The sequence below is a fragment of the Crocodylus siamensis genome, chromosome 7 (assembly GCF_052110815.1).
Source record: "Crocodylus siamensis isolate JL-2025a chromosome 7, ASM5211081v1, whole genome shotgun sequence".
NCBI lineage: Eukaryota > Metazoa > Chordata > Crocodylia > Crocodylidae > Crocodylus > Crocodylus siamensis.
The window spans coordinates 50,018,504-50,306,861 of record NC_143401.1 but is presented as its reverse complement, the minus strand read 5'-3'; positions in this window follow the sequence as shown (position 1 = coordinate 50,306,861).

Genomic DNA, 288,358 nt, shown 5'->3' with positions numbered 1-288,358 from the left:
TGACTGTTACTGCTACTTAAAAATACCCTTAGGTTTTCTAGACAACCATTATATTAGTATCTTATGGCTCTTACTAATACACCTGGTATAAGACGGCATAAATTCAGGGAACAGTGACAATAATGTCTTCCTATCAAGCTTGGTACATTGTGTAATTAATTCTATTTTCAACTTTTACTTTCCTCTGATGTGTTGTGGTATAGGTTTTATGTTATAATATCTTGTCTATTTCTTAGATGGAGAAAATACTTTATTTTTCTCTTTGAGAAACGATAACATTTGATTAACACTGTCCTAAATGATTTCCCAACTTGAATATGTTCCATTTCTATTTTCGTAAGTTAGCAATGTTTTCGTTCATATAGAATATTTATTGTTTTGTCTGAATTTTTCCTTTTTATGATTCTACTTGATTAATATTTAACTGTTACATTTTTCTCAAGCTGCAATATTTTATTTTCTAATGCTTACCATATGTCGGCTGTTTCTTTTATATGATTTCCCACCACCTTGTTTCCTCAGTCTCTCATTGCTAAAATGTAAACACAGATGTCTATATACAGTGGGTGCTATTACTATTTCAGTGTGATAAGACAACACTCCAGGTTTTGTTCTCCTTGCAGTTATATTAAGTTTAACCCACATATTTATTGGCATGGTTCTCTCAGTTTTGCATTGGCATGCCTTTTATATACTTTAAACATACTTTAACTTTGTGTCTATTTCAGATAACCTTGTGATTTGAGAGTCCCATTTTCCTCAAGTATTCATTAAAAATAGTTATTTAAGTTCTGTTCTTGTACCAACAAAATTAATTGGTACCTTGCCACTGACTTCAATAGACACAGCATAAAGCCCCCCATGAACAAAGCTCCCTCACAAGACCACTTTGTTTTGTAAAAATAGCCCTTGACTGATCTTTCAATGTGATTTTCCAAGGTTTTGCCTGCATCCATTGTGGCAATTACTATCCCTGGATTTTCCTGAAAGTCACTTAGGTCTAGGTAAAAAACGGACTTGTCATAGAAACAACAATAAAAATAAAATACTATAGGAAATGGACATTTTGCTAAAGACACAGTAGAATAATTCTACTACACATTACTGTTGCCAGCAGAAATGGGCTAATGCATGAATGTGCAGTAGAAGTAGTCTACTGCTCGTTAACATCACAAAAAAAAGGGTGTGCCAGCACTACTACACAGTACCACTAATTACAGCACATTAAATTAGCACCTGTAATTACAGGTATTAAACTTAATGCACCATAATTACAGTACATTCATGAATGCATAGATGTGCCCTCTGTTTGTTTGCTTGTTTTGGGGGGTTGAGTCCCCTTAAAAATTAGGGTGCTTGTTTTCAGTACAAAAACTGGAGGCGGGGTGGGGGAAACATATGTGGAAGACAGGCTGAGAGCTATGGGGCTTTTTAGCCTGGAAAAGCGCAGGCTCAGGGGTAATCTGATGGCCACCTATAAGTTTAATCAGAGGTGACCACCAGTGTCTGGGGGAACATTTGTTCACCAGAGCAGCCCAAGGGATGCTGAAGTCGAAAGGTTATAAACTACTGCGAGACCATTTCAGGCTGTACATAAGGAAGAATTTCTTTACTGTCTGGGCCCCCAAGGTCTGGAATAGCCTGCCATCAGAGGTGGTTCAAGCACCTACATTGAAAACCTTCCAGAGAAATTTGGATGCTTATCTTGCTGGGATCCTATGACCCCAGCTGACTTCCTGCCCTTTGGGCAGGGGGTTGGACTCAATGATCTTCTGAGGTCCCTTCCAGCCCTAGTGTCTATGAAATCTATGAAATTAGTTATTAATGAGAAAATTATTTAAAAGGCAGAAGAAATAACCTGGATAAAACTGTATATATTTTTATCCTTAAATGACAAGCTGACAGTGAGAAATGGGGGACCAGAGAACCAGAAATATAAGCTCACAAAATAATTAGGAAATGCATTATCCTAAAAATTTTAGCAAAAGTCAAGGAGCAGAGAATGGGAATCAGCATTTTTAGGTTCTTTCCCCATTTACTTTCATAGATTTCATAGACATTAGGGCTAGAAGGGACCTCGGGAGATCGTCAAGTCCAGCCCCTGTCCCAAGGGCAGGAAGTCAGCTAGGGTCAAAGGATCCAAACACTTCTTAAAGGAGTCAAGAGTAGGTGCTTGTACCATCTCTGGAGGGAACCTATTCCAGGCCTTGGGGGCTTGGATAGTAAAGAAGTTTATCCTTATGTCCAGGCTAAAATGGTCTTGGAGGAGTTTGTGACCATTTGACCTTGTCATCCCTTGGGCCAGTCTGGTGAACAGACATCCCCCCAGATCCTGATGCACACCCCTGATGTACTTATAGGCTGCCACCTGGTCATCCCTGAGCCTGCGCTTTTCCAGGGTGAAGGGTCCCATGGCTCTCAGCCTCTCTTCATGGGGACTATTTTCCTGTCCCCTGATCATGCATGTGGCTATCCTCTGAAATCTCTCAAGCTTCTCCACATCCTTCCTGAATTGTGGAGCCCAGAATTGGATGCATAATTCTAGCTGTGGCCTCACCAAGGCTGAGTACAATGGGAGGATGACGTCCTGAGATTTACTTGAGAAGGATCTCTGGGTGCAAGCCAGAGTTTGGTTTGCTTTACCACATGCAACATCACATTGGTGGCTAATGTTCATCTTTTGGCCTTAGTGCTAGTGAGTGTAAGCCTACTGCTGGGAGGGTTCCCCAAGCTGGAGTACCTTACATTTGTTGGTATTGAATGTCATCATGTTTGTATCTGCCCAATTTTTCAGCTTGTCCAAGTCAGCCTGGATCATCAGGCTATCCTCAAGTGTGGATGCTCTACCCCAAAGTTTGGTGTCATCGGCAAACTTGGCCAGTCCACTCCTGACACCAGTATCCACATCATTGATAAAGATATTAAAGAGATCAGGCCCAAGGACGGAGCCATGGGAGACACCACTGGTCACAGAGCACCATGATGATTCATTTTTGTTGACTACCACTCTCTGACTCTGGTTTTGGAGCCAATTGCCCAGCTATCAGACTGTGATGTAGCTGAGGTAACAGTTGGCCAATTTTTCCAAGAAGAGATATGGGACACCAGATCAAAGGCTTTTTTAAAATCCAGATATATGACATCAATATCTTCTCCCTTGTCCAGGTGATGTGTCACCTGGTTACAGAAGATAAGTTTGGTCAGGTAAGACCTACCCACAACAAATTTGTGCTGGCTGTCCCTCAGGATGTTGCCATCAGCCAGCTTATGAAGAATGGACTCTGATGATTTTTTCTAGAAGCTTTCCAGGGACAGAGGTCAAGCTGATTGACCTGTAGTTCCCTGGATCTACTTTAGTCCCTTTCTTGAAGCTTGGTAACACATTGGCCTTCTTCTAATCTCCAGGTACTTCACCTGAGTACCAGGAGTTTTCAAAAATCTTTGCCAGTGGCTGGGCTATGACTCTTGCCAGCTCCTTAAGTACTTTGGGGTGCAATCTGTCAGGACCCGCTGACATGAAGGTGTCCAGCCTCTCAAGGTTCATAGATTTGATAGACATTAGGGCTGGAAAGGACCTTGAAGATCATCAGGTCCAGCTCCTTGCCCCAAGGGCAGGAAGTCAGCTAGGGTCAAAAGACCCCAGCAAGATAAGCATACAAGCATTTTTTGAATAAGTCCAGGGTAGGTGCCTACACCACATCTGGAGGGAGTCTATTCCAGGTCTTGGGGGCTTAGATAGTAAAGAATTTTTTTCTTATGTCCAGCCTAAAATGGTCTTGTAGGAGTTTATGACCATTGGTCCTTGTTTTTCTTGGCATGCTCTGGTGAACAGACATTCTCCCACATCCTGATGAACACCCCTTCTATACTTTTATGCAGCCACCAGGTCCCCCCTGATCCTGTGCTTTTCCAGAATGAAGAGTCCCATGGCTCTCAGCCTCTCTTCATAAGTCCTATTCTCTTGTCCTCTGATCATTTGCGTGGCAGTCCTCTGGACTCTTTCAAGCTTCTAGACATCCTTCCTGAATTGTGGAGCCCAGAAAGGGATGCAGTACTGTAGCTGTGACCTCAACAAAGCCGAGTACAGTGGGAGCATGACATCCTGAGATTTGCATGAGAAGCACCAGGGTTTTCTTTGTTTTACAAGCTGTGACATCACATTAGTAGGTCATGTTAATATAGTGGTCAGTCGTGACCCCCAAGTCTCTTTTGGCTGTGGTGCTAGCAAGCCTAGCACTACCAAGCCTATAAGTATGCTGTGGGGTTTTTTTTCCCCATGAGGTGGAGTACCTTGCATTTATCAGTATTGAATGTCATCAGGTTTGTGTCCGCCCACTTACTAAGCTTATCCAAGTCAAACTGGATTACTAGCTTGTCCTCAGGTGTGGACTCTATGCCCCAAAGTTTAGTGTCATCAAAGAACTTGGCCAGCACACTTCTGACACCAGTGTACACATTGTTGATAAAGATGTTGAAGAGAACCAGTCCAAGGACAGAGCCTTGGGGCAGTGGTTATGGAGAGCCATAATAACTCGCTGCTATTGATTACTACTCTCTGGGTCTGACTTCAAAGCCAATTTCCCAACCATCAAACTGTGGTGTAGCCAAGGTCACAGTTGGCAAATTTTGTCATGAAGAGGTCATGGGACACCAAATCAAAGGATATTTTAAAGTCCAGGTATATGACATCAATCTCTTCTCCCTTGTCCAGGTGTTATGTCACCTGGTCCTAGAAGGAGATGAGATTGGTCAGGCAAGACCTACCCGCAACAAACCCATGCTGGCTATCCCTCAGGATATTGCCCTGAGCCAGCTTATCCAGAATTGTCTCCTTGATAATTTTCTCCAGAATCTTACCAGGGATTGAGGTCAAGCTGATTGGCCTGTAATTCCTGGGATCTACTCTCCATCCTTTCTTAAAGCTGGGTGCCACACTGGCCTTCTTCCAAGCTTCAGGTAATTCACCTGAGTGCCACAAATTTTTGAATATTTTTGCCAGTTGTTAGGCTATGACACCTACCAGGTCCTTGAGTACCTTGGGTGTAATCTATCAAGACCAGATGACTTGAAGGTGTCCAGCCTCTCAAGGTGATCCTTTACTAGATCAGTACCAATGCTGGTTATAAATACACCCTCATCCTGGTCATCCAACATCTTGCTAGGTTGTCCCTTTGGGTTGATGAAAAACCAACATGGGAGTACCCATTAAACAGGTTAGCATTTTCCTGGATGTCGCTTGGCAAGTGTCCCATTTGGTTTAATATGGGGTCTAATGTTACCTTTGCTTTTCTTCTGACTCCCCATATATCTAAAAAAAACCCCACTTTTTAAAATTGTCCTTGATACGTGTAGCCAGGTGGAGTTTGGTTGCAGCCTTGGCTTTCCTGGTTTGCTCCCTACAGGTACAGACCAGTGCAGAGTAATCCTCCTTTCTAGTGATTTCTATTTTCCATTCTTTATAAGCCTTTCTTTTTTGGTGCAGGAGGTGCATGAGTTCCCTGCTGAGCCAAAGGATTTGCTGTGCCCTTTTGCTCCCTTTCCTCTGAGATAGGATGGACATCCCTTGTACTTCCAGGATTGCTGCCTTAAGGAGTGACCACTCCTTTTCGACTCCTCTCTCTGTTGAGCCATGGTCCCTTAGGGCCTCAACAACAAGCCTCCTGAGCTTATCAAAGTCAGCTTTCCTAAAGTCAAGGACTTCTGCATTGCTGACTGACTTGCCAGCTTTGCAATGGATGGTAAAATTTATCAGCTCATGGTCACTGTTTCCCAGCTTTCCTTCAATTTTTAGGTTACTGACTAGATCATCCCCTTTAGCCAGTACCAGGTCCAGCAGCACTTTATCTCTTGTTGGTTCACAGACATCTTGGGTCAGGTAGAGCTCATCCACACATGTGAGGAAGCTCTGTGACCGTTCGGATTTGACCAAGTACTCTTCCCATGAGATGAGTAGTTGAAGTGTCCTATGACAAGCATGCATCAAAAGTGTATGTCTTCAGCCATTTCCCTGGTGAATTCCTGGTTGAGCTCTTGTTCCTAGTTAGTCTTTCCCAGGCTGAATAAGGAGTACTTAGCAAACAATTTAATAAAAATGAAACCCATTTAACTTTTTAAGCAGATTTCTTTTCTCTCCTTTTTCCTGTTCTGTGAACGTCACCAAATGCTGATGTTTGCCTTTTGTTCATAGGCTTGTATTGTTCCCTGTAACAATGAAGTTATATATATTCTTATTTAATTTAAAAAAATGTAATTATTTTTTATCTTAGTGTCCTTTCTGGCGACAGATGTAATAAAAAACCTTGAGGGACTTTAAACAACTCTAACTCTGTGTTGGCTTCAGTTTTATCCCCAGATGATACACATCGTGTTTGGAAGGGGTGAGGGACAGTTGTTGCAAGAAAAATGACAGTTGTTGACAGTTGTCATTATAATAATGACAGTTGTCATTATTGTGGCCAACCAGGCACTGGAAGGCTCAATGTCCTCACCGGCCTGGCCAGCTGGGGATGATGTTTGACACATCACTGCCTCCTCTCACTCAATTCTGTCCCGAATCAGGGAGCCTCCTGTTAGGCCAGCCTGAGGAATAGTAATGTCATCACAGCCCCGCTTCTCCCACTTTATCAAGATGATTCCTTCATTTCCTGCTTAATAAATGCCACTACTACAAAATGTTTAGTAGACACTGGTGCAAGCCACTCTACTCTTTGAGTTGAAGAATTTTCCACAACTCCCCTCTCCTCTGCTGTTGTAAACACTGTAGGAATTTCAAATCAAATAGTTCCTCATCCTGTTTCCTAACCATTACATGTTTCTCTTGGTCCTGTTTCTGATCAAGATGCAAGGTATCATTATCCCGACTAAGATCCCTTGTAATATGCCTATTCTTTCTGTAAAAAACCCTGGTAAGAATACCTATTGCTTTGTACAAGACCTCCGTGTGGTAAATTCTGCAATTTTACCTACTTTTCCTGTTGTACCAAATCCAGCTATTATCTTGTCTTGTATTCCTCCTAATGCTTGTTTATTTTACTGTTGTTGACTTGTGTTCTGCATTTTTCTCTATTATTATACACCCTGATTACCAGTTTCTCTTTGCATTTACCTATCAAGGACTTCAGTATACCTGGACGCGATTGCCCCAGGACTATACTGAATCCCTGTCTCTTTTTTCTCAGATTCTGAAGAAAGATCTAGATGACCTAATATTTCAAGAAAATTCTGTGCTTGTGCAATATGTTGATGATTTGCTCTTAGGATCTACCTCCCTTGAAGCCTGTAAAACTGATTCTTTAACTCTCCTCACCTCTCTTGCCCTAAAAGGCCATAAAGCATCTAAATAAAAGCTACAACTTTGTCTTCCTTGTGTCCACTATTTAGGTCATGATATTTCCATTGGAGAATGACCACTTTCTTCTTCCAGATTAGAAGGTATTCTTAAAATCCCTAGATCAACTACTGTGTCCCAAATGCATACCTTCCTAGCCATGGCTGGCTACTATTGCCAATGGATACTTGGCTATGCCTGTATAGTCAAGCTGTTGCAAAATCTGACTGTTGTTAATACCCGCGAGCCTTTACCCTGGACTTGAGAGCTCAAAGCCACATTTGCCTCTATTAAACAAGCTCTGTCGCAAGCTCCTGCCTTAGGCCTTCCCAACTATACGAAAGCTTTTATTCTCTTTTGTCATGAAAAGAATGGATTTACACTTGCAGTACTCACTCAGACACATGGAGACAAGCACCGTCCCATTGCCTATTATAGCTCTGCTCTTGACCCAGGTGCAACTGGACTTCCTCCATGTCTTCGTGCTGTAGCTGCAGTAGCTGTCACTGTTGAACTTTCCTCTACCCTAGTGTTAGGTTCTCCCCTTATTTTTGCTGTCCCACATGCTGTAGCAGCCCTTTTACTAAAAACAAAAACCCAACACCTTTCTAATGCCTGATTAACTGAGTATGAAATCTTGCTTCTCTCTGCTGGATGCCTAACTAGGTGCCCTGTTTTAAACCCTGCTTCTCTGTTGCATACCGCTTCAGATGGTGAACTCCATGATTGCATTATTGTTGCTGCTCACCTAACAATGCCCTGCAACGATCTAAAGGACAACCCCTTGCAAAACCCAGATCTAGTATTGTATGTTGATGGATCCTGTCAAAGAAACTCAAAAGGTTCCCTTGTTGCAGGATATGAAGTATGTTCCCAATATGATGTTATAGAAAGCCACCACTTACCTAATGTGTATTCAGCTCAAGTTGCCAAGCTTATGGCCCTCACCAGAGCTTGCACCCTAGTCTCTGGTGCCTCTGTTAATATTTATACTGATTCTTGCTACGCTTTTGGTATTGAACATGATTATGGTCAACTTTGGAAACAAAGAGGCTTCCTCACTTCCGGAGGTGCCAAGATTAGTAATGGTCCATACATAAATGCCTCGTTGAATGCTTTACAATTACCTTCTGCTGTTTCTATTATTAAAAGTCAAGCTTACCAGAAACCTTATGATGATGTCACATGTGGGAATGCGCTGGCAGATTCTGCTGCCAAAGATGTGACTATTTCCATTTTTCAGGCCACGCCTGTGTTTTTGTCTATTCTGACTGACCAGTCTCCATTGGCAAATCTTCATAACATTGCCCTCCTCCAAGATGAGGCTCCAGAACCAACGGAATATACATGGAGACTGGCTGGGTGTTTTTTACACTCTGACCATTTGTGACAGCCTCCTGGTTTCCCCAATGGTCCTTCTTCATTTTGCTTGCATACACCATGGCATGGCACATGTGAGCAAAGCGGGGATGATAGAAGCCTTTAGGCTTGATTAGTTTGCTCCAACTTTTCTATCTTTGGCTCAACAGTGGTGCCACACCTGTCCCATTTGCCAAGCCCATAATATGGGAAAGCCTGTAAAAACAAAGGCAGCAGCACATCCCCCACCTTGGGGACCATTTGTAAATTTACAATTAGATTTTATTTAAATGCAGAAATGTTGTTTTTATGAATTTGTTCTTGTTATTGTATGTATGTTCTCTGGATGGGTAGAAGCCTACTCATGTGCAAAAGCTGATACCGTCACTGTAAGCAAAAAGTTGCTCAGAGACTTTATTCCAAAGTTTGTTATTCCTTTATTCTTAAACTCTGATAGAGCAACTCATTTTACTGAACAGATAATGAAAGAAGTCTGCAAAGTCCTGCAGATCTAACAGAACATTCATTGTCTATATGATTCACAGGTCTTGAGCTGAGTGGAATGTCAAAATGGCATTCTGAAAAATTAACTGGCCAAAATTTGTGCTAAGACAAACCTGAAATGGCCAAATGCACTTCCCATAGCCCTTATGAATATGAAATCTACTGCCAGCCGAAAGACTGGGCTGAGCCCACATGAAATTCTAATGGGAAAACCCATGAGGCTCCCTGCCTCACCACCTGTTGCCTCCCACTTTTGCGATATACATGCACTTGATGATACCATTCTGGACTTATTGTAAGGCACTAAAGAAGTGTGTTAAGGCTTTTCATTCACAGGTACAAGCAACTCTCCCCAAAGAACCAGATGAGCCATGCCATTCCATCCTGCCTGGTGACTGGATCCATATAAAAGTCCGTCAATGAAAGTCATCACTGGAACCTTGCTGAAAAGGCCCATTCTAGGTACTCCTGACCACCAACACTGCAGGAAAGTGTCAAGGACTCCAGACATGGATCCACGCTTCACCCAGTAAGAAAACATCAGCCCCATTAGACCCAGAGTTTCCCTCATACCAATTTTGTAATCAGCCTCCACAGACTGGTAGTGAGCCTAGCATCTGCCAGCAGGAGAGCTCAAGACCAGTAGTGAGCCAAGCACCTACTGGTGAAGAGGATTTGCCACTACAGAGCAAAGAGGATGTGCCCCAATGACACCACTGTGCCCTCCAAGAAAGGAAAAAGGCCTCTACCTATTTCCTGGTTCCTGAGGTGGAGTTGGTTAGTTGTGATTCGGGTAGTTCGCAGTATTTATTTTTGGACCATCTTATATGAACTTGACTCACCAGTTATAAGAAACTCTGTAAACCAAACTACACTTCCACACCGACAAAGATCATTTCATGAAAATGTGTTCTTGTCTTTAGTTAATCAAATTAGGATAGATTTAAATGTCTCTCATTGTTGGATATGAAGTCATGTCCCCATCTATTCTACCAAAGGAATACCAATGATAGCGGTACCCTTAAGTGTAACCAAGATGTTAGCCCCTTGCTATTCAGATTTTCATGGAAATGAAACCTGGCAGAATGTAAGTTGCAACTGGTCTGACTATGTAGGATGAGCATATGCCACCCCTGAAAAATTCTGTTGGATCTGTAATGGATCTCGTGTTGAAGTAGGAGTCAGGAAGTGCAAGGTAGAATTTAAGATAACTGGTGCTTGGTTTTCTAATGGTTCCTGGATATCTAACTACTCCTCTGCAGGTCAATTTTCAGGCTATTATTCACAATGGATGATGTCCCCATGCTGTAATACAGGTGGATTTACTGCATTAGCTGGTCACTATTTTGTATGTGGAGATAAGGCTTATAAAAATCTTCCTTTGGGTTGGAGAGGAAGGTGATATGTCTTTGCAGCATCTCCTGCCTTTACTATTAGATCTCTTACCTAAAGGAAAAATTCACAATGTTCATGAAATTATGGAAAATCCAAGGTTTTGGTTATAATGTTCTCCGGCTATGGTGCAGGCTTAGCTATGTCTGAGATAAAGAAGGTTGCAGCATCTCTGGAAAAGATTTCTAATGCTACTTCTGATGGTTTTGATAAAATAAATATGGAAATGAAGGAAATAAGGCAAATGACATTGCAAAACTGGCCTGCATTAGATTATATACTAGCCAGCAAAGAAGGAGTCTGTGCTTTAATAGGTAAAGAATGTTGTACTTATATTCCCAATAATTCAGAAGATATCCAGGATTTAAGTAAACTTATTCGAAAAGAAGTAGCCAAATTGCATGAGTCAGACAGTTGGAATTTGAGTTCTTGATTTAGCTCTTTTTCCAGTTCCTTAGGCTCTACCATCATTCATAGTTTGTTGATATTGTTTGTTGTTTTTCTTGGAGTTGCCTAGTGTTTATGATAATACAATGTTGCTTAAGTTGTGCTGCCAAGCAAATGCAGAATAGCCCATTAACCAGAAACAAAGTGTATAATTTGTATGTTGAAATAGCAGAAAGTAAAGAGAAAAAAAAAACCTAGAAGTTGAAAGGCAAATGGCTATAAATATCTAACCTGTTGGGCCAAAGAGGCCCAAAAGGGGTAATGTGGAAATAAATTTAACCAGGCTTCTAACTTGACTAAGAAAAGAGACCAGAGGTGTTGATACTGCTCATTTCAGAAAAATGTTCTGAGATAAGAAAATTCTGCATGCCTTGTTTTTGTCTTGATATATTACCATGTGTACGGATGTTAGTTTTCTTTTCTCTCTGAGAACCAGAAACTGATAACTGTTCCTATAAGCACAATGTTTCCCTTTTCTTTAAGTAAACTGCCTGTGTGTCAGACCAGTGATTTACTCCTATTTGTTTCTCCAAGGTTGTATTTTTTCTCTCTCTCTGTCTTAAGTATAAATATGTATGTAAACTTATAGAGTTAGAGAATTCCTTTGAAACAGACAAGTGGGTGATTCCCCTTGCTGTATGGAATTCTCCCTGTGATCACAGTATAGCCCTAAATAAAGAAAGGCTGGCTCTGTCAGTTCTGATTCAATTACAATGTGAACTTTGATTTCTTCCACATATGTATCGTTACACACACACACCAGCAGTTAGCAGTGGGAGTTTGGCAGCTCCCACTGCTCATCCGGGGGCAATGGGGGAGGGCGTGTGCCCCCTGAATGTGCACAAGGTGAACTGGGGTGGGTGAGGCCAGGGCTGCACTGGGCTGTGTTGGGAGCAGGGACTATGCCCCTCTGCCACTTGCGCAGCCGGGGTGGAGTGGGTGCAGGACAGCACTGCTGTGCTGCCTCTGGACAAGTGGCCCACAGCAGTGGGAGCCAGTGCCCCATTCCCAGATAAGCCACATCTCCATTCTACGCCCACCCTGCCCTGGCTGGGTGAGCAGCAGGAGGGCATGGGGAGGTAGTTTGTGCCCCCAAATCAGGGTGGGTGGCAGGGTGGACACTGGGGTGGGGCAGAATGAAGGCTATAGGGTGACCATAGCCTCCCCATAGGGCCTGCTGTCCACCCAGAGAGCATCCCCGCCCCCCTGTCCGCCCCTCCCCAATCTTGGGACATGCATTGCCCCCATGCCATCCTGCACAGCTGGGGCAGGGCTGGCACAGGATGGAACCGTAGCTCATCTGGGGTGGAGGCAGGTCCCACTGTTGTATGCTGCTTGTCTGGAGGCAGTACAGTGGCCCTGTCCTACACCCACTCCTCCCCAGCTGGGCAATTGCCAGAAGGGCATAACCCTTGCTCCCAGTGCAGCCCTGCCCTGCCCTGTCCCACACAGATCCAAAGGCACACCCCACCCATGCCCTCTCAGACAAGTGGAAGAAGCCACCAGATGAGCAACTTGCCCCAGTCCCAGCCCCTCCCTCACCACATGGGGCCTTGATATTCCCCCCACACCCCTTCCCCCTGCCCTGCCACCACACCAGACTTACCAGCTGGATGCAGCTGTATCAAGCATCATAAAGAAACCAATCCCTCATTTATAACATTTTTCCTATGGGAAAATTGGTTCAGAGTTACAATGTTTCAATTTAAGATGCAGTTTTCAGGAACCAATTGTGTCGTAAGTCTGAGTACTGCCTGTATTTCTCAATTCTCTCTCTCAAAGTGTTCACTTAATATTGTAAAGTGCTGTTTGACTGTTGTGTCAGGCTAAACTATTACATTTACAGTTTTGATATTACAGATACAGCATAACAGACTTAGGGATCTTTTTCCAAAAAAGGGTAAAATGCCCACTTATTCAAAATAAGATTGTACCCAAGAATATTGTGCACAAATTCTTATTCTTCCTCTCACAAACATTAAGAACTAAATTTTATTCTTACCTAAACCAGTTTCAAATAAAATTATCAATTTATACCCATGTAAAAGAAAACATAATTTGATCCTAAGTAAAAGAAGGATGTTTGCTGAGATTTTGTGATGTTTAGATACCTGAGGATATAGCCACTCTCCTTCACTGATTGTTCCCTAAAAAGTTCATTATGTATACATTTGACTTAGGAAGAAGTGTTCACATATAAAATAAGTGACTGCTCATGTAGATGGCAATCTTTGAATAAATTGCTTAATAATTTAGCTCACTTAACTTTTGTAATCATGTAGCTCATAATTTACTGCAGAATCTAATGCATTTAGCATTTCTTTTTGCCACTGGCATGCTTCAGACAAAGTGTCTTCACATGATATAATAGGGTGTTTGGTTTACTACATCAGTTTGGGGACACATTTACAACCAGAGGAAATCAGTCTTCTGATATGCAAAATATATCACTGTCAACATTCCTCCTAGGGATGTTCTTGTAAGGGTAGAGTTTTAAAATGCATTGACTAAAAATTATCCTTGTGCCAAGCATTAATCTTCCTCAAACATGAGAAGCTAGATTTTTTTTTCTTTTTTAAAGCTGTATAACAACATCAATAACTGTTTGTTGTTTCATCCAGATAATAGTTACCTTACATGGCATATGTAGCAGGCCTGGGGTGTCTCAGGCAGCCCATTGCCCTCTAGCATTCTGTTATGGTATGCTTTCCTCTCTCTGGCACCTGACATGCTCTTACACTCATTTATCACACCTTGATGTTATAAATTATTTGTTTGGAAGATACTTTTCAACTGACCAGTGTGGCAGTCCAGGAACTTCCCTTTTGTTGAAGGGCTCTCTCCTTCTCTGCACCTGGCCACAGTACTGAAGCCATATTATGGCCCCAGGCAGTTCTGTGGACTGTAGGGCAGCCTGCTACAACAGTCTCTGGGTCCTAGGGTGGCTTGCTACCAAATACTCTTTGTCCCCTTGGCAATAATTACAGTTTTACCAACCTTGCTGTGTCAAAAATAATAAGACAAACACTTAAAAATCAAGAGATTTGGCATGTAAACCAGGAGATACTATTTTTGAAGTGCATGTGTTGCAGGGCTTATTTATGAAGGCATGGGAGGCTATGGGTATGCGTGTGGGATTTGGAGCCTAGGGTAAGGGGCCCACATACTGTCGAAGAATGCAGGTACTGTGGGTAAGGAGTGAGGGGCAGCAGCAAAGCTGGGGAAACTGTGACTTGAAAGTGATGGGAAGGCACACAGACAGATACAGACACACAGACAGCACCAAGCTGGTAAGTGTAGAGGAAGAGGCAGATGGGGCATATCATGGCCCCCATGGTGAGGGAGGGAGTGGAACAGGGATGAATGGGGCCCCAGGGCCAGGGTAGGTCATATGACAGAGCCATGGGCAGTTTGTCCAGAGGCACATGGGGGGAGCACAGATTCCCACAGCTGCACACACCCTCAGGGGAGACATGGGGAGCATGTGCCTATTGTGGGGCACAGGCATGCTGCAGGATGGGACTTTGTGTCCTGCTGTCTTTGCCCTGGGAGCTGTGCACTGGCTGGTTTGTGCATCCTCTGCCTGCCCAGTGGGTGGCAGGAGGAACACTAGCATCATGTGGCTTCTGGGGCAAAGGCAGCAGGGCACAGAGCCCCATCTCACAGCCCACCTCTTCCCCATGGGGACACATGCCCCCTATACCTTCCCCAGGGGTGTGCAGGAGCCATGCTTACCCCTCAACCCCCCTTGCCTCTGGACAAGCTGCACACAGCTGTGTGACATGATCCATCCCAGCCCCAGTACCACAGTCACCCGAGCCCTTTCCCCACTTCTTCCCTCCCTGTGGAGTCTCCATCTGCCTTGCCTCACTCTTTCCCTCTCCCCTCACCCTTCCACAGACTTACCAGCTAGGCGCTGTCTACATGCACCAGAAAAAAAAAGTCCTATGTTTTGAGGATTCTATCACAAGATCATGAGTCAAAGTTAATTTGATTTAAGAATCACGAGTGTTGCAATGTTTTCAGGAGAGTTGGCATTGCTTTAAGCATGGCCTCCAGACTCCACTCATAGCCACATCCATGGCTAAGAGGTGTAAACAGTTAACAACATAAACATGTAAACACTTAATTATGTATCTGTTAAACAGTCCCTTGCAAAGTCCCCCTCACTTCAGTGTCTGCAGGGCTTTGTTCCCCTCAGAGTACACAAACTCTTGTCCTCTAGTTTCTGTGGAGCTCCTTCTCCCCATAGCAGAGAGTCCTATTCAAGCCCAAGTAAGATGAAGACAGGATGCTCCTACCCCTGCCATGGCTTATATGCCTCTGCCCTTCCCCTTTCCAGTCACCTGACCTGTGGTTTCCTTAATAGGAAATGGTAGTTTCCTATTAGCCTAACTAGCCTATTAGCAGGTCTGCTGCTATCCTCTGCTGCAATTCTGCCACCCTCCATCACTTGCCTCTAGCCTTCACCCCTCACTACAGGATAAGGGCATTGGTACGGTATGTTAGCAAATAACTACACTGAAATTATTGACAAAGTACATGGAACAAAATATATAAAAGCAATGCATGCAAATGCTTTTTTAAAATTAAATACAAAAATCATTTAAAAACTTTCAGCTAATTATGTTAAAACTGCATATAGACTAAAATTATTTTTTTCATACATTTTGGTAGAAAATTATGCATTAAATTACAACTGTCTACCTGAAATTGCTAAAATTATTCAACTAAGTGAGGAAACACAAAATTCAAAGTTAAGACTGGACATATAACTAGAGCTTTGTAAATAATTACTTCTTTTTATTTTATGCCCAAACCAAAAAAAAAAGGGGGAGGGGGCGTTCAAATAAAACCAAGTGCTGTATTTTCAGAGAATTACATGGGCCTTAGTCTCAATATATGTATTTTTAATTATTTACTTTCCATTTATGTTATTCATTGCATTTAGACAGTATTCAGAACCCTACTTAGAATCATGATGGGATAGTGCTGGGCTTTCTACAAGAACAATAAATTCCACAATCCAACCCCCAAGCAATAAATTAAAATAAATTAACCCATGATGGAAGAAATGAGTACATCAGCTAAAATGGTGGGTGGGTGAGAGAAGATGAGCATAACCACATTAAGAATATCCACTAACATGCTATGAAAAGGGTGCTTGTGAACAGGGTGGCAAGATAAGCAACTTTGGAACCATGCCGAGTTTAGGTCAGATAAATGTTACTGTAGATAAAGTGGCTTCATTGTTATGTACCACTGTTATATAGAAGAACTGTGACAGTCAGAATACCATAGCCTAAGCCAAGCCAGTGGTTTTAACCTGTGGTCTGTGGACCCATGGGTGTCCATAGTTTATGTTTGAGGGGGTCTGCAAAAGGTGACTATGTTCAATGAAAAGTATGTGAATACTCCAATAATGCTTACAGTTCAAAGGGTTCTGCACCTCCATTCAAAATTTCCAAAGGTGTCTGCACCTCCATTTGAAATTTTTAGGGGTCCACAAATGAGAAAACTTTTAAAACCACTGGCTTAATGTATAAAGCTGCATTTAATTTCCAAAATAGTTTCACGTGCCTTCATAAGACCCTAGAATTTTAGCTTTGCAAGCTATACATGAGGACTAGACTTATCTGGGAACAGTGACAGCAGCAGCAGCAGCAGTGAGGGGTGGAGTGTTCCCCTTCCACACCTGTTTCTAAGGGAATAGACATTGTGGAGTAACCCACCACCCCACCCCCATCTACTGCTTCCACTGTTGCTGTTCCCAGCTGAACCCATCCTGTATGCAGTCCAGCTACAGTGGCCAGGATTGGCTTTGAAACTTTCTGTGCCCCCAAAACAGTGGGCACAGCAACAGTGGGAAGCCAAGTGGTGGGGGAGGGGCAGGACAGAGGAGAGGAATATGTCTTTGAGCACAGAAATAAAGGGGAGAGGATTCTTATATACTTTGAGGACTTCAAAAAAGAACACAGGGGCTCCTGTTGCATGATTCAGTCTGAAATGGATGTACAACCACACTGCCACACCCCTTCTGGTGCTCCCCTTTCTGTGGACACTGAGCAAGAGGAAGAACGAATGTAGAAACTGACCATCACTACTTCCTTTCCCATCTATGCACTTCCTCTCTGCTCAACAATGTACTTCACTTTCAGGCAAGGAAGAGTAAAGCAGCAAATCATACAGAATATTATGGCAGTTTGGAGACAAAATTTTAGCTGTGTTTTTGACCACATGCAACTATTCTTCCATGAAGTTCTAAGAGCTGCCCTACAGCTGATGTAAAAATGGCTGGCTTGCTTTTCCCATCCAACATGTTTACTTCAGTTATACACACATGCACATATTTAAAAGTAAACCAGACTAGGTATACATTATCCTGCATCTGTGTCCACTCATTTGCCTTCCAACTAGGAAACTATTCCCTGAAAAATTTACAAGCTTCCTTGATTCTTCCTGATAATACTAACTAGCTGTCATGTTAAAAACAATGCAATGTTCACCAATACATTTCATGTTAATCATGATATAAAATCCAAGACAGAGATATTACCACATGCATTGCCAAACAACACAACCAACAATTCATCCTTTTTGTACCCCAAATCTAGATTTAGTTCAAAAGTACCAAAGCTAAATGAAAGTGATATAGAAGGGCATGTTGTTTTTTTAAAATTTATTTTAAACTTCAATGAGGGAAATGCCATATATTTATCTATACATAGTGCCTTATCTGCAAGTTGCCACTTAGTGAGTTATATTGATTAGGGCCATGTGAATCTTCGGGTGGCGATTTGATTTAGAGGAGATTTGGCCCAATACTGTGGCCGAATCTCCAAATCTGAATCAAATCATGGGACCAATTAAAAGGTGCAAATTGATGTAAAGCACTCCATATCTTCGGAAAAGATTTGGAGAGATTTGATGATTCAGGGAGCTGCAGCCAACTCTGAGCTGGTAAGTACTAGGGGCGGGGGATAGAGTTTTGGGGGAGGGGACTGTGGGGGGACCCCTGCCAGCCCCCATCCCATGCCTGCTCCTTGCCCAGCCCCACCAACCCCTGATTACTCCCCCCATCCCACCCAGAGATGCTCCACCCACCCCAGCTCCCAGAGTTTTTTTTAAAAGCCCCAGGGCTCACTGGGTGCTGCAGGGCAGGAGGGTGATCCCTGCTGTTCCCCACTGCTCCATGATACATAGGGGGCTTTTAATGAGCCCCCTGACACCCCTGTCATTCTCCCAGCCCCTCTACAGGTTCCCTGCCTGGGCCAGCTCTGGCCCTTTAAGAAAAAAAATGAGAAAAGTCCTGGGACTCACCACTTCTGCAGTGGCTTTGAGGCTTCAGGGGGCTTGTGTAGCGCCCCCACATGATGCAGGGCAGTGGGGATAGCTCCCCCCCACTGGCATGAGTGGTGACTCCAGGGTTTTTTTCATTATTTTCTTAGAGAGCCAGAGCCATGGAGGGCAGGGTAGCCACAAGGGGGGCAGAGAGGCTCATGGCAGAGACCCCCATGCAGTGTGGGACAGCAGGGATCACTCTCCCCCACCTAGCAATACTGGTGAGTCAGGGCTTTTTTTTAAACAAGTGCCAGGAGCTGTGGTTGGTGGGGCAGCCACTGCTGAGCTGGGGGGATGGGCCTGGCTGATTTGGAGATTCAGCAGCAGCCAAATCTATGAATCAGATTTGGCCAAATCAAATCAGGACAGTGATTCAAATCACCAAATCACTGTCCCCAAATCAGCTGAATCCAAAGCGAATACTAGCCACTTTGCACAGGCCTAGTATTTATGTTCTGTGTAAACTGAATCTGCTCAGCCACACAGTACAGTATCAGTGAATCAAAATCAAACAGCCAGTGTCTACTTTTTTCCAGTTTGTAATGATATTCCCTCACAACTAATCCCTTTATGTTCCATCTCCTGTCATCTTCTTCCTCACACATTTTACAATATATGCCACTCTAAAGAACTCCATGTCTTCCATATTCTCTTTATTTCTGATCTTTATTGGTGGAAAAAAATGTAAATGAGGAAATAGTTTTAAGGGAATTTTAGAGAAATAACTTTTCACTGTTTTGCCAAGAGCTACCCAACTTCAAATGTCTTTATTAACAGTCAATTTTTGGCAGACTTTTCACACATTGCAACTTTCTGAAATGTTCTCCTTTGGGGTGGAAATTTTCCACATAGGACACTGTCTTTTGAAAGTGTGGTCAAAATTCCTTCATTCCTTTTTCTAATCCATAGAATGGTTAAAGCACACTGTGTGGGGAAAAGAGTTATACAACTCTTTATAGCTTTAAAAAGAACACTATTTTGTGCTTTTTCATTTGTTAAAAAAAAAAAGGACATTTTAATACATCTTTTTAACACTTGTGGCTTAGGAGACAGATATTTGCAAGCTGCTTGCAACAGGTGTCACTGAAAATTAGAGTAATTTTAAAATAACTGGTACTCATTCCAAAATCCTAACACTTTTCCTTAGTATATCAAGAAAGAGCATAAATGTGACAATTCTGTAAAATTTCAGGGTGGGAGGTGAGGGGGAGAGAGGGGTTGTCACTTTGCAACACTGTTCCTAACCTCTCCCCTAATTTATTGATATTTGTTTTTGGGAATGTAATGTCACTTATCTTAAATTGTTCTTACTTTCTTCATTAGTGTTTATACCTTTGGTGTATTTATAGACAGCAATCATGCCCCTTTCTCCCCCACACACTTTTATTTTGCTAGGTTAAACAAGTGAAACTCTTCTAGACTCCTTGTATATGATAGGCTCAGATCATTCACAAAACAACCCTTCTCTACACCTGTTCCAGTTTGATTTCATCATTCTTGCATAACCAAATAGCAATCAGTATTCTAGAGAGGGCTAACCAGAGATTTTTCACAAGGTATTAATACAGCCCTAATTCTAGTAGAAATAACATGCTGGATAACCTAGATTTGTATTGCCTCTTTCAATGCTGCATCACATCAGCAGCTCATATCCTGTAAACACATAACACAAGATTTTGTTCTTTACTGCCTGGTATATTTACAGATGGTAATCAAAATTCCTCTCAGGTTGAATTTCTTAATTTTGATGAAACAAAAAAGAATGAGGTGATATTGTTAAGAAAAAAGTGTATCCTTTTTTTAGACCAGTTGCAATTCAAAAACTCAGTCCAACTCAGGTAAGTACCCAGTCACTATAGCATATATTTTGCTGTTTTGATTTTTTTTTCACGAAACATGATTTGCTAAAACAACTAATTCCTGAATATATTATTAGTAATAATAATGAAATGTGTGTATTATATTACATTGTGTTACATCTTATGTGATATTGCATAATATAATTATTAATGACCAAACCATTTTTTCCATCTATGGCTACTTATTTTTCAAAAGAATTTTAAGAATACAGGAAATACACCTGTACAGGAATAAAAGGGAAAAAAAACAAAAGATGATTTAATTTATTTACCCATTTTACATATTTTTACTTTACAACTACTTTAAAATATTGCAGTTATTGTATCAAATAATTGGAATTAAAATTATCTAAAATCATTCAGTGTTATTGAGCTGTTGTCACTTTACCTTTTTGCAATATTGACACCTCTTCTGATTTAGTCACGGATTTTGAAAGGCAGCTACTTTTTATGTAATCAGAGCGTCTGGACAGAAGTAATATTTTCCCAACCAGGAAACAACTGGGACCACCTGAAACCAGAGATACTTGTCCTGCCTTTGTACGAGGTAATGTGCATCATCACAGCTTCACAGGAGAGCTGAGACTCCTTACCACGTAAGAACTGCTGCCCAGAGGGTTTTTCCAATTATTGACTCTTCTGTGAAATCCTATGAAATATAAACTTTTATTTCTACCCAGGATAACTTTTAAAATCTTTTCTATGGTGCCTAATGAAGGGTGTTTGTGCCCCAAGACTTTCAATTAACATTTGGGGGGGGGGTTGCAAAAAATTGTGTTGGTCTAATGAAAGATATCACCTTTGTCCACAAGCTCCAATTACCTTTTCCTCTAGAGCAATATGGCTACAACCTGGATACCTGAGCTATTTTTTATACTACATTTCTCAACACAGAAAGGCAACAGGCAAACAAGAAAGATGAAACATAGCAATCATTTGGAAAGTGGCAGACAGATAAGGAAGGAACAGCTTCAATGACAACTATGAGAACTGCCCCACTGTTGTCAGTATTTTTAGACCTAATGTTTGAGAAAATTCTTTCATCTTACTGATTATACTGCAGCTGGAAGCCTTGAATACTTTGTATGAAGAAAAAAAATATTCCTGTCCTCTATTTTCAACTGTTTACTGGATATAAAGAGACCAGAAAAATTATCACACACATTTACATGACGGGGGGAGGGGGGATGTGTTTCACAGCATCTCAGTTTTAAAAAAATGAAAGACTCTGTGGGACAGGAAAGTATCAGCTTAAGTTTATGCTGTGTTGCTTTTTTAGTTCAATGTTAGACAACAATTGAAAGCTATTTTTTATGTATGATTTTGTCTAAAATGTTTGTTTTTATTATGCAAAATAAAAAAGAATCAAATTGGAAAAAGAAAAGCAGGAGGAGGGAGAGCAATTCAAACAGTAGCTAAAAGAGTTCTTTAAGAAATCCGTATCAATATTAAGACCCTCTCAAGACTAGGAAGAAGTTGCTGACTTACCTTCTTTTAAATTTCTTAGTTATATCAATACTATGAAGAAATATGTCAATTCCTGTCACCAATCATCCACAGCCTGATGGGATAAAAAGTGGCTTCTCTTCTCTACCTATATATTCTCCCTGGTGGTGGCCCTCTCACTGCACACGTGTGCAGCACAGGGCAGCAGGGCCTGGGCTGGGGCCATCTCCAGGCCCTGCTATGTGGGCAGGGCCCCAGTGACCCAGACAGGCAGCTATAACTGCCAGTAAATGCCGGGGGTACTCTTTTTTTGTTTTTTTTGTTTTTAGTAGTACGGAGGCTGGGTGGGACTTGGAGGATGGGGCCAGGCAGAGCAGGGATTGGGGGGGGGCTTGGGAGGCAAGTGGGGGAAGGGCTTGGGGGGTATGTGGGGCCAGTGGCAATCCCCATATTGTCCCCACCCCCCTGCTCCAGCCCCCCCCGCTCTCTTACTTACCAGCACAGGAGCATGGGCAGGCAGCGTGCTTCAGCGTCAGGGTGAGGGCCAACCACAGAGACACTCTGGCAGCCAGAGAGTCTCTGTGGAGGACCCAGCCTCCAGGTGCCTCACCTGCCCTGATTTTTTTTTTTTAATCTTTTTTTTTTTTTTGACTTCTGGATACCCAAGGGTCTAGTTTTGCCCCCATGATGGAAACTTGAAGCAGAGGGAACCCTTTCCCATTTCCACATGTGTCTCTTATAGCAAGTTGAAACATTTTGATGTTTTGCCCATAGGCTATAATGGGGAAGATGCCTTAAAAAGAGAAGGCTGAGAGAGGACTTGGTAGAAGCTTACTGCTACATAAGAAGTATACTTCTAGGGCTCAGTGAGCAACTGTTCACTGGAGCACCCTTGGGGAAAACTAGGAGTAATGGTTACAGCCTGATCACCCTAGTTGTGAAGTAGTTTTTGCTAACGTTGAGCCTGAAATGATGTTCCAGGAGTTTGTGACTATTACTCTTAGTTTTCCCCAAGAGTGCCCTGGTGAACACTTGTTCACTGAGCCCTAGATGTATACTTCTGATGTAGTGGTAAGCTGTTGCCAAGTCCCCTTTCAATCTTCTCTTTTTCAGCTTGAAGAGTTCCATGTCCCTCAGTGTTTCCTCATATGGCTTGCCGTGCAAGTCTCTGATCACACGAATGGCCCTTCTCTGGACTCTCTCAAGCTTTACCATGTCCTTGTTAAGTTGCAGAGCCCAGAGCTGGACACAATATTCCAGCTGCGATCTCACCAGGGCTGAGTAGAACCGAGTAGAGCAGGAGAATCACTGCTTTGCATGGTTTTGCTGGAGATGCATCAATTAATGCATGCCAGTGTATTGTTGGCCCTGCTGGCTACAGCATCACACTGCTGGCTCATGTTTATAATAAGGTCAATTATTACCCTCAGGTCTTGGTGACAAATGATGGGGGATTTTCAGTCCTGCTGCCTGATGAGAGACAGCAGTTGCACAAGCACCCATGACATGAGTTTTGCCTGTCAGCAGCTAGGGGTGCAGGACCCCAGAACCCCCCTGCATCTCCTTAACAGCTGGCAGCCTTTGTGGCCACAGCAGGGCCTAGCAGCCAGGCCTTCAATGGTTTCCCACCCCCTCTGCCTCAAGAAAGACACAGTTGCACAAGTACCCATGACACGAGTTTTGCCTGCCTGCGGCCAGAGGTGCAGGGCCCCAAAACCCAGAACCCCCGTACCAATCTCATTGAAGCTGGCAGGCTTTGTGGATTCAGAAGGGGCTAGCAGGCCTGCAGCTTTCACCCTGCTGCACCTTAACACACATAGTGCCACCCATGTCACAAGTTTTGCTTGTCCACAGCTTGAGATGCCGTTTCCCCAAAACCTCTGGAACTATCTCCTTGAAACTTGGCAGGCTTTGTGGTCTCAGCAGAGACTATCAAGCCTGCCATTTTAACCCTGCTGTGGCTTAATACATACATATGACATGAATTTTGCTTTCAGGATTTTGGGATGCATTTTCTCTGAACCCCCTGCACCCATCTTCTTGAAACTTGGCAGACTTTGTTGCCTCAAGAGGGGCTTTATCCAAATCTGACAAGAAATGACAAAGTTATAGCCTGTTTCATCCTCCCCCATTATATCCTATGGGTGAAACATCAAGACAGGTTCAAAACAGTAAAACATTTCGACAGAACAAAATGGAACAGCCGTTTTGACTCTAAACAAAAATTGAAATAAAACACTGTTCTGTTGAAATACTGGTCAAAATGGAACCCTTCCATTTTGCACAGCCCTACAAGAAACCTGTTTCTTTCATGAAGAGATTGAAAATGTTTCTGAAAATGTTATGGGCAATAAAATAACAAAACATACTGTATATAAATATAAAGCAAAGCACAGTCTTGAGTTATTTGCAGTTTGTTTTTTTGAGGGTTTATTTTTTTGTGTGGGGGGGTTGCATTCATTAAAATACCATCACTGAATTTAGATCAGGGATCAGTTTGATGCAGAGGCCCACCTCAGTAAAACACTTAACATGTTCTTACCTTTACATTGCTGTGCAGTTTCTGTGGACCACAGTGATGAATTGAGGCCTAAAAGCTTAGGTGAAAAACATACACATTTGAATTACATATTTCTGTGTGTATTGTTCAATAACATTTTTAAAGCCTTGCCAAATATATGTAGGTAATCAAGCAAAAATAACTTTAAGTATATATAAGGGAGGGGTGCACACACACGCATGCATAACAAGCATTATTATTCGAGGGAACTGCACATAATAATATAAGGGAACTGAAGGATCTAATATCTGAAAGGTCATTCCTTTATTAGCACAAGGATTCTCTAGCATGGGATTACACAATTAATCAAGAAAAAAGTTAACAAGAATGAACTGCTAATATAACAAAACGCCATTTTGGCTTTTATTTTGCAGACAAATGTATCTGTGGTGGTTCTGTGCTATTAAGTGTTCCTGGTAATACCACAGAATGCTACATTTGCTTACAGAAGTTGATTGAAAGAACAGCATCTCATCTGGTAGCATGGTCACACAACAAATACATGTCAATGAAGCCAGTTTAGAAACTACCAGCCAAAAAATTCAGTGCATGTTGGTGGGAGAGGGACAGTTCAGGTCCTACTTAGGAATATATTTAATATATTCATGACATGTTTTACAATCTATAAGAGTGCGCTAGGCCCACCTGAGAAACTCTTAGAAGTACAATTTATGTCAGCACCAAACAGAGAAAACTATTACAGACTGGGCATGTCTACATGATATGCTTTACTGTACAGTAGAGAAAATTACTGTATAGTAAGCATCACCATCTACATGTGCAGATACTTACTGCAGTAATTTGCTTTACTTGGCAGTTAATTTGCTACCGGCAAATGCAAATAGGAAATTAACTGTGGACTAATTACTGAGCGGTATGGTAGGTGTAGATGGCTGACCAGGAGCAAATTTAGGACAATGTTCTTCTGTACCAGCTTCAGGGAGCTCTCAGACGCTGCTCTGTGATCATAGAGTTGGGAGCTAGGAGATTGCTTCCCAGCCCTGTTTCATGATCACGATAGTAGAGCTGATTTGAGTCAAACTGGTTTATGAAACTTTTGTCCCAGACATGGGGAGAGTTCCTCACACAGCCTGGAGCTGACTGGTACCTGCCCCTGACTGAGACCATTCCCAGACAGCCCTGGAATTCATGGGGAGGTCTGCATGTGCAGCCTGGACCTGGCTGGTGGCTGTCTCATTTCAGATGGACTTCCCCGTGCAACTTGAGACTGGCCAGGAACTGTCCTGGTCAGGGGCAGCTCTCAACCCCACATTTTTTGCCATCCCCATGCCCTGATTGGGCAATTGAGGCATGGAGTTTGGAAAGAGATGTAGGGGAGGGGCAGGTTCCAGCCCCATCCTCATCGAATGGTGGGGCAGCCAGCAGCAAGTCCCGCCACTCAGCTGGGGGTTTGCTGATGGCCATCTCACCAGCAGATTGAGGCAGGGGGCTGGAACCCTCCCCCCATAGCTCTTTTCAAGCCTCATGCCCCTCCACATTGTCCCCATCCAGGCTCCACCACTGGCGCCTGCCCCAGCAGCAGGCTGCTCCCATGGGTAGGGGGCAATCTCCTAGCCCTTACCAAGAGAAAGTTGTCTCCTGGTCCTGTGCTTTCTGAAAGCTGAAGGGGACCAGTGCAGAGCTGGAGGGTATGGAAGCTAACTGCTGCCAGGAACAGCAAATCTGCTTCCAAATGGGTGCCATTACTTCTCAGCTCTGTGTTTCTGGGGAACCCTAGCACAGTACCCATCCTGTCTGACTCACAAAGTACTCTTCCCCTCCCACCCCTTGCCTGAACCATAACTGATCAGAAGAAGGACTTACAAAAGGAAATGAAAGACATGCCTAAACCCCTCTGGATAAGGGTGGCAGGTTAAGGCAACTGTCCTAGTCTCATTTGCATCAGAGATAGGAAAGGAGGGCACCTCCATTAGCATTCAGAATGGAGAACAGAGATTCCAAGGCAGGGACCACGTTGATCTCTGGGACCAGAGAGGCAAGGGATCACTGCATGATGGGGGAATCTCTGCTCCAAATGCTAATCAACTCATGTCTGCACACACCCAGCTCAGCATTTATCAGACCAATTCTGGTAATGACTCCATTATTTGTACCCAAAACACTGAATCTACCTATCTGCATTGCGAGCTTCCTCTGAGTAATGCCACCAATAGCCAAGAATGATCTGCCATCATTTACCTATAAGCAAACCTAGTGTTCCATTGTTAGTTCCCTACAAAAACCCCTACTCAAGCTCAAGCTTCTGTCGTGGTGCAGAAATCTTTCTATCTTACTCCAGGCACAGCTTTCTAAACCTGACTTCTGCTGATCAAACTTAAGCTAGATTTCCCCAAATACCTATCTGAAACTGAGTAATATTGTAACTGTTTTGTTTTACCTTGTATGCCTATTAGCACTAGTATCATCATACGTTTCATATACCTGGCAATAAAACATTTTTTTTTGCAGTCAAGCTGGCTGCTATACTCTCTCTGAACCTCATTTATTCTTCCTTCTCCTGTACTTCCCCATCTGCTCTGTAGCAATGCTTCTTTAACTTATGCCAAAGATCCTGGTAAAGCCCAAAGATCCTGTGGGGTCTGCTCATCAAGTGAGTTAATACTAGGACACTTATGACAAGAGACTGGGACGTGCTGTTTTGAGGCACATGAGGGTATCAGATGAAAGTGTTGATCAGACCCAGCCTGCTCAGACTTACCTTGTTAGCATGTGTTGTAGCTACATTAGGGGTGAGGACTTGAGGAATGGAGAGATACAGCTCCATGTAGAAACACATATGACACAACCAGCACATTGATAGAATTACAGTGACCCCAGAAATGTACCTTGAATAAATGAGTGTACCCCAAAGGGATGGACAAATCTGGTAACAGTGCACATGTAGATGCCTGCCCAGGGTAAATTAGAGTAAACCCATCAAGCATCTTTTGCATGTGCAGATGTGCCCATTGATAGCATTACCCTGGCATCAATTTCAATGTAACTAATTTTAATAAATGTCAGCACGAAGTCCATATTTTTGAATCCAAAGGACATTTCTTTAAAAAAAAAAACATTCAGCACTATGGAGGGTTGAAACTTAGGATTTCCTGTTGTCACTTTTGTGAGACAACTAATAGTGTGAGGCAACTATTTCTATCCTGGATTTGTCTAGCATCAGGTCATAATGATTTGATTCTTCTGCACCTTTTCTTGATAAAGACCTGTTTATTAATCAGAAAACTTTTCTTCTTGTAGGTACTTATTAACATAATAAAGACATCCCTTAATTCTTTCTTCAATAAATTAAAGATACTTGGATTGCTAAACCCTTTATCTTGTTAAGTTTTCTAAGTCCATAAGTCATACCATAGATAAACCCTTCTAATTTCTCAGCATCCCTTTTTAAAGTACATTTTCGTGTTTGATTTCATCTCCCTGAACATAAACATTTTATTTTTCTCTTATGCTAGGGACAGACAGTTAAAAAGCCTAAGGCTGAATTGACTCAGTCTTTGCAAGTTACACTAAAACTGCAAAGATTAAATTGAAACAGAAGAGAAAAGACATTTACCTTTGATTCAGGAAATGCAGCCACATACCTGCAATGGCTCAGGCCAGATGCCAAAGGGTGCTTCAGTATGGCTGTCTAGCTGTGTGCTCAGATCCTCTTTCTCCTTCCCTTGAGCTCACTGGGGTTTTCAGTCCAGAACTACAGCAGCAGGACTCTGCAGGATTGCTCATTACCTCCTCTTCCTTCTTTCAGGTGCCTCTAGGATTTGTATTCCACAGTCTCAGCCAGCAGTAAGTTTGAGTGGGGAAAGGTGGGTTGTTAACCCCCCCTTCCTGGCCCTAGACCCCAGCTGGGTTTTTTATGGGGAGGTAGTCTCCCCTGTAGATTAGGATTCATTACCAGCCAGGCTTACTCCCCTCCCCCCACCCTCTTGTCAGCCAGCCCTCACTGCTCCAGCTAGGAAGCAGGGGGGCAGGGCCAGCCCTGCTCTCTGGAGCAGACAGAACAGCTGAGCCCAGGGCTACAAAGCATGCTGGGAGACTATGATTTAATTTGAACCAGGAATGGGTCTGGGACAAAAGTTTCATAAACCAGTTTGACTCAAATCAGTTAAGTCTGATCCTACAATCAACCAGGTTTACCTTCAACTAGTTTCAGCCATTTTGAAACTGGTTTATGTGCAGGCTAACCCTCAGGATCTCAATATTGTGCTGTTAGACAGGAAGGCGTGGTGTACAATTGCACATGCACACACTCAAAAATCAATTGGATGCATACACACACACACACTACCAACTCAGGCACATACACATCCAAACCAGCCTAGGCACATGCATACCTATCACCAATTCAAGCACATGCACTATACACCACAAAAGTTACACATTCACCAGTTCAAACATATACAACCCACCTACTCATAGGTAAGTTCCTAACTTGGATGGCACAATATGTATGTGTGCGCTTGGGGTACCTGGGGAAGGTTAAGGTGAGAGAGCTAAAGTCTAAGGAATTAAAGTTGCCAGAACCAGGATTAGAACTGGTGGACTACAGGGAAGCTGGCTGAGGAACTGAGGCTTGTGGTTACTTAAGGTAGATTGGGGCTGGAAACTGAGGTAGACAGCTGAGATATTGGGGAGAGGGGGCAGATAAGTGGTGGCAAGGAGGAAACAGTCAGGAAACAGACAAAAACCCAACTCAGGGTTTCAAAATAACAGGTTTAATAAACACACTACACAGCCCCATGAAGTTATTGGTTCCCACACACACAAGCACTCACAATAGCAGCAGGAGAAAGAGACTCAGTGGAAGGGTTGGAGTCCAGGTAGGGAAGAGAAGCAGAGTCCAAATCCTTGGTTGAAGAGGGGGTGGGGGATGATAGCTACCTCTTCAGGCTGGAAAGGGGTCCTTGTCCAGTAGGTGTTGTCTAGAGGGGGGTCACCAGCAGGGCCTCTGGGTGGCTAGGTGGTGTGGCATGGTGCTAGTCCAGATGGAGAGGGCATCCCAAAGAGTCAGTCCTCACTACCCACTTTTATGGGGCAGACTACCTCTGATCTTCTATGGGGAGGGACTGTCCAGGCAATGTCAGTCTTGTCCCAGAGGGCTCCAGGTGTTCTTACCGAGCATGTGCAGCCTGGCACAATGGTGGGTTGCCTCATCTTTTGTTTCTTGAAAGCTGATGGATGGTTCCAAGGGCTGGGTTGTTGGTATAGGTATTGGTCTTGATGGTTCGGTCATTTAGAGGGAGCTATTTTTTAGACCTACTGCCAGTGTCTCTCAAGCACCCTCATTCATCCCCATTCATTCAGGAACCAAGTTACATAGGAGAGGTAGGTACGAGTCATGGGTTACACAACCAGGGACAGGATGGAGACTTGACAAACAAAACGGAAATTTGACATTACTTATGTAGGCCTAAATCATATAGCACCAGTGAAACAGTAATATAGAGCAGTAAAAATCAAGATAAACATAATAATTATACAATATAAAGAAGGAGAAAAAACAAAACAAATACAACTAGTAAAATAAAATGCTGAAGCTTTATCTTATGTCTTAGCTCACTTATACTTATTTATAGGGAATAAAGAGGAAAAGAAAAAGTCAGAAATGGTTGGGGAAGGGGATGAAATGCATTTTAGAAGAAAAAAAAGAAAAACTGGGGTTTTGCTACAACCTCTAGTTGAACCTTGCACTTCCAGGGTTAGGAACTGCTCCTTGATCAGAGTCAGGAAACTGCATGAATTATTTGACCTATCCAAGTGTTCCTCCCAATCTATGTCTGGGTACTTGAAGTCACCCATGACAACAAAGTCCCTTGCACATGCGGCCTCTGTCAGTTCTCATGTGAACTCCAGATCCAGCTCCTCCCCTTGGTTTAGTGGTCTGTATTAAATGCCTACAGTTGGGTTTCTCTTGCCTCCCCCACCCCCCACCATAGTTTAACCCAGAGGGTTTCAAGCTGCTTATCTTTGGAGCCAATGTCAGCCTCCAGAGAGGTGTAGTGCTCTCTCATGTAGACAGCTACCCCTCTGCCTTTTCTCCCTACTCTGTCCCTTCTGTGCAGGGTATAGCCCTGTACAGCTACACTGCAATCATGTGTGGAGTCCCACCATGATCCCTAACAGGTCACACTGCCCGCTAGAGGGCAGGAAGACTAGCTCCTCCTGCATGTTCCCCATGCTCCTGGCATTGGTGTACAGGCAGCTGAGGCCTCCAGCTGACACCCTCAATTTCCTGAGATGTTGTCGGAGATTGGTTACCATTTTCAGAAACAGTTGTTCTAGTGTCCTCCACAAGGGAGCTTTCCTGTGTGCTGGTCCCCAGGCATGCTCTATTTGGAGTTTCCCTGTCCTCCAGAAAAGTCAGTTTAAATCCCAGTCTAGTAGATCAGCCACTCTAGCTGAGAACAAGGACTTACCTCTCCATGTGAGGTGAATTCCATATCCTAGGAGTCCTCTTTCTCTGAAGTGTGTGCTGTGGTCAAAGAAACTGAATCCCTCATGGTAACACCACCGTCTGAGTCACCTGTTAACTTTTTCCATGCAATGTTCCCTCCTGGGTCCATGACCTGCAACAGGGAGCACAGAAAAGAAAACTATGTGAGGTGCTAGTCCCTTGAGCCCAGCTCCCAGGGCCCTGTAGTCACTCATGACCTGGTCAGGGTTACCCCTGGCCATGTTGTTCATGCCCACATGGATAAGGAGTTTGGAGTAATAGTCAGAGGGATGGATGAGCCTGGGGATCATCTTCACAATGTCTCAGATGTGGGCCCCAGGAAGACAGCATACCTCTCAGGCTAAGGGGTCTGTACAGCAGGTAGGTCCCTCCACACCCCTCAAGAGAGAGTTCCCCCCTACCACCACCTGGCATCTCCTCCTAGGGGTGGGAATACTTGCATCCTGAATACTTACCTCCTCCTCTGAAGTCTGTCAGAGTCTCCTCATGCATACTGATAGGAGCATACCTGTTATGCAGTGCCAGGTGAGGAGTGGCCCTAGCCCTATGTGCTCTGGACCTGAAGATGAATGTTTTCCAGGTAGTTCCAGATGGGTCTTTGTGGCCTGTTCTCTTTGTGGCCACCTCTTCCCCCTTTTCCTCCACATTCTTCCTCTCTCCTCCATTTCCCTGGAGTAGGGCCAGGCAGTAGTCCTTGATATAGTCTTTGTGGACCCTGATGAAGACTTGTTGGTGTACCTCCTCCTCAAGCTCTTGCACTTGGGCCCTCCGGGGACTCCACTAGGGAGCATATCCCACAAGTCGGGCTGCACCTGTACTCGGATGTCAGCAGCCACAGCTGCACCAGGCAGCGCCCACAGTCCAGGGCCAGGGCTTTGGGTGGAGGTCTCAGTGCAGAGAAGCTGAAGCTGATGGGTATGGTGAATCTCTGCCATGATTGTGAGGTCCTTCTTGTACTTACCCAGTCTTAGCAGAACCTGCTCTTAAGGCCTCTGGGCCTAGGCCGCTTGCTTGGAACAGCTGTCTGGGCACCTTCTGCAAGCCCATCCACATGAACTCACACACAAACTGCTGTGCCTTAGTTGGGCCATACCTGTTTGTGTGCTTTGTCCATGGAGCTCCCTGTGGGGCTCAGCTAAGTAGGGACCGGGGTGGGGCCCTCCCCTCCTGGGCTCCACTCAGCTGGCACATCCCACCTGGCAAGGCCGCACATGCACACTTCCCCTTACGAGGGCCTGTGCACTCACCCACCCAAATTTTAGATTACATTTTAATGTTTACCATCTTTTTTATTGTAGTATAATTAAAAGCCTTTATACATGATCTGACTTGTCATTCTTGTTTCCAAGAAAATAAATATATCTTGTTGTGAAAGGAGAAACAAGAAATCTCTCTCTCATGACCTGATATATTCTGATTACTTCAAAATGAGAAAAGAATTCTGCTTCCTTTTCCCTGTTTGGGAAGCACAAATACTGGGGAGTTATGTTATATAGGTAGATATCTTATTTTAAAAACTGTTTATTTTTTAATGTTATTTTGTTTTTGTTTTCTCATTGAAAGAAACCCTGAGCCCTTTTTGGGAGGGGCAGTATATATAAAACATAATAAAACTGTATAAAATTAGGATTTTATATGGGGGGGTTTGTTTCTTTCCTGGTATTACAAATTTAAATAACAATACCATATAAAGATATCACACTGCAGAGCTGTTTGAGAGGCCTTCAGCTTAGTTTTCTGTTAGTTTTGAAACATGTGAAACTGAAAATTCATCCTTTTTTTCTTGCACTTGTCCTTAATTTGAACAGTATTTATCTTATCTTGCCTTGTAGTATATCCTCCAATAATTGCTGAGCTATAGAACATGCACTATAACTCAAAATATTCAGAACATTCTAGGTATTCTAAGCATTATCCTAAAAACACCTTCAAAAGCAAAACAATGCAAAACAAGCAAAGTTTAGCTACTTTGTTAAGAGATCAAGGGGCAACAAATACATGTTTCTCTTTAATCCTAGTTAATTTACTGCTTTCTAGCAAGAAGTAGTCAGGTGTTTGGTAAAGTATCTTCTGAGAGAAAATATCTTTTTTGTTTGTTTTACCCAACAGATAAGAACCTTCTAAATTTGGTTTTAAGATAAAAATGTCAACCATAAAGGCAAAATATGAACGGTATCTTTGTTAAAGATCAGAGATACCACAAAATTTCCATTAGTACCTGAAGAGGTCCCCCAGACAGGTAGGGTAAAGAGAGAGACTAATCTTGTAACAATAAATGATACTTTTAGTATACTGAGACTTTCTGTGTTTTGAAGAAGGCTATAATTAGATAAGAGACACTAGCATCAAGAAATTGGACGCCAGATCTTTGTTGGATAGATTCAGAACCTTGTGCTTGCAGGACTGATTTTTTGGCAATATACTAGTTGATGAACTTAAACACTTTCAATAAATATTACTAAAAAAAAAGATTAAATAGCAGGTGTCCATATGTGAAATGAATACACAGTAAGACTACTGTGAAATAAAATAAGGTGCAGTAAACTGTGCCTGGGAATGTATCTACACATGCACCTTGTTGGGTGCAGATTTCTTCCCAGTGGCTGCAGCCTGGACCTTCTATGCTTTCCTGAACCAGAAGAGGGAGCTCCAGGCTTCCCCAAGTGCCAGTCTGGGGCTGGCAGGCAGCATGGGAGCCACTCCCAATGTGCACAGGATCAGGAGATCTGCACCAGCTGCAGGGGTAGCAGTCTCCCAGCCCCATGAACCTGGGGATTGGACCTGTCCTCAGGTACACAGGGCTGGGAGACAGCTGCCCCTGCAGCCCCACAACTATCCCAGTCCTGTGGACATTGGGACAGGTCCTGATACACAGGGGGCCTGGAGAGAGCTGTCTCTGCAGCCAGCACAGCTACCCCCACATGGGGACTTAGCTAGACAGCAGTGGTCCCCTGCTGCTTAGGCTGAACAATCAAAATTGCTCCCAGTCAGTACCTATATGTGAAGTAGTACATAGAAGTTACTGGGTGTGTCTACATGTGCATTTAATGCGGGACCAATTTACTTGCGAGTAAACTACCCATGAATAAATGCTGCCAGGCAGGTATCTTCACTTGCAGGAACATAGGAACAGATTCACAGATCTTAGCAGCAAACACCTTCCACTTCCTGGGGCCCTGAAATGGGCCTCTGCCACCATCAGGGGGAACTGAAGGCCCTGGCCACAGCTGCCTGTGGCCAGAGACCATCTTTAAAAGGCAGTCCCACTCCCTGCACCCTGGCCATCTGCATATCTGGCCAGGAGCAGCATGCAGAGCATGAGGGCAGCATGTGGCATCTCTCAAGCTGCAGCCTCTACTTCACTGCACCATGGCTGCTCCAGCCCCTGTCCCTGGCAGTCATGCCAGGTACCCTGGGTTTCTGCTGGCTGTTGCACTAGCCCTTCTGGTCTGCTGCACTGGCTGCTAGCAGGCCCATGGCTGTCTGGGCCCTAATGGCTCCCTGAAATGCAGTGACCATCTGCTTAGCCCCATCTCACAAGGCAACTGCCACTGGGCCCTGTCCTGCTGCCCATGCCCCTTCCCTGCACAGGAGGCATCACTGAGGAGACACCCCAGGACCAGCCCCACCCAGGCTGGTACCGTTCCCTGAGCATGTCCCTGCTCTGCACATCTCAGGTGCTGCATAAGGAGCTGTTTGCATAGATTGATGGGTGTTGGGCCACTACACCCTGCTGCTGCTGATCACTGTGGTGCCCCAGGCAAACCTATGCACTCAGCATGGGACCCTGAGCTTCAAGTATGCAGGAGGGCAAGCCCAAGCTTCTCCACAACCTCCACCACTACCTGAAGGCTACCTGTGACTGTGATACACATCCCTGTCCCCACCCCACCACAGCTGAGGAGGACATTTCCTCTGTGATCAATGCATTCCTCAGCATGCAAGAGGCCCATGCCTGCCTAGCTGCATAGGCCTGAGCTGCTCAATAAAGTTTTGCATGGTCTCCCAATTCCCTGCATGCTGTGGGGTGGGAGGGACCAGGAGTTAAAGGGAATATGGCCTGGCTGGACAGGGAATGGGGGCTGTGGTTGGGGCCTAGGGCAGGTGTTGGGGCAAGAAGGGCCCTCCCCCCCATCATGGGGCTTACCGTGGTGACTCCAGTCCATCCTGGCTAGTGGCAATGATATTGTGGCTGCCAATGGATTCATGAGGTGTTGAAGTATGGCAAGAAGATGCTCAGGCAGAGCTCCCCCTGGGGAGGAGCTGGCAGTGCTGGCAGCTGGCAGTTACATGGCCAGCTGTGCCTTGTGCCTGGGGCTGAGGCTATGAAGTTGCTGAAGCTGGTGCTGATTCAGGTTCCCCGAACTGCTAGTGGAACCTGGGGATGGAGAGCTTGGTGGAATGGGCTGCTGGTGCCTTGAGGGGCCCTCCCCTGGTGACAAGTCAGAAGCAGGGGTTCAGGCAGGGCACATGTGCCTCTGTACACAGTACAGCTGTGACTTGGGTCACAGGGTGCAAAGATGGCATCCAGTTGCCACACAAGGGGCATGGCGTTGCAGGCACTATCCAACCAAATATTGTGGTGGGTGATCATAACTCACTGTACCTGCAAGGCCTTCTCCCTCATGTGGCACTGCCATGCTGACCAGTTCTGCCCGTGTGCCCACATATGGCCTGACAGCCTCTCACACATATGGGCTTTGGAGTGCCTACCCCACGTGAACAGTGCTATGAGGACACCAGTCTCCTCCTATGACCAGTTGGGGCCCTGGGTGGTGGCATATAGCATTGGTGCTCCTACACTGGCAATCTGGACCTCCATGTGGCTGTCCCTGTGCTGCTGGGCCTGGGCAACTGCCTCCAGCACCAGCACAGGGGCATGGCACAGGACTAGGAGCTTCATGATGAGGTGATGCCCCACAGCACCTGCAGGATCCTGGTAGGCTGTTGGGGCTTGGCTGTGGACATCTGGTGTTGGTCCTGGTGGCCAGGAGCCAGCTATAGCTTCGCCCAGGTGCTGGCAGGAGTCTGCAGCAGCCTGCAGAGTTGGATGGCATGGGCCTGGCAGCTGTACAGCACTGAGGTGACAGGCAGGTACCAGGGTGCAAGCAAGCTGGCGCAGATAGCCTGCAGCCTGTGAAGGGGCAGCAGAGGCCAAGAGTCCCCCCAGGCTCCCTGCTGTTTTTCTCCAGGGCTCAGAATACTGGCAGGCTTTAAAAAGCCTGTGGCTTGGGGATGCCATAGAGGTGAACCAGCCCTAGGGCCGAACTCAGGCTGCCCCCCTAGTGGCAGGGCTGACTGGGACCAAATCTGCCCCTAGGTGGTGTCTACTCTTGTGTTACTGCACAGTAAGTGCGCGCGAGTAAATCTGCTACTTGCATATGGACATAGCAAATGCATTTATTTGTAAGGAAGTTTACTGCATAGTAAGCATGTGCAGACATACACGCTTACTGTGTAGTAAATTATGCTACTGCACAGTAAAGCATCTTGTGTAGACACACCCACTACATGGTTAATCTGTGTGGTAGCCAACCACACAGTAGACTAATTTACTGCTTAGTGAATGCTGTTCACATGTAGATGGCAATGCTTTACTGCACAGTAGATTGTAGTAAAGCATCTTGTGTGGATGCACCTAGTTTCAGGCTAAATTATATTGGTACAAGGAAGAACAGATGGTGCTGAAGTTGCCTCCCAATTTTTAAATTTTTATTGAGAACAATAATTGGACTTAGTCATAGTATTTAATTCTGACATAGCAGCCACATCTCCATGATTGGCAAACTACACCATTGTTACTGCACAGTCATTTAGTACTCATATACACTTATGTAAGTAATAAATGTAATTGGTGTTACTATGTGGTAGTGTCCCTGGTCTTTTTTTTTTTTTTTTTTTAGATGTTACTGCACAGTAACTCATTACCACTGTGCAGAAGCATTGTGTCATGGTTAATGCCCACCAACCCTATCACACAGTAGTAATGAGCTACTGTGCAGTATTGTCTTGTGTAGAAGCTCCCACTGAAATGAAATAATTGCTTTTTTGCCTGATTTAACTTCCTCATTTTATAAGGAGAGCACTGGAACATTAGAGACATTGTTTGCATTTTGTATAGTAAGGCCTAATGGACCATCATCTAGTTTGCCATGTAGCTTCCTTCATTAAAAGTTCTAACATTATAGAAATCATTTTTCCTGTATATAAGCACGTGAATCATGAAACTGAATTTCTTTAGATATCTGTGCATGTCTTCATTGTTGATGGTTACTCGTTGTTGGTTACTGCCATCTCCATTACATGGGGCTTCCCCTGGTGGTGTGCAAGTGCAGGAGTTGCGCATGCACCATGGGGAGCTCTGCATGACAGAGGCGAGCTGGCCTGGCTGTACTTCTTGCCCCCATGTGTAGCAGTAGCCAGAGCCAAGTGCTGCCAGCAGCAGTGCCTGTACTGGGCACAAGCACCCTGAGTGGTAAGAGATGGAGTGGGGTTAGGCAGGGGCAGGTGCTGCCCAGCTGGGGTGAGGTGAGGCACAGAACAGGGCCTCATGGCTCATCCTGGGGACATAGGAAGAAGGGGATGATCCTGCCACTATGTGCACGGAGCCATGGGGAACTTTGCTCCCCAGATCCTTGTGCAGGGTGAAGGCAGGCTGCCACTGCAGGTTGAGCAAAGGGCTCTTCCTGGCAGGGCGTGGAGCTTGGCCGAGGCTATGCTTGGGGTGGGTGGCAGTGATGGTGGGAGGGCAATGTGACAGGGGGCATGCTCGGGGCAGGGGCCCAGTCCCATACCTACCCACCCACCAGTCTGTATTGGGCAGTCTGCCCAGTCTCACCTGGCATGACTTTGTTTTTCCCATAAATGGGTGGAAAATGTGAGAGACTGCCCATTACATGCCCCGATGCCAGGGGGCACTACATGCAGCTCTGAACCTCCCCTACACCACAGTCCATGTCTCACAGATGGCAACAGGTCATTATGCTCAACTACAAATCTTACTTTCATCCCACACCCAGCCTCCTTGCAGCAGACGACTTACCAGGGTCAGGACTTGCCCTAACTCTGGGGGAGCCCCCTACTCAGTTTCCGGCCCAAACTATGGCCTCAGGCATCCAGAACTGTGCCTTGGCCTCTTCCCCCCACATGGGGTTCCTATTACAACACCTCCAGGGTCTCTAGACCACAACCCACCCTGGGGTCTTCTCGTCTTCATGATCGACTATTCACAGTGCTGGCCCTTGTGCTGCCCTTCAGGTTTACTCCCAATTTGGCCCTACTCAGTGTGCCCCTGGGACTTCCCTTCAGGCCTACTCCTTGTTCAGCCCTACTCAGCCCCACTTATGCACAGCCGTTCAGGTATACTTCTGTTCAGCCCTACTCTGTATGAGGCCACACACTATGGTCTTCACACTACCCTCTGTGGGGTCTCCAGGATCTCACATCCCTGCTGGCCTCAAGTGGCACTCTGCTTGCCATACCTGTCCCCACTACTCCAACTCCCCAGGGTCTTACACCCCCTTCATGGGCTCAGGTGTCTACAATCATGCCTCATCCCCCTACTGCCTCCAAAGTCCACCCAAAGATGGGGGCTAGGGTTAAGACACCCCTCCTCTCCTTTCACTAGGGAGGTAACTGGCCTGGCATTTCCTAGGGACTCCTGTGCAACCAGAAGCCCCACCAAGCCATCCTTCCCCAGCAGGGTGCAGTTTTAGGTCATGCCCAGGACCAAGAGTCTGTGGCTCCTACCTGCTAGATGTTCCATACAGCTCAACCAGGTGGTGTTTCTACCTTGGCCAGTGGCAGCAAACTGCTATACTTATATAGGCAGCCAATGTTCTAAAATGGCTGCCACAATCAAGCACCCACTGGCTCTCTGACTCAGCCCTTAAAGTGGCAGGCACTGCAAGTGCACTACTACAGGGGGCTGTGCCATTCTGGATGTAGCACACCCCTAGCACACCCCTAGGCCCCCTACCCTAGCACCACCACCACCCATCCCAAGCACAGCCCTGGCCCAACCCCTCCCCTGCCGGGAAGAGCCCAGCACCACACCCAGCCCCAGGTCACAGCAACAGCCCACCTTTACCCTGCACACCAATCCAGGGGCACATGCCTCCCATAGCTCCCTCAGGGGTATGTGTAGTGATGGGATCCACCCCCTCTGTGCCCCACCCTGGCTGAGCAGCACCTTCCCCCACCCCACCCCAGCCTCACTCCCTCCCTCACGATATGTGTCTCAACCTGCCTCCCCCGTGCCCTTTCCTTCCCCGATGCTCCTTCCCCCTCAACAGATTTACCAGCCAGATGCTGCTTTCCAAGCTTCCAGGCTACATATTGGCAATCAGATCGGTATTGGCTGATATAACTCATTAATAATCAGCCATCAGTATCAGCCCAAAAAATCTTTATCAGTGGACCCCTATTAATTACGGTCATATTTTTGAGTACACAGTAAAGGAAAAGAGAGTTTCAAGGAGGGATCTGAAAGATAAAAAAGCAGCGCTCAGGATATTTATAGGGATCTCTTCCCAAGTATGAAGGTCACATCACAAAGGTCTTTGAAAGTATGATTAATAAATATAAGCAATTGATAAAAATGAGTGGTTGATAGAGGCTGGCAATTTACATGTAGAATCTAATCTTCAGGCCTTTGATGTCACATGATACCTAGGACCTCTATTTACATTTTGCAAGTGGCTCCTTTGCAGATGTCAGATACACACACTTCTTAACAAGGTTGCTAAAAATCAGGTGTGTAACAGATGACAACTAAGACCTGATGAACAGGATTTTTCTTTTACCAGTAGATCCACACAGCTGCAGAACACTATATTGTTTCTGCTCAGTTGTGCTGCTACTTCCATGAACAGTTTTGATGAATACCATTAGAGTGGCCAAATGTCTGAAGAGTTTAACTTTGTATTGGTAATAGTTTTGGACTACAACAAAATCACAGGTACTTCTAAAAAGATATTATGATGATCACTTGTAACCACCTATAAATAATCATCCTGGAATTTAAGAAATGTGAACAGGTCTCCTGAACCCAAGCAAGGGATTGCTTAGGCAAAGGTAACCATCCTGGCACATGAATGAGTTCACCTTTCTAAGGTTCAAATTAAATGCCTATCCTTTTTTCTTCATGATCACAAATGAATTGCTATTGAACAAAGAAAAGAGGAATCTCTTTTATTACTCCTAGGTAAAGGATCTTTTTTTGGTAAAAATGTTATGAGTTTCAGGTGCTAAGAATTCACAGTTATCACTGCTTCTTCAGCAGGCAGTATTCATTTAGATGATTAAAAATGGATTTAATATCCTAATTTTTCTAGGCCTGAAATTTTTCCAGGTCTGAAAATGTTAATCTTGAAAATAACTAGAAAATGCAATTATAAGTATAACCCTGTTTATATACTGCATGTTTGGCTATGGTTATATCCTATAATGGCAACTGTGTGTAATCTTTATCTGCATACCTTTACTAATATTCATATTTGGAAGTGTGGGGGCTACTCATCCATTTTCATTGATTGTAGGCTTGGTTTTACTGTTTGGGGTTAAAGGGTTTAGTTGTGAAGGGCAGGTGGATCAGATTCAAGGTTGCCAACCCAAGAAAATTTTTTTTACCAATTACCTACAAACTTTTTCCTGATAATGAAAAATTTTATGGACATATGTCTACCATCATTTAAATGAACAAGACTCCTTTATTCTTTTTAAATAGGCTGTCCATAAGTTTACAGATAGGTAGAAAGCCTAATCAAATTCTGTGTCCAATGGACCTCCCTTCTTAATCTGTGAAGTTGGTAGGCACATGTGGTTCCTAATGCCAAGTTATACAAAACTCACTAAAAAGTCAGCATTCACTGTGAACTATGCAGAGACCTTCAGTTTTATTGCAGAGACAGTATGTGTGAAGAGCAGGGAGATTCTACACATTAGTCATGTTCAACCTGACCCTGTGAGTATAAGTCCCTATAGTGGGTTCTAGAAGAAATCTGACACTTGCTATGGGTAAAAGACATGAAAATCTTTGAGCCTGCTTTCACAGTAGGTCACAGTCTGAAAGATCTGGGGATTGGATAGGAAATCTGAAGAGGACCAACGTAACAGCAGCAGTGACCCCTGGTTGTGCATCAGTGACCCCTAGTGGTGGAAGCCAGAGCAGTGATCCCCAGCAGCAACCCCTAGCAATTAGGGGTATGCAGACCAGATCATATTCAATTTGGATTTGGCCCAATTCAGGGGACAGTGATTCGATTAGTTGATTTGGATCATTGTCCTGATTCAATTTGGCCAATCCTGAATCTGAAGATTCAATGCTGAATCAGTGAATCAGTGATTCGACCATAGACACAGCTTTAAGTGTTTTTTCTACATACCTCAAGGTACCAGGTGTGGCTTGTAAATGCTGTGATGATAGGGTGGATGGAGCATCCCACAAGAGTGTGGTGGGGTGGGGTGCATTTGCTCAGCAGCAGACCCAGAAGTGGACTGGAAGTACTTCTGAGCTACTTCTGGGTTGGCCACTGAGTATGAGTAGAACCTGCCCCCCCCCACACCCTGGTTCAGCGAATGGCTGTGGTGGGACTCCAGTTGCCAGTTGCCCCTCCCCCAGACCCAGGAGGCACCAGTCGCCGAGCTGGGAGGCAGGGGGAAGGTGCCCCACACGCTCTGTGGTGGACCTCCCACACTCTTATGGGACGTTCCATCAGCCCAACCATCTCAGCATCCATAAGTCGCCTGGCACCTTGAGATATATAGAAAAAATATTTAAAGTTGTGTCTATGTTGAATCATTGTATCTCTCTGAATTGATTCGGAGGGTTCCAATTCAATTCAGAGAGATTACAGGGTCTCCTCATTCAATTCGGATTTGGAGATTTGGCCACTGAATCAAGCCGAATATCCATCAAATTGAATCAGTGACTGAAGCTTCACACAGCTCTACTAGCAGCGCTTCCTAATGGTCAGAACAGCTGTCCCCAGCATCTCACCCTAGCAGTGTTCCCCAGCATCAGAGTGGCAACAGCTTCTCTGTGGGCCTCCCTTCCAGGCACTTGTTACTTTGCTTGGTGTAGATAGTAGAGCCCTCAGAAAAAAGGCCTGGGTCAATCTCCCTTTCCAACCACTGGGCTGAGTGACAGCTCCCCAAGTTGGTTTGCCAGGGACTGGGACTCCTAACAGTTTTGGATTTCAGTTAATGTTTAATAGTTAAGGCAGTCTTTAAGATTACATTTTCTCCCTTTTTTTCTCCTGTAATCATCCCTATTTTAGATTAATATTGCATGTGAGTGAGGAAGGTTGTTAACTGGGTATTCTGATGTAAAAAGTTATTTTCTCAGGTTTCTGGGTAGGGGCACAAGCCAGATTTAGAAATTTTCTATTAAAACCTAAACTCTGAACTTGGTACTTGTTTCTGCTTATGTAATTTATCTGACAGGCAATGAATAGCAGTGTCTTCTTTAGACCATGGGCATTTAAAGTACTTGAAACAAAGAATCAGTTATCAAAATGTGTAAGTGTAGTAGTTCATTGGAAAACTGATATAGACACTAGGTCAAACCCCCAGCTAGATTAGGGCACTTTGTGCACTTTCCCAGTGTACAATTCTTATACACATTCCTTATTCAGTCCTGTAAGATCTTCACACATGGAGGGTTGTCAATTGATAATGAGGCACCAGAGTGGCTGTTAAAGCATTTTTAAAGGCAGTGCATGGGGCAAGATTGAAATAGCATATATATACCTCAGCAAGTCCAACATTTTAAAATAACTTCTTGGAGCCATATGCAGCTATGTCAAATTGAACAGTCTTCAGGTTGCATTCATTTGTACCAAGGTCTAGGCCAACACAAAGAAACCAAGGATTTGGGATTGGACTGCAAACAGGTTTTGAGCTCATACTTGATTTTCCTCCCACCATCTCAGCTACAGCACCTAAACTATGTATATTTTTAAGCTCAGCATTATCCTACAAGAAGTAGTCAAACATTGCAAAGGTACCTCAATCAAGCCAAAGCCCCCAAATTACTTGTCCATTATCTCTGATAAGAGCAGGGCCTAGTCTGTGGGAGAGTTGAGCCTCCACTTCATTTGCTACCAAAAGATGAAAGTTCTATCCAGTGGAAAAAAAAGTGAATTTTCACTCCTGAACCTGTATTGTCAGCTTCAATAAGTACAGAAAAACACACCATACACTCATCTTGCTTGGCTTTACTTTTTTTCCTCCTGTTATATAGTGAAGAAGCACATCTAGAGACATACAGATTTTCATATTCTAAAAAAGAAACTTACTTCTCTCTACTATGTGGATTGCACAATAAATTTGATTTTTGCAAGGGTGTCATAACACCTGTAATCAGGAGTACTCCTTTGGGAAGCAGATGAGACTTTGCTGGGGGAAAACAAATCTAACATTTCTAAAGCTCCTCCAACTAATTATAATTCTTAAAACTAAGTTTATTTTCATAAGAGCATGCACAGCTGCTTCAGGCTGCCACTTTCTTAAGCCTGAATTGCAATCCAGACCTCAGTGGTACCTACCTGAGGCACACAGGGAAAGCAGAAAAGAGTTAAAGCAAATTGATTTTTAAAGTAGATGAATATATTTTAGGTGCCCCAGGCACCTGAATCTGACATTTTCCTTCTTCTGATTATTTTAAACAATGCAAGTAAAATGGTCCAGCGGAGTGGGGGAGAAAAACAAAACAAAACAATCATCTATGTGATTGCATTTAAGCTACTGTTTTTCCGTACTCCACATTCCATCTTTTGACATCAACCATTAACAGCCAAGATAGCTTATAGGAAATAGACTGATGGGAGAACAGGTTTTTGTCTCTCACTTCTTTAGTGTACAAATAATATCAGTGTGACATTCAGAAATCTTTGGGAGCCTAGGTGGTTTACATAGAACTGTTTCATTTAGGTCCAACTGTTTGGGGATAATACAGCATGAGCCACTTAAAGATGATCTGTCCACATTGTCCATGGGTGGCCAACCTATGGCATGGATGCCACAAGTGGCATGGGCAGCCTCTGTGCGTAGCACATGGCAAACTGGGGAGGGGATAGGCAGCACAGGGGCAGATAGGGCAGGTAACAGAAAGCATAAAAGCAGATCAGACAGGGAGCACAGAGCAGGAACCAGGAAGCAGAGAAGCTGAATGGTCTGAGAGCAGAAACCATAGCAGCAGATGGAGCAGAGAAAAGGGATTAGAATGGCACTTGTGAAGCTTGAGGGGCTAATTCATGTCACTACTGCCAAAACATCTGGCCCCTCACTAACATAGGCAGAAACCTGGAACACAAGTACACTGCTAATTCTGGGGCAAGGATAGTACAGGATAGAGAAATAGTTGGCTAATATATGCTCATAAAAAGGATCCTGGGTTTCTCTGCTAAAAAAGTTGCAATTTCTCTGATAACCCCCCCTTAAATCACAGATTATTGGTGTTTAATTTTAATCTCTGATTTTGGGATTAAATTGCAACTTTTTTTAGCAAAGAAACTTTTATAAACATACATACACACACACACACAAAAATCAATTGAACACAATGTTTTATTGATCTATTAACAATTTTAAAGCAATTTGGAAGCATACCAGTGCCTCAATCACTATTCTAATATTACAAAAGCCTTAAACTATCTGTCTGTCTGTCCACAACATTTTATTCACACACTGATTGGATGACTGAAACAACCAGAGTGTGAATACAGATTTTGGACAGGAAGTGGAGGTCCAGCAGAGTGCTGCCATGATGGCAGGCTCATAGGTGATGGAGGAGGAGGTGAGGACAGCACAACTGGTCTCACGCCCCCTGTCCTGGTGGCAGCAAGGGAGTGGATGGAATGGGGGGGTGCAAGGCCAGCAACACTGGCCTCAACCCCCCTGCCCTACTCCCTGCAGGTGTCAATGATGGAGTGGAGGGGGGGACAAGGCCACTGGAGCTGCCCTCACCCTCCCTTGCTCCTTGGAGGTGGTAGTGGCATTGGGGGTGGGGAAGCAGGATTGGGATGCTGTGCCTCACCCCCCCGAGGTCACTGGTGCTAGCCTTCACCTGTCCCTCCCCTCTTCTGCTCTTGCTGCCTGCAGGACTGATGAGGGACCACATGGTAGTGGTGGGGGAGGAGTTGGCCTGATGCAGGGTGGGGGGAGAGGAGCGGGCATGACACAGTGGGGGGGGGGAAGGGTGGGCCCAGGCCCAATGCAGGTGGGGTGGAGGAGCTGGCCTACTGTGGTGGGGGGGGTAGCAGCATGCCTGGGTCTCCTCCTCTGCTTGGTCCTAGGGAGGTCAGGGTTCCCCCTGCCCCCCAGGAGTGCATGCAGAGGTGGAGAGCTGTCCCCCAACCCTGTACTTTGAACAAGCTGTGTATGACCCCATCTCACTCCCTCCTGGTGCTCTATGGCTACACATTCCAGCCCTGGGCTCCAAGTCCCACATACTGCACAGCTCAGCAGCAGCCTCAGCCCTAGCCCTGCCCATTTCCCTTCCTCCCTCCCTATGGAGGCCTCAATCTCCCTCTCCCCCCACTAGACAGGAGCTGCTCTCCAGACTACCTAGTGACCATGTGCATATTTCATATATTCATTAGGGCTAGAAGGGACCTTGGGAGATCATAGAGTCCAGCCCCCTACCCAAAGGGCAGGAAGTCAGCTAGGGTCATAGGATTCCAGCAAGATAAGCATCTAGTTTTCTCTGGAAGGTGTTCAATGTAGGTGCTTGAAGCATCTCCAATGGCAGGCTATTCCAGACCTTGGGCACTCGGACAGAAAATAAATTCTTCCTTATGTCCAGCCTGAAAAGGTCTAGCAGTAATTTATACCCATTCAACCTCATCATCCCTTGGGGTGCTCTGGTGAACAAACGTTCCCCCAAGTACTGGTGGTCACCCCTGATAAACTTATAGGTGGCCATCAGATCACCCCTGAGCCTACGCTTTTCCAGGCTAAAGACTCCCATGGCTTTCAGCCTGTCATCGTAAGATCTGTTCTCCTGACCTCTGATCATGCGCATGGCTCTTCTCTGGACTCTCTCAAGCTTCCCCACATCCTTTTTGAATTGTGGAGCCCAAAACTGGATGCAGTACTCCAGCTGTGGCCTCACCAAAGCCATGTACAAGGGGAGAATGACATCCCAGGATCTGAGAAACATCTATGGATGCAAGCCAGCATTTTGCTTGCATTACGAGCCGCAGCATCACATTGAAGGCTCATGTTCATCTTGTGGTCAATGATGACCCCAAGTCTCTTTCTTCCATAGTGCTAGCCAGCATAGCACTGCTGAGCCTATAAGGATGCTGCAGGTTTTTCCTTCTAAGGTGGAGAACTGTGTATTTTTCAGCATTAAGCACCATCAAGTTCTCATCTGCCCATTTGCTGAACCTGTCCAGGTCAGACTGGATTGTCCTCCTGTCTTCTGGTATGGATATTTTGTCCCAAAGTTAGCTTTTATCGGCAAACTTGGCCAGTCCGCTTCTGACTCCAATGTCCACATCATTAATGAAGATGTTGAACAATATGGGTCCAAGGACAGAGTCTTGATGGACCCCACTGGTCACAGGGCACCATGATGATTAACTTCTGTCAATTACCACCTTCCGGGTCTGACCACAGAGCCAGTTCTCCAGCCAGCGGTTCATGGTGGACCCAAGGGCACAACTGGCCATTTTCGCCAAGAAATGATCATGGGATTCCAATCGAAGGCTTTTTTGAAGTCAAGATATATGACATCAATCTCATCTCCCTTGTCCAGGTGATAGGTCGCCTGTTCGTAGAAAGTAATGAGATTGCTCAAGCAAGACCCAACCGCAACAAACCTGTGCTGGCTATCCCTCAGGATGTTGTCATCTGCCAGTCCATTAAGGATGGCCTCTTTAATAAACATTTTAAGATCTTCCCTGAGCTTTGGGATCTTCTCCGCAATGTCTTGGATGCAGGCCCTCAGGAAGCAGCAGACTTCCCGGGCTAAGGGGTCCAGGTGGCAGATTACCCCCCAGTCCCCCCTCAGGATGGAGTCTCCCACAACAAACACTTTACGGTTTGTCTTGGGGAGAGCGGGGGTGGTAGCTGCAGTTGAGCTGGTGTTGTCTGTGGGAGCTTGCAACTCAGCAGCCTCTGCTGGAGCAGCAAGAGGTGTGTACCTGTTGCTAAGCTCCGGTGGGGCAGGGGCCTTGGTGCAGCAGGCCTTAGGGCCCTTGACCACCTTGTCCATGCCCCTGATTGGACAGAATGGGAGGTCCTGGAGTCCTCCCTTGTCTTGGAGTAAGACCGTGGCCTACCCTCCTGCTCCCAGAGGATAAGGGCCTGGCAGTAGGAGGCAATATCCTGCTCACAGTCCCTGATGGCATGCAGTCTCTGGATTGTGGCCTGGAGCTCCTCCAGCTGGCACCAGAGACCCTAAAAGAGAGCAGACCCCACAAAGGGAGGTAGCCATGCTTCTGGGCCCCAGAGCCTAAAAAAGGGACAGGCAGCCCCCACAGCTAAGAGCCAGGGGCATATACATGCACATGATGCCCCCTGCCTGATTGCCCTCCTCCCACTCCCCCAAGCCCCTTTCATTTGTATTTACCATTATTTTTTAAATGGCTCAGAACTATATTTAAGTCTTCTAAACTAAAATAAAGAATAATAATTCTCTGGTATACCTGGGTGTATTTGGAAATGGTTCTACTTAGTTTTTTTCTACTTTCAAATCCAAAATTTTCCAGTTGAAACATGAACCCTTTTTGTAAAACATCATCTGTTCAACATCAAGATTGTAAAATAAGACTATATAGTTACTAAAGACTCAATATGTTCCAGCAAGGGAGTTTTGCAATGAAAGAATATTAACGTATCAAAAATAAACCGTAAGACAGAAAGAAAAACCCTCAGAACAGATTTTCTACAACAAGTTAAGTGCTTGAAATGAATAATTAACATAATACTGGTGACCAGGTCATCCATAACATATTATTAACCCAGATTACATATGAATATTAAATGAAACTTTCTTGTTTTTATTTGATAAAGTAGTATTCAAGCAGCAACTTCACAAATGAGGAAGAAAGGTCTAAGTCAGGCATTCAAATCCCTGTCAGTTTTCAGAGAATGCTAAAATTTAAATATTGTGTAAATTAGTGATAACCTTTATTTCTGTATTTATTAAATGAATTTAACTCCAGAGTATAACCAGCCAAGCTAAATGCAGACAGTCAAAAATCCTGAGGCAGAATGGATTCAATCTTTTTAGGTTTCTCTAAGCTGTGTAGGTTGAACTGATACTGATGTTTATTTTTGAGTCAGGAAAGGGAGGTGGAGCCCTGCACCAGCCAAGGCCAACAGATGGGAGGCAGTAGAGCAAGCCTCCCAGATTGCCAGCCATTGCCAAAGCATCTCTGGCTGGCTGGCTGGCTGGCAAATGCTCCCAATGCCCTGCTGTCCCCCCACAGGGGAGAAACAGTCCCCTGTCTCTGACTGCCCCTTAGCTGGGCATCTGTGCACAGAGAGAGATCCCCAGGTCTCCAGAGGGTTTCCCCCATCCAGCCTGGGATCAGCATTCTCTTTAAGCTGCATGGTATGTGTGGCCACACAGGCATGCCTGGCAGCACAGCATGATTGTGCCTGTGTGGTCATGCATGTCACACAGCTTAGAGGGAATGCTGTGTGAGATCCCATGAGCTCTGGTCTTCCCATTTGTGGGAGGAAGCAAGGGTAATTCCCACCCGCTTCACTCCACAGCTGAGCCAGCCCAATGTAAGTCACTGATGCACAGGGGAGAAGGAAAGAAGTCCCCTCTCCTGGGTCCTGCCCCCCCCCCCCCCGAGTCCTGGTCCTCATAGCTGCAGAAGTGGGTGATTCCTGGTCCATGTGGTTGGGCTGGTAGGTTACTGACACTCAAGACAGAGGAAAGAATAAAGCCATCCTAGCCCTCTTTCAGCCCTTTGAGCCAGTCTTCCCACCTGGGGGTAGGGGGCAGACCCTGGTGGGGAGGGTGGTTCCCCCTGTCCCCACCTGCCCAGGCTGGCTCCATAGAAGGATTGGTCTCCACCACCCGACACAAGCCCCAGGGGCTGATCACTGCTTCTAGTGCTGAGTTCCAGAGGACCTTATTGAGCAGCCCTGTGGGGCTTGCACTGGGTGATGGTGTTGGGGACAGGAGGACTCCATAAAGAGCAATATTGGGTCTTGTCACCTGGCACAAACCTCTGGGCCACTCAGTGTGCTCTTCCAGAGCCCAACACTAGTGGTAGCTGGCAGGATGTGCTGGGTGACCCAGAGGGCTCACAGCAACAGCAAAGACAGGAGTGATCCATACAGGAAAGGATCAGGTTCCTCTGCCTGGTGCTACCTGGTGTGTCTTGCCAACTGCTGCTAGGCTTCAGCAGGTTGCACTGGGCAGCTCGAGACACTTGTGCTGGGCAGCAAGGCAGGAACACTTCATAGAAGGGTGGTGTGGAAGCCCCTCCACCCTGCAACCCCCCCACAGTGTCTCAGAACTGGGACTGTGTGGAAGGGAGATCCATTGCCCCTTCCCTGTGGGTCAGAGACAGAGACTTATAAGGGGCAGGACTGTGCAGCTGGCCCAGCCTGGAGGGGAGGACCTTAGTGGTGCGGCCCCTCCAACTGGGCACAACCTTGCTGGAAGAAGGGTAAGCTGGGGTCGGGGGCAGGGGGCTCCTTTCCCCTGCACTCCCCTGCCTTGTTCTTGATAGCTCAGGGTGAAGTCAACCCAGCTGGCCAGAGTACAGGAGCACTGGTTGCGGCTATCCCACCTCCTTGCAAAGGTTCCTGGGAGAGTGGGGCATTGTGACCTAACTTTATTTGGGAAGGAATCTGGGACAGAATAGTTGAGTTGTATACTACCTTGCATAGTTGAGTTGTATACTACCTTCATTCAGGTTTATCTTAAACCAGGTTTGGCCATTTTGAAACTCGTATATGTGTGCTGAACTTCTGTTCTGTTACCAGTTTAAACTGGTTTCTGATCACTTGAACCTGTTTATGAGGAACTTCTGCCCCTGGTCCTCTTGGCCAATGTATTTAGGAAAAATAAAAATAAAGGGGCGGAGGGGAGGGAGAAGTGGCAAGACAGAGTCTTTCTTTCCTTGTATCCCTGTGCCAGCAGAGTTCTTTTGGCAAGCATAGGCACTCTCAATGATATTGTGCTTTTAAGTTATAACTAACTGAAAGTGGCAGTAAACAAGTTGAAAATGCCAAAGAACAATTCCTGTTGAATCAAATAACTCCTGCAGCAGGATCCAACTGCAGTGCTATCCCTGCAAATATCACCTTATGAGAGCCCAAAACTAAAAATAAGTCTGATCCCCATTTCTTTTCTACAGTAAGTGAAAAGCAGTTTTTTCTGCCTTTCACAAATGTTTTTCATAAAACCTACATGGTAAGCAGCACTACATTTCATCTATAGGGATGGGAGTAGGGAAAATGCAGCAGAGTGTAAAACACAACCCTCAAATTTTGCAGCTTGTAAGGTGATAGTGAAAGTGATAGTGAAAGGACACTTCAGAGAGAATGACAGTACAACTGGAGAATATAACTGCTCAGATGGATTCAATCTGAGATGTGCACAATATACTCTATCATATTATAATCATCTCCTTAGACATTACAAATGTCCTCTGGAGGCTAATAAATGAATGAAGACCTGGGAGGTCACTGAATGTGGAAGTGGAATGAAGGGTTATCATTCAGTATGCCCTTAGGATATGAAGAATATATTAATTTAATTCACCCTAAAAAAAGGGAAAGATGCCATATCTATATTAGCATATGAGATTTCCACACATGTGATAATGCCAGACCTTGTAGAAAGTGCCCTTAAAAAAAAATATCTCTCTTAATTAATAATACATACCAAGGGTAGAAAATGTGATATCCTGCAGTTTGACTTTCCTAATACTACATTTTCCCCCCATTAACTACTTTAATAAATTACTCCAGCACTTACTCCTTAGCTCATTCATACATTCAAAACTAGATCATTCATTCTTTGGTGCAAGGACCTTATCCTCCTTTTCCATCTGCCATTGGCACTGTACTTAGAAATAAAATAAACACTTTATTACAATAGCCATTATTACTGGACATGAAAATGATACCAAATGTAAAGGTTTTACCATTCACCATTTATGTAAATGAATTTGACTCATCTGTGCTATCTCATTGGCCCTAGAGAGGCTGTTTATGTGAGCAAGAACCATTCACAAGTTAATTCTGTAGGCTCAACTTCAGAGTCACAAGTTTAAATCTTCTGATAACTATCCTGTTTTTAAAATAATTAATTAATTAATTAAGAGCCAAATTCTTAAACCCTAATGCAATTTTTGTTTCGTTCTTTGCTCGTGCAAATTTCTCTTTTTATTTTAATGGAGATTTGTTTGTTTAAGGCCCTCTGAAACTGTCATTGTATTAATAAGAAAATAACTTTTAATATTCATTAGTTCTTTCTCCATGTTTTCAGATGATTAAGAAACTCAGCAATCAGAACCTAGATGCTTCTTCTTAAGAGCAGCAGCACAGATTGACATTATAACAATAATTAAGCTGTTATCCCATTTTACATAGGGCAATAATATTTTAACTAAATTACTATTTTTGTTGGTTAATAGATTGTTGCAGCAAAGACCAGTACTTACTAGAGAATTTCACTGACTGACACAACAGTAGATTCAAGTCTGGGATCATATGGCACCATCAATTTTAAATCTGAGCTTCCTTTTTCTCCATAAGGGAAAATTCTTTTAAACTAGATAGGGAAAAAGGCTCTTTAGCCATCCAGGTCATATGCTATTTTTTAAACCAGAGCTATGCTTCAAGAATTGCAATTAAATTAAATTAGTTTTTTGTTTTTAATTCTGTTATAGAAAGTTAATTATATTCTTGTACTGGCTCATATAAATTACATAATTCATTTATAAGTATTCTATATACAAGGTAGGAAAAATATATGTACAATCTGTATTGACCTGCTAAGTGAATAAATCTGTTTCACATTGTTATTATATGGAAACTCTTTATATGTTATTAAGAAAATAAAATTACCTTGCAGTTCATATTTCCACAATCTGTGCAGTTAAAAAGGTCAGTCTTGTAATACTACATTTTCAGTTTGCTTTGGGAACGCATGGTGCACTGATTGACATGAAGGGGCATCATAGATTAATTAGCTATTGTGGTCATCTATGGAATCAGAAATTATTCAGCAGCAGCATTCATTCTATAAATAGAAGGGATATTATCTATTGGAAATGTATTATATCAGATGTTCCCTACACATTTGAATATGCCACTGCCCATAATTTATTAGTCAACAACAAAATTGCTTTTTAGTTATAAAGCTTCAGGTTGAAAATATATTGCATTATTGTGAAATTAGTGTTTTATGTCTGTAACCATAATCTTATTTTAGTACAATTTACTTGTTCATAACAAAGAATTGAGAGAAAGAGGGTAAGAGCCTGGCAGTTACTGTACCACACAGAGGATGGTACTGTTTTACAGCTTTTTCCAGAAAGCATTCATTTCCAGAACATAGTGAAATGCATCCTTTGTGCTGCTTCACTTTGCAGATAGAGAGATGTATCACCTAGCATCAAGGTCTGTTAGGGAGACATACCTGTTACCCAGGACATACTAAGAGTAGGAGTTGCCATAACCAAGGAAAAGTCTGTTCTAGCACCACATGAGCTGGGAAAAGCAATTTAATGGTATCCAATCAATGATTTGAGCTAGAATCCAGTCCCTTCTATTTAATTTTACTTCTCATTACTGAAGTTAAGTATATCAGTGTGTCGCTGGGAACCCAGTGATACACAGTATTAAAAAAAGAGTTTCCACATCATTCCTGTTTCATGCATAAGCGTGATTTGAATACAGAGTAAACAACAGAAAAATAAAAGGGCTTAATGAGGAATACCTCTAACATGACAAAGTCCTCAAAAAGCAGATTGACACAAAACCTCTGGCCTCTCAAGGGGACTGATTGGCAGTTACATGCCTAGATGTGAATCTTAAGAATTAGGATTTAAAAAGCAATATCTGGCTCCCTCTTGCACTTGATCCATATATATAGCTTTTAGGTGTCAAAGTGTTGCTGAAAAAGTCTAGGGTCAAGTTTGTACAGAAGGGACTGGACTACTTGTTTCTTCAAGATACAGGTTCTTTCACCCTCTTTACTGGCTCTTTATTTCCACCCTCCATTTAGCTGCATGCAAATTAATCTGAAGAACAGCATCCTATATTAAGTTCCCATGACCTCCTCCTGCAAGGCTATGTTGTGTATAAAAGAGGTGGTTTCAAAACCCCATTCCTGTCTTTAAGTATTTATGAACCACCCTTAGGCACTATTGACAGCCTGATACATAGGTCACTTGCACATCAGTTTTTCTAGGTGAATTATTATGCTATTAATTCTATAGCTTACACAGCTTTACAAAGTGCACTTTCACTGTATGTGGGAAGGATGAATAGTTTCAATAATCTGCCTTATACTAAAGAACAATGAGTATAGCATATCACTGACTTTAGGATAATGAAAGCAACACTGGGATTCTGATTATTTTGCTGCAATTAGTATGGTATTCTCATTTTTCTAGATGACTGATTTCCATGGCACTTATATACAGGAAGCAAACAGAAGAGTTGAATTACATGATACTGTATTGCATTTTATTATTTGTAATACAGTAATGTCCATTTGTCCCCACTACTACAAGATCCCATTGTACTAGGCTTCTTATATAGGCACAAGTTACAGCTACACAAGATACTTACTGAGCAGTAGCTCGCTAGTACTTTGCAGTGTAGCAAAACCCCCAGTTTTTTTTTAATTGTATTCATTTCCTTCCCCAAACATTTCTGACTTTCTCTCCCTCTCATTTTTGTATTGATTTTTATTGTTTCATATGGATATTGTATGGTTTAAGCCTGTGTTTGCAAGTGAACCAAAGTGATGTGAAGTTTCCATTTCATATGTCAAGCCTCCATGTTCTGTCTTCTTCCTGGCCATCCCATGTTGCAACAATATGATTCATTGTACCCCTCCCATGTAAACTGGTTTCTGGATGAATGAGAATGATTGGGAATGATTGAAATACAATGGTAGCAAGCCTCTACTGAATGGCCTGTAATGACTGGGCCATCACCTTACATTGATTCATCCAGGAGCCATGGACCTCACCCAGGAACAAGACCAGCATTTGAAAGACAAAAGACCCTGCAGAACCTGTAACTCTCACCATTACAGACAACCAAAACTGCACATCCCTGCATGGAGCACACATGCACAATATGCCAGGGGCTAACCCTTGCTGGGGCATGCCTCCTGTCACTAGGGTCACTCCTATAAAAAGGAGCAGTGAAGACAGACCCAGTGGGATGCCCTCTCCATCTGGACCAGTACCATGCCACACCACCTATCCATCCAGAGGCCCTGCCGGGAACCCTCCTCTGAACAACACCTACTGGACAAGGACCCCTTTCCAGCCTGGATAGGTAGATATTATCCGCATACCTCCTCTACAATTTGGACTGTCTCTCTCTCTCCTCCTGGACTTCAGTGGACTTCAGCTCCTCCACCAAGCCTCTCTAACCCCTGCTGCCATTGTGTGTGTGCATCCACGCAAGAGAACCAGTTTGACATTATGTCACCATCTTCCCTGTTCAAGAAAACCACTGTCATTTGCAACCCTGAGTTGGGTCATGTTTTACTAAATCCCAGTCTCTTCCTTATGTTAAATTCCAGCTTCATTCTCTCTCTCTCTCTCTCCCCCCATCTCTCTCTCTTTCAGCTTTAGTCCCCGCCCTCTCTGCTAGTTTCCCGATCTCCTCCCAATTCCATCTCCCCTTTTCTGCCACCTCTCAGCCTCCTGCTCCTACTGCCTTTTCCCTGTGACTTTCTGCTGTCTTTCTCTGTTTTTCTGCTGCCCTGCCACCTACTGCTTTTCCTGTGATTTTCTGCTGTCCCTCTCTGTTTTCAGGCTTCACCCACAACTTCTGTAACCCTCCCACCTCTCCTCCTGCAGCTTACCAGCTACTCTTAGCTTTCCTGCAGCTTTTTCCAGATTCTAGCACCTACTGCCGCTCCCTGCAACTTCTCTAGCTGCCCCAGAGCCATCCTCTGGCTCCCCACACCCAGAGGCCCTCTTCAACACTCACACTTTCCCTTAGTCCCATTTTTCCCTCTCCCCATTTACCTTTTCAGCTCTCCCATAGCTCCGGCTCCCGTTCCAGCCTCTGTGCTGGCATCAGTCCCCTGTTGTGCAGGCTTTCAGCATTGTCTTTCAATCAATTAAGATCAATTAACCTAAAGTTACCCTGAGCCTCAGTTCTCCAGCCCAGGCCCCTCTAGTCTACCAGTTCTAATCCCAGTCCTGGTGACTTTCGTTTCCAGCAACTTTTACTCCCTACACTTCTACTTTCTTACCTTAACCTTTCCCCAGCTATCCCAAGTACACCAAGCACATAGATGCATACATATGTATCAAAATACCCAACTTAGGAACTCACCTGTATGTGAAGGTGGGTGGTATGTGTGTAAATTAGTGAATACATATATATACATACACATATATAGATATCAGTGTGTGCGTGTGTGTGTGTGGTATATAAATTAGTAATCCATGTATGTGAATTGGATGTGCAGGTGTTGGTAACTGGTAACTAATTCTGTATAAATTTGGTGTGGGTAGCGTGTATGGGCTTAAACTGGTAATAGGTATGAATGTGCCTAGGCTGGTTTGGATGTGTATGTGCCTGAATAGGAAGTGTGAGTGTGTATGCCTAGTATGGGTGTATGCACCGAGTGAGTGTATGTGTGCTTAATTGATTTTTATGTGTGCATGTGCAATTGTACACCACACCCTCCGGTCTAACAGTGCAATATTGAGAACCTGAGTGTTGGCCTGACCCCACAGGGCAACAGCAGTAGCATGATGTGGCACAAGTGATGGAATTATACTACTGCACAGTAGTAATGAGTTACTACAGTCAGTATTACCATGAAGGTATGTGGGGACATTATTGCACAGTGTCAGCAAAACCTGAGTTAGCTGCCCAAACAGGAAGGGACAGCTTGGTCTTGCGTCGTGGGCACTAGCCGTGATAATATAAGCCAAGAGACACAGGAGCGCCAGTAGAAAATTTATTGCTTCTGCAGAAGGGTAGACTCCTGCCTTAAGGGCCAAGAGCTACCCAGAGGAATTTCTAACTTCCATATTTACATGGTTCCTTCTATATATGCTTAGTTGCACGCGCAATGAGATTAGTCATAACATAATTTTTTCTGTTAGTTATAATTATCTCTTGCGATGGGAATCATCACCAAAAAATGCAAGGTTCTCCACCTTGGGAGGAAAAACCTGCAGCACCCTTATAGGCTCGGCAGTGCTACGTTGGTTAGCACTACAGAAGAAAGAGACTTGGGGGTCATCACTGACCACAAGATGAACATGAGCCTGCAATGCGATGCTGCGGCTAGTAAAGCAAACAAAATGCTGGCTTGCATCCATAGATGCTTCTCGAGCAAATCCCGGGACGTCATTCTCCCCTTGTACTCGGCCTTGGTGAGGCTGCAGCTGGAGTACTGCGTCCAGTTTTGGGCTCCACAATTCAAGAAGGATGTGGAGAAGCTTGAGTGAGTCCAGAGGAGAGCCACGTGCATGATCAGAGGTCAGGAAAACAGATCTTACGATGACAGGCTGAGAGCCATGGGACTCTTTAGCCTGGAAAAGCGTAGGCTCAGGGGTGATCTGATGGGTACCTATAAATTTATCAAGGGTGACCACCAGGATCTGGGGGAACGTTTGTTCACCAGAGTGCCCCAAGGGATGATGAGGTCGAACGGTCACAAACTCCTGCAAGACCGTTTCAGGCTGGACATAAGAAAGAATTTCTTTACTGTCCGAGCCCCCAAGGTCTGGAACAGTCTGCCAGCAAGGTGGTTCAAGCACCTACATTGAACACCTTCAAGAGTAGATTGGATGCTTATCTTGCTGGGATCCTATGACCCCAGCTGACTTCCTGCCCTTTGGGCAAGGGGCTGGACTCGATGATCTCCCGAGGTCCCTTCCAGCCCTAATGTCTATGAAATCTATGAAATCACAAGGGCATTTTCCTCTTTCCAGTTGGGTCAAGCTGACCTCGGCATCGTCCTCTTTCCAGTTGGGTCAAGCTGACTCCGGAATAGTTTTCTTTCTATATTAGTACTTATGTTTCCTAAAATTATATTTAGCATTAGTTATTCATGCATAGGTCAAACTGCTTACTAAACAATTTGTTAGACATATATTAAAATACTTGAACTTATGAACTTATAAACTTCTGAACTACTTGTACTTATTCTTATGACCTACTCAATTAATCAAATTAACCTATCTTTATATCAACGGTAACTCTGGTTACTGCTCAGTCAGTAAGTACTTGGTTATGCATACACAGGTATGACATGGCTGATGTTAAGGAAAATACCCAGGGCTTGAGAGACAGAGAGAAATAGAATATAAAAATATTAAAGCCAAAACTGTAAAAATGGGTAGCCCTCCCTGGGGCTGGGGAGGAAACATTTGTCAACATGAAAAGCATAATATCACCAGACTGAATCCTCTTCCTCCATAATAATGTTTATGTGGTTACAGCTTTAGGACTAGCTTCCAATCTTCCACCTTGTAGATTGCCCCCTTGATGGCCCAGTGTAATGCTAATTGCAGCATAATCTTTTGTAAGGTGAAGTATCCAAATTCAAATGAGACAGATGCCTTTACCAAAAAATGAAAGCGAGTTAGAGGCCAGTGTCAGACCCACAGGCTAGGAGAAGTCCAAGTCCAGCATGCCCAAAAGGCACTCAGACAGCAAAGAACAGCTACAACTGAGGAAAAATCCAGGAAGGACAGGTTTCTGGTGCTGCCAGCTTTAAGTGTCAGACAAAGGTACCTCTAGCCAGGGTCCTATTCAGTAGGGATGTGTGAAATGTTGGCAGCTGTTTTGTTTTGGAGGCGTTTGCTGGTGATATAGTGACACCCTGCTACACCTCCTTGGATCCTGGTTTGGTGGAGCAACTGGTGTTCGTCAGAGTAAATATCCTGCTGCTGGGGTTCCCCAAGCTCCACATGCAGACAGAGAGTGCCACCCTCCTCACTCTGCTTTCACTTATTTCCTTTTATTTGTATTTTTAAAACCATTTAATGCCCTGCTCTCAGAGCTGGATGCAGCACTCACTGCATCACCAACCAGCAGGGGAAGAACGTCTCCCTGCTGAGATCCTGTGCCAGGATGAACATGGAGGTATGGACTAGGGCTATGGGTAAGAAGGAGGCCCCAGGTTCTGGACATGACCTAAAACTGCACCCAACCAGGGTCAGGAGGCAAGGTGGGACTGCTAGTGGTGTAGCAGCCCCAAGAAATGCCAGGACCGCAAACCTCCCTGGACAAAGACAGGTGGGAGGTGCCTTATAACCTCCAACCACCTGCACATGCACCTCCAACACATGCACAGTCTTGGCTAGGAAAAGCCCAGACCTGTAAGATCTTTGAGAGGCCTGAGGCTGGCTGGTTGCAGTGGAGTTGTAAGGCTCCAGGTGAGCTTAGCTGCCTGGGATGCCATCTGCGAGTCATGGGCCACAGTTTTAGAGGAAGTATGGAGCTGAGGAATGGAAGCATGTCACCCCTAGACATCAGGGGACCTAAATGGGCAGCCTCTCTGTTACCAGACTTCCCCATCACTTTACGGTGCACTCATTTATTAGGCGTATGTTTCTAGGGTCTCTGTAATTCTATCAATGTGATGCTTGGATTACTTGTGTTTCCATATAGATCTCTCTCTCTCCCTTCTGCAAGTCCTCACCCCCAATGGAGCTATCTTGCAGGACTCAGTTTCAATGGGCCTGGGTTCCTCCAGCCACCAAATCAGTCAAATGCACACACACACACACACACACACACACACACACACACAAGATTAATGTAACATGCCTGACCCAGCTGCGTTGATCAGCATGTACAGGCTGACACCATCATATGCCAGCAATCAGTTCATCAGGGCAATGATAAAATGCCGTTAGACACAAGTATGCAGGTCAACAGAATACCTCTGAATTAGGCTGGCTGTCTAGTTGACACCCTCATGGGGCAGGATTCAGTTCATTAGAGCACATCTAAGCCAAACTGGGTCATTCAGCCTATACAAGCTGATCCCCTTATGTCTCTCAAACTCAGCACATCCCAATCTTTTGCCCTAACTTTCCTAGTAGTGGTAGCCCCTTGATGAGCAGACCCCCACAGTATTTTGGGGCTTTATAGTGATCTTTGGCTATCACAGAGATTTATCCCTCTTGAAGCACACTATTTGCTGCTTACAGCTTTCTTATACCCTTAGTCCAGCCTCTTCAAAGCATTCTTTTAATTGTGTAAATCAAGAGAGTCCCAAGCTATAATTGACAGGGAAAATCCTGATATTTAGACAATTTCAAATTAAATTAATTAAACCCCTGTCATTGAAAATGGTATCTAGTTTGAAACATCAAGAAACTGATTAACAACCAGGAGAAACCTAAGTTTTTAAGGAGTAACCAAACACTTAGGAGCCGGCTTGAAATTATTAGGAATATAGATGATAAACTAGAAGTGAGAACACTTTATTTCTTCTCAGATGGCCCAACTATGCTTGCACTGTGAAGGCAGCATCAGTGTTTTGTATTTTACCTGTTGTGAATAAGCCTCAGCTTAGCATGACTTTCAGATCTTACTGTAGTCTTTTAATGATGCCTTGATTTGGTCTGGTTTCTAAAACATGAAATCCCAAGGGCACATGGAACATACTTAAGGGGATCACTTGGAGTGTTCATAAACTTTGTGGGGAGGTCATCCCAGGAAAAATATGACAGCATTGGAAGTTTCCAATGGTTTTGGAAATGGAAAGCTTATACAGAATGTCTAGCCAGGCAGGCTTGCTTTAGTGTTGCTACCTCTAAGTTAATGTCAAGGTAAGTGATGAGGGCACTGCCACAATGGACTTTGAATGTCCCCAGCTACAGTGCCTTTCCAGGAAGCATTTCAAAGGAGATCCCATCATTGTTCTTGTTGGGCATAGGGAGGATGAAGTGGTACTGCTATAAAGTGGCTTGGACCATTAGCAGAAAATTAGTTATGACTTCCTGAAACAAGTCTCAGTTTTTTGAGACAAGAGAATGGCACAGTCAGCAGTGGAGCTGGTGCCATTGGTGGACTGGAGGACTTCCCCTCCAGGGAGCGTGCTAATTTGTTTCATTCATCCTTTCTGCATGTATCTCCTACAACAAAATAAAAATCTAACCATTTTTGGTTCAGGACCTCAAAACAATCTGCTCACTTTCCCTGGTCCCTTCATTCTTTACATTGAGAGAGCCAAAAGTAAAAGTTGGCATTGTGAAATAATTTGAAAAGAGAACAGCAGAGGTAGAAAGGACAAATAGAGAAGGAAGAAAGGGATATATAACCTACAAAGTTGCCTTGAAAGTCAACAGGCTTGTTATTTGCTAACAAGCTGTGCTGTCAAGCAGCTCTCTTGATTCTCACTTTGGTTTCTTCTTCAGTGAGTTAACTTTTTGGTCTGTATACATAATGTTTTGTTTCTTTTTTGGCTAGCAGTTTATTTGCTGCACCATGGAGGTAATTAAGGTATTTGGTTGTTAACCTTCCAGGATCCTTTGGTCTCCTCAAGGAACCTAATAACCCTTTCAGGGGAGCATTATTCCCCTAATTTATCTGGAAAGAAAGCACCAGAGGACTGCTGGTTCTCCTGCAAAGATGTGGGGGGCATGTGCTCCATGACAGATCAAGGTCACCAGAGCATGAGTTCCCTTTCTTTGTCTTCATCCTCAGACTCTTGAGTCAGTGTCCTTTTAAGAACAAGAAAGGTTCTGGACCTCAGGAAGCATGGGATCTGCCTTTGGTGAATAATCACCTCCCTACCAAGACCACCAGCCTCATTTCCTGCAGGTGTTTCCCTTTTAGTGGGTTCTCCAAGGTTTCTGTCAACCCCAACTCTCTTAGCTTCACTTCTGGTCTGTACCTATCTGGCTGGTTTGAGGGAGTTTAGTATCAATTATCCCAACATCAAATACCTCAGAGATGTGGGACAAAGTCCTGGAACAATTTTGGGTTAACTGGGGCAGGTTTTCCCTGCTCTTGGGCTTTAGCTGCAGCAGTAGAATTTGTGGTTTCTCCTGAATAGGTTGGGTGGGCTGAATGATAGTCTGCCTTCTCATTGTTAGATATAGAATTGTTTGACTGTTTGTATTGTTGCTTTTTTGTTCTTACTCTGTATCAATAAATTCACCTATTATCAACTAGCAGGTGTTGTGGTGGGTCTAGGAGTCATGCCCATCATCTTGCTGATAAGGGAGTGTTCAGGCAGTTCAACTGCCATTTTTAGATTGAACTAAGAAATGGGTCACGGATATCAGTAAAGTATTTTTCTCTATCTGCCAAGCCTAGGGCTGATATCAGAGTCAAAGTACATCTGGCAAGGATGCAGGCTCCACTCTGAGGCTCTCTCTCTTAGATTTCATCAGTTTGGAGGTGAAATCTTGAACACTCCAAGCTTAGAGGGCAGTTGTTTTATAGAAGACCTGCTTCTGTGATTTTTCACTTAAAATTCCCTCGGCCCACCGATGGGCTGTAATCCAAGATGGGCTGGACAGATTCTCCTGGGGCCCCTACAATGGACCAATATTCTGTTTAACCCAATACTGAATCCCTTAGGTCTTACTGACTCCATACACACAGAGGAAAAGCCTCTGAACCTGCTGCCATACTGCTGGGGAAAGGTATAAGATGGGGTATGATAGCTGAAGCGGCCCAAGAGAACCTAGTATGCAGCTAGGCCTTACCCTGGTAGGATGGGATGATCAGTTCCCCTCCAAATGTGTGTCAAAACCTGCCAACTATGCCAAGATGTTATACCTCAACTCCATGCGATGCCTAATGACTAGGGAGACAATGGATCAATGCACACATTGCTCTTCAACAGCTGTCTCCATTTTGAGTAAAGCTTCGGATCAGCTCCAGCAAATTAGGGAATTGTCATGAACATTAGTTCTTTCCATATTTATACACCTTGGTTTATGCGCATTAACATTTACCCCAACTTGCCTCTCCTTTGTTCCATCCTTATTCCTTCCCATCTTAAGGTCCTCCTCCATTTATTGTTTTTCATTAGCATGGAATTACCTATGCATTTCACTTATTTACATGTCTTTTTGCTATGAGAACATGCTTAAGACCCTGACCCCTGCTTCTTTCAGTCACTTATAGTCTCTTGCTGATTTCCTCACCATCTCCAAGGTCTTACTTCTTTATCTCCCAAAGATAGCCAATGGTCTGCATCCTGTTTTTCGTATACAATGAGCTATATATCTTACAACAGTACTATATTGTTAGAAGAATGCTTTCCTAAGTGTCTTGCAATGTTACTTTTAATGTACCATTCTGCCTTGTGGTTAGCAGCCTGCTAGGCCATAGGTTATATCCCGTTATTCAGCTGCAAATCCAATACTTCAAGATCCAAATACTTTCATCCTACCAGAAAGGTTTTGGTTTAAACCAATATGAATTTGTATCATATATTTCTTTTTTAATCCACTGATAAACAAGTAATACCTTGCATCTCCCCAATATATAGTCTCATGGACCAAGTTCACGCAAGCAGAGGCATGCATCTATAGCAGAATAAATAGTAACAACACAAATTTGCCCCACTACTTTATACTGCAGTGCACACCCCTGCTCATGTGGTTTCCAGTGGGATGCAGTGTCCTGCTGCTTCATGTGCTGTAGGGTGTCTGGCAAGGGCACAGGGAAACTCAGCACAGGACTACCCATTAGGCAGCCCCTATGCTGAAGCACTCTGTTCCCTAGCCAGCTGGGGAATGGCACATGGAGATGTGCCCATCTCTGTACTTTGTGAATCCCCCTCATTGAGGTACCCTGCACCCCAGCCAGCCACTCCCTGGCTGGCTGGGGTGTAGGTACCTCATGTAGAAGATAAGGCATCCTTGGGTTGACTGAGTGCCTCAGTACTGGGGCTGTGCTGCAGAGTCACCCACACTGAGGCATGTGGAGCCCCTGTGATGAGGGACACTGAGCTCCAGACAGCCATGGAGTTGCTTTCTCCATGGTTGGCTAGGGCACAGTGTGCAGGGGCTCCAAAGTACATGGAGAAGGGGGAGCAGGCAGCCTATGGCTGCCTGCGCTTTCATCTTTGCATTTGTCCTTGCACATGGTACTTTGGTGTGCTTTGTGGCTTTTTTTTTTTAAGGGGTTTTATTTGCTACCAGGAAATCTGAGAAAAAAATTTTGCCCTTGCTCTGCTATTTAGCAGTGCCATGCATGGTTTAAACATGCAACATGTGAAGTTTCTGGTGCCACAAAAGGGTATGTGGCACTATAAACCATGTGTGCCTGCACATGTGGATCTGGCCCATGGTAGTTGTCGTTCAGATCCCCATTGTCTCCCATGGTCCAAGTTCCTTGAAGGACTATTCCTCCCCCTTCCCAACCTCCACTGCTCTCCCAAGCTTCCCCAAAATAGTGTGGAACTAACAGCTGAAATGTTCCTAGGAAGCATAATAAATACAGTTTTATATTGATAAGATGTAAAAGAAAGCCTTTCAGAAAGATTCAGGTTATGAAAATGAACTATTTCAGTTTCAGGAATGTCTTTTTGATCACAAGCATTGCAGTGAAACAGGAACATGTTTCCAAATAAAGTTCTCAAATTTCTAGTATGAAAAAAGGGGGAAAAAAGAAATTGAGACTTGATTTCCCTCCCCCCCTCAAACAATTGTACTTAGCTCTACTGTTAAAAATTACTCACTTACTTTAGTTATCTGTTTTATAGTCGGTGATTTACTTTACTTTTTTATATATAGGAGAAAATAGGTTCTGCTTTTCATTTCACTACCTCAGTATTGACATACATGTATTATTTACATATTACGTATTTGCATAATGCTTAGTGTTGTGAAGTACTAATTTCAGTTGGAGTCTCTAAATGCTACAATTATACAAATAATAATATCATTTCAAAATGTACATATTCTTAGATGAAAGGTGTTACATCAGTAAAATGTATTATTTAGAAATTTGTCATGGGTGAACTTTCAAGCTTATGTACATTTACAATCTAAAAAGTTACACAGCTAACACAATAGAATATGAATTTCTATATTAAAAAAATGCCCTAATACATGAAACAGTAAACTTCCAGAATGTAATTGGACTCCAATTGTTTTTTTTTCTTAAATAAGAATCTTTACCCATTTGTTATTGGAATACAAGATAAAATTAATTTCTGAACAGTTAAATAATCCTAAGATTATGTAATCAGACAGTACAGAAATGCTTTGGGGGAATATATGTTAACAGGAAAGCATTTTGCCATCTTAGAAAACTATGCAGATATATATTTTGCACCATGTTAATATAACCACATATGCCTTCCATACAACCTTGGTATACATGAATCAGAAGTGTTGTGAGGACTGTGATGTTCTGGCTCATTTGAACCACGGTAACACACTTTCATATTTTTCTAAAAAATATCCTTTCATGTGATTGATTAAATAAGTATCTATGCAAGGTATTACTTCCTGTACTCCATCTTGAATTTCACTGCAAAGCTCTTATAGAGAAATCCTATTCACCTTTCATCCCAAATACATTTCAAGCTCCATTTCCTGCAAAATGCTGATACTCACCATTACCTGAATTAATTGAGAATCATTATATGAGACTCTAACTAAAGGCCCCTGTGATCTCTAAACCTCCTCTAATGTCTTCATGAGAAACAGCACATGTGGAATGAGACTGGTGTACAGAATTGACTATCTATCAACAGCCAGACAAGGCCCAGAGAAGAGTTTTAATTTATTATTATTGAAAAATATGACTGGACATTTATGACCATCTTAAAAGTGTATTGAGATTATGAAAATATAAAAGCATAACTAAAAATTATTTGGTAAGATGACTTTACATGCTAGTAATCTACGTTTGATTATTCCTACCATAACTTTGAGTTACGGTAGTGAGCTTAAGAAGCAGAAACAAATTCTTTCAGATGAATCCAACAGAATGAATAAGGTTGCAATTTGTTCAAAAAAATCCAGGAACATTAAACAAGAATGGTACGTTAAAAGGCAGAATGGTATGTTAAAAGTAAAATTGCAAGACACTTAGGAAAGCATTCTCTTAATAATATAGTACTGTTGTAAGATATATAGCTCATTATGTATGAAAAACAGGATGCAGACCACTGGCTATCATTGGGAGATAAAGCAGAAGTAAGACCTTGGAGATAATGAGGAAATCAGCAAGAGACTGTAAGTGACTGAAAGAAGCAGGGGTCAGGGTCTTAGGCATGTTCTCATAGCAAAAAGACATGTAAATAAGTGAAATGCATAAGTAATTCCATGCTAATGAAAAACAATAAATGGAGGAGGACCTTAAGATGGGAAGGAATAAGGATGGAACAAAGGAGAGGCAAGGTAGGGTAAATGTTAATGCGCATAAACCAAGGTGTATAAATATGGAAAGAACTAATGTTCATGGCCACTTCGATTTGTTCGAGCTGAACAGAAGCTGTCTCCATTTTGAATAAAGCTGTTGAAGAGCAATGCATGCATTGATCCATTGTCTCCCTAGTCATTAGGCATCGCATGGAGTTGAGGTATAACATCTTGGCATAGTTGGCAGGTTTTGACATACATTTGGAGGGCAACTGCTACAATAATAACTACTACATTAGAAGTTAAAAGAATTTCCATTCAATTATTCAGAAATATCTTGCTATAATCTCTACCTCCAATGAAAAATATTGTATTTTCCACTTAAATTATATTTGTATTACTAGGAAATAGGTATTACATTACTTTTTTAGAGTTTTACCTATAATGCTTCAGATACGTGTAAGAAACATAAAGCTAAAGTCAACCGAAAAATTCCCTCTTATTCAAAAGCACAAACCAACAAGGAATCATACCATTTCACTTAGAATAAGCTACAAAAGATGAAGCGGTCCTACAGAGAGGGAGGCATAGCAACTAAAAACAAACAAACAAACAAACAATTTTGAAACATATCCAACATGAAAAGGTAAAAAAGGGGATAGAGTGAAAAATAATATTAACATTTGTATCATTAATTACTATATCAAAATAAATCCTTTTAGTGAGTTGTGGTATGAAGAGAGACATACCTTTACTCAAATAGCAAAACAAAACCAGCAATTCCCTAAGTCAAGGATGAAAGTGGCCCCATGCATCCAGAAAAGAACACTATGTATGAAAACCATGTTTCCAGAGCAGAGACAGAAACTGCAGGAGCACAGAGCAAATCTTACAAGTACTTGCATCTCGACAGAACACTGATGCTAATTTTGTGCTGTGTTCAAAATGACCCCACCAAACAGTTTTGTACATACGAGTTGTGACAGATCTTATGGCTGCAGGCACAGTTGTGATGGTCCCTAGTGGCCGTGCAACTCCTGTCCAGCTCACTCTAATACCACTCTCCCTAGATTGCTCCCACCATGTCTTGTTCTTAATATTAAAGGTTGATTAAGGGAGGCTGCCAACAAGCCTCAAAGTAAGCCTGACTTCTAATAATTTTCCACTGGTTCTCAATCCAGCCCTCAGGTCTGATAGGGGCCTAGTCAGACCAAGAGGGACCTATACAGCACCCCTAGACTTAAGGGCAAATTGTGTGGCTCCTTTTTCTCCCTTACACCATTTCCCAAGCTTTGCAAATTTTATCATACCATTGTTCACTTGCTGGGCTTTGTCTTTCTCAGCTGCTGCCCTTTTTTTCCTCAGCTAGGCTTCCTAGCCCAGACTTACTGCATCAGAACTGGCTTGAGGCACTAGCTCTAGTTTGTCTTTTCTGGTCCTTAGGGCCCTGGCCTGGGTGTGTTTGCATCCTTTTCAGGTACTCAGCCCCTGACCCCTGTCTCACTGCACCCCTCTCAGGCACTGGGCTCCTGGCCCCTATCTGGCTGTGTGGTTCTAATGCAGCTCTGTGCCCACTCTGGGTTCAACAATCACTCACGACTGTGCCACTCTTGGGCACTGGGCTCCTGGCTCCTGTGTGGCTGTGCCCTGCTCAGGCACTGGGCTCTTGGTCCCTGCATGGCTCTGCAGCCTTGCACACTTCCCCTCTCTAGGCTGAAAAGTAGGTCAAGCCTTGAGCCTGCCTCTGGAACCCCTGTAAACCACCCCTTACAGTCCCAACCCAAACCACTGATATAAACAGTAACATAAACCATAAGCCCCTAGACTATAACAGAAACAAACAACAGCAGAAGGAGTACTCTGCCCCTTTAAGAGGGCAAACTTTCCTCATCTTCTAGTGGGTTTACTTTCCAGTCCAGGCCTATACTGTAGCCTATACACTTAGCCCCCTTAGACTCTCAGATCCCCGGTCCTGCACACAGCACCTCCTCTGCGGTCTTTGACCCTCTGGTCCTAGTTTAGCCTTCCCCTGGGCACATGGAACCCTCTTGTAGGGCACATTAAACCTTCTAGGGGTTAACATAAAACAAAGGATTCTTGACTGTAAATTCAGTTTTTCTCTGTCAAGGGAACTTGCTTCTGTTCACAGGCCTCTAGTGTTGTTCAGCTAAATCTAGGTCCTATCAGGAGCCCCACTGCCAGGGAGCTCCTCACTTCAAGGCTCCCTGACCAAGGCAGGCTCTGAGCTTATATAGCTCTTCCTGTCAGGTGAGCCCCTAATTAGCTCCCCTGTGCCACCTACAAGCAATTTCTCAGGCTGGTTGCTCTCTTAAAGGAGCAGACAAATCCGAGTACCCTGCTACACGAGTAATGCCATCAGAGAGAGGACCAATGTTTGATGGAAACCTATTTTTTCAAACCCTTAAGTAAGTTAAGACAACTGTTTATTGCTACTGAATCATTTAGACCTTTTACTCAGTCTGGAAGCACTTAAGGGAAGCCACAGTCTCAACAGGTGTCCCTTAGTCCTGCCCCACCCCCCAAAAAAAATCAATTAAAGATCAGTCATATCAGAATTGATGACAGAGCCAGGTTGGGTTATATTGGATAAGTGACTACTGTCCAAAATCAGCAGAAAGCTATTTTATCTCCTGACAAAAGCACTCAGCTGCAAGAATATGGAGGAACTTTGGCTAAAACCTACTCAGAAGATTGCAAGTGTCTAACAGCACAGTAACTGAATAGCCACCACCTTCCAGGCATCTTAGAAGGTTTGTTACTGAACAGCAATAACAAGCATTACTTCAATAAGCACTGGACGGACTGCTGCAAATTTAAGAGCAATTAGCATCATATATTACAACTTGATATACTGATAGAGCCCATCAGTAATTACCCATGGTTTCTCTGTAGCAAATCCCCAGTTTTTCTTTTTTTAAATTTAAAAATACATTCCCTCCCCTTCCCCTAACTATTTCTGACTTTCTCTCTGCCTTCTCTATCCCTTATAAGTGATTACAAGTAGTACCAAGTAAGCTACATTCTTGTATGCTATTATTGTAATAAGCCCCCTTTTATATTGTAAGTAGTGTTCTGTTATGTTTGTTACTGATTTTTACTGTTTTATAGTGTATTTCAATCATTTGTACATTGATTTTTATTGTTTCATATTAACATTGTTTGATTTAGGCCTGCAATATGTGATGTCAAGTATCCATTTTGTTCATCAGGTTTCTGTCTTGTTCCCATCTTGTCCCCATGCCCTGTTGTGTAAGTACATTGCAATTATGATTCATGTCTAAATCTGTAACCTTTCCCATGTAAATTGGTTCCTGAATGAATTGGGATGACCGAGGGTGCTTAATAGACAATGGCAGTAGGTCTAAAAATAGCTCCCTCTGAATGTCTGGCAAAAGACCTGGATTCTGTCCCTACACATCTTGACTTCAATCCCTCCACCAAGCCTTTTTCTCTCCTGCTACCATTTTGTGGGAGTGTATGTGAGTGCGTGTGTGTGTGTAGCGACCAATAACTTCATGGGGCTGTGTAGTGTGTTGTTTGTTTAATAAACCTGTTATTTTGAAACTCCAAGTTGGGTTTTTGTCTTATTGACCTCCCAACCCTCCTCCTCAATCTCCCAGCCTTCTGCCTCTCCCTTTCCTGGCTGTTTCCTCCTTGCCACCAGGCTTTTCCCCTTGATTTCACCCCAGCACCAATGATCTCGAGTAACCTTGGGGCCACTTGATCTTAAATAACCCCAAGCCTTAGTTCCTCAGCCCAGCTTCTCTCTATTCTACCAGTTCTAATCCCAGTCCTGGCAGCGTTCACTACCTACACTTTCACTTTCTGACCTTAACCTTCCCCCCAAGCATACACATACACACTGCATCATGATCTGTGTATGTATACTGAGTGTGCGGGTATTATCAACTGATTGTTGTTTAATTTTCAGTGTGTATGGTGTGTGAGAGCTTGAATTGGTAATAGGTAAGTATGTGCCTAGGCTGGTAATTTTGGATGTGTGTTTGTGCCTGAGTTGGTAGTGAAGGCATATGTGTATGTATGCACCTAATTGATTTGTATGTTTGTATATGTGCAATTGTGTCACACCTTCCCATCTAACAGTACAATTTTGAGATCCTGAGAGTTGACCTGGCCCTATAGGACAACATCTCTCACTTGCAAGATGATGGGGCACAAGTGAAGTACCTCAGGTGAAATAGAAACACACAAAACGTATGGACCAAATATTAAATCAAATGCAACTGGTGGACGGTTGTCCAGAAAAAAAGAACTACAGTTCTCATAGTGAAAGGGACAGAGACCTTGTATTCTTACCAGTATAGTGAGAAATGAGAAAACATAAAATAAGATACCCATGGTGTGGGTAGAGTGCTGCCAAACTAGTCAACACAGAATATAGGATACAAATTTTGTATCAAAAGCAAATTAAATAACAAGAAGTTCAACCTTAGATTATCATAAACACATTCCAATATCTTACATTGCGCCCTATTCCACACCTTTTGAATTAATAGCAACATAACCCACATCAATGCTACGGATATATACTTAAAACTGAACACAGTTATGTGGGAAATCTAGTAGTAGAATTAGTTTAATTTCTAGATAACAATTATCACCTTCTTGACAGCTTCCTTGAGGATGTGCTGTACCTATTGATATCTCAGGATCACATTTATATTTTCTTCTTGGGCAAGGTCTAACTATTCCCCACAAAGCTATCCTGAGGAAGTGCCATAGAATCATAGAAAATTAGAGTTGGAAGGGACCTTAGGAAGTTAGAAGTCATCTAGTCAAGCCCCCTGCTCACTCCGAACTATAATATCCCAACCAAGGCTTTGTCTACCCGGGTCTTAAAAGCCTCCAAGGATGGAGATTCCACAACCTCTCTGGGTAACTTGTTCCAATACTTTACTACCCTCCTTGTGAGAGTTTTTCCTAATGTATAATTTAAACTTCCCTTCCTGTAACTTGAGACCTTTGGTCTTTGTTCTGTCATCTGCTATCACTGAGAATAATTTACCTCCTTCTCTTTGTAATCATCCCTTCTGGCTGTGTCAGATTTGGATGTTGCATCACTGGGTGTAGGTTGTTCAGTCACTTGGTGTTGAGCATTGCTATTTTCTGGTATAGCATTAGTATTTGGCAGTGTAGTAGACCTGTGGCACAGCAACAGGTGGTAATCCTACTTCTCTATGCTACTCTGTAGCCACCCATGTATCTCAGAGTGGTCCAGTGGGGCAGTGAAAAAAAAATTAGGCACTTCTTGTATAGGAGAAAGACCCCTTTGTATACTTACAATTGTGAGCCACCATTTACTGCATCCCCAGTAATCAATGCAACTGCTCTTTAACTTACTTGTCACTGCCTAACTTATCTGATGACTTCTAACATACTCCAGTCCAGTAAATCCAGTTTTAGTAAATCAGAACATAACCTTAAATTCTGGCCTAAGAATAACATTCCAGTATCTAATTTGCTGTGACATTAACCACCTGCAAATATGTTAACAAAAAGCATGCCATTTTATGCTGCACTAACCTGGTTTCTTCTCATGGACAGCATGCCATTTTTGAAAGATTGCCAACCCATTTGTGCTATGTTATAGAATTAATGTTTGATGTCATTTTTCTTTGGGATCTCTACAATTCTTCTGAACTGAACTGAGGGTCAATGACACTACAATTTCTTCTGGCAAGCACATTCTTGAAGACTTTGCCCTTTTTTCTGTCTGTGCAGCTGTAATGGTTTTCATACAGGAAACTTCTGTTTGGATTAGGCCATCACCAACACTAGATGCATAATTCCTAAAAGTCATCCTGTAAAACCAGTATAAATGGGTTGCCAGGGGATCAATGGTCAATCCCAGAGGTGTAAAAGTGATGGCTTGAGCATATTCGGTATCTTTTGGTATCCCATATGTTCTGTCACAAGCTGTTCTACTTTTTAGTCAATATCTGTCCACCACACAAAGCTTCCAGATATAGTCTTCAGTTTTACGACTCCTAGGTGACCTACATGTTGTTCTTTTAAGACTTACTGGGCACATTGACATGTGACATGATGTCACCATAGCAACACGCTACGGCAAAATCATTTGTGGCTATGTCACCGTAGAGACAAGCTACCTCATTATAGTGCCTCACTATGGCGATGTAGCAGCTAAAAATATCCATACACCTCCCAGACAGAGCGGTAATAGCTGTTACTGAGCCATTATTTAGTACTTTCAAAAGTAAATGATGGTGCAATAACAACAGCACTGTGGGGGGCATGTGTAGATGCACCCACTGGATGCATCTACACATGCTATTAAAGCAACTTGATAAACTCTGATGCAGTTTGTACTAGAGTCAGCTGCTCCAGGGTACAGTATCTGCATGTGTGCCTGGGACCACTGCAGTTTGAATTGGAACAAAGCAGGCCCAGGCTGGCAAGGGAGCTGGGGGATCAGCCCTGGACTCTGGGTGGCAGCAATAAGCAGCAGAAGGTTTGGCTGGGGCACAAAGGTGCTAAAATGTGGAGCTAGGTGGCAGACAGCCCCCACAATTTGATAACCTTCTGCCACAGCCTGCCTCTGTCACCATCTATATGTGCATTTCAGTTAATTTACTGTGCTTTAATACTGGTGCACATGTAGACAGTGATGCTTTACTGTAGAGCTAATTAGTCAACTCCACAGTAGAGCATAGGTGTAGATGCACCCACTAGGTCTAACAACACGAATCCACCACAAGGCATATTCTTGACATATAATAAGCTCACCTTTATACACATAAAGAGATACTAGATTAGGGTTATCCACATATTTCCAACCCTTCATTATGGCCTAATATATCCAAGCTATTGTGGGGATCCTTCCTGGTTTCTTGTCCGAACATACAAGTCACCGAGGCATATTCCATCAGTAATAAATGGATAACTTCAGTTATTCCTGTTTCTATTACAAGTCCATCAGTATTTGCATGTGTCTTTTTGTATTTAGTGTTGTAAGTGAACTTTCCAAAAAGTGATCCCACAACTGTACAGATGCTACACTTGTCCTAGAACACTTACTTTAGATGAAGAATTGATACTCCTTCCTATATAGCTATTGGTTAAGTTTCATCACTCACCAGTCCTCCTTGCCTATTTGCGCAGACTTCCATTCTGCTACTATAAATAATTGAGATGTGAATACTGTGAACCACTAACTGCTATTGGGCATGGTATATAATAACTGCCTCAATGCCATATAGATTGAAAATATGCTAATTTGAGCAGCAAAGATGAGTTAAAGTGTACAAGTACACTTTCTGATGTGACCAGACTTTTTTTTGCTTTTAGAAAAGCCTTTTGATGCTCATGTGACCAAACCTATTTCCAATTAATCTGCAGCATATTATTTAAGAGATAGAATATAATTATTAGGTTTGGTAAGAAGTGATTATAATAATTAATAAATTCTTCAGATGATCTAAGTTAGAACACTTTTGGTTGCGAGTTTTTCAAAAGTGCTTTAATCCTCTCTTGAGATGTATGTAGGCCAATGCACCAACACCACACCCATAAAATAAAACAGCATTACAAAAATATTTGAAAAAAAATGTGTAAATTGCTCAGAACCTGTGTGGTTCTAGACTTTATTACTCTCTTTAGATTTCCCCATAGTTCTTTATCATATCCATTAGTCACAATAATGTTATCCAAATAGCACCACTTTCTTGGAATACTTTGCAGTACTCAATCCATTGCTCACTGTCTCAAAGCAGGAGTGGGACAGTACAAAAAATAGCATGTTTTATTAGTATAACCCCTTTTACATATTTATGGTAAGATACAGCTTCAAATCTTTTTTTTTACTTGCATCTGTAGATAAGCTGTAGCAAAACCATGTCTTCAATTCAAGGCAAGAAGAATTCATCAATGTTCAGTACAGAATTAATAGTTACCTTAAACACACTTTTACTGTGCTACAATTTTAAACAATGCCACCTATTATTCAAGTACCCTCTTCATTCCAGGCTACTTTTGAAAGTATATTCTATCTTTCCAAAGAGTCTGATTGAATAGCTATCTTTGCATATATGCTGTAAAGAATATATGCTGGGTCTTGTGAAACTTTGTGCATTTTCCCAACATTTTTAAAGAAATAATAAGAAAACAGCTCTGTCCATTAATTGGAAAATTTAAATACTGGGCTAATGAAGAAAAAACAATCTGACTTTTTTCTAATACTTTGAAGCTTGCCCTCAGCTGTATCTGCATTACTTGCTCAAAGAATAAGGGCCAAAATCAAATAGAATTCTCCTGTTTTATTATTCACTGCTTCAACTTATCTTTCTTGTATATTATCATGTACAAGGTTTTGTTTTAATTTTGCATAAGCTGGTAGAATGGATAATATTACTGTATGTTTTAACAAAAATTATAACTGATATAAACAGCATTCCATTGTATTTAATTTTTATTGTTCATTTCACAGTATTATTTTGGCAAAATCTGTAAATAACCTACTATACAAATATAACTTTAGCTTTAATGTGTTTTAGAATTCCTGGCTGCCTATATATGTGCTCAGAAGTGTGTGTGTGTGTGTGTGTGTGGGGGGGGGGAGATTAATTAGAGCTGTTTCCAGGCAGCCACTCTAATTAAAATGAGTTTAAAAATGACTGCAGAATGCTTTATCTAAAGCTCATTGCACAAGGTTTAGTTGAAGTGCCCTGCATGGAGGATTAATACATATGATGCTGTGGTGACACAGCAGCATTCTAATTAGAACACAGAGCAGATTGAATAAATTAAGTCTGTTCCAATGCATTTTAATCAAAACACATCAGATGACATGTATAGGCAGCCTCTGTGGCTTTCCTGACCATGTCAAGCACCTAGTCTAGCTGTTTTTCAACTGTTTTAAGGCCTTTGAAAGAGACTACAGAGTCTTTATAGAGCATCAGTTCTGCAAGAGATTTTTTTAACCATTCACAGTTAAACAAAGTAGACCCACCTTTTTTCAGTGACATGTAAATGCAACAAAAATTGATTACTGTAATACTCCACCTGGACTCACTTAACTACCTTTAGCATTAAATTTTATATTTTGTTAGTAACATTAACAACTTCCTTAGTTTCATATTTTTAAACGTGTACTTGTATTCTGAACATGAGATAACAAATACCCTAAAGCCTGTATCCAATGCCACGTTGAGATATTTTTCTAGCAATCCAGGGAGTCAGCCAATTGCTTAATTTTTCACCCTTATTCACAATATACACACAGGCTAGCTACTCCCCTCTTGCAATCTATATCACTACTGTCCCTATCTACTGTATATATATTATTATTCCCTTTTCTATATCTTTCTTTGGTTTTTCCTTAGCACACAAAATGTCCTGGATACAACTATTTTTACTGCAACTTTGCAACAAACTTCTTTAAGCCAGTAATTAGCTGAGATGTGGAAATCTTTTTCACATCAGTAGCACCCATGTGGTTGCTGCATAGGCTGGCTTTTCCTGTGCGTATTTAATAACCATGCATTGCTAATTCCCTGTTAACTGTTGCATGCAATTATATTGCATCTTTGGTGCAGTTTCTATACCTATTTCAATTCTGACAGCCAATTTAAAAGTGAGATACTCTTAATAGTCAAACCTATAATTTATAATTTCATTAAGTAGTCCAAATACATATCTGTCTGTGAGGGCTTGAGTCCATCCTTAAAATCAGAATGTTCTGATAATTTCCTTAATCCTGTTGCAAAACAGGAAATACATTTGCTTTGAATTGGTGCTGGAGCCACCCACTTCACTGCGCCTGACCATCATCCAGGCTCTGAGTGCCTCCCTGGGAACACCTCATGCCTGGCTGACCCCCTTCCTGGAGCACACCCACAAGCCTGGGGTACCATTGCCATCACCCCGGGGTCTGGACTGTTTCTAGGCTCTGTACTCCCTTGGGTATGCAGGCCTTGTAGTCCTTGAGGACACTCGACCCACTGCAAGAACCTGGTGTGCTTCCCTTATTCTGAAGCACAAATAGTGGTCTCCCTTACTCAGCCGAACCAAGGGAAACCCCAAAGCATAATCTAGACCCTCTCCCAATAAGTCTCCCAAGCTAGCTACACAGGAGAACTTTATTGATTACAAGAATTAGATTTGGCGTAGGGTACAGGGTAGAGCAATATCAGAGAAATACCTTAGATCAAACAGGGTGGCTAGGTAGCCTTTGATAATGCAGCTGTATTACTGCAAACTATGTAGCTAGTTAGATCTCAAGTTGCTTTCTCACAAGTATCATCCAGAGGCTGATAGAGCTTTCCTCTGGAAGCAGGCAGTTTGTAGTGTGTCCATGTGTTTCAAGAGAGAGATAGCTGCTGAGGTTCAGCTATTATCAGTATCTTCATTATGGCTGCCCCCTTCCTCCTGGGCAGTCATGGCTTATATTGACATTCTGACATCATCTACCTGATCCAATAAAGGCCAGAAAATTTTGGCTGCTAGACAATCAATTTGAAATGCATCACTGGTTACTGGGCAGAGGGACAGTGGCTCTGCCTCCCCTCCCTGTCAGGAGGTCGTTCCTAAGACAATAGGGAGCTAAATTCCCCATCCTTTTACCTGCCTTCTGTCATGTAGCCCAGTTTGACTGACAGGTCTGGAGACAATGAAGGAGCAAGAAAGGGGGGGGAAAAACCTGCTTAAGAGGTTCGGGTGGTGGACAGAACATGAACTTTTCTGCTATTATCATAAGCCCGGGTGCCAAATGTTCTTAGATAGGATAATTATCTCTTTAAAAAATTGCTTGCTTGTTTCTTGGGAGTGATCAAACTGCTTAGTAAACAACATGATTCTCCTTCTTCAAACTCAGCAATGCAGCTACAGGTTTCTGTGGGGAAATCTCATAAATTTCAAAAGCTTACTTCATTCTTTCTATCTGCATAGGCCAGTCTCCCAGGGCACAAGCATCAATTGCCCCAGCATAGGCAGCCTTATGTCTCCATTCTGGCATGGAAATCAGCTTCCTCACTTAAAACATGTGCCCAATTTTGGATGGCTAATTTCTATATAATATTATTTCTACCAGGGAGAACAATCACTTTTCATGTCACACCATTCTAAATACAGGACCAACTTACATACATTCTTATTACTGACCTTCACTTTTATATAAACACTTGCTATGAGTCCCAACTAAGTTCTGTGCCCTATTCATTTGTCAAGAAATTTCTAAGAAAGAAACTGTAAACTTATTAAGGTAGAGACTAAGCAAAGAAGAACGATGGGGGCAGAGAAGTATTTTTATCCCAGTTGTATAGATGGAGAACTTAAGCAGAGAGATTCAGTGACTTTGAAGAAGTCTGTAGCAAAACTAAGAAGAGGATCCAGATCTTTCCAGCCTAAGTTAAGAGTTTTATCCAAAGGTTTTCCTGCTAGCACCTCTTTGGAAGGCTCCATTTAGTTTTACCTGTATTATTTGGTAACTTTCTGCTACCAAGGTATCTGGCCCCCTTTAATTCCATGTTAATATTACTGGAGAGAAGAAGAAAATCTTGAAGTACAGATTTTTCCTTAAGCCTCAGTCCATGAGATGAGATCCAAAATCACATCAGGGTTTTCTCACTTCCTCCACAATACACTTTTTACCCCCAAACTTTCTTGATCTCAACTGATTTAACCTTTGTAGCAGATTTGCCTTTTGAGCTCTGGATGAGTTTTAGGCTTGAGATTCTGCAGTTCCAATTGGTGGAGCCCAAAGAGCTCCAGAGCTGACTGTCCTTGTAACCCTGCCTGAGCTTTGATAGTACGTGGAGATTATATATATGTATGGATGGATGGATGGATGGTGGCAGGCCCCTCTCACAGCAATCTTGCCTTACCACCCTATACCTTCCACTAATGGACAAGGCGCACCCCTGGGTATACCTAGGCTATGCCTCAAACAGTGCCTTCTAGATCCTACAGCTCAAAACTTATACCTGCCCCTAGTCACTTTAGGATTTCTGTTTCTTGTGTAGTTTCCACAAGTTTCTGCACTGCTTGTCAGATCCTTTAAACTGTGTTCTAAACCTCGTAATTTGTTTCCAACTAGTGTTTTATTTAAACAATAGCCAAAGATTACGGTACTATTGTTAAAAGGCACTATATCTGCCTAAAGGCCAATTGTTGGGCCTTTTTGCTGGTGGACTTCAGAGTAAATGGGGAAGTGAAATCTGCTCACTGCCAGACCAGATCTAAGGTGTGGGCTTGTTAGCCACCAAGCCTCCTAAGCTACTGTCTGAACTGGCAGAATAAAGTACAGAACTATTGCATATCTGCAACTTTGCACTTTCATACAGACTTCATGTAACCTTTTTGCAGCAGCCAAGGAATGCATACAAATAAACCTGAAGGATACTTCTCAAAGCTGACCACTGTGCAGCACCTGAGAAGGCTTAAATAACACGTACAGCTTTTTTGCAGATGGTAATCACAGTGGATATATTCACCAGAAATAATTAAATAATAATTTCCCTGTTCTCTGTATCTTTATTTCACTGCGCATAAGAGCTATATAGTTACCACAGTCACCATTTTTCCCCTTTAATTACCTTGAAAAATATTAGCATGGAAAATGTATTTACCATCCATGCTCACCCCCAATATTCATTTTCCTCCTACTCTTACAATTTTCTCTCTGTTGTGAAAGCATTATCAGATGATCCAGCCAGTTATATTTCTTCTTGACCTTCAGTTTGCTTCCTCTGTTGGGACACAACTTAATTTAACTATATGAAAGAAATGTATAGAAATTTGTAGAAAAAGTTGTTAGTAAAACCAGTAAGTTAATTTTTGCCTAAATTAATATTCATAATTTTACCCCAAAGTTTTAAGTCTCTTCCACTAACTGTACAAATGAAAAAACTGTTTTCCAAAGCCTTGTTTAGAAGAAATGGATAGTATTGTTTTTAGTTTAAATTTCAGTGCCTTAGGAATCCAGTGCTATGTAAATCAAAAGCTACATTTGCAAATAAAGTATTATTCATGAAGAGGAGATCAGTCACTTGTATACTTTTTTTTATGCAACTGTCTATCAACTGAAGCTTTTAGTGTTTTGCTGAAGTATCAGTCAGCATACACAGCTAAGCCAGAATTAATTCTGTAGATATCCTAGTTCTTTAATGAGGATAAGCAATAGGGATTTTTGTTAGGTTTTATCTTATCCTTCTTATCTTGTATCTAATCGTATTACAGAATAGCCTTTTTGTGAACATTATAACGCATCTTTAGTGACTACAATTTTGTTTTCACCGTCATTTCAGCTAATACACACAAATGAATTAGTTTGGTCTTTTTCCCAGAAAAACTGCTGTTATACAAACTAAATAGCAACATCAGGTTCATTTGTAGCATGGTTCATATTGTCTACAACAATTTTGTTGCTTTGTGTGCAAGAAAAAAAAGCAGTTTTCTGTTTAAATAGAACATTGTGACTACAATTTAGATTTCATCATTATACCTTACCTTTGGCTGATACTTTTATTCAGCCTAAAGTCATGCTACATAGCAAAAAATCTAAACCTACCCAAGTCTCATAAATCAAGTTACTAGGCAAAATAACTTTACCCTCAGTCAGTCCCATTAACAATGGCATTGCACAGTGCTGATAGGAGAAAGCCTATTAACTGTGATGAGCAGTATACCTAGCCTTATCTCAGCAAAATTTTGCATTTTGTCAGACACATTTTAATAGAGGCATCCTTTACAAATCAGATATGTGAAAATGTTAATGTTTCAGCTATGAATAAACTAATGCTAATTATAAAAGACAATCAATAGATTGAATGATTGTTTATTTTGACTACTAAGCCTAGTTACATGATTTGGATTTTTCTAGAGTTCTCAGATGGAAATTACATCCATTACTTAGAATAAAAAACAGTTTGGGATGAAGCAAAAGAGAGAAACTATTACTCTTTCCCCTGTCACTCTCCTTCCCTAATAGTTATAAGTAGTTTAGGACTATTATCCCATTCAAACCTGAATTTGTTTGCCAGACTTATTTCTTCATTGTCTCCTTAGTTTGCCCTTCATCCTCCTCCAGTTTTACCTCTCAATTTCTCTTCCACCACAGTAAAGCTTAATGGAGAAGTAGTTAGACTGTTTCCAGGCATTGCTGAATACTTTAACCAGGCTGTGGGATGAAGCAACAGATTCACTTTACAGTGCAGCTGCTAGATTTTCTCAGGGCCACTTCGAAAGGAAATCACTGCTTCCCCATATAGCCTCTGCCATGGCAATCAGAAACACCAGGAAACATGGCTGCTTCTCAACTAATCTTTACTGTGATGAGAAAAATCTCCAATAACTAGAACTTTGGGAGATTTGCAAATTATTTTCCAGATTGTTTAACCCTAGCATATTCCAAGTTACCATTGCCTGAAAAGAAAAATGTGATGCCATATGAATGTATCCAAACTTTAGGTAGGCATCACAACTGCTTTTAATGTTAACATGCCATGACATTAAGGAAAATAGACCATTGTATCCTGTTTGTGTAGATTTCTATTGTTTACTTCTGAAAGAGACAGTCCTAGAGGTGGTGGCATTGACACTGTTGATGCCAAACCAGCAAACTAACAGGCAATGGTTTGGACTGCCTGTTCACATTTCAGTGACAAAGTATGTGCATTTCACATCCGCTTCTTGGAACCAGATGCCTCATTTTGAACAGAAAATTGTCAAATCACAGAAATGGTAAAAAAAAAATTTTTTCTTGGGAGGGAATCACACAATTTGATACCAGGGTTTGAGAGCCGTTATCCTTTAGTAGGGTTACAGGTTTAGAGCAACTACTTCTGCAACTTTCTGGTTCCTAATTAGTGTAGTGGGATGATGCTGAGAAAATATCACTATGCTTTGGTAAGGGCAGATGTCCAGACTTTTTTTTTCCTGTTCCCTGTTGAGATTAAGCTACTTGCTGGCATGGCACTAATGCTAAGTATTCATGGAGAACCTCTGAGGATTGATAGCAGAGACATAATTGAAGTACATGCTGTGAAACTATTACAAAAGAAATCATCAGCAGCAATTCTTCCATCCCTAATTGCCTTTCTGTATCTTTCACTGTAAGTTCTGCTTTACTGCATTTCAGCTGTAGATGTCTCTTCTAAACCACAGCAGGTCACTATGTGATTGTCATATTAACATCAAACCGATCTAACTGAAGCAGTAGGGCCCAAGTTGTTCACTTTTCTCTCTTGACTTATGTATATTTTTCAACATTCATGGCACCACTCTCAGTGCTCCAAAGACAGCAACCCAAACACAGGATGTTCCATATCTTGAAAAGTGTGGGTTGATTTGGACAACTGTTATGTTAAAGTATATGGTTTTGGCATGGACAAATACAATACTTAGACATCTAAATACACTTTAAATGCCAGAAGTCTAGAGGTATGGGCCACTTCAGACCAATTTAAATTTCTTGGAACATTTCAAAAGCAGACCAGAAAAATTTTGTACTATTTTGAGCCACTCTTCCTTGAACCAAATGTTATGTGCAGACAGCATTGTATGCCTTGTGTCTTGTCATTTCTTCAGGCATCCCACACTGTTGTTACTCACACCTGAAAGTTCATGGGGGGCAATGGGCTGCTCTAGGATGCAACTAGAACTCTACCACCCAAAGATCTATGGCAGGGGTTGGCAATGTTTATAGGCAGAGTGCCAAAACCACCCCAACTTCGACTTGTAAGATGTTGGCATGTCAGGGGCAGCTGGTGGGGGATCCTTGAGGGGCCTGATCCTTGTTGTGGCAGCACAGCATTGGCTGCCTCCTCACCCCCTGCCCAGAGATTCATGTGCACCTGCCACCAGCAGCAAGCCAGGCCAAGACTCCAGGGACCCTGGTAGAGCTGTTTGCAGCCCCTCTGTCACCTGCTGTGAGTAGCCTCAGCTCCATGACAGGTAGCAGGGAGCTGTCCAGGCCAGCTGTGGTAAGCAACCATGAGGCTTCAAGGAGCTGCACCAGAGTCCATGGAGCCCTGTCCTGGCTTATTGCTGGTGGTGGGTGCATGTACACCTCAGAGTGGATGGCAATGAAGAGGCCGCTACAAGGACTGTGCCCTCACAGGTCTCTTGCCATCATCCCTGAGGTGTACACACACTTACCACCAGCAATGAGCAAGTCTGGGGCTCTGTGGACCCTGGTGCAACTGCTTACAGCCTTCTGGCTTTCTGCCACAGCTGGCCTGCACTCTGGGAAGGTGCCTGCTGCCCACCATGGAGCCCAGGCTGCTCACAGTATGTGGTGGGAAGGCTACAAGCAACTTCACTAGTGTCTGCAAAGTCCCAGCCTGATTCGTTGTTAGAGGCAGGTGCATGCACACCTCAGAGAAGATGGCAGCGGTGCTGCAAGGGGCCAGATTCCTGTTGTCTCAGTGCAGCCCATCCTTTTCCCTACCACCTGCCCCAAGGTGCGTATGCCAAGCAAAACACTTTTATGTGCCACATCAGCATGTGTGCCAAGGGTTGCTGACCCCTGATCTATGGTCTACAGAAACCATGATTTTCACATTGATGGGGAAGCAGGAAGTTTCTTTGCTAGTTTATCTTCCCTGCTAGGGATCCTGGACAGGGATACCAAGCTTATTTGGGGTGGGAGGTAGTTAAGTTCAGGGGAGGATGGGGTTTTGTGGCCTTCTGCTTCCATTGGGTTGTGACTGTAACAGTAAGCACCTGTTAATTACTAGGTAGTGGTGGTGGGAAAACAAAGCCATTGCATAATGGCCACTTATTTGAACAGAATACTTGTCAATTCAAAGCTCATTAAATGTTAATTGTTCTCTACCCTCTGTGCTGCACTTCTGCAGCCAGCTCTGCCCCAAAGCTTCCATCCTATACACATAGGTTGGAAAAGCTGAGGAGATCTTGGGAGGGTGTGGGGGGGTATAGCATTCAGCTCCCTGGGAGATATGTGAAGGGGACCAAAGTTCCCCCAACACCTGGCAACCCCCACTCCCACTCCAACACCCTAATCTTGGCCTTCTTTCCCAAATAGGGGAATCCTGGGGAAAACCCTAAGATTTTGGGGGCAGTGACATGGTGAAAAACTTGGGAAACCGTGATAGTCTATACCTGACACCCCTCTGGGCTAGGGACAGAAATTACACATAAAGCAGTATAAATGATTGGAAACTTGTTCAAATCTGTAACACAACAGTTCTGTGCACATAAATTGCTTTTGAAATAGCCCAAATGATTTTAAAATAAACCTGGATGAATGTAGTATCAGACTTTACTGATTTGGGTTAAATTGTTTTTTTGAACTTCTGTACCATATCCCCTCCAGGTTCAAGTTACCTCACAATCCCCCAGCATCCCAGGATGCTTTGCACCTGCCCCTCAAACCACCCCCTTGCAGGGTGGGTGGTCTAGGTTTTTCCCAAGCTGTCTTCTCCAGCTGAGCAGGAAAGCATGATCTAGTGCTCACTCACCCCCGGCCCTGATGGTGACCCTCACTACTGCCACAACAGCCCCCCCACCCTACTTATGCCTCTTGCCGCCCACCCACAGCCTCTGCCCCCCAGCCCTGCTGGAGGGGCCCCCAGCTGCCAGGTCTATGGGGCCAAGGACCCAAGTCTTCAGCTCCCTGCCCCCAACAGCAGGCAGCTGCAGCAGCCACAGCAGAAGAAGCACAAGCTGGATTCTCCACTGCTGCTGCCTGCTCAGGTGGGGGCAGGGCCAGCCCCTGGCTCCCACTCAGCTCTGCTGGTGCCCTCAAACCATGACCTGCAACCCCCCCAGTTATGCCAAAGGGGCCTCCAGCCCTCTGCAAGAACCACTTATTTCACAGCCTCTAGGAGGTAGAGTGAGCCTGAGCTGAGCTGAGCTGTGGCTGACTGAGAGCCGAAGGCCTTGCCCTTCCTCCTCCAGGCAGGACTCGGGATTTCTGCCCTGTTTGCAAACAGCTCTTGCAGGCTGGAGCTCAACCAGTCTGCAGAGCTGTTTGAAAATGCAGGGAACCCACCAGTTTCTCTGCTAAAAGGAGAAATCCATGTTTTCTCTGATAAAAAGAGGAAATCCATGGTTTTCTCCATTTTTACATGCAAAGCTGAAAACCCGGATCCTTGATCATCACTGTCATTGGTGTCAGTCTGTGATTGTTTTTTACTGATTGCCTGTCATCATCACCAGAACAATGTAAAGTAAGACATTCTTCTAGGTCATCATCAGCTTTTCCTCCTGCTCTCTATCTCAATTGTGTTCCTTCCAGTATCCACCTGTATCATGTAGCTTGTTGACATGGGAAGATTCCCAGGAACCTGCAGAGAACCATCTTCATTCCATTCTTCTCTCATAAACAAGGTGACAAAGAGCAGTTCTGATCTTAGCAATAATACAAGAGACATTTCTAATTTGCATAGGTTTAAATAAAGTTGGAATGAAAAGTAGATTTTAAAGCTAATTCAAACTCTACTCACCTTGCCCACCTTATCTTTTCTGCATTGTCCTTTTTAATTCTTGAAGTCTTTTGGGATTGGAACTGTCCTCATTATTATGAGTAATTAATAAAAAAAAAATACAGGTCATACTAATAACATAATGAATTGAGAAACAAGTCACAGGATGTGTTAAAGGAGCCAGGGCTTGATTTACATAGCTTATGTATAATATAGTTACCTAATCTCAGATCCCTATTCTTTGTTTTGCTTTTTGTGACAAAATAAAAAAGCTGGTTCATAAGAACATATATTAGGGCACATCTGCATATGCATAATTACTAAGCTTTAATTTTACTACCTCTTATAACAAGTAACTAACTTAACCCACCATAATCAGTGCTACTGCTCAGTAGCACAGTTGCATGTCTTTTACATGACACTAATGTACATTAGTGTATTACACAACTTTTACTGTGATGCACTAAAGTGCAGTTGAATTAATTTACTGTGCTTCTAATATCTTGTGTAAACACATCTATGAGAGAGCAAGATCCTTTTTCCACCTCAGAAAACCTGAAGTCTGGAGGTTGAAAGGGATTACATTTTGATTACATATTTTGATCAGAATAAGAAAAGCCTCATACCTTTCTGTTTGTACAGGATTCAATACTAAGTTTTTTGAATGTGGAGTACTCTATGATTTAAATGGGGCTTCATTCACAGAAGCAGAATGGAATAAAAACCCAAAAGGTTCCATTTTACTCATTGTGCCTGTCTCTGCTTGAAGGCTTGCTCCCGAGCCACCTTTGCCCGAGCAGCTGACCTTGTTCACCAGGGAGCTTCACATAGACCCCAGAGGGTACCTCGATTACCTTTGGGGTGTCTCCCAAACTTTTCTGCCATAATTTTAAATGGTCTTTCAGTGAAGGGGGTCCCCTTTGAGGGTGTCTCCAGAATGGTCATGCGTCCCAGTGGATGTCTCCGGGGCTCCAACCTCCCTTACACCCCAGCCATACACCTACCTTCTAGACAAGCCTCAAGATCTTTAGCAGCTATTCCCTGGTGATATCTTCCTTGTCCCCATGTCCTTCCTCACCTATGGGCACCTCAGGTTCTGACTGGACCCGGAGGGTCTGGTGACTCACTGCCTTTGGAGATGTCCCTTCCAATGCCCAGTGGTATCTATGGGAGATGCCACTGTTCCTTTTCATGCTCTCTCATTATTTCTTTCACACCTTAGACTGAGGTCACTGCTACCCCAACCTGGGATGGAGGGCTATGCTAACCTGTGCGAGACAGAGAACTAAAATAGAACAGCCCAAAAAAGGGAAACACAATCAAATACCTTCACTAACATAAAGCCCCAGGCCCCAGAAGCAACCCGATGTGAAAAACAAAATTGATACCCCCACTACAAGAACAATGAGACAGGGAAGGACAAAACAGACAAGGGGAATCACGGGAAGTGTCCTGTACTCCCTCAGTCCCCTACTGCCCCTAAGCAAGTGCACCCTCAGGGCCAGGGTCCATGCCTCCACCCCAGCTGGGGTCTCCTTCTTCCCCTTCAGGACCTGCCTCTGCCCTGTGGCTGCAGCCCCTCTTGCCTCTTGTAAGCACTCCCACGCCAGCTCTCCTTGCTGGCTCTTTTGATCCCCACTGGGCTTCTCCAGCACACGGATTTCCTATAGCTCCTGCCGCCGCTGCCACCGTTGCTGCTACTGCCAGCTTCCCTGCTGGTGTCTTTGATCCTGCTGCCTCCGCTGCTGCCACTGCCACAGCTGCTACCGGTTTCCCTGCTGATGTCTTCAAACCCTGCCGGTCTTCACCAGCTCGGGGATCCTTTACAGCTCCTGCAGCTGCCACTGCTGCCGACTGCAGTGGTGGGACGCTTTCCATCTTGTGGTTCTCTGCCAGTCCTTCGGCCCAACAGCATCCCTCCTCCTGTGCTTTCCAGGCTGATTTTTATCTTCACTGGGTGCCACCTTCTCATTGAGTCACCTGGCCCCAGCTGTAGATGGGCATGGCTGATAAACTTCTTGGGCAGTTTTCCATGGCCCACCTATTTGCTCCACTGGACCCTTGCAGCAGGTTTTTTTTTTTCTTTTTCTTTGATCAGGGGTCTGCCTCTGACTGAGGCTTCCCCCTTGCCTGGCCCTGTGTCCCTGTGATACTCATCTTAACTGGAGTGAAAAGACACATTGACACTACATAAGGTTGAGTCTAATAGCACTTGTGCATTTGTGTACAGTAGCAACAAGTTGTACATTGTCAATTTCATTACAGAGCAAGCAAAAAAGCCTACTAGCAACAAACTGTGAAAAAGAAGATAGAACACAGATTTGTTGGGGAGATGTTTCTGAGACCATGTCCAATGTATTTATGTGTAGCCCAAGTGCCTGTGCCCACACCTGTAACATAACCCTACATTTTGAGGGAGGTTCCTTACCCTAGGCCTGGTCAGAGCATGGAGGTCAGTTGGGGTTACACCCCAAGAGGGGCCCTGCTGACAGCAGCTACTGTTATTGGGAACAAGGACTCTCCCTCAGTCCCTGTAGGGGCCTCCACTTGGAGAACTACTTCCAAGACCTGGCTAACCAGTCCCCTTCAAGGTGAAATATCCTCCAGGGCCCACATAACTTCTGTCAAGTGGAGGATTTCTTCTTCCCCCCATACCTCTTTCATAAGCTGGCTAAAAGCAGGTGGATTATTTTTATGTCCAGCCAAGTAAGGGTCCCTGATGGGGGTAAACTGTATTGATCCCCAATCTACACCTGTAGAAGCCTCATATGGTTGGCATCTATCATACTGAGGGCTCCTTGTGCCACTACTTGCTGCAGGACCGGTTCCAGTTGAAGGAGGCATGAGAAAGCAGTCTTGCCCTTGTGCTGAAAAGTGTAAAGCAACTCATATGCTCCTCCACGCTGGGAAGGTCATCCAAACACATCTTGCAGGGTCTGTAGGCACTGTGATGTGGTAATGCTAGGGTTCTGCAGCTTGAGAAGTCCCGATGACCCCAAATGCCGGTCATCTAAGGACATCCAGAAAACATCAATGCTTCTCTTCATCTGTCTCAGTCTCTTGTATGCAGCTTGGTCATTTGAGGAGCTTGCCACCTTCTTAATAACCTGCTGCAAAGCCTTAATTCACTCTGAGGTAACACTGGGGGAGGCTGTTGCCCCTCCTTGCCCACAGCATCCTTTCCCATCCACCTCTGTGGGGTGCTGAGGACTAATAGGATCTGACATGATTCCTTTTCTGGATCTCTATAGAGACACACACTGCACCTAACAATATTAAATTATTTGCTGTGGAAGAAATGTGACTTCACATTGTGTTTTGTTATAGAATTAACAGACCCAGTCTGAGTTTATTGGAGCTCATACAAGGGATCACAGGGAGGGTTCTAAATAGAACTCCTCCCTTCTAGAAGTTAACATACCTTTTTATACCTAAAACTGTGAAAACAGACACATGATTTAAACAAAGCAACCTTGAGTATCAAGGAAAAGGTAGAGTATTTGGTTGTTGCATATAACAGTTGCTTGCTCAGCAACACATTTTGTTTCAAGAACTGTTATCACCTTGTTGATTTTAGGAAAGAAAGAAACATTTGTTCCTAAAGAACTGTAAAAGACATAATAAAGCAGAAGGGTTTTTCTTGTCTTAGAATATTCTTAAACATACATCGTCAGCATCTTTTTCAATTTTTTTTTCTTCACTCTCTTTTTCTTAGTCAAGTTAGAGGCCTGGATAAATTAATTTCTACACTGCTAACAAATCCCGGGTGAGCCCCCAAAATGTAGCCCAGGTGTTCTTCGGTGTATATTCCCCTTCTCCAATTGAAGGGAACTGTTAGTTTGCAGGCATGTTGTGAGGGAACTGCAGACAACTCATTTTCTCTCCATCCCTGTAGAACCGGGCCAGGACAGTCAGGGGACTTAACTATATACAAATTTATTTACATTAACTTATCTCAAGGAAAAGAAACATAGACAGAAACATATGTACTATCTATCTATCCATCTACTTATAGGCTCGGGAGTGCTACGCTCACTAGCACCATGACCGAAAGAGACTTGGAGGTCTTGACTGACCAGAAGATGAACATGAGCCACCAATGCAATGCTGTGGAGAGTAAAGCTAACTAAACTCTGGCATGCATCCATCGATGCATCTCTAGCAAAATCAAGGATGTCATCCTCCCACTTTACTCGACCCTGGTGAGGCCACAGCTGGAGTACTGTGTACAGTTTTGGGCCTCCCCAGTTCAGGAGGGACATGGATAAGCTCAAAATAGTCCAGAGGAGAGACACCCATATAATCAAAGGCCAAGAGAGCAAACATTATGAGAAGAGGCTGAGGAATATGGGACTCTTCAGCCTGGAGATGAGAAGGCTAAGGGGATATTTAGTGGCAACCTATAAGTACATAAGGGGAGTGCATCAGGATCTGGGAGAACAGTTTTTCACCAAAGCTTCCCAAGGAATAACGAGGTACAACAGTCACAAACTCCTAGAAGGCCAATTTAGATTGAACATAATGTGTTGGCCAATGTGCTGCCTATCTTCAAGAAAGGGAGGAAAGTGGATCCAGCTAACTATAGGCCCATCAGCCTGACTTCTATCCTGGGGAAGATGTTAGAAAAGTTTATTAAAGAGGCCATCCTTATTGAATTACCCGAAGCCAACATCCTAAGGGATAGCCAGCACAGGCTTGTTGCGGGTAGGTCTTCCTTGACCAATTTCATTTCCTTCTACAACCAGGAGACCTATCACCTGGTCAAGGGAAAACAGATTGATATCATATATCTAGACTTCAAAAAAGCCTTTGATATGGTATCCCATGATCACCTCTTGGCAAAACTGCCAATTTTGGCCTTGGGTCCACCATGATCTACTGGCTGGGAAATTGGCTCCGTGGTCAGACCCAGAGGGTTGTAATCAATAGCAGTCACTCATCGTGGTGCCCTGTGACCAGTGGGGTCCCTCAAGGCTCTGTCCTGGGACCCATCCTGTTCAACATCTTCATTAATGATGTGGACATTGGAGTCAGGAGTGGACTGGCCAAGTTCACTGATGACACCAAACTTTGGGGCAAAGCATCCACAACAGAAGACAGGCGGGTGATCCAGTCTGACCTGGACAGGCTCAGAAAATGGTTTGATGAGAATCTGATGGTGTTTAACACTGAAAAATGCAAGGTTCTCCACCTTGGGAAGAAAAACCTGCAGCATCCTTACAGGGTTGGCAGTGCTACACTGGCTAGCACTATGGAAGAAAGAGACTTGGGGGTCATCATCGACCACAGGATGAACATGAGCCTGCAATGCAATGCTCCAGCTAGTAAAGTGACCAAAACACTGGCTTGCATCCATAGATGTTTCTCAAGCAAATCCCGGGATGTCATTCTCCCCTTGTATTTGGCCTTGGTGAGGCTGTAGCTGGAGTACTGTGTCCAGTTTTGGGCTCCACAATTCAAAAAGGATGTGGGGAAGCTTGAGACAGTTCAAAAAAGAGTCATGCACATGATTAGAAGTCAGGAAAAGAGAACTTATGATGACAAGCTGAGAGCCATGGGGCTCTTTAGCCTGGAAAAGTGCAGGCTCAGGGGTGATCTGGTGGAACTTTTGTTCACCAGAGCACCCCAAGGGATGACAAGGTTGAATGGTCATAAACTACTAGAAGACCATTTCAGGCTGGACATAAGGAAGAACTGCTTTACAGTCCGAGCCCCAAGGTCTGGAACAGCCTGCACTGGAGGTGGTTCAAGCATTTAAATTGAACAACTTCAAGAGCAAATTGGATGCTTATCTTGCTTGGATCCTATGACCCCAGCTGACTTCCTGCCCTTTGGGCAGGGGGCTGGATTCGATGATCTGTTGATGTCCCTTCCAGCCCTAATGTCTATGAAACCTATGAAATCTATAAGGAAAAAAATTCTTCCCAGTCTGAGTGTCTAGGGTCTAGAACAGACTCCCCATGGAAGTGGTGAAGCAGCTACTCTGGACACATTCAAAAGGTGTTCAGATATTTATCTTGCTGGGATCATTTGATTCCCACAGACTTCCAGCCTATGGCATGGGAGCTGGAATTGTTGATCTTGTGAGGTTCCTTCCAGCCTCTAATGTCTATGAAATTTATGAAATCCCTCTCTCTCTCTCATCTTCCCTCTCAATCCAGGCAGAAGCTGCTACTGTGCTGGGTGCGTTGCAGCATAAGCTCCTGGCAGCAGTGTCACACCTGGCACTGATGCTTATGTCTGCTTGCCATGGCACCAGCTCCTTCCTGGATCTGTGGCTGATTCTGTTAGCAGGTTCTGGGTCAGGGCAGTGGGTCAGCTGTTGATTCCACCTAAAAGTTTTGAGTCTGAGCTCCTGAATATTCCGGTGGCATCCACAGCTGCCAACACCATCTGCCTGCTGTGGTGGAAGCCCTGTATGGGTCCACAGCTGATGCTTGATATTGCTGGGCAGAAGCAATTCCACCCAGCCTCCTGGCAGCAGGTGATGACTGGAGCCACCTGCCATTCATAGGGCAGATATAGTGAGTTGGCAGCCATACCCACAGGCTGGATCAAATCAGTTGGTGGGTGTGGCAGCAAGAACCCCTCACAGGTGCCAGAAACACCAAGGGCAACCCCTGGCATTCCTGGAGAGGGAGAGAGAGCACCTGTACCCCAGGAAACTCACCGTATAGATGGGCAAGGGCAGAGCAGGAGCTGTATGAGCCAGCATTTCACTGGCTCTTCAAGCAGCTGCTTCCCGGTTGGGGCAGCAGCTGTCTGATTATGGCAGCTCATGCTGCCACTGTGGAAAATTAAAAAAAAAAACACTTGAAGCTGGCAGGAGGGGAGAGGAACCCAGCTGGGAGTACGCCAGCTGGGTGGAGGCTTCTGATGCTGGCTGTGGCATCATTGCCAGTACAGCCCTGGAGCAAAGGAGGGATAGCAATGCCTGGCACCAGGCTGTGGATGGGCAATCCCCAGTCCCTCAACATTAAAATATCCAAGGTGCAACCCTCCTTTTGTAGGATGTCAGATGCCTGTGGCTCAGCCCCTTTGGACCAGGGAATGAGTCCCCAAGTTTACCAACATCCTGGCAGCAGGCCAGATTATCGAAGTCAACAATGGACCCCACAGTCAAGGTGCCAACATGCATCATTGGGACCAAGACCAGAATACCCAAGCGGTTGGGAAGTGGACCGTCCTTGGGTCTAAATGGGAAGAGAACACTGCTGAACCCCTCCTTCTTTTCAGTTTCCAACAAGTCATGGCAGGTGGGTCCTTGGGGGTGGAGTGATATTTGCAGTGCCTATTTGAGGCATGACAGTGGTGCATTGGCCGGGATATCAAACGCAGCAACTGCTGTAGTGGATCGGTGATCCCAGCCCTGGTACAGTTAACCATTCAGCCACCGGCTGTAGCACATGACGAACTCCTGACACAAGCAATCCAGGTGATCAGCCAAGTGCTGGAAATACAGCAGCTAGAGGGCGCTCACCAGAAAGAATGGATACAGTGGAATGCAGCCCTTTTTAAGATACCATTGATGACACAGGAAGGCGACCCAGAAACTTACACTGAAGCATTTGAGAGGACAGCCTTACAGAATGGGTTGGACTGTACTCAGTGGGCCCATCAGTTGGGTGCCCTAGTGGTTGTGTATTGGGTGTTGTCAAGGGAAGAGGCCCATAATTATGACACAGTGAAGGCAGCAATCCTATACAAGCTCAAGATTTCAGCCAAAAGTCATAGACAGGCCTTCCGAGCACAGAAGGCAAAAGATGTCAAGAGTCCTCACAGCTTACTCCAGTACCCGTGAGACACTTTGAATAAGTGGCTCCCTGTGAACCAGTTTGATTGAGATGGGGTCATAGACCAGGTTCTCCTAAAACAATTCCTTTGGGACCTGGAGGAAGACACTCAGATATGGGTGAGACAACACCAACCATGAAACAGTGAAGAAGCCCTCCACTTCACTGAGGCTTTCTCCATCTTGGAGAATAAGCATAGTTGCAGATGAGGCTTCTGTGCCTCAACTTGGGGCATGACTCAAGAGGAGGAAAAGATGACAGGGCCCCAGAAAGGGACAGTGAGGGGTGTCATGTACTATAGTTATGGCCATACTAGTCACATTGTCCAGGAGTGTGTGCTGGGGTTGAGTGAGCTAAGTCATGGCTTAGAACCACTTCCCATGCCCAGAGATAAACTGAAGAAAGCTGAATGGGGTAAGTCCATGTATTGTCAGTTGGTACAACCCTACAGGAGGGAGGCTGTGAATGATTGGTAAAGATGTCCTGGATTGGTGACTGGGTGCTATGAGCTACCTTGGAAATGGGATGTTCACAGTCCTTACTTCACACAGAACTGGCTCGAAAAGCAGGTGTGAGGGAGACCAGACGTCTGATGATTACTTGCATCTTGTGGGGTGAAATGCACCTCTGGAGTTGCTACCTCCCATTAAAAGTAATGGAGTTTCCAGGCGAGTTAAGGGTCAGCCTGGCCCCAGTGCTGGCCTGCGAAATGATCCTAGGCTGACAGTGGGGAGCAATCTATACCATGTTAAAATGAGTAACAGCAACTGAAGAAGAAAAGAAGTGATTATGGAGAGGCAAGGGCTGGGCACGGGAAATATCCTCCCAGCAGAATGTACTCATTCAGGGTGGCATAGGTATGGAGCCGGTGGCCAGTACCACTCAATTTCATCAAGCATAGTGGGCAGAGAAAGCTGCAATGCTTGGGAACTGAGGACCCAGGGGAAGGGACGTCCAGGAGCTACTCCTATTATGAGGTAATGGGGGGTCTGCTGTATCAGATCCAAAGGGGTCAGGAGAATATGGCATAGAGACATCAGCAGATAGTCCCAGCCCCATTCCACCAGCAAATTTAGAGGCTGGCACATGACTCCCCAGTAGGGGGCCATCTAGGGCACAACAAGGCCAGAACGAGACTGGTCTTGATTTCTTTTGGCCCTGGCTACAAGAGGATGGGGATAGGTGGGGTACAGCATGTCCAGAGTGACAGAAAGCCCAGGAGTGGAGACCTCAGAATGCCCTGTCGTGACCCATGCCAGTGATTGAGACACCCTTCTCCCGCATAATGCTGAACATCATGGGAGCTCTGCCAAAGTCTCACGGGGGTACCAATATGTGCTAGTCTTGGTTGACTATGCAACATGTTTTCTGGAAGCAGTGATGCTTAGGTCAATTACAGCTACTCAAGTGGCAGAGGAGCTGTTAAACTGGATCACCTGTGTGGGAATCCCTCACAAAATACTCACCAACCAGGGGACTAATTTTACGTTGAGTGTAATGAAGACACTATGCAACAGCCTGGGCATCAACCATCTGAAGACATCCATTTATCACCCCCAGACCAACGGGTTACTGGAGAGATTAAATGGGACCATCAAGAGGATGCTCAGGAGATGCACACAAGAGGATCCAAGTAGGTGGGACACAGTATTAACCCCACTATAATTTGCCTTATGGGATGTCCCTCAAGAGTCTATGTAGTTCTCATCCTTCCAATTAGTATACGGCCACAACCTAAGGGGTCACTTACAGATTGTTTGAGAAGAATGGGAGAGGCAAGTGGGGCCATGGATTATGGTGGAAAGGTATAGCTAGGAATTGCAACAGCGTATAAATAAGGCACAGTGACTTGCTTGCCATAATCTCTGGGCAGCTCAAGAATGGCAAAAGACCCAGTATGATCAGAGAACAAAATCCAGGATGTTCCAACCGGCAGACTTGGTACTAGTATCACTTTCAGCTTTGACAAGCAAGCACTTACCTATGTGGCAAGGCCCTTTAAAGTGACCCGGCAAGTAGGTCTAGTAGTTTATCATAGAATCATAGAATCAATGAGTCAGAAGGGACCTAGACAGATCATCTAGTGAAACCCCCTGCCATGGGCCAGAAGGAGCACTGGGGGTGGCAGGGGTCATAAGACCCCAGCCAGGTGCCTATGCAGTCTCCTCTTGAAGATCTCCAGGGAAGGTGAGAGCACCACCTCTCTGGAAAGCCTATTCCAGGCTCTGGCCACCATTATCGGGAAGTAGTTCTTCCTAATATCTAACCTAAACCTATCCTCCCTTCAGCTTGTGGCCATTGTTCCTGGTGACTCCAAGGGGGGCCCTGGTGAACAGACTTTCCCTGAGTCCCTGCTGGTGGCCCCGATAAGGTTGTAGGTAGCCACAAGATCCCCCCTCAGTCTCGTCTTGCAGAGACTGAAGAGATTCAGGTCCCTCAGCCTCTCCTCATAGGGCTGGCCATGGAGGCCCTCAACCATACGAGTGGCCCTCCTCTGGACCCTCTCCAGGTTCTTCACGTCCTTCTTGAAATGCAGCACCCAGAAGTGGACACAGTACTCCAGCTGCGGCCTGACCAGCACTGCATAGAGGGGGAGCAAGACCTCTCTGGACCTGTTAGTGATGCCCCTGTTGATGTATGACAGGGTGCGGTTGGCTCTGCCTATTCTTCATCGCATTGGCGACTCATATTCATCCTGGAGTCAATCCTGACTCCAAGATCCCTCTCTGCCTCTGTGCTGCCGAGAGGGTCAGCCGCTAACCTATAACCACAATGCTGGTTCCCTCTCCCCAGGTGCAGCACTCTGCACTTGTCCTTGTTGAACCGCACCCTGTTCAGATCCGCCCACGTCTCTAACCTCTCCAGGTCTGTCTGGATGTGGTCCCTGCCTGCTGGTGTGTTCACTTTATGCCACAGCTTGGTGTCATCAGCGAACTTGAACAGGGTGCTCTCCAAAACCTCGTCCAGGTCACTAATGAAGATGTTGAACAGCACCAGCCCAAGGACCAAGCTCTGGGGGACTCCACTGCCCACACCCTCCCAGGTCAACATCGACCCGTCCACCACCACTCTTTGGGTGCACCCCTGGAGCCAGTTTGCCACCCATGTGACCATGCATTTGTCAATGCCGCAGTCCCTCAGCTTGCCCACCAGAATTGGGTGGGACACTGTGTTGAAGGCATTCTGGAAGTCCAAGAAGATGACATCGACTTCCTCTTTCCCATCTAAGCTCTTTGTTACCTGGTCATAGAAAGAGACCAGGTTAGTCAGGCAGGATCGGCCTGGCATGAACCCATGCTGGTTACCCCTCAACATCACTTCCCCTGCAGGGCTCTCACAAATGTGGCCCATGATAATTTTTTCAAAGACCTTCCCCAGGATAGAAGTGAGGCTGACTGGCCTGTAGTTGCCAGGCTCTTCCTTCCTCCCCTTCTTGAAAATAGGGACCACATTGGCCCTTTTCCAGTCCTCAGGGATTTGGCCAAAGCACCAGGAGTCCTCAAGCAGCCGTGCCAATGGCTCCACAATACCAGCCAATTCCATCAGCGCCCACGGATGAAGATCATCCAGGCCCACCGACTTGGACACATCTAAGCCCTCCAGGTAATCCTTAACTAGGTCTGAACTAACAGTTTGGGGACTCGCATCCTTCCTGGGCCTCTCTACACTGTCACCTGACAGCACTCCATTGTCAGCAGACAGGAACATGGAGGCAAAGAACTTGTTGAAGAATTCTGCCTTCTCTCGCACATCTGTCACCGACTGCCCTGCCCTGCCTCATAGGGGTCCAATATTACCCCGATACTACTTCTTGCTACCTATATACTTGAAGAAAGACTTTTTGTTATTCTTATTCCCAGAAGCTAATCTAAGCTCCAGTGCTGCTTTAGCCTTCCTCACCAAATCCCTACAAGCTCGGGTCAGGGAGGTGTACTCCTCCTTTGTCCCTGCCCCCTGCTTCCATCACCAGTACACTTTTTTCTTTGCCCTCAGGCCAGCCTGGATATCCACGCTCAGCCATGAAGGTTTCTTGGACCCTTTTCCTGCCTTCCTGCACAGAGGAATTGCATCCTGCTGTGCCCCAAGGATAGCCTCCTTGACGAAGGACCACTAGCTACCCCCTGTTCTCCAAGTGCCTCCCTGACTACTGCCCTGAGCACATTATGAGGTTCTCAAACCTGGACACCACCAGGAATGCCAGATCTACCATGTGAAACTTCTCAAAGATTGGAGGGCACGTCAGGGCTTGATGGCACAACACAAGGAGACGGGAGAGGAGTTAGGACTTCCTTGCCTGTAGTTCAGGGACGGAGCAACACAGGGGGTGCAAGTTCAGCTTGGGGAAGACTTAAACAATGAGTAACAGCAGAAGCTGATGGAGAAGGTAGACCCTTCCGGGATGTGTTCCAATAGACCTCGGGATGGGCCCAAGGAATAGAACACAAAATCAGGATGCCACCAGGGATCAATGGAGGCCTATACCTTATCAACTACAACAAGAAGTATGGCAAGAAATTGAGAAGATGCAGAGACAAGGGATTATCCAGCCTTCTCGAAGCCCCTGACACAGTTCAGTAATACCAGTATCCAAACCTGACAGATCACTCCACCTGTGCATAGACTACCAGAGGTTGAATGCACTGGTGACCTTTGAAGCTTTGCCCATGCCCCATATTACTCACCTCGTGGAGAAGATTGGGGAAGCAAAGTATATGTCTACCATTTACTTAAACAAAGGGTACTGGCAAATCCTTATGAGACCTGCTGATTGCAATCATTAATTACTATCAGAGATTTATACCTCACTTTGTGGAGCTTGCTGCACCCCTCACAGAGACACTCTGAGGAAGGGCATCAAGGTCTCTAAAATGGATGGGTGAAATTACAAAAATACTTGAAAATCTGAAGGAGACCATGTTTAGTGTTGTAGTAATGCATACCCCAGACTTTTCTGTCCCTTTTATCTTACAGACTGGTGCATCCAACAGTGCATTGGGGGTGGTCCTGCTACAACAATGGGAGGAAGATGAGTGCCCAGTCGCGTTTGCAAGCAGTAAGCTTAATCTAACAAGCCAGGTATGCCACAATAGAAAAGGACTGCATAGCCATAGGTTGGGCAGTGGAATATTTAAAATACTATTTGATGGGCTGGGAATTCCTGCTGGTAATGGATCAAGCCCCACTTCAGTGGCTAACCAAAACCTCTATGGAGAACACCTGCATAACCCACTGGGCACTGGCTCTGCAACCTTTTAAGTTCACAGTGGAACATCACCCTGGTAAAGATAATCTCATGGCAGATTTCCTCTCCAGATACATCAGTCTGGAGGAGCCAGCCAAGCAGGTGTGCCAAGCACACCAGAAGCAACATCAGCAACTTGGGATACACAGCAAGATACCAAGACACAACAAGGCAGCTTAAGAGGGAAGGTCTGTGGTGGTGGTAAGTCCCCACAGGTGCCAAGAGGTGCTGGGGGCAACCCCTGACATTCCTGGAGAGGGAGAGAAAGCACCCCATAGCCTGGGAAACTTACTGGCCAGATGGGCAGGGGCAGAGCAGGAGTCATGCGAGCCAGCATTTCCCTGGCTCTTTAAGCGGCTGTTTCCTGGGTGAGGTGGTGGCCAGCTGATTGTGGCAGCTGGTGCCACTGCCACAGGAAATTTAAAAACCCTCCTGAAAGCTGACGGGAGGGGAGAGGAAGCCAGATGGGAGCATGTTGGCTGAGCAGAGGCTCCAGGTGCTTGTTGTGGCAGCATTGCTGTTACTGCTCCACAGCAGACGGATAGTAGTTCTTGGCACCAGGCTGGGGACAGGCAATCCCCTGCCCCTCAACATTTAAATACCCCAGGGGTGTCCTTCCTGTTGGAGGACATCAGATGCCTGTGGCTCAGGCACTTTAGACCAGGGACTTAGGCCCCAGGTTTACCAACATCCCAGCAGCAGGCCGGATTATTGAAGTCAATGCTGGACCACACAGTCAAGGGGCCAAAGTACATCATCAGGACCAAAACTGGAATACCCGAGCAGTTGATGAATGGACAGGGTGTAGGGGAGGCAGAGCCCTGAGGAACACCATGGTGCGCCTGTGAGTACCCCATCCTTGGGTCTACATGGGAAAAGAACACCACTGAACCCCTCCCCCTCCTGTTGGGGGGCCTGACCTTGAGGGTGGAGTGGTACTTGCAGCGCCTACTTGAGATGTGACAGTGGACTAAATGTGGCCTGTGGGCCATATTTTACCAAACCCTGGTTTACAGGCTTGTAACTTCATGGATTTTCTACTCAGGTTCTGGTAATTCCATCTCCTATCCAGTGAAGAAATGTGACTCATGCTAGTTTTTATCCAGTTACCAGGTTCCAGATTTTACATAAATAGCTTGCAGGTCCTTTTATTGTTTTACTAATATAGATTTATACTGACACCTGGAAAAATCTACCATCCATTGGGAGCAAATGAAACCTTATTCCCCTTACCTGAAATAAGCAAGCACTTAAAGGTCATTTCCTCTCTGAATAGTCTTCAGAAACTCTTTCTTACACAGATATGCCAAACCCATGTCAAATACAGCTTAGTGAAATATATTTAACATTAGCAATATAATTGGGCCTAGGATTTGTAAAAAAATATCTGGTGATGGCTCAATAATATCCAAGTAAAACTAATCCTACTAACTCTGCATTACTTCACACAGGAGATAAAGAGTATAAATAAATCAATGAAGCAGTTGGGTACATCAAAGTGCATCATTTTTACCATCCTAAAGCTATCACCAACTGGGAACACAACACCATGTCTTTTAGCCCTGCATCCTTTTCTCAAAAGTTGAACATACTGCAGAAGGCATGGGCAGATCATGCCTTTATGCATAACATGCATAGTAAGCTCAGAGCCCAAATTCTGGAGCTTCATGAAAGCAGGGGCTGAGCTCTGCCACTTCTCATCACCTCTGCATTTTTTCACTCTTTTTCCATGGTGCTAAATTCAGTGAATAAGGGCAGGGAGGGAGGGGAAGTATGACTAGCAGCAGCACTCATACTCTTGGCTCCATCTCTTTCTCTATGTGGCTCATGTGCAGAAAGTTCTCTTCACTGTACATGTCCGACACTCTTGAAAAGGGGACTCCCCCAACCACTACCAGCACAATCCTGGACCTGCCCATGGAAAAAGTGTACACTCTTGAATATTTCTTCCCAAATGCCATTCCTATATCTGTTGATTTCAACTGGAAACATCTGGTTCAGTATAATCTAGGATCTAAGATAGAGCCTTTTTCATCCAGTGATCCATTCAGGTTTCTTTTCATACTCTGGTTTTTTGCTTCCCATCAAGAAATGTCATTAAGTCATCACTGAATTCCACATATTTTACTTCTGAGATTATGGGTATTTCATAGTTACCAGGTTCTGGAACATGTCATATTAGGTTAGTTCACAGCATTTTCATATGCAGAATATTTATCTCTGCAGAGTCCCAGTTCAAAATCTGATTTGACTCCAACACCAATGAACTACAATAGAATGTAGGTGATAATTCATTCCCTTCTCACTGATGGTTTGAGCTGGCTTTCCTGGTAAACCAATCCATGTAGGAGAGCACAAGAGAATGAAAATCTGAAACAGAAGGCAGGAGGAGACATCACCAAGTGAAAAAAAGCATCTGCCAAGTAGTAGATTTCTTGAGTACATGGAAGCAGGAGTAACTTGTCTGTCAGCATTACTGAGAAAGGAGGATGGGATGCTCCATTATTTCTAGTGCACAGGAGGAATGGCAATAATCACTTTAGTATGATTCTTTGTATTCTCTTCTTGAACTTTTCTCTCTGTCATTAACCATTTGTCTTTAGATTGGTACAGATTATTTACAAAAATACCTAAAGGCAATACTGTGAACTCAAAGGATCATTTTCAGGAGTTATTAAGTATTTAGTGGGGTTTCCAGAAGTGTCTAGGCTTGTAATTTCCCAAATCAATAAGAATTAGTTATCTTGGCAGTTTGGAAAAATCCCACTAGGTGTCTGGTTGCATAATTAGATATCAGCATACCTTCAAAAAGGTGATCCATTGTCTCTTAGCTCTTTCCCGTATTCAGAAAAAACAGGCATCGTGGTTGATTATGCTTGCTGCCCTTGATAATTACAACTTTATTCATGTTAGTAAAGTTTCTTTAATGTGTGTGACTGCAGGAAGTTAGAAGTAATTGACTTACCCTTGAAGTACCCCCTAGTTTTGTTATCAAAGCATGCTTATTTTTAATTCACACAGCTTTCAGTGCTTAAACATATTGACTTTTGCTCCATGTATGGGTTACATGTCAACAGCAGGCTCTTCAGATATTATTAGCTTGTGCTAATCACTGGATGATGATGTTGTGCACTGTGTTTGTTTTGATTTACTTGGTAAATGGTCTAGATAGTTAGTAATCCTCTCTTGTGCTTTCTGTTTAATGGGAAAAAAAATCTGTTTTCCTCCTGCTTGTAAATATTTTAATGAAGAATAAGTTACCAAATTCCAGTTACAGAAACAAGGTCTTACTTCTTAGAATAGAAAAATCTGCACATAAAAATGGTGAAAAATCTGTTCCCATTTAGTCCAAACCAGCAATATATTCCTAAGATGCAGTAGGTCTATATTATTAAGACTTTCCAACAGAAAACAAATGGATTTCAATGCTTTTTATTTATTTTATTTTAAAAAGTGAAGTTTCCTACAAAAAAACTGGTTGTTCATGGTACCAATGTAGATCTACCTTACACATTAGTTACTAAGAACATACCTCAGTGAATGGCAGGACTGTGTCAAAATGATGCCATTGACTCTCCCCAAGAATCAATATGGAAGAAAGAATGAAGTTAATATGAAAACAGCAATAGTAGCCCTAACAGTTTTTCAGAGTTTTTATTTTACTATGGCATTAGCAACTTGTGCAATAAATTCATTTAGCACTAAAGCAGCACAGATCCATTCCAAAAAATTAAATGGAATTTATTAAATCAAAACTACTGAACTTGAAAACTGAAATCCTGAGCTTTGGATCCAGGCAAGATATATTTGGCATATATCTACCCATCAGTTGCTGTGTGACTTATGCTCTCCTTCTTGGGCTACCAGATATTAATTATGCCTTACTGTTACTAAGAGACTTCTGACTGCTGCTTGAAATTAGGTCATCAAAGAGAAATAACGGTCCCAACTCAGGTGCAAGATGTGTGGGTGTAAGCCCGCTGCACCCTTGTGAGCCCAGGGACCCCCAGCAGAGTTTCAGGACCCCTGATGACCCCTGCCTGCCCACAGGTAGGTGCCTATCCAGTCTCCTCTTGAAGATTTCCAGGGAAGGTAAGTAGGGACCTGTGGTGGGTGGGACTTAGCCAGCTGGGAGCCAGCTGAGTCAGAGGCAGAGAGGGTCATGGCCTCCCAGTTCCTACTTCACTCAGCCCCCCAGGGAGCCATGTGACCAGAGCCTCGCAAACAGACCCCACAAATAGGGATGCTTCTGGGCCCAGTGCATGAGTTAGTATGGGAATTTGCACAGGAAAGTGCACAGGAGGGCCCGTGGCCCTGCCTGTGAGCCCACTAGGGTAGACAGTCCCAGCTGCACCTGGCCGACTAGTGGCATACCATGGGTGGGCACATGCTGCACCCCAAGGGTCACCTCAGGGTCCACAGCCTCCCCTTCTGGCACCTCAGAGGCCTCCACCCAGACAGAACCCACAGTTCTGGGCTCCATGCAGATAGAACCTCTGGCTCTCAGCTGCAAGGGATGCCTGAAACTTTATCAGGTGAGGTCTGCTCCCTACTGGGGTCTCTGGTGTGCCAGCTGGAGGAGCTCCAGGCCACAGTCCAGAGACTATGTGTCATCAAGGACTGAAAGCAGGAGATAGACTCCTACTGCCAGGCCTTTCTCCCCTGGAAGATGGAGGGTAGACCATGTTCTCCCTCCAGGACAAGGGAGAACTCAGGGACCTCCCATTCTGTCCAGCCCAGGGGTTGGACCAAGGTGGTCAAAGGCCCCAAGGCCTGTCACACCAAGGCCCCTGCCCTGCTGGAGCTATGCAACAGGTATGAATCTCTTGCAGCCCCAGCAGAGCCTGCTAAGTTACCAGCTCCTGCAGGTAACACAAGCTCTACTGTAGCTACAGCTCCCACTCACCCTAAGACAAAACGCAAAGTGTTTGTCATGGAAGACTCCATCCTGAGTGGGACTGAGGGGGCAATTTGCCACACTGACCCCTTAGCCCAGGAAGTCTGCTACTTCCCAGGAGCCTGGATATGAGACATTGCTGAGAAGATCCCTGAGCTCCTCCAGCCCACTGACCACTAGCTTCTGCTCCTCATCCATATGGGCATGAATGACATGGCTCAGAGCACTCCCAGCCTTGGGCTATGGGCTGAGGAGGAAGAGGAGGATCCAGGTAGTTAACCAAAGACTGTGGCACTGGTGTCATAGGGAAGGCTTTGGCTTCCATGACCACCATCCATTCTTTGGAGAGAGAGGCAGTGAGATGCTGGGAAGGGATGGCCTCCACCTCTCTCTGCTGAGGAGGAGGCTCTTCTCTGTCAGACTGGCTGACCTGCTCCACCGGGCTTTAAATTAAGCCTGATGGGGGATGTGGGGACTACTACCACTCCTAGCCCACTGAGCAGCCATTGCAAAGTCAGCAGGCCAAGGAACTTAAGGGAGCCCACCCTTGCCTCAGCCCTGGAATGAACTGTAGGCAAGGCAAACACCCCCATGGGGACACACATTCCTATACGCAAATGCCAGGAGCTTGGGGAATAAACAGGAGGGACTTGCCCCCCTGCTAAATGCAAATAACTATGATGTCATAGCAATAACAAAGACCTGGTGGGATTCCACCCATGACTGGATCACAGGTATACATGGGTATACCCTGTACAGGAGGGATAGAGTGGATAGAAGCAGCAGGGGTGTAGCTCTCTATGTCAAGGAAAGATATGCATTCCTGCAAGCTGACATTGGCACCCATGGTGGAAAACTGGATTAATATCCATGGGGAACATGGCACAGGGGATATTGTGGGAATCTACTACAGACCCCCTACCCAGGATCAAGACTTTGACCAAGAGGTTGCCAGGGAATTGGCTGAATCTGCACACTCCCAGTGTATGGTTGTTATATGGGAGACTTTAACTACCCAGACATTTTGTGGGAGGAGTGTTCAGCCAAATCTGAGTAGTCGCAAAGCTTTCTCTTGTGTATGGATGATCTCTATCTGATGCAGCCAATGAGAGGTAACGCGCTGCCTGACCTGGTACTGGCAACTGGAGACGACCTGATAAGTGACCTAATGATTAAAGGGAACCTGGGTGATAGTGACCATAAGCTGATCACCTTCACCATCTGCTGTAAAGCTGTCAAGTCAGTTAGCAATACAGAAGTCCTTGACTTCAGGAAAGCTGACTTTCACAAGCTAAGGAGGCTAGTCAGTGAGGCCCAAAGGGAAGGGGAGTTCAGGACAAGTGGCTGATCCTCAAGGGAGCAATCCTGGATGCTCAAGCAAAGTCTGTCCTGTCTCAGAAGGAAGGCAGCAAAAGAGAACAGCAGCCCCCTTGGCTCTCCAGAGAACTAGCAGACCTCCTGTGTCTCAAAAGAAAGACCTACAAAGGATGGAGGACTGGATCCACCATCACAGAAGAATACTCTGCCCTGGTCCAGATCTGCAGAGAGCAAACCAGGAAAGGCTGCAATGGAAACCTAGGCTGCAATGGAACTCTAGCTAGCTACAAATACCAAGGACAATAAAAAAGTCCTTTTTTAGGTATGTGGGGAGCCAGGGAAAAAGCAAGGGCAACATTGGACACCTACTAAACCAAATGGGATAACTGACAACCGATGCCCAGGAACAAGCAAACTTGCTAAATGGGTACTTCATGTGAGTTTCCCATGGGACAGGGAGGCCCGGTGAGGGAGATTATTTACCATACATCGAAGCTGATCTCATGAAGGAACACCTTGACAGGCTGGATACCTTCAAGTCATCTGGCCCTGTTGGTTTACACCAAAGGGTATTCAAGGAGTACCCTGGCACAGATCTTTGAGAGCTTCTGGTGAGGTGCCCGAAGTTTGGAAGAAGGCCAATGTGGTGTGAATTTTCATGAAAGGGAGGAAAGTAGACTTGGCAAACTACAGACCAATCAGCCTGACCTCTATCCTGGGGAAGATCTTGGAAAAGATTATGAAAGAGGCCATCCTTAACAGACTAGTTGATGGCAATATCGTGAGGGATACCCAGCACGGGTTTATTGAGAGTAGGTCTTGCTTGACCATTCTCATTTCCTTTTATGACCAAGTGACCCATCACTTGGACAAGGGAGAAGAGATTGATGTCATATATCTTGACGTCAAAAAAACCTTTGATCTGGTATCCCGTGGTCACCTATTGGCCGAACTGGCTAACTGAGCCCTTGACCTCACCATGATCCACTGGCTGGGGATTTGCTCCACAGTAGGATTCAGAAGGTGGTGATTGATGGAAGTCAATCGTTGTGATGCTCTGTGACTAGTGGGGTCCCTCAAGGCTCCATCCTAGGGCTTATAGTTTTTAACATCTTCATCAATGATGTAGACATTGGTGTTAGAAGCAGAATGGCTAATTTCACAGATGACACCAAACTCTGGGGTAAAGCATCCACACCTGAGGACAGGAGGGTGATCCAGGCAGATCTTGACAGGCTCATGAAATGGGCTTATGAGAACCTGATGGTGTTTAACACCAAAAAATGCAAGGTTCTCCACCTAGGAAGAAAAACCTGTGGCATGCTTATAGGCTCAGCAGTGCTACGCAGGTGAGCAAAATGCTGGTGTGCATCTATAGATGTTTCTCAAGCAAATCCCAGGACATCATTCTCCCATTGTACTTAGCCTTTAGAGGCCACAGCTGGAGTACTGCATGTAGTTCTGGGTCCCACAATTCAAAAAGGATGTGAAGAAGCTTGAGATGGTGCAGAGGAGAGCCACGTGCATGATCAGAGGGCAGGAAAACAGACCATATGATGAGAGGCTGAGAGCCATGGGACTCTTCAGCCTGGAAAAGCTCAGGCTCAGGGGTTATTTAGTGGCCACCTATAAGTTTATCAGGGGTGTACACCAGGATCTGGGGGAATGACTATTCACCAGATCACCCCAAGGGATGACTAGATTGAACGGTCATAAACTACTCTGCTACCAATTAAGGCTGGACTTCTTTACTTTCCGAGTCCCCCAAAGTTTGGAACAGACTGCCACCAGAGGTGGTTCAAGCACCCACTTTTAATGCTTTCAGGGCGTGCTTGGATGTTTATCTTGCTGGGATCCTATGATCCCTGCTGATTTCCTGCCCCTGGGGCAGGGGGCTGGAGTCGATGGTCCTCTAGGGTCCCTTCCAGCTTGAATGTCTATGAAATCTATAAAACGATTGGCCATCACTCTAATTGCGTTCCTTACTCTGTACATGCCCCCAACATGTCACTCATAGAGATAACAGAGAATCTCCCAAACTGAGGGACTCCACCCAGTCAAGATACCTTTGCAGTCCTTTTCTGCTGTGCTTTTTGAACAAAGTAGCTATTGCTTAAGACCTGGAATGTTTGTTCAAATCACAAAACAATATGTCAAATTTGTCAAAACAACCAAAATCTTATACAATGTTACTAAATATAAGTAAATGTCAATTTTTAACAAATTCATTTTCCAATATAAATATATTTGAACACTAAAGGAGACAAAATCTTTATGGAGACAAAAAGTACTTCTTATTATGGCAAAAAGAGTGGGATTTTTTGTTTTTTTAAAGAATTCTTTAAATTAATTTGCTGGATGATTCTTGTTGATATTGATAGTTGGGTATGATTAGTGTTACAATACAAGCAACTGATACTCAGATTTTGGCACTAAACAATAGTTTAGTTAATGAAATTAATCCCAGTGTGCAGACCTTGGACAAGGCCCTTGCCAAACAGTTCTGGCTGATTAGGAAAGGAGTTTTCTGGATGAGAGATCACGGAGACAATCATGTACAAAAAGCCATTTGACTGGGGGTGAGGAGTGGTAGAGGAAGAATACCAAAAAATACCAATGAATTTGCCATTGCATGGATCCAACCTAGAAATATTGTGACCCCCCAATACTCAAGCCCATTAACTGTTTCAGCTCATAACTGTGGGAGTGAATTTAATTTCTCTTGTCTGTCCTCCAACTGCATAGATACTCTTTAGAAATGTTTCAAACTTCAGTTTTAGATTCTTTTTATTTCTAAGAATCTTGATGCACTTGTTCACAATACTAAATAAAATGAATGTATTATTTTCCATAGCAAAGAGCTATTGCACTAAAAGAAATTAATTTCTGTTTTCCCACATTAAAATTGTTTTGCTGTCATGAAGCAAAAATGAGTTGAACTTCTGAGCACAGATGATGTTTCTGAGGAGGCAAGAATATCTTCCAAACTGTTTTACAGTCTTTAATCCAGTGAACTGGCTGTACTGGTCCATTATACCAACAGGTGCTGTTACTGGTCTGCCAGTTTCAACAGCTGCTGCAAATCCTATCTTATACAACATACTACACACTGTTCTAGAACAAATCCTAGTTTTGATTCCTTGCCTAACAGTTGGATTCAGGACTAATTTGCTGGTTCTCTCTGGCCTGTGGCCAACTACCACATAATTGTATACTGCTGTGTTTCACACTAGGGCTGCTTGCCCTCTGTTTTACTAATTTTCATCTACAAAACTTCTACATTTTAATTTATGGGGTCAAATTAGTCAGCATCTGAAAGTATTCATACAGCTGTTTGCATGGATGCATATTTCACCAAATCTAAACACAAATAATTACTTGGCACTAAACTTGTGCTGATTATAACTGGTTTTGTCTATACAAGACATTGATTGCATAGTAGCTCATTACTACGGCACAATAGCTCATAAGTACTGCACAGTAGTGTCACACAGCATGAAATGATCCTACTGCCCAGTAGTAACGAGCTACTGCCCAGTCAGCATCACCAAGAAGACTTGTGGGGACACTACTGTGCAGTAATGCTGGTTACTGCACAATCATTTAGTGCTTATGTATGCAAGTACTAAATGACTGTGCAATAACAAATGTGCAGGCAGCATCTCATGTAGATGTGGTCACTAACTACTCCATATTCCTGTTAGATACCAAGGACATAGCCATAGCCATACATCCCCCCCATGCATGCATGCTTCAAACCCACAAATACATTGGTGAGGGTGGTCTGAATCATCCTTCTATTGACTTCTGTCAAGCCCTTCCTTTGTGGAATGTTTGAATGTGGCCTCTAGTGTAATTTCCAGGTTTGATGCATGTGGCCAGGTAGGAATGGGCAGAGTACACTTGGGAATGGTCAATTTAAAATTCAGTGCTGCCCAATGTAGACATACACCAAGTGAAAATTCATAGACAATCCACAATTCAGAAATGAATTATGCAAATTACAAGTGATACATATTCATAACAGATATATGAGCTACTTCTGTTCACTCCTTTGAAGAGTTTCTTAAAAGCTCTCTAGCCAATCTGTCCAAAACAATGATGCAAAAACAAAATTAAAAGACCAATTCTGAAGCTGTTGTGCACATGGAATTCCCTTTGACCTCAATAGAAATTATGCAAGACAATGGGCACTTCTGCACAAGATGCTGACTGCACAGTTGTTACTGCACAGTCATTTAGTCCTTGCATAACCAAATACTAAATGGCTGGGCAGTAACCGGAGTTACTACACAGTAGCGTCCCTGCATGGTTGCCTGATTATGTTTATTGTGCAGTAGTAACAAGCTACTAAGTTTTTAACGTAGATGCATCCAATGAGAGGTTTTACAGATACTTGATCAGTTCCTTCAGGTTCCTAGTACTGGACACCAAATACTTCAAATATAAGCTCATAAGTTAAATATGGAAATACTGCATTCACTCAGTCCAGTGCAGGTAGAAAGTCCTTCCAACTATCAGTTCCAACTGGCATGATTTAAGAAAAAATATTTGTTTTAGTCCCAGAACTAAAAAACAACACATATTGTGTTCAAATTCCTCATTTCCTCAGTCCTCTTTATTCTCAGTATTTTGAATCTTTCAGTCTCACCCCCCACCCCAGCTGAGATGTAAGTACACATGGCTCAGTACCTAATAAGGTCAATATCATTAATACAATAGAATCATCATACACTTTAGTCTCTATTGGCAAATAAATATTAACAAGTTCAACTGACTCCTGAATAATATGGTCCTTTTTCTCCCCATATTACCTTCCCTTCACCCTTAATTTCTATAGAATCGGCTTTTCTATTCATTCAATAATGCTTAAATGATGCAGTTTTTAAACTCCAAATACAAATTTCCATAGAAATACATCACATCCATTCCCTTAATCCCTTAAATATCATTTTCATTGCCTGAAAACACTAACCATTCTCCTTATTAAGATCAGGGGAAAATTAATGATTTTTTAAATCAAAGTTTTAGACTTGAATTAAAATTTGTGACAGTTCTCATTTTATATGAGCTGTCCAGAGTTGTGGTGCAATGAAGGTGTGTGTGTGTTTGTGTCTGTCTAAGGGAGAGGAGGAAGAGAGGGACACAAAAACAGTTCTGGACTATCATTTCTATTATTCTTATTATTGAATAATAAGAATTCACCAAGGTGACACTGATCACAGGAGCATTCATCTGTGCCTTGTGAGGAAATCACAACTTTTTGTAGAATAACAAAAGAGAGAACACCAATTGAAAAAAAATGAAGTCAATTTCTGCTCTGTTAGATCCAAGCAAAGCAAGTATGCAAAACTTAGGCTGATTGCAACTTCTGCTGTTTAGTGGAGCTACAAAAATTTGGACTAAGGACAAAACACATGACTGCAGAGAGAGAGGCAGACAAAAGTTAGGGCAGAATATAGTATTTTGTTGTTTTAAATGAAATAAAAGCAACTTAAGGATATATAGAGTAAATATTTCTGTTTTGAATGCCTTATAGGCAGTCTTAAATCAATCTAATTGACTTTTCATTTCACTTAAATCATTTCAAAATATGAAGAGTTTCATAGCTTGTAGGGCTGGAAGGGACCTGAGCAGATCATTGAGTCCGATCCCCCGCCATGGCAGGAAGGAGTACTGGAGTGAAACAACCCCAGCAAGGTGTTCATCTAGCCTGCTCTTAAAGACCCCCAGGGTAGGAGCCAGCACCACTTCTCTTGGAAGTTGGTTTCAGATTCTAGCTGCCCTGAGAGTGAAGTAGCGCCTCCTGATATTAGGCTAAGTCTACCCTCTGCCAGCTTCTGACCATTATTTCTAGTCATTCCTGGTAGTGCTCGGGGGAACAGGGACTCCCCCAGTGCCTGATGGTCCCCTCTGACTAGTTTGTAACAAGCCACTAGATCCCCTCTCAGCCTTCTCTTGTGGAGGCTGAATAGGTTCAGGTCCCCTAGCCTTTCCTTGTAGGGCCTGCCCTGCTGCCCCCTGATCATGCGAGTGGTCCTCCTCTGGACCCTCTCCATGCTGTCCACATCCTTTTTGAAGTGTGGCACCCAGAACTGGATGCAGTACTCCAACTGCGGCCTGATCAGTGCCGCATAGAGGGGGAGGATCTCCCCCTTGGACCTGCTTGAGATGCATCTGTGGATGTATGACAAGGTGTGGTTGGCCTTCCTGACTGCATCCCCACACTGCCGGCCCATATTCATCTTGGCATATATGATGACTCCAAGATCCTTTTCTGCCTCTGTACTCATGAGAAGGGAGTTCCCCAGCCTGTAGGTATGCTGCTGGTTCTTCCTCCCCAGGTACATCACCTTGCACTTGTCAGTGTTGAATCCCATCCTATTCTCATCTGACCACCCTGTAATCTGTCTAGGTCTGATTGTAACCTATTCCTTCCTTCTACCATGCCCACATCCTCCCACATCTTAGTGTCATTAGCAGATTTGAACAGGGTGCTTTTTACCCCCTCATCCAAGTCACTGATGAAGATGTTGAACAGTGCTTGCCTGAGGACCGAACCCTGTGGAACCCCACCGCCTGCATCCCTCCAGGTCAAAAATGACCCATCCACTGCCACTGTCTGGGTGCGGCCCTCCAGCCAGTTGGCGACCCATTTGACAGTCCCCCAGTTTCTTAATGAGAACAGAGTGAGAGACAGCATCGAAGGCCTTCCAAAAGTCCAGGAAGACTATGTCCACTGCTACCTCTGCATCTAAGGATTTGGTGACCTGGTCATAGAAGGCCACCAGGTTGGTCTGACAGGACCTGCCTCTAATGAACCCGTGTTGGTTTCCCCTAAGCATAATCTCCCATGCTGGCCCCTCATGGACATATGCCAGAATAATTCTTTCAAAAAAAAAAAAAAAGCTTCCCCAGGATTGAGGTAATACTAGCTGGCTTATAGTTTCCAGAGTCCTCCTTCCTTCCCTTTTTGAAGATGGGAACCACATTGGCCCTCTTTCAGTCCTCTGGCACCATACCAGAGCACCACGAGTGCTCATAAAGCCATGCCAGGGGTCCCGCAATGACCGCAGCTAATTCCCTCAGTACTCTAGGGTGGAGATCATCTGGACCAGCTCATTTGAATACATCCAGTCCCTCCAGAAGTTCCCTAACTAGTTCCTCACTAACCCTTGGCTTAGGTGCACCTCCCCTGGGATCTAAGGGGGGTGTCTGATTAGGCCCCTGCTCAGGAAAATGAAGGCAAAGAAATCATAAAATATGTTAGCTTTGTCGTTTGGTGTGATGACCAAATTTCCTAGCATGTCCTGCAGTTACCTGGAACCTTCTTTTTGCCTCCTATGTATTTAAAAAAGGACTTCTTGTTGTCCTTGATTTGGGAAGCTAGTCCCAGTTCCATCTCTGCCTTGGCCTTCCTGAATTCCACCCTGCATCCCCGAGCAACTGCAGTGTAATCCTCCCTGGTGATGGCCCCTCCCTTCCATTGGGTGTGTGCCTCCCTTTTAGCTAGGAGACATTCCCAGATGCTTTTGTGCCCTCCTCCCTTTGATCCATGTTGGGATTACCTCCCTTTGGGCTTGGAGGATTGTCTCCTTAAGGAGTGACTACTCTTCTTGGACACCTAGCTCCCCTCCCCTCCGGGACCTCAGTGCTTCCCCAACTATTCTCCTTAGCTCATTGAAGTCTGCCCTCCTGAAATCTAGGGCTGCTGCCTTGCTGCAGGCGTTTTCCATCTTGCCCTGGATAATGAATTCCAGCAGGCGATGATCAGTGTCGCCCAGGTGGTCGAGCACCTGAAGCCCCCTCATCAGGCTGTCTCCGGTGGCCAGCACCAGGTCCAACAAGGTGTCTCCCCTGGTGGGGCTGTGCACCTCCTGGGTTAGATGGAGGTCCTGCATTCTGGCTAGGAACCTATGTAAACGGTTAGACCTGGCTGACTGCTCTCCCCAGCAGATGTCTGGAAGGTTCAGATGCCCCATGATGACCATGTCCTTTAACCTAACTACCTCCGTAAGTTGACTTAAGAATTCCTGATCTAGCTCTTCCCCTTGGTTGGGTGGTCTGTAGTAGACCCCCTCCATTAAATCTTTTTCCTCTTGACTGCCTTGTATTCTAACCCAGAGCACTTCAGAGTGCCCCTCTTCTGATTCTTTGCTAGTTGACAAGGATGTGTATTCCTCCTTAATGTAGAGCTCCATGCCCCCACCTTTCCTCCCTGTCTTATCCCTCCTGTAAAGCCTATAGCCCTTGATATTCACTGCCCAGTCATGCGTTGAGTCCCACCATGTTTCAGTGAGCTCCACTATGTCTGGGTTGGTGTCAGCTAGCAGGGGGGTACGTTCCTCTTGCTTGTTTCCCATACTATGAGTGTTTGTGTAGAGGCTTTTGAGGCCTCCTGAGGATGTGTGCACTGGCCCCCTAATCTCAGCATTGCCCTGGCCCCTGTTTCTTACCTGTGTATATGTTCTGCTTGTCGGTCTAGGCTGGGCTGTATTTGTGGGTGTTGCTTAGTTTAGCAGTCCAAGGCTTCCTCCACCCTCATCTTCCCCTTCCCCCAGTGAGCCTAGTTTAAAGCATGCCAGAGGAGATCTGCCAACCTAGAAGAAAATACACACTTACCTTTAGGGAAAAGGTGGAGCCCATCCAATCTGAGCATGTCTCTTGTCGTGATGTGCGGGTCATTGTCGAGGAAGCCAAAGCCCACCTCAAGACACCATTCCTGAAGCTGCCAGTTGGTCTCTGCAATGCACGTTGCATGCTGACTTCCACGTCCACTCACTGGTAGGACAGAAGAGAAAACCACATATGTGCCTATCTCCTTCAGCACATCCCCCAGAGCATGGTAGTCTGCCATCAGGTGATCACGGCATCTCCTGTCTGCATCGTTAGTACCCACATGGATTAGGACCATGGGGTAGTAATCAGTGGGCTGGATCACGGCCTGGATCATCCCCTTCACGTCCTGAATTTTTGCTTCAGGTAGGCAGTAGACCTTATGTGTCAAGCAGTCATGGTGATAGATAGGGCCCTCTGTACCTCTCAGGATGGAGTCATATTGTACCATCAACTATGCCCTTACTACCTCATTAAAAGAACTAAATTTCAAGAGTGAATTGCCAACAGATAAAAAGATTCTTGACAATAAGAAAATGTGAGGTGCCTAAGAATCCAGTAGAGAGTTTTAAAAATTACTCATGTATTTCGAGGCAAATGTGTCAGAGGCCCAAATTGTACTTGAACCTCTTCATTAAAAGCAAATTGTACTGGAATTTCTTCATTAAAAACCATCCAGAAATCATAATTTTATGACTTAGTGTTTTCTCCTGAGATACTTTTATGACTCAGTAAAATGGAAATGAGTTTGTAAATTTTCTTATGCTTCTTGGAATAATTGTATGGACCACTGATGATAACCATATGCCTGATCCTGTTGTTATAACACAAGAAGAGTTTCCTACCTTACCACTGATCCTGAGTCCAATTGCACCAGGCCAAAAGGTGATTAAGCAGGTCCAAGTGAAAATTCACTCTCTAACAAAGGACACTGAGAGCTTTACTAAAGTTTATCTTACATAACCAGTTAAATTTCAAAATGTTTCATGTTATTATTCCTTTTCCATTGTACATCCTGAACAATGCATAACTGGCCTTTGGAATGTATGGTAGAGTGGCTGCCATAAAATTAAGCAGTCCAAGGGCTCTGAACTCTGATCCCTCAACCATGTCTGGTTAACCTTGTATAGTGACAGCATCATGGTCATTTCTTTAACTCTGGGTCCACTTTTTCTATCAAAATTAACACAACAGTAGTTGCCAGAGGACACTGAAGTAAGACATCCCTAAAAGGAATGAGTAGACTGGTACCTTTCTCACATCACCATTGCAGGAGGATTTTGAGGCCCAGAGCTGGGAAATTCATATATAAAATGCATATATTTTGTATGTAATGTTTTAGAACCTGGAATTTACTTTGTTCAGTCATTCAATTCCTCAAGTATAATGAGAGGAGGTATTCACTCTTTATCCTACATGTAGGTGTTATTATATAGAGAAAAATCAGTACTTAATAAACATTGTGATTTTTTTTTTATCTGACTTTGAAGAACTCAGGATTTTTTTTCTTTTCCTGGAGGATAAGCTAAAAGATAGTCATGATTCAGGAAAGATAAGTAACGAAAATAAACCTAGAAAAAGGGATCAAGGAGTGTAAATGTTGTGGAAATCATAGAAAATTTCCTCAGGATTTCTAAAACTTTTCCATAAAATTGTCAGTTTGCTAACCTCACTTATTCTACTTGCACAATCTCTCTCATTTGAAACTTTACCCTTTCTCATTACTTGATTTTAAGATTAAAAATCAATGTGTCTGGATTTCTTATTATTTCTGAAGTTTTTATGGAGATGTAGGGTAGCTGCATTTTAATATAAAGCTTCCTGTTGTGAACAGAAAGATTTTTCTGAAGTGTGAAAAGTGGTTTCTATGCATATATTAAGTTCTTAAAGCAGTGTTAGGGTTATGATTTTTTTAAAAAAGTAACAACAACAAAAACTCAACCCAAACAAATACATCTGTCAGGGTGACTATATTTGGATTTTGGGGAGCGCTGGGTTTGCAGCTGAATAAAGGCATGACCTGTGGCCTAACAAAAGCTGCTGACAGAATGATATATTAAAAGTATATTGCAAGACTCTTAGGCAAGCAGATTTTGCTTATGAATGCTTATGCTAAGCCAGCCATTTGCTTAAGCTAAGTAACTATCTTAACTGTGTGAACCATTTTCTAAAAACGCAGCGAGTCTGTGCGAGTCTGAGTGCTGTGAATGAGGTGAGGTCTTAGGAATGTAGAAGTTGGTACAAGTGAGGTCTTAGACATGCGCTCTTAGCAAAGAGGCATGTAAATGAATTAAATTCACAGAAAATTCCATGCTAATAAAGTAAACAGTAAACAGATGCAGAGCTTGAGATAGGAGAAGATATGGGTGGAATAAAGGAGGAGCGAGGGTGGAATAAATGTTAATGAACGTGAACCAAAGTGTATAAATGTGGAAAGAACAATTGTTCATTGCAGGTCCCTGGTTTCTTTTTGGTGGGGGCAACCTGGGCCAAAGCTGCATCCATTCTGAATAAAGCTATTGTGAGCAATGTGTGCTGGTGTTTGCTCCCTGCTTGCTGTGGCTAATGAGTAACAGGATCCATGAGCAATTGGATCATTGTCTCTCTAGTTTCTTGGTGCTGCATTGAGTCAGAGTCTAACAACATCCATTTATTTAAATAGAAATGGGCCACCATTGTCATATTCTAAAATAATGCTTAATTTGGGACTATCGTTCTATAATTATATTGGATAGTAGTACCGTAGAATTTAATTTATATGAAGCAAAATACATTTATAGTTTATTTCTATACATTTAAAGCTTTGCAGTATACATTATAGAATTTATATAAGAACAAAGACATATTTCTATTTGCTTTTATACATTTCTTATTGTCATCACACTCCTACCTATGCTTTTGCACCTACACTTTTGAATTTATACAGGGTTTAAGCCATATACTTGCTGTTTCGTTTAACATTTCTAATTTGCATCACACACACACACACCTACAAGTACCACCAATGCCCTGCACCCACACTTTTGAATGTGTACAGGGCCTACACCATATACTTGCTGTTTAACATTTCTCATATGCCCAGACACCTACATTTTTTAATTTATATAGGACCACAAGTACATTTATATATATGTAGAAAAGGAAGACATGAAAAACACCATGAAGTGTGCTGGAAAGGCAGGTGGCCACACTTGCCAGCCTTCAGGGAGGGGTGGAAAAGGGAATACAGGGAGAGCTGTAAGTTCCCCCCACCCCAACCAAAGTGAGAGACAGTCTCTTTCCTCCACCTAAAAGGGATGAGGCTGCTACAAGCAGCAAGAAAAGGGGATCAGTGCCAGTGCCACTGCCTGTGCCTGAGACTGCTGCACATCCCCTTGATGTGCACCAGCCATAAGCCCCTCCACCAACACCATGATAGCAACAACAAGCAACAGCACCAACACCAGCACAGCAGCGTACTCTACCCCTATTTCACTTCCCACGTTGAGTCTTCCAGTACCAGAGGAAGAGATGGTGCTGGATCTGTATCTCAGTGCCCTAGCAAGGGAAATGATGGTGAAGGAGGGGAAATCAGCTGAGTTTGTGCTCACCACCCATCAAGTTTCCCCTAGAGCCAGGTCTCCTTCCTCAGAAGGCATTTCAAAGGAGGTTGATGTACAGGTGGAAGCAAGCAGCTCAGCTGAGTCTGCTCCACCTTTTGCTGTGCCTCTGCCTGCTGAGGAGGAGGAAACTGTACCAGCATCCTCACATGCACCTGCATCCTAGAAACAAGTGGGTAGTGTAGTCTGGGATCATTTTGTGCTGGCAAATGATCCACATATATTTGCCTGCACTGCTGAGCCAAAACCAGACAGGGCAAGGGAACAAAACATATGAGTACCATGAGTATGATGATGCATCTCTGCAGGCACAACCCCCTTGCCCTTGCTTCTCCTCAGCCTGGAACCAGCAGAAGCATGCCCAAAGGGAATTCCTTCTCTCTCTCCAAAGCCCCCATCCCCTGAAAGAAGAGGCAGGCCACCCTGGAACAGTGGGGTTAAGGCAGACAGAAAGGGGGGCGCATTCCAAAAGCAAGCGAGATCACCCAGGGCATTGGGGAGGTGCTTGCTGTTGATGGCCAGCAATTCTCCCTAGTTGAGTGGCCAGGGTTCAGGCAGTTCATGTGCCCACACACACCACCTTTAGTAGGACAGTGGTGCCATCCCTGTATGAGGCATGCAGGGAGTACTTGAGGGAGAAGCTGCACAAAGTAGGTCCACAGGTGACCTTACACTTCACCTCAGGCATCTGGAGCAGCTGGGGTGGAGATCATGCCTACCTCCCCCTCACAGGGCGCTGGTGTGACCAGTCAGGCTGTTGGTGGGCTCTCCTTCAAGCTGAGGTGATAGATGAACCCCACAAGACATAGATAATGGGGGGCCATGACCTGCTTGGTGCAGGGGTGGCTCACTGGGCAGAGCGAGCTCACCCACAGGTTCATGGTCACTGACAATGGGGCCAACATGGTCAAGGCAGTCCATGATGCCAACTTAGTTGGCATCCACTGTGTGGCACACAAGTTCCACTTTTTTGTCAAAGACACCAGGAGGAGGACAGGGCTGCTAATGATTGTGCCAGCACCACCAGCAAGCTCATTCCCAAATTCAGGAAGATGGCAGGCTATTTCTACCAGAGCATCAAGGGGAGCAAGATGCTATGAGATAAGCAAATAGAGCTGAGCATCCTGCAGCACAAAATCATGCAGGATGTGGAGACTCAGTGGAAGTCCACATACCTGATACTCGAGAGGCTATGGACAAGAGAAACCCATCCATGAGATGGCCTTGCTCAGGGAGATCAGGAGCAATGGAACCCTGAACAGAGCTGAGTGGTGTAACAGGGGACCTTCTCAGGGCTGATTTAACCATGGCCTGCCCACCTGTTTCTGGGCTAATCGCCTGCCTTCATGTCCGCCATGCCTTGTTGTTAATTAATTAAATGATGTAATTAAGCCGGAGGCTGCCCATTCCCTGCCCTGATGCCAGGGGGTGCTATCTGTGGCTCCATTCCTCCCCTACACTGCAGCCCAAACCTCACTGATCTCATCTCAATGTTATCATTATCAATGGCCCCCACACTGGGCCCCAGAATCCTCCTAATTGAACCCCAACTGGATTCATCTCCTCAGGCGGTCTCATCTGCCTTCATACTAGGTAGCATAGCTCCCTGAACTGCTTCCCCTTCCAAGTGTGGTCCCCCCAGGACCTTTGGCTCACTATCCCTGACCCACCTCCAGGCTAGTCAAAAGCCCAGGCATACAGCTCTTGGGTGTTCCTCGCAGTGGGCCCCTGGCCCTTTGACCATTCCAGTCCTGGCCCCACCATTGACCAGTCAAGGGAAGTTCATACAGGCCTGAGTCTATGGCTCCTTTTCTCTCTCTCCAGGAGGTCCACCCTCCAGGCCCTCCAAACAAGGGGTAACCCACCCAGTTGTGGGGGCTAGGGGTTAAGGTGCCCTGACCCAACTTTCACCAGGGTAGTAACTGGCCTGGCATTTCCTGGGGGCTCCCACACCACTGCAAGCCCCACCAGGCCACCCACTCCCAGCAGGGGGGATTTTTAGGTCATACCCAGGACCAGGAGCTTCCTTACTATCCCCTACCCTTACCTCCAGATAATACTAGCAGCCCTCTGGCCAGATGATGTTGTTACCTGGTCTCCAGCAGCAGAACTACCCTGTTTATATGGGCAGCCCCAATTCAAAATGTCTTTCCTCATCAGGCACCTGGCAGCTGCCAGCTCTGGCTTAAAGTGGCAGGCACAAATGGTGCCCTGCCACAGTGAGATACCATCTCCCAGATCTCGGTGGTCCCCAAGCCCTTCCCCAAGGCCACTGGGGGCCTCAGAACTGCTGATGCCCTCCTTAGCCAGGTGATCACCATAGTGAGTGAACTTCAGAGCCAAATGGAAAGCTTCCAGGGGATCAATGTTCCTTGCTGGGGCAAGCTACTATTACCAGACATGCAGGCACTAGTGAGGTGTCTGAAGGAGGGCATCAGAAAATGGCTTGATCCCTTGGGGTCCAGTACAGTCCACATTCTGCCCACCATGTGTGACCCAAGGGTGAAGGGAACTGTATGCAGCAGCCAAACACTAAATCAGTGGACGGAGGCACTGGTAAAGGAAGTCAGGGAGGCAGAACAGTAGGGGTGGGGGGATGTGGAACAGGGGGATTCACTGTCCCATGCTAGAACACCATCCACCAGCCAGTCTCCTCATCTACCACAGGCACTGCCAATGTGGGCCAAGGGTGAAGGTGAAGCTCCTGCTGCTGGGCTTCCCAAAGCTCCAGGTGCAGATGGACTGAATGCCACTCTCCTCACTCCATCTGTGCCTATTTCCTTTTTTCAGTTTTTAAAAACCAGCTAATGGTCTGCTTTCAGCTGTAGGGGCACTCACTGCATCACCAGCCAGCAGGAAAAGAACATTTCCCTGCTGAGTTTGTTCCCCTGTGAAGATGAACTTGGAGGTATGGACTGGGTCTATGGGGAAGGAGGAGGCCCCAAGTCCTGGGAATGACCACTAACACTGCACCCTGCCAGGGTAGGGAGGCCTGGTGGGACTGCTGGTGGCATGACAGTCCTATAAATGCCAGGACCAATGATCTCCTAGTGATAGGCAGGTAGAAGCCAGAGGTTGGCCAGGCATGCAATGCAAGCAAGAAAGCCAGTCAATAAAAATGGAAGTGCAGACATCAGGGGGTGAGGACCAGGCTGGGGTGTGGGGGACTGGGGGTTGAGGGGGGGGAAAGGGATGTAGCAGTGCCGGCAAAAGTTTAGAGGTACATGGGAAGTCATATGTCCAGCAGGTTGCAGTGTGTCATAATTCCACTTCCTATATTGAGTCTATGAGCTTTTTTACCTAGGAGGCTGAAGAAATGAAGTTCATAGGCCTAGCTGTGAAAAGTGCTTTGTAAATTGTTCCCTCTCAGGATCAGGCCTGAAAGATTGGAGGCAGAGTGGGGTTTTTTTGGTGATGAATGTGCCCCCACAGGTATTGTTGTCTTTGATAGATTCTGGTGTGCAGTTTGTGGGGGTACTGGAAATAGTTGGCAGGCTTTGTGTTTTGAGCTGTCGGAAGTTGGCTTCAGTTCTGGTGATGAGATTAGGTGCTTGTTTGAATTTACAAATCACTTTTCAGAACCGGGCATATGAACTTCACTTCTTCAGCCTCTTCAGTACAGAAATTCATGGACTCAGTACAATATAAACAGTGGAATTCTGACACAATGCAACCTGCCGGACATTTGACTTCCAGTGACATCTGCACTTTTGCATGCACTGCTACATCCACTGTCCCCTTCCCCCCCCAACCTACCACAGCCTGTCCCTCACCCCCTGGTGCCTCCCTTTTCATTGTCACTGACTGGCTTTCTTGCCTGTATTACATGCCAGGCCAGCCACTGGCTTTTTTTTTCACTATTCCTTCCATCCAGGACCAGCAGACATATAATCTGCAGGTGCTTCCTCAGCCTAACAAAGGATTTTTCAACCTGAAATCTTCCTAAGATATATTTCTGTAACTATTCTGGATTTTTCTCATAATAAACATATAAACATAACAACACAAGATAAGCCATCACACACCATGAGTAACATATATCCAACACAACATGTTTACCTGTTGCTTTCAATTTCTATACAAAGAGAAAGGCTCTGTGACAGTTTGACTAGACTACCAGAGATGCTGCTGGTGCAACTCTGCTAGTGCTGCTCACTCACTAAGTTATTTTATACCTGCTGCCATTTAAAGTGTTAGACCAGGCTGAAGCTCTAGGGGAGGAGGAGGCCTCAATGGGACACACTACTGTGTTGTGTAGATGTCCCAGTGCCAGTGAGGGTGCACCTTAACACACACACAGTACCACAAGCATCCATAACACAAGTTTGGCCTGTCAGCATCTAGGGGTGTGGGGCCCCAGAATCCCCCTGCACCTATCCCCTTGAAAGCTGGCAGGCTTCATGGCCTCAGCAGGGGCTAACAGGCCTGCAGTTTTCACCCCCCTGTGCCCCAAGACAGACACAATGTCACAAGCACCCATGACATGAGTTTTGCCTGTCAGCAGCTAGAGGCGCAGGGCCCCAGAACCCAGAGTCCCCCTGAACCTATCTCCTTGAAAGCAGGCAGCCTGCATGGCCTCATCAAAGGATAGCATGGCTGCAGCTTTCACCCTTCTGTGCCTTAACAAACACACAGTGTCACCCATGTTATGAGTTTTGCTTGTCCACAGCTTGAGGTACATTTTCCCCCAAACCCCTGTACCTATCTCCTTGAAACTTGGTAGCTTTGTGGCCTTATCAGGAGCTAGAATACTTACAATTTTGACCCCACTGTGGCTTAACACAAACATGTAACAAGAGTTTTTCTTTCAAGATTTTGAGGTACAGTTTCCCCAAACCCCCTACACCTATATCCTTGAAACTTGGCAGGCTTCATATTCTCAGAAGGGGCTACTATATCTGGAATTTTCATCTAAATTAGGAGAAAAAGGACAATGTTATAGGTTGTTTTGAGCTTTCCATTATAGCCTATGGGTGAAATATCAAAACAGCATAGAAACAGTGAAACTGTTTTGACGAAATTAAATGGGACAGTGGTTTCAAATCAAAATGAGATTCAAAATGAAATGCTGTTCCATAAAACATTAAAACACAAGTCGAAATGGAATGGTGCCATTTTGAACAGCCCTACTTCTTAACAGTATGCTGGTAAAAAAAAAAAAAAAAAAGCTTAGTTAGGCTCCGGAGCGGCGAGAGACGCGCGGGTGATGCCCGCTGCACCCCCACTCCCTCAAAGCCCCCCAGAAACCCCCTCAGCAGCCGCAGAGCCCCCTGCTGACCCCCAGGACAGCTGGAAGTAAGCGGGCTCGTGGTGGGAAGGGGTCAACTCCTCGCTCCCTGGGAGGAGGCCACTGCCTGGTGCCGGGCTGGGTCAAGCCCCCACCCAGGCCCCTACTTGGCCCAGCCCCCCAGGGAGAGAGAAGAGAAGGAGTGGGGTACTCACCAGTCCCCCTCCTGTAGGGCAGGGCCCCCCAGATCCCGGGCAGGGCCCCCCTGGCCTGAGAAACCAGCGTTCCCCAACAGCAGGCCCACTGCACATGCGCACAGTTTAAAAGGGCCTGCCAAACAGGAAAAAAAAAACAAAAAAACAAATAAACAAACAAAAAAAGCTCAGTTAGGCTCTGGAGCAGTGAGAGATGCGTGGGTGAAGCCCGCTGTGCCCCTACTCCCCCAAAACCCCCAGACACCCCCTCAGCAGCCACAGAGCCCCCTGCTGACCCCCAGCACAGCTGGAGGTAAGCAGGCTCATGGTGGGAAGGGGTTAACTCCTCGCTCCCTGGGAGAAGGCCGCTGCCTGGTGCCGGGCCAGGTCAAGCCCCCGCCCAGGACCCTACTTGGCCCAGCCCCCCAGGGAGCCATGCGACTGGAGCCACGCGAACAGGCTGCGTAAACAGGTGCTCAAGTTAGCATGGGAGAGGGCGCGGGAGGGCACGAGACTCTGCCTGCGACCCCCCCAGAGTAGTCAGCCCCAGCCGTAGCCAGCCTACCAGAGGCATGACATGGATGGGCACATGCCAAACCCCGAGGGTCCCCTCGGGCTCTGCGGGCCCCACCATCAGGCACTCAGAGACGGCCACCCAGACGGAGCCCATAGTTCCGGGCTCCATGCAGACGGAGCCCCTGGCTCTTGGCTGCGGGGGCTGCCTGTCCCTTTTTCAGGCTCTGGGGCCCAGGAGCATGGCCACCTCCCCTTGCGGGGTCTGCTTCCTAGTGGGGTCTCTGGCGCGCCAGCTGGAGGAGCTGCAGGCCACAGCCCAGAGACTGCGTGCCATCAGGGACTGTGAGCAGGAGATAGACTCCTACTGTCAGGCCCTTCTCCCCCGGGAGCCACAGGGTAGAGCACCGTCCCCCTCCATGACTAAGGAGGACTCTGGGACCTCCCCCTCTGCCCAGTCAGGGGCATGGACCAAGGTGGTCAAGGGATCTAAGGCCCGCAGCACCAAGGCCTGTCCCTTGCCGGAGCTTAGCAACAGGTTCGCACTTCTTGCAGCCCCAGCAGAGCCTGCTCAGTTGCCAGCTTCTGCAGACAACCCAGGATCAACCACAGCTACTGGCCCCGCTCTCCCCAAGACAAAGCGAAAGTTGTTTGTTGTGGGAGACTCCATCCTGCAGGGGACTGAGGGGGCAATCTGCCGCCCCGATCCCTTAGCCCGGGAAGTCTGCTGCTTCCCGGGGGCCCACATCCGAGACATTGCAGAGAGGATCCCGCAGCTCCTCCAGCCCACAGACCACTACCCCATGCTCCTTATTCACGTGGGCACCAATGACATGGCTCAGAGCACCACCAGCCAAGTCATGAGGCACTACGGGGATTTCAGAGCGGGGCCTCAGGGTCTGGGAGCTCAGGTGGTGTTTTCATCGATCCTCCCAGTCTCGGGCTATGGGCTGAGGAGGGAGAGGAGGATCCATGCAGTGAACCAAAGAATGTGGAGTTGGTTCCATGACCACAGCCCGCTCTTTGGCGAGAGAGGCAGCGAGCTGCTGGGAAGAGATGGCCTCCACCTCTCCCCCCTGGGGAGGAGGCTGGCTGACCTGCTCCACTGGGCTTTAAACTAAGTCTGCTGGGGGATGGGGGGACTACTGCCACTGTTGGCCCACTGAGCGACCCTTGCAAAGCCAGAAGACCAAGGCACTTAAGAGAGCCCACCCCTGCCTCAGCCCTGGCACAATCTGTGGGCAAGGCAAGAGCCCCCAAGGGCACACTTGCCTGCCTGTACACTAATGCCAGGAGCCTGGGTAACAAGCAAGAGGAGCTCGTCCTCCTGCTCAGTGGAAAGAATTATGACGTCATTGGGATAACGGAGACCTAGTGGGACTCCACCCATGACTGGACCACGGGTATATAGGGCTATACACTGTACAGGAGGGATCGTGTTTACAAAAGGGGCGGGGGTGTAGCTCTCTATGTGAAGGAAAGCTACATGTCCCTGCAAGCTGATGTTGGTGTCCAACATGGACAGCTAGAGACCCTCTGGGTAAAAATTCGTGGGGAATACGGCACAGAGGACACAACGATGCGAGTCTACTACAGACCTCCCACTCAAAGTCCTGAGCTTGACCAGAAGTTCCCCCAGGAAATGACTGAGGCCGCTTGCTCCAGGACCTTAGTAGTCATGGGTGACTTCAATTAACCGGACATCTTGTGGGAAGATCACTCAGCAAAATCCGAGCAGTCACAAAGCTTTCTCTCATGCGTGGATGACCTCTACCTGACTCAAGAAGTCTATGGGCCCATGAGAGGCAAAGCGCTGCTCAACCTGGTACTGGCTATGGGGGATGACCTAATCGGTGACCTAGTGATCGATGGTAAGCTGACCTCGTGAAGCAACACCTTGAGAAGCTGGATACCTTCAAGTCAGCCGGCCCTGACAATCTGCACCCCAGGGTACTCAAGGAGCTGGCGAGCATCATAGCCCAGCCCCTGGCACAGATCTTTCAAAACTCCTGGCACTCTGGTGTAGTGCCCGAAGACTGGAAGAAGGCCAATGTGGTGCCTATCTTCAAGAAAGGGAGGAGAGTGGATCCGGCTAACTACAGGCCCATTAGCCTGACTTCTATCCTGGGGAAGATCCTAGAAAAGTTTATTAAGGAGGCCATCCTTGAGGGACTGGTCCAGGCTAACATTCTAAGGGATAGCCAGCACGGGTTTGTTGCGGGTAGGTCTTGTTTGACCAATCTCATTTCCTTCTATGACCAGGTGACCTATCACCTGGACAAGGGAGAAGAGATTGATGTCATATATCTTGACTTCAAAAAACCTTTTGATCTGGTATCCCATTATCACCTCTTGGCCAACCTGGCCAGTTGTGGCCTTGGCTCCACCACGATCCGCTGGCTGGGAAACTGGCTCCGTGGTCGGACCCAGAGGGTTGTAATTGATGGCAGTCATTCATCGTGGTTCCCTGTGACCGGTGGGGTCCCTCAAGACTCTGTCCTGGACCCATCCTGTTCAACATCTTCATTAATGATGTGGACACTGGAGTCAGGAGTGGACTGGCCAAGTTTGCTGATGACACCAAACTTTGGGGCAAAGCATCCACACCAGAAGATAAGCAGGTGATCCAGGCTGACCTGGACAAGCTCAGCAAATGGGCGGATGAGAACCTGATGATGTTTAACACCGAAAAATGCAAGGTTCTCCACCTTGGGAGGAAAAACCTGCAGCTTCCTTATAGGCTCGGCAGTGCTACGTTGGATAGCACTACAGAAGAAAGAGACTTGGGGGTCATCATTGACCACAAGATGAACATGAGCCTGCAATGCAATGCTGCGGCTAATAAAGCGACCAAAACGCTGGCTTGCATCCATAGATATTTCTCGAGCAAATCCCAGGACGTCATTCTCCCCTTGTACTCGGCCTTGGTGAGGCCGCAGTACTGCGTCCAGTTTTGGACTCCACAATTCAAAAAGGATGTGGAGAAGCTTGAGAGAGTCCAGAGGAGAGCCACGCGCATGATCAGAGGTCAGGAAAACAGATCTTATGATGACAGGCTGAGAGCCATGGGACTCTTTAGCCTGGAAAAGCGTAGGCTCAGGGGTGATCTGATGGCCACCTATAAGTTTATTCAGGGGTGACCACCAGGATCTGGGGGAACGTTTGTTCACCAGAGTGCCCCAAGGAAAGATGAGGTCGAACGGTCACAAACTCCTGCAAGACCGTTTAAGGCTGGACATAAGGAAGAATGTCTTTACTGTCCGAGCCCCCAAGGTCTGGAACAGTCTGCCAGCGGAGGTGGTTCAAGCACCTACATTGAACACCTTCAAGAGCAAATTGGATGCTTATCTTGCTGGGATCCTATGACCCCAGCTGACTTCCTGCCCTTTGGGCAGGGGGCTGGACTCGATGATCTCCCGAGGTACCTTCCAGCCCTAATGTCTGTGAAATCTGTGAAAAAACAGTGACTGTGAGCCTGATACTACCATGCTGATCTCATCTCTGACTGTCTGCCAGCTATAGCACATACCTAGACTGAACAGGCTCGAACTGCTGGGTCATGAATCAGAGGACCTAATTCAGAGTCTCTGAGTTTGTTTCCCCCAAATTCTATGTCAATGAATGAATGAATGTCACTCATATTCAAGTGTGACTACTACTGATACTGGAAATCAGATTCTAAAATGTGGGGTTCAAGAGATGTTCCAGGGCAAGTTGGCATCTACAGACCCTCCTACTGTCAGCCAAGATGGCCTCAATGGGGCACACTACTGTGTTGTGCAGAGGCCCCAGCACCAGGAAGGGCATACTTGAGTACAAATACACATACACATACACACTCACACAGTGAGGGTGCACCTTAACAGACACACTGGAGAAGAAGCGGCTCCTACTTGAGAGGAAAGAAAGGCTCTGTGACAGTTTGGCTAGGTTATCAGAGATGCTGCGGGTTGTTCATTCTGCTTCCTTTGTAGCAGAGTGCCAAACTTGCCTATCATAGGGTGTATCCTCCCAGGACACTAATTCTTGCCTAACAGACTGCAGGTGTCACTTAATGCAAGTCCTAGTGCAATTTGAGATGGTCAAACTTCCTACTGCCTTTTCCAAATTCACTTTACAGAACTCTCTTAGGCAGTCATTTGTTGTCCATACATATGGCATCACCCACCCAACGCATTCACCTCCATACTAGCATGGCTTCCATGCTTGGCATGGCTCCCAGTCATAGTACTTCATCCTTGGTGATTTTGTCAGACCATTTAATACCCATTATGCTGCATTAGTGGTGTTGTTGCAAGCAGTTAAGTTTGTTGATATGGTGATGATAAAGAGGGCAGGTCTTTAACAAGTATATAAGACAAGGGAGAACAACAGCTCTAAACTGGGCATTTTAGAGACATTTTGACCCCATCTTGTCCATATTTTTTTTTGTAAGCAGCCAAAAGCTGAGGCAGCTGACTTTAAGTGTGCTGAAAGTTCTTTGTCAATGCTGGTGTCATCAGTAATTATGATACCTATGTAGCAAAAGAACTTGATATTGTTTAATTGGCTGCCGTTCAATTTTATTTCTGGTAGTGATGGAGGTGATAGGTTTCTGCCAGGAGGTAGTTAGTACTGGACTTCCATTTTCTTTATATTAATAGTGGGCATGTCTACATGAGACACTTAACTTCACATTAGCATTGTTTACTACACAGTAAGCATATGCATCTACACATGCACATGTTTACTTCACAGTAAATCTCCCTAATCCCAAGTAAATTTGCTACCTGCAAATGCAAGTAGCAAATTTACAACAGATTAGTAATGGTTCTGTAGTGTTCATATAGACACCTGGCCAAGAGCAAATCTGCTTCTCATCAACCATCCACCAGGGGACAGGAGACAGCTTACCACCCCTGGGAGCTGCCGCTGCAGGAGTGGGCTCTATCACAGAAGTCCCACTGGACACTGTATCCTTGTTCTAAGCCCTGCCCCCCCCCCCGATCATGATCAGGGAAGTAGGGGCTGACAGATCCTTATTTCCCATCTTGAGTTCCATGACTGTGGGGCTTAGGCCAGGAGATAATCATCTCCCAGTCTGAGCCCCACAAGCTAGAAGCTCCCTGGGTTGGTAGGGGGCAAGGGAACTTGTTCCCTGCCCAGCTCTGCAAGCATACATCTGGGGCTGGGAACAGGCTGGGAGCTTGTTCCCAACCCCTGCTCTGTGATCATAGAATGGAGGCTGGGAATAAGCTCCCCAGCCCTCACTCCACAATCACAATTGTGATCACAGAGCAGGGGCTGGGGGCTCCCTGTATGGGGACAGTTCCCCACCCAGCCTGAAGGTGCCCCAACCTGGACAGTCATTCCCATAGCAATGAAGTTTTGGTGTCCAGGGCAAAGCCCACAGGAGTAGTCTGCTCGCACCTAGCACCCAGATCTGCAGAGCACATGCCCCCTGCTATGCTTGCCTAGGAGTGCACAAAGAAGTGGAAGCCACCCTTCCCCCATCCCCCCCCAAAAATGCATTGCTTGAAGCTCCATCCCACACCCCACTATGGCTAGGCAATGCCTGTTGGTGCCCCTTTGCTCTGGTGCTCAGGATGGTCACTCTGTTTGCCACAACTTTGCTATGGCACTGTGGACAATTCCCATCCAGCCCCAGGCTGCTTGGGGAAGCATGTATATCCTGGAGTTAACTGGGGACTGTCCTGTTTCAGACAGTCCCTAGCTAACTGTGGGCTGTACATGAAGACTTCCCCATGTATCCTGGGGCTGGGTCAGGAACTGTCCTGGTCAGAAGCAGGTCCCAGCCCCATGCCCTAATTGGGTGATCAAGGCACAGGGCTTGAAAAGAGACACAGGGGTGCCAGCCCCCTGTCCCAATCCACCAATGGGGCAGCTAGCAGCAAGAGTTGTAGGGGTGTGACATACAGCTCTATGTCAATGTGGTGCACAAACAGACCCACAGTAATCTTGTGGATACTTTTAGAGATCCTTTTATCTGAGAAAGGTGGGTCCTTGAGTAGACATTGGACATAGAGTAATAAAGTAATTTTAAAATGCTATTGTAATGTATATCATTACAGAGGAGTTGATTTTTCTGTAATAATCAGCTCATTTCAAAGCAGATCTGAATAGTCTATGAGCATTTGTGTATTTATCACCACATAACTGAAACGGATACAATTCTCAATGCATGAAACTAGTTCTGCAGTAGGTGAATATGGGGGTATCAATTATGCAAAGGTTGATAGCTAAACCCTTGCTAGTGGCACAATGTATTTGAACACATCTGTGTATAACCATCTAGGTAGGACAGATAAGTATTTGTTCCATATTGTAGGGACACATATGACAAGAGAATCTAGACAGATGTTGAGTTTATTTGCAGTGTGGGACCTGGGGGCTGGGGCTGGGGCCAGGCTGTGCTGGCTCTGGAGAACTGCTTCACTTCCCTGCATCACCTCAGGGAGCAAGAAGACATGTGGCATCAGGGGTGGGGAGTGGAGCACTTCCCCAGAGCTGGCTGAGCCCACGAAGCAGTTCTCCAGAGCCAGCAGAGCCTCACTCAGGGCAGGCAGCGGGTCCTTCCTGAGGTGAGGTGAGGTGAGGCAAGGCAGGGGTGGAGGCTGTGGCGGGGAGCTGGCACGGGCTCTGCTGGCTCCAGGGAAGTGCTCCATTCCCCAGCCCTGATGCCACATGCCTCCTCATTCCCCAAGGTGCTGTGGAGGAGCAGCGCTGTTTCTTGGAGCAGGCAGAGCTCATGTCAGGCCCCTGCCTCCACCTTGACTTGAGGAGGAGCTTACCTTCAGTAAGTGTCTCATGCCACAGCCCAGCTCCTCTCCTGGTGAGTGCATAGCCTTAAAAAGTTGGTGTGTGGCCAGACTTACTTGTGCATGGCCGTGCACACGCGGACCTTAGAGGGAACCTTGGCAGTGATAGGTTACTTTTTAAGATGCAGCACGGTCTCAGACCAAATGTCTATACTAGAGAGAATTTTACATTAAAAACAGCGATCTGATCATTTTTTTTAATGCTCTAAACCCTTACAGTGACTTATTGTTCTTTGGTAGAAAGGGACTCTGCTCATTCACAGAAGATAGATTTCTGCTGTTCAAAAGGTGAAAGAGGCATTGCCGTACTAAGATGTATTTTCATATCCTGTAAACTCAAATGTATGCTAATTATGACAAAGCAATATACTTTGTTCAAGTGCTTGACAAGTACTACTGTGGCAAAGCAGTCAAGACATCTTGCTATAGATCCATAGGCATGAGTTTGAACTGTGTGCCAAACTCACACCAAAGGTACCACCCAGTCATTTACTGCTGGTCAGCTCTAAATGAGTAACTGATCAGCCAGACTGAAAAAACAAAAGTGGTTGGATGAGATGCTAGCTACATTTTTTCACTGTCAGCTACTGATGGCAGACAGAAACTACTGTGCCTAACCTAAGCTAACTCAATCTCTTTGCTAGGCTTAGGTAGACTTTTGACCAACCATGACTCTGTTCTCATTACCACAGCATTGGCCCACTTTGCAGGTATTTTTACCTAACATGCTATCAAACCATCAAGCATGGTGTCATACAAGGCATTGCTTCTACCATAAAATATCACATGATCAAACTGTAAAAATATGCAATTCCAAAGAAAGTGTCATGAAATAAAATACACTACCAATTTAGATGATTTCATTTTCTTCTCCAGCACCATTGTATCTAAATTCTTACAGAAATGAGAATATCTGTAATGAGAATATCTGTAATGATAATCTGTGTGCATTTCTTTTATGCAGGAGGTTAGACAAGGTGATCATTGGGGCCTTAAAAAAGCAGGGGGAGGGGGAATATTTGTGTATCCCTTAAGAACTGTTATTTGTGTTCCTTCTATCAACAGGGACAGGTGCTCATATTGTGAAAGGACCCATAGAAGAATGATATTCAGGAAATGTATTGTGTAAGTAGGAAAGCTTTGATGTCAATTGCAATGTATTCCTTTTTAATAAAAATTGTGTTTATATGTCTAACACATCAGTACATGTAAGAAATGTAAAACATCAGTTGCATATGTAAAAAAAATAAATAGATTTTGATACTTTTGACAAGTCTATTGAATCTGTATAAATGTTGAGCTATGGAATTCTAGAGAGAACTCTAGCCTTCTAACCACTGAAGCACAGAATGTAAAATAGATTAATCCTTGTTCTTAATATTGAGTCTAGAGTCAGATATAGAGTATATTATTTTCTTCAGTGAGTCTGTTGCCTTATGCCCCATTAAATCTGAAGACTGAAATATCACTTGAATGATCCCTAATAATAGGACCACTCAATTCCATTTCTATTCATAATATTAATAATTATAAACTGAGTTTTCCTAATTTTCCCAATAGTATGACCAAACTTTTTTTTAGATTAGGGATTTCTCTTTACACTATAAAAATAATTGAACATTGACAGTTTGAGCTTCTCTTAACCATTAAGTAAAAGTTATCTAAAGGTCTAAAATATAAGACCACATGAAATCCTACAAAACTGCAAGTAATTTATCTGTACAGAACTTAGGTGCTATGGTGACAGATGCTACTGTCAAAAATTAAAGTCTTTGATTTCAGATGCCGATGGCAAAAGGTCAGAGACAAAAGGTCAGAGGCTAACACAACAAACTCTGTGGTTGTAATTTATTCCTCTGTATTAACAGTGTTGCATATACACACCCCTGTTTGTGCCTCATTTCAAATTACTTGAGTTCTCATACTAGAGAGACAAACTGATCTTGGCAGCCCAGCACAAAAGATAAAGTACCTATAGTAATGAGATTAGCTGACTTTAGTAAAGTTGTAAAATTAATTAAATATGCTACGCGCGCCATCCTGTGACCAAACAGAACCAGTACCAACCAAGTAAAAATAACCTCCCTTTTTATGAAACCTGAGCAAAGAAAGCACAAGTGCCAACTCATTAATTATTTATGATTAGTGTATAGTAATTGGTCACCTGCAAAAAGTATAACTTTGAAAGAACTTCCGCCCAAAGCAGAGAGAGAGCAGAGAACGGAGAACTGTGTATACACTCAAGAAAAACAGATTGTGCACAATGAATGTTATCTCTTCCGCCTCCATATTTTTTTTCTTGGCATACCCCCGTCTCGTCTTACCGGTCCGTTTATCTATCTTTGGCGTTATCTTTCTTATCAAGAGCTCTTAGTAATCTGCAGACTGCAACGGCTTATATGAATCGCTCGGAAGCAACTGTCTTACCCACCCTGTAAATGCTAGGTAACATGATATCTGCATGCTGTAACTAAATCAATCAGCTCCTCTGCCTACGCTGCAAGCACATCAGAAGCGTAAGTAAAATAAATCTTTTGTGAAACCATCATGCTGTGTTTAAATCATACTGACTCCTGCTCACCGTTATCACCCACCTGCCCAGTCATAAATCCCCCACCTTGCGCCAAGCCGGTCGTGCCGACCTAGGCTCGCAGGTCAAGGGTGCACCAGTGTTATGGGGCGCGACAGCTACAACCCCCCCGCCCAAAAAAACAAACTGCAAAATGATGCTGCAAAACCTCTCAAGCTTGTGTAGCATTTTTGCAGACTGCTAGAGCCCACAAGATACTTCACATTCCTACTTGCCTTCATGCTTTCTGTAAGCCTCTGCAAAAAAGTAAATAAAAAAATTATCTATCAGTCTTTAGCAAGCCAGGCTGTAAAAACAGCTGAGGTTTAATGCTGAACCTACAAACCTCTTCAAACATTAAGTTTGACCCCACTCAAAGGCAGAATTTTAAAAAGTTTCAACTATCCCCTGTAGATTTGATCAAACAGCTATCTCCTTAAATGTACTAATCACAGCCTATCAGATACAAGAAAGCAACATTTCTCATGTTGATTTTCTTTATTATTTTTAATCATTTTTATTTTTAGAGAGAAGCCTGAACCACAAGAAATAAATTTAAATTTAGATTTAAAGGCTCCAAAGCTCGGATTCAGCATCAGGTCTATCTGTAAATAATATAGAGAGAGGTCCCACAACTTGTTAAAGCAAAGAAGTTTTCCAAAATCTGCTTAGTGACATCTCTTCAATAGTTCAGGTATGTCCATATTTCCAAATTTAGAGTTCAATTCTGGAAACCAACTATACTCAAAAAAGCACTTGACTAACTTTACTTCAGTAATAGGATTATATTCCACTTCATTCAGTGGGACTAAAACATAAAATGCTTTCTTGAATTAGTGCCTTAGGTTATGCTTATGTCCCTCTTTAAATGCAATGGTAATATAAGATTTAAATGGGAGTAGGATTAAGCAGTAACTAGGAAATTGAAAACTATATAATCTGTGTAAGAGATATGTATCACCAAGGGATATGCACTTACCTTTTTACCATAAAAATTATGGCTGTTTTATTTGTCAATAGCTATCATTAATTCACACAATTATACATTTTCACTGTTAACAGTTATATCATCTTAATGACAAAGTAACTTCATTATTCTGTATGTACCTTCAATTACCTGCCTGCCCATGTTTCAGGCCTCTGGGTCTTTTTCCCCTGGCTATGTTAACTTCTTCCTGTTTATTTACAACATAAATTATTTGTTATTCTTTCACTTGCAACTTCTTGATAGAAGCGGTGGGGGGGAGTAAATGTTCTCTTCAAGTATGTAGGCAAGTAATCTTATAGTCACACTCCAAATTATACTGCATATGACTTACAGAAATAAAAAAATGATGGTAATCGGTTCCTTTCCTGGCTTCTTGGCCACAAGCATACGTGCATCAAATTTCACTGTTTAACAGTAAATATAGTTGTCTTAGTTTTTGGACTCTGGCTTTCTTCTCTTTGGCAAGTCATTGTTGAATATTGTTGCTCCCATTGCTGTCTCCTACTTCCTTTTTACTGAACTTTATAATGCTAAGATCTCCCACTTTTGGTCTCCTCTGGGTATAGGCAGATATAACAACTGTATCAATATCAAATGATACTGATATAAACTATAATGATGTAACTGTCACTACTCTGTGCTCTTGTAGCAAAAACAAGTGTAGCAAAACCATTGCAACTTTAAAAACACAACAATCCCAAGGAAAACAACAGGCAATAAAAGGGATTCTCTACATATGTTAGAAGGAAGAGGAATAAAAGAGAACCCATAAGCCCCTTATGGAATGTGGAAGGAGATTTAGTTATGGATGATGGAGAAGGCTGAAGTATGTAATGTTTTTTTTACTTCAAACTTCACAAACAGGAGCAGCTACCAGATGATAAGTGCATCCTAGAGTATCAAAAGAACAGCAAATCAGGTGAGGTCCTGCCTGACAGAAAAGAAGGTCAAATATATGGCACATTTTTAAGGAAAGGAAAAAAGTAGAGACAACCTTAGCTAAATACCAGTAGGTGTGTCTAAATGTGTGATTAATGCACACAAATAAACTCCAGAGCTTATTGCTCCACCGTTTATTTGTGCGCAGCACATGAAGCCTGGTTGGAGCAGCCCTGGGCTGGCGAAGACCTGACAGCTAGCCCCACAAGGAAGCATCTTTGTGCCTCAGCCAGCCACTCCAATGCACAAGGAGCCCAGCTGGAGCAGCCCTATGCTGGCAGGCTGACCCCTAGGTTGTGTGTGGCTAGTACCAGCTGGCTAGTCTCTCACTGAAGCACCCTCATGCCCCAGTCAGCCAGAACACGGTCTACACATGCACTACTGCACATGGGGAAAACAAAACAAAACAACTGTGCAGCACAGCAAAACTTGTATTTTAGATGTACTACCCTGTTGTGGAGTTTATTAGTTTCATGTGCCCTAACGGGTACACAGGTAGACACTGAGGATGCATATGCATATGATTCATAGATGTTTAGGTCAGAAGGGATCTTAGCAGATCATAGAGTCCAACCCTCTGCCTTGGGCAGGAAAGAGCGCTGGGGTCAGACAACCCCAGCCAAGTGCATGTCCAGCCTACTTTTAAATATCCACAAGGTAGGGGAGAACACCACCTCCCTTGGAAGCCCATTTCAGATTCTGGCAACCCTTACCATAAAAAAGTTCCTCCTGATTTTCAACCTAAATCTGCTCTCCATTGGTTTGTGGCCATTATTCCTAGTTACTCCAAGGGGTGCTCTGCTAAACAGAGCATCTCCTATTCCTTGCTGTCCCTGCAATGAATCTGTAAGTGGCTACAAGGTCACCTCAGCCTTCTCTTGCGGAGACTGAAGAGGTCCAGGGCCCTCAATCTCTCCTTGTAGGGATTTGCTTCCAGTCCCTTAACCATACACGTGACCCTCCCCTGAACCTTCTTGAGGTTGTCCACATCCCTCTTGAAGTGTGGGGCCCAAAATTGGATGCAGTACTCCAACTGTGGCCTGACCAAAGCCACATAAAGGAGAAGTATCATCTCCCTGGACCTGTTCGTCATGTACCTGCTAATGCATGATAAAGCATGGTTAGTTCTACTGATCACATTGTCACATTGAGGACTCATGTTCATCTCAGTGTCAACAATGACCCCAAGATCCCTTTTGGCTGCTGTGCTGCTGAGAAGGTCCTACCTCAACCTGTAAGTGTGCTGGTGATTCCTTCTCCCTAAATGCAGCATCTTGCACTTGTCCTTGTTGAACTGCATCCTATTCTGTTCTGCCCACCTTTCCAACCTGTTCAGATCTTCCTGGATTCATTCCCTACCCTCTACTGTGTTAACGTTACGCCATAATTTGGTATCATCTACAAATTTAGACAGAGTGCTTTCCACACCCGTATTGAAGTCACTAATGAAGACATTGAACAGCGCCGGTCCCCAGACAGAGCCTTGTGGGACTCGACTGTCCACATCCTTCTGTAGCAAAACCCTCAGTTTTTCTTTTTTAATATATACGTACATATATGTATGTATGTATACACATACACACACACACATATATGCACATATATACATATATACACATACACATATATATACAAACACACACACATACACACACATACACATACACACATAGATATGTGTCTATGTGTGTGAATATATATACACACACATATACACGCATGTGTATATATGCACGTCTGTGTTTGTGTGTGTGTGCCAGTGTGTACACACGTGTATACATGCACATATACACACACGCTTATACACACAAGTTTATACACACACGTGTGTGTATGTGCGATATATTATGTATAATGTGAGTTTATGTATCTATGTGTGTATAGATATATACATACACGTGTATGTGTGTGTGTATCTATGCGTGCATAGATACACACATACACACGTGTATATGTGTGTAAACACACATATACACACACAGATGCACATATATATACACACACAGACATTTGTATGTATGTATATATATCTATATCTATATTTACACACATGTATATATGTATATGCGCACATGTATATACATATATACACACATATGAACACACGCATCTGTGTATACACACACATATACACATATACCTATACATACACATGCATATATACACACAGTACACACACACGCAATCAAACACATATATATACACTCACATATACACAGACACATACACACACAAACACATATATACATATAATCACACGTATACACACACACTTATATACAGACAGACACACGTGTACGTATGTGTGTGTATGTGTGTATATACACCTGCACACACATATATAAACACACACATTATAGATACACACACATACATATATGCACACATATATACACACATATATAAATACATACATTACAGACACATAGATAGATATATACACACACACATAGATATACAGATCCATACATATACATATTTACACACACAGATACACACACACGTATACACACACACGTATATATGTGTGTGTGTGTCTATCTGTTGATCGATCAATAGATAGACACACATACATATATACACATATATTTACACACACACATACATACATACATATATAAACACAAATAGATACACATAAATATAGATACACACAAACACACATACATATACATATACACACACATTATATCCACACATACATAAGGACACGCAGACAGATACACACACACACACACCTATATATATATACACACACACACACACACACACACACACACATATACACACACACACACACATATACACACACACACATATACACACACACACATATACACACACACACATATACACACACACACATATACACACACACACACACACACACACACACATTCAGATATACACATACATATATGAGATAGATATGCCTTCCTTTCCCCAACTATTTCTGAGTTTTCTTTCTCTCCCTCTCTATTCCCTATAGACAAGCATAAGTGAGCTCAGAATTAGGATAAGCTTGAACATTTTTATTTTGGTAGCAAGTTTTTTGTTTTGGATATCCACTGTGGTATATTGTATTATTATCATTTTTGTATGGATTTTTATTGTTTCATATGGATATTGTGTGGTTTAGGCCTGTGTTTGTAAGTGAACCAAAGTCATGTCAAGTTTCCATTTTGTGTGTCTAGTCTCCATCTTGTGTCCTCTGCACCTGTGCATCCCCTGTGTTGAAACTGTTTGAGTCATGTACCCCTCCCAGGTAAACTGGTTCCTGGATGAATGACAGCGATTGGGAATGATTCAAATGCAATGGTAGGAGGCCTCTACTGAATGTCCTGTAATGACTGGGCCATCACCTCACATTGATTCATCCAGGAACCATGGACCTCACCCAGGAACAGAGATAAGAACCCAGCATTTGAAAGACAAAAGACCCTGCAGAACCAGCAACTCTACCATTGTACCCCACCATTACAGACACCGAAACTGCACATCCCTTCATGAAGCACACATGCTCAGTACACCAGGGGCTGACCCTTGCCTGGGCATGCCTCCTGTCACTAGGGTCACATAAGGTCTGCCCCTATCAAAAGTGGCAGTGAAGACAGACCCAGTGGGAACACCATTTCCATCCAGACCAGACCAGCTTCACATCTCCTATCCACCCCGGAGGCCATCCAGCAACCCCCGCTGGACAATACCGAACTGAAGGAGACCCCAACTGGCCATCAAGGATCAACTCCCAGCCTGGGATAGGTAGATATTACCTGCACACCTCCTCCTACAATTTGGACTCTCTCTCTCTCTCTCTCTCCTCTTGGACTTCAGTGGACTTCAGCCCCTGCACCAAGCTTCTCTAACCCCTGCTGGCACTATGTGTGGGTGTGGGTGTCCACGTGCAAGGGAACAAGTAAGACATTGTGTCACCAACTCCCCTGTTCAATAAAACCACTGTCATTTGCAACCCTGAGTTGGGTCATGTTTTACTGAATCCCAGTCCTTTCCTTATCTTAAATTCCAGCCTAGTTCTTTCTCTCTCTCTCAGCTCCAGCCCCCCCCCCACTAGTTTTCTGATCTCCTCCCAATTCTGTCTCCCCTTTTCTGCCACCTCCCACCCTCTCCTTGCTTTCCTGCTATCCCTGCTGCCTTTTAGCCTCCCATGCCATCTACTGCCTTTTCCCTGTGACTTTCTGCTGCCTCTCCCTGCTTTCCCACTGCCCCTGCCACCTTTCAGTTTCTCCTACCACTTTTCCTGTGATTCTCTGCTGTCTCCCTGCTCCACACACTCCTATTGCCTTTTCCCTGTGACTTTCTGCTGCCTTTCTCTGTTTTCCTGCTGCCTTTCAGTCTCTCCTGCTGCTTTTTCTGTGATTTTCTGCTGTCTGTACCTCTCTGTTTTCAGGCTTCCCCCACACCTTCTGTAGTCTCCCCACCCCCCCTGCAGCTTCCCATCTCCTCATGGCTGTCCTGCAGTCTTCTCCAGCAGCTGGATGCTTTCTCTAGCTCCCAGCACCTATTGCCACTCCCTGCAGCTTCTCTAGCTGCCCTGGAGCCATCCTCTGGCTCCTCATACCCAGAGCCCCTCTTTAACTCCTACACTTTCCCTTAGTCCCATTTTCCCTCTCCCCACCTACCTTTTCAGCTCCCCTGTAGCTCTGGCTCCAGTCCCAGCCTCTGTACCGGCATCGGTCCCCTGTTCTGCAGGCATTGGGCTTTGTCTTTTAATCAATTAAGATCAATTAACCTAAAGTTACCCCGAGACTCAGTTCTTCAGCCCAGGCCTCTCTAGTCTACCAGTTCTAATCCCAGTCCCGGTAACTTTCCTATCCCAGCAATTTTCACTCCCTAAACTTCTACTTTCCTTCCTTAACCTTTCCCCAGGTATCCTAAGTACACTAAGCACATACATACATACACATCACAACACCCAACTTAGGAAGTCACCTGTCTGTGTGTGTATGTGGGTGGTATGTGTGTGAATTAGTGAATACACATATCTATAGATATATAGATATCATTGTGTATGTGTGGTATATAAATTAGTAATCCATGTATGTGTATCGGATGTGCAGGTGTTGGTAACTGATTCTGTCTAAATGTGGTGTGTTTAATATGTATGTATAGGCTTAAACTGGTGATAGGTGTGCATGAACCTAGACTGGTTATTTTGAATGTATGTGTATCTGAGTTGCTAGTGTGAGTGTGTATGTCTAGTAGGGGTGTATGCACCTATTGAGTGTATGTGTGCTTAATTGATTTTTATGTGTGCATGTGCAATTGTACACCATGCCCTCCTGTCAGCGCAATATTGAGATCCTGAGCATTGGCCTGACCCCTCAGGGCAACACTTCTAGGTCAATACCAGCCCATCCACCACCACTCTCTGGGTGCAATCCCTAAGCCACTTAGCCACCCCCCTGATCATGTAACCATCTATGTCACAGCTGTTCAGTTTATCTGTGAGAATAGGATGAGATACCATATCAAAGGCCTTTTAAGAATCTAAGTAGATGACATCTACCTCAGTTCTTGTGTCTAAGCCTTTTGTGACCTGGTCATAAGTAGAAATGGGGTTAGTCAGGCAGGATCTACCTGCTATGAATCCATGCTGGTTGCCCAGCAGCATTGCTTTTTTCCCCCTGGACTCCCACAAGTGTGATCCTTAATAATTTTCTCAAAGGTTTTCCTGAGGACAGAGGTGAGACTAACAGGTCTATAGTTACCTCAAGGAAGTGATCCTCAATGCACAAGCTAAATCTATCCCAACACAGAGGAAAGACAGCAAGAAGGCATAGCAGCCCCCCTGGCTCTCCAGGGACCTGGCGGACCTCCTGTGGCTAAAAGGAAAGCCTACAAAGGATGGAGGACAGGATTCACCTCCAAGGAGAATTACTCCACACTGGTCTGGTCCTGCAAGGAGCAAACCAGGAAAACCAAGGCTGCAACTGAACTCCAACTAGCTTCAGGCATGAAGGACAACAAAAAGTCCTTTTTCAGATATGTGGGGAGCCGGAGGAAAAGCAAGGGCAACGTTGGACCCCTGCTAAACCAGATGGGGCAACTGACGCCCAGGAAAAAGCCAACCTATTACATAGGTACTTTGCGTCAGTCTTTCATCAGTTACATGGGATGCCCAGGCCTGCTATGGGACAGGGAAATCTGGATGAGGGGGATCCCCTACCCTCCATAAATGCTGACCTCGTGAAGAAACACCTTGAGAAGCTGGATACCTTCAAGTCAGCCGGCCCTGACAATCTGCACCCCAGGGTACTCAAGGAGCTGGAGAGCGTCATAGCCCAGCCCCTGGCACGGATCTTTCAAAACTCCTGGCACTCCGGTGTAGTGCCTGAAGACTGGAAGAAGGCCAATGTGGTGCCGATCTTCAAAAAAGGGAGGAGAGTGGATCCAGCTAACTACAGGCCCATTAGCCTGCCTTCTGTCCTGGGGAAGATACTAGAAAAGTTTATTAAAGGAGGCCATCCTTGAGGGACTGGCCCAGGCTAACATTCTAAGGGATAGCCAGCATGGGTTTGTTGCGGGTAGGTCTTGTTTGACCAATCTCATTTCCTTCTACGACCAGGTGACCTATCACCTGGACAAGGGAGAAGAGGTTGATGTCATATATCTTGACTTCAAAAAAGCTTTTGATCTGGTATCCCACGATCACCTCTTGGCCAAACTGGCCAGTTGTGGCCTTGGCTCCACCACGATCCACTGGCTGGGAAATTGGCTCCGTGTTCGGACCCAGAGGATTGTTATTGATGGCAGTCACTCATTGTGGTGTCCTGTAACCAGTGGGGTCCCTCAAGGCGCTGTCCTGGGACCCATACTGTTCAACATCTTCATTAATGATGTGGACACTGGAGTCAGGAGTGGACTGGCCAAGTTCACCGATGACACCAAACTTTGGGGCAAAGCATCCACGCCAGAGGACAGGCGAGTGATCCAGGCTGACCTGGACAAGCTCAGCAAATGGGCAGACAAGAACCTGATGGTGTTTAACACCGAAAAATGCAAGGTTCTCCACCTTGGAAGGAAAAACCTGCAGCATTCTTATAGGGTCAGCAGTGCTACATTGGATAGCACTACAGAAGAAAGAGACTTGAGGGTCATCATTGACCACAAGATGAACATGAGCCTGCAATGCGATGCTGCGGCTAGTAAAGCGAGCAAAATGCTGGCGTGCATCCATAGATGCTTCTCGAGCAAATCCCGGGACATCATTCTCCCCTTGTACTCGGCCTTGGTGAGGCCGCAGCTGGAGTACTGTGTCCAGTTTTGGGTTCCACAATTCAAAAAGGATGTGGAGAAGCTTGAGTGAGTCCAGAGGAGAGCCATGCGCATGATCAGAGGTCAGGAAAACAGATCTTACGATGACAGGCTGAGAGCCATGGGACTCTTTAGCCTGGAAAAGCGTAGGCTCAGGGGTGATCTGATGGCCACCTATAAATTTATCAAGGGTGATCACCAGGATCTGGGGGAACGTTTGTTCACCAGAGCGCCCCAAGGGATGACGAGGTCGAACGGTCACAAACTCCTGCAAGACCGTTTCAGGCTGGACATAAGGAAGAATTTCTTTACTGTCCGAGCCCCCAAGGTCTGGAACAGTCTGCCAGCGGAGGTGATTCAAGCACCTACATTGAACACCTTCAAGAGTAAATTGGATGCTTATCTTGCTGGGATCCTATGACCCCAGCTGACTTCCTGCCCTTTGGGCAGGGGTCTGGACTCAATGATCTCCAGATGTCCCTTCCAGCCCTAATGTCTATGAAATTTCATAAATTTACCTGGATCCTGTTTCCTGTCTTTCTTGAAAAAAAGGGACCACATTGGCCCATTTCCAGTCCTCTGGGACCTGACCTCACCTGACGAAACAGCCATGCCAGTGACTATGCTATGACACTGGGCAATTTCTTCAGTACCTTTGGATGAAGATCATCCAGGCCTGCTAACTTAAACATATCCAGTCCGTCCATTTCACTAAGTCAGTGCTAACAGTTGGTGTGCTGGTGTCCCTTTTGTGCCTGTCTATCATCCAATTGGGAAATTTGTCCTAATCAATGTTCTGCAATACAGAGACAAAAAACTCATTGAAAAGCTCAGCCTTGCCCCCGGCTGTCTGTCACTATTTGCCCTAATCTGTCCTGTAGGGGTCTTATGCTACCCTCTGTATTCTTTTTACTCCCTATATACCTGAAGAAGGACTTTTTGTTTCTTTAATTTTTGTTGACAGCCTAAGCTCCATTTATGCTGTGGTATTTCTGACTGCCTCCCTGCAATTGCGGGCCAAGTAGGTATAGTCCGCCTTGGTAGCTATCACCTGCTTTCACAGCCTACATGCCTCCTTTTTTTACCTCTAGGCTTTCCTAGATTTCTCTGTTCAGCCAAGAAGGGTTCTTGGCCCCTTTCCCCCCTTTCCTGTGCAATGGGATTTTCTCTTTCTGTGCTTGTAGGATTGTTCCTTTTAGGAACAACCACCCTTCCTCGACTCCCATCTCACTAATTCTCCTGTTCTTCAGTGTCTCACTAACTAATTTCCTGAGCACACTGAAGTTAGCCTTTCTGAAGTCTAGCACTTCTGGTTATCCTTCCCAACCTATGCCGGATAGTGAATTCAAACAAATGATGATTACTGTCCCCTAGGTTGCCCTGTGTCAGTAGATCCCTCACCAAGTCATCCCCTGTAGCCAGGACCAAGTCCAGCAATGTGTTCCCCTAGTGGGACTGCATACTTCCTGTTAGTTGAAGGTCCTGTATGTAGGTTAAGAACCTACATGAATGGTTGGATCTACCTGACTGCTCCTCCCAGAAGAGGTCAGGGTAGTTTAGGTCACCCATGACAACCACATCCCTTAACTGTATGTCCTCCAAAAGCTGTCTGGAGAATTCCAGGTCCAACTAATCCTCCTGATGTGGCAGCCTGTAGTATATGCCCACTTGAAGTGGCAAGGGGACCGTTTGTTTGTTTTTTCAGTGGAGCCTGCCCACCTCTCCTGTGGCTGGGGATGGAGACAAGTTGACAGCTGCATTGTTGCAATTTGCAAGATTGCAAACAAAATTACACTGGGATGTAGTTTAGTTTTCAATGATGCAAACTCACTTAAACCCTCCAAATTCTTGCACATGTACAGTGTGATGCCAGTAAATCACACAGTGTCATTACCATGTACACATGGTGAAAATGTCATCATGTGTACAAGCACCATGAGATGCTTAATTAGTTAATGGTGCAGTGAACATCTTGTGTAGATGCACCCAGTGTCATTGTTTTATCTATTTAGAGATGAAAATGCAAAAAGGTATGCTCCTATGCACCTTGTTATGGATGATTTGCATTTATGACCACACTTAGGGTGATAGAAAGGAAGGGACCTTCACAGGTCATCTAGTTCGACTCCCTGCCAGAGGCTGCATCATCCCTTTCCAAACCATCCAAAACAAAACCATTGTCCAACATATTAGTAAAATTGCAGTGAACCCTAAAAAGTACAACACCCTAGCCTGCCACAGGTAAAGCAGAGGGACAACAGTGGTTAACATCCTAATTGAACTTCTGTATAGTCAGTTTGACAACTCCACACCACAGGACACCAGTCAGCCCCCAGCAAGCCCAAAAACCCCCTCATCCTGAAAGCCAACTTTACCACCGTTTGCTGGTGCTGGGAGCCAATGGAAGTAAGTCAGGGTGGAGGTTGGATTGTCTGTGGAGATTGTTCAGCTGGGGGTGGAGGGGTTAGGGGCTAAACATAGCCCCTGGTCCCAGAAGGGAAATGGAGCTCCCCCAGGCCACCCATGAGGATCCCCCCAACCCTTCCACAGATCCCACTAGCCCCCACAATTCCCCCAGAAAACCCCACTTACATACCCAGTCCTGCCAAATCCTCCTGGATCCCACCAACCACCCTCCTCTGCAGACCCTGCTACCTCCCGAATTCCCTCCAACCCTCTCCCACACCCCCTCTTGCTTCTCTGAAGACCCTCTGCTCCCCCCCCCAAACCTCCTAAAGACCCTGCTTGCTCACCATCCCAACTTACTTAAGATCAGATGGCCATTTAAAACTTAATCTAACCTCCCTGAACGTCCACATGTACCCAGAGGGGTAACAAATCCCCAGTTACTGAACACTAGGCTCATGGTTATGTCTCAAACTTAATTTTCTCAAATACCATATTCAGTACTATGTTACCAAAGGACTAACAGGTGCCATGTAATAACTGTAGTAAATGTTCAGCAGTAGACACACTTTGGAGACTAAACAGGGTCATAGTTTGATGCCCCAAATGTGTACAAATAAAGATAGAAGAACTGGTCAAACTTCATATTAGACATATTTGTGCCCCTTGTTACCTGTCAACTCCATGTTCTTGGGGAACCCTGACACAGGACACAGACTGTCTGACTCACAAAGAATCTCCCCCCCCACCTAAACAGAAACTGATTAAGATGCAGTGAGAGACACACCTAAAACCCTCCAGATAAGGGTGACAAAAGTGAAACAACTGCCCTAGGTCTCATTTGCATCTGAGATGGGAACAGATGACCATTCATTTACATGAGAGATGGAGAACAGAAAGCCTGAAGCAGAGACGTCAGTGAATTCTGGGATCAGTGAAGCAGGGAAGCACTGCATGATGGGGAATCAGTGTTCCAAATGCTAATCAACCCTCACACCCAGCTCAGCATTTATCAGACCAGTTCTAATCTGGATTTACAAAGGACTTTTCCTCCCCCCCCCCCCCCCCCCCCCACCTCTAAGCAGAAGTAAGTTTAATAGGCATCTCGGGCCGTACATTCCCCGGTCCCACTATGGGAGGCCTATGTAAACTTAATTGGCTAAGACTTAGTTGACAGGTTAGGGAATGCTGAGGCAATAGACCGAGTTAGAGAGGGTATGGATAACATTTGAACAATGGTACAGGGTTCATCACAGCGTCCAGCCCATTGGAGCCCTGTCCACAAGTGTTGTCATACTTTTCCCGAGACGACTGGTTATGAACACTCCAATAATTGCCTTAAGTCTGTTAAAAGACTATAGTAAGATCTGGAAAAGTCATGCTAAGCTGAGGCTTGTTCACAGCAAGTAAAAATCCAAAACCCTGATGCTGCAATCTATTTTTTCTGAAGACACCAGGAGGTATCCCATCAAGTATATCTGCTATCCATAGGAATTTCAAGCTGGCTCCTTAAGTAAGTGTTTCCTGAGTATCAATCAGGTTCCTGAGATGTTCCAATCAGACAACCCCTTGTCAATAGAGAAGACAATTTGATTTACACAATTGAGAATGCTTGAAAGAAGCTGAACTGAGGGTATAAAAATCTGTAAAAGAAGCAGCAGTGTGCTGACACCACCTGCTTACTTCTCGAGAGGTTGCAGGAGGAAGATCATCTCCTTTCAAGGATCATGTTGAGAACTTTGACCTGCTGGCTTTGCAACCTGAGTGCCTTGGACTGGTGAGATTCCAGCTCTCTCTCTCTTTTCTCTTCTCTCTCTCTAAGCATAGATTTCTGAACTTGAACTGTATTAGTTAAGCTTGAGCTAAGTTTCCCCAAATACTTAGAGAAACCAGGGTATACTGTAAGTGTTAGTGTTTGTTTTTCTTTTGCATGTCTATTACTACTATTGTCATTATATATTTCATCTACTTGGCAATAAATAACTTTTATAGTCAAACTGGTGGTAATTGGGTATATTTTGCCTTCTTTACTTCTCTTTCCCCCACTTCTCTGCAGCAACGCTCCTGTTACCTAAGCTAAAGAACCCTGTGTAGCCCAAAAATACTGTGGGGTCTGCTCATCAAGAGGCTAAAAGATTGGGATGTGCTGAGTTTGAAACACATAAGGGGATCAGCTTGTACAGGCTGATTGACCCAGTTTGGCTCAGACGTGCCCTAATGAACTGAATGCTGGCCCATGAGGGTGTCATCTGGACACCCACCCAGATTCAGAGGTATTCTGTTTAACTGTATGCTTGTGTCTGACTGTAGTTATTGTTGCTCTGATGAACTGATTCTTGGCATATGAGGGTGTCAGCCTGTCCATGCTGATCAACCCAGCCAGGTCAGGCGTGTCACATTAATCTGTGTGTGTTTGTGTGTATGACTGATTTGGGGACTGGAGGAACCCAGCCCCACTGAACTGAGTCCTGCAAGATAGCTCCATTGGGGGTGAGGGCTTGCAGCGGGAGAGATACAGCTCCATATAGAAACACAAGTAACATAAGCAGCACATTAATAGAATTACCAAGACCCTAGCCCTAATAAATGAGCACACCCCAAAGTACTGGGCAAATCTGGTAACACCCTGGAAGTGTTGGAGGAACGTGGGCCCCAAATGCCTCATGCTGTGTGGCTACCAATACCGTATAGCAGTCATGGCAGGGCCTGAAGGTGGAACAACAGGACCTGGCCATGCAGACAAACCAGGCCCTGGAAATGCTCCTACAAGCAGAGGATCTATACCTCTGCAGTAAGCCAGTGCTGTCCTGGTCAGAAAAACTCAAGTACCCATCTCTGGAGCCCTGCCAGGACCCCAGGGGCCACAGGGAGGGTGTGTAAGTGGTGCCAAAGCATGGACAGAACCAGCTGGTTCAGCTTTAGCACTCTTCCATGCAGGGAGAGACACCTCAGGAGCCCACACCTGGAGCCACTCCACCACCCTTGCCTCCAGCTGGTGTCAGTTTTCTGGCAGGGAGGGGTTTCTTGGGGACAGGTAGAACCCAAAGTAGAGCAATGAGCCCACGCTTCAGCAGATCCCACAGAGCACATGTGGGAGAGAGCCCACCTGCCACCTGTCACCCACTGCCAGACCAAAGCTCTTGACCCAGTTGATCTGGGCTGAGAAGGCCCCTGAGTACAATGCCTGGTGGGCCTCCACCTGCATCTGGTCACCTGAGTCCTGGACCATGAGATGTACATCACCAACATATGCTGACAGGACTAGATGCACCACCAGCTTCTTGAGCATCAATTCCACCACCCATCTCCACAGGATAATGAAGGAGGGCTCCAGGGCCAAGGCATACTACTGGCCTGACAATGGGCAGCCTCTCCTGAATGGGATGGGTTCCATCAGGATCCAACTGAGCTTTAGCAAACAATCTGCAGAGGAATACAGCACCTGGAGATCCCACATGAAGCAGGGCCAGAAAGGCCTGCATCATGCCTGTGAGGTACCTGTGATCCACTCTGTTAAATGCCTTCTCCTGGTCCAGGGATAGAAGGGAAAAAGTGAGGCCCTCCCGCTGCACTAGATCCAGGAGATCCTGAACCAGGTACAGGTTGTTGAAGATGGAACATCCAGGCACCATGTGCATCTGGTTGGAATGGATCAAGTCTGTCAGCACAGACCACAGGCTCAGAGATGGCCTTCTCTGCCACCTTGTAATCCATACAGAGGAGTGACACAGGATACCAGTTCCTCAGGTTGTGGGGATCCCTCTTCTTTAACAGGAGGGTCATCATGGCCCTCCAGCATGATAAGGGGATTTCCCCACTTCCCTCAGATTTGTCCCAGACCAAAGCAAAAACTGGGCCGGGGACATCCCAACAGGCCTGGTAGAAGTCCACAATCATCCCATCAATTCTTAGCACCTCGTTGTTAGGCATGAGGTGAAGGAATGCTGAAAACTTGGCCAGTGTGAGAGGAGCCTCCAGGCAGTCTTGGTTGCCCATGATGACCTGCTGGAATCCTTCCCATAGGGCCCAACAGCCTACAGTATCAGCCAGATCCAGGGAATATGGCTCTTCACAGAAGGCTTACACATGCTGGCTCATCTCCCCTGAATCCATGGGGCAGATTCCCCAGAAGGCAGGTGATATACTTCTTGGTCCCCTGCCTCCTCTCCAGTGCATAGAAGAAGTGGGAGCCATGGTTCATCTCCAAAAGGAGCTCCATATGTGAGAGGACAAATGCACTGTGGGAGCAGTGGTTGTCCAGAACAAAAAACACTTCCTACCTCTCCTGACACTCTCTGCAGAGGGACAGGTTGGTTGGGTCCATGGCCAGGCACCTTTCCAGCTCCAGCTCTTCTCATTCAAGCTGCTCCTGGACCTCCTTCTTCTGCCAGGTGTACCCTTGAGTGTACCTGCAGCAAAAAAGCCAGATGCACACCTCCCCTACATCCCACCACCTGCAAGCTGAGGGGAAAAGCTTCCTGCTGTTCCTTCCAGGCCAGCCAGAACTCCTGGAAGGTCTTCCTGAAGGCCACATACTCCAGCAGAGTGGTATTGGCCCTAACGTGCCTTGGGCCTAGACAAGGTAGTGATCACTGAAAGGGGTCAGCTGGATGCCAGAGGAGTGGGCCTGGGCAAATTGTGGTAAAGAGATTTAAACATGATCCAACCAGAAGCAGCATGCCTGCTTCTCCCTCACCATCACATAGGTGAAGGCAGGGTTCAGCATGGTGACAAGCATGCCAGATGTCCACCAGGGAGTTGGTCATCAGGATGTCTGTGAGGATGCCCATGGCATCCTGGTTTTTCTCCCTGCCCAATCAGTCTAGTGTGTCTGGAGTGACATTAAAGTTCCTGCCAAGGACCAGGCACTTGCAAGAGTTGAGGGTGACCATGTAAGTGGCCGCCTGGTGGAAAAAAATCCACCAACCCAGGTCCTTTGCAGGGGCGTATACATTCAAAAGGTTCAGGACCAGCTCCTGCACTTGGACTTGGAGGTGCACCAGGTGGCCCAGCACCACTTCAAAGTCCTGGAGAATCTCTGGCTGCAGGCCTGGGGAGAACACGCTGGCCACCCCACAACAGGTGGCCGAAAGGTGACTAAAAAAGAACTCGTCTCCCCTATTAGTCTGTCAATTAGGCTTATCAGCATTGGAATCATCAGGGGCTTCTGCAGGAATACCATGGAATACCCACCCTCCTGAAGGAAAGAGAGCACCCAGCATCTCCAGAGACCCTTCCTGCAGCTGTGCACGTTGAGGGTTGTGATCTTAAATGACCTCATGGCTTGGGGGGGGATGTAGTGGATGCCCAGTGTGGGGTCTCCTGGCCTGTTTATTAGGGGGCCCCACCATAACCCCTTCTGGTGCAGGCCCATGAAGCAGGCTGGAGGTGAGATTTTTCTGGGACGGGGAGGGAAGAGACCTATCAGGGTGGCTTCACCTTCTTCCTTGGGGTCCTGGGAAAGGGGACCCCCTCCCTCAGGACACACCAGAGTGAGCCCCAGGGCCTCTCTATCCCCCAGATCATCAGAGAGAGGAGGCTCTGCTGCTGGGCCTTCTTTTGGGTAAGCCAACAACTCAGCTTTGGCGCCCGTGGTCTCAGGGGGTAGGCCCTTGTCAGCAGAATGAGGGGCTTCCTCCATGGGATCTTGTTCAGGACTATCTAGCAGTCCTGAAATCACCTCCACAGGGTTCATCCATTTGATCTTTCCTGGGGGTGGGATGTTAGGCACAGTTGGGGAGGCCTCTGGAGGCTGAGTCACTCCTTCCCCCCATGTGGTGGTCTTGGGAAGGGGAGGAGTCCTCCACATAAGAGGGCTCCAGCTGTTCCTGGTAATTTCTCTTGCCTTTGCAACCAGAGAGTACCTGCACCCACTCACTCATGGGGTGGTCTTCAGGTGGACAGGCTCCAGTAGGAGGTGAGGGTTGGGGGATGGGGCAGCCATGACAGGGGCATGGCTAGGGGCTGGGGAGGCCCACTCCTTCTGTCCCCCTTGTTGCTGCTGTCCTCTCTGCGACTCCACTAACTTTGGCTGGGGGCCACGGTCCCTTGAGCTGATGGAGAGGCTCGTAGTTGTGGCTGGAGTGCCATGGGGCCCTGAGCAGGGATGGGCACCTGTGGTAGGGGCACTCCTTTTGCCAGTGGGACCCACAGATGCCCTTTCTGCCAGACCCATGGGACACTTATGATGCAAATATCATGGGGCACAGCACTGAAATCACTGCAGGTCCCCCAGTGTATAGAAAATACTCACCAGGGCCCCCTGATAAGGAATTGCCAGGTACCCCTCAGCCTTTAGGTGTGCTTCCACTGCCAGCTGGATCATAACCTGGAAATGGAAAGAGCACACGTGATGGAGACACTCAGCACCCCAGTGAGAAAGTCACCACTGGAGAGCTAACTCTCCCCAGGTTTTGGAGCTGGGGGAGCAGGGCCCAATTGGGGATATAAGGAGAAACAGAGCTGAGAACCACCCTGGTCCCCAGCTCTTCTAGAGGCTGGAGGGGCACGTATTGACCCTCCACCATGACCCCTCTCTCCAACACCTTGTGCACAGCAGTCTCTGAGACATGGAAAAATACCCCCTTGCAAACAAAGCGGGAGGCTGCCACAATCTTGGGGGCCCTCACTAGCCAAGCCAGGGCCTGCACCCAGGTCTCCTGCAGGGTCACATTGGTGGGGCCAGGGCTAGGGCCAGGGACAGGCTGAGTGGGTGTGCTGGCTGGTGTAGTGTACCTGGTCCCCTTAGGCACTGGTAGTCTAGGCTTGGGGGCAGGGTCCTTGCCGTTTCCACCCCCAGATGTGGAGGAGGCTGAAGAGGAGTCCTTCCCACTGTCCTTGACCTTGGTCCCTGATGACAGGAGAGGGGGCTTGGGAACCTGGCCCTGATGGCTCTCACCTGCTCCTGCAGCAAAGGTTACAGGCTTCTCTTCCCCTGGAGGAGTTTGGTTAGACTCTACCTCTAGTGAGAGGGCCACCACTGGGGAGATAACTCTCCCCAGGTTTGGAGCTGGGGGAGCAGTGACTAACTGGGGATATAGGGAAGCATGGAACTGAGGACCACTCTGGTCCCCAGCTCTTCTAGAGGCTCAAAGGGGACATATTCACTCTCCTCCATGAGCCCCCTCTCCACCGGCTTTTGTGCGGTGACCTCCAAGACAAGGAAAAAGACCCCTTTGCCAAGAAAGCAGGAGGCCACCACAATCTTGGGAGACACCAGTACCTGAGGCAGGGCCTGCACCCTGGTGCCAAATTGCAGATTCTCCCACCTGGGCAGTTGACACTTTACCCCATGAGTGCATGAGCTGGAAGGGCCTGTGGTAGAGAGACCATGTCTTCAGGTCACCATGCAGCCACCTGTGCATAGCTGTATTTCCCCCACTTGGGGGCCATGCTGGTGGTCCTGGGGCTAGGGACAGAGACAGGCTGATTGGGTGTGCTGGCTGGGGTAGCTCACCTGGTCCCTTCAGGCACCAGTGGTCTAGGCTTCAGGGTGGGGCCCTTGCCCTTCCCACCCCCAACCGTGGTGGAGGCCGAAGAGGAGCCCTTCCCACTGCCCTTGCCTTTGGTCCCTGATGGTGGGAAAGGGGCCTTGGGAACCCCTCTAGGGTGTGGGGCTGGTCATGGGAGACCCCCTGGCCCTGTTGGCTCCCTGATGAAGTCCCACCTGCCCCTACAGTGGAGGTTGCAGGCTTCTCTACCCCTGGAGGTGGTTCGTTGGACTCTGCTGCTGGGATGGGGGCTGCAGGGGCATGCATCCCCTTAGGGGGTTGACTGGGATGTGCCCCCATATTGGGGGCCACAGGAAGCTCTGTGGGGGCATATGTCCCCTCCCCAAGAAGTTCCTGCCCTGCCATTGCTTCACTTGAGAGAAGGTAAAACAATAAATAAAACAAAAATATACCATGGGGATGGTGATTCTAACAGGGGCAGGCTGGGGTTTTGGAAAGGGACTGAATCTCACTGAGCTACAGCCCCACAGAAAAATAAAAACAGGGAGGGCCATGCTTGGGAAAGTCAGGGATGCAGAAACATACCCACAAGGGCTGGGGAGACTTGAGCTGGCTTACTCAGCCACACAACAAACACCAGGTCAGGGGAAGTAGAACACAGGACTTACCACACAAGGACAAAAACACCAGGGAAGGCTGCTGGGGCAGACACACAAGATGGTTGGAGTGCTGGAGGGGCTTTCTTTGTTGAAGATCAGTCCAGAAGCCCCTCAAGCCTCCAGCCAGACACTCAGCAGCAGAGCAATAGGCAAGAAAACAAAGCCGGTTCAGATGCAGTGAGGCAGCTCTGGGGAGTGCAGGAGCCATAAGTCAATTAGAAAGTAATCCAGTGCAGGTGCCATGTTGAGTGGTACACGGTGGCACAGCAGGGAATCTCCCCATCTCCTGATAGGTGGCAGCCGCAGAACAGATGGCAGCAGTAGCAGCAACAGCAGCAGTGATTGTAGGAGCCGTCCAGTTCAGCCACTCAGGGTATGGTTCTGGTGAAAGTGGAGGTAAAAGTGGGGGTTGGCCTGTGAAGGCAGCTAAGGCACCTTTAGGCTCCAGCAGTGATGGTGGGGGAGGGGCTCACAGGCAGTGTAGGATCCCTCCCCAGGCTGCCCCTGACCATGGCTTGGCAGTGGGCTGGGCAGCAGGCCAGAACAGGGGTGTGGTGCTCGGGTGTGTTGCAGTATGGTGGGCCCCTCCCTGAGGGGGGGCAGCATTGTGCAGTAGAGGACCCCTACATTTTGAGGGGGAGGCAGCAACAAAAGCAGCAGCAGCCCAAGGCACAAAGGAATGCAGCCAACTTATCCCTAAATGCTTTGAAAAGAAACCAGCAGCTAGCAGTTTTATAGTTTCTAAGGTTGGAAGTGACCTGAGTTGATCATCTAGTCTGACCCACCGCCATGGCAGGAAATAATACTGGGGTCATAGGACCCCAGCAAGAAGTTCATCCAACCTCCTCTTAAAACCCCCCAGGGTAGGAGCCAGCACCATTTGTCTTGGAAGTTGGTTCCAGATCCTAGCCGCCCTGACCATGAAGTAGCACCTCCTGATATTTAGCCTAAACCTGCCATCTGTCAGCTTGTGACCTTTATTCGTGGTTACTCTTGGCAGTGCACAGGGGAATAGTGACTCCCCCAATGCCTGCTGATCCCCGCTGACTAATTCATAACAGGCCACTAGATCCCCCCTCAGCCTTCTCTTCTGGAGGCTGAATAGGTTCAGGTCCCATAGCCTGTCCTCATAGGGCCTGCCATCCTGCCCCCTGATCATGCGAGTGGCCCTCCTCTGGACCCTCTCCATGCTGTCCACATCCCTCTTGAAGTGCAGCACCCAGAACTGGACACAGTACTCCAGCTGTGGCCTGACCAGTGCCGCATAGAGGGGGAGTATCACCTCTTTGGACCTGCTCGAGATGCATCTGTGGATGCATGACAAGGTACGGTTGGCCTTCCTAACTGCCTCCCCACACTGCCGGCCCATGTTCATCTTGGAGTCAATGATGACTCCAAGATCCTTTTCTGCCTCCGTGCTGACAAGTGGGGAGTTCCCCAACCTGTAGGTATGGTTCCAGTTGTTCCTCCGCAGGTGCATCACCTTGCACTTGTCCGTGTTGAATCCCATCCTATTCACATCCGCCCACCCTTGTATCCTGTCTAGGTCTGATTGAAGCCTGATGCTTCCTTCTAGCGTGCCCACATCCCCCCACATATTAGTGTCATCAGCAAATTTGAACAGGGTGCTTTTTACCCCCTCATCCAAATCGTTGATGAAGATGTTGAACAGTGCGGGCCCGAGGACCGAGCCCTGCAGAACCCCACTGCCCACGTCCTTCCAGGTTGAGAAGGACCCATCCACTACTACCCTCTGGGTGCGGCCCTCCAGCCAGTTGGCAACCCAATTGACTGTGTGGGCGTCGACACCACAGTCCCCCAGTTACTTAATGAGAACGGGGTGAGAGACACTGTCGAATGCCTTCCAGAAGTCCAGGAAGACTATATCCACTGCTACCCCTGCATCTAACGATCTGGTAATCTGATCATAGAAGGCCACCAGGTTGGTCTGACAGGACCTGCCACTGATGAACCTGTGTTGGTTGCCCCTAAGCATACAGTCTCCTGCTGGCCCCTCATGGAAGTGTGCCAGCATAATTTTCTCAAGCAGCTTGCCTAGGATCAAGGTAAGACTAACTGGCCTATAGTTTCCCGGGTCCTCCTTCCTCCCCTTTTTGAAGATGGGAACCACGTTGGCCCTCTTCCAGTCCTCCGGCACCACACCAGAGCACCACGAGCACTCATAAAGCCATGCCAGGGGTCCTGCAATGACCTCAGCCAATTCTTTTAGAACTCTAGGGTGGAGATCTTCCTGGCCAGATGACTTGAACACGTCACGCCCCTCCAGCAGCTCCCTAACTAGTTGCAATGCTAAACTTTGGCCCAGGTGTGCCTCCCCTGGGGCCCGAGGGGGCCCCAGCAGGGAGGTGGCTGTTCTGGTCCCTACTTAGGAAGACAGAGGCATAGAAATAGTTAAACGTGTTAGCTTTGTCATCTGGTGTGACGACCAAATTTCCCAACGTGTCCTGCAAGGGCCCCACGTTACCTGGGACCTTCTTTTTGCCCCTTATGTATTTAAAAAAGGACTTCTTATTGTCCTTAATCTGAGAAGCTAGTCCCGATTCCACCTTTTCCTTGGCCTTCCTAACTGCCCCCCTACAACTCCGAGCGACTGCAGAATAGTCATCCCTGGTGATGACCCCTTCTTTCCATTGAGTATACGCCTCCTTTTTAGCAAGGAGACATTCCCGGATGCTTTTAGTGAGCCATGGAGGCTTGTGAGCTCTCCTGCTCCCTTTGTAGTAGCTAGAGGCAAAAAAGGACCTGGGCATATTCTCTCCAGAAGCTCCTGTGATGAAGTTTACAGCAATGACAGCATCAGGAATAGAAACAGCCTGGGACAGGAAGCGGCATGGCCAACTTCCTCCTGGAGGCTCCCCTGCCCCCGAAGTTCCTAAGTTAAGTGGCCCTGAGCTGCTGGTCAGGGCAGGTTTTTATACTGTGGGGCCAGCAGAGGTGCTGGGCCCAGGCTCTAGCTCTCCCAGCACAAATCTGGGAGGATCCAGGCAGGGTTATTTTGCTCCAAGTGGCACAATTTGCTCCACAACTAAGAGCATATCCAGGCATGTTCACTGAGGCAAAAATCCCTAACTAAAATTTGCACTGCTTCAATTTGAGGTGTTGCAAGTACACATGCTTGCATGTGTGGACGCACCCATACAGGGAGAATGACTAATACCACTTATTAGTCTTATTAGCAACCTGGGGAAAAGACAACTTGTTCAGTCTCCCACAGAGTAAAATTCCAGGGGAATCAGGGCAAAGGCAAAAGGGCTTGGCCATCCTTCCAAATGGCAAATCCCCTCCTCCCCAGGTGCCAGCTCCTACTCTCAAACCAAGATAAAATAGCCTGATGAAACTGGAAGATGCACAGTAATCTGCCTTTGTCACATGACATCAATTCCTGGTACTTGCTTTGCCATGCATGCATCTGAAAATCTGTATTGATAACCTGAAGAGGGCTGGAAAACATGCTGCAGAAAATTTTTTGTTTCATTGCTCCCATGTGACCAGAGCTGAACAGAGAAGACTCTGTCCCTTTCTGATCACATGGACTGATAAACAATTTAAGCAAAGCAAAAATCTCCTCAGAATTTCTCCTACAGGTAGAATATCATTACACAAACACTGCTTATTGCTAGAACATTGTTGAGAACATGGAGAAGCTATGATCTTAATTTCCTCAGAGGCTATGAACTGCTTAGCATCAGTCTGAAAATAAATTACAATGACTTTCATTATTGCACCAATTAAGAATTCTCTATAGGGACAACTAAAGTCTACTATATTTCATATAAATAGTGTATTAAAAGTAAATTTTTATGCAAAGTATGTATTAGGCCCATGCGAGTAGGCAGCTATTTGATTCTGCTTTGGATCAGGCCATTTTGGACGCCAGGGATCTGATTTGGAGCTCTGGACAAGGTTCCTAATTTGAGCTGGCCAAAGCGGCTTCGAAGCTGCCTCAGAGATCTGGCCATGAGGTATAATGGGGAATCAATGAAATATCTATAACTTTATTTTTTATATGATTTGCATGAAATATTCAGGGGTGGTAGTCACTCTCTAGAGCATAAAGCCTGCCAAGCTTCACAAAGAGCGGTGCACAGGTTTGGGGGGAACAGTACCCCAAATTCTTGAAAGCAAAACTCATGTCACATGTATATGTTACAGCACAGGGAGGTGAAAACTGCAGGGCTGCTGGCCTCTGGTGATTCCAGAAAGTCTGCCAAGTTTCAAGAAGATCAGTGCAGGGGGGGAACTGAACCTCAAGCTGCAGACAAGCAAAACTCATGACATGGGTGACACTGTGTGTTCAGGCGCAGCAGGGTGAAAGCTGCAGGGATAGTAGTCCCTTCTGTTGCCATGAAGCCTGCCAGCTGTCAAGGAAATAGGTGCAGGGGGGTTCTGTAGCCTTGCTCCTCTAGCTGCTGACAGACAAAACTCATGACATGGATGCTTGTGCAACTGACTGTCTTGGAGCAGTTGATTGTCTGTATTGATTCTTTCCTCTCCTTAGTCTGTTGTTTTGTAGTTGTTAATTGTTGCTAATTAACTGGTTATTGAGTGTTAACTGTGTATTGAGCTGGTCAATGAGTGAATCATGATTGACTCATTGTATCATGATTGACACGGTAGCTTAGCAGTTAGGCCTGCAGTAGTTCTCCCTCCACCCCCAAACAAAAGACAGACACAGTTGCACAAGCACCCATGTCATGAGTTTTGCCTGTCAGCAGCCAGAGGTGTAGGGCCCCAGAATCCAGAACCCTTGCACCAATTTCCTTGACAGCTGGCAGGCTTCTTGGCCACAGCAGGGGCTACCATCCCTGCAGCTTTCACCCTTCTCCCATGTCATGAGTTTTGCTTGTCTACAGCTTGAAGTGCAGTTTCCCCCAAACCCCTGCATTTATCTCCTTGACACTTGGCAGGGTTTTGGACTCACCAGGGGCTATCAACCCTGCACCTTTCACCCCTCTGTGCACACACTTACACATGACACGCATTTTGCTTTCAAGAATTTGGGGTGCAGTTCCAACCAAGCCCCTGCACTTATCACCTTGAAATTTGGCAAGCTTCATGGCCTCACCAGGGGATACCAACCCTACAGTTTTCACCCCCCTGTGTTGTAACATATAGATGTGACATGAGTCTTCTTTCAAGAATTTGGGGTACAGTTGCCCCTGATCCTGTGCACTGATATTCTTGAAACTTGTCAGGCTCCATGCTGTCCACAGAAGCTATCAGCCCTGCAAATTTAATCCAAATCAGACAAAAAACAACAAAGTTATAGATATTTCATTGATTCCCCATTATACCCTATGGCTGGATTTCCAAAGCAGCTCCAAAGCTTTTCCAAAGCACTTTGGAAGCTCCAAACTGCGTCAGAAAGCCTAACGAAGCCAGTACTTTGGATGCTTCAGCATCTGGAGCAGCATGTCCAGATCAAAGTTTCTCCAGATCCAGAGCACAGCCCAAAGCCTTCCACAGCCCTAGTATGTATGTCTTGGGTGTGTTTTCACTACATTGATGGATATAGGCATTACAGAAGTTATATTTGGACAAATTTTATTTTCATCCAAAAAACATTTTTGTTATGTATTGCTGTTCATCACAAACTTATGAGAATCAATACATGCCTTGATTTATAGAAATAACATAATAATCAGGTCACCATGTCCAGGTACCTACTTTTTTTTTTTTTAAAGTTGTAAACATTGATCTAGCAAAACTTACTGTGGCTGTGTGGGGGTGAATAACAACATCTCTCCCCCTGGGGCTCACCTGCCATGGCTTGAAGTGATGGAAGAATAATTAGTTAATTCCCCAACAAGAGAAGATGTAATAAACCAACCCAGAAGCTTGATAAAAGGAAATTGTTTTATTAGTGAATTCCTTGCAGGTTGAGGATAACCCTGGCTGCTGTCACAGCACACGGTCTTCTTTTGCCTTCCACTGACGTGCAGCCCACTCCCCTGAGCCTGTCAGCTCACCTCCAATCTCACTCTCTTTCCTTCCTTCACAGGTATCAGTGTATTCTTCTTGTGTGGGACCTTCTCTCTGCCTGAGGATCAGCTTGGTAAGAATCTCCTCTCTCTCTCTCACCTCTTTGCTGCACCAGTCACCATGGTTACCTTCACCCAGTCAGATGGTCTTATCAGCAATCTGTTCCAGTCCAGTGCTGGGTTGGGTTGGCCACTCCTGGCTTTCCACTCTAACTCCCCTCACATCATACCCCAGAGAACAAAGAAAAGCCCCCTGCCATGGACTTTAATAGCTGCTGGCTCTTAATCAAGTAACATTCACCCCGGGTGTGATCAACCTCCCCAGCTGTGACTACTAAGTAATTATCCTCGCCCTGTTCCTGACCCAACTCTCCCCCACACTTGCAAAGGGGCAGCAGCAAAGGAACAAGGCTGTTCCTTGCCTTGTTACACTTACAATAAAAAATGTTAATGGAAGTGCTATAAATATGCCTTAAAAATATACTAGAGTACAACAGGAAACTAGCAGTAATGTGCTCAGCCTCAATGAAAGCAGACAAACTCTGGATAGTGAATTGTATAGACATTAATTTCTTCATACACATTTTATACCACGTTAATGCCACAGAAATGGGCATTAAGAGCAAAGTCAGACCCTCTTTCTCTACAGATAAAGATGAAATTCCTTGAATTTATCTGGCTGGTGAACTAGCTCAGAGTTTTCACAGACAAAAAGATAGCTGGGATTTTCAATAATCTGTCTACATAAGGTTTTCCTGTGCTCATCAAAGTATCACCTTGGTACTTTGGGTCAAATGGTAGGTAGGAATATTATTTTACCTGCCATCCAACATATAACACTATACAATATATTTAACATAATTTATATGTATGAAATGTAGAACTATTAGAAACAGAATGTAGTATTTTCAAGAAAATGCATAAGAGAACTTGTAGAGCACCTTGAAATGCTGTGCATTATAATTAATTAAATCTAGGTTTTCAAACAATTGTTTGCTTCCCCTCCCCAAAAAAGTATTAGTAGTGTAAAATAATAAAATTTTGAAGCATTTTGCTACAAAAGTACATTAAATAAAATAACACAAAAATGATTAATAATAGTTAAGTTCATGAATAGACTACTCTAAGATTCACTGCAGAACTTTAATCTTCAGTTGCCAAAATGAACATTTTCTTTCCGTATCCTTCAGAATTCTTGTGGCACTTTAGAACTAATAGGGAATATCAAGTATTAATTTATAGGCTATCAATAACAATTCCTGCCCTACCAACTGGCCTGGTCAAATACAGATATTCACATATAATATCAAAACACAATATTGAATGCCCAGTACTTCAAGATAGAACAACTCAAAGATTTATAGCATGACTATCCTGTCATACCAGTATCATACCAAGATAGGCACTTTTTGTGCCATTCCAATATTAATACAGTCTATATACCAATATTAATTGCATTGGTAAAAGGTAGGAGGATTATTTGGGGACAAAAACTAAAGAAGTAGATGTTGTAGCCAGAAATTACAACACTCTCATCCTCTGTGAATTAGGTCCATGGGAAAATGAATACCACAGAACAGGAAGCAACTGAAGAAGCAGAGAGCAATTTTCTGACTGGAAGAAGCAGAGAGAAATGTAATAACCTCTCCTGCCATTCACAATAGCATCAATAAACACAGAAGTTGACAGAATACATAGTAATGGCGTATTAATGTTGTAAAATAAGGTGCCTGTCCTCTATCCTCTACTGAGGCTCTATAATGCTAATTTTGGGGCATCCATTAATTCTGATATATTAATTAATAACTTTTCCCCAAACTGTGCTGAATGTGTATGGTTTGTAAAGATGTTCATTCTATTATGATAATATTTGGCCATTTTGGGATCTGAATAGACTTTTCCAGTGGATCAGCTCATCATTAACACTTTATAGTAAAAATAAACTAGTTGTAAAATAAAACAGGTGGGCTTTTTAAAAAATTTAGTTTCTCCATTTGGAGCTATTACAAAGGAAAAATTTTATTTTGGAAACCTAGCTAGGCAACTGAGAAACACTACTTAGAAAATAACTAGTTCACTCTCTGCTTCATTTTTAAATGAGATGGAGTTGACGTTACCCGAGCAAACATGTAAAACACTGAGGGTATGTACAGACATTTGGGAAGATTAGGGGAAGGTCAGACTGAGTTTTAAAAAGGCTACCCAATCTCAGGTAAATTGGGATGGAGTGTTTAGTGGGTGGGGGATTTGGAGGGGAAGGGATCAGGGCAAGCAGGCTCCAGAGGGGAACAAAGGGGCAGGAGGTTCAACAGCTGGGATTGGGGGGAAAAGGTGGCTCTCTCCCACAAATCCCAGAAATAGGGTCTTATTTTAGTGCCCCAACCACCCATCACCCCCAGACAAACACCCCCCCTGCATACAACAGCCCTGCCCCCATCCTGCCCACTCCTCCTCTTATTCTGATTTACTTCCTCAGCTCCTTGCACTTGTGAACAATGGTAAAACCTACACTGGGAGCAGATTGCAGGTTTGGGGATTGGTGGGCTGTGGGAGGAGTGGCTGGGCTGTAGGTGAGGGGATGTCCATCTTGGCATGAAGGGAGGGGCCAGGGAGCTAAAAATACCCCAGTGCCAAGGAGGGAGTAGGAAAAGTGAAGCTCCAGGGCTGGGGTCTGAAGCTGGGCTGTCATAGTTTCATAGTTTCTAGGATTGGAAGGGACCTGAAGAGATCATCAATTCCGACCCCCTGCCCAGGGTAGGAACAAGTTCTGGGAACATAATACCCCAGCCAGATATCTATCCAACTTCTTCTTGAAGACCCCCAAGGTAGGGGAGAGCATTACCTCCCTTGGGAGCCCATTCCAGAGCATGGCGTCCCTAAACATAAAGTAATGCCTTCTGATATCAAGACTGAACCTGCTCTCAAACAATTTGTGGCTGATATTCCTTATTTTCCCAGGTGGTGCCCAGGGCAATAAAGCCTCACCTATTTTCCACTGCTCCCCCCTGGTGAGTTTATAGATGGCCACCAGATCCCCTCTCAGTCTTTTTTTGTAGAAGCTGAATAGATTCAGGCTCTTTAGTCTATCTTCGTAGGTCCTGGCCTGCTGCACCCTGACCATGAGTGTGGCCCTCCTCTGGACCCTATCAAAGTTAGCCACATCCCTCTTGAATGGCAGCACCCAGAACTGGATGCAGTACTCCAACTGCAGCCTGACCAGTGCTGCATAGAGGGGAAAGATCACCTCCCTGGACCTGCTTGTGATGCATTTGTAGATGCACAACAAGTTATGGTTAGGATTAATGACTGCTTCCTGGCTTTGGTGGCTCGTCTTCATCCTGGAGTCAACAGCAGGGGCTACGCTGGGAACTATACAAAAGTTCAGGACAGTTAAATCAGTTTAATAATAGACAACCCAATATAAATTAGACTTTTTCAGAGGTAGGGTTAACTTAGATAAGCTGGCTTTTTTTAGACCAAACTAACTCTCCTGAACTCCTGTACATTTTGTATTTAGATTGATCTAATGATGGACCTAAGTGTAAGGTCCACACCTGGGTGAACCAGGTTGGACTGGGTGGACATTTTTAATGTGAACCAAGCTCCCGAAACATCTGTATGCACCCCATTAAAAAATCATCAAGCAGAAAATGAAGGATGTCATGCATCATCTGAACAACTTCTGTCTGTTGGTTTGTTTGTTACTATACCTTCCTCTTAACAAGAATACTCCCTAGGAGCTGCTAGGTGTTTAGCATGATTCATAGATTTCATAGACATTAGGGCTGGAAGGGACCTTGGAAAACCATTGAGTCCAGGCCTCTGCCCCAGGGGCAGGAAGTCAGCAGGGCTCACGGGATCCCAGCAAGATAACCATCCAAATTTCTCTTGAAAGCATTCAATGTAGGTGCTTGAACCACCTCCGGTGGCAGGCTATTCCAGACATTGGGGGATTGGACAGTAAAGCAGTTCTTCCTTATGTCCAGCCTGAAACAGTCTTGGAAGACTTTATAAGCATTTGACCTTGTCATCCCTTGGGGTGCTCTGGTGAACAAAGATTCCCTCAGATACTGGTGAGCACCCCTTATAAACTTATAGGAAGCCACCATATCACCCTGAGCCTGCACTTTTCCATGATGAAGAGTCCCATAGCTCTCAACCCGTCGTCGTAAGATCTGTTTTCCTGACCTCTGATCATGCATATCACTCTTCTCAGGACTCTCTCAAGCTTCTCCACATGCTTTTTGAATTGTGGAGCCCAAAACTGGATGCAGTACTCTAGCTGCAGCCTCACCAAGGCTGAGTACAATGGGTGAATGACATCCTGGGATTTGCTTGAGAACCATTTATGGATGCAAGCCAGTGTTTGCTCACTTTACTAGCAACAGCATCACATTGAAGGTACATGTTCATCTTGTCGTCAATAATGAACCCCAAGTCCCTTTCATCTGTAGTGTTAGCCAGCATAGCACTGTCAAAGCTATAAGCATGCTGCGGGTTTTTCTTCCCAAGTAGGAGAACCTTGCATTTTTTGGTGTAAAAAACCATCAGGTTCTCATCCACCCATTTTCTGAGCCTGGATCACCCTCCTGTTCTCAGGTGTGGTTGCTTTACCCCAAAGTTTGGTGTCTTCGGCGAACTTCACTAGCCCATTTCTGACTCTAATGTCCACATCGTTAATGAAGAGGTTGAATAATATAGGTCCAAGGACAGAGCCTTGAGGGACCCCACTGGGCACAGGGCACCATGGCAATTGACTTCCATCAACCACCACCCTCTGGGCCTGACCATGGAGCCAATTCCCCAGCCAGTGGGTTGTGGTGAACCCGAGGCTGCAGTTGGCCAGTTTTGACAAGAGGTGATCATGGGATACCAGATTGAAGGCTTTTTTTGAAGTCAAGATATATGATATCAATCTCCTCTCCCTTGTCCAGGTGATAGGTCAACTGGTTGTAAAAAGAAATAAGATTGGGCAAGCAAGCCCTGCCCACAACAAATCCATGCAGGCTATCCCTCAGGATGCTGCCATCGGCCAGTCTGTTAAGAATGACCTCTTTGATAATCTTTTCTAAGACCTTCCCCATGAGAGAGGTCAGGCTGATGGGCTTGTAGTCTGCCATCCACTTTCCTCCCTTTCTTGAAGATAGGCACCACATTGGGCTTCTTCCAATCTTAAGGTGCTTCACCTGAGTGCCAGGAGTTCTCGAAGATCCATGCCAGGGGCTGAGCTTTGATGCTAGCCGGATCCTTGAGTACCCCGGGGTAGGTTGTCAGGGCCAGCTGACTTGAAGGTGTCCAGCTTCTCAAGGTGTTCCTTCATGACATCAGCATTGATGGAGGGTAAGGAATCTCCCTCACCCTGGCCTCCCTGTCTCATAATGGGCAGGAGCGTCCCATGGGACTGGTGAAAGACTGATGCAAAGTATCCATTTAGCAAGTTGGCTTTTTCCTGGGTGTTGATTATCAGCTGTCCCATCTGCTTTAGCTGGGGTCCATTGTTGCTCTTCCTTTTCCTTCAGTTCCCCACATATCTAAAAAAGAACTTTTTATTGTCCTTCATACTTGTAGCCAGTTGGAGTTCCGTCACAGCCTTGGCTTTCCTGGTTCACTCCCTGCAGGTCTGGACCAGTGTAGAATATTCCTTCTTGGACATAGAGCTCATCCTCCATGTTTTGTATGTCTTTTTAGATGCAGGAAGTCCGCTAGTTCCCCGGAGAGCCAAGGGGGTTGCTGTGCCCTTTTGCTGCCTTTCCACCAAGACAGAATAGATTTAGCTTGTGCATCCAGGATCACTTCATTGAAGAGCAACCACTGTTCCTGAACTCCCCTCCTCTTTGGGTCATGGTCCTTTACAGCCTCACCGACAAGCCTCCTGAGCTTGTCAAAGTCAGTTTTCCTGAAGTTGAGGACTTCTGTATTGCTGACTGACTTGCCAGCTTCATGGCAGATGGTGAAAGTACCATGTTGAGCAGCACTTTAACTCTCGTTGGCCCATAGACTTCTCGTGTTAGATAGATGACATCCACGCATGTAAGAAAGCATTGTGACCATTCAGATTTGGCCAAGAAAGTTGAATTGTGGATGCAATACTCAAGCTACGGCCTCGCCGAGGCTAAGTACAATGGGAGAATGACATCCTGGGATTTGCTTGAGAAGCATCTATGATGCAAGCCAAATTTTTACTTGCTTTAACAGCAGCAGCATCACACTGAAGAAACATGTTCATCTTGTGGTCATTCATGGCCCCAAGTCACTTTTATCCATACTGCTAGCCAGCATACCACTCCCGAGCCTATAAGCATGCTGCGGGTCTGGGTCAGTGAGGACCTAGTCAGCCTAGTGTCAATGAAGACCTAGTCAGGGAACTTCTGTTGGGACATGATGTGTGCATATCAACATGTCCAGATGATCTCCATCCCAGGGTGCTAAGGAACTTAGCAAAGGTCATTGTGGGTCCCCTAGCACAGCTTTACAAGCACTCAAAGTGCTCTGGCAAGGTGACAGAGGACTGGAAAAAGGCCAATGTGATCACCATTTTCAAAAAAGGGAGGAAGGATGGCCCAGGAAACTATAGGCCCATTAGTCCTACCTAGGTCCTGGGGAAGCTCTTTGAGAAAATTATCCAGGAGCACATCTGGAAGGGACCAGCAGGGGAGATTATTCTTAGGGGCAACCAACACAGGTTCATTAGAGGCAGGTCTTGTCAGACCAACCTGGTTGCTTTCTATGATCAAGTCACAAAATCCTTGGACGCAGGGGTCGTGGTGGATATAGTCTTTCTGGACTTTAGGAAGGCCTTTAACATTGTCTCTCACCCCACTTTCATTAAACAAATAGATGTCTGTAGTGTTGATCCCTACACAGTCAGATGGGTTAGAAATTAGCTGGAGGGTCACACCTAGAGAGTGGTGGTGGATGGGTTGTTTTTGACCTGGAGGGATGTGGGCAGTGGGGTTCCCCAGGGCTCAGTACTCGGGCCCAAACTGTTCAACATCTCCATCGGTGACTTGGACAAGGGGGTGAGAAGCACCTTGTTCAAATTCGTGGATGACACTAAGATGTGGGGAAAAGTGGGCATGGTAGAAGGGAGGGACAGGCTACAACTAGATCTGAACAGATTACAGGGGTGGGCAGATGAGAATAGGATGGGTTTCAATACTGACAAGTGCAAGGTACTGCTCCTAGGAAGGAAGAACCAGCACCATACCTACAGGCTGGGGAACTCCCTTATCATCAGCACAGAGGCAGAAAAGGATCTTGGGGTCACTATCGATTCCAAGATGAACATGGGCCGCCAATGTGAGGAGTCAGTCAGTAAGGCTAACCGCACCTTGTCATGCATCCAGAGATGCATCTAAAGCAGGTCCAAAGAGGTTATTTTCTATGTGACACTGGTTAGGCTGTAGTTGGAGTACTGTGTCTAGTTCTGGGTGCTGCACTTCAGGAGAGATGTGGACAACATCAAGAGGGTCCAGAGGAGGACAACTCACATGATCAGGGGGCAGCAGGGCAGGCCCTATGAGGAGAAGCTATGGGACCTGAACCTGTTCAGCCTCCACAAGAGAAGGCTGAGAGGGGATCTGGTAGCCATCTATAAACTTACTAAGGGGAACCAGCAGGGAATGGGAGAGACCCTGTTTCCCCAAGCATGACCAGGAGTAACTAGGAGTAACATCCATAAATTTACTGAGATTAGGTTCAGGAAGCACTACTTCACAGTCAGGGTGGCTATGATCTAGAACCAGCTTCCAAAGGAAGTGGTGCTCACTCTTAACTTGGGGGTCTTCAAAAGGAGGCTAGATAATGACTTAGACAGGGTCATTTGACCCCAGCATTCTTTCCTGCCCATGGCAGGGGGTTGGACTTGATGACCTGCTCAGGTCCCTTCCGACCCTATTGATTATGAAACTATGAGCGCTCTTCCCACGAGATGTCTGGGTAGTTGAAGTCTCCCATGACAATCATGCACTAGGAGTGTGCAGCCTCAGCCAATTCCCTGGCAAACTCCTGGTCAAGTTCTTGATTTGAGGTGTTAGGTCTGTAGTAGTGTGGTAGACTCCCACCATTGTGTCCCCTGTGCCTTGTTCCCCATGGATTTTAACCCAGAGGGTCTCTAGTCGTCCACCCTGGGTGTCAATGTTGGCTTGCAGGGATGGGTATCTCTCTTTGACATAGAAAGCTACATTCCCACCCCTTTTATCCACTCAGTGTCCCCTGTACAGGGTATAGCCGTCTATACCAGTGGCCCAGTCATGGGTGGAGTCCCACCAGGTCTCTGTTATCTAAGACATCATAACTATTTGTGTTAAGCAGGAGGACAAGTTCAAAAATCAATGCCAATTTTGGTACCACATTGTTGACTCCAGGATGAACATAACCTGCCAATGCGAGGAAGCAGTGAGTAAAGCTAAACGTACCTTGTCATGCATCTACAGATGCATCACAAGCAGGTCCAGGGGAGTTATCCTTCCCCTCTATGTGGCATTGGTCAGGCCACAGTGGAGTCCTGCATCCAGCCTGGGCACCACACTTCAAAAGGAATGAGGCTAGCATTGAGAGGGTCCAGAGGAGGGCCATTTGCATGGTCAAGTGGCAGCAGGGCAGGCCCTGCGAAGAGAGGCTAAAGGGCCTGAACCTATTCAGCCTCCACAAAAGAAGGCTGAGAGGGGATCTGGTGGCCATTTACAAACTCACTGGGGGACCAGCAGGAATTGGGGGAGGCACTGTTCCCCAGAGCACCACCCGGGTTTACTAGGAAATTGTTAGAGAGAAGGTTCAGGCTGGACATCAGGAGACATTACTTTACAGTTAGGGCTGCCAGGCTCTGGAATGGGCTCCCAAGCGAGGTGGTGCTCTCTCCTACCTTGGGGGTCTTCAAGAGGAGGCTGGACAGATATTTGGCTGGGGTGATCTGACCTCGGCACCTGTTCCTGCCTGGGGCAGGAGGTCAGACCTGATGATCTGTTTAGGTCCCTTCTGACCCTAAGTACTATGATACATAACAGCCACACACAGGTGACATGCCATTATGCTCAGGACTTTATACATATACAACACGATTGCCTGTGCTCCAGAAAGCTACTCTCTATAAACACAGGACATAAAAGTTGGCAGAGACACCGAAATGGTGTGTGGCTGTGAGATGAAATAGTGAATAAATGTGTCAGATGTATGCAATTCTTAAGCTAGTCATTCAGTTATAGCAATCATAGCTCTTCACCTTTTGGCACTATTAAACTGTACTTTTACAGTATGCTTTATGGAAGAAGTGAGTTTTGAAAGAGATTTGAAACAGACTGACAGGTTTGAAAGAGAAAAAAGTCATAACTTCAAAGATTTTGAGTTGCAGCTTTACAGTTCATGAAACACCAAAGGAAAAAGAAAGACTTGGCCAAAATAACAAGAACTTGCTTAAATGACACAAATTCCTTTCTCTTTCTCAGTTACAGTAGTGTATGTTATCAGTCACTTGCCTATAGTTGAAGTTAAAGTGAGATTACTTTAGAAGCTGATTCTCCTTCTGTTTAAGCCAAAAAGCAGTACAGTAGCCAAAGTTGTAGTAGCATACCTGTGGGGAAGGAGGGGAGGAAGAGGTGAGCAGGGCACCAAACCCAGGCACTGACTAAATGGGGACACAAAAATATCAACTGCCATGCTGCTCCCCTGGCCACTGTGCCACAGGAGCTAGACTGAGGCCTCTGTCCTTTGTGCTGCAGCCTCCCAGGACACAGAAGTGCCAATTTATACCTCTGTATACTTGCACACAAAAGAGCCAAGAAGTACAAATGCCAGTGAAGACTTTGGTAATGGTGTGCTGTTATTTCTGTGACCACTATTTATCAGAGTTAACAATGATGGAGATATTAGGCCCACATCCTTTCTTTTTAAAGAATGAATTCTCATGGTCAGAGAAGAATGTTTCTCATTACTGTTTAGGAAACAAGTCGTGTGTGTTGTTCACTTATGTGCCCAAATGCTGACCTCTCTTGTTATTTCATTGCTAAAACCTAAGTAAATATACCTTTTTTTTTAAAAAAAGAACTAAAAAAAATCTTGAACTCTTGATCTTTTTTCCCCCCAGTGCTCAGCAAGAATGGGAAATAATGGTCAGTTTAAACCAGGAATCCTATAACAGAGTTTAAAATGAAGTTTCTCAAAGAGCCTCTGGGATTGTAGTCAGAGCTCCCCTCCCAGGTGGTTGTTTAAAAGGGTTTATCCTATCCCTCCCTGCCATTCTTATGTATTATATAATTCCCAGGGTTTTCAATAAACCATATTGTGCTTCCTGTTCTTGCCTTTCATGCTACGAGATCTGTGATGAATTTCTGCACTGTGGAGATGTTGGCTTTTAATGCCACAACCTAGCCATCTGGAGTTAGATTTTCATATAAGAATCCTTTAAAAATCATAGCCTGATTGATTCCATCCTCATTGAAGTACTTAAGGGAGTCAGTTCAGTAGTCTGTGGCACTTATAAGACTTCAGCATCTGTAAGGGCCACATGCTGACTGAAGATCTAGTTGCGTTTTACATCTAGCTACATATCTTTGCCCTGTCTTGAACATTTTCCCCAAAAAAACAAGTGATGCTAAAACTAAAGTCCAATCTAATTTTGAGTGGCACATTTTAAGCAATGGTAGATCGCTCCATTTCTAAACAAGCAAAGTCAGGATTCAACACTGTTGTGAGGGAGCGGCAACTAGGGGCGGCCGTGAGCTCCCTAGCGCCGCCTACCGTCACGTTAGGGTGACGTAGCACCCTCAGAACCTCGCCCGCCACGACTTTGATGTTAAGATATGTAATGTGGAGGCTGCCAGTTTCCCTAATGGACGGTCTAGTTGTTCGTCCCTATTCCAGACGGGTATTTGATGAGCGTCCTGCCTTAAGGGCAATGCGTGCCTCCAAGCCTCCCCCTTAGCACGCCCCAAGCCTCGCAGCTATTCCGGGGGACGCTTGTATGGTCCCTCGCCCCTCGGGTGCCCTTGTTCTCACTCTCGGGCACCGGGACCCTTCGCCCACCTGGCGCCTCCTTGGGTCGGGCCCCAATCTCTGGCCCGTTCCCCACGCCCTGGGCCTATCACGCTGGCGCCCAGCCACTTGCTGGCGCCTCCTGTGTCGGCTCCACCAGCGCCGCTCACTACCGGCCCCCCCTGGGCCGGGTTCTAGCCGGCGCCTGGCTAATCGCCGGATCGGTCTGAGTCTGGAGCACTCTCGCCGCCCTAGCCTCGGCGCCCTTGGGCCGGCACGCTCTCGCCGCCCTAGCCTCGGCGCCCTTGGGCCGGCACGCTCCCTCTCCCGGATCTCGGCTCTATCGCCGCCCTAATCTCGGCGCCCTCGGGCCGGGTCTCTCTCTCGCCTGGCGCGCTTGCCTTAGCTCTATCGCCGCCCTAGCCTCGGCACCCTTGGGCCGGCGCTATCGCCGCCCTAGTCTCGGCGCCCTCGGGTGGCTAGCTAGGCTGCTCTCGCCACGCTAGCCTTGGCTCAATTGCCGCCCTAGTCTCGGCGCCCTTGGGCCGGCACTACCGCCGCCCTAATCTCAGCGCCCTTGGGTGGCTGGCACTATCGCCGCCCTGGCCTAAGCTCTATCGCCGCCCTGGCCTCGGCGCCCTCGGGCCGGCTCACTATCGCCGCCCTAATCTCAGCGCCCTTGGGTGGCTAGCTAGGCCGCTCTCGCCGCGCTCTGTCTCTGCCCCGCCTTGGGCCTTGCCCTCTCGGGGCTGACTCTGCGTCTCGCGCTCTGTCGTTGCCCCGCTCCGGGGCTAAACACCGCCCTTATGGGCCGGGGTCTGTAACCCCGCACCCCGCGCCTCGCCGGCGCAATATGGTGCCCTATCGCACCGACAATAGTGCCCCTGGCACTATGCCCAACTGGGCACTGGGAACCCCCAAGCTGTGGGGAAGCTCCCCTGAGGCCTCCTCGCTCCCCTACAGCCTCCCCGGTCCTCCGGATAAACTGTAACTTAATACTCCAGCCCTCTGGCTATAACATAAATACAGAGGCTCCACACGCCTAATAACTCCAAGCCCCACCAGGGCCCGCAATCCTACCTCCAGTCAGGGCGATGCTGTTCCCGGCATCATAGCAGCCGGGTAGCGCGATGAAGTAGCAGCCGCTAACCCAGGCCGCTCAGCTCAGCCGCAGAGCTCCTGCTCCTACGGCCGCCAGAAGGGAACTGTGTGTCAGGCTCTGGCCTGAGCTGGTTTTAAAGGCCTGGCCCTGCCCCCTTCCGGTCATGTGACCGCCTGGTTGCCCTGGTAACCCGGCACCTGAGCTGCCTGGGTGATTGGCAGCCCTGCCAATCAGCCTCAGAATCACGGGGCACCTCTGTGACTCCGTGACAACTGTATTGCATCATTGTATTCAATATGTTCAGTAGACATACAGTTCCTAGTCACTTAATTTTTTATTTACCAATTGCTAAAAATACATGGATAGTAGGGTTGTATTTCCAAGAATGAGCCCAGTGAATTAAAAAAAGGTAATGTTTATATACACACACACTCACAAACATATGATGATATATGATGAACTCAGGGAATTTAAAAAATTTTTTGAACGTTAAAATATATATCGATGCACACACACACATGCTGAACTCCTCTTTGCAAAGTTTTAGCATTCCAATGATTGGAAATAAATAGGTACCAGATATCTGGTCAAGATGACCTTTCCATCAAGGCTGTGCCTTTGGGAAAATTTTCAAGGGGAATAATCAGTTTTGACCAGCATGTTAAACTGAAAAGGTGCAGTTTGCACATACTCGCTTAAGAAATAGTACAGTATATCACCCATGGTCTCTAAGTAATGTATTCAGATTGTGCATGTTCCAAAGTGCTTAAGTGCCACCTCATATGATGACTGGACATGTCCCCTCATTTCTTCGCAGCTCCTATCTGTGACGTGACAATGAACCATATTTAAAGTAACTAAATGTGTTCCAGCTCAGGGAGAGAAGGGGTATGAAGCTTTGGTCGCCAATTTGATTTGGAGAAGATTTGGCTCAATGTAGAAGCCAAATCAGCTAATCTGAATCAAATCAGGAGACCAGAAAACCCCTCTGAATCAATTCAGAGCCTCCAAATTGATTTGGAAAAGATATGGAAAGCTGTCTTTCAGGGGAACACAAATGGAGAAGAGGGAGGTGGAGCAGGAGGGAGGGAAGACTGACCTCTGTAGCTGGCCAGTGACTGTGATCTTTTCCCAAGTCCTCTTTCAATCACAGTGTCTGGGGGTGGGGCATAGAAACAGCACATAAGCCTCTGTCTGCAGCCTTTATGTCCCTTTGTGAGCTGTTTATGCCTGTGTGCTGGGAAGGTCCCCTGTTACAGAAGGTCCCCTGTTAAATCCCTGCTGGTTTCATCCTGTTGCGCCTTAACACACACACAAAATAGCACATCATGAGTTTTGCTTTCAGAAGCTTGAGGTGCAGTTTCCCTATGATTTCTAAATAATCTATTCATATTGAGCATTTTTCAAAGTGTTTAAGTGCCACTTCATATGATGACTGGACATGTCCTCTCATTTCTTCACAGCTTCTACCTGTGACATGATAATGAGCCATACTGAATGTAACTAAATGTGATCTGGCTCAGGGAAAGATCCAAAACTAAAGTTTTTCTGTAATAGTTATTTGCAAATGTTCTGGGCCAAATTGGAACCCAGGTATTAGAAAGGCAGACAGTGGGAATTGAATTTATTTGAACAGATGGTAAGTGTAAAAGGGATGCAAAACCAGGTGATTTGGAACCAGCTGGAAAGGAACAAAATACAGAAGAGGGAGTGTGTGTTGGGGGGGAGGGGAGGACAGGGAAGGGACTGGCTGGACATAGAAAGTTGGACAAGGAGCTGGTGAGGGAAAAGGGACATTAAAATTGGATGCTAATTCTGGGCAAGGTGGACTGAGAAACAGTATGAGGGTTGCTGGAGACTGGAATGGGGGGAAAAAGTCTTGAGAAAAGAGCAAAGATAATAGAGAAAAATCAGTTAAAGGGAATAGGGAACAGGATGATTGAGAATGACTGGACAAGGAGAATGGGAACTAGAGGCTAGAAGAGACAGGTAGATTACATTGATAAGACTGTATTATAAAGGCATGTGTACAAGGGGTCAAATTAATGTTCCATTTACTGCCTTTATTTTGGCATTTCCTCACATGCAAGTACTCAGCTTCACAATCCAATAGTATTCTTTTAATGTCAAGTAATTATTGCAAATATTATTTCAAACTTCCTGTAGAATCCTCACAAAAATCATGTCTTTGTCTTTCATGCTTTCTATTGCCCCCATTAATGCTGTTTAATATACAACGTGGAAAACTTTCAGTTGTGAACCAACAGCTAGCATTTCTGAAAACAGCCAACTTCATCTTTATCTTTTGTTTTCTTAGATGGCATTTTAGCAATGCTATCTGGTCACAACAAAGCTCAATTCATTTAATGGATTTCACTCCATCTGTAAAATCCTAAGGCAATTAAAGAGGAGATGCTGAGTCTCAAGAGAGGCTTTTTCAGATAAAAATAAAATGAAAGACAGACAGTGACAGACATCATTTGTACCAACAATTCTACTGGAATGATAATACAGCAGCTTTCATATGCAAATACACATATATTTAAATGATTTAGGAAGGATTACAATGAGGAGCTTAATACATTTCTTTGCCTGTGCACAGTCTTTTCATTTACTCCAGAATCTTACAAGAAGCTGACTCTGGAAGTTATACTTAGGCACTTCGTTGGAGGAAAGAAAAAAAAAATCAGTAACGCCTCATAAAGTGTTTAAGATGCAAGAAAGAAATTACTGTACAAAATATAAATAGTAAATGGATATTAGCTAGTTTGTAGATCTAATTATATGTAAATAGTTGATAATAAACCAATACAAGTGCTTCATATAATCAGCTTTCAATAAAATGATTATTAAAGCCAAGGAGAGGAAGAGTCACATTAGCTATGGGAATTCAGATATGCACGAAAACAATGTATTGTAGCAAAAACCCCAGGGTTTTTTGTTTGTTTGTTTGTATTGCATTCCCTCCCCTTCCCCAACCATTTCTAACTTTTTCTCTCCCTCTCTATTTGCTATAGATAAGTATAAGTGAGCTCAAACTTAGGATAAGCTTTAAACATTTTTATTTTGGTAGCAAGTTTTTGGTTTTATATCCACTGTTTTATATTATATTATTATTAGGTATGTAATTTTACTATTGTATATGGATATTGTATGGTTTAGGCCTGTGTTTGTAAGTGAACCAAAGTCATGTCAAGTTTCCATTTTATATGTCAAGTCTCCATCTTGTGTCCTCTGCCCTGGCATCCCCTGTGTGTCGCAACTGTATGAGTCATGTATCCCTCCCATGTAAATTGGCTCCCCGATTAATGAGTGTGACTGGAAATGATTGAAATACAATGGTAGCAGGCCTCTACTGAATGGCCTGTAATGACTGGGCCATCACCTCACATTGATTCATCCAGAAACCATGGACCTCACCCAGGAACAAACACAATACCAGCATTTGAAAGACAAAAGACCCAGCAGAAGCAGCAACTCTCACCATTACAGACTCCCAAAACTGCACATCCCTGTATGGAGCACACATGCTCAGTACACCAGGGGCTGACCCTTGCCTGGGCATGCCTCCTGTCCCTAGGTTCACATAAGGTCTGCCCCTATCAAAAGTGGCAGTGAAGACAGACCCAGTGGGAACACCATTTCCATCCAGACCAGACCAGCTTCACATCACCTATCCACCCCAGAGGCCCTGCTAGCGACCCCCCCTCTGGACAACATTTACTGGACAAGGACCCTTTTCCAGCCTGGATAGGTAGATATTACCTGCATACCTCCTCCTACAATTTGGACTCTCTCTCTCTCTCTCTCTCTCTCTCCCCTCCTGGACTTCAGTAGACTTCAGCCCCTGCACCAAGTCTCTCTAACCCCTGCTGTGTGTGTGTGCGTGCATATGTGTGCGTGCATGCATGTGCGTGTGTGTGCGCGCATACGCTTGTGTGAATGTGTGCGAGTGCACACCAGGGAACCAATTTGGTATTGTGTCACCATTTCCCCTATTCAATAACACCACTGTCATTTGCAACCCTGAGGTGGGTCATGTTTTACTGAATCCCAGTCCCTTCCCAATCTTAAATTCCAGTCTCATTTTCTCTCTCTCTCTCTCTCAGCTCCAGTCCCCACCCTCTCTGCTAGTTTCCTGATCTCCTCCCAATTCCATATCCCCTTTTCTGCCACCTCTCAGCCTCTCCTTACTTTCCTGCTATCCCTGCTGCTTGCTGCTTTTTCTGTGATTTTCTTCTGCCTGTCTCTCTGTTTTCAGGCTTTCCCCCCTGCAACTTCCCAGCTCCTATTAGCCGTTCTGCAGTTCTCTCCAGCTTCCAGCACCTACCGCCGCTCTCTGCAACTTCTCTAGTTGCCCCAGAGCCATCCTCTGGCTCTCCACATCCAGAGTCCCTCTTTAACACCCACACTTTACCTTAGTCCCGTTTTCTCCCTCCCCACTTACCTTTTCAGCTCCCCTGTAGCTCTGGCTCCAGTCCCAGCCTCTGTGCTCGCATCGGTCCCCTGTTCTGCAGGCATTGGGCATTGTCTTTTAATCAATTAACCTAAAGTTACCCTGAGCCTCAGTTCTTCAGCCCAGGCCCCTCTAGTCTACCAGTCCTAATCCCAGTCCCGGTAACTTTCCTATCCCAGCAATTTTCACTCCCTACACTTCTACTTTCCTACCTTAACCTTTCCCCAGGTATCCTAAGTACACTAAGCACATACATACATACACATCACAACACCAAACTTAGGAACTCACCTGTGTGTATGTGTAGGTGGGTGGTATGTGTGTAAATTAGTGAATACACACACACACAGATATCATTGTGTGTGTGTGGTATATAAATTAGTAATCCACATATGCGTATTGGATGTGCAGGTGTTGGTAATTACTAACTGATTCTGTATAAATTTGGTGTGTGTAGCATGTATGGGCTTAAATTGGTAATAGGTATGCATGTGCCTGAGCTGGTAGTGTGAGCGTGAGTGTAAGTGTGTATGTCTAGTATGGGGTATATGCACCTAGTGAGTGTATGTGTGTTTAATTGATTTTTGTGTGTGCATGTACAATTGTACCTCACACCCTTCTGTCTAACAGCACAATATTGAGATCCTCAGCATTGGCCTGACCCCTCAGGGCAACAGTACAATTAAAACTTCCTGGCACTGGGGTCTCTGCACACCATGGTAGCATGCCCCTATGAGGCTTCCTCCTGCCCTATAGCCTCAGTCTGGCCCAAGACTGTAAACGACGGCAGGTCAAAATAGTTTAGCTGGCTGAACACCAATAGCAATAACAGCATCAAAGGTACCCAGATGGAACTATCACAGAGCCTATCTGTTTATAAAGGAATTGGCAGCAAGAAGTAAAGATGTTGTGTTGGATATATATTACTCATGGTGTGTAATGGCTTAGCTTGAGTTTTTATGTTTATATGTTTCTTATGAAAAAAAACAAAATAGTTAGAAAAATATGTGTGAGGAAGCTTTCCGATTGAAAAATGCTTAGTTAGGCTGAAGAAATACCTGCAGTTGGTGCATCTCCTGGTCCTTGATAGAAGGAACAGTAAAAAATTCAGAGGCTGGCCTGGCATGCAATGCAGACAAGAAAGCCAGTCAGTGAAAATGGAAATGGAAATGGAGGAATCATGGGCTGATGGACAGGCTGGGGGGGGTGGAGAGGGGATGCAGCAGCATAGGTAGAGTGAAGAGGTGCAGGTTTCAGGGATGCTGAACAGCCCTAAGCAGGAGCCCATGGAGGATGCTCTTTACTACACTGGCCAGGGCCTATCCCCAGAGACCATGGTCACCAAGGCTGAGGCTGAGGCCAACCTAGTGAAAGGTACATCAGTGGAGCCCTCCCCCTCCAATGATCTAGGGAAGATGGGGGTCCTGGGGCTCACCCTGGTGAGTTGTGGGGGGAAGTCCCCTCTCCCAGGACCCTAAGACATCCCAGTGCTTCATGGGTCTCCTCCTCCCCCCCACAGTCAAACCCTGCTACTAGCCTGCCCAATGATCCCATACCAGAGGGGGTCAGAGTGGGGTCCCCTGATCAGCAGTCAAATCTTGTTGGGGACCCTGCGGCAGTTCCAGGAGCCCGGGCAGACCCACCTGGGGGTTTAGGTGGTACCTAAGGAGCCTGATGAGCCCCAGGACCAGAAGGAGGACACCCTGTCCCCACCCTTATCCTGAGGACCTCTCAGTCCTGGGGATCCCAAGGGTGGGCTCTTTGCATTTATGGACCACAAATACACCTGATTGTCTGCCAGAAAGGTACAGCTTGCCTTGGACCTTTGGAGAAAATGTTGACAGTGTCCTCACCATTGCAAGCATGCTGGCAGAGGAAGGCAAGGGACCCTAAACCTGCAACACCTAAATCTATAGATGCCCTCTATTTTTATGGAAGGGCACTGCATGTACTGGCGAGCCCCACACTAGACTTTGAAATGCATGAGGCCTCTGCTTAGCTATCTATTCCACCCCCCCCACCAGCTATGAGGTCATTTAAGATCATGATCCTCAATGTCCACAGCTGCAGGAAGGGTCTCTGGAGATACTGGGTGCTCTTCTTCGTCAGGAGGGAGGGTACCCCATGGTAGTCTTGCAGGAGGCCCTGACAGTTCTGGTCAATGGGACAGCCCATGGGGGATGGTCCTCTGCTGCACACTGCTGTCCCCGCTCAGGGAGGGGTGAACCACATCCCAGGACTGCAACCCAGCATTACACCTCAGCTTCTTTACCCCTATTCCAGCCTTCTCCCCAGCCCACCGGGAAACCATGGTCAGGGGACAGCCAGGGGAGGGAGCCTGCACTGCCTTTGTGCCCTCCCCTATCATTGCTGTTGGAGCCAAAACTTGCCTTCCCTGCCACAGCTGCTACCCCCACCTTGACCTCCACTTTTACCTAAAGCACACCCTTTGTAGCTGAACTGAATGGCTGTTACCACTGCTGCTACTGTTCCCATCTGTTCTTCTGCTGCCCCCGTCAGGTGAGAGAGAGATTCCCCGCTGCACCACTCAACACCATAGATGCACTGGATTAATTCCTAACTGAATTATTTCTCCTACCCCCCCCCCCAGACAGCTGCCTCACTGCATCAGATCCAGCTTTGTTTTTCTGCATATTGATCTGCTGCTGATTGCCTGGATGGAGGCCTGAGGGGCTCCTGGGCTGATCTTCAACAGACAAAGTCCCTCTATCACTCCAGCACTCCTTTGCATCTGCCTCAGCAGCCTTCCCTGTGTTTTTGCCCTTTATGTGGTAAGTCCTGTGGTCTACTTCCCCCGCACTGGTGTTTGTTGCATGGCTGAGTAAACCAGCTTAAGTCTCCCTAGCACTTGTGTGTGTGTTCCCCCTCCCCAATATTCCCCAAACATAATGCTCCCATTTTTTTTTTTCCTGTTGGGCTGTAGATCAGTGATAGTAAACCCCCTTGCCAGTCCCTATTCAATTCACCAGCCCCACTGTATGGTTTTTATCATTTTGCTCATGTGAGGCAATGGCAGGGCAGGACCATTCAGGGGGGGAAATCCCCAAAGAGCTTCCTGCATCCCCCACTATGAGGGCAAATGGCAGCCAACCCCACTCCCCAAGGGGGATGCATGCCACTGCAGACCTCACCCCAGAAGCACAGTCCAAATGACCTCCTCCAGGGGTGGAGAAGCCTGAGTCCTCTGCTGTGGGGACAGGTGACACTCTGGCAGGGAACCAACATGGCCAGGGTGTCTTCCCTGGCCAGGCTTCTCCCAGAGGGGTTCCTAAGCCCCCTTCTCCACCATCAGGAACCAAGAGCAAGGGCAGTGGGAAGGGCTCCTCTTCAGCCTCCTCCATAGCTGGTGGTGGAAAGGGTGAAGGCCAATGTTCCCTCTAAGGAGTAGTGGTCCGTGAGCATGCTGCTTCAGTCTGTGAGCACGCTGCTTCAGTACATGAGTGCACTACTTCCTCCCCCTTTCAGTGTGGCATGGGACACTTACCAAAGGTAAGCTTCTCAATCTTCACCTGGGGCAGGCAGTGGGGCCTAGGGGGGAGCTTCTCTGAGGGCCTGGAGGCTGGAAGCTAGAGCATGGGGGCTAGGTTCTGGGGTGCTGGGGCAGACTTTGCTGGGGGCCTGGGGGCTGAGTGCAGTCTTCTCTGGCTCCAGGGACCTGCTATGCACCCCCACATCACCTCAGGGAGCAAGGAGGCATGTAGCAACAGGGCTGGGGAGTGGAGCACTTCCCTGGAGCCGGCAGAGCCCATGGAGCAGTTTCCCAGAGCTGGCAGAGCCTTACTCAGTGCACGCAGTGGCTCCTCCCTAAGGTGAGGCAAGGCAGGGATGGAAGCTGGGGTACGGGGCTGGCATGGGCTCTTCTGGCTCTTGCTCCACTCCCCAGCCCTGATACCACATACCTTCCCACTCCCCAAAGTGATGAAATTCCCCAGAGATTGTGGAGCCTGCACTGGGCCTCTGCCTCCATGTCCACCTCACCTTAGGGAAGAACTTACCTTCAGTAAGTGTCCCATGCCACAGCCCAGGTCCTCTCCTGGTGGGTGCATGGCCAGACTTTTACTTGTGCACAGCCACACATGCGTGCACCTTAGAGGGAACCTTGGCAAGGGCCCCACCCCCAAGCCTAAACTACCAGCACCTGAAGGGACAAGGTGCACCACACCAACCACCACACCCACTGAGCCTGTCCCTGTCCCTAGCAGCAGCCCCACCAATGCAGCCCCCCAGCAGGGGAATTGCAGTTATGCACAGGTAGCTGTGGGGAGACCAACAGTCATGGGGACTGGACCCTCCACCACCAGGTCTCCCAGCTCGGGCAGCCTGGGCCCCTTTCCAGCACTCACCTGCAGGCATAGGATGAAATGCCAACTGTCCAAGTGGGAGAACCTGCATTTTGAGACCTGGGTGCAGGCCCTGGATCAGGTGGTGGAGGCCCTCAAGATCATGGCAGCCTCCTGCTTTCACAGCAAGGTCTTTTTCCTTGCCTTGAAGGCTGCTGCACTAAAAGCAGTGGAGAGTGCACTCATGATGGAGGAAGAGTACATCCCTGTCCAGGCCCTAAAGAAATGGGGACCAGAGTGGTCCTCAGCTCCAGCTCACCTTATATTTCCAAATGGTCCCTGCTCCCCCATCTAGAAAACCTGGACAAGAGTTATCTCCCTGGTGCTTGCCCTCTTGCTGGGGTGGGGAGACCCCAGACTCCGCCACATGTGCTCTTTCCATCATCAAGTCATCATCCAGCTGGTGCCAGGATTGCAGCTGGAGGCTAAGGGCTGCCTCATAATTCCTTTTCAAGGGGTCCTAGTGAGGATTTTCTATATGCTGGGTGATCTGGAATGCTTCCAGTGCCATGCCCTGGGACACTTGCATCATGAGTGCCCCATAGGCCAGGCAAGGAAGGCATCCACAGTTCCCATTGGCAAGGTCGACCAGCACCCCTCCTTTCTTCACCCTGGCCTGATATCCCAGCCACAACTACAAGTCCCCCCATGAGATCAAGGGATCCCACCCCCCAACCAAGTTTGATGGAGTCCCAGGGAGGGCTGCAGCAACCAAGAGGAGAGAGGGAGTGGGGCCCCCCTGCCCCTAGTCATGTCCACGCTTTAGCTGTCCCACCCCCACAACTCTCACTTTCTCCTACTGAAGCCTGTCCACCTGAGGACCATCCTGTGGCTGAGTGAGTGCAGGTCTGCTTTGGGCACAAAGGCAAGAGGAAGGCCCTCATGCAGCTGCAGCCCTCTGACATGGAGAACTCCTGCCCCCCTCCCAAAAATACCACATGGTGGGAAAGAGCAGCCCAGCCTCTGAGGCCTCCCTGCGTGCACCTGACACCCCACCCCCAGGACAGATCAAATGGGTGATCCCATGAAGGAGATTTTGGGGCTGCTGGGCAGTCCTGACCAGAAGCCCATGGAGGAAGCTCCTCACCCTGCTGGCCAGGGCCTATCTCCTGAGACCATGGGGGCTGAGGCTGAAGCAGACCCAAAGGAAGGCCTGTTAGCAGAAGCCCTCCCCTCTGACTATCTGGGGGAGACGGGCCATGAGGCTCACCCAGTGAGTCCTGAGGATGGAGGTCCCCTTTCGCAGTGCCTGATGGGTCTCTTCCCTCCCCCTCCCAGAAGAAACTCACTTCCAGCCTGCCCCATGGTCCCACATCAGAGGGGGTGGGGGGGTAGTACCCTGATCAACAGGTCAATCTTGTCTGGGATGCCACACAGACCCCCCAGGACTCCAGCTCTACCCTACCATCTTGTGAAGGAGCCCCAACCCCACTCTCAGCTCCTTCCATTTCCCAAGGGGCTGCAGAGCTCTCGCAATCCCAGCCAGAGTTCAGGGTCTTAGCAGGCCCTTTCAGATGGTGTCTAAGGATCCCGCTGAGCCCCATGACCAAGAGGAGGATGCCTGAGAACTGGCAGACTCCATGGAGCCTGTGGACCTCTCAGCCCTGGTGGTCCCTTGTGATGAGCTACTTGCATTTCTTGACTACAACTACAGCCGGTGGTCGGCCAGCAGGGTACAGCTTACCTTGGACTGCTGGGGAGATTTTGACAGCGTCCTCACCAATACAAGGGCATTGGTGGGGGAAGGCAAGGGGCCCAAAAGCTGCAATACCCAGACCTTTAGGCAGACCCACAGTTTTCATAGATGGCCTCTATACCTATGGGAGGGTGCTGCATGATCCAGCGACCCCCACACTGGGAGGTGAGATGCACGAGGCCCCTGCTCAACAATCTAATCCACCCACCCACTCATAAGGTAATTTAAGATCACAACCTTCAGTGTCAACAGCTGTATGAAGGGTCTCTGGAGATGCTGGGTGCTCTCCTTCCTTGAGGAGAGGGGGTACCTCATGGTATCCTTGCAGGAGACCCTGACTATTCTGGCTGATGAGGCTAATTGGTGGCTGGAGTGGGGAAACAGGGTCTTTATTAATCACCTTTTGGCCAACTCTTGCAGGCTGGACACCCTGTTCTCCCCAGGCCTGCATCCAGAGGTTCTCCAGGACATTGAGGTGGTGCTGGGCTGCCTGGAGCACCTCTGGGTCCAAGTGCAGGGGCTGGTCCTGAAACTTCTGAACATGTACAACCATGCAAAGGACCCTGAGTTGGAAGATTTTTCTCACCAGGCAGCTACTTATATCAGCACCCTCAAAGCTCTCGAGTGCCTGGTCCTTGGTGGGGACTTTAACATCACCCTAGATGCACTGGTTGGGCAGAGAGCAGAACCAGGCTGCTGTGGGTGTCCTCAGGGAGATCCTAGTGAACTACTCCCTGGATCATGCCTGTCACCCTACCGACTGCTGGAGGATGTAGGCTTTAAGGCAGCCTTCCAGGAGTGCTAATTGGCCTGACAGGACCAACAGGTAGCTTTCCTCTTGGGTCAGAGATGATGGGACGTGGGGAAGGTACACATCCAGTTTTTTTTGCTGCAGCTACACTCAGAGGCAGACCCGGCAGATGGAGGCAGCATAGAAGCAGCTTGAGCAGGAAGTTCTACAGCTGAAGAGGTGACTGGCCACTGACCCAACTAACCCATCCCTGTGTAGAGAGTGTTGGGAGAAGCAGAAAGAGCTTCATGTTCTGGACGACTACCACAGCCATGGTGTGTTTGTGCACTCACACGTCCAGCTCCTTCAGGAAATGGACCATAGATCCCACTTCTTCTCTGCCCTGGAGAGGAGGCAGGGGGCCAAAAAGTATATAACTTGCCTTCTGTCAGGTGACAGCACCCCCCTCACGGATCCAGGTGAGATGCACCAGTGAATGCGGGACTTATATGAAGAGCTCTTCTCCCTGAATCTGACCAAACCTGAAGCCTGTCAGAGCCTGTGGGAGTGACTCCCACAGATCAGTGCAGGTGACCAGGAATGGCTGAAGGCTCCTGTTGCTCTGGATGAGTTTTCGGGGCCTTCTTTGTGATGGCTAGCAACAAGGTGCCAGGCATTGATGGGCTGACTGCAGAATGCTACCAGGCCTTCTGAGATGTCCACAGCCCAGACTTACCACAGTTTAGGACACATGCAAGGGAAGTGGGTGCTGCATAATGCATCATGACACCTTCACGTCCTGCCCAGACACCAAGTGCCTGGACCTGATTGGTGAAGGCATGGCTGGGGCACCCCAGTGGCTGAGTCTGAATTCCACTCATCCTATGAGCCACTGGGGACCTCAGCTGGAGGCTTCTCCATCAAGCTGTCACCACAGGCATGTATGTGGTGAGCTTCATGGACTCTCCGGTCTCCTGTCCCTTAAGCAGGCAGAGGGAGACCCTGGTGCACATGACTCGAGTGAGCCAGGCTGCAGCCCCTCTACCCCCACCTCCAGAACCTCTTCCTGAGGTAATGGTTTTTTCACCCCCAGCTTTTTGTTTTTGGTCACCCCATCCACAGCCTCATGAAGTCCCAGGACCTCCTGGTCAACCTCCTTGCCCTGGCCAAGTGGGCCCTATACATGACCAGGAAGGAGGCTTTGACTTGGAAGGTGCTCAGAGACTGTGAAGCCACTTTCCTCTCACTTGCCCATGCATGTTTCTGGGCAGAGCACCAGTGGTTGGTGTCCACTGACTTCTTGGATGCCTTTGAGGACTAGTGGGTGCAACCCAGGGGGCTCTGCTTGGTGTCCCCCTCAGGTGCACACATTTTCACATTGTGACCCTTGGACCCTCACATCACTCCTGTCCTGTTTTTTGCCTTTGTTGTACCAAGTATTTTGTTGTAGCATTCACCCATTAGCTCCTATACAATAGGGGCCACTAGTTAGCTGGGTGGGCCTTCGGGCCCACAGAATTTGAATGTTACAAATCTGAAGACAATTCAGGGATTCTCCCAGTTAGTTCCAGCCTCCTGATTGCTCCTCCTTTTGGCTTATGCCCCCACATCTCTACCCCACCCAGCTCCAGTCTTCCACAGTGCCCAGAGCTTACCAGCAGCAGCAGCAATGGTCAGGGCCACTCAGGACTTAATGGCACATTTCCCTTTATGATGGAGTGCAGCAGGGCATAGCCCTGACCATCTGGCACCCATGCTGCAGCTGTTGGTTGCATCATGAGGTTGCGGCTGGCTCAGCAGGGTACCGTGCTTTGTCTAGAAGTTTGGGGGTGATCCAGTTGTCACCCAGGGCTTGATGCCACTCAGCCTGAGTGGCCAGAGCTCTGAGATGGTGCACAGCACCCTGCTAAGCCAGGCCACACCCTCATGATGTAGCAGCACAAGATGCTAGGAAGTTGGGCCAAGCCCTGCTGCCCCCTGCACAGGGGGGCTGTGCCATCAAGCCCTGAGCAGGTGTGACTGCTGGTGCTGCTTCTTCTGCTACTGCCAGTGAGTGTGGGGTGATGGGGCCATGCAGGAGAGTGAGTGGGGAGTGGGAGAAATGAACCATGAGTTGGGGGAATGAACAGGGACTGGGGCTGGGCAGCCCTCCCCATGCTCCTCTTCCCACCTCCTGCAGCCCCCAACCCCCTACTTACCTGGCACAAAGCTGGGTCCAGGTCTGTCCATTTTGCACTGATGCCTGCCCTGCATGGGCAGGCAGTGTGCTTCAGCACCAGGGTGAGGACCAGCCATAGAGACACTCTGGCTGGTTTCCAGAGCATCTCTGTGGAAGACTGAGTCTCTGGTTGCCTCAGCTTTTTTCCTTCAGGGTATTTTTTGACTCCTGGATATCCAGGGGTCTAATTTTGTCCCTGTGCTACAAATTTGCAGCATGGGGAACATTTGTTTTCTGTTGTATAATGTGCCTTTTGCAGAGTCTCAAAGGGGTTGAGATACTGGAAGAGACACATGCGCACTCATCCGGATGTACCTGTGGTTTCCAGCTATCAGTAATATTACAGGAAAAAAAATCTTTCTAATTGTCCATTGCAGGTCCCTACTTTGGAAGTCTCAGCAAAGAAGACAATGCTTTCCTCTCAATCTTAAATAGCCAAGTCAAGATCAGAGCTCAGTCAGGAAACCTGTTACAATGTCTTGTTCTTTTCTTTTGCTTAGTATGAATGCATTATAAAGAATTTAATTTATATTGATCTCACCTGAGAACTTAACTTAGTTAAAAGTTGAAAAATTTAGCTTTAATTTGAGTCTTAAATGCCATCTAAGTTTTTACAACTAAAAGAGAGGGTGGCAATTAGGATACTACAAAGAAGCATAAAAGAAATGCTTCACTACATTTTTGAAGATAAAAGAAGAATACACTAATTTTCCTCTCTTCTACTAATCATGTTGGTTATCTTAACAAATAATTTACTAAAACTGTGAATCACAAGTCACACAGTACTTGGAGCTTTTCTTAGAAGCTCAGTCTCAGAGTTACATATTCAGCAATGTTTCTAGTCCTTGTGGCTACAAAGCGAGACTTGAAAAGGTGAACTCTAAGGGCCCTGAAACTGCCAACAAAATAAAATATGGATTTTTTGCTAATGATGGCTCTTGGACATGCCAGATTGCTTGAGTGATATGTAGTGTGTCCTTCAGATATAAGGTAAGTAAACATAAGTGTTAGCTAGATGTGGGCATACTGAGAAGCTAAAGTTTATTTTCTGTTCAACATTTTAATGCCCACAAGTTTGTTTTTTATTTTGTTTTTTAAGTTATAACATGCTATGCAATTTATTTTTTGTGTTTTGATCTTTTGGTTTGAAACCAAAAATAAATTTAATGAAACAGAAGTCCTACTCAAGGCTAAGTTGTGGTTCTTCAATCTACCCTTTTCACTCTAAAAAAAAAAATGGCATTATTATAAATCACAAAATGAACATAAGTCAACAGTGTACTGCTGTTGTCAAACAAATACCAAAACAATCTGGAAAGAATTAATATGCATGTCAAGTCATAGGAAGGGATTATTGAACACTATTCAGCACAGATGAGGCCTCATCTACAATATTATGCCTAGTTTTAGGCACTTAACATCAAGAAAGACAAAGACAAAGTGGAAGGTGTTAGGGTGACTGTATTTGGATCTTGGGGAGCTTTGGATTTGCAGCTGAATACAAGGCTGTAGCCCATCAGAGCTGCTAACCACAAGGCAGAATGATATATTAAAAGTAACATTGCAAGATGCTTAGGCAAGCATTTCCTAACAATATTGTAATGTTGTAAGATATATAGCTCATTGTGTAAGGAGAACAGGATGTAGCCCACCAGCTATCATTAGAAGATAAGCAGAAGTACCACCTTGGAGATGGGGAAGAAATCAGCAGGAAGCCACAGTTGACTGAATTAAGCCAGGGGTAAGGTCTTACACATGCGCTCATAGCAAAAAGACATGTAAATAAGTGAAATGCATAGGAAACTCCATCCTAATGCAATAAACAGTAAACAGAGGTGGAGCTTGAGATAGGAGAGAATATGGGTGGAATAAAGGAGAGACAAATGTGGAGTAAATGTTAATGATTTCATAGATGTCATAGACATCAGAAGCTCAATGAGTCCAGCTTCCTGCCCTGGGAAGTCAGCTGGCGTCATAGGATCCCAGAAAGATAAGCATCCAAATTTCTCTGGAAGGCGTTCAATGTAGGTGCTTGAATCATCTCTGGTGACAGGCTATTCCAGACCTTGGGGACTTGGACAATGAAAAAATGTTTTCTTATGTTCAGCCTGAAATGGTCTTGCAGGAGTTTATAACCATTTGACTTTGTCATCCCTTGGGGTGCTGTAATGAACAGTCATTCCCCCAGATCCTGATGAACACCACTGATAAACTTATAAGTGGCCATCAGATAGCCCCTGAGCCTTTTCCAGGCTAGAGTCACATAGCTCTCAGCCTGTCATCATAAGGTCTATTTCCTTGACCTCTAATCATGTGTGTGACTCTTCTCTGAACTCTATCAAGCTTCTCCAAATCCTTTTTGAATTGTGAAGCCCCAAACTGGACACAGTACTCTAGATGCAGTCCAACCAAGGCTGAGTATAATGGGATAATGACATCCTGAGATTTGCTTGAGAAGCATCTATGGATGCAAGCCAGTTTTTTGCTCACTTTACTAGCTGCAGCATGACATTGAAGACTCATATTCATCTTGTGGTCAATCATGACCCCCAAGTCCCTTTCATCTGTAGTGCTAACCAGCCAAGCCTATAAGCATGCTGCAGGTTTCTCCTCCCAAGGTGGAGATCCTTGCATTTTTCAGTGTTGAACACCATCAGGTTCCCATCCACCCATTTCCTGAGCCTGTCAAAGTAGGGCTGGATCACCCTCCTATCCTCAGGTGTGGATACTTTGCCCCAGAGTTTGGTATAATGGGCAAACTTGGCCAGTCCACTTCTGACTCCAATGTCCACTTCATTAATGAAGAGGTTGAGACTTGGGTGACCCCAGTGGTCACAGGGCACCATGACAGTTTACTTCCATCAACCACCAACATCTGGGTCTGACCATGGAGCCAATTACCCAGACAGTGGATTGTGGTGGACCCGAGGCTGCATTTGACCAGTTTTGCTAAGTGGTGATCATGGGATACCAGATGAAAGTCTTTTTTGAAGTCAAGATATATAATATAAATCTCCTCTCCCTTGTACAGGTGATAGGTCACCTGGTCATAAAAGGAAATAAGATTGGTCAAGCAACACCTACCCACAAAAAACCCATGCTGGATATCCCTCAGGATGTTGCCATTGGCCAGTCCATTAAGAATAGCCTCTTTAACAATCTTTTCTAAGACCATCCCTGGGACAGAGGTCAGGCTGATGGGCCTGTAGTTTGCCGGATTCACTTTCCTCCTTTTCCTGAAAATAGGCACCACATTGGCCTTCTTCCAATCTTCAGGCACTTTACCAGAGTGCCAGGAGTTCACAAAGATCCATGCCAGGGGCTGAGTGATGATGCTACCCAGCTCCCTGAGTATTCTGGGGTGTAGATTGTCAGGGCCAGCTGACTTGAAGGTGTCCAGTCTCTCAAGGTGTTCCTTCATGAGCTCAGCTTTGATGGAGGGCAGGGAATCTCCCTCACCCAAGCCTCCATGTCCTGTAATGGGCAGTGGCATCCCATGGGACTGATGAAAGACCAATGCAAAGTACCCATTTAATAGGTTGGCTTTTTCCTGGGCATTAGCTGCCAGCTGTCCCATCTTGTTTAGCAGTAGTCAAATGTTACCCTTGCTTTTTCTTTGGCTTCTTATGGCTCCTTATCTAAAAAATAAAAAAAAGGACTCTTTATTGTCGTTTATGCTTGTAGCTAGTTTGAGTTCTGTTGCAGCTTTGCCTTTCCTGGTTTGCTCCCTGCAGGTCTGGATCAGTGCAGAATATTTCTCCTTGGAGGTGGATCCCATTCTCCTTCCTTTTTAGGCCTTTATTTTTAGCTGTAGGAGGTCTGCTAGTTCCCTGGAGAACCAAGAGAGCTGCTTTGCCCTTTTGCTCCCTTTCCTCCTAGATGGAATAGCATTAGCTTGTGCATTGAGGATCGCTTCCTTAAGGAGCAACCACTGTTCCTGAACTCCCTTCTCCTTGAGGTTGTAGTCCCTTAGAGCCTCACTGACAAGCCTCCTGAGCTTGTCAAAGTCAGCTTTCCTGAAGTCGAAGACTTCTCTATTCATGACTGACTTGCCAGCTTTATGGCAGATAGTGAAGGTGATCAGCTTGTAGTTGCTGTCACCTAGATTCCCACTGATCATTAGGTCACAGATTAGGTCATCCCCAGTTGCCAGTACCAGGTCAAGTAGTGCTTTACCTCTCACTGGCCCATAGACCTCTTGTGTTAGATAGGTCATCCAGACATGAGAGAAAGCTTTGCAACCGCTCATATTTAGCTGACTGATCTTCCCAAGACATGCCTGGGTAGTTGAAGTCTACCATGATAACCATGGACCTGGATCATGAGGCCTCAACCAATTCCCTGGCAAACTCCTAGTGAAGCTTTTGACTTTGGGTGGGTGGACTGTAATAGGCTCCCACCATTATGTTTCCTGTGCCATGTTCCCCATGGATTTTAACCCATAGGGTCTCCAGTCATCCACCCTGATCACCAATATCAGCTTGCAGGGTTGTGTAGCTCTCCTTGACATAGGGAGTTATGCCCCCACCCCTTTTGTCTATGTGATCTCTCCTGTACAGGGTATAGCCATGTATACCCATGGTCCAGTCATGGGTGGAATCCCACCAGGTCTCTGTTATCCCTATGACATCATAATTATTTGCATTAAGCAGGAGGACTAGTTCCTCCTGTTTATTCCCAAGCTCCTGGCATTCTTGTACAGGCAGGCAAGTGTCTCCTTGGGGGCCCTTGCCTTGCCCATAGATTTTTCCAGGGCTGGAGCAGGGCTTGGCTCCCTTAACTGCCTTGTCCTTCTGGCTTTGAAAGGGTTGCTCAGTGGGCTAGCAGTGGTGGTAGTCTGCCCATACCCCTGCGGGCTTAGTTTAAAACCTGGTGGAGCAGATCAGCCAGTCTAGCAGAGAAGAGCCTCCTCCCCAGTGGAGAGAGGTGGAGGTCATCCCTTCCCAGAAGCTCACTGCCTCTCTCAACAAAGAGTGGAACGTGGCCATGGAAGCCAAAGCCTTCCCGATGACACCAGCGCTGCAGTCTTTGGTTGACTATGTGGATCCTCCTCTCCCTCCTCAGCCCATAGCTTAAGACTGGGAGGACCAAAGAAAACACCACCTGTGCCCCCAGATCCTTTAGCCCCACTCCCAAATCCCTGTTCCACCTCATGACCAGGCTGGGAGCAATCTGAACCGTGTCATTGGTGCCCACATGGATAAGAAGCATGGGATAGTGGTCAATGGGCTAAAAGATTTTAGGGATCTTCGCCACAATTTCTTGGATGCAGACTTTTTGGAAGCAGTAGAGTTCCTGAGCTAAGGGTTCAGAGTGGCAGACTGCCCCCTCAGTCCCCCTCAGGTGGAGTCTCCCATGACAAACTCTTTACATTTTGTCTTGGGGAGAGTGGAGCTGGTAGCTATAGTAGTGCCTGTGTTGTATGTGGGAGCTGACAACTCAGTAGGCTCTGCTGGGGCTGCAAGATGTTCGCACCTGTTGCATAGCTCCAGTGGGGCAGAGGCCTTGGTGTGGTGGGCCTTGGGGCCCTTTACCACCCTGGTCCAACCCCTTGGCTGGACAACAAGGGAGGTCTTTGAGTACTCCCTTATCCTGCAGGGACACTCTGGTCTACCCTCCGTCTCCCAGGGGAGAAGGGCCTGGAAGTAGGTGTCTATCTCCTGCTCGCAGTTCCTGATGGCACACAGGTTCTGGACTGTGGCCTGGAGCTCCTCCAGCTATCACATCAGAGACCCCAGTAGGGAGCAGACCCCACAAGGGGAGATGGCCATTCTCCCAGGCCCCAGAGCCTGGAAAAGTTGCAGGCAGCCCCCACAGCCAAGAGCCAGAGGCTCCATTTGCATGGAGCCCAAAACCAATGGCTCCATCTGGGTAGACACCTCTGAGGCAACAGATGTGGGGGCTGCAGGCCCCAAGGGGACCCGAGGGGTGTGGCATGTGCACATCCATGTCTTGCCACTGGTAGGACCCGGGCGCATGGCTAGGGCCTTGGGTCCTCCCACTTGCCCTCCTGCGCAAACTCCGCACTAACTCACGCACTGGGCAGACAAGCGTGCCTGTTTATGCAGCTCATTCGTGTGGTTCCACTTGCATGGTTCCCTGTGGGGCTGGGTGAAGTAGGGGCCTTCCTTGGTCAGGGGGTTGGACCAGCTGACTTCCTAAGGTTTCTTTCATCACTGTTTTTCTATTAGTCTACATAATTCTGGAAAACAGTAGGAAATGTATGAGCACTTTTACACGTGCTCTGGGGGATGGGGGTGGCAGCACTTTAATTAGAGTGGCTCCAAAAGCCACTCTAATTAAAGCACTGCCACGTCTCATGTATCAGCATCCCTGTGCTTAGAATTGGTGGCAGGAGCACTTGAACTAAAGCTTGTTCATGAGTTTTCATTCAAGTGCTCCCACCACAATTTTTAAGGGTGGGGCACTGATTGATGAGATGCAAGAGGCTGCTGGAGCATGGTAATTGCCACACTGGAATTCCAACACATCTGCACTTTTGTATAGGTGAGTGTAACAATATGTGTAACAATTATGCTGCTGCAGAGACCTATGCATGCTGTTGCATATCCAACTAAACTGTTGCAACCCTGTAGCATGATCTCTCTATGCAGCGTAAGTCACAACTTGAAAATCCTACTTTAGCCAGGGCTGGCTACTCTCCGTGGTATAACCTATGAGAATAAATGGCACAAGTTACAAAAGGAGAGAAGGTTCCAGTGGCAGTAGTTCGGGAGACTTTTAAAAACATGTTTCCTATAAGCAGCTATCAAGTCAACGAAAGAAAGATTAGGTGGAAATTCAAATTCAAAAGTAAAGGTACTGTAAGTGAGTCTCCAGAAAATGTAAGTGGAAAAACATATAGAAACAAAATCATCCCACACTCCTTTGGGTCTTAGGGAAAAGGATAATTTAACTGCATCTGGTCACTACCACATTTCGCCATAAAGAAGAATATTGAAAGAAATCAAATTGAAACTCCTGGCACTTCTACTTCTTAGCCTGATTATCACACATGTAGAATCCAGTCTGGAATGCATGGCAACTCAATCCCTAGGCTAAGTCCAAGAACCTGTCACTTAAAAAGCTTTCTCTAGATATTTTGACTGATCTAATAGCCATAAACTATGCAGAAAATCGGAACTAAAGGAAACAGAAGCAGTCTATCAAAGTTTTTGTTTCTCAAGAGGCAACCAAAATATACCCAGAATTGACTCTAAAACTATAAATAATAATGAATCAGTGAGCTGATTACCAATGCATCTTTACTCTATAGGTAACATTCTCCTTGGGCACCTGTATTTAGATCACTTAAGACGTCTGATCAAAGATTTTAAAAACATCAGGGAAAGGACTAAGTCATCTTTATTAATCAAATGACAATGCAAAATGTTATGGAAATGCAAAGTGGACAAATTATTGATAACCAATTATTATTTAAGCAAAAGTGCAGTTTAGGTAATTGAATCAGTTTGTTCTAGGATCATCTTTTTGATGCTGGGTAACAGGAAAACACAGGAAACAGGACAAAAATTGGACTCAGGTGTTCAATTTCTAAAATAGGGGGGAAAAGTAAATAAATACTTTATTCAGTCTTAGACCCACTAAAAATGAAAGCTCTGATCTGATTTTTGGTTATATTGCTCTCATATCTATATGGTAAAACCATGGCCTTAATAAGTTTATACCTAGATGAGCAAATAGACTCTCAAGAATGGGGGATGGGGGGAGAAGAGCTGGCCCCGCTCAACTCCCCTTCCCCTCCCCCTCCCCCTCCCTACCATTCCAGGTCCATCCCCCTCCCTCCCTCCCTCCCTCCCTGCCACTCTGGGTCCAGCCCCACTCCACCTCCCCCTGCTGCTCCACTTCCCCGCTGCTCTGGGTCTGGCCCTGCTCCTTGCCACCTCCCCACCACTCCAGGTTTATGCCCATTCCAACCCTGCTCCCTGCTGCGCTGGGTCCGGCCCCATTCCACCCCCATCCATGCCGTTCCAGATCTATCCCTGTTTCAACTCCCATCTCTGCCACTCCTGTCCCAGCCCCACTCCTCCCTACCCTACTACATATCCACCTTCCTCCCTCCCTGCCTGCCACCTCCCCCTCCCTGCCAGCTGTTCTGGTGGCTTCAGGGCTGAGTGGCAGTGGGGTGCTGCCACTGTGGTCCCCCCCACTTTGCCATCAGGTGCGGGGGGGAAAGCCCCATTGCTCATGTGGCAGGGACATGTATGCCATTGCCACAAGCTTCCCTGGCAGTGGCACAAACTTGGGCGCACACATTCCAGAAAGCAGAGCCAATCACCACCCACCCTCTCGGCAGTGCATGTGCAGTTGCCCAAAAGCATTATGGACAGACAGACACACAGACAAACAGACTAAGCCTTTTATTACATTACAATTCTAAATACCAAAAGTTGTATCTACCCTCCATGGCAGATAAGGTTTTGACAAAAGGAAAAGAAATATGGCAGAACATTATTAGTGCATATCACCTATTTGCTTCTCTTCCAGTATTTACACTCTCAATGTCAGTGTTAATAACTGTAGGAGCTTAGCCACAAATGAAATCAAAAGCCAGATTGACCAGTCATTTTAATTTTGACACTTGTTATATTAGACTGGTAGTGATGTTCATAGGTCTTTCCCACATGTTGTAAACAAGAACTGAATGACAAGGAATATGTCCTACATTTATTTTGAGCCTTACAATAATATGTGATGGCAATTTGTCAGAACGCAAGGATGCAGTGTCATTGCACATTGATGTAATTTCTTCACACACACACATGCACACACTCAAATGCCCTGTGTTTGTTGTAACAAGGCTGTTTTAGCCGTCAGAACAAATAAAAGGAAGACTCAGTCATGTAATGTCAAGTTCTTAAGTTGTAGTGCTTGATCAGAAATTTTCTTACAAATCTTTCATGATGGCAAGTTTTGAAAGAAGAGTGTAATCTCATGCTGTAAGCTTTTCTTTTTCTTCTTTTTTTTTTGCAGGAGGGGAGTCCTTGAAAGAAAAGGGAAAGGTTTTTTTCCCAACTGAGCTACGGTTCAAAAATTCAAAAATAAGATTTATGTGCCTGAACTAGAGTCCTGAAAACCTGCACTCATATGAGTATTCAGTTTTGGCACTAAATTCTCTGAGAGTCCTAATGCTCTTTTTCTATGGATGAATGTAACTAGCCAAGCCCTGACATGACAAAATAGTGTACTTAGTTTATAATGAAGTTATAATATGGTTGGTGAACCAAGTACTCCCCTGCTTATCTTCCTTAAAGGCTTTGATTCTGTAGACATTATCAAAACACATTTGACAGGCCAGACTCCATTAAAATACATCAATAGTTGCCTCTTTCTATTTAATCATAGAGAGAGTGCTACCTTTCAATCAAAAGTTTAGTGATTAAGAGATGACTGATTGATGTTCAGTCCTTTTCTTTGCCTAAAGAAATTCACACTTACGTTTCTGAGACATCAGGAAAATGCTTTAGCCACCGTCCTCTAGGCTAATATGGAGTGTAGGCATTATTTATTCCTTTTGCTCAAGCTATTTGACTTTGAATAAAAAAAAAAAAATAATACTTTCTGCCAGAGAAAGTTTCCAAAATAATTAATATAACTCTCCAGTTTAGTGTATAGGGCACTCACCTGGAAGGAAGGAGACCTGAGTTCCAATACTTGTTCCAAAGATTAATGCAATATTTTATTCAATAATAGTTTGTGTAGATTGTGCAGGAAATGTGATTAGGAACCTCTCTTGAGAGGCAGTAAATGCAGGTTTAAAGGAGGGACTAAACCCAAGTCTTCCATCTCCTACATAAGTATTCAAAACCTAGACCTACTAAAAGAGGAACCACCGCCACTGCTGTCTACCCTCAAGAGAGAGTTCCAGGCTCTGTGAATTCTGAGCAGAGGGAAGTGCTTGCCAGCAGAGTTGGGAAAGTGTATGAGTTTAAGAAACATCCCTCTCCTTAATATTTCCCTACTGCCTAGCTCTGGGGAGCTTACCCCATAGAATACAGATTTTGGGGAAGTTCAGTTCTGAGGAACCTAACCATCCCTAAGTACTCTGATACATAGGGATACACTTTACACTGAGGGCCAGAAGCCTAAAAAACAACTCTGCTGTGGGTGCCTAAGCCCCTTCTTGGTCCTGGACTTCAGATAAGTATTTGAAATTCTGAAAATAGAGAAAATTCTTATCTAATTCAAAAAATCATAATTTATCAGCTAATGTTAATGACTTCATTAATTTTCAACTCTCCTCTTACTAAGTTGATTTGCTAATGTAAAATGTTTGTTGAATTGAAAATAAATTAAGGGGAATATTTTTTACTCTATATAGGCATTTAAAAGTTTGTTCATATTATGTAAAAGACAAAGCAAAACAATAGTCTCTCTCATAACAATGCCGTGTTATGACTAAGCTATGTTCTTGTAAAACAAAGAACAATGTATTTCAAGAAGCAATTATTTTAGTCACTGAGAAACTGCTTACTTCCAATGTGACTTAAATTCACTTAACGCTCATTTGAAGTCACCCATTACTACTGGTTAATTCAAATATTAGGTAAATTAAACGAACATTTTACTCTAGATATAATTTTCATGGTCTAGAAGCTGAAACGTAACCTTAGAGAAGATTTTTAAGATTTGGAGAGCAGAAAGTTATTCAGTTATTTGATAACAACTTGAGGATTACATCTTTAATATACATTAAGTAAATGCCTTTTCTAAAAGGGCATAAATAAGTGGGAAACAATGTACTCATTTCATAGTTTCTAGGGATGGAAGGGGCCTGAGCAGATAATCTAGTCTGACCCCCTGCCATGGCAGGAAAGAACACTGGGGTCAAACGACCCCAGCAAGGTGTTCATCCAACCTCCTCTTAAACACCCCCAGGGTAGGATCCTGCACCACTTCTCTTGTAAGTTGGTTCCAGATCCCAGCCGCCCTGACCATGAAGTAGCACTTCCTGATATCTAGCCTAAACCTGCCCTCTGCCAGCTTGTGACTGTTACTCCTGGTCACTCCTGGTGGTGCTCGGGGGAACAGTGACTTCCCCAATGCCTGCTGTTCCCCCCTGACTAGTTTATAACAGGCCACAAGATCCCCCCTCAGCCTTCTCTTTTGGAGGCTGAACAGGTTCAGGTCCCGTAGCCTCTCCTCATAGGGCCTGCCCTGTTGTCCCCTGATCATACGAGTGGCCCTCCTCTGGACCCTCTCCATGCTGTCGACATCCCTCTTGAAGTGTGGTGCCCAGAACTGGATGCAGTACTCCAACTGTGGCCTGACCAGTGCCACATAGAAGGGGAGGATCACCTCTTTGGACCTGCTCAAGATGCATCTGTGGATGCATGACAAGGTGCCGTTGGCCTTCCTGACTGCCTCTCCACACTGCCGGCCCATGTTCATCTTGGAGTCAATGATGACCCCCAGATCCCTTTCCGCGTCTGTGCTGACAAGAGGGGAGTTCCCCAACCTGTAGGTATGGTGCCGGTTGTTCCTCCCGAGGTGCATCACCTTGCACTAGTCAGTGTTGAAACCCATCCTATTCTCATCTGCCCACCCTTGTATCTATGTCTGAAATGTCAAATAATGACCTGGTCAGTCTTGGACTAAATTAAGACATTGTAGGTGGGTATACACTATAATATACATTGTCTAGAACAATCTTGGACAGCAGACATAGAATACCTATGTTAGCTGCATAGTTACCCTGAAAAGTAGGGTAAGTTAACACAGATCTCTGCCCCAGCTAATGCAGTTATGCTCCTTAGAATATCAATGGTCATCACTAAACTTTACTGCATTTTGCATACCTTTAGGGGGCGTGTGCTTGCAGTAGCTCAAATAGAAGTTGTGCAAATTTGAGCTGGGGCTTTTTGCATCAGTAAACATGCCTGAACATGCACTTCAGTGTGGGGCAAGTTGTGCCACTTGGACAAAAAATCATTGCCTCCTCCTGGATCTGCAGCCAGGGGGAGCTAGAGCCTGGGACCAGCACCTGTGCTGGCCCCAGCAGTATAAAAACCTGCCCTGGCTAGCAACTCAGGGCTACCTGTCCTCAGGAGCTTCTGGGGGGATAAGCCTCTGGGAGGAAGTTCGTCACACTACTTCCTATCCCAGGCTGCTGCTGCTGTTCCTGGCTGCTTCTGGGGAGAAGATGGCGAGGCCTTTTCCTGCTTCTGGCTACTATTAGCTGCTGGCTTGGTCTCAGAGCTTTTGGAGTAAGTTGGCTGCACCCCTTCCTGCCTTGGGCTGCTGCTGCTGCTGCTGTTGCTACCTCCACCAAGGGGGGTCCTCTGCTGCATGCTGGTGCCTCCCTCAGGGTGGGGCCTACTGCACTGAACCCCAGCACTGCACCACACCCCAGCTTCTGTGCCCCGGTTCTGGCCTGCTGCCCAGCCTGCCACCAAGCTGTGGTTGGGGGACATCCTGGGGAGGGAGCCTGCCCTGCCTGAGGGTACCTCCCCCACCATCACTGCTGGAGTTTAAAGGTACTTTGCCTGCCCCAGCTGCCTTGGCAAGCTACCCCTGCTTTCACCTCTACTTTCACCAGAAGCACACCCTGAGTGGCTGAACTGGATGGTTCTACCATCACTACTACTCCTGCTGCTGCTGCTGCTGGTGCAGTTGTTTATGCTCCTGCCCCCTGTCAGGACACAGGGAGATTACTTGCTGCACCACCTTGCAACACCTGATGCCACACCTGCACTGGATTTCTTCCCAATTGACTGAATACTCCTGCCCTCCCCCACAGCTACCTCAGTGCATCTGATCCTGATTTGTGTTCCTGCCTACTGCTCTGCTGTGGAGCACCTGGCTGGAGGCCTGAGGGGGTGCTGGACAGATCTTCCACAAACAAAGCCCCTCCAACTCTCCACCCAACTTTTACATCTGCCTCAACAGCCTTCCCTGTGTATTTTTGCCCTTCTGTGTTAAGTCCTGTGGTCCATTCCATGACTTAGTGTTTGTTGTGTGGCTGAGTAAGCCAGCTCAAGTTTTCCAAGCCCATGTGTGTGTGTGTGTGTGTGTGTGTGTTTCCCCCTGCCCCCACATTCTCAAAGCATAGGCCTCCCAGTTTTTTTCTGGTGGGGCTGTGGCTAAGTGAGCTTCAGCCCCCTTCCTCCCTATCCCGCTTCTCCCCTATAACCTCATCCTGCCCCTACTAGATTCACCAGCCCCACAGGATTTTTTTTTTCTTTATTGTCTTCCCTGCCCTCCTGGGGCAGGAACATCCTGGGGAGGGAACATGCCCCCACAGAGCCCCCTGAAGCCCCTAATATGGGGGTGGATCGCAGCCAAGCCCACAAGGGGATGCATGTCCCAGCAGCCTCCAACCCAGAGGCAGAGTGCAACCAACAGCCTCCTGGCCACCACCCCTCACACAGGGGTTCCCAAGTCCTGTCTCCCATCATCAGGGACCAAGGGCAAGTGGAGTGGGAAGGGCTTCTCTTCAGTCTCCTCCACAGCTGGGGGTGGGAAGGGAAAGGACCCTGCCCACAAGCCTAGACCACCAGCACCTCAGGGGACCAGGTGCACTACACCAGCCAGGACACCCATACAGTCTAGCTCTGGCCCTAGCACTAGCCATATCAATGTGGCCCCCTGGCAATGGAGGGGTGGGAACCACAGCTATGCACAGGCAGCTGTGGGGAGATCTGAAGCTGGGTGGGGCTGGACCCTCCATCACCAGCCCTTCCAACTCAGGCAGTGGGGTCCCATTTCTGGCACTCACCCGCAGGCTTGGAGTGAAGTGCCAACTGCCGGAGTGGGAGAACCTGGACTTTGAGACCTGGATGCAGGCCCTCACTCAGGTAGTGGGGGCCCCCAGAATCGTGGCAGCCTCCCATTTTCATGGCAAGGCGGTCTTTTTCCTTGCAGCAGAGCCTCCTCCCTCAGATCTGGGGGGTACAAAGGCCCTGGGGCTCACCCCAGTGAGTCCTGAGGAAGGAGGTCCCCTTTCCCAGGACCCCAAAGCAGACACTGGAGCAACCTTAGTGCCTGGTGGGTCTCTTCCCTCTCCCTGCCAGGAAAACCTCATCTCCAGCCTGCCCCATAGTCCTGCACCAGAGAGGGTCATGGTGGGGTCCCTAATCAATGGGCCGATCTCATCAGGGACCCTGCGCAGACTCTCTAGGGCTCTACCCCACCATCTTGGGACAAACCTCCACCCCAACCCTTACCCCCAAGCCTATCCCGGGGGGCTGCAGAGCTCTCCCAATCCTAACCGTAGTCCGAGGTCTTAGCAGACTGCGGGGTTCAGATGTTGCTGGAAGAGCCCTCTGAGTTCCAGGACCAGAGGAGAATGCCTGAGAATGAGCAGGCTCCATGGAACCTGCAGATCTCTTGGTTCCAGAGGTCCTCAGTGGATGATCTACTTGCTTTTCTTGACTGTGAATACACCTGCCAGTCTGCCAGCAATGTACAGCTAGCCTTGGACTGCTGAGGAGACTTTGACAGTGTCTCTCTGGAGCCTGAAGAGCTCTGAGTCCTGGCAGCTCTCCAGCTGTGAGCTACTTGCTTTTCTTGACTGCAGCTACACCTGCCAGTTTGCTAGTGAGGTACAGCTTACCTTGGAGCTCTGGGAATATTTTGACAGCATTCTTACCACTGTGAGGGCACTGGTGGGGGAAGGCAAGGGGCCCAAATGCTGTAAGATCCAGATCTATAGGTGGTCCCAGTTTCGTAGACGGGAGACCCAGAGTTGGTGGATTTTTTTCCGCCAGGTGTCCACTTACATTGGCACCCTCAATACTTGCGAGTACCTGGTCCTTGGTGGGGATTTTTACATTACCCCAGATGCATGAGACTAGTCAGGCCAGGAGCAGAAACAGACTGCCATGGGCATCCTTGGGGAGATCCTGACAGACTACTCCCTGGTGGATATCTGGCATGTCTGTTCTCCTACGGACCTCCCTACCTTCACCTATGTGAGGGTAGGGGAAGAGCAGGCTTGCCACTCCCAGTTGAACCAGGTTTATATCTCTTTGCTGCACTTTGCCTGGGCCCACTCTTCTGGCATCCAGCTGGCCCCTTTCAGTGATCAACATCTTGTCTGGGCCTACACCGCACTAGTGTCTGGGCATCAAGGATCAGCCTACTGGAATTTCACTGCCAATCTGCTGGAGGTAGTAGGCTTCAAGGAAGCCTTCCAGGAGTACTGGCTCACCTGGCAGGAGCAATGGGCAAGTCTCATCTTAGCTCAGAGATGTTGGGATGTGGGGAAGGTGCAAATCCATACAGCTACGCTCGGGGGCACATGTGACAGAGGGAGGCAGTCTAGGAGCAGCTTGAGCGGGAAGTATTGGAACTGGAGAGGCACTTAGCTGCTAACCTAACCAACCCATCTCTCTGCAGAGAGTGTCAGGAGAGGCAGGAAGAGCTTTGTGCTCTGGATGACCGCGGCACCCATAATGCATTTTGTCCATTCATGCATCCAGTTCCTTCAGGAGATAGACCATGGCTCCTGCTTCTTCTATGCCATAGAGAGGAGGGGGTGAAGAAGTACATCACCTGCCTTCTGTTGAGTGACAGCACCTCCCCTCAAGGATCTAAGTGACATGTGCCAGGATGCATGGGCTTTCTATAAAGAGCTCTTCTCCCTGGATCCAACCAATGTTGAAGCCTGTCACACCCCATGGCAGGGACTCCTACAGGTCAGCATGGGTGAACAGGAACAGTTGGAAGCTTCTCTACCTGTGGATGAGTTTTCAGCTGCCCTCCACCTGATGCCTGGCAACAAAGAGCCGGGCATTAACTGACCACAGAGTTCTACCGGGTCTTCTGGGATGTCCTCAGCTTGGAGTTTTCCATGGTCTGGCCCAACTCTGAGGGAAGTGGGGACAATCTGTACCTGGTTCAGGACCACCTGAAGCTAGCTCATTGGGAGGGCCTGTCTTTCACCCTCCTATCCCTGGACTAGGAGAAGGCATTTGACAGTGTGTATCATGGATACCTTACAGGCAGTCTGTGGGCCTTTGGCTTTTGGCTCCACTTCATGCAGGCTCTCCAGGTGCTGTACACCTTGACAGAGTGTTTGGTTAAGCTCAACTGGACCCTGATGGAGCCCATCCCATTCAGGAGGAGGTGCATCAGGGATACTCACTGTCAGGCCAGCTGTATGCCTTTGCCCTGGAGCCTTTCCTCATTCTACTGTGGAGATGGGTGGTGGGGTTGATGCTTCAGGAGCCAGTCAGCCTATGCTAATAATGTACTTCTCAAGGTCCAGGACCTGGAGCAGGTGGAGGCCTGCCAGGGATCATACCCAGTGGCCTGGGTCAAGAGCTTTGGCTTAGCAGTGGGTGATGGGTGGCAGGTGGGCTCACTCCCACCCATGATCTCTGGAATCTGCTGAATTGTGAGCTCACTGCTCTACTTGGGGGTCTACCTGTCCCAAAGAGACCCCTCCCCACCGGATAACTTGCACCAGCTGGAGGCAAGTGTGCTGGAGCATCTCTGGGCATCAGCAGGGCTTCTGAGGTCTCTCTTCCTGCTTGGGGAGTGCTGGTGCTGAACCAGCTGGTCCTGTCCATGTTCTGGCACCACTTACACACCCTGCCTATGGCCCCTGAGGTCCTGGCAGGACCTCAGAGATGGGAACTGGAGCTTTTCTGGCCAGGATGGCACTGGGTCACTGCAGAGGTCCTGAACTTTGCCTTCTGGAGGGAGACCAAGGCCTGGCTTGCCTCAACAGCCAGGTAATGGCTTTCCGCCTTCAGGCCCTGCAGCAACTTATATATGGTGTCAGTAGCCACACAGCATGGGGCCACCTGAGGTGTGCTTTCCTCTGCCACTTCTGGGGGCTCTGATATGACTGGCAGCTCCTCAGCCTGTGGCACTTCTCCCTAAAGGATGTGTGAGGGCTCCCAGATTTCTACCAGGACCTTCTCTGAGCCTGGAGTCTGGTCTGTGCTTCCAAGTCCCCTGTAACACTCACCCAGGTTGACAACCTACTCATCATGCCCCTCCCCCTAGAACTCCCAGCAGGAGGTGCCAATGGCAAAGGCACCCTTGATGAGGAAAAATACTGAAGCAAGCAAAATAAAGTTAGGCCATAATAAGGAGCATAAGTAAAGGCCAAATAAAAAAGAGACCTTGAAGTTTAGCTTATAGGGAGACAGCTGGAGAAAATGCATTTAGTTTAGCAAGACTCTACAGTGAGTTATTGTCAGACTGCCAAGGTGTATTAAGGGAGAGCTGATCTCTGTCTTTTTCTCATAAGTATATAACAGAACCTGTGTCCTGCTTCTGTTGAGCATCAGCTGCCTCTTGCTGATCTCCCGTGGCCATATAAAATAAAGCACTTCTGTTAGCCAAAAGGTGATCCTGTCATGATTTCCACATCATCCTGGTTGTGACAGAGACTGATCCTGGCTGGTGTCACTCATACCAGAGACCTCCTGGACTATGATAGGCAGGAGTGGGTGGACCCCACTGTGCTGGCCTGATGCATGGGTCTAGCCATGATGCCTGCGACCTGCTGTCCGGTCCGGGAGGCAAAATCTGCCCTACCTCCTAACACCATTGCTTTTGTTAACCAGGTCCTACATGGTGGCAGTCCCCACCCTGCTGTGTCCTCCAGCCCACTGGAGTTTGTCATGGGGCCAGTGCCTCACCCGTCCTCATGGTGCTCCCCACTCCACCTCCTGAGCCAGCTGAAAGACACTGAACTGGACCACTTTTCTCTGTGCATCCCTGCCACCTTTACCCACTCATGTGCTGCATAATCCATCATGCTCTCCTCCCATCCCACACAGACACCCAGTGCTGAGATCTGCTTAGTGAGGGTGTGGCTGGGGTACCCCAGTGGCTGAGTCTGTATTCCAACCTCATCCCATGAGCCACTGGGGACCTCAGTTTGTTGGTCCTCCATGGAACCATAGACATGGGCATGTATGTGGCAAGCTTCACTGGCACCCTGGTCTCCTGCCCCTACTGTGGCCAGAGGGAGATCCTGGTGCACATGACCCTTCAGTGCACCAGGCTGTAGCGCCTCCACCTCCATCTCCAGAATCTCCTCCTGAGGTTCTGGTTGAATTTCACCCCCCACCTTTTTTTTTGGTCACACCATCTGCAGTTCCATCAAGTCCTGGGACTTCCTAGTAAACCTCCTCCTGGCCCTGGCTGAGTAGACCCTCTACTTAACCAAGAAGTAGGCTTTGGCTGGGAAGGTGCCCAGAGACTGTGGGACTGCTTCCCTCACTTGCCCATGCATATTTCTGGGCAGATCACCAGTTGGCCATGTCCACTGACTCCTTGGATGCCTTTGAGGACCAGTGGGTGAGGCCTGGGGGACTATGCTTGGTGTCTCCCACAGGCACACTTCACATTTTGACCCTTTGACCCACATGACATCCCTACCCTGTTTTTGCCTTTGTTGTCCCAAGCATTTTGTTGTGTTATTTATTCATTGGCCCCACACTGTAGGGATCACTCATTAGTCGGGTGGGTCTTAGGGCCCTTGGCATTGGCATAACACAAATAGATAGGAACTTCTGAAGCACAGCCACTTGATATCTGGGGACACTAGCCTTTGTGTCAGATAGACAGTGGAAGCAACATCCCAAATTCAATTTTTTAAATACCCCAAAATCCACATTTTTTCCACAATTAGAACAAGAGAGAGAGAGTGGGGATTGATCCCATGGACTATATTAACAATATTAATGCAACTTGGAAGCCTGTCAGTGTATCTAACATTATAATAAAATAAATTATAATTATCTATGTTTTAATGTCTGCTTTTGGTTTCCTTATCACATGCTAGGTGTATAATGTGGGGATGTGGGGTTTGCAGGATGGGGATGGGAGAGGGTTGGAGGATGTGGGTGGGTGTGTGGGTGGGTGTGGAGAGATGTGGGGGGAGATGTGAGTCAGTGTGTGGGTAGGAGTGCTGGGACTGTGCTTGTGGGCACTGCCCACAGGACAGAGCCCCCGCCATAGCACATAGACTACCCTGCCTGCAGGGTCCCTGCCCCCCCAAGAGGTTTCATAGGTACAACTCTCTCCACCCCCGTACTGGTCTCCAGCCTCCTGCTCAGTTCCCTGCTTGTTTCCAGCCTCCAGAACCTGGAATTTAGCAGGATAATAAGCAGGGGGCTGGAGACAGCAGGAGAATGAGCAGGAGACTGGAGACAGCAGAGAAAGTCTCCAGCTTATCTCCAGGGGCTTGTCTCCAGCCTCCTGCTCATTCCCCTACTCATTTCCAGCCTCATGCTCATTCTCCTGCTGTCTCCAGCCCCCTGCACATCTCCAGCCTTGGGAAGCTGGAAATGAGCATCAGAACAAGAAGGAGGCTGAAAAAAATTGTCCCCGCATGTGCCTTTACAGTTTTTCAGAAGAAAGAGATACACTTTTCTATCCCTTCCTCCCTTTCCCTAAGTACCAATGCTCCTAAGTAGGAAAGATGCTTGCTTCGAAAGTAAAACACTGAAGCTTCAATTATTTATACATAAGAAATAAAATAGTTCTAACATAAAAGGCTGAGAAAGGCAATTTCAGGGCCCAACTATCTGGTCTGATTGAAGCACAAGAAATTTAAATGTAGGATGTCAAGGAGTATCTTATCTACTGTGGTAGTTTCTGTTGCCGCTTTAATTTTAACCAGAAATTCCATCAACTTGAGCGGGCTCAGTTAGGCTCTGGAGCGGTGAGAGATGCGCGGGTGAAGCCCGCTGTGCCCCCGCTCCCCTGAAGCCCCCCAGACCCCCCTCAGAAGCCGCAGAGCCCCCTGCCGACCCCCAGCACAGCTGGAGGTAAGTGGGCTCATGGTGGGAAGGGGTTAACTCCTCGCTCCCTGGGAGAAGGCCGCTGCCTGGTGCTGGGCCGGGTCAAGCCCCCACCTAGGACCCTACTTGGCCCAGCCCCCCAGGGAGCCATGCGACCGGAGCCATGCGAACAGGCTGCGTAAACAGGCGCTCGAGTTAGTGCGGATTTCACTCAGGGGAGGGGGCGGGAGGGCGACCCCCCGAGAGTAGTCAGCCCCAGCCGTAGCCAGCCTACCAGAGGCATGACATGGATGGGCACATGCCAAACCCCGAGGGTCCCCTCGGGCTCTGCGGGCCCCGCCATCAGGCACTCAGAGACGGCCACCCAGACGGAGCCCATAGTTCCGGGCTCCATGCAGACGGAGCCCCTGGCTCTTGGCTGCGGGGGCTGCCTGTCCCTTTTTCAGGCTCTGGGGCCCAGGAGCATGGCCACCTCCCCTTGCGGGGTCTGCTTCCTAGTGGGGTCTCTGGCGCGCCAGCTGGAGGAGCTGCAGGCCACAGCCCAGAGACTGCGTGCCATCAGGGACTGTGAGCAGGAGATAGACTCCTACTGTCAGGCCCTTCTCCCCCGGGAGCCACAGGGTAGAGCACCGTCCCCCTCCATGACTAAGGAGGACTCTGGGACCTCCCCCTCTGCCCAGTCAGGGGCATGGACCAAGGTGGTCAAGGGATCTAAGGCCCGCCGCACCAAGGCCCCTCCCTCACCGGAGCTTAACAACAGGTTCGCACCTCTTGCAGCCCCAGCAGAGCCTGCTCAGTTGCCAGCTCCTGCAGGCAACCCAGGCTCAACCACAGCTACTGGCCCCGCTCTCCCTAAGTCAAAGCGAAAGGTGTTTGTTGTGGGAGACTCCATCCTGCGGGGCACTGAGAGGGCAATCTGCCGCCCCCACCCCTTAGCCTGGGAAGTCTACTGCTTCCGGGGGGCCCGCATCTGAGACATTGTGCAGAGGATCCCGCAGCTCCTCCGGCCCACAGACCACTACCCCATGCTCCTTATTCACATGGGCATGGCTCGGAGCACCCCCAGCCAGGTCATGAGGTGCTACAGGGAGTTGGGAGTGGGGCTTAGGGGTCTGGGAGCTCAGGTGGTGTTTTCGTCGATCCTCCCAGTCTCAGGCTATGGGCTGAGGAGGGAGAGGAGGATCCATGCAGTGAACCAAAGACTGCGGAGCTGGTGTCATCAGGAAGGCTTTGGCTTCCATGACCACAGCCCACTCTTTGGCGAGAGAGGCAGCGAGCTGCTGGGAAGAGATGACCTCCACCTCTCTCCCCTCGGGAGGAGGCTCTTCTCAGCCAGGCTGGCTGACCTTCTCCACCGGGCTTTAAACTAAGCCCACTGGGGGATAGGGGGACAACTGCCACTGTTGGCCCACTGAGCGACCCTTGCAAAGCCAGCAGACCAAGGCACTTAAGGGAGCCCACCCCTGCCCCAGCCCTGGCATAATCTGTGGGCAAGGCAAGAGCCCCTAAGGGCACACTTGCCTTCCTGTACACTAATGCCAGAAGCCTTGGTAACAAGCAGGAGGAGCTTGTCCTCCTGCTCAGTGCAAAGAATTATGACATCATTGGAATAACGGAGACCTGGTGGGACTCCACCCATGACTGGACCATGGGTATAGAGGGCTATACCCTGTACAGGAGGGATCGTGTTGACAAAAGGGGCGGGGGTGTAGCTCTCTATGTGAAGGAAAGCTACATGTCCCTGCAAGCTGATGTTGGCGACTGGCATAGACAGCTAGAGACCCTCTGGGTAAAAATTTGTGGGGAATATGGCACAGGGGACACAACGGTGGGAGTCTACTACAGACCTCCCACTCAAACTCCTGTGCTTGACCAGGAGTTCGCCCAGGAACTGATTGAAGCCACTTGCTCCAGGACCTTGGTTGTCATGGGTGACTTCAATTACCCAGACATCTCGTGGGAAGATCACTCAGCAAAATCTGAGTGGTTGCAAAGCTTTCTCTCATGCGTGGATGACCTCTACCTGACTCAAGAAGTCTATGGGCCAATGAGAGGCAAAGCGCTGCTTGACCTGGTACTGGCTACACGGGATGAACTAATCGGCGACCTAGTGATCGATGGGAAGGTGGGTGACAGTGACCACGGGCTGATCACCTTCACCATCACCCGTAAAGCTGGCAAGTCAGTCAGCAACACAGAAGTCCTTGACTTCAGAAAAGCCGACTTTGACAAGCTCATGAGGCTTGTCGGTCAGGCCCTCAGGGACCGTGAACCCAGGGAGATGGGAGTTCAAGAAGAGTGGTTGCTTCTCAAGGAAGCGATCCTCAATGCACAAGCTAAATCCATTCCAACATGGATGAAAGGCAGCAAGAAGGCATAGCAGCCCTCCTGGCTCTCCAGGGACCTAGCGGACCTCCTGCAGCTAAAAAGGAAAGCCTACAAAGGATGCAGGATGGGATTCACCTCCAAGGAGGATTATTCTTCACTGGTCCAGTCCTGCAGGGAGCAAACCAGGAAAGCCAAGGCTGCAACTGAACTCCAACTAGCTTCAAGCATCAAGGACAACAAAAAGTCCTTTTTCAGATATGTGGGGAGCTGGTGAAAAAGCAAAGGGCGATGTTGGACCCCTGCTAAACCAGATGGGGCAACTGACAACTGACACCCAGGAAAAAGCCAACCTATTCAAGAAGTACTTTGCGTCAGTCTTTCATCAGTCCCATGGGACGCCCATGCCTGCTATGGGACAGGGAGATCTGGGTGATTGGGATCCCCTACCCTCCATAAATGCTGACCTCGTGAAGGAACAACTTGAGAAGCTGGATACCTTCAAGTCAGCCGCCCCTGACAATCTGCACCCCAGGGTACTCAAGGAGCTGGCGAGCGTCATAGCCCAGCCCCTGGCACAGATCTTTCAAAACTCCTGGCACTCTGGCATACTGCCCGAAGACTGGAAGAAGGCCAATGTGGTACAGATCTTCAAGAAAGGGAGGAGAGTGGATCCGGCTAACTACAGGCCCATTAGCCTGACTTCTATCCTGGGGAAGATCTTAGAAAAGTTTATTAAGGAGGCTGTCCTTGATGGACTGGCCCAGGCTAACATTCTAAGGGATAGCCAACATGGGTTTGTTGCGGGTAGGTCTTGTTTGACCAATCTCATTTCCTTCTATGACCAGGTGACCTATCACCCGGACGAGGGAGAAGAGATTGATGTCATATATCTTGACTTCAAAAAAGCCTTTGATCTGGTATCCCATGATCACCTCTTGGCCAAACTGGCCAGTTGTGGCCTTGGCCCCACCACGATCCGCTGGCTGGGAAACTGGCTCTGTGGTCGGACCCAGAGGGTTGTAATCGATGGCAGTCACTCATCGTGGTGCCTTGTGACCAGTGGGGTCCCTCAAGGCTTTATCCTGGGACCATCCTGTTCAACATCTTCATTAATGATGTGGACATTGGAGTCAGGAGTGGACTGGCCAAGTTTGCTGATGACACCAAACTTTGGGGCAAAACATCCACGCCAGAAGATAGGCGGGTGATCCAGGCTGACCTGGACAAGCTCAGCAAATGGGCAGACGAGAACCTGACGGTGTTTAACACCGAAAAATGCAAGGTTCTCCACCTTGGGAGGAAAAACCTGCAGCACCCTTATAGGCTCGGCAGTGCTATGTTGGATAGCACTACAGAAGAAAGAGACTTGGGGGGTTATTATTGACCACAAGATGAACATGAGCTTGCAATGCGATGCTGCGGCTAATAAAGCGACCAAAATGCTGGCTTGCATCCATAGATGCTTCTCGAGCAAATCCCGGGACGTCATTCTCCCCTTGTACTCGGCCTTGGTGAGGCCGCAGCTGGAGTACTGCGTCCAGTTTTGGGCTCCACAATTGAAAAAGGATGTGGAGAAGCTTGAGAGAGTCCAGAGGAGAGCCACGCGCATGATCAGAGGTCAGGAAAACAGATCTTACGATGACAGGCAGAGAGCCATGGGACTCTTTAGCCTGGAAAAGCGTAGGCTCAGGGGTGATCTGATGGCCACCTATAAGTTTATCAGGGGTGACCACCAGGAAATGGGTGAACATTTGTTCACCAGAGCGCCCCAAGGGATGACGAGGTCGAACGTTCAGAAACTCCTGCAAGACCGTTTCAGGCTGGACATAAGGTAGAATTTCTCTACTGTCCGAGCCCCCAGGGTTTGGAACAGTCTGCCAGCAGAGGTGGTTGAAGCACCTACATTGAACACCTTCAAGAGTAAATTGGATGCTTATCTTGCTGGGATCCTATGACCCCAACTGACTTCCTGCTCTTTGGGCAGGGGGCTGGACTCGGTGATCTCCCGAGGTCCCTTCCAGCCCTAATGTCTATGAAATCTATGAAAATGTCTATGAAAAAAAATTCATGATAAAACTTTTGTTAATACTGTTACATTTTAGGAGAATAGACATACACACAATCACACAGAAGTTTTCTTGAATAAGTGCTTTCTGATAAAAAATATTTCATCAAAAAATTCTTATCTTTCTTATTAAAACAGATTCAATTATCCACTCTTATTGTAAAGATGAAACAATGCTTCAAGATTATTTGTGGCCAAATATCCTAAAACATTGCATTTCATATATGTATTGTAAGTAAAAAAAAATTATGTTTGTGAATTAAGAAAACAAATAATTTAGCAGTAGAACAGAAATATTGCTGGGTTGCTTTGTCAGGTTTCTGAGAAGCTGACTGAAAAGGAACACAGACTGTATTTTAAAGCCCCATGATAATTTAAATAAAGTGCTTTGTTGCTCTTCTCATTGGAAAAAGCAGTCTGGGAACCAACTGGGGGACTCACATCAATGCTTTTGACAACCAACTGCTAGATAAAAATTCCCTGCAGTATTACTGCTGAACTTTTCCCTTGCTCCCCTAAGCATGGATACAAGCCATTCAGTCTTTGACAGGTGAAAATATTGATATTTGAGAGGACATCAGTTACTTCCATGGAATGAGAACATGTTGCCCTGAGGGGTCAGGCCAATGCTCAGGATCTCAACATTGCACTGTTAGACAGGAGGGTGTGAAAAATCAATTAATCACACATACACTCAATAGGTTCATACACCCCTACTAGGCATACACAATCACACTACCAGCTTAGGCACATACACATCCAAACCAGCCTAGGCACATGCATACCTATTACCAATTTAAGCCCATACATACTACACACACACCAAATTTCTACAGAAGCAATTACCAGTTACCAACACCTGCACATCCAATACACATACATGGATTACTAATTTATATACCCCACACACAAACAATGATATCTATATATGTATATTCACTAATTTACAAACATACCACCCACCTGCACATACACACAGGTACGTTCCTAAGTTGGGTATTGTGATGTGTATGTATGTATGAGCTTGGTGTACTTGGGATACCTGGGGAAAGCTTAAGGTAAGAAAGTAGGAGTGTAGGAAGTTAAAGTTACCAAGACCAGGATTAGAACCAGTATACTACAGGGACCTGGGCTGAAGAACTGAGGCTTGGGGGTAACATTAGGTTAATTGATCTTAATTGATTAAAAGACAATGCCCCAAGCCTTCAGAACAGGGAAGCATGCAGGGAACAGAGTTTGGGACTGGAGCCAGAGCTTTGTGGGAGCTGAAAACGTAGATGGAGAGGGGGAAAAATGAGACTAAGGTAAAGTGTGGGTGTTAAAGAGGGGCTGTGGGTGTGGGGAGCCAGAGGATGGCTCAGGGGCAACTAGAGAATTGCAGGGAGTGGAAGTAGGTGCTGGAAGCTGGAGAAAACTTCAGAACAGCCATGAGGAGGTGGTAAGCTGCGGGGGTGGGGGGCAGGGATGACTACAGAAGGTGCAGGGGAAGCCTAAAAACAACTAAAATCACAAGAAAAGCATCATGCATCATGGCAGCAGGAAAGTAGAGAAAAGTAGCAGAAAGTCACAGAGAAAAGGAAGTAGGAGCAGGAGAGGCTGAGAGGTGGAGGAAAAGGGGAGATGGAACTGGGAGGAGATCGGGAAACTAGCAGAGAGGGTGTGGACTAGAGCTGAGAGAGAGAGAATGAGGCTGGAATTTAAGATAAGGAAGGGACTGGGATTTAGTAAAACATGACCCAACTCAGGGTTGCAAATGACAGTGGTTTTATTGAACAGGAGAGATGGTGACACAATGCCAAATTGGTTCCCTTGCACCCACACCCACACACACATGCACATAATGGCAGCAGGGGTTAGAGAGGCTTGGTACAGGCGCTGAAGTCCACTGAAGTCCAGGAGGAGAGAGAGAGAGAGAGAGAGAGAGAGAGAGAAAGAGTCGAAGTTGTAGCAGGAGGTATGCAGGTAATATCTGCCCATCCAGGCTGCAAAGGGTCCTTGTCCAGGAGATGTTGTCCGGGTGGGGTGGCCGATAGGGCCTCTGGGTGGATAGGTGGTGTGGCATCGTGCTGGTCCAGGTGAAGAGCATATCCCACTGGGTCTGACTTCACTTCCCCTTTTTATAGGGCCAGACCTTGTGTGAACCTAGGGACAGGAGGCATGCCCAAACAAGGGTCAGCCCCTGGTGTACTGAGCATGTGTGCTCCATGCAGGGATGTGCAGTTTTGGGAGTCTGTAATGGTGAGAGTTGCTGCTTCTGCAGGAACTTTTGTTTTTCAAATGCTGGTCTTGTCTCTGTTCCTGGGTGAGGTCCGTGGTTTCTGGATGAATCAATGCGAGGTGATGGCCGTGTCATTACAGGCCATTCAGTAAAGGCCTGCTACCATTGTATTTCAATTATTGCCAATCACACTCATTCATCAGGGAACTAATTTACATGGGAGGGATATGTGACTCATACAGTTGCGACACACATGGGATGCCCGGGCAGAGGACACAAGATGGAGACTTGATATATTAAACGGAAACTTGACATGACTTTGGTTCACTTACAAACACAGGCCTAAATCATACAATATCCATATGAAACAATAAAAATCAATACAAAAATGATTATAATACAATATACAATGGTGGCTATCCTAAACCAAAAACTTGCTACCAAAATAAAAATGTTCAAAACTTATCCTAAGTTTGAGCTTACTTATACTTATCTATAGGGAATGGAGAGGGAAAGTCAGAAATGGTTGGGGAAGGGGAGTGAATGCAATAAAATAAAAAGAAAAACTGGTGGTTTTGCTACAAATTTCTCATCTGGGATTGTTCTTGTGATTTTATATGATCATCCACTGAAGTTATGGCTATACAGTAGTCCTGTTCAAGTAGGCAGCTTTTTTATCTGGCTTCACATCTGGCCACTTCAGATGCTATAGATCTGATTTGGAGCTCTGGACTGGGCTCCTGCTTTGATCCAGCCAAAGCGGTTCTGAAGCTTCAGAGCCACCTTGGAGATCTAGCCATAAGGTATAATGTGGAATCAAATAAATATCTATAACTTTGTTGTTTTTTGTCTGATTTGGATGAAACTTGCAGGCATGGTAGCCTCTGTTGAGAATATGAATTTTTCCAAGCTTCAAGAATATCAGTGCCGGGGTTTGGGGAGAACTGAACCCCAATTTCTTGATAGCAAAACTCATGTCACGGGTATGTGTTACACCACAGGGTGGTAAAAGCTGCAGGGGTGGTAGCCCTTGCTGAGGCCAGAAATCCTGCCAAGTTTCAATAAGATAGGCAGAGGGGTTTGGGGGAACTTTACCCCAAATTCTTGAAAGCAGATCTCATGTCACATGTATGTGATAAGCCACAGTGGGTTCAAAACTGCAGGTGTGGTGGCCCCTGCTGAGATGATAAAGCCTGCCAAGTTTCAAGGAGATAAGTGCAGGGGTTAGGGGGAAACTGCACCTCAAGCTGTGGACAAACAAAACTTGTGACATGGGTGCTTGTGCAACTGTGTCTGTCTTGGGGCATGGGGAGGATGGGGGGAACTACTGCAAGCCTGGCTGCTAAGTTAATGTGTTTCCAGTTACTGATTAATCATGATTCACTCAGGGACCAGCTCAATACACAGTACCTAGCTACTACATAATGAGTTAATGAGCATGAACTAACACCTACAAAACCATAGACTAACGAGAGGAAATAATCAATACAGACAATCAACTGACCCAAGAAAGACACAGTCAGTTGCACAAGCACCCATGTCATGAGTTTTGTCTGTCAGCAGCTAGAGGTGCAGGGCTCTAGAACCCCCCTGCACCTATCTCCTTGACAGCTGTCAGGCCTTGTGGCTGCAGCAGGGGCTAGCAGGCCTTCAGATTTCACCCTGCTGCATCTTAACACACACAGTGTCACCCATGTCATGAGTTTTGCCCATCAGCAGCCAGATGTGCAGAGGTCCAGAAGCCAGATTCCCACTGCACCTATCTTCTTGACAGCTGGCAGGCTTTGTGGTCTCAGCAGGGACCAGCACCCCTGCAGTTTCCAGCCCACTGCACCTTAACACATACAGGGTCATCTATATCATAAGTTTTGCCTGTCAGCAGCTTGAAGTGCAGTTCCCCCCAAACACCTGTACCTATCTTCTTGAAACTTGGCAGGCTTTGTGGCCTCACCAGGGGCTACCACCCCTGCATCTTTTACCCCTCTGTGGTGTAACACATACCTGTGACATGAGTTTTGCTTTCAAGAATTTGGGGTGCAGTTCCCCCCAAACCCCTGTAACAATCTTCTTGAAACTTGGCAGGCTTCATGCTCTCAGCAGAGGCTACCGTCCCCAAAGGTTTCATCTAAAATGAAACAAAAAACAACATAGTTATAGATATGTCATTGATTCCCCATTATACCCTATGGCCGGATCTCCAAAGTGACTCCGAAGCTTTTCCAAAGCAGTTCAGAAACTCAGAACCGCTTTGGAAAGCCTAATGAAGCCACCACTTCAGTCTGGACATAGTGCTTTGAATGCCGAAGTATCCAAAGATTTTCCAGATCTGAAGCATGATCCAAAGCCTCACAGAGCCCTACTATACAGTCAAGCTGTAATGGAGAGCACAAGCCAAAGCAGATTGACTTTTATTAGTACATGTTTAGGATTGTGAATCCAAAAAAGATATGAAAGCCAGTAGGGAAATACATATTGCCTGAATGAGGGACTAACATTAGAGGGATTGGGGTAAGGAGGGGAACACAATGAGGTTACAGAAAATACAATGTTAGCCAATTAAGTACAGGGATGGGGGGAGTTGGAAGGGGGGAAGGGGAGGGAAGGGGTTCGTGATGCTGAGAGAGAAAGACAACACAAACCCATTATAATGGTCCACAAAGATGGAGGAAGTAGTTCGAAGAAAGTGTCTCAGTCCATATACAGTCTCGTCAGGGGGGTCCTCTTTGGATGGAGCAGGGTCATCTCTCACGGAAGAATCCTCTCGAAGTGAAGTCCATCTGGTGCAGAGGTCAGGTTCAGGTGGTCCCCTCTGAGTCCGGTCCAGTGGTGGTTCATCTGGTGGGGTTGGAGTACTGTCAGTGGCCTGTGTTCCACATAGATGTTGTGGGACCAATGGATGGTGTTGGACACCATGAGGCAGCACATCAGTTTGGCGTAATGGCAGCAGACGCGGCAGACATGCAGGGCACTCTCGTTGCTGGGGTCCCAGGCTCCAAGCGTTCCTATCACTTCATAGCCATGGCCCATTACTATATCTCTTTCATAATGCAGCTATGCTAGAATGATCTTTAGATATTTAATAACACAATAATATTAACAGTTTTGTCTTTAAAATTATCTCTATTCTTAAGAAAATTAAATACACTTGCAAATAATTTGTGATAACAACTAACTTCCCTGAAAAATCTTGTCATGCCCCAGGTAGGCACTGTGAGTATAGCTCCACCCCATGGCCGGGGTCCCCCCCAACATGCCTGCCATGACTTGATGTTATATGTACAGAAGGAGGGGGTTCAGTGGTGTTTTACTCCTCTCTTGTCCTGGAGACAGGGTACTCATGGGTGCACCACAGTACTCCCCTGGGCTCTGCCTACCATAAACCACATCCACTTGCCTACCGCTCAGGAATTCAGCTCTTCTCTCTGGCAGGATGTTGACCATTTGACTGTGGGTCTAGGGTTGGCTTTAATAATGCAGCCCACTGCTCAGATGCTGATCAAACCTGGAGCTTCAGCCCTTGTCCTCAGTGGTCTGAGCCACAGGTTTCGGGCATCCTCCCTGAGAGGAATGCCGCTTGGATACTTTAATGTTGAGGGGCTGGGAACTGCCCATCCCCAGCCTGGTACCAACCACTGCTCCCACTTATGTGCCACAGGGGCAGTGCTTCCAGAGCTGCTACAGCCAACACATGGTTAGCCTCTGTCCAGCCAGTGAGCTCCCACTGGTTTCTCTGCCCCTGCCGGCATCTGGTGGGGTTTTTTAATTCCCTGTGGTGGCAGCTCCAGCTGACATAATCAGCTGGCCACTGCCTCATCCAGAAAGTAGCCACTTGAAGAGCTGGCAAAATGCTGCACTTGGGCCTTAGTGGTGCTGCACTTGGGCCCTAGTAACCAGCAGCACACTTATAAGATGGGAAACTTCCTTCTTGGGAGCACAGAGGCAGAAAGGGATCTTGGAGTCATTATTGACTCCAAGATGAACATGGGCCAACAATGCAAGGTCACAGTTGGAAGGGCTAACCGCAACTTGTCATGCTTCCACAAGTGCATCTCTAGCAGGGACAAGGAGGTGATCCTTCCCCTCTATGCAACACTGGTCAGGCCACAGCTGGAGTACTGTGTCCAGTTCTGTGTGCCCCACTTCAGGAGAGATGTGGACAACATTGAGAGGGTCCAGAGGAGGGCCACCCGCATGATCCGGGGACAACAGGGCACACCCAACAATGAGAGACTGCAGGACCTGAACCTGTTCAGCCTTCACAAAAGAAGGCTGAGGGGGGACCTGGTGACAGTCTGTAAACTCACTAGGGGGGACCAGAAGGGTTTGGGAGAGCCCTTGTTTCCCCTAGCGGCCCCTGGCATAACAAGGAATAATGGCCACAAGTTGTTGGAGAGGAGGTTTAGATTAGACATCCGTAAAAACTACTTCACAGTTAAGGCAGCTAGGATCTGGAACCAACTTCCAAGGGAAGTGGTGCTGGCTCCTACCCTGGGGTCTTTAAGAGGAGGCTTGATGCCTACCTAGCTGGGATCATTTGAGCTCAGCTTTTTCTCTTGCCCTGGCAGGGGGTCTGACTTGAAGATCTATAAGGTCCCTTCTGACCCTACTTCTGTGATTCTATGATTCTATGCTGTCTCATGCACCTCTCACTCCCCCCCAAGCCTGCTCAGGGGGTGAGTTTTCTGGGGCGTGGGTGGCTCTACTCTCCCTTTTGGGAATGCCAGGGTTTTCCCCCAGTGTTTCCAAACCCTGTGGGGGTTTCTTGATGCCACATACCTCTCCCCTTAAGCTGCCTTGTAGCATCTTGACCTCTTGCCAAGCATCCTGAGTAGTCTGATGTTGCTTCTGGTGTACTTGCCACACCTGCTTGGCTGGCTCATCCTGAGTGATGTACCTGGAAAGGAATTCCACAAGATTGTCTTTGCCAGGGCGATGTACCACCATGAATTTAGAAGGTTGCAGGGCCAGTGCCAAGAAGCTTATGCATGTGTTCTCTGTATGAGTTTTGGTTAGCCACTGAAGTGGGGCATGATCTGTGACCACTAGGAACTCCAGGCCCATCAGGTAGTATTTAAAATACTCTATCACCCAGCTTATGGCTAGGCACTCATTTTCTATTGTAGCATATCTGGCTTCTGCCAAGTTAAGCTTACAAATGCTCACAAATCCTACTAGACACTCATCTTCCCCCTATTGTTTAGCAGGACAGCCCCCAAGGCACTGCTGGATGCATCTGTCTGTAAAATAAAAGAGGATGAGAAGTCTGGGCTATGTGGGGAGCCGGAGAAAAAGAAAGGGCAACATTGGACCCGTGCTGAACCAGATGGGGCAACTGACAACAGATGCTGAGGAAAAAACCAACCTATTAAATGGGTACTTTGCATCAGTCTTTCATCAGTCCGATGAGACACCCATGCCTGCTATGGGAAATGGAGGTCCAGGTGAAGGAGATCCCCTGCCCTCCATAAATGCTGACCTTGTGAAGGAACATCTTGAGAAGCTGGATACCTTCAAGTCAGCCCTACCTACACCCCAGAGTACTCAAGGAGCTGGCGAGCATCATAGCCTAGACCCTGGCACAGATATTTGAAAACTCCTGGCGCCCTGGTGTGATGCCTGAAGACTGGAGGAAGGCCAATGTGGTGCCTATCTTCAAGAAAGGGAGGAAAGTGGATCCTGCTAACTATAGGCCCATCAGCCTGACTTTTATCCCAGGGAAGATCTTAGAAGGTTTATTAAAGAGGCCATCCTTAATGGACTGGCCAACACCAACATCCTAAGGGATAGCCAGCACAGGTTTGTTATGGGTAGGTCTTGCTTGATGAATCTCATTTCCTACTATGACCAGGTGACCTATCACCTGGACAAGGAAGAAGAGATCAATGTCACATATCTTGACTTCAAAAAAGCCTTCAATCTCATATCCCATGATCACCTCTTGGTGAAAATGACCAATTGTGGCCTTTGGTCCACCATGATCTGCTGCCTGGGAAATTGGCTCCGTGGTCAGACTCAGAGGATAGTAATTGATGGCAGTCACTCATCATGGTGCCCTGTGACCAGTGGGGTCCCCCAAGGCTCTGTCCTTGGACCCATATTGTTCAACAACTTCATCAGTGATGTGGACATTGGAGTCAGAAGTGAACTGGCCAAGTTTGCTGATGACACCAAACTTTGGGGCAAAACATCCATGCCAGAAGACAGGCAGGTGATCCAGGCTGACCTGGACAGGCTCAGCAAATGGGCATATGAGAACCTGATGGTGTTTAACACTGAAAAATGCAAGGTTCTCCACCTTGGGAGGAAAAACCTGCAGCATGCTTATAGTCTTGGCAGTGCTAGGCTGGCTAGCACTAGAGAAGAAAGAGACTTGGGGGTCATCATTGACCACAAGATGAACATGAGCCTGCAATGCGATGCTGCAGCTAATAAAGCGACCAAAACACTGGCTTGCATCCATAGATGCTTCTCGAGCAAATCCCGGTATGTCATTCTCCCCTTGTACTCGGCCTTGGTGAGGCCACAGCTGGAGTACTGTGTCCAGTTTTGGGCTCCACAATTGAAAAAGGATGTGGAGAAGCTTGAGAGAGTCCAGAGGAGAGCCACGCGCATGATCAGAGGTCAGGAGAACAGACCTTATGATGACAGGCTGAGAGCCATGGGGCTCTTTAGCCTGGAAAAGTGCAGGCTCAGGGGTGATCTGATGGCCACCTATAAGTTTATCAGGGGTGACCACCAGGATCTGGGGGAATATTTGTTCACCAGATTGCCCCAAGGGATGATGAGGTTGAAGGGTCATAAACTACTATGAGATTATTTCAGGCTGGACATAAGGAAGAATTTCTTTACTGTTGGAGCCTCCAAGGTCTGGAACAGCCTGCCATTGGAGGTGGTTCAAGCACCTACATTGAACATCTTCAAGAGCAAATTGGATGCGTATCTTCCTGGGATCCTATGACCCTAGCTGACTTCCTGCCCTTTGGGCAAGGGGCTGGACTCAATCTTCCGATGTCCCTTCCAGCCCTAATGTCTATGAAATCTATGAAATCTATGTACTACCACAACCTGACACACAGCTTCCTTTCAACTCTCAAAGTTTCTTTTCATCACATCAGTCCATTGTGGGGTCTTTGAAGCCCTTCCTATAAGGGAATCAGTAAGGGGTGTGGCAAGCTCCACGAAGTGTGATATAAACTTTCAGTAGTAGTTAATGAGCCCTAAGAAGGACCAAAATTGATGACATTTCCGTAGCTCCTGAAAGCAGCGTACCACCTCCACTTTTCTTTCAGGGGTTGTATCATTCCCCAGCCCACACTAAATCCCAAATACTTGGTCTCCTGTCCAGCCAATTTTCATTTCTTGGGATTAGACATCATTCCAGCTGCTTTGAGTTCACCCAGGATGGCCCCCAGGGTGCAAAGATGCCATGGCCAGTCGGTGGTAAAGATGATTAAGCTGTCAATGTAAGTGGCATCATAGGCCATGTGTGGAGCCAGCAGGGAGTCCATAAGTCTATGGAAAGTGGCTGTGGCTCCATTAAGCCTGAAGGGTATTCACAAGAACTCAAATAGGCCCTAGGGTGTTCTGAAGGCTGTTTTGGTATAATCTATGGGTCTCATTGGAATTTGCCAATACCCTTTGGCAAGGTCAGTGGTAGATATATAACTTGCTTCCCCTATCTCCTCCACAAGCTGGTTAATATGGGGCATGGGGAAAGAGTCAAAGGTCATCAGTGCATTTAACTTCCAGTAGTCTATGCACAGGTGGAGTGACCTGCTGGGTTTGGCGACTGGTACTATTGGGCTGCACCAAGGGCTGCATGAAGGATGGATGATCCCTTGTCTCTGTATCTTCTCTGTTTACTGCTGTACCTCTTGTTATAGTTGGTGAGGTATAGTCCTCCATCTCTCCCTGAGTAGAACACCAAGCATAGTTCTAATATCATGTTCTACTCCTTGGACTTATCCCAGGGTCTCTTGGAACACATCCCAGAAGGCTTTTACTATCTCAGTCAATTCCTGCCATTGCTTGGCATCCAAGTTTTCCCCAAACTGGACTTGCACCTCAGGAGTAATGCTAGTCCCCAATTCCAAACAAGGAGGTCCTAACTCTTCCTCCTCCTTCTTGTGTTATGCCATCCAGCCTTGCGGTGCTTTGCACTTTTTAAGAAGGTTGATGTGGTAGATTTGGTGTTCCCATTGGTGTCCAGGTTTAAATACGTCATAGTCTGTTGGTCCTGCTTGCCTGATCACCTTAAAAGGGCCTTACCACATAGTGAGGTGCTTACTCACTGAAGCCAGAAGCAAGCTAGTACCATATCTCCATGTTGGAATGTCCTGGGCTTTGTTCTTTGATCATACTGGGTCTTTTGTCACTCTTGAGCCATCTAGAGGTTCTGAACAGGCAATCCACTGTGCCTTGCTTATTTGCTTTTGCCATTCATGCCAACACCTCTCCACCATAGTCCGTGGCCCCACTGGCCTCTCCTACTCTTCTCTGACAATCTGTAGCAGGCCCCTTGGTTTGTGCCCGTATATCAGCTGGAAGGGCAAGAACTGAGTATACTCTTGGGGAGTATCATATAGGGCAAATAATAACTGGGTTAATACCATGACCCAGCTTCATGGGTCCTCCTGTGCACACCTCCTGAGCATCTCCTTGATGGTCCCATTGAGTCTCTCCACTAACCCATTAGTCTGGGAGTGGTATATAGACATCTTCAGATGACTGATACTCAGGGTGTTACACAGCACTTTCATTACTCCCAAAATAAAATTAGTCCCCTGGTTGGTGAGTATCTCATGGGAAATCCTCACGTGTGTGATCCACTTTAACAGCTTTTCATCCACTCAGGTAGCTGTACTTGACCTGAGCATGACAGCTTCAAGAAAATGTATTGCATAGTTGATGAGGTCTAATACATATTAGTATTCCCCCTGAAATTTTCACAGGGGACCCATGATATCCAGTGCTACTTGGAACAAGGAGGTCTCAATCACCAGCATAGGCTGTAGGTGGGCCTTCTGAGACCTCCACTCCTGGGCACTCTGGCACTCAGGACATGGGGCATGCCACCTTTCCACATCATCTTGCAGCTGGGGCCAAAAGAAATCATGAACCAGTTGTGCACCCCAGATGGCCACCCAGCAGGGTGTCACATGCCAGCCACCATATTTGCTGGTGGAACAAGGTCAGGACCACCAGCTGATGTCTCTCAGCAACACCCTCCTGACCCCTCTGGCCCCAGTACAGCAGACACTCCATTACCTCATAATAGGAGGAGCTCCTAGATGTCCCTCCTCCTGGGTCTTTGGTGACCAGTCATTGGATGTCTGGATCTTCCTGTTGGACTTGATGGAACTGAGCTGCACTGGCCACTTGATCCATGTCTATGTGGACCTCAACATGTTTGTCATTCTGGGAGTACATTTCCCCTGCCCAGCCCTCACCTCTCCATAGCCTCTTCCTTTTTTCCTCTGTTGCTCTTATTCACTCTAGTACCATGTAAATTGGGCCCCATTCATGGCCTAGGATTATTTCACCAGCCAATGCTGGTGAAAGCCTGACCCTCAGCTTGTCTTGAAATTCATTTACCCTCAATGGGAGGTAGCAACCCTGGAAGCACATTTCACCCCACAAGATGCAGGTCATAACCAGGGGCCCATCATCCCTCACACCATCTTTCAAAGCCAGGTCTGCACAAAGCAATGATTGTGAACAACCAGTGTCTAAGGTCGCTCATACCACCCCGTTGCCAATTCAGGCCATCACTACTGGTCATTCCCAGCCTCCCTCCTGCAGGGTTGTGCTGAAACTGGAATCCATGGGCTCATCCCATTCAGCTCCCCTAGACTTCTCTCTAGGAATTGGTGCAGGTGCTAACTCATGGCCTGGCTTACCAAAGCCCAGCCCGCACTCCCAGTGATATGGCCAGTCTGGCTGCAATGATAACAGATAATGCTTCTTGCTGCCCCCTTCTGGGGCCCTGTCTTTTTTTCCTCCTCTTGGACTAGGCCCCCTGTCAGGTCACAGAAACCTCAACCATGACTGTGCTTATTCTATAAGATGGAGAAAGCCTCAGCCAGGCAGAGGGCCTCTTTGATGCTCCGTGGCTGGTGTCTCCGTACCCATATCTAAGTATCTTCCTCTAGGTCCCAAAGGAACTGTTCCAAAAGTACCTGGTCTATGACCCTGTCTCAATCTAACTGGTTCACAGGGAGTCACTTATTCAATGCATCTCACAGGTACTGGAGTAAGTTGTGAGGCCTCTTGACATCTTTTGCTTTCCGTGCTCGGAAGGCCTGTCTATAGCTTTTGGGTGAGATTTCAAGCCTGTACAGGATAGCTGCCTTCACTGTGTCATAATTGTGGACCTCTTCCCTTGACGGCACCAGATATGCTGCCTAGGCCTTGTCTACTACTACAGCACCCAACTGGTGAGCCCGCTGTCCAGCCGGTCTGCATGGCCGTCCACTCAAATGCCTCAGTGTAGGCTTTGGGATCATTAGCCCATGTCATCTTAGACATCTTGAATAGGGCTGCATTCCACTGCATCCATTCTTGCTGGTGGGCAGCCTGCAGCTTCTGTATCTCTAGTACTTGGCTGATAACCTGGATGGCCTGAGTCAGGAGTTTGGCACAGGTTGCAACTGGACGCTTCACGGTTAACTCTACCTGGGTTGAGAATCATTGATCCACTATGGCTGGAGCAGTGTTCCTGGCCAATGCACCATTGTCACACCCCAAGTAGGTGCTGGGAGTATAGCTCCCCCCCCCCAACTCTCCTACCATGACTTTATAGTTGTGTAAAGAAGGAGGGGGTTCAGTGGCATTGTCCTCCCCTCTTGTCCCTGAGATGAGGTACTCTTAGGTGTGCTGTGGTGTTCCTTGGGGATCTGCCTACCCTACACCCCTCCCACTCACCACCCGCTCAGATATCCAGGTGTTCGCCCTGGTGGTAGGTCAACCCCTTGACTGTGGGTCTGGGGTTGGCTTTAATAATCTGGCTCACCTCCCAGATGCTGATCAAACCTGGAGCTTCAGCCCCTGGCCTCAGGGGTCTGACCCACAGGTGTCGGGTGTTCTCCACAAGAGGAACACAACTTCCTCAACCATGATCACACATCATGACGAGAGACATGCTTGGATGGGATGGGCTCCACCTTTCCCCTTCTAGGTTGGCAGATCTCTTCCAGTGGGCTTTAAACTAGGCTCATTGGGGGAAGGGGAAGACGAGGGTGGAGGAATCATCAGACTGCCTGACCAAGCAACACCCACAAGTACAGCCCAGCCTAGATGAGCGAGCGAAACGTATACACAGGTAAGTGACAGGGGCCAGGGCAATGCTGTGATTAGAGGGTCAGTACACACATCCACAGGAGGCATCAAATGCCTCTACACAAACGCTCGTAGTATGGGAAGCAAGCAGGAGGAACTCACCCTCCTGCTAGCTGACACCAACATGGACATTGTGGGGATCACTGAAATGTGGTGGGACTCAATGCATGACCGGGCAGTGAATATCAAGGCTATAGGCTGTACAGGAGGGACAGAATAGGAAGGAAAGGTGGGGGCATGACACTCTACATTAAGGAGGAATACCCATCCTCATCAATTAACAAAGAATCAGAGGAAGGGCACTCTGAAGTGCTTTGGGTTAGAATACAAGGCAGTCGAAGGGAAAGAGACTTAACAGTGGGGGTCTACTACAGACCTCCCAACCAAGGGGAAGAGCTCGACCAGGAATTCTTAGGTCAGCTCACGGAGATAGTGAAGTCTAAGGATGTAGTAGTCATGGGGGCCCTGGAGTTACCAGACATCTGCTGGGAAGAGCAATCAGCCAGAACTGACTGCTCACATAGGTTCCTAGCCAGAATGCAGGACCTCCATCTAACCCAGGAGGTGCACAGCCCCACCAGGGGAGACACCTTGTTGGACCTGGTGCTGGCCACAGGGGATGACCTGGTGAGGGGGCTGCGGGTGCTCGACCACCTGGGCGACAGTGATCATCGTCTGTTAGAATTCACCATCCAGCACAAGGTAGAAAAGGCCTGCAGCAAGGCAGCAGCCCTAGATTTCAGGAGGGCCAACTTCAATGAGCTAAGGAAAATAGCAGGGAAGCACTGAGGTCCCAGATGGGAGGGGAGCCAGATGTCCAAGGAGAGTGGTCACTCTTTAAGGAGACAATTCTCCAAGCCCAAAGGGAGGTAATCCCAACATGGATCAAAGGGAGCAGGAGGGCACACAAGTCCCCATGGCTCACCAAAAGCATCCGGGAATGTCTACTAGCTAAAAAGAAGGCATACACCTAATGGAAAGGAGAGGACATCTGCATGGATGACTATACTGCAGTTGCTCAGGGATGTAAGGGGGCAGTCAGGAAGGCCAAGGCAGAGATGGAACTGAGAATAACTTCCCAGCTTAAGGACAATAAGAAGTCCTTCTTTAAATACATAGGGGGTAAAAAGATGGTTCCATGTAATGTGGGGCCTCTGCAGGACATGTTAGGAAATTTGGTCGTCACACCAGACGACAAAGCCAACTTGTTTAACTATTTCTTTGCCTCCATTTTCCTAAGCAGGGACCGGCATAGTCACCCCCTCAGGCCCCAGGGGAGGCGCACCTAGGCCAAGGGTTAGTGAGGAATTAGGGAACTTCTGGAGGGACTGAGTGTATTCAAGTCAGCTGGTCCAGACAATCTCCACCCTAGAGTACTAAAGGAATTGGCTGAGGTCATTACAGGACCCCTGGCACAGCTTTATGAGCACTTGTGGGGCTCTGGTATGGTGCCAGAGGACTGAAAGAGGGCCAATGTGGTTCCCATCTTCAAAAAGGGGAAGAAGGAGGACCCGGGAAACTATAGGCCAGTTAGTCATACCTCGATCCTAGGCAAGCTGTTTGAGAAAATTATTCTGGCATGTATCCACAAGGGGCCAGCAGGGGAGGTCATGCTTAGGGACAACCAAAATGGGTTCATCAGTGGCAGGTCCTGTCAGACCAACCTGGTGGCCTTCTATGACCAGGTCACCAAATCATTAGATGCAGGGGTAGCAGTGGACATAGTCTTCCTGGACTTTCGGAAGGCCTTTGACACTGTCTCTTACCCTGATCTCATTAAGAAACTGGGGGACTGTGGTGTCAACACTACACTATCAACTGGGTCGCCAACTGGCTGGAGGGCCACACACAGAGACTGATGGTGGATGGGTCATTTTCAACCTGGAGGGACACGGGCAGTGGGGTTCTGCAGGGCTCGGTCCTTGGGCCCGCACTGTTCAACATCTTCATCAGTGACTTGGACGAAGGGGTAAAAAGCACCCTTTTCAAATTTGCTGATGACACTAAAATGTGGAGGGATGTGGGCAAGCTAGAAGGGAGGAATAGGCTTCAATTGGACCTAGACAGGCTACAGGGGTGGGAGGATGAGAATAGGATGGGATTCAACACGGACAAGTACAAAGTGATGCACCTGGGGAGGAATAACCGGCACCATACCTACAGGCTGGGGAACTCCCTTCTTGTCAGTACAGAGGCAGAAAAGGATCTTGGAGTCATCATTGACTCCAGGATGAACATGGGCCGGCAGTGTGGGGAGGCAGTCAGGAAGGTCAACCATACCTTGTCATGCATCCACAAATGCATCTCGAGCAGGTCCAAGGAGGTGATCCTTCCCCTCTATGCGGCACTGGTCAGGCTGCAGCTGGAGTACTGCATCCAGTTCTGGGCACCGCACTTCAAGAGGAATGTTGACAGCATGGAGAGGGTCCAGAGGAGGGCTACTCACATGATCAGGGGGCAGGAGGGCAGGCCCTATGAGGAGAGGCTATGGGACCTGAACCTGTTCAGCCTCCACAAGAGAAGGCTGAGGGGGGATCTAGTGGCCTGTTATAAACTAGTCAGGCGGGATCAGCAGGCATTGGGGGAGTCCCTGTTCCCCCGTGCACTGCCAGGAGTGACCAGGAATAACGGTCACAAGCTGGCAGAGGGTAGATTTAGGCTAGATATCAGGAGATTCTACTTCATGGTCAGGGCAGCTAGGATTTGGAACCAACTTCCAAGAGAAGTGGTGCTGGCTCCTACCCTGGGGGTGTTTAAGAGGAGGTTAGATGCACACCTTGCTGGGGTCGTTTGACCCTAGTAATCTTTCCTGCCATGGCAGTGGGTCAGACTAGATGATCTGCTCAGGTCCCTTCCAACCCTAGAAACTATGAAACTTGGATATTTTAATGTTGAGGGGTGGGATCTGCTCATCCCCAGCCTGATGCCAGCCACTGCTCCCACTCCTCTGCCATGGGGCAGTGCTTCCAGAGCTGTTACATCCGGCACACAGAGTCTCCTTCCATCCAGCATGCTCCCCCCCAGCTTGTCTCCCCCTGCCAGCTCATGGTGGGGTTTTTTAATTCCTTGCAGCAGTTGCTCCAGCTGATGTAATGAGCTGGCCCCTGCCCCACCTGAGAAGCAGCTGTTTGAAGAGCCAACGAAATGACGGCTCATGTGGCTCTCACTCCACCTCAGGGGATGAGTTTCCTGGGGTGTGGGTGGCTCTACTTTCCCTTTCAGAGATGCTGGGGTTTGTCCCTGGTATTTCTGAACCCTGTGGGGGTTTCTCACCACCACAGATCTGTATATGTATTGCACACAGAGTACATACAAATTTCTCAGGTGCATAGATTATATTAGATTAGAGTAGATGTTATGTGTATGTATATATACTAAATTATGTTTCTGCCTTCATTGTATAATGTGTTGTACAAAGCACCAAAAACAAAAAAAGAACAGAAACCCACTTTCAACCCAGAAATATTAAAGTACATTGCAAAAGTTAACAAATGGCTCCAGAGAGAAGCACAACAGAAAAAAAGTCAGTAAGGGTCAAAATACTGAAACAGTGATCACAACACAACATCCTGTTGTCAGGTTACTTTTCAGATTCCATTACAAAGGAGAATTTTAAGGAGGGATCCGAAGGTTGATAATGCAGGTAGGTATGCAAGTATTTATGAATTTCCCCTATGTGTGACAGAAAAGGCACAAATTTGTTGATGTAAATTGTTAGACCCTGAATCCATGCAGCATCCAACAATGAGGGAGATAATGGTCCAATTTCTCATGGAACCTTGTACTCATTAGCCAAAGCAAGTACAGAGCAAACACCAGCACACATTGCTCACAACAGCTTTATTCAGTATGGAGATTGCTTTGGACTAGCTCCCAAAAAATAACAAACCAAGGAGCCACTCTGAACAACAGTTCTTTCCAACATTTATGCACTTTGGTTCATACATATTAACATTTATTCCACCCTCATGCCAGCTTTGGTTCCACCCATTTCTCCTCCCATCTCAAGCTCCACCTCTTTTTACTGTTTGCTTCCTTAGCATGGTATTGCCTATGCATTTGATTCATTTACATGCCTCTATGCTAAGGAATGCTAAGAGCATATGCATAAGACCCATTTCTCCTCCCACTATCTTCTTTCAGTCACTTGCAGTTTCTTCCTGGTTCTTTCTGGTTTTCTTGTGGACTTCACCATCTCCAAGGCTGTATTTCTGCTTTTGTCTCCTGACACTAGTTGGTGCGCTATTCTATTTTTACTTAACACATCATGCACTTTGCACCCTACTCCCCACCCTGTTAAAAATCCAGTTACTTAAGCATTAACTAAGTTAGTTGCTTGTAATATATCAGCTAGCCTTGTGACTAATAGCTTTTGCTGAGGTTACCTTTTAATATATCATCCAGCCTTGTGACCAGCATCTTTTGCTGAGGCACAGGAAACAGCCTTTATTCAGCTGCACACTTAGCACTCCCCAAAATCTAAATCGTTATGTCAACACCCAAAATACATATTGTTACCCTAACATAAATATGTAAATATTTGTAGATAGAGGATGCCTTCATGGCTTGATCAGAGTAGGAGTCCTACCTCAAATTTCTTTAAGAGATGTTGATGACACTAAGATGTGGGGGGATGTGGGTACATTGGAAGGATGCAACAGGCTACAATCAGACCTCGACAGGTTACAAGGGTGGGCAGACGAGACTAGGATGGGTTTCAATGCAGACAAGTGCAAGGTGATGCACCTCGGGAGGAACAACCAGCACCATACCTACAGGTTGGGGAACTCCCCTCTTATCAGCACGGAGGCGGAAAGGGATCTGGGGGTCATCATTGACTCCAGGATGAACATGGGCCGGCAGTGTGGGGAGGCAGTCAGGAAGGCCAATGGCACCTTGTCATGCATCCACAGATGCATCTCGAGCAGGTCCAAAGAGGTGATCCTCCCCCTCTATGCGGCACTGGTCACGCTGCAGCTGGAGTATTGCGTCCAATTCTGGGCGCCGCACTTCAAGAGGGATGTCGACAGCATGGAGAGGGTCCAGAGGAGGGCCACCCGCATGATCAGGGGACAGCAGGGCAGGCCCTATGAGGACAGGCTGCGGGACCTGAACCTGTTCAGCCTCCAAAAGAGAAGGCTGAGGGGGGATCTTGTGGCCTGTTATAAACTAGTCAGGGGGGATCAGCAGGCACTGGGGGAGTCACTGTTTCCCCGAGCATGGCCAGGAGTGAACCAGGAATAACGGTCACAAGCTGGCAGAGGGTAGATTTAGCTTAGATATCAGGAGGCGCTACTTCACAGTCAGGGCGGCTAGGGTCTGGAACCAGCTTCCAGGAGAAGTGGTGCAGGCTCCTACCCTGGGGGTGTTTAAGAGGAGGTTAGATGAACATCTTGCTGGGGTCATTTGACCCCAGTATTCTTTCCTGCCATGGCTGGGGGTCGGACTAGATGATCTGCTCAGGTCCCTTCCGACCCTACAAACTATGAAACTATAAAGTTAAGATAGAAATGCGTTATGAAAGCCCTTGAAGGTGAAAATGAGAAGCTTGTATCTCTTGTGATATACAGGGGGAGATAAAGCATTGGAAAAGAAATTATTGACAAGGTCAAAATAATGAGCTTTGAGAATGGTCTTTGCAGCAGCATTCTGAATAGATCCATATGAGACAAAGTTGCATTTGTTAAGATAATTGAAGAGGATTTTTTGACAAGTTAAATAATGAAAGCGTGGGGGGAGGGTCTTATCTGTGTGGATGGATGTAGAATAATGTAGATTTTAAAAGTTAATTTTGAATATTCTTTCCACATGAAACAGCCTGAATGTGAGGACCTACAGAGAGAGGTCTTATACAAAGGTATCACACAAGTTAGGAATCTGCATGTCTGGTGGTGTTTTCCACACAAAGCAAAATAGAGGTCATAAAGAAAGCTTGGTTGGAGAGGTCAGGAGCGGTTTCTGCCGCATTGAGCTTGAGGTGATGGCTAGGTATTCATGAATAGATTTGAGATTAAAAAAAAAAAAAAGCTTTCAGTTTAAATTGAAGGAGATGGTGCTGCAGTAGTCTGATGATCTGTGAATCATCCCTATGGTTTTGTTAAAAAAAGAAAAAGACAGACTCATGGACAGGGAAATTTTGAGAAGAACAGTCAATCACTAGGTCAAATATGGCTAACAGGTCAGAGTGAGAGTCAGCAAACAAAAACTCATTAAAAACTTTGGCAACAGCCCTTTCAGTAGAATGCAAATTATGAAAGCAGAAAACAGACAATGTAAATGGCAGAGATAGAATCCTGAGAGCATTGTAAAACACAACTTATTAAATGCTTGAAGCTGGGAGACCCAAGAGACTGGGATTCAAGGTTTTTTTATTTTGTTTTCCTCAGTGGGAGAGAGTATGTTTTTATTTTGAGAGAAAAACCTCAGGTGATAATTAGAAGTTATGGAAGATTTCATTGCAAAGTGTCAGCAACTGCTACATATATACTATGTATCACTGTGTAAAGATCTTGCAATCTTGTGTAGAGAACTACAGCATCTGCATGTTTACTTTTGCCTAATTAGATCTACAGATACAAATGAAGAGTCTTTTCTCACAAACAGACTCCAAGTGGTATCACTTATCAGCTTTGATGGCACTAGTGGAACTGTGAAAAGGATTTATAAAATGCTTCCTGTGGAAGAATATTTAGCTTTTCACTTACCCTTCATATTTGTTACCTCTACAATGGCTTGACTTGCAGCATGGTGGATGATCCCTGCCAAGACCCGATTGACCACTGCACTCAGCACAAGCCACTTCCCACCCATACTTCTCTCCACCTTCACCTGTCCTTCTTTGTTCATCTGAAGCGTTGACAGAAAACCTTGAGAGAAGAGAGATGGGTGGCATGCTGGAGTCAGTCAGTTAGCCACTTTTTGCTGGAAGTAACCTTTAAAGAGAAAAATTGCTCTGGAACATCAGCTGTTTCCTTTATTATCATGTTGAGTCAAACTCATTTCACATCCATTCTCACCCCCACTCCAAGTGGCCACAATTCCAAGAACCTTATTTTTTTCCCCAGCAAGTGGCACCTTAAAGCAAATTACAGAAGAACTGTTCTTCATATTCATCCTAAAAGACGTGCTGATTTATCAGAGTAGTGGTAACTTATCAGAGTAGCCAATGTGGTCCCCATCTTTAAAAAAGGGAAGAGGGAGGACCTGGGCAACTATAGACCTGTTAGTCTTACTTCAATCCTGGGGAAGCTCTTTGAGAAGATTATCAAGGAGCACATCTGTGATGGGCCAGCAGCAGGGATGATGCTCAAGGGCAACCAGCATGGTTTCATTAGGGGCAGGTCCTGTCAGACCAACCTGATTGTCTTCTACAATCAGGTCACAAAATCATTGGATGCAGGTGTCACAGTGGATGTAGTCTTTCTGGACTTCAGGAAGACCTTTGACACTGTCTCCTACCCCATGCTCATTAAAAAGCTAGGTGACTGTGGCATTGATGCCTACAGAGTCAGATAGATTGCAAATTGGCTGAGAGGTCATACTCAGAGAGTGGTTGTGGATGGGTCATATTTAACCTGGAGGTAAGTGGGCAGTGGAGTCCCCCAGGGCCCACACTGTTTAATTTCTTTATTAGTGACTTGGATGATGGGGTGAAAAGCATCCTGTTTAAATTTGCAGACTACACCAATATTTGGAGTGAGGTGGGTATGCTAGAAGGGAAGGACAGATTACAGTGGAACCTGGACAGGTTACAGGGGTGGGCAAATTAAAATAGGATGGGATTCAATACTGATGAGTGCAGGGTGCTGCATTTAGACAGTAGGAACCAGCAGCATACCTATAGGCTGGGGAACTCCCTTCTCAAAAGCACCATGGCAGAAAGAGATCTTGGAGTCATTATTGACTCCAAGATGAACATGGGTTGACAATGTGAGGACACGGTCAGTAGGGCTAACCATACCTTGTTGTGCATTCACAGATGCATCACAAGTAGGGCCAAGGAGGTGATCCTCCCCCTCTGTGCAACAATGGTCAGGCTGCAGCTGAAGTACTGCATCCAGTTCTGGCTGCCGCACTTCAGGAGGGATTTGGACAGCACTGAGAGGATCCAAAGGAGGGCTACTCACATGATCCAGGGACAGCAGTGCTGACCCTATGGGGAGAGGCTACGGGACCTTAACCTGTTCAGCCTTCACAAGAGAGGCTGAGGGGGGACCTGGTGGCTGTTTATAATCTTACTGGGAGGGGAGGGGGGAACCAGTGGGGACTGGGAGAGACCTTGTTCCCCCGAGTGCCTCCCGGAATAACAAGGAATAATGGCTATAAATTACTAGAGATTAGGTTTAGACCAGACATTAGAAGGCACTACTTCACAGTCAAGGTGGCTAGGATCTCTTGGAAGTTGATTCCTGAAGTGGTGCTGGCTCCTACCTTGGGGTCTTTGAGAGGAAGCTTGATGTTTACCTAGCTGGGGTGATTTGAGCACAGTTCGCTCCCCTGCCCAGGGCAGGGGGTCAGACTAGACAATGTACAAGGTCCCTTCTGACCCTACATCCATGAATCCAGTTATTATACTCCTTTGGTTAGTTGGAGCCACAGTCCATGATTTAGGCAAATTAAATATATCCTTAATTCAAATGACACCAACAGGAGGACACGTCAACTCAGGAGATTAGTAATGAGCCTCTCACATCCAACCACAATTTATAGTGTATACAGTTTGTTATGTGAGCACGACAAAATAGCTCAAGGTACGGAAAACAAGACAATCCTTTTGCTGGTTAGGAATTATTTACCCAGACCTCTAAAATGGTTGTGTTTCTTTGTGCTTTTATTTGAATATTGAAACATTGTTTGTTTTCAGTGGCCAAAATGTATCTTCATCGTTTTGAAGATACATCATGTCCAAAAAATTCAAAAGGTTTCAACTCACTCTAAGCAATGAAGTACAAGCATAAACCATCAGTTCTAATGGTAGACCAAGCAGAAAGACAGGTCACCACTGCATAAAAACTCCTAGGTCCAACAGGTGATCCTTCCAGATGAGAGTAGACACATAGTGAAGAAGTAAAATTTATGAAAAATGAGATGTCCAGGGGTGGTATTCTAGCAATCTTTTTATACATTGAAAGTAAGAAACCTGCCATTTGTATACATTGTATGTGTACAATACTTTTATTAAACTTGGGATAAAAAATGGGCTCAAATCTAGGAAGAAGTTGCTAACTACAAATCTTTCTACTACAGATCTACCCAGTTCTCAGGTGTAAGCTTAGTTTACCTGCTGCACAAAGAAAAATACAAGCCCAGGCTTGCCAAAATTATGGAAATGTTTCTGCTGCTGGCATCTAATTGTAACCACTCCATTTAACCCTGTAATTGAACTTTGAAAGCATGCTAACTGACAGTTCCATTATATGAAGATTGAAATAAAAATAGGTTGTGGCTGAGTTTGAATGATGTTGTAGTTCAGCACTCCAGTGTCTTTAAGAAATCATACATATAAAACTCAGGAGACCAGTTTCCCAAGATAAATTGAGCCAGCTGTTAGGTCATTCTTTTCAGTAATGAGACAAGCAATTGTCCTCAAAAGGATAGGAAAAAATGCATTCAAATCCTTCACTGCCAGTCTCACAGCTGATCAGCAACTAACAGTGAAGCAGATACCAATGAAGCCTATAATAGTTACAGCATAAACTCTCCAACTGGAATCAATCTTCTTTGTGACAGCTATTTTAAATAGAGATCAGCTGAAACTGGATTTAATGAGGTGGTGAATGAAATGATCCCTATATACCTTATAGATGTGTTGCAAGTCTTAATTAATATTATGAAGTGCTTTGCAAACCTCAAATAACATTTCCTTTAGAAGGGCAAAGTATGACGCATAAATGCAATAAATAATAACAGCAGTTCTATGTGCTCATCACAATTAAAGAAAAACACACATTTTATTTTACAAATCAAGGAAATGTATACAGAAAAGTATATTTTTGAGAATAGCCATTAAAGTGAACTTCAGCTTTTTCAGAAATGCACTACAGTAGGATAAGGCTGAGATTAACCCCAAGCAGGGATGTGCAAGCTGAACATTGCCTGAGGACAGATGTCATTTTTTTTTGGTCATTGATGCTCTTTGCAGGCAGGAAGTGTGCCAATGCATACAAGTTTGCCAGACAGGCCTAGGGCCTTTATTTTATTAACACTACATATTAGTGGTACTTCACACAGGTTCTCCAATTAACTCAAACTTACTAATCAACTTTATTAAATTAAGCATGTGTTTGTATGGGTGGATCTACGATTTTGTAAAGAGGGATGTGGGAACAGTGACCAGTGGTGAAGGGCTTGCTGTACCCATAACCCTTGCTCCACTCCCACAACCAGAATGGGTAGACCATGCATGGGAAGAGCAGCCGAGAACTTTGTAAGTCTCCAAGTCAATTAAGATTTCCCACCCCCACCTTCCCTAGGATTAAAGCGTTCCCTACCCTACCCTATTCTCCCTTTTCCTCCTCTGAAGTTCTCCCTGTCCCCCACTACCACTACAGATGTTCCCTGGCCACCTCAAAGACTGAGAAAGTTCCAGAACAACTCTAACCACCAGGCAGGATCTATGGGGACATCAAAGGTGGCAGTGCCAGCAGGTAGATTTCCCCCTCCCCAAACCTATCCTCAGGATGGCAGAAGGCACCCAGGGGGAGGAGAAGGTGGGGGGGGGTGGAAATCAGGCAGGGAGTCAGGGTAGCAGGGAGAAGGAACTTGTGTGCTGTCCTGCCCTGAACATGTCTCCCTACGCAGGCTGGCTGAAGTGGGGCAGAAGTGTCTTGGGAGCTCCCCTGCCTCTGAGGCAGCCAGGGATGGTGGCAGAAGCAGGTGCAGGATGGTGAGAGAATGAGATTGGAGGGGAGGAGACATACTACTGAGCATGGAGAAAAAAAAAAAGCAGGTGGTAATTCTTACTTGATTCAGGGACTTTAAAAATATCTAGTGCTTCTCTAACAGTATCTTCTGAAACAGGGATGCTACTGTGACACTTCACCCCCTCTTGGTCTGCCCGCATGTGTTTGCAATATTGGAACCTAATTTAAAAAGTAAATGAACCAGAACAACATTTTATCTGCTATGTTACAAGCAGATCAGTACCTCACCTCTCAATCTCAAGCAAGAATAAAGATATCCCTACAAAATAATGGAAACATACCTGGCCCTCATTTTGTCCCCCAAGAAATCTTCAAGGAATTCATTGATTGGTGATGCCCAACTTTGATAATAAAGAATCAATACAATTATTTAAAAAGGCATTTATCCTAGGTACTAGGATGAAAATGTAATCATCACAATTTTTTTAAATGGTGATAAGAGATGCTGCAGCCTATTGTCCTATTAGTTTTTTTGGGAATTCTAGCAAAAGTAGATGGGATACACATACTTTCTCATCTACAAACAGTGACCTGTAAAAAAAGCGCATTCTGGGAGAAGAGCAGGCTGGTTTTACAGAAGGTTGTTCTTGCATGGCCCACTGATTCATTGTTGCATTATTTGGCATCCAAATACTTAAATAGACAAAATAATTTATATATAGCATTCATAGAACTAAAGGGAGCTTTTGACTCCATAGACTGATTACAGAGAATTAGTTCAACACAGCTATGCTACTGAATGATTCTATCCAGGTCTTACTTTATGCAGATGATTCATTACTAACGTCACAATTCAAAGACAGGATTCTAAAGGTTATTAGATGCTTTTTAGTAGTATTGTGCATCAGATAGGTTGATTTTTTCCAAGCTTTCTGAATCCAGGTTATTGATTTTTTTGAGGAATGAAAGGACAAGTTTGGATTTTACAGAACAAGAAACTGGAGGTAGTGTCCTCATTTGGACTATATACCATTTATATTTTCCTCCAGACAAATGCTCTGGGAAACATGGGGCATGAATACACAAGCATAGAGTTTGCTCTGATGTTCAAGAATTCCAGTGCAGATTCAATTAATCAAGTGTGCTGAGGTGTGGAAATTGCCATGCTCCAGCAGCCTTTTGCATCTCATCCAGTGTCCCCCACTTAAAAATGGTAACAGGGAAATTTAAACTAAAGCTCATCAAATGAGTCCATTTTTAAATGTGTGGACACTGATGTACGAGATGTGACAACATTTTAAATTAGAGTGGCTCTCAGAGCTGCTGTAATTAAAGCACCTCCCCCACCAACCCCAGAGCACATGTAAAAGTGCCCACGCTGACCAAATTTTACATCATGTTTTAAATATGGGAGTAAATTTAAGAATAAAAGATGCTAGCCTGCAGACAGATGTGTGCAGTGTATGATTCTCAAAAAAGGAAAAGTTTGAGAAAATCGAAGCACTCTTTTGTTTTAGAAACCTGCCTATCTGAAGTACAAAACTATAAAAAAAAAAGAAAGGCCATTACTAGACTGCAATTCACTCAAATGAGTTATGCAGCCATTATGAGCAAGTGGTGTTGGACCCTGTATACAGCCAGGATACATTCTTGTAGGAAGAATGAGATAGACTATTTTAAATCATTTTTTGTGGTCTTGCTAATGTTTATGAAGCAATAAGAGGAAAATCAAACAGGGCTGTGCAAAGCTTTGGTCACTGACTCAATGACCAAATCCAAATTGAATGAGAGGACCCTTTAATCTCTCCAAATTGAATCAGAAACATCTGAATAGATTTGAAAAGTTTCAGCTATTCAGACATAGACACAGCTTCAAATGTTTTTTCTACATACCTCTAGGTACCAGGCAGCTTGTGTAATTTGCAATGCTGGGGTGGATGGAGTGTCCCACAGGAGCACGGGGAGGGAAGGGGTCATAGACTCCTAGAGACAATACATTATATTAGCTTTCTGATGGATTTTGAAATACAATGTAAACAAGATGCTGTTAAAGTTCAGAAGCGATATCTAGAATACCGCTCTAATTCTGCTATGCATTTATAATATGAAGTCTTTTGTATGTATTGGCTAGCATACATAGAACTGTGTATGTATAAGTCACGTTCTGTGTACCAGAAAGCTTACTAATTAAGACAGCACAATGAAACACAATGTGCTAGGTACTCTCTCAACAAAATTGGATCAAATTCATATTTTTCATTGGAAGAGAATAAAAAGAAATAGCTTTCTGGAAATAGGATTCTGGATTATTTCCTCACCTACACTTTACCCACAGAGTTCTTCATCAAAATATAGAAGCAGCAAATTTAAAATTGACAGCATTTTTCACAGCATTAAAAAAAATGAGATCAACATTTTTTTGGGTAAGCCAGCAAAGGGATCTTGCAAGTATATCTTTGGTTCATTTTCTTTGTAAAATTCCAGAAAGAACTTTCAGAAACAACAGGATTCAAGCTGACTTTGAAAAAGCTCAGGAGGCTCGTCAGTGATGCCCTAAAGGACCATGATCCCAAGGGCAGGGGAGTTCAGGAAGAGTGCTTGTTCTTCAAGGGAGCAATCCTTGATGCACACGCTAATACTATTCCATCTCGGAGAAAAGGGAACAAAAGGGCCCAGCAGCCCCCTTGGCTCTCCAGGGAACTAACAGACCTCCTCTGGCTAAAAAGAAAGGCCTACAAAGGATGGGATCCACCTCCAAGGTGGAATATTCTACAGTAGTCTGGAGCTGCAGGGAGTGAACCAGGAAAGTCAAGCTGCAACAGAACTCCAACTAGCTACAAGTATCAAGGGCAATAAAAAGGTTCTTTTTTATATATGTGGGGAGCCAGAAAAAAGCAAGGGCAACATTGGACCCCTGCTAAACCAGATGGGATAGCTGACAACCAATGCCCAGGAAAAAGCCAAGCTATTAAATGGGTACTTTGCACTGGTCTTTCATCAGTCCCATGGGATGCCCCTGCCCACTACGGGAAAGGGAGGCATGGGTGAGGGAAATTCCCTGCCTTCCATCAAAGCTGAGCTCATGAAGGAACACCTTGATAGACTAGACACCTTCAAGTCAGCTGGCCTTGACAATCTACACCCCAAGGTACTCAAGAAGCTGGCAAGCATCATAGTCCAGCCCCTGTAACGGATCTTCGAGAACTCCTGGTGCTCTGGTGAAGTTCCTGAAGATTGGAAGAAGCCCATTGTGGTGCCTATCTTCAAGAAAGGGAGGAAAGTGGATCTGGCAAACTACAGGCCCATCAGCCTGAACTCTATCCCAGGGAAGGTCTTTGAAAAAATTATTAGAGGCCATTATTAACAGACTCGCTGACAGCAACATCCTGAGGGATATCCAGCATGGGTTTGTTTTGGGTAGGTCTTGCTTGACCAATCTCATTTCCTTTTATGACCAGGTGACCTATCACTGGACAAGGGAGAAGAGAGTGATGTCATATATCTTGACCTCAAAAAAGCCTTCGATCTCGTATCCCATGATCACCTTTTGCCAAAACTGGCCAACTGTGGCCCCAGATCCACCACGATCTGATGGCTGGGGAACTGGCTCCATGGCTGGACCAAGAGGGTTGATGGAAGTCAATCATCATGGTGCCCTGTGACCAGTGGGGTCCCCCAAGGCTGTCCTTGGACCTATATCGTTCAACATCTCTATTAATGATGTGAACATTGGAGCCAGAAGTGGACTGGCCAAGTTCACCAATGATACCAAACTCTGGGGTAAAGTATCCATACCTGGGGACAGGAGGGCGATCCAGGCTGACTTTGACAGGCTCAGCAAATGGACGGATGAGAACATGATGGTATTTAACACCGAAAAATGCAAGGTTCTCCACCTTGGGAGGATAAATCTGCAGCATCCTTATAGGCTCAGCAGTGCTACACTGGTTAGCACTACAGATGAAAGGGACTTAGGGGTCATGATTGACCATAAGATCAACATGAGCCTTCAATGTGATGCTGCAGCCAATAAAGCAAGGAAAATGCTGGCTTGCATCTATAGATGATTCTCAAGCAAATTCCAGGTCATCATTCTCCCATTGTACTCGGCCTTGGTGCTGGAGTACTGCATCCAGTTTTGGGCTCCTCAACTCAAAAAGGATGTGGAGAAGCTTGATAGAGTGCATAGTAGAGCCACACGCATGATCAGAGTTCAAGAATACAGACCATACAATAACAGGCCAAGAGCTATGGAATTCTTTAGCCTGGAAAAGCGCAGGCTTAGGGGCGATCTGATGACCACCTATAAGTTTACCAAGGGTGTTCACCAGTATCTGGAGGAATGATTTTTCACCAGAGCGCCCCAAGGGATGACGAGGTTGAATGGTTATAACCTCCTTTAACACTGTTTCAGGTGGAATATAAGGAAGAATTTCTTCACTGTCTGAGCCCCCAAGGTCTGGAATAGCCTGCCACTGGAGGTGGCTCAAGCACCTACATTGAATGCCTTCAAGAGAAATTTGGATGGTTATCTTTCTGGGATCCTATGACCCCAGCTGACTTCCTGCTCCTCTGGCAGGGGGCTGGACTCGATTATTTTCTGAGATCCCTTCCAGCCCTAATGTCTATGAAAGCCAAGAAATATGCAACACCTATAGAAATTTGGAGTGTCCAGCTGCCAATCATGGAAATACTACCCTAAATTTAGAAATTGTTTGGAAATTGTCAAACAATCAAGAGACTCAAATTTCTTTTACAAATGCATTGTGCATTACCTAGCTTGTAGTATTTGCTCCATGATGAGTTCCTTAGTCAGTCCTCCCATAGGAGATAAACTTTAGGTAACAAACAAGCAAACAAACAAACCTAATAAAGCCAAACACTTCTTCCATATCACAGACACTTGAGAAGGAGCCCTTTGGCTCTGACTCCCAGTACAGTAACCTGACCTCTTCATGTAGCATGCAGTTACGCCCACAGCTTGCTTCCTCCTTGTCCACTCTTCCGGGAACTTATTAAAAAACTCTTAGCACAACACTGCTTGCCTATTCAAATTACCTCAAGCTGGTTTTTTTCAACAGGGCTGACTGTTCCCTTTTAACTGAATGAACCAGCATGAAATAAGCCTCTTCACTAATATTACAATATTCTTGTAATGCTATAAGAAAAATGTGTGTCACATTCTAACAGAAAAGACTGTACTGTAAGCTGCCCTGTAAGCTGTATTGGGCACAAGGTTAAAAGCACTGTTTGAGGCCTGCTTATTATGACATGCCTACCAAAACATGAAAAATAGCTTTTTGTGAGTATAAAAATGCACTGATTAGGCATATTGGGCATCACTTTGTGGTGCTTCTAGCATGATCTTTGACCTGTACATGACCCTCACCATTGGTAGTATAAATGGGAGTCCCTAGCTTTGAAATTTCTGTGAAATTTAAGAATTAACAAAAAGGTTTCTCAAGGACCTTGAAGCTCTGGATACATCAACTCAGATATGGTACTGGCTTCCAGAACACTAGGACACTGACCACAGTTAAGGCTACAGGTTTTTGACTGAGTACATTGATGTTCCTTGTTTTTTTATTAGAACATTCAGAGGTTCCTAGTGCGAAGCTCTTATTTTTTCCATTCAGAGTCCTAACTATGACCCAATCTGGGGTCAGGAAGGAATTTTCCTCTGCGTCAGATCAGCAAGTACTTGGGAGAGGGTGGGGGTGGGCGTAAAAGGGGCTCCCTTCCTCGGCAGTATGGGGCATGGTTCTCTTCTAAAGAGCTTCTGAGAATTTAAATAACTGCTTCTTTATCTTTGGAGTGGTAGGTCACTGTCAATGCCTTCATCTTCCTTCTTTTTAAATCATATTAATTTACACCATGTTTTTTGATATTTCAGTTCTTGTACTTTGTAGTTATAACTGAGGGTTTGAAACTGTGCTTTCAGGGATTCCTTGGGTAAAGTGATGGCTTGGGCAAGCAGGGGACTGGACATAAAGGCCTAGGAGGCCTTTCCAGCCCTAAATATTGTTAGTGAGCTTTCACCTTTGTGAGCAGCATTATAGCCGAATTATTTTATACTTTTAGATTTTTCCATGCCCATATTTATCCACACTCTGTAAACCTAAGAAAAGCAGTAATGAGTAAGCAATCATGCTTATACATAAGTTCCAAATAATTCCAAGTACTAAAATATGTGAGAAAAGAAGGATGATTATTTGGGCTAACCAGCAAAACAGAAAGAAAGATTTAATATGACATATAGAACTCCAAATGAGTAAACTGTCCTTAAATTGTTAACTATTACTGCACTACTAATATAAAATGTTCTTCTGAATCCATTTTAAATTAACGCAACACTATTTGGGTGGGGGGAGGGTTGGCAACAGGTAATCAGTCCGCATGAATTAAACACTAGTTTAGCCCTCACTATAAGCCCTGGAAAGGCAGAATGATCCCAGCTATGTAGGCATCAAGCCTCCTCTTAAAGACCCCCAGACTAGGAGCCAGCACCACTTCCCTGGGAACTTGGTTCCAGATCCTAGCCGCCCATGTGTAGATGCCTGAATCCAGCAGGGATGCAGATCCTGGAAGCCCTAGCTGGGGTAGTGTGTAGAGCATAGAGAGGCCTCGCACAGAGTAGGGCTGAAGTTGGAGTAGGCCTGAAGGGCTGTACATATGAAGGGGCTAAAGTATGAGTAGACCTCAAGAACAGTCCCAGGGACGTACTGAGTAGGGATGGATGGGAGTAAGCCTGAAGGCCAGTGCAAGGGCCAGCCACATGAGAAGTTGGTTGCAAGCTTGAGACAGAAACTCCAGGGTGGGGCACAGTGTAGAGTTGCTCAGTGAGGAGCTTGTGGCAGAATTAGCCCAGGGTTTGGCACAAGACCAGACCATGTAGAGTAGGGAAACTCATGGGCACCAAAAAACTGTGTGGCGAGGCCAGTTTGTAAGTAATGAAGTCTGGTGGCCCAACAGGAGCCACTGAAGGAGTATCAAGGACAGTGGAGTGTGGCCCAGTGTGCTAGAGGCCCCAGTGAGAGGGGAGTGCAATGTAAGAGGCCTCCTATGAGAGGGGAGGTGGTATGAATGAATGGGTGAGTCAAGCCAAACTTTGGACTTGGTTTGTTCTGGTCTTAGATTGGGGAGCAATACTAACCTGGATGCCATCTGCAAGATATGGGCTGTAGTGTAGGGGAGGTTCAGAGCTGCAGATAGTGCCTTTTGGCATCGGGGCAGTAATGGTAAGTCTCCGGCATTATACCAACAGGTTATGGAAAAACTAAGTAATGGCAGGAGAGACTGGGCAGACTGCCCCTGGAGACAGGTGGGTGGGCTGTTAAGAGATGGCCCTGAGAGCTGCTTCCTGTCACAATTTGCTTAAGCCAGTTTTTTAGTATTAGGAACAACCATGAAACTTTCATGAAATACAGGTTATCCTACATCTATCTATGGTGAGGACTCAAAACTCCTTCTAAAGCCTCTCGAACTCACCACTGTTGGAAAAAATAAAATATGAAACCCACATAACTGATCCATGATCATGCCTCTGTAATCATGACTGACTACATAAAAGCATTTTGAGAGTCTCCAGTGTATATACCATCCGTTAACTATTGTATAAAGTCACTTTTTTGGTAAGTGACAAATGGCAAATGCAGCTATATTAGCAAATCAAGATTTGTGACAGAGTTTAGAACAAATAAATATACTTAGCAGCATTCAAATTCTGTACTATCTGCTGTGGTAGTTACTAAAACACTTCTTAACATTTAACTTTTCTTAATGCACTTTGTAAACTTTGTATAAAGTTTACACTACAAAGTGCATTTGGATAAAGTTCTGTGACATCAAAGACCTTCATGAAAAGCACAACCACATCTAAAACATGAAATACCATGAATTCTGTACATCACATAAGCATCACTTGAACACTTCCATAAGCAGAGAATATTTTTTCTGCTCACAACCATGTCACTTTTGAATCCATTAAGAACCCTTTCTCTCATACACCTGTGATTTGGGGTGGGTGAACAAGTTAAGGGGCTGGATTGGGTTTTCCTATCTGAGGCCACAAGGGACTCCAGCTATGGCTTCCCACCTCCCCACAACTACCTACAGCCACAGCAGCTGGTGTGTATGTGTGGGGGGGGCATTTCCCTAACAGCTCCTGGCCCATCCTAGCAACTGCTCAATGCTCCTGCCCCCCACATACCCCTGTCCTGGCTTGTGCCTCAGGGAGCAAGGGAGAGGCCTGGTTGGCAGCAAGAAGTCATCCTTGTAAATTTCACAATAACCATGGTTACAAGCAGTTAATTGAAAGCTCCCCGCTGCCTGGATGAGTTGCAGGCCACAGACAGGACCAGGAGTTGGATCAAAAGTTGGTGGGGTGGGGGTTGGCATGGTAAAGAAGGCCAGAGTGGGTCAGGGTCCACAGGGCTCACTGTTTTGGGTGGTTGGGCCACATGGGACCAAGCCTAGGGAATGGGATGGGCCTGGAAGGATAACATTAACCCTTGAACAGAGCTGCCTGGCTGGCCATTGCCCCCCCCCCCAAAAAAATTCCCAGGGCCAATGCATGGTTCTGCCACTGAGTGACACCATTTCTGCATTGTGCACAACACAATGCCCTTGCCCTCCTGGTCAATTGCTGAGGTGTGGATGCAATCAGCATTGACTGCAGCTGCAGCACCTACCTAGCCTAGTCTGTAAAGGTACCCACCCCCAAACTAGAACCCAGAAATATCACAAGCCAAGAACTTCCCAACCTGAAGTCCCAAGCCCCCATCCTCCACCTTGAAAAACTCTCAAGCACATCAGCCAATACCAGTCACCTTTTCCTGCACCAAAACCCCGATTTACCTGTGAGCTTTTCTGCTGTGTCCTCAATGTCTGTCTCATCTAAGTCATCTCTGGTCTACCTTCTGGGTCTTCTGAGTCCTGGGTTCATGAAAGGGGCTCAGAGGAAAGGAAATCCTTAGAACAATCCTGGAGGGCAACACGCAGCTGCTGCATGGAGAAGGCTGCCTCATTGCTATTTGCCTCTTTCTCACCACTGCACTGCACTGCACTGCACTGTGTGACAAGGAGCAACAGCATAGTCCCTCTCCAGGATCTGAGAAAGCTCATCACAGAAGAGGATCAGGGTCCTGGATGCCTTGTACATCCTTTTAGAGTACATGCCCCTTACATAGAGGGATTTTTGGTCTAGATATGCAGCCAGTCTCACTGATGTCCCTGTGCCATCATCTGCACCACAATCCTGTCATAGACAGCTTAAATTTCCCTGTTGCCTTTAGTTACCATAGTAGCAATGATCCTTTGACAGAGTCCGGGGGGGGGGGAGGGGGTTTGCCTCATGCTGGAAAAGATGGAAGAGCTGGAGGTTGAGGCAAAGTTTCTTCTTGCTTGCTAGCTGGCATATGCTTTGTAGGCTGCTTGCACAGTGGCAGAAGGGGGAGTGGATTTGGTGCTAGAACTACTCCCTGGGCAGCAAAGTTCAGCGGGGGGGAAAATTTGTCCAGGCAGAAAGTGGGTGGGGGGAAGGCACTATTATTCTGGGATACTGGAGGACTGCATCTTGAGTGACTCATTTTTGAGGTGGCTATACCTTAATAGGTAACATGGATCAGAGACAAACTTGCCCTGAAGTGGCATTACTTTAAGTCACCTAAAGTTAGATTAAAACTAGTTTCATGTGTTGATGTGTAGACAATTGAGGGGGTTAAATGCTCCAGGGGCTGCTTAAAATTACCATGTATTAAAGCCCTTAATATGACAGAGGCTCCATGTATGGAAAAATAACACTTAAGGGGATCAATTTCCTGTTAGAGATTACTGAAGATGCATGGTTGCTGCAGGATTTAGGACAGCCTTACAGGTTCTGATGCATTCTGGTGTTTCTCCACTTCTAGTAGCATCCCAAGAGCTGTACATGTCAGCAAGGAGTGGAGCCAGGCCAACCCACCTCTATCCTGCTCCCTCGTGGAGTTCTGGGAGGCTACTTGTGCTGGCAGAGAATGAAGAAGGCAGCTAGCTCCATCACCCATGGGGAAACCATACCACCACCCCCCACACACACTCCACCATACACACATACACATCCCCAAGCACACCCCACACACCTGTGTGACCAGGGGTCAAACAAAAACCTGAGGGAAAAAAACTGGGTCAGGGCAGTCCCAGACCATGCCCTGAGGCAACCAGAGGCTCAGTCCTCCAGAGACACTCTGGCACAGTGCTAGTGCATCTCTATGATTAGCCCTGTCCTTGCTCCTGAAGCACACTGCCTGCCTATGCTGGATAGGCAGTGGTACAAGCTGCAGGGACCCAGACCCAGCTTTTTCCAGGTAAGCAGAGGGTTGGAGGGGGGCTGGAGGGGTGGGAATGGGCCTCAAGAGGCTGGAGACAGCAGGGGAACAGGCAGAGGGCTGGAGACAGCTCCGGAGGCATTCCCCTGCTCTTCTGGTCTGGAGACAAGTAGGGGAAGGAGTAGGGGGTTGTAGACAGCAGGGGAATGTCTTCATGGGCAGTCACCACCTCCTGCTCCCTCCCAAGGCTGGAGGCAAGCAGGGGAAGGAGCAGGGGGCTGGAGACAAGCCCCTGGAGATGAGTTGAAGTCTTCACCTGCTCTCTCCAGCCTCCTACTCATTCTTTGCTACTACTGGTGAGTGGGGGGGGGGGGGGAGGGGCTAGGAGAGCAAGCAGAGAGCTGGGGGAATGAACACAGGGTGGGGAGAATGAGTGGGGAGTGACAGCACAGGGTCCTAGGGGTGGCCTCTCCCCTAGCACTCCCTACCATGCCAGGTTGGTGTTAAAGCACCCTCACCATCTCATCCGCCATGTCTTTGATGTTAACAATGTTTAAGGGAGGCTGCCCTTAGTCCTCTCTGACACTATGCCCTGATGTATCCTAGTCTTAGCTCTATCTTGCGTGACTTTGGTGCACCCCAGCCTTATGGGCTATGCATGGCTCCAGCCACCCTTGTACTACGTCTCAAGCCGCACAATTGCCCGTGCTGGTGTCAGTACACCCCTGAATGTTGTGTCATCTCTGGCACAGGGGGCCCCACGCTACCATGGAGCCCCTATGAGGCCTCCTCCAACCCCTAATAGCCTCACCCAGTCCTCCAGTGTAACAACAACAACAACTCAATCACGCTAGCCCCTGGGCTATAACACAAAGCTAAACCTCCTGACTGAACTTTCTTCAAGCCACACCATCTTTCACCTGTGTAACTAGCAGCTGGTACATTCAGACCTTATTCTCTTTCCCACATTCAGGGCCAATCTCTTTCCTCAGTCAAGCAGTACTCCTTCTTTCTGGCTCCCAGAGAGAGAACACTCACAGCTTCCTGTCTGGGTTATATAGTGGTCAGCCTTGTCCCTTCCAGTCAGCTGACTCACCAGGTGTGGTCCCTTAGCGCCTCCTGGTTGCCCCTAAGCAACCAGCACCTGAGTCCATACTGCTGCTTTTCCAGTAGCAGGCACTTTAGTGCCCTGCTACATGCTAGAGACAGTAATAGGCTTCCACATTTCTTTAACCTTATAAATATAACAATAAAACATTACCCATCTGATCAATCCCCCTTTCTCTCTCTCTGTTGTTCTAATTGTGGAAGAATGTGGATTTTGGAGTATTTTAAAAAGTTAATTTGGGATGCTGCCTCAGCAGTCTATCTCACACAAGGGTCTAGTGTCCTCAGATACCAATTGCCTGGGCCCCAGAAGCTCCAGAGGTCAAGTAACCCTGAGCTGCTGGCCAGGGCAGGTTTTTGTACTGCTGAGGCCAGGACAGGACAGCGTTTTATACTGCTCAGGACAGTGCAGATGCTGGCCCCGGGCTTTAGCTCCCCATGGCTCCAGATCCAGGAGAAGCCAGGCAGGGTTATTTTGCCCCAACTGGCAGAATTTGCTCCACAACAAAGTGCATGTCTGAGCATGTGCACTGAGGCAAAAAGCCCCAGCTCAAGTTTGTATCACTTCTAGTTGAGCTGCTGCAAGCGCACATGCTTCCATGTGTGGACACACCAAAAATGTGTGAATGTATGCATGTATGTAGGTTTTGTTTTTCCTTCATAGAACAGGTTATCTAATTTAATCCTGCTTGTGCAAATAGAGTAGACAAGGCAAATTTGGCACTGCCTAGAAAGTTATTTTGCTATTTGAAGTGGTACTTTTCATTATTACTGATTTCACCTAGCTTTCAGGAGTGCTGCATCTGTTCTAATGCACTGCTGCTTTTTCAGGGATTCACTTCAATAAGTGAAACTAAGCCTGAAGGAAAAGGTTTATCACACTCCATTTGGGGGTGGGGGGTGGATAGGTTAATGGGTCAGTTCAGTAATGTGTACACAACATTTTAGAAGGAGGTGCTAATAGGTTCCCACGTTGAGACACTGATTTTGCTTTAAGAAGCTAAGCCACCATTTCAAGTTATGGACATTTCTACAGAATTTAAATTTCAGAACTGTTTTAAAACTGTGTTTTTTCATACAACATATACTCCACTCAAATAAAGAGCCAGTGCAACCTTACCACAATAGATGTATTAGCACTCAGTGCACTGTTCAATGTTTGTAAAGCCATCTACCATCTCTTTACTTTTTAATCCTTTCCTATCTTCTGTGAAAATGGGCAAACAGGAAACCTCATGAAGTTGGGCTCCAAGCTGCAAATGTTTGCTCCTCCTCCTGCTGTTCATCCCTTCCCTCTCTCCCCCCTCCCCCTCCCCCACAGACATGCACCCCTCCAAAAAAAGCGATCATGCCACTTCCATTTTCAGAACATCATCTCTGTTAGAGTTGTTTCTTGTCCTTATTATGCTTTGACTAAACATAATGTCACTGTGAAGAGGGACTGGCCATAAATGAGGTCCAAGGAATGGAAAAAGAAATCACATCAGGAGAATGACGGTTCTCACCAGGTGCTGCTAGGCGGGGGGGTGATCCCCACTGCCCCCACACTGCATGGGGAGCTCTTCACGAGCCCCGCAATGCCCTCAAATCTTTCAGCCCCCTCACAGGTGCCCCAAATGGGCCAGCTCTGGCCCTTTAAGAAAAAAAATGGAGATAAGCCTTGGGACTCACTGCTTCTGTAGTGGCCTTCGGGGGCTCATGCAGAGCCCCCCATGTGGTGTGGGGCAGCAAGGGGGAGTGGGGATCACTCCCCCACCAGCAGGAGTGGTGAGTCCAGGGGTTTGTTTTATGCAGTGTGGGACAGTGGGGGGCAGGGCGATCACTCCCCCTGCCAAGAAGCACCCAGTGAGCCAGGATTTTTTTTTTTATAAGGAGCTGAGGCGGGCAGTGCAGTCATTGCCAGGCTGGGAGAGGGGTGGGGGATGGGTCTGGCCTGGCTGATTCCAAGATTTGGAGATTTGGCAGCAGTCAAATCTCTAAATCAGATTCAGCCAAATTGAATCGGGACAGAGATTTGAATCACCAAATCAAATCACTGTCCTCTGAATCGGCCAAATCTGAAGTGATTACGAGCTGCTTCACACAGGCCTACTACTGCTTATGGCTACCACAGTGGTCATGTGTATACAAGACGCTGACTGCATAGTAGCTCATTACTACTGAGTAGCAGTGTCACATGGCATGAAGCATGACAAAATGCAACTGTGCAGTAGAAACAAGCTATTGTGCAGTCAGCATCACCAAAAAGCCATTGGAGGACACTACTGTGCAGTAACACCAGTTACTGCACAGTAGGGCTGTGTGAAATTTCAATGGATGTTACATTTCATCTCTGAGGGTTGCTGATTACAGTGGAGTTATGCAGCTCCAGGTAAACTTAGCTTAGCTGCCTGGGATGCCAGCTTTTGTGTTGAAAAAGCTTTTGTCAGGCTGAGGAAGCACCTGCAGTTGGTGTGTGTGCAACTGAACTCCAACTAGCTTCAAGCATTAAGGACAACAAAAAGTCCTTTTTCAGATATGTGGGGAGCCAGAGGAAAAGCAAGGGCAATGTTGGACCCCTGCTAAACCAGGTGGGGTAACTGACAACTGACGCCCAGGAAAAAGCCAACCTATTAAATAGGTACTTTGCATCAGTCTTTCATCAGTCCCATGGGGCGCCCATGCCTGCTATGGGACAGGGAGATCCGGGTGAATGGGAATCCCCTACCCTCCATAAATGCTAACCTCGTGAAGGAACACCTTGAGAAGCTGGATACCTTCAAGTCAGCCGGCCCTGACAATCTGCACCCCAGGGTACTCAAGGAGCTGGCGAGCGTCATAGCCCAGCCCCTGGCACGGATCTTTGAAAACTCCTGGCGCTCTGGTGTAGTGCCTGAAGACTGGAAGAAGGCCAATGTGGTGCCGATCTTCAAGAAAGGGAGGAGAGTGGATCTGGCTAACTACAGGCCCATTAGCCTGACGTCTAACCTGGGGAAGATCTTAGAAAAGTTTATTAAGGAGGCCATCCTTGATGGACTGGCCCAGGCTAACATTCTAAGGAATAGCCAGCACGGGTTTGTTGCGGGTAGGTCTTGTTTGACCAATCTCATTTCCTTCTACAACCAGGTGACCTATCACCTGGACGAGGGAGAAGAGATTGATGTCATATATCTTGACTTCCAAAAAGCCTTTGATCTGGTATTCCATGATCACCTCTTGGCCAAACTGGCCGGTTCTGGCCTTGGCCCCATCACGATCCGCTGGCTGGGAAACTCGCTCCGTGGTCAGACCCAGAGGGTTGTAATCGATGGCAGTCACTCATCGTGGTGCCCTGTGACCAGTGGGTTCCCTCAAGGCTCTGTCCTGGACCCATACTGTTCAACATCTTCATTAACGATGTGGACATTGGAGTCAGGAGTGGACTGGCCAAGTTCGCCGATGACACCAAACTTTGGGGCAAAGCATCCACGCCAGAAGATAGGCGGATGATCCAGGCTGACCTGTACAAGCTCAGCAAATGGGCAGACTAGAACCTGATGGTGTTTAACACTGAAAAATGCAAGGTTCTCCACCTTGGGAGGAAAAACCTGCAGCATTCTTATAGGCTCAGCAGTGCTACGTTGGATAGCACTAGAGAAGAAAGAGACTTGGGGGTCATCATTGACCAGAAGATGAACATGAGCCTGCAATGCGATGCTGCAGCTAATAAAGCGACCAAAACACTGGCTTGCATCCATAGATGCTTCTCGAGCAAATCCCGGTATGTCATTCTCCCCTTGTACTCGGCCTTGGTGAGGCCACAGCTGGAGTACTGTGTCCAGTTTTGGGCTCCACACTTCAAAAAGGATGTGGAGAAGCTTGAGAGAGTCCAGAGGAGAGCCACATGCATGATCAAAGGTCAGGAAAACAGATCTTACGATGACGGGCTGAGAGCTATGGGACTCTTTAGCCTGGAAAAGCATAAGCTCAGGGGTGATCTGCTGGCCATCTATAAGTTTATCAGGGGTGACCACCAGGATCTGGGGGAACGTTTGTTCACCAGAGCGCCCGAAGGGATGACGAAGTCGAACGGTCACAAACTCCTGCAAGACCGTTTCAGGCTGGACATAAGGAAGAATTTCTTTACTGTCCGAGCCCCCAAGGTCTGGAACAGTCTGCCATTGGAGGTGGTTCAAGCACCTACATTGAACACCTTCAAGAGCAAATTGGATGCTTATCTTGCTGGGATCCTATGACCCCAGCTGACTCTTTGGGCAGGGGGCTGGACTCGATGATCTCCCGAGGTCCCTTCCAGCCCTAATGTCTATGGTCTATTGAACGTCTATGAATGTCTATTGAACAGGGGAGATGGTGACACAATGCCAAATTGGTTCTCTTGAACCCATACACACACGCACGCACAATGGCAGCAGGGGTTAGAGAGGCTTGGTGCAGGGGCTGAAGTCCACTGAATTCCAGGAGGAGAGAGAGAGTCCAAATTGTAGGAGGAAGTATGCAGGTAATATCTACCTATCCCAGGCTGGAAGTTGATCCTCGATGGCTAGTTGGGGTCTACTTCAGCATAGTGTTGTCCAGAGGGGGTTGTCGGCAGGGCCCCTGGGGTGGACAGGTGATGTGAAACTGGTCTGGTCTGGATGGAAATGGCATTCTCACTGGGTCTGTCTGCACTGCCCCTCTTTACAGGGGCATACCATGTGTGACCCTAGTGACAGTAGGCATGCCCAACCAAGGGTCAGCCCCATGTGTACTGAGCATGAGTGCTCTATGCAGGAATGTGCAGTTTTGGGTGTCTGTAATGGTGAGAGTTGCTGGTTCTCCAGGGTCTTTTGTCTTTCAAATGCTCATCTCCTCTCTTTTCCTGGGTGAGGTCCCTGGTTCCTGGATGAATCTATGCGAGGTGATGGCCCAGTTATTACAGGCCATTCAGTAGAGGCCTACTACCATTGTATTTCAATCATGTCCAATCATTCTCATTCATCCAGGAACCAATTTACATGGGAGGGATACAATGAATCATATTGTTGCAACATGGGATGCCCAGGCAGAGGACATAAGATGGAGGGTTGACAATAAAAATCAATTAAAAAATGATAATGTTGGTGTCACTGGACATAACCCCAGGTAACTCAGAGGGATGGAAGACCACGAGCGTCAAGGAAGTCCTTCTGCTCTGGGCTCAGAGAAGCCAGGACCATCCCCCCCCTTTGCCCAACCTTTGTAACCCTTTCTATGGCACCTGCAATCTCCTGTCCTTCTGGAAAGCAGGCGAGCTAAAACTGTTATCTGTGGAATGCAAGGGCACCGCTCAGAGAGAGAAGGGAGGAGGGAAAGGGGAGGAAGAGGGGGCCAGCTGGTGGAAAATCACTAGAAAAACTGACCGAGGTATAAAAATCCCACTGTTGCAGGTTTAAGTGTGCAGGATTTGAGACCATACAGTCTCCCTGTGCCTTTTACTTGAGCTCAAATAAACTCTGTCTGCTTCTCCCCGCAGTGTGTTTATTTGGCGCGACGCACACCAGGCAACGAACCCAATTGTTGCCTCCCTCGGGCACCTTGTGCTGGCAACAATAATAATACAATATACAACAGTAAGAATTAATACAAACCTAATATTTATAATAGAATGGATATCTAAAACCAAAACTTTGCTACGAAAAGAAAAATGTTTAAAGCTTATATTAAGTTTGAGCTTACTTATACTTATAGGGAATAGAGAGGGAGAGAAAAGTCTGAAATGGTTGTGGAAGGGAAAGGGAATGCATTTTAAGATTTAAAAAAAAAAAGAAGAAAAACTAGGGGGTTTGCTACAGAAGGAATAGGAAAGAATCCAGAAGCAGGCATGCAATGCAGGCAAGAAAGACAGTCAGCAGGCTGTGCGAAACAGCACCATTTTGTTTTGAATTCTGTTTTGATGTTTCAGTGGAGGAGTGTTTCATTTCAAGTTTAGTTTTGTTTCAAAAGCACTATTCCATGTCATTTTGTTGAAACAGTTTTTTCTGTTTCAACACTGTTTTGAGTTTTGCCCACACCCCTGGAGAAGTCTGGCAGATCTCTCCTGCGGGTGAAAAGTGGTTTGTAAATTCCCTTTCAGGTTCAGGCCTGAGAGACTGGAGACAGAGTGTTTTTTTGGTGAGAAATGTATCCATATAGGTAGATGGGTATTCTTGTCTTTGGTAGATTCTGATATGCAGTTTGTAGGGGTACTGGAGATTGTTGTCAGGTTTTGTATTTTGAGCTGTAGGAAGTTGGCTACTGGTGTTGAAGTTAGGTAAGCAAGGTTTGGTGCTTGTTTGAATTTACAAATCACTTTTCACAGATGGGCCTATGAACTTCACTTCCTAGGTACAGAAACTCATGGACTCAATATAGACTTTGAATTTATGACACACTACAACCTCCCAGCGATCTGACTTGCCAGTTACCTCTTCACTTTTACCTGTGCTGCTACATCCCCCTTACCCCACCCACCTCAGCCTCTCTCTCACCCCCTGACACATCCATTTCCATTTTAACTAACTGGATTTCTTGTCAGCATTGCATGTCAGACTCTGGCTTTTTTACTATTCCTTCCATCCAGGAACAGCACACCCCCACACACACAAACTGCAGGTGCTTCCTCAGCCTGACAGGGTTTTTCAACTCAAAAGCTTGCTTAGATATATTTCTATAACTATTCAGTTGGACTTCTAAAACGTATCAGATTAGATTGACCCAAAGGAAAGGAGCTTGTCTTCCATTGCCATGTCCTTAAACCAACACTCCTAACACCTGACTAAAAGGATGAAGGGCCCCTGGGCTCATCTAAGCCTCAGGGTTGGGACTAGCAGGGAGAGTTCTCTGGCAGCTGCTGGAGAAGAAGCTCCTGCAAGAGATGAAAGAAAGGCTCTGTCTGTCACAGTTTGGCTGTCTGAGATGCTGCTGGTGCTGCTGTGCTGCTTACTAAGCTATTATCTTTTGTCATTTAAAGTGGTGGACTGGATTGCAGCTGTAGGGGATAAGGAGGCCTCATTGGGGCACACTGCTCTGTTGTGTAGAGGCCCCAGCACCAGTGAGGGAACACCTTAACATGCACGCTGGAGAAGCTCCTGCAGGAAAGGAAAGAAAGGCTCTGTCATAGTTTGGCTTCCTGAGATGCTGCTGATGCTACTGTGCTAGTGCTCAGTAAGTTATAGATTTCATGGGTTTCTAGAGTCAGAAGGAACCTGGTAGATCATCAGGTCTGACCTCCTTCTCCAGGCAGGAAAGAGCACTAGAATTAAGTAACCCCAGCCAGATGTCTGTCTAGTCTCCTCTTGAACACCTCCATGGTAGGGGAAAGTGCCACCTCCCTTGGAAGCCCATTCCGTATTTTGGCAACCCTTACCAGAAAGAATTTCTTTCTTATGTCCAATCTAAATCTGTTCTCCTTCAGTTTCGGGCCTTTATTTTTGGTAACCCTGAGGGGCGCCCTGGTAAACAGAGTGTCCCCTTTTCCCTGCTGACCCCTCCCCCCCATGAGTTTGTAGACAGCCACAAGATTGCCTCTCAGCCTTCTCTTGTGGAGGCTGAAGAGATTCAGATTCCTTAGTCTGTTTTCATAGGGTCTTACCTGTAGGATCTTAACTATACAAGTAGCCCTCCTCTGAAGGTTATCCACAACCTCTTGAAGTGTGGCACCCAAACCTGGACACAGTTCTCCGTCTGTGGCCTCACCAATGCCTCCCCAGATGCAGCACCTTGCACTTATCTTTGTTGAATTGCATCCTATTCTGATCTGTCCACTTCCCCAGTCTGTCCAAATCTGCCTGAATTTTCTCCCTGCCCTCCAGTATGTTTACTATGCCCCATAGTTTAGTTTCATCTGTGAATTTGGACAAGGTGCTTTCAACACCTTCCTCCAAATCACTGATAAAGATATTAAACAGTACTGGTCCAAGGACAGAGCCTGGGGGGGGGGGGGACACCACTGCCCACATCCCTCCAGGGAGAAACTAACTAATCTACCACCACTTTCTGGGTGCATGCCATAAGCTAGTTTTTCACCCACCTTTCTGTGAAAAAAATCCACATCAAAGCTACTCAATTTGCTCATAAGAATTGGGTGTGACACTATGTCAAAAGCCTTTCTAGAATTCAGGTAAATGATATCTTCTTCCTCCCCTGCATCTAAGCACTTTGTGACCTGGTCATAAAAACAGACCAGGTTAGTCAGGCAGGATCTGCCTGCTATAAACCCATGCTGGTTGTCCCTTAACATTGTGTTATCTGCTGGCCCCCTGCAAATGTGATCCTTTATGATTTTTTCTAATGTCTAGCCAGGAATAGAAGTGAGGCTAACTAGACTATAATTACCCGGGTCCTCTTTCCTCCCCTTCTTGAAGATAGGGACCACGTTAGCCATTTTCCAGTCCTCTGGGACCTGTCCCAAGTGCCATGAGTGCTCAAACAGCTGTGCCAGTGGTCTTCTTATGTCATCGTCATAGTTTCATAGTAGCTAGGGTCAGGAGGGACCTAAACAGATCATCTAGCCTGACCCCCTGCCACAGGCAGGAATGAATGCTGGGTTCACAAGACCCCAGACAGGTGATCATCTAACCTCATCTTGAATTTGCCCAAGGTAGGAGCGAGGACCACTCCTCTAGGAATGGCCACCCTAACTGTAAAATATTGCCTTCTGCTCTCTAACCTAAACCTATTTTCCATCAGCTCATTACCATTGTTTCTCATCACCCCAGGTGGTGCTGGGGAGAAAAGAGCTCTACCTATTTGCTGTTAATCTTCCCTGATGAGTTTGTAGGCAGCCACCAGGTCCCCCCTCAGCCTCCTCTTGCTAAAGCTGAACATGTTCAGGTCCCTCAGTCTCTCCTCATAGGGCCTGCCTGTCCTGCTGCCCTCTCACCAAGTGGGTGGCCCTCCTCTGAACCCTCTCCAGGTTGGCCATGTCCCTCTTGAAGTGCAGTGCCCAGTACTGGATGCAGTACTCCAACTGCGGCCTGACCAAAGTCACATAAAGGGGAAGTATCACCTCTCTGGACCGACTTGAGATGCATTTTAGATGCATGACAAGGTATGGCTGGCCTTGCTGGCTGCAGTCTGGCATTCGCGGCTCATGTTCATATTGGAGTCAATAATGACTCCAAGATCCCTTTCTGCCTCTGTGCTTTCAAGGAGGAAACTCCCCAGCCTGTATGTATGCTATGGATACCTTCTCCCAAGGTGCAGCACCCTGCATTTGTCTATGTTGAACCCCACTGCTCACATCTTGCCAGATTGAGTACAACCCATCCACCACTACTCTCTGGGTACGCCCCATCAGCCAATTTTTTACCCATCCAACTGTGCAGGTATCAATGCCACAGTTGCTTAATTTATTGATGAGGATGGGGTGAGCGACAGTGTCAAAGGCCTTCTTAAAGTCCAGAAAGGCTACATCCATGGCAATACCATCATCCAAGGATTTTAGTTACTTGGTCATAAAAGGCAATCAGGTTGGTCAAGCGGGACCAGCCTTTGATGAACCCATGCTGATTGCCCCTGAGCATGATCCCCCTGCAGGCCCCTCACAGATGTGCTTCTTGACGATTCTCTCCAAGATCTTCCTGAGCACCGAGGTGAGGCTTACAGGCCTGTAATTCCTTGGGTCCTCCTTCCTTCCTTTCTTGAAAACTGGGACCTCATTAGCCAGTTTCCAATCCCCCAGCACCTGGCCAGATGACCACAAATGCTCATACAGTCAGGCCAAGGGCTCCACGATGACCCCTGCCAGCACCCTTAACACTCTTGGGTGGAGGGCATCTGGATATGCAGATTTAAAAATGTCTAGCCCTTCCAGAAAATCCCTAACTACATCGGCACTGACTGAAGGCCTTACAGAGCTATCCCCAAGGTTGTCCCTACCTCTGGTAGGTAGGATATCCCGGTCCCTGTTCAAGAAAACAGAGGAATCTTAGCAGGCTTCATGGCCTTAGAAGGCGATGCCATTCATGCAACTTTTATCCAAATCAGGCAATCAATGACAAAGTTATAGGCAGTTTCTTGCTTCCCTATTATAGTCTATGGGCAAAACTTCTAAGCAGCATTGAAATAACTTTGTTGAAATGAAATGGAACGGTGCCTTCAAAATGAACCAAAACTTGAAATGAAACACTGTCCCATCAAAATGGAAGTTGAAACAGAATGGTGCTGTTTTTACCATCCCTACTTTGCAGTCATTTAGTTCTTGGGTATGCAAATACTAAATGATTGCACAGTAACAACTGTGCAGGCAGCATCTCACGTAGATGCCGCCAGTAAGTACAGATTACTGCAAATATTTATTTTGCATTAAACAATATTAACACAATTTTGTGTTCTGCAGTTTCTACTTCAGGAATGTCAGAACATAGGCCCCAGCTAAGAGGAAAGAATTATTATCCCTGAGCATAGTACCTACAAATACTTGACTGAATATCTATGCTAGTCAAATTTGGTGTGCATAACTTCATCATCTTTTTCTTTCCAGATGCTTTATTCACCCTTTACCTAGCCCAAATGGAGAGAATGTACTCCAGAGTCTTTTTTTTCCATAGATTTCATAGATCAAACCTAAAGAATTGGGATTAATACCTTTATTTCTCCTCTACTGTTTTAATGTAGAAGCAAAACATTTCAATTTACCAAATGGGAAGAGAGCAAATACAAATCAATGTGATCACTCTTCTCCTCCACCCTGTGCTACTCCCTCAAATGAATAGCCTTAAATGGTAGTAAAAGAAGAAGGGAAGAGGAGGATGGAAATTGTTTAGGTACCAAGACATCTCCAAAGATAACTACAGAGACAGTGGGCATGTCTAAATGAGACATTTCCTGCACAGTAGACTGATTAGTTGTGCATTAGATGTTGTGCATCTACACATGCACCCCTATTAAGTTGGAGTAATCTAATTGACTTGTAAATACAAGTACTATACTACTGTGCAGTAAAAGACTTTGCAACAGGGAACAGGTAGATGATGCTCCAGCTGGCTGGCCATGAGGGTATTCCAGTGCAACGGCTGCCTACTAGCTAGCCTCAAATGGAAGTTTCCTCATGCCCCAGCCAGCCCCTGCACAGCATGTTGAATTGCGGGGAACAGCTTGGCAGGATGGCCCTCTGGACCCCTTGCCAGCTAAGGCTTTTCTGACCTCACTTAATATTAGGGGTGTGTGAAATGGGCTGTATATGATTCAGATTTGGATGTGACCCAAATTGGGACAGTAATCCAATTCGTTGATTCGCATCACTGTCCCTGATTTGATTTGGCTGAATATGAATTTAGAGATTCAATGCTGATTCGGAGAATCAGTGATTCAGCCATAGACACAGCTTTAAATGTTTTTTTCTACATACCTTGAGGTACTAGATGTGACCTGTGAACATGGTGATGCTAGAGCAGACGGAGCATTTCACAGGAGTGCAGGGGGAACGCCCCATGTGCTCAGCGGTGAACCCAGAAGTGGACTGAAAGTATTTCTGGACCACTTCTGGGTCTGATACTGAGCACATGGGGGGGGGCTTCCCCAGAGCCCCTGGCTCAGCAATCAGCCACAGGGGGACCCCAGGTGCCCCCCAAACCCAGAAGGCACCAGTCACTGAACTGGGGGAGCGTGGGGGGGGCCCAGCATGCTCCCCAACAGACCCAGAAGTGAACCAGAAGTGCTTCTAGTCCACTTCCAGGTCTGCTGCTGAGTGTGCTGGGAGGCCTCTCACACTCCTGTGGGATGCTCCATCTGCCCCACCATTACAGTATGCATGAGCCACCTGGTATTTTGAGATATGCAATGTTAAAAAAAAAAAAAATTAAAGCTGTGTCTATACCCAAATTGTCAAACCTTTCCAAATCTCTCCAAATTGATTTGGAAGGTTCTGATTCAATTCAGAGAGATTAAAGGGCCTCTTGATTCAATTCGGATTCAGATTCAGCCACTGAATCAGGCCAAATCTCCACAGAATTGAATCAGGGACTGAAGCTTCGCACAGGCCTACTTAATATGCTGTGATCCCAAATGCATGTGTAAATGCATTCCCAGGAGCAATAAATTATGGTGCAATAAGCAGCAGAGTTTATTGCATTGCATTAATATGCATGTGTTGATGTGCCCATGTTGAGTATTGACTCAAATTATACACACAGGATTTGGTTATGAAAGTTTCCACAAGAAACTAGTATTTTTTAAACAGTGATTTTATTCCTCCACCCCCCGAGCTGGTTTCTCTCTAGAGCCAGTTACATAAAATTCTCAAAGCTAAAATGGCAGTAACTTTGTTTCTAACAAAATTATTTTTCCCCTAAACCACTCCCAGTTGATTCATGGGAAACTTTTCAGATATGTATCCATTTATAACATGAAATGGACAATATACTTGCGGATGCTTTCTTCATCAGTTTTGGTAAATTATCTACTATTCCCTTTGTCAAATTAGGACTGAATCTTTTAGGCAGATTAACTGGTTAATTTTCCACTACAAACCTAGCATTTACCACATCTCAGTAGAGTGAGTATGTGGAGTGAGACATCCATGTAACAGAATAATAGGTCTGGAAGATCAAAAACCTTCATTAGTCAAAACTGATTACAGAACTAGAAACCGTTCACATACTGTATGGTATCAATAGAGACTATGGATTTTAATCCCATTACCTGGGCTAGCTTTTGTACACTTATGTCCCTTTATGGACCTTGCTTATCTATTGACCTATTCAACCCACTTATGCCTCTCTCAACAGTGCCCCCATTCCCTTACACTCTGTATCTAAATGTCCTTCAGTTTGCAACCCCTGCTTTCTGCAAATTCATTCATAGCATCTAACAAAGTAGGCCGCCACTTATGAAAGCTTATACTTCTCTGAACAAGTTTGCATCTAAGGAGCCACTCTGCCCTGCCTTTTGCCTGCCTATTAAAAGACTAGAGAGAGTCATATAGCTAAACAGCTCCATGCCAAAAAGTTTACCTTTAAATGTGCAGCTTTTAACATATACATTTTCTACCTCAATTTTACATGTAAAGATAGAAGACAACAACAGGGCTTGAGACATTTACTCAATATGGAGCAAATCCTTGTTTTTAATTTTATTTTTGATAAGCCATGGACTGCTTCCAGTCATAAAAGGAGTAAAGAAATCAAGATCATTACGATAGCCAAGATGACTTTTGCTATCGTTCATAATGGATGTTTTTTTAGTTTTCTGGTATGTAGTCCAAGGTAAACACTAAATTTCTAATGATGGCATCCGTATTTTACATGAGTGGCCTGCTGTGGGAACCTTGACAGTATGGTTGGCTATACCCAAGCTATGCATGGAATTAAGTGTTCCGTAACCTGAAAGATGTTGTGCCACAGGAAGCCTACAACAGCAACAGAAACCAAACAACCTCAGCACAGTTTTTTAACCATATATCCATTATTCTTCCCTTCATCACTACTTATACACAGTTATTTTTTATTCCTATCTTTCTGTTTTCCATCCTTTTCTTTAGACAGACAAGCAGACATCTCAATTAAATATCTTAAATATTAATTCACTGTATTTTCAATTTTTTATGCAGATTACATGAAAATGCTACCTCCTCAGTCATTTAACTGTTGGCTATTTTGGTTATATTGGTTTAATTTTATATCTCTGTAGATCCTATGAGTGCATATTTTATCTTGTGCACAGAATTTACTAACTTTATGTTTTTCTTTTTTCTTTCTTTTTATTGCTGGATCAGGGTAACTTCATCCATAAAAACTAGTCAATTCCAAGCACTTCAAAACTATTTTACAGCTACAACCAATTGTGATAATTATGACTGATGAACCCGACTCTCAGTATTTATATTAAATTATTTCTACTGCTATAGAACATTTACATATTAACCTTTCCACCTAGCTCTACTTCTCAAAGGTAAGAGAAAAAATTACAACAGAATCACATAATATTTTGTGCCCAAGTCAAATTTTAAAGTACATCCTTGAGAACTGAAGGACATTTTTATCAACCTCCTTTTCAGAAACAATGAGTTACACAGACTGAACTCTTGATTAATTTGTGTCATTGGACAATGGCTTTAGATACTCTGTACCTTTTTCTGGAGCTGCAGATCAAGCTGCAGTGTGTGCTAGTTTAACTTGAAGACTTAAGAAGTGCAGTTCAGGAAAGAGAATATTTGTTATATAATTATTCATATACAGCTTATACAGCAGGTCATTGCCAAAAATAAAAAAAAACAACTTTGAAAAGTCACCATTGCTCCTTCTCTCTAGTCACAGAGACTTTCTGCTGCCCCTGAAGGTCTCCAGGGACTCAGGGCAAAGTAGAATACATTCATGTTTCACAGAGATCTGTTATGTACATTAAGTAGTTCTTACTTGACCCTCATTCAGGGGTGAGGATATAAATGTTGATAAATAAGCCCCAACCCTCAAATAGATTCCCTGCATGTGTGGTGGCTGCTATCTTTCACCTAAAAAAAAAAGTTATAAATGTTTGACATTTCAAGAGTACAAGAAGAAAACTGAAATTTGTTCCTATCCCCAGCCACTTCACTAAGATGAACTTCATTAAGATGGATAGGCTTGTTGTGTGATAGAAATCAAAATCTGCTGACTGCAGAGGCTGCTGTTACACTTTCCTACAGAGTTTTTTACACTCTGTTACAGATGTTCTATTGTAAGCAAGCCATCAATAACTGACAACTGTATTAATGCATGCAAGTAAAATTGTGTATTTTTTTTAGTCAAATACTCAGTACTTTGTATATATATTTGCTTTTACATACTTAGTTTATTTAAGCTTGTCTTTGCTTTTCATCTAAATGGGACTAAAGGAGACGGGGGGAGAGGATATGGAAGAGGAATATGATCATATATGAGATGAATTCACACTGTACAATGAAATTAATGGAAATAGATTTACAGTGAAAGTTTCTGTTAAAAACACCCAAAAAAGGAGTAGAAAGTGTGGAACCATTCTATTTATATTTAGTGTACAAATGTTTTATCAAATACCTAATTCCACCAATTTTATATTTACAGATTTTTTTTTTATTCTGTACACCAGTGGTTTCCTAGGTGAGAGCTACACTCTGTATAAGCATCACAACATTATAATTATATTTTCAATTATCTGTAGATCCAGCCCTATGGATAAAGTTAGATAATGTTGTCTATACAGTGTGACAAGAGTGTGTTATGTACTTACCAAATTTCCCACTGAAAGCTGTGCATGTGCAATAATTTTCAAACACAAACAAGATTTTATTCTTTAAGAATCCTCAAAACAGAATTATACTGCACCTTAAATATTGTTTTCTCCATTTCTGTTCTTTGTAACTTGAATTTGTGACAGGACAAGTTCTGCCAGTAAATACTGACTTTCATGAGAGTTGTGTTCATGCACAAAGGATAGAATATTGTCTTTAATGTATGCTTACAGTACAAATTAAGTCCCAGCTGTATTTATCCAAAATGTTCCCAGTAGCTGTTTTGTAAAATCATTCTGCTGCTGTTTCAGAGAACCCCTTTTGGTTTTTTAGTACATACATGAAATTGTTCAGTAGTGTAAACCAGACATCATTAGTATATCTTGGTTTACTTCTGTCACAGGGTGGGGGCCCAGGAGCGCCCGTGATCTCTCCTGGCACCCCCTACCGTGTCAAGTGGGTGTCCATTCACCCTCGTTATCTCACCCGCCACGTCTTGCTGGAAAATATTATAAAAGGGAGGCTGCCTTTTACCCTCTTGCATGGTACCCCTTTGTGTACACCCACTGGTACCCCATCTCCTGATGATTAAGTGCACTTCCGCCACAGGGCTATGAGTGGCTCCTACCACCCTTAATACCATGCCCCCAGCCTCTCAGTTGTCCCAGATGTTGTTGTGTCTATGTTCTTTCCTTAGCGGCCCTCTCTGAGGCCTCTACCCGTACGCTCGCCCTTCTCTGGGCTTCTACCCGTACGCTCGCCCTTCTCTGGGCTTCTTATTCCAGTATGCCCTCCCTGGGGCTTATCCCAATCCGAATGCCAAATCGCCCTTCCTGGGGCTCTACTCATGCCCACACCCACACTGGGGCCTTGCTCACGTGATTCCCGCCCACACTGGGGCCTATGTGCACAACTTCCATGATTGGGGCTCAGGTGGCCGTAGGCTTGCCTGGCCCCCCAGACCCGACTTCCCGGGTCACTCACCCACACTGGGCTCCTCGCCCGCATGACACTGCCCTACTGGGACCAGGGTCTATACAAACCCCAACAGCTTCACCCGGTCCTCTGGTGTAACAATAAACAAAACCATTGGCCATTCGGCCCCAACTGAAACTCAGGCCTCCTGGCCAGACATAAACCCTAAACCATCATGCTCTTTATCTTCCCCAAATCCCTACCAGGGGCTCGTCTGCCTGGTATCCTCTCTCATAGGGTGCTCAGGCCCTCAGGCTCCTCAACTCAGCCTGCTTCCAAAGAGCTCCATCTCCCACAACTGCCAGAGGGGAACTGCCTGCTTGGCCTCAGCCTAGGCTGTTTATAAAGGCCAGGCCCTGCCCCCTTCCTGGTCAGCTGACCTCAGTAGTTGCCCCAGCAACCCACACCTGCCCTTCTTTAGAAGCAGGCACTTCAGTGCCTGCGACACATCTCCCCTCCCCAAGTTTGAGTCTTACTAGGAGCGGGGCATGGGAGTGCCCTGCGACAACTTCCATTAATTCAATCTCCTGAATACTCATTCAAATATCCAGTCAAATAGTATCTTCAGGTCCAGGACACATTTCCCCTTTACTTCTTACTTGCAGGCTTCCACTCCATGAAAGAGTCAGACTGTGTATGTGCGGCCAGAAAATAGTTTATTCATAATAAATATGATAGTTTTCAACCATTGAACTTATCAGTATGGAACGAGAAAACAATGTCCCACTATCAAGTGTAACTTAAATGGCATTATAAACTTAAAATTTTCAGAGGGCAATAGTCTAAACAAAGATTCCACAAATTAAAAAAACAATTATAATATTGACCCTCCAAATGAAATGTGTCCAAGTCTTGAAATCCAAATACTTCTGAGTTTATAGAAAGTTCAGGTCCAGATCTGAATTTTGACCTATTACGTCTTGTATATTGGTTTTAAGACATAAGGTCTACGGCTATTATTAAGGATTTCAATCAAGAAATATTTCCTCCTGAATCATTGGGCACCTATACACATGCAGCAAAGCTACTCCAGCACACTGTAATTATAGCGCATCAGAGCAGATTTGATTAACTGAGTCTGTTGAAGTGTGGTAATAACCACATTCCAGTAGACTCTAGCGTCACACATATTGGTATTCCCACAATGAAAAATGGCAGCAGGGGAGCTTTAACTAAAACTTGTTCAACAAGTTTGGTTAAAATGCCCCCACTGCCATTTTTCAGCCTAGGGAGGTTGATGCGTGTGATGCTCTGGGCACTTTAATTAGAGTGGCTCTCAGAGCTGCTCTAATTAAAGTGTCTCCTCTCATCCCCACCTCTGCCTCCCAGAGCACATCTATAAATACCCTTTAGGTCTAATAGCATAGGCACATGGTCAGGTGCTCACAGCAGAGGGGTAATGGCAACTTTCAGTTGATTTATATGATTCTCCATTTTAGGATCACAGAAAATTAGGATTGGAAAAGACCTCAGGAGACCATCAAATCAGAACCATCCTTAACTAGATCATCCAGCCAAGGATTTATCTAGCTGCATCTTAAAAACCTCCAAGGATGGAGAGTCCACAGCCTCTTTGGGCAACCTCTACCTGTGTTTTACTACCTTTCTAGTGAGAAAGTTTTTCCTAATATCTAACCTAAATGCCCCTTGATGCAACTTGAGACCATTGCTTCTTGCTCTGGCATCTGCCACCACTGAAAACAGCTGGCTCCATCCTCTTTGGGACCACCCTTCAGGTAGTTGAAGGATGCTATTAAATCTCCTCTAAGTTTTATCTTCTCTAGACTAAATAAGAAGAGTTCCATCAGTCTGTCCTGAGAAATTATGTGCCAGAACCCCTCATCTAACACCAGTTCTGCTGGACTCTCCCCAATTTGTCCATATACTTTCAGTAGAGAGGGGTCTAAAACTGGACATGGTACTCCAGATATGGCCTCACCGGTGCTGAATACAGGGGAATAATCACTTCCCTTGATCTGTTGGCAACAGTCCTACCAATGCAGCCCAGTATGCTGTTAGCCTTCTCAACAACAAGGGCACACTGCTGGCTCATATTCAGCTTATTGTCCACTGTAACCCCCAGGTCCTTTCCTGCAGAGTGACTGACTAGCCAGTCAGTCTCCAGTCTGTACAAGTGCATGGGAGATTGCTCTGTCCTACTTACAAGACTTTGCACTTCTCCTTATTGAACCTCAGGAAATTTCTTTTGGTTCAATCTACAATTTGTTAAGATTTCTTCGAATCCTAGCCCTACCTTCAAGCATATCTATTACTCCACCCAGCTTGGTGTCATCTGCAAACTTGTTGAGGGTGCATTGTATGCAATCCTTCATAGATGAAGATATTGAACATAACTGGCTCCAGGACGGACCCCTGGGGCACTCCATTTGACACTGGCTGCCAACTAGACATCAAGCCATTGACTACTACCTTGTGAGCTTCATGATCCAGCCAGTTTTCCATTGACCTAACAGTCCATTCATCCAACCTGTTCTTGCTTAGCTTGCTTGCAAGAATGTTGTGGGAGATCATATCAAAAACTTTGCTAAAGTCAAGGTATATCACATTCACTAGTGTCCCTGAATCCAAAAAGGCAATCATGTCATCATAGAAGGCAATCAGGTTGGTCAGGCATGACTTGCTCTTAGTGATTCCATGCCGACTGTTCCTAATCACCTTCTTATCCTCCAAGTGCTTAAAAATTGATTTCCTGAGGATCTAATACATGATTTTTTTTTCAGGGATTGAGGTGAGGCCAACTGGTCTGTAGTTCCCTGTATCTTCTTTTTCCCTTTCTTAAATATGGACACTACATTTGCCCTTTTCCAATTGTCTGGGACCTCTCCCAATCACCATGAATTTTCAAAGATAATGTTCAGCAGTTTGGCAATCATATCAGCTAACTTCCTTAGCACCTTCATGTGCACCCTCATGGGACAATCAAGAGTGTATCAAATTCAATGTCTATTTACAGCCAAATGTCACAGAGATGTCATAGGCCAGGGGTTGTTAATGTTTTATGGTGGGGAGCCAGAATGACCTAGCTCTCATCTGAGAAGACAACCCAATGCCTCCACCACTTCTCTCTGCCATCCGACTGCAGTGTAGTGCAAAGAAAGCTTCCTTTTTGCCAGATTCTGGGCACCCAACTGTGCTATGAAGCAGCACACATATTTGATTCCAAATGCTGCCCATGGAACCAGCACCTATTATAGGGATATGTAAGGAGAAAATCACGGCTCTGCCTCAGGCCCTGGCCCTGCACTGTCATCACCCCACAATCCTGGCCCTGGCCCTGGCCCTGCCCCAGCCCTGCTTGGCTATGGTCCCATATTATCCAGTCACCTGAGCATGTCCAGATCCAGGCCAGTCTCTATGGCGACCCCAGCCATCTGCCCACTTTTCTTGTCATCCCCAGTGGTGGATGTGGGCTGCATGGGCTGGAGGGCCCAGGCAGCAGGGCCAGGTCTGGCAGCAGTGTGAGGGTAAAGTGAGCCACTGTTGTGGGGGCTGCCAGCAAGCTGAGCCCAGCCACCAAACCACCCCCATCCTGCTGTCATGCCAGCACCTGGCCCTGCAAACAACAGCTCCCAGTGTGCCTGAGCTCCATAAGAAGGTAAAGGGCAGGCTAATCTCCATGTTAAGTGGCATCTCTCCATGCCAGTGTGGCAGCATTAGCTACATGTGCCAAGCCTTGGGCAGCCCCCTGCACATGGGCTGGGAAGGGCCAAGAGACCCACTGCAGGCCAGATAGAATCAAAATGAATATCTATGCAGACACTTATAAATGATATGATGTTGTAGACAGGTGTTATACTTAGGAAGATCTCAAAGAAACCTATAAAAACTCTTGGAATGAGATTCATGAAGGAGAACCATGAGTACAGTACACCTATTTAGAGAAAGTCTGACTTCAAAACAAAACACAAAACACAGCATCCTTCATGAGCAAAAACATTACAATTTGCTTGCAAAACATGTCCTATTGGAATGTGTTTTAAAAAAGTCTAAGCCAAAATGTCAGGTCAACTTCTAAACTTTTAAGTAATGTTTAAGTAATGGTTTAAGTAAATTCATCTCAATGACAGTGATACAAAATTATCTTTGTATATTTCATTTTTTAAAATGATATACAGTACAGCTATGAATGAATCAAAGAGATTCCTGAGTTATGTTAGCCACAATGTCATATACAGAGCAGAGAAACCAGACAGAGAAGAAAAGACGCTGGGTCTAATTTCTCCCTATTGACAAGTAGTAAAATAATAGCAAATCTTAATACAGAGTCACTGAAGAAGAACTAATCATAATGAACATATTGTACAGTGGAATAAGCTTTGATATAAAATAAAAACCTCAAAGTTTAGATGTACTAATGAAATTATATAAACACCCACTAAAAACTTTGAATGTAACAAGGGGCAATGGCATGCTCTCTACAGTGTAGAAGAGGCTGAAGAGTCACACACCTTAATTAAAAAAAAAAAGATTCCACAGCTGGTTGCATTTCCAATTCCCATGGTCCTGAAATGCAAAGTGCCTTCAACCATTGATATGTACCTGCAGCCAGTAGCTTATGTAGGGCAAGACAAGAGAGACACCAGCCCCAGGTGCAAACTTAAAGGGGGTGCCTTTTTGTCCCTCTTCCCACCCAAAAGACTTTCCCATGATAGGCTGCAGGGTCTGTGCAAGATAGCTTCTGGGGGTGTGAGCCCCCGATCTGTCTCCTGGATCACAGGAGGCTGGTGCTGCCATCTGGGGCCATCAGCGGGTGGGCCAAAGGCAGATCAGCTTGTGTGGGCAATTACACCTGTTCTGATCCTGGGGCGGGGGAAGAGGCCTCCACACAAGCTGATTTGCCCTGGACCCTCCTCGGGCCATCTCTGGTATGAAGCCTGGGGCATGTCAGCTAGTGTGGGGACCTGCTGCTGCCACCCCAATCCTGGTCCCTGCATGACCTGATTTGCCCCGGACCCACCTGCTGCTGGCCCCAGGCAGCAGCACCAGCCTTCTGTGATCCAGAAGGCAGGTCAGGTGCCTGCACCCCCAGGAGCAGTCCAGCACAGCCCCCACAGCCCTCTCAGGGCTGCGGATGAGCTCCCAATCTGCCTCTGCATGGCAGGAGGCTGGTGATGCCAGCTGGGACCAGAGCTGGGTGCAGCCTGTGCTGGGAATATTGGTGCTGCCACTGGCCCGAGCTGGCAGCATCAGCCTCCTGTCATCCGGCAGGCAGATCGGGGTTCACCCACACCCCCACGAGGGCTGCGGGGGCTGTGGAAGACTGCTTTCAGGGGTGCAGGCCCCTGATTTGCCTGACAGATGACAGGAGGCTGCTGCTGGCTGGGACTGGTGCTGAAGCCAAGTAAGCCTGGCTTCAAAATTTGAAATGTTTCGAAACTTTTGCAATGTTTTGAGGGCCCCTGTTTCATTTTGAACCTGTTTCAAAGGCCTTTGTTTCATCTGGATTTCACTGTTTTGAGCTAGAAATGCATCAAAAGAGTTTTGAAATGAAACACCAAGTGAAATTTTGTACAACCCTAACAGGCTGCTGAGAAGATATTGGCCTACTTTGATCAAACAATTTTGCGAGCCCACAGAAAGAAAAAGTCATTTTGAAAATTGACCACAGACAGATTTTTTTCTGTTTGTTTGTTTATTGTTTTTCTCCTGTGTCTGCAGGTCTTTTCCACTGTTGCACTGTGTTAATAACTCTTAAGTGTTCTCTGGAAAGTGGCTTTTCCTGCCAGCTTGTTTTTGCACCCAATAGCCCACTACACTACATCAAAACAATATATTCTAACAGGAAAATCTCAGTATCTAAATTAATATTCAATATTTTAAACTGAAGAATAGCTCCAAAGTTGCAACAGTGCATTTTGGTTATCCTGCTTTCCATAGTAAACAATACCATGTTTTACTCTGGTAAGGGTGGAAATCCACATTTTACCGTTTTTCCATGGGAAGCGGAAAACTCGGATCCCTGATCATAATACATCTGTGAAAGGTACTTTCAATAAATAAAAATGTATTTACCACAAGATGAATGTCATGGTAAAAAGAAGAGGAAACTGAAGTTTTAATATAATGGATTTATAGCAAAATGTCACAGATACTATGATCAAGTACAGTATACCTGCTTGTTTATGATGCTATGGTCTTTGATTTCTCAGTAATGCTTGCCCTAATCAAACACATAAACATAAAGAAAACATTTAAAAAAAATATTTAACTACCTCAATATAAAGCATCTTATTAAAGAGATTTTTTTAAAGCACTGGACTGATTTTCATACCCACTATGTTTATGTTCACAACAACATAAATGAATTAAGTCATTGGTCTGTTGACTTTCCAGAAGACTTAGTGATTTCTTAATAACAGTATTAGGTGTTACTACAAATCCAAGTGCCCAAAGCACTGGACTAGATGACCCATGAGGTAGGTCACTTCCAATCCTGTGATCCAAAGAAATATGAACTCTCAGGTTCACCTCAGAGAAGCAAGATGTCAGATGCTCACCAGTGATTTCATAACAAATAAAGTATATTCAAAATAAAAAGGAAGATCACAAATTAGCACCCAGTAGTGCAGGTGATGTGATTTTGAAACCACGTGCATGTGGTATTCAGGAAAGCCCCTTCCCATTTCTTTTCTCAGTCTGACCTGAAAACTTTGTGATAGATGATATTCCCAGACAGAAACCAATCCCATGGATCTCAGCAACTATCAGCTCTGCTCCCAGCACAGCTTGTGGCTTCTTTCCTGATTTTATTCTGCTGCTATTCATCTTTCTGGAGACAACATTGCACTGGTAAAATTCAATTCATATTTCCAATATTCTCTTAGAGTTTGGATAACTACAAACTTTTTTTTAAGTGTGAAAACAGTGATGCTGACATTTGAATGCAATTCAAATATCATTGACATGCTGCTTTTCAGTTATCCATAGTCATTTTTCGTGTCCACCCACATTAACACACATACAGATCAGACTACAGCCGGGGGGAACAAAATGGCAGGCTGATGGCCCAACTCCATTTCCCAGCAGCCCCTGCATGCATTGCTGCAGCCAGTTTCCAAGGAGACCACAGTAGCTGCAGTGTCCTGACAATGCACGGCCAGGGTTTCCCTGGAGACTGCCCCCAGCAGCACTGGCAGGGTGCACAGCTGAGATCTTTCAGTGATGACAATGTGGTCCCTCAGCTAGGACAGAGCAACAATCCACTGCCTACATGCATGTCCCTGCCTGGGGCATTCAGGCAGTGGATCACAGCTCTGCCCCAGTTCTGGACCATGCTGTCACTGCCACAAGATCCCATACCCAAACTCCCAGCCCAGCTGCACACCCTGATAGTACTGCTAGGGCCAGTATCCATGGAAGTCCTGGCCCCACACTGTCATAGGGATCTCTGTAGAAACCAGCTGCTGCAGCTTGGGTAGTCTGTCATCGTCCCAATCCAACTCACAGGCCAGACTTCACCCACCCTTGGTCTGCAGTAACCCAAAGGAGGAGTTAGAGGTGACTTAAATGGATATCTGGGGAGTCAGCCATTGTGAAGGAACGCCAAGTGGCATAGAGCTGATGTAACCAGGCTAAAGCTTCTCTCGCCTTTTCTTGGGGTGAGAGGTAGGCATTAGTGGAAAGGCAAAGTAGCCAGTGTGATGTAGTCTGTTTCACTTGATGTAATGGCTTTTAGGTAATTATAAACCAGTACAACTCAGGTTGCATCAAGAGCCAAATCAGACTGAAAACCATGGGAAGTGAGAGTATGAAAAATTTGTAGTAACCATTTTAGACCCTCTACCTCCTACATTATCCAAGTTGGGATCAGAGCACTACTTGGGGCACCTACAGATAAATCAGTTCATTACCATCAGCTATAGCAACTATGGAAACATAGTACAAGTCATTTTTGACTCTCTAGCGTATCTTATTCAAGTCCTACGATACCAACAAGATGTTTTATTCATTGAAAACTGTAACGGCATTAATTTGAAAAGCTTATAAGCTCTAACTGATAGTGGTCAATACATTTCTAATTTTCTCTGCCATGTTTTAATTAAATAATCCTATGGTAAATACACTGAAACCTTCATTTTAGATCCCAGTTTCTTCAGATTTCTTAAGAAAAGTAAGCTTGGAAAACAGTGCCATCTAATGCTAGATAGCACAGAAATTACAGACTATAAAGTAATGTAACAAAACTTGTTTAATATTGACCATTTTTCCTTATGGTTTCCTAAAATCTACAGAAACTTAAATAAAAGTTAAACATGTAGGCAGACATGAAAGAAAAGTAGAAAAATGTTGCTAATTCAAATAGCTCTATGAGCATGAAGAACTCTACTGCAGGTTGCAATGAAATAATGATTTAAACTGTTTCAGACCACTGGGGTACACAGCTTTAGTGTAGATACATGCAGGGAATTTGAGGAGAAATACTTGACCTAGACTGAAAGATTAGAGCAGAAGTAGTATAAGTTAATGCATAACAGCTTGCAAGTCTCCTAAATATTAGATTTTTCTCTCTGAAAGCTATATAGCAGCAAAAGACACTTCAGTATAACAATTGATAAATCAGCTACTTATTAATCTGCAGTTTAAGTTCTCTTCATTAAGCCTACGAGATTCAGAAGTGACACTGTAAGTAACCGCCTTCATCTAAGCAAAAACAAATATATATATGTTTTAATATTCCTGTAGTTGGTGGCCAAACACACATTTTCCAAGGTAAAATGTTCTTTCCCAGCTCTGATTTGTTTTTCCTCAGGAAGTTTCTGGAAGGCCCTCCAGCAAAGAAAAGAAAAAGTTAACACCACTGAAGTACGATTAAGGGAATGATACATATATTAAGGCTCATAAATACAAGAGACAAAAAAAGGATATTTTTAAACAAACAGAAAGGGTGGTGAATGGAATCAGGCAGAGATACTGTAAGTAGTGACAATGCCAGAAAGCTGCTGGCAAGATAAATAAAAATACATGAGACACCAAGAATAACCTCTCCTTCATAATGTAAAACATTTCTCATTTTGAAACCAGGCCCAAAGCATTACAGCAATTTGTTGTACTCTGAATTGCTGTGCGTTAGTGCTAACAACACTGACCAGGAGAGTTTTCAATAATTTAGCTTCCACCTCATTGTTCTGATTAAGATGGTTAGGTGAGTCTCATTTCAACTCCAGAGATATTGAAGTTTCATATTCAGATAAAGAATCTCTAGTAGGTGATTTCTTGCTGTGTCTTTAAAACATTCAAAGTTCTCCTCATTAAATTATGCTATGGTATAATTCTTTCTTCACAGTCCTTCAGAAAGTTTATCCAACATAGCAATATTATTTTCCAAACAGAACAGACTTAAATTAATTTTCAAAAAGATATCTCTTTCAGTATACCTTCCTATTAAAATCCAAACAGCTTACATTTACTGCCTTTTATTAATATATACCTCATCAAAAGCCTACTAAAGGCAACCTCCCAGTGACTTCAGATGAATTGCAATTTGTCCAGTTCTCAAATCAAAACAGATTCCAGATGATCTTGACAAAATATTATTTAAAATAATATCACAGCTTCAAGATCCTGTTATGCTCAAAGGACAGTCTCCAATACTTTTATACAAGATTAGTATCATCTTACTTCATAAATAGCCCATCAGCTTCAGCTGGGCTACTATGAAAGTCAATTCTACCCAGTACAAATTGGAAAATCATAGTCTGGACCCAAAGTTTTAGCTTTTTTTTTAAATTTCAGTATTTACGTTGCTGAAATTAATTCAAGCTAATAAAGTAGGATGGCAAATTGGGCCCTATAGGTTGGAGTGAAATCCAGGTTCTATTTTTAATTCCTTTTAGTCTTGGGCCATGAATGGATTTCTTATTTTGCTGATTTAAACTACACTATACTCACTAGATTTTAACTTCCATTTTATTGCCTTATTCATTTTCAAATAGTTCCTATCAAATACAATGAATGTATTGGCCCTATCAAATTCAAAGAGCATTTCATCATCATCTTCAGTACATCAAGGATTTTGCACTACATGAACATGAATTTTATTAACAAATATGCTTTTTTTAAATCAGGTAACTGTGAAGCTGTTTGCTCATAGACTATTTTAGCAATTTGTTGCCTCTTCTCAAACTGGCTATATTAAGTAGCACATGAACATATTAAGAGAGAGAAATGCAGATTATAATAAATAAAAGAGAATAAACTGCAATTAAATGTCATTTAGATCAGGCCCTCAACAAAAATGGAAAACATCACTTTGTGGGCTAATCCACCACCCTTATTTTCTCAATAGATTTTCCATCTGTCCATCAAGATAATATTGAATAGATTTTATTAATTTCATTAGATTCAGGGTTAACTTAAAGAACCATAACAAGATTGAGATGCCAAAATATACATAGAAATATTTAATGCCTGGTCTCTTCTTACTGCCATGACCTAGGAAGATGCTGATACAATATATGCAAATGTTTCTGCAAACTTACATATTATTATGGTGGAGAATGCCTTGCATTCAAAAACTTGCTTGACTTAATTGTTCTACTCTATTTCAACCATGGACTTGGTCCAATAAAAGATATCACCCAAAAAACATTCTTGCCTCTCACTTAATCATGTGGCAAGAAAATTATATTTAGATGTTCGCTTTTGGGAATTGGCTTGTTGTTAAAATATATATTGCATTAGAAAAATGATCCAGGGGAATGGCAATGGTTAATTGGTTTCTAAAAGCCTGTTTGTGACAGCTTCCTTCAAAGGCTCCCTGTGTTTGAAGCTAGCAGACACACAGGCTGGAAAATTGAAGACATGTACAACATAAGATAAGTGATATTATGGCACAGTGCCCACCTGCAGAGCCCTTTGGATTTCCAGTTTTGGTGGATGGACCAAATTAGAAGACCATTAAATGCTCAAATCAAGATGTGTGCATTTGATGGGTTTGTTGGAACAAAGAAATATGCTGACAGGACAGAACATGGACAGGGATGACCACAGGGAGACCAATGATGCCCAGAGATAGAGTCATCAGAGGGGAGAAAAAATAAGAAAGGAGGAAATTCAGAGCAGCAAAGGGTCCCAGATGGGGGAACCTGAGGCCACCATGGACAGAAGGCATACCACCAGCCCATTTCATCCACCCCACTGGAGGGATTGGCCTCAGCTCTTGACCTCCAGGCTACTGACCTCTGACATTCAAGAAAGAACACAGGGTAAAGCTCTTGTACTGGCCAGATGTACTTTTCCTCTATGACAGTCCTAGGACTTGCAGACATAGGAATCAAGGCAGCTTATTTTGTTTGCCTTGCCTGTATTATTTTTATCTGCTATCATTAATAACATTCAGGTCAGGCCAACACTCAGGATCTCAATATTGTGCTGTTTGACAGGAGGGTGTAGTGTACAATTGCACATATACAAACACAAAAATCAATTAGGTGCATACACATGCGCACACATGTGCTACCAGCTCAGGCACATACATATGACTATAGAAGGCGCGGGGGAAGCCTGAAAACAGAGAGATGGACAGCAGAAAAATCTCAAGAAAAGTGGCAGAAGAGACTGAAAGGCAGCAGGGCAGCGCAAAAGCAGAGAAAAGTAGCAGAAAGTCACAGGAAAAAGGCTGTAGATGGCATGGGAGGCTGAAAGGCATCAGGGACAGCATGAAATCATGGAGAGGCTGAGAAGTGGCAGAAAAGGGGAGATGGAATTGGGAGGAGATCAGGAAAGTAGCAGAGAGGGGGAGCTGGAGCCCAGAGAGAGAGAGAGAACGAGGCTGGAATTTAAGATAGGGAAGGGACTGGGATTCATTAAAACATGACCCAGCTTGGGGTTGCAAATGACAGTGGTTTTACTGAACAGGGGAGATGGTGGCACAATGTCTTATTGGTTCCCTTGCACATACACCCCCAACACACACACAATGGCAGCAGAGGTTAGGCTTGGTGCAGGGGATGAAGTCCACTGAAGTCCAGGAGAAGAGAGAGAGACAGAGAGTCCAAATTGCAGGAGGAGGTGTACCTATCCAGGTTGGAAGAGGGGCCTTGTCCAGTAGGTGTTGTCCAGAGGGGGGTCGCCGGCAGGGCCTCTGGGTGGATAGGTGGTGTGGCATGGTGCTGTTCCAGATGGAGAGGGCGTCCCATTGGGTCTGTCTTCACTGCCCCTTTTTATAGGGGCAGACCTTATGTGACCCTAGCGACAGGAGGCATGCCCAGGCAAGGGTCAGCCCCTGGCATACTGAGCATGTGTGCTTCATGCAGGGATGTGCAGTTTCAGGAGTATGTAATGCTGAGAGTTGCTGCTTCTGCAGGGTCTTTTGTCTTTCAAATGCTGGTCTCCTCTCTTTTCCTGGGTGAGGTCTGTGGTTCCTGGATGAATCAATGCGAGGTGATGGCCCAGTCGTTACAGGCCATTCAGCAGAGGCCTCCTACCATTGTATTTGAATCAATCATTCTCATTCATCGGGGAACCAATTTACATGGGAGGGGTACAATGAATCATATTGTTGCAACATGGGATGCCCAGGCAGAGGACAGAAGATGGAGCCTTGACATGACTTTGGTTCACTTACAAACACAGGCCTAAAACATTCTGTGTCCATGTGAAACAATAAAAATCAATACAAAAATGATAATAATACAATATACAACAGTAAAAATAAATACAAACCTAATAATTATACAATATAAAACAGTGGATATCCAAAACCAAAAACTCGCTACCAAAATGAAAATGTTAAAGCTTATCCTACATCTTAGCTTACTTATCTAGGGAATAGAGAGGGAGAGCAAAAGTCAGAAATGGTTGGGGAAGGGGAAGGAATGCATTTTAAAATAAATTAAAAGAAAAAAAAACTGGGGGTTTTGCTATACATGTGTAACATAAGAATACCTGCAGCCTCAAAACCTTCAATCAGTCAACATTCAGTACTTAACTATATACAATTTATTTACATAAGGAGAAAAGGGATGTAGAAGTGACCTTAAAATCAATATATACACCAAAAATGATACTAATAAGTATTAGATACTAATAACTATTATACCTTTGCTACAGCAGTATGAAACCCCAAACCACCTCTTCTTTTGGAAATTTGGGAGCAGTCTCTGGAGAAGTGGGGAGGGAATTTGTGAGAAACCCTTACATTTAACTCTCAGGTTGGTTCCTAGATGAGCTTCACCCAATGTTGTTTGTAGTGACACTGTACAACCTGCAGTGTTGCGATCCCCACTTGCAATCTGTCTCCCTTTAGTGCTCAGAATTCAATGGGGGCACTCTCCCCTGTGTGGGACATGTGGCTTTCCCCACCTTCCCCTCATGGGCAGGCTACAAGAGCTCAGGGAAGGCTCTTCTGGGGATACAATTCCCTTCCCTATAACAGACAAAGGGTATGCTGACAGCACCATCTGGACTTGACAGGCATTGTCTTGCTAAGCCTCCCAAAACCTGCTGGCCCTTGCAGCAGCACCTCGGTCTCTGCCACCGTGCTCTCACTCTAGCCTTGTCCTGATGACTTCAGGCTCTTCTGGGGCTCATTTGACATTGGCTCACCCCAGCTCTTCAGTGCCCATGTGCTTCTCTTCCTCTGACTGCAGCACATGCCTTCTTTTATCCCCTCAAGGGGCCATGACCCTGGATAGCAGCTCATCCAATCAGGAGTTTAGAGTGAATTCTCCAGTCACCTTGCACCTCATCCGTGGATCAAGATTAGTCCAATCAGAAGTTTGGGTTGAGTGGTCCAATCAAACTGAACTTCCATTATTGCAACATTGAAGCATAAGCCCAACTAGACAAAGACCTGACTGTAAGAGAGCCTAATCTAACTGTTACACAAGCATAATGGTTTGATTAAACAGTCTTATAACAAAGAGACAAGGGATATATTTATTCAAATTAATATGCATTAGTCCATTACCACTGCATTTTCATACATCTTTTTATTTGACAGCAAATAGACCATATCACGGTAGATCTCTTTATCTCAGTCTAAACACTTTACTGCTTTTTGATGCTATTGCAGGAGGTTAGTAAGATATATAATGAATATGATTACTCCCTAACCAGTAGCACCAAGATTTGGGACTGGGCCAAAATGAGCTTCTTAGAAATTAAGGGACTGGAGGCACTGGCATAATACTTTATCTTCCAAGTAAGCCACTATACTCTCTAAACAACCAACTACACTATAGATACTGATATAAGTATGTTATGGCCACTTGGGGGGAAGCTCCAAACATTAACATAATGTAAATCTAGCTATCCTGGGGTTCCAATTAAGCATAATTTTTGGTTTGTCTCTATTACACCTAGGTAAGACTACAGAAGTATGATGAATTACTCTAGAGAAAGATGAACAATGTAATTTCAGCATCAGTTTTGTTGTCTGGAGAGTTCGAAGGGAAAATTTTACTTTTACTTTAGTACAATATTCACTCATAATTTCAATCCCCAAATTGGATTTACAGAATTTTCTGCTGATTTTGGATGAGAAACATCATCTGGCATTACACTGTGTCAAATCAAATGAAGATATCACACCATTTGTGTCATTCCCCCCCTCCCTCCTCCCCCACATTGCACATTGTTCTAGGTAACAAAGGTATTGTGGATAACGTTTTATCATGCTAGCATCCAAGTTACATATTGTTGTCATTAGTGCTCAAAAAACTTTAGGAAGAACTTCAGTGCCTTTATCCTTATTCTGTGGATTGGGGAAACTTGGGTAAGTCACATCATTACTCAAGTCAGGTTATGGGCAGACCCATGAATAAAATCAATACTTTTTGAATCCCAGGTCTAGGTTTGTTTCTGTTATACAACACTGCCTCTCATATTAAATGCTATTGGCTTCACAGTACCTTGTACCGACTGAGTATCATTTTATTGACTGAGTACTCATTTTATTGTTTCCTCAACAGTCCTGAAAGCATCAGACATCAGGAAAAGAAGATAGGGAGTTGAAAAAGTTGAAGAGAAAGGAAAAGACCAGCAACGATCTAATTGCTCAGAAGACTAGCTCTTAAAAAATAATGGCTTAAAATAAAGATTTTTCATCCTGCTTGTGAAGCTCCAGCTCCAGTGGCTGCCAGGCAGCATTCAACAAAGGAAGAGGTGCATATTTATATTATTTCAAGTAATCTGTCAGAGTTAAGTTATGAAGAAACTATGGCATGTTTGACTTAATGATTGAACATTTTTCCTAAATTTACATACAGTATTTTTTAGCTGTCTAGAGTAGTTACTAGGTTCCGCTCAAATTGTTTATTTTAAATTACCCATGGAAAAAAGCAAGATCTGGCACTAATTTAAAACAAACACTACCTAGTTTATGCAGGAACTAATTCTACTTTAAGTCTTGACAAGATCAGAGCATCTTAGAGAGCTATAATGAAAGCTGTTCTCCCATTCTCTGGCCTCTAGAGTACAGAAGTAGCAAGAGGATGGGATAGTGAAGTAGAAAGTTTAAGATAAGTTTGATCCATCAGCTAAATCAAAAAAATGTTTATGCCTTAAGTCATTCACGAATGATGCAGCCAGGAGTACAGCTCCCCACTGTAAATGAGAATGCTTTGTACAAAGTGTTCTGAGTTACAGTGATCCCCCAGACCAAACATAAGTTCACAGTTGGAAGGAGAGTGGAAATGTAGCTGCTGGCTGCCAGCCTGCAGCTGGTTTCCATTAGCAACAGCCCCTCCTTTCTCTTAGCCTGTCCTTGTTTCAGCATGGGAGGGGGAAAACAGAAGGGAGGGAGTTCATTCTAGAGGTTCCCCAGCTTGGGGGAGGGGCTCCAATACACTTGCCCCACCCTCCAGTAGGGGCTTAAAAAAACCCAGACTGAGCTCCCTCTGCTCCCTTTCCCCCTCCTATTCTAAAAACAGCTCAAGACTGGAAGGTAGTATGAATAGAAGATGTTCTTTTTTGAAACATTTTCATCTGAACCCTCATGCAATGAGGATACAGATTTTCTCCTGACCAGCTATTTTTAAAGCTGTTTGCAGCCATGCATTTTTATTTGGTCATGACTATAAACCACTTTCCATGGCCAGATCAGGCAAAAATTGTCACTTCTATGTGCACCCAAAGAAAAACTGAACCACAAAGGGCAGCAAGAAGAAAACGTATTGTGGGCCCAGAAAATATTAGATTTGCATTTTATGCTACAAAATGTGTAAAACCATCTCCTTAACATTTTTTCTTTGAACTTCAGGTAAATTGGATCAAAAAGATATTGAACAGCAAACAGGCTGACTCCCTTCTTTAGCAAAGCATGCAGATTCCAAGTTGAAATCCAAACTTCCTTCCTTCATGGGATTGGGAATTACTGCAAACTTAAAAGCACTAGTACAATAAAAAGTCCTTAAGCCAACACAATTTAGCACAACAAAACAGCTTCTTCCACCCTAGTTTCCTAGATCTTTGTGTTTCTCCTGTACTGAAGGGAAACAAATTCCTATTTCCCTCAGAGCTTGGGTAAGAGTTAACAAGCCACATCTGGGGCAAACACCTGTTGTGTGCAAGTTTACCTAATATCTGCCAACTATCTGGAGTCAAGAAGGTATTTTGTTAAACTCAGTCTTTGTCTAGTGTGTTTTCAAAAGGTAAAACAAAAACACATGTTTTATAAACAGTAAATGAAAAAGGTCATATCTCACAGCCTTAATCAGTTTTTATTAAATGGGAGTTCACTTGAAGTTTGTCTGATCATTCCCCAAATCCATATTATGTAGAAGACCTACATATGCCTAGTTGGAGAAAATGACTCCGTTCCGTTGTCCTGCTGACCTCCCCTTCTTACCCTAGGATCCTTCAGAGAAGGTGCACCAGAGTTAAAGTAAATGCAATTCTTTTCTTGTTGTAAGATGTCCCCAAACATAATCACCCATTTCCCCTGCCCTACAAGCTGATGGCCAACTTACTGGCCAAACACATCAGTGAATTTTCCACCAGCACCTTTTCAATTCCTTTTCTATGGGAACTAATTTAAAAATCATAACATACACAGCCCCAGTCAAATTTTTCATTTACCTTATGTAAACAGCTCTTGATCTTTCCCCTCACCATCCTAGGCATCTGATCAGTCACAGGCGGGGCGTGTAAACCCAAGTTCTTTATATCGTTTTCTCATATTGTGATGTTTCTCCCAATCTTACTGAAAAAGTGTTAATCTTCCATTTTTGTTCCCAAGCCTCCCCACCACACACACAGGGATAAAGACTTAAGTATTGCAACATAAGTAATATAAATGAATCTACTATCTTTTTCTAAGAAACAGTTTCCTTCATCTGTTTCTACAACATGCACATATTTCTTTTTAATTCATTCATAATCACTGATGCTTTAATTTTTGTAGATATATGGAATTAAAATTTTCGAAGAGAAGAACATGAATTCATATAGGTTAGAGTAAGCTACTGGATGGGGGCATACATCATTTGTAGTAAGCAGAGGGAGAGAAAGAAGCAGAGCTTGGAATATCAATGTATTCAGAGTAATTTGTTAGACATATAAATATCTGTGTCCACTTGTTGTGCATCATTCATTCACTTGCAATGATAATAGTGTAGTTCCAAGCCTTCTTTTAATGCACATTTTTAACTCCCAGAAGGAGAAGAGATCCCAGATTACACTAAAGGAAACAAATTTGTGAAACTTGTGTCAAATAAATTATTTTGTCCAATATTCTGTGTTACCTAAATATAAAGAAAACCACACACAGTCAGAGGAGTAACTGGGTGCTTAAGTGCCTTGGGCAACAATACATATGGCAGCATCAGTGGCTGTGCTGCTAGTGGCAATACTGGCTGGGCTGGTAGCACAGTTGCTGTTATATTTGAGCACCACCCTCCAAAACCAAAAAAAGAATCAGTACATCTGTTACAGTACTGAAAGCAGTTATAGCACCTTGTATTTTTTTAAGATTGCCACTGAACAAGAATATTCACATTTCAGCTACAATTATTTTTGCTGCCCAATTCTGTCTACATTTTACATAAATCTTGTTTGAAAGAGAGGAAAAAAATTGTGTAAGTTCCATAAAGCTGAATGCCAGCACCTCAGTATCCAGGAAAAGAAATTGCTTTGAGTCGAACAAAAACTTAGAATTTCCTACTTTTGGGGCAATGAATAGTTAAGCTAAAAAGAACTTATTTGGAAATGATGAAACAAGAAATATCACCTTTTCTGACCTGGAATATGAACCTTATTTATGCCCATTGTAACATCTTATTTCCCTCTGGCATTTGAGAAAGGGAAGCGAGGCCTGCAACAGAAAAGCTTTTCCCTTCTATAAACTCCAAAAATAAAATGAAATGACCTGTGGATACCTCTACACATGCAATTAGTGTGAAACAATAAACTCTGGGATTTTATTGCTCCAAAGTTTATTGTTCCTTGGTGTCCTGTATGAACGTGCACCCAGGACTGCAGCATGTTGAGCTGGGTCAGAGCAGCACAGGCTGTGAGGGAGCCCTTGGGGTTAGCCTGTCAGCCCAGGGCTGCTCCCTCTGGTTTAACATACTGTAAACGGTGGCTGGGGCATGAGGATGCTCCAGTGAGGGGCTAACCTGCAGGAAGCTCCCAGACTGAAGCACCCTCATGGCCCAGCCAGCTGAGGCAGCATCTACCCATGCACTGCTATGGAGTAAAAAACTCTGCAGCAGGGTAGTACTTTTGCTGTACAGTTTATTGGCACATCCACACATGAAGGCACGTGCATTTGCAGCAGCTCAAATAGAAGTGGTGCAAATTTGAGTCAGAACTTTTGGCCCAGCAGACATGCCCAGACATGCACTTTGCTGTGGGGCAAATTGTGCCACTTGGGACAAAATAACCCTGCCTGGCTCCTCACATATCTGCAGCCAGAGGGAGCTAGAGCCTGAAGTATAAAAAGCTGCCCTGGCCAGCAGCTCAGGGCTGCTTGCCCTCAGAAGCTTCTGAGGCCTGGCCACTTGGCATCTGGAGACACCAGCCCCTCATGCCAGCTGGGCTGCCGAAGCTGCCCTGACTTACAGTGGCCCCTGAACCCTCTACCTACTGCAGCAGTCTGGTAGGGAGGACTGATGCCTGTCTGTGACCTGCTGCCATCCGCAGCAGAATCTGCCTCCTTGCATCTGTGGCCCCATGGCTGCACACCTACCAGATGCAGACAGAGACCACACAGCTGCCTAGGCTCCGGTATGGGCCCTGCAGCAGATCCGATTGCACCTCTCGTCTGTGGCTGCACAGCAGCATCACTATATCCAGACAGCCTAGTTGGGAACTAGAGTCACCTGCCTAGCTTGGGGCTATAAGTACTAGCTGGCCCTGCTGGAGAGGAGCATACCCATGCTGCCAGCCCATGCTGCAGCCCTCCACCCCACTACTGCTATGTCAGACCCAACAGAGGGAGCAGCTGACAATGAAGACCCTGCCATCACTCCCCACATGTACCCTTGCACCTGGGCCTGGACTACAAGTAAACACTGGTGGAAGTGTATAGTCCTCCTCACCTGGGACAATGCACACGGAACACAGTTGTCTTCATGATCTCTGGTTGTAGCACCTCCCTATTTCACTGAGCTGGATGTTCCTGGAATGCATACCAAAACCCTTCCTCTTGGCTTTGTTCCAACTGGAAATGCTCATCCTCCCACAAGTGTGCAACATTCACCTCCACTGTTCTACTTCTTCATCTGATGGAGGATGTTCAGCCTTACCAGCGAATATCTCATCCATAAGATAGTCCTCAAATACTGCCTTACTGTCTGTCATCCTCTTTTTCCTACTTCCAGTGGCCTCCAGTTGGGGCCTTCTTCTGCCTCTGACTTCTCTGCAGAGGCTTTCCCCCTAGTCCAAATGGGGCAGCATTGTGGGGCACCTCTAATTTTTCTTACCCCTCTCAAACTATATGTTGCCACTTATTTTTTCCTTCTCTCATGGGCTATGACTGTCAGTAGCTCTGGCAGTCACATCCCAGCATCATCAGATAGGGTAAGGGCTCAGCTACTCCGACTAGCATCCAGCGCATTTTCTCACCCACTTGCAGACTAACCTACACTCTTTCTTGTCTTTGGGTCTCCCTACACATGCATTGAATAATTATCTGATATGCTACTTCCCTCTCTCTTCCTGGTAACACATCTCTTCGCATGCGATGAGCCCAAATCCAACATAGCACATATCTTCTGTCCCTCCAGCCCGAATTATTATAGGAAATTTGTTCCTCACTTCACAGAGTTAGTGGTGCCTTTGACTGAGATGGTGAGGGCTAGAGCCCCAACCAAGGTGAGATAGACACCACAGACAGAAGGAGCATTCCAAAAGGTGAAGGATGCACTTTGTACACAGCCATTGCTATATACACCAGATTGCAATAAACCTTTTTGGGGCTATTGGTGTGGTGTTGGTGAAAATGGAATAAAGAGAAGAACATCAAAAATGGCCCACCAGAAGCAAAAAAAGCCCCAGTTAGGCTCTGGAGTGGTGAGAGATGCACGGGTGAAAGCCCGCCATGCCCCTGCTCCCCCGAAGCCCCCCAGACACCCCCCTGCAGCCACAGAGCCCCCCCCCCCGCCAACTCCCAGCACAGCTGGAGGCAAGTGAGGCCTGTGGTAGGAAGGGGTTAACCCCTCTCTGAGTAGGAGGAGGTGGTTGCATGGAGCCAGGCTTGGTCAAGTCCTGCCTAGGGCCCTACTTCACCTAGCCCCCCAGGGAGCCACGCAACTGGAGCCACATGAACAGGCTGTGCAAACAGGTGCGTTTGTCTGCTGGCACATGAGTTAGCATGGAGTTCGTGCAGGAGGGTGCACAGGAGAGCCCCAGACCCTGCCTGCAAACCCCCTAGGGTAAACAGTCCCTGCCATAGCCAGCCTACCAGTGGCATGACATGGATGGGCATGTGCTGCACCCCTCGGGTCCCCTCGGGCTCTATGGCCCCCACCTCAGGCACCTCAGAGACTACCACCCAGATGCAACTCATAATTCTGGGCTCCACACAGATGGAGCCCCTGGCTCTCAGCTAAGCAGGCTGCCTGTCCCTTTTTCAGGCTTTTGGGGTCTCTGGCGCACCAGCTGGAGGAGCTCCAGGCCACAGTCTAGAGACTGCGTGCCATCAGGAACTGTGAGCAGGAGATTGACTCCTACTGCCAGGCCCTTCTCCCCTGGGAGCCAGAGGGTAGACAACCGTTTCCCTCCAGGACAAAGGACGACTCCGAAATCTTCCACTCTGTCCAGTCTGTCCAGTCAGGGGCATGGACCAAGGTTGTCAAGGGCCCTAAGGCCCACTGCACCAAAGCCCCTGCCCTGCCAGAGATTAGCAACAGGTACACACCCCTTGCTGCTCCAGCAGAGCCTGCTGAGTTGCCAGCTCCCACAGGCAACACAGGCTCAACTGCAGCTACCACCCCCACTCTCTCCAGGACAAAAAGTAAGGTGTTTGTTGTGGGAGACTCCATCCTGAGGGGGACTGAGGGGGCATTCTGCCACCCTGACCCCTTAGTCCAGGAAGTCTGCTGCTTCCAGGGAGCCCACATCTGGGACATTGCAGAGAAGATCCCAAAGCTCCTCCAGCCCACTGACCACTATCCAATGCTCCTTATTTATGTGGGCACCAATGACATGGTTCAGAGCACTCCCAGCTGGGTCATTAGGCACTACAGGGATTTGGGAGTGGTTTAAAAGGTCTGGGGGCACAGGTGGTGTTCTCGTTGATCCTCCCAGTCTCAGGCTATGGCTGAGGAGGGAAAGGAGGGTCCACATAGTCAACCAAAGACTGCAGTGCTGGTGTCATCAGGAAGGCTTTGGCTTCCATGACCACAGCCCACTCTTTGGTGAGAGAGGCAGTAAGCTTCTGGTAAGAGATGGCCTCCACCTCTCTCCCCTGGGGAGGAGGCTTTTCTCAGCCAGACCAGCTGACCTGCTCCACCAAGCTTTAAAATAACCCCATTGGGGTATGGGGGGACTACCACCACTGCTGGCCCACTGAGCAACCCTTGCAAAGCCAGCAGGCCAAGGCACTTAAGGGAGACCACCTTTGCCCCAGCCCTGGTACAATCTGTAGGCAAGGCAAGAGCCCCCAAGGGGACACTTGCCTGCATGTGCACAAATGTCAGGAGCTTGGGAAATAAGCAGGAGGAGCTTGTCCTCCCGCTCAATGCAAATAATTATGATGTCATAGGGATAACAGAGATCTGGTGGGACTCCACCCATGTCTGGACCATGGATATAGATGGCTATACCTTGTACAGGAGGGATTGTGTAGATAAAAGGGGTAGGGGTGTAGCTCTCTATGTTAAGGAAAGCTACATGTCCCTGCAAGCTGATACTGGCAACCAGGGTGGATGATTGGAGACCCTCCAGGTTAAAATCCGTGGGGAACATGGCACGGGGACACAACAGTGGGTGTCTACTACAGACCTCCCACCCGAAGTCCTGAGCTTGACCAGGAGTTCACCCAGGAACTGGCTGAGGCTGCATGCTGCAGGACCATGGTTGTCATGGGTGAGTTCAGTTACCTGGACATCTTGTGTGAGGATCACTCAGCAAAATCTGAGCAGTCGCAAAGCTTTCTCTCATGCATGGATGACCTCTACCTGACTCAAGAAGTCTATGGGTCAACAAGAGGCAAAGCTCTGCTCGACCTGGTACTGGCTACTGGGGATGACCTAATCGGCGACCTAGTGATTGATGGGAAGCTGGGTGACAGCAACCAAGAGCTGATCACCTTCACCGTCCGCCGTAAAGCTGGCAAGTCAGTCAGCAACACGGAAGTCCTTGACTTCAGAAAAGCCAACTTTAACAAGCTTGGGAATCTTGTCCATGAAGCCCTTAGGGACCATGATCCCAGGGAGAGGGGAGTTCAAGAAGAGTGGTTGCTCCTCAAGGGAGCAATCTTCAATGCACAAGCTACGTCTATTCTATTTCAGAGGAAAGGCAGCAAGAGGGCACAGCAGCCCCCCTGGCTCTCCAGGGACCTAGCAGACCTCCTAAGGCTAAAAAGAAAAGCCTAGAAAGGAGGGAGGACAGGATTCACCTCCAAGGAGAATTAATCTGCACTGGTCTGGTCCTTCAGGGAGCAAACCAAGAAATCCAAGGCTGCTAGTGAAATCCAGCTAGCTTCCAGCATCAAGGACAATAAAAAGTCCTTTTTCAGATATTTGGGAGCCAGAGAAAAAGCAAGGGCAACATTGGACCCCTGCTGAACCAGATGGGCCAACTGACAACTGATGCCCAGGAAAAAGCCAACCTATTAAATGGGTACTTTGCACTGGTCTTTCATCAGTCCCATGGGATGCCCATGCCCACTTTGTGACAGGGAGGTCCGGGTGAAGGAGATCCCCTGCCCTCCATGAATGCTGACCTCGTGAAGGAACATATTGAGAAGCTGTGTTCTTTCAAGTCAGCCGGACCTGACAATCTACACCCCACAGTACTCAAGGAGCTGGCGAGCGTCATAGCCCAGCCACTGGCACAGATCTTTGAAAACTTCTGGCGCTCTGGTGTAGTGCCCGAAGACTGCAGGAAGGCCAGTGTGGTGCACATGTTCAAGAAAGGCAGGAAAGTGGATCCCGCTAACTATAGGCCCATCAGCCTGACTTCTATCTCGGGGAAGATCTTAGAAAAGTTTATTAAAGAGGCCATCCTTAATGGATTGGTGAATGCACGCACGCACCCCTTCTTTCCCCTTCTATAGCTGCCTCTCTACTACCACCACACCCAGGGATTTTATAGTTCTGGCCTGCCCCTTCTGGTTACCTGACTAGCTGACCAGGCTCAGCTGTTAACCACTTACCTGCCAGCAGGCTTTGCCTGCAAAGTTCTGGTCTTAAAGTGACCAACCTGCCTTCTAGTAACAGGGATAGGGTTCTTTGTTATACCGCCCCCTTCTCTTTTGTACGAGGTCTTTCCTTCCCCTCTGAACCCTCTTCTTCATATTGTCATGAGAACCCTAGCACCCTAGAGAGGCTTGGCTGCTTGTCTAAGTGCTGTAAGGAGGGAACTGCTGCTGATCCTCTGAGAAGCAATAGCAGTGTTACCAGGAGGAGCATCACAGGCAGCAGGGAAGCAGAAGAACTTAGCCACAAAGAAAATGTAAGTTGGCCTTGCTGCCTTTTTCAATTTCTATTTTTTTTCTTATGGTTAGGACTCAGTAATTGACACTCTTTCTCTGTGTGTGTATTCACACATACGTGCACTTTGATTAAACTGTTGATTTGTGGAGGGGGCTGCAGGAGGCCTCATTGGCACCTTAGGCATATTCATAATAGGCCAGGGTGGCCTGGTGCACACAGCATGTGCTTTTTGTCTGGAACAGTGGCAGTTCAGGGCTTCTGCCTAGCTTTGAACTGCAGCTCCTGGGCTTTGAGGCCAGTGGATGGGCCTCTGGGTCAGAGAGTTGGGACTCCATATGGAAGGCTAAAAGGAGGGCCATGAGCCCCCAGAATCCATGGTCTGACTCTAAGGCTCTAGGTCCTATCTGGTGTTTTTTAGACTGGGACGCTTTTCTAGAGGAAGATGAGGGTCAAGGCCCATGGTGGCTGAGAATCCAACATAAAAACACAATAGGCAGTCTCCCGCTTATGAGAACATATGTATAAAATTTCCATCAAGATGTGGCAGGTGAATAAAAGTGAGACACAAGAAACATTAAGGGCACATCTTAGGGGTCTTCTTGCAAGGGCACCCCTCATTGGTTGTACATAGCAAGCAAAAAGATGCTGCTGGGGGGGGGGGCAACTTGTTACACTGCCCTATGGTCCTGATGTGGTCCTTGGGACCTGGTCCTTTCACATGTACCTGGGCCATGAAGACATGGCCTAGGGCACAGCTTCTCTAGGAAGGTGGTTGGGCACTCTTCCTGTCGACAGCCACTGAAGGCTGGTCTGGGCCATGGGAAGGCAGGACCCATGCCCCTTGATGCCTATAGTGGGCTTGTGGAGCCTGCTTGGGGGGGGTGACTGTGGCACACCATCTAGCCAACTTTCCCCCAGCTAGGCCCTGCCCCTGGTACTAGGGGCACAGGCTGACCTGATGGCTGTGGCGTGGCTGGTGGAGCATGGAAGAGAGCAGATGGGGCAGGAATGGTAGCCATGAGCTGCTCACTGACCCTGAGCTCATGTGCTATGGCCATATCAATGGAGGCCCAAAGTCACTGCATCTCCTCTAAGCTGTCCATGAGTAGCTGCCCCAAAATCAGGGTATCCAGGTGCTCCAGAGCCACCCTTCCAGTCTGCAACTCCCCAACAGCCACAGCATGGTCACAGAAAAATTGACAGAGCTTCCATAGGACTTGGATCTAGAAGTCCTGAGCCTGCTGGTGATGTAACCACTCCTCCTGGACCACCTCCTCTTGTCATCCCTCTCACTAGATGTGCCACTCCAGCTAAAGGCAGTGCATCCAATAGCACCTGGTATCTGGGAGACTTGGTTGGAAGCTCCTGGGTACAGGGCAATGGCATCTCCTCTGGCAGATGCACTGTCAGGAGAAAAAACAAGTGGATGGCCATCTTTAGATACAGCAACATGGCATGGGTCAAGAAAAGCCTCGTGAGGGTCCCTAAGGATTAGCCTCAACCTTCGGCACATGGCCACACAGGCAGTCCATGCCCATGTTTCCATGCCCAGATCTATGTGGGTCCATCCCTCTGACAAGGGCCATGCCCAGATTCCAAGATGGCCATTCCCTCCCACTATGTGCCTGGATGGAGTCTCCTGGGGACATGTTACAGTCAGCTCAGGCTGATGCCCAGCATCTCCCTGTACCAGGGAAGATCAGTGTTCCAAGAGGGCCAGGTCCTCAGGTCATGGCCCCAGTGCTGTGGAGCTGGGGCCACAAGGGCTCATGGGGTGAGTCCTACACCCCCCTCACACACCTCCCCCCTGCCCTCATCACCAGGGCCAGCTCCATCCAGCAGGAAATGCTGGCAAGGTGGGGGGATGGTCTTGGCCCTTATGGGTCGGGGTAGAAGAGAAGGGAGGGAGGGAGGTGGAAAGGACACACATGAGGCACGCCTAGGCTTTGAAAAGGAGCAGTCTGGGGGAAAATCTCCCAATTCCCCATGGCATGTAGGACTTACCAGGTCTTGGTAACAGGTGGCTGGCTTGAGTGGCAGAGCTGGACCAGTCTCTGGTGGAGGTGAGGGCTGGTGTCAGGGTTGCTGGGGTGTGCCCTCCACTGATCCAGGCAACACCCTCAGCTGCGCTTCCCCACTGCTACTGCTGTTCAGCAGGGGTCAGGGGTCCTCTTGCTTGGGGCTCTCCTCAGGCATGCAGGTGCCACTGGCTGTGGCTGGCAATGTCTCCCCCTTGCTACTATTGCTTCTGACACTCATTGATGGTAGACCGGCAGGTTTAGAGGATGGCCGTGCTTTTGGGGACTCTGGCTGGGTCCCTGCACTGGCTGCTCCTGCTGCTGCCCCTCACCCAGTGGCAAAGGAGCAGTGGGGGGACTTGGTGGCTGTGAGCCTCAGGATGCAAGCCAGATCCTCGAAGTGGAGCATGGTGGTGTGCCCTGCTCCTGACCACTGGTTGGCATCATGGACAGCAGTAAATTTCCACTGCCTTGGTCTTAGTGTGGCATTGCTGCCACATCTTCTGGTGCCCTCACTATGCCATCTGGGCAGCTATTGCCCAATAGAGATGTTCATTACAGTGACCTAGCTCTAAATTGCCGAAGTGCATCCTCCTGGCCCCAAATTGACAGGAGGCTGGCCACCTCCTCTGCCATCCAGGTGGATCCCTGGTGCTGGCCCTAGCCAGGCCCCTGTGCCAAGGTCTCACCAGTTGCCTCATGGGCAGGAATCCTGAGGTTCCCTGGTTACAAAACTTCAAAACCTCAGATTAACAAATCCAAATTGCACACATTAGAAAGTGAACCCCAAATATCCATGAATTTCCACAAGTAAACTAGAAACCCACTATATACACATACACATATAAAGGACAGTGAGGAAGAGCAAGAGAGACAAAAAGCTGGGCAGTGCTTTAATGACGTCTGGACACGTATGTGGTGGTAGGGTGGGGAGAGACATCCACACATGTGCCTCTGACCCCGCCCCCAACCTTCGCAACTGCTGGCATCATGCAGCCCCAGGATCCTCACAGTGCTAGCTGCCTGCTACTGCCAGAGTCCCCCAGTGGTTCCAGCCACTACCAGCATGCATCACATGCACCACAGGTGGAGTCCAGCTGCACCACTGTAGGGTTGGGGGAGGGCTGCCACACTCCTGCTCCTTCCACACAGAGCCCCACAGCTGCCTGCAAAAAGTAGCTGTGAAACTACCCATGTGCTGGCTGGTAGTTTCTAACCATGCCAGCTAGCGGCACCCCCTCCTTGTGTTTCATATTTACAAATGGTGCATGCCAGCAGGGCCCAGCTGCACCATGTGTAGGGTCCCAGGGAGTTCTTGGGTGGGTGTCAGGGACCAAAGCTGTACCATATGTGGGGTTGAGGGGCTTTTGGGTCAGAATTGGAGGAGGGACACTTTCTCTCTTCCCCCCCCCCCAAACCCTGCTGCACACAGCTGCTGTGGGCCTACACATGGTACAGAGTGCTGACACAGCATGATGCCACATGCCCCACCTCACAGTGGTGGCAAGACCCAACCTGGTCCTCCTCAAAGTGATGGCATCAGGCCAGGTCGGCACTCTCTGTGCCACATGTAGCTTCCTGTGGGACTGTCTGTGTGCTCTCTGACAGCTCTCAGCAATGTCGTTCAGTGGCTCCCACAAATGCTTGTATCCCCACGGCACGTGGCACAGGGTGCTAGCCCCTGCTGAGACCACTAAGTCTACCCCAGAATCCAGAACCCCTGAACCTTATTTGCTGACAGGCAAAACTCGTGTCATGGATGCTTGAAGCTTCAGAGCCAATTCAGCCAAATCGAAGTAGGGAAACTGATTTGGAGCTCTGAATCAAATCTCTGGCATCTGAATTGGCTTAATCTAAACCCAAATTGAATAGTTCCCTATTGGCCTAGTCCCCATAGGCCACATGGGGCCACATGCTGTTGCAGGTGGTATCAGGTCATATCCAGGCCACAGCTCCCTGCCCCCATCAGACTGCTGCAGTGGTTACAGGGTGCAGGGAACTCTAGGTTACAGATGCTTCAGCAGGCCAGATGGGATAAAGGACTAGTGTCCCCAGATGCCAATTGGCCAGACCCCAGAAACTCCTGTCCATTTGTATCTTCCATATTAACGTGGGCCTTAAGGCCCACCTAGCAAACTAATAGCCCCTCTGTAGGGCCAAAGGCTTGAAGATACACTACTTCCTTGGTACAACTAAAGCATAAACAGGATTTCAATTATTTGTGGGTCAAAGGGTCAAAATGTGAAAATAAGTGCACTTGAGGGGACACCAAGTAGAGCCCCCCCAAGCCACACCCACCAGTCCAAGGCATCAATGGAGCTGGTGGATGCCACTTGGAAATGTGCATGGACAAGTGAGAGAAAAATGGCCTTGCAGTCTCCAGGCAGCTTCCTGGCCAGAGCCTCTTTCCTTGTCAAGTACAGGGACCACTTGGCCAGAGCCAGGGGAAGGTTGACCAGGAGGTCCCAGGACTTGGTGGGGCCACAGATGGGGTGGCCAAAAACAAAAAAGGTGCAGAGTGAAATTCAACAAGAACGTTAAGAGGAGGTTCTGAAGGCAAAGGGGATGCAGCCTGGTTCACTCAAGGGTCATGTGCACCAGGGTCTCCCTCTGCCCACCAAAGGGCCAGGAGACTGGACTGTCCGTGAAGCTAACCACATGTATGCCCACGGCAATGGCTCCATGGAGGAGCCACCAGCTGAGGTTCCCAGTGGCTCATAGAATGAGAGTGGAGTACAGCCTCAGTCACTGGAGTGCCCCAAACATGCCCTCACTGAGCAGGTCCTGCCACTTGGTATCTGGGCAGGACATGAGGGTGGCATGATGGACAGTGTGGTGCATGAGTGTGTAAAGATGGTAGGAATGAGCAGTGGAAAAACAGACCAGTCTGGTGTTCTCCAGCTGGCTCAGGTGGTGGAGCAGGGAATGCCATGAGGCTGGGTGAGGCATTGGCCTCATGACAAACTCTGGTGGGCTGGAGGCCATGCTGAGGGGGCGGGGAGAGGCAAGGACTACTGCCACACAGAACCTGGTCAAAGGCAAGGGCATTGGGAGGTAGGGCAGATTTCACCTCCTGACTCATGCAGGCGACCAGCACAGCAGAGTCAACCCACTCCTACATATCATAGTCCAGGTGGTCTCTGATACAGGTGACACCAGCCAGGATCAACCTTTGTTGCAATCACAGAGACTTTGCCATTGGTACTTACAGCTGAGGGTTTCAGAGGAGGGGCTTAATGAGTAAGTTGGTGCCCTGGGTGACTGGTGCATGGTGAGGAGGGGTCTGTGTGGGACAGGTAGACCCCCAAGTAGAGCAGTGAGCCCACACTTCAGTGGATCCCATAGACAGTGAGTGGGAGTGAGACCACCTACCACCTGTCACCCACCACCAGGTCAAAACTCTTGACCTAGCTGACCTGGGCAAAGGAGGCTGCCAATTGCAATGCCTGGCAGGCCTCCACTTGCACCAGGTTGCCTGAGTCCTGGACCATGAAAAGTACATCATCAGCATATGCTGGCAGGACCATCTTAACTGCCAGGTCCCAGAGCATCAACCCCTCCATCTGCTTCCACAGAAGAATGAAGAACGGCTCCAGGGCCAAGGTGTACAGCTGGCTTGACAGTGGGCAGCCTTGATGCACCCCTCTCCTGAACAAGATGGACTCTGTCAGGGTCCAGTTGAGCTTGACCAAATATTCTGCAGAGGCATCCAGCACCTGGAGAGCTTGCACAAAGCAGAGCCCAAAGCCAAAGGCCAGCAGCATGCCTGTGAGGTACCTATGATCCACTCTGTCAAATGCCTTCTCCTGGTCCACAGATAGGAGGGTGAAAGATGGCACTCCTGGTGTGCAAGCTCAAGGAGGTCCCAAACCAGGTACGGGTTGCTGAAGATGGAACGTCTGGGCACTGCATACATCTGGTTGGGATGGATCATGTCTGTCAGCACGGACTGCAGGTGCAGCAAGATGCCCTTCACTACCACCCCGTAGTCCATACAGAGAAGGGACATGGGACACCAATTAGGTTACAGGGATCTCCCTTTTTCAGCAGGAGGGTTAGCACAGCCCTTCAGCATGACAGGGGGAGCTCCCCACTTCCTTCAGATTTAGCCTAGACCACAGCAAGGTCCAAGCCGAGGATGTCCCAGAAAGCTGGGTAGAATTCCAAAGTCAGCCCATTGATGCCCAGCACCTTGTTGCCAAGCATCAGGCGGAGGGTGGCCAAAAGCTCATCCAGAGTGAGAGAAGCCCCTCCATCTGATCCTGGTCACCTGTGCTGACCTTCAGGAGTCCCTCCTACAGGGTCTGACAGGCTTCAGTATTGGTTGGATCCAGAGAGAACACCTCTTCATAGAAGGCCTGCGCATGCTAGCACATCTCACCTAGATCAGTGAAGGGGGTGGTGTCACTCACCAGAAAGCAGGTGATCCACTTCTTGGCTCCCACCTCCTCTCCACGGCATAGAAGAAGTGGGAGCCATGGTCCATCTCCTGAAGGAACTGGACATATGG